The sequence below is a fragment of the Poecilia mexicana genome, unplaced genomic scaffold (assembly GCF_051168715.1).
Source record: "Poecilia mexicana isolate PSO_F unplaced genomic scaffold, ASM5116871v1 scaffold_12, whole genome shotgun sequence".
Lineage (NCBI taxonomy): Eukaryota > Metazoa > Chordata > Actinopteri > Cyprinodontiformes > Poeciliidae > Poecilia > Poecilia mexicana.
In genome coordinates this window covers 1,429,061-1,672,261 of record NW_028263381.1, presented here as the reverse complement: position 1 = coordinate 1,672,261, position 243,201 = coordinate 1,429,061, and the positions used below count along the sequence as shown (strand labels likewise).

Sequence of the window (243,201 nt, the reverse complement as noted above, 5' to 3'; positions counted from 1 at the left end):
GGTATATCCTTGCTTCAGTCCAACTGATCTCAACTGATGCCTGATGAACAGGCATTTGCAGAATTATAATCATTTGAATCAGGAGTATTGAAGCAGGGAAACATCTAAAACATTCAGGACAGTGTGTTTGAGGACAGGGATTGGGAGAAACAAGGTATTAACCGCTTTCTCTGGATAACTTGACTGCATACCGAGGAGGCATTCAGCAATCTGATTCAGGTGTGTTGGACCAGGGACACATCTAAACATTGCAGTAAACCAGACCTCGAGGACTGGAAGTGAAGATCCCTGAGCTGTCCAACCAAGCTTCCAGAACTTCAGAACTTGTGAGACACCAGACACCATTCTGTCCATCCATCCATTGCCTATACCCCGTTATTTGTACAGGGTTGCAGGGTTAGATCCCTGTATCCAGTGGTGGGTTACACTCTGGACAGGTCATCAGTCCACCACAGACACACAGGATAAACAATCATGCACCCACACATATACATGTTTGTGTCTCTATTGTTGTGGGGACTTTCCATTGACTTCCATTCATTTCTACAGCCTAACCCTAACCAAAACTCAATTCACTCCTAAACCTAAAACCTAAATGAAAAACGTAGTTTTTCCTTGTCGGTGCATTACAGCCTCTCTTCCTTCAGACTGGCCCAGGACAGCTACTATCTAGTAGCTTCTCAACATCAGTGTGTGAGTGTGTGTGTGAATGAGGGGATGACTGACTGTTGGGTGAAGGGCTTTGGGTCCTCTGGACTTTATGAAGTGCTGTACAAGTACAATCCATTTACCACATTTACCACATTCTACAGCTCTAGAATGGCCTGATTCTAGAGCTGTAGAATCAGGCCATTACTGAATGTGGTATGCAAAAAGCAACACGTCACAACTCCATCTAAAAAAAGTATCTATGATTGAAAATCCTTCAGTTTGACTGTAATGGAAAATGTAATTTCTTGCTAAAGTCTTGACTGTGAAACTTCAGTTTCTAAACTTTGTAAACTTTTGATTATGTTACGTCTTCACCTTATTATGCTGCTGACCTTTGTGTGGGTCAGGTCTATCTGCATACCACTCTGGAGGTCATCTGTCAGTGCTGGTGTAAAAGTCAGTTCTCACAGCAGTCTATTGAGAAGCTGGTTCTCACAGACTTTCATGTAAATATCTTTGGACTTCTTTTGTCCTTGTGTATAAAATGCAATGTACCGACTGGGTCAGAGTTCTCTAATGCAGTCTTTTCCCTCATCTTGTACAATATCCATTAATTCAGCCTGACTGAGTGCTTTCACCTTAACAGTGCTTCGATAACTTCATCTTTCCACCACAGTTGCTGGAGTAAATCAATTTTGCAATGTGGTAAATTAAAATTCCTCCACAACACACCTGATGGCAGCTGCTGCTGCCAACAGCAGAACGAGCAGGTATTGGTTAGAGTGAATACTATTTGACCCAGAGCCAGGTTGGTGTGACAGACTGGTCTTGTTAAGGAAGATAAGATCCTTCAAGGTTTGCTGCAAACCGCTGCAGAGCTTCTATTTTTCGTATTTCGTATTTAATTGAATGCGCTAAGTTACAATAAAATTACAATAATAACAATGAAATAAAATGCTATCAGTCTGTTGTTGAGAGCATCTTCTCTTCGTTGTCATCCGTTGGGGCAGCGGCATCAGAACCAGAGAACTAAAAAGGCTCAACAGCCTGGTAAATCAGGCTGGTTCTGTTGTGGTTCTGTTCTGGTTCTGATCTGGTTTAATTCATATTAATTTCAATTATTATGAGCTACATTTCATTTCCCTTTGGGATCAATAAAATATAAACTGAACTAAAATGATGGCAGTTGAATTTGAATTTCTCTCTCTTAATGAATGAAATCATCATTATTTGTATTTCTTCTGGTTATCTTTGTCAAATATTAAAATGTCTTTGATTATCTAAAATATTTAAGTGTAACTGTAACAGCTGCTTTGTCTTCCTTTCATGGCTGGTGTAACCTCCTGAGTGGGTCAGAGCATTTGTTGCCAGGGGAGAGAAACTTGGTTATTTCTTTATTTTTTTGTTTTTGGCAGCTCTATTCCAACAGTATTTAATTAGAACATTACTACTGACCTCTGTTCTGGGTCCAATTAATCATTTTTGGAAACATTTTTTGACTCTTCTGTGATAAACTAAGTGTCTTTTTTGAAATCATTTAGAGTCTCTCTGGCCGGTTTGTGTAAATCCCTGACAGTCACAAAAACGAATTCTGCAAGGGAACAAATACTTTTCACATATATGAATATTTCATTTTCAGTATGTTATATTCAGAGACATTCAGCCGATTTGGTACATTGCAGTTTGGATACATCATGGAAACTAATGAAGCAAAAATGAACCTGATTCTTTCATTTACAGCAGAACATGTTGTGAACTCAGGGTTGTGATGAGGAAACTAGTTTCACCTTTTTCTTCACATCTGACAGCAACCAGCCTGGTGAATTATAGATCACAAATCAGAATCCCTGAGTTTTAGTACCTTGGGGGAACAAACCAGAGAAACAAAGATGTGAGAGGATGACATCATTTATTCAACCTCCTTCATCTGTTTTTGCTGTCTGCCTGCGGAAAAGGGAACAAAGATCTTTAGCAGTGTGCCGACTTCATCCTCAGAAGGAGTTTGGCACATTGACACCCTTCACCCATTCTCTTTTATTCTTTTATATGAGAAGGAGTGTTGAAGAGTTGTGTAGTAGTGAGATAAAAGCTCACAGTCTCTCTGGGACTTTAAGCAGTGTTTCTGGAGTATTTAAAGAACACACTGATCAATACAACAGGAGGGCGAGCTCTGAATGCCCTTTACTGAATGTCAGGGTCACAGCAGCTGTTTAATGAACAAAAGAACTGATAAACTGCCCACTTTAATTTAACTTTAGTTAACCTTGCTTTTTTTCAGCTGCAGAAACTTTAAGGCCTAGTGAATCATCCTGCATTTATGAAAATAATTTGAAAAAGTAGGTCAGACGTTCAATAATTTAAAATATTGAGTTATTTTCAAAAGTTCCTTTTGAAAATAACATCTAACCAGGTTTTAAACATACTTTATGTAAAGCTCACATTTCTGTTTTTAAAAATAGTTTTTATTTCATGGGTCTGATATAATATTCTAATTTCAAATGTCATGTTTTTATTAGCTATTAGTGACAAATACATTTTTTTATCACAATTATGTTTTCAATAATCTAAATAATTGAATGGATCTGTATTTTAAATTTCTCTAACATACAGACCCATTCAATAAAAACATGCAGTCCAGACTACAATTAATTTATGTTCCAAATATTTCTAGTCAAAACCAGCACTAAACAAATAGGTCTTAATATAAAAGAACTCAGTGTTTCAGCAGCTTTTCAGTTTTCCACCCCTTTGCCATGCCCATCCTCTGGTTCTGCTCTTCTCTCTCAGTGTGACTAAAGATAAATGCCTAGATGAGTTTCTCTAGACTGTGCTGAGACATTAGTCCTTTAATCCTGGAGATGTTCTTCAGGTTATAGAAGGCTGACTTTGTAACTGTCTGTATGTGACTCTGAAGGTTCAGGTCAGAGTCCATCACTAACTGAATAAAGTTTTGACACCTCTGCACATTGATTTGTCCCAAATATCCGCTCAGTGTTTGAATGGATTTACATTCACCTGATGATATTGTAAAATAGAATTGTGCATCATCTGCATAGTTATGGACCGTAGTTTGTTGTTTTCTGTTCTCAGCTCTCTGCTGTTTACATTGTTAACACATGACTATGTATTCAGATATAAGGAAATCTCATCGTTAAGTTTGCAGATGACATCACAGTGATGGTGTTGATTAGCAGAAACAATTAATCATCGCACAGGAAAGAAATTGATCACCTTTAGGTTGGTACAGACAACAATCTGGTGCTAAACAGCCAAGACAAAACAAATGATCACTGGTCTGCTGAAGACACAGCGTAAGCATGCTTCTCTCAGCACTGGCAGCTAGTCACTAGAAAAAGTAATACTTTGCTCTGAATATCTTATAAGAAATCATTTAGCTGTTTGAATTAAACTCTGAATGTTTAAATGTGCAGACTTTATGCACACTATCAAATCAAATGTACTTCTGTCTGTTCTATGCATACTAAGTTGTGTAGATAATGCAAATATTTCAGTAGTTAGCATTTAAGCCAGACAGACTCATAAATAATACATACCTTTAATAAAAACAATAACTATAAGTAATGCATGACAGTGTTCACTGTTACATTTTAAATAAAGGACTCAATAGAATTTATTTTTCCCTTTGGAGACTGAAATGAGCCCCGTGCTTTTCACTCAGTTCAGTTTTATATAGTTGAAACCAGAAGTTTACACTGAATACAAAGACATGCAGCTTTTTATCTTTATCTAAAGTTAATTCAGAACAACTTTCTCTTGTCTTTGGTCAGTTAGAATTAAAAAGATTAAAAAGTTATTTCTACTTGTTAAATGCCACAAAGATGAGAGAAAAATTGATAACACTTTATGTGACAGGGTGTGGATAAGACAGTCATAAACATGACAACACACCTGTCATGAACATGTATGAGTCTTTATGAATGTCTATGACTGTTGACATTAAGTGTCATTCTGTAAATAATGACACATTTAATGCAAAGTTGCATTAAAAGTCCATTAGAAGTGCCAACTTTGTATTATTTTGTAAATAACATTTTTCATTGTTTGAAACCAGTCTGGTTTCAAATTGATGCAATTTGAATGAATAAAAACTGAACTGAAGTAAAATGAAGGCTGTTCATTCAGAGAAACATGAAAACCATTTGGGCCCTCGTTGATCTCCATGCAGGCCCAGCTGGAGGAAAAGGTTTGAGGAAAGTCCACACCTTCCCATGCCATCATGTGCTCCTAGCCTTTAATCAGAGAAATGCTGTTGCCTCTCCATTTGCACACTGCAGCAACCTATCTTATTTTAGGAGCAGCTAGTGTAAGAAAGAAGTTGTAGTTCTTCCTCTTGATTTACCATGACAAAAAGACAGAGATAAGATTTTTTTCCCAACAGCATTTAAAGTCCCTGAGAACACCACTGCTGTTGGGTTGCCAGGACAGGAAATTTAACACGGCACACAACCGGCAGTTAGACTGGAACATCGCAGAAACCCTGAACTGCACAGGGATTTGCTGAGCGTGTGCATGGGTGAGTCACACTGCATAAATTAGCATGAGTTTACTTTATAATAAGAATAAACAGAGAGGAAAGCAGGGCAAGTTTGACTGGTGCAGCTTTAGGATTCATTTCAGAGGATGAGAACATGACTTAAGGAAGACTTTCCTCCTTTCTGTCTCTGCTTGTAGCTGAGAAGGAAAATGGGAAGCAGAACAACAACGCTGCAGCTCCTGGATCATCTTAGACAGTCGTCTGCTCACACATCCTGAATCCAAAGGTTCTACCAACAGCTGTCTTTCATGAAAACACTCTGTCAATATATTTTGTAGAATTGTTGTCATCTGTTTTGTGGGAAGACGACAAATGACTTTTGAAACAACATGTGGCTGAACATGTAAGGTCAAACTGGTATAATAGAACAGCAGGGAATGATGGCGATAAAAACGTTAACTGAAAAACTGACATCATACAGTAATGTAGGAAGAGTTATCTCTTTTACTTCTAGAGTTTTAAAAATCACGAAGGTGATCTGGTGTTTATTTGGCTCTAAAATCACTTTGTGATAACTAGACAAGTATAAAAACACACAAAAGATTCCATGTTGTCTTTAGTGTTTAAAAAAAAGATCTCAAAAAGACAAACATTGTTTAATAAACCTTTCACTGGACCTCATGGCTGATTACTAGTTTCAGGACTTTCACTCACTAATCTGTTGCGTCCACACCAACCATCTTTTCAGTGTTTTCTTGTTGAGTGAAAGCTCGTTATTCTGTTGATTTAGTTTACATATGAAATGATTTAAACTCCCTGTGCAAAAATCTTTCATGATAAGACTGAAGTCTCAGGTTAGAGCTCTTGCAATGCTTTCTGTCTTCTGCCAAAAACATGTGTAAATGATCTGCGTAGCAAAGCTTTTCATCCATCACCCTCTGCCTATGACAGGGTGAGGCTGGAGGAGCCTTCAGGATGAAATCTATTGACTAAAACCCAAGTAATCCACATATACAAGGACATCACAGCAAATTAGATCACAACTCCAGTTAAAACTAATTTTTTTGTGAAAGTAGTTTATTTGGATTCTTTTCTTCACAGATAAAATCACACTTAAGCTCATGTACAGTAATATAGCATCTATGACAAACATACAAAAATCACAGCAAGAGAAAATCCAATGAAGAACTAAAATACGTCTCAGATCAGACACCTAGAAAATAAAACCTCTGAATATTGTACAGATTTCATAAACATATCTTACAATGACATTCATTTGCTTATTCTCTCTGCAGCCATATTTTTCTTCCTTTAGAAATAGATTCCACTTGTTAAGCTATCGACACATCCTCTATCGTGTTCAGCTCTCTTATAAATCAGTATTACTTTAAACCTCTCTAAAAGGGTTTTCTTCACCATTAACATAGGATGTGTTTGATCCAGTGTGTTAGCTTGCAGATATTTAGAAAATGAAATGCATTAGCATATTTTTAACGACAGTGTTTAGTGGAGCAATGAAGTTTCATTATTAATTTCTCTTAAGTCTAAAATCTAAGTCTAAAAACCAACAAGTTCAGTTGGTCTAGTAGGATTATTTAACAGCTGTGTTCAATTCAAGACAATGGCACTTCTGAATGAATGAATGAGCACAGTAGTTCATATGTGGTATCCTTAGCCGGTATCTATCTATCTATCTATCTATCTATCTATCTATCTATCTATCTATCTATCTATCTATCTATCTATCTATCTATCTATCTATCTATCTATCTATCTATCTATCTATCTATATATATATATATATATATATATATATATATATATATATATATATATATATATATATAGATAGATAGATAGATATATCTATCTATCTATCTATAGACAACATGGAATCTATATATATATATATATATATATATATATATATATATATATATATATATATATATATATATACATATATATATATATATATATATATATGTATATATATATATATATATATATATATATATATATATATATATATATATATATATATATATATATATATATATATATATATATATATACATATATATATATATGTATATATATATATATATATATATATATATATATATATATATAGATAGATATATCTATCTATCTATCTATAGACAACATGGAATCTATATATATATATATATATATATATATATATATATATATATATATATATATATATATATATAGATAGATAGATAGATAGATAGATAGATAGATAGATAGATAGATAGATAGATAGATAGATAGATAGATAGATAGATAGATAGATAGATAGATAGATAGATAGATAGATAGATATGCTCATTCCTTTGAGCCATTCAGTGGTGGATTAGTGTATCATGCTTATCTTGCTGCATAACCCAAGAACACTTCAGCTCAAAAATTGACAATCTGTAGATATTATGGTTGATCACAGTGAATATATTAAAAATGGAGGGGGACAGGAAGTAGAACTATGTATACACATAGGGCCAGGGTAGCTTTTAAAGGCAACTATCATTTGAAGATTGCTGTGTGTCTTTACTCAAAGCTTTTTAGACTAATTGTAAAATTAGTTTGATGATCTTAGCCTGTGTTGGACTGGTGACCTGTCCACAATGTAACCTGTGTTACACAGATGTGAACTGCTTCTGAAGACAGGTACCAGCCCCCTGAAGACCATGCCTTTTGTTGCAGGTGCAATGAAAGATGCAGAAACAGAAGAAATATTTAAAGGGGAAAATATCTCGTTTTCCCAGTACAAACAGAGAGAGAGAGAGAGAGAGAGAGAGAGAGAGAGAGAGGGAGAGAGAGAGATGAAACGGTTTGACTTATCTGGTTGTTTCACCTGCCTTGACTTTCTCATCAAGGCTACCGTCATTGAATTTTAATGTTGTTTTACAAATGTACATATTTCTGTTCTTCAAACTGACCAGAGGCTAAAATTCAGAGGTAGCAAAATGTGTGGGAGATATCCATGAGCCCTCAGTTCACCACTCATAGACATAGTTTGTATTGAATGGCTCAGAAATTTACAATAAGCCCTAAGCTGGTACATGTCTAGCACTTTGAAGTACCATTATGTGTTTTCCTACCAAAATGGGAAATTCACAGATAAGGAAGGTGCTTAAACCTCAGCATTGTAGCTAACTTAACATTTAAAACAACCCTACAAGGTTTAATGTCATGGAGACAAAGTAGGACTAAAGAGTGTCAGTAACAGCCATATGTACCATCATAAGTCATATGTATCATCACAGACATGTTCTATTCAAAATTCAGCCACTTGAATGACTCAAGTATCAAACTGGTCCAAGCAGCTCATACAGAACTCAGTAGATGATCACTAACAGCACTAACAGTTATAGTACAGTGATGGTGACTAGAGCTCTACCACTGCATCCAAATAAATACTAGTGAGTTTAAATGTTTCAAAGTTCGTATGAGGCTTGCCATTATTATAAAGATTTATTGTACAAATTGTTCCAGTTCAGACAAGTTGTACAATAAATCTTTAACATTGTACCTGGAGAAATCAGGCAGAAACAGACGAGCCTTATTACAACTGTTCACTTTACCTTTAAAAACAAAGCTACTTCACACCAGTGGGAGGTCAACGTCATCTGCTAATGTTAGAGTAAAATTATTAATACATCCAATCACCTATGCTATATTACAAACATCACTTAGATTTACCCATATCACATTTCTCTAGAGTAATGTAGGCTACAAAACTTGATAACCTTAATTATGCAAATTCAACAGAAGGGATAATGTCACCTTCCTGAAATAATGACCTACATCTTTTGTTTTTTTCCAAAAGTGATTTTTTTTTTTTGTCTAAATCATCTTTTGTCCAAAAGAAGACATTTTAGGAAAGTGACTATATGATAGTCTGGCATTATTGAGAACATTTCATGTATCCAAAAGGGACCAGATGACCCATCATGGTTGGTGCTGCAACGTCTTAATGAGGGATTAAACAAATTTATGGCACTTCATATTTGTACCTGTATGGTATTCTTTCCCCCTTTTCCCCTATGGTGGTGTAGATAATGATAAACAACTCACCTGTTCTGTATAATTGTAACATGCATTGAACCGACGTAATAAAGTAGCGAGTTTGATCAGTAACATAATTTAATATTTTCTGCAGAGAAATACTGTAACCAATTTCTAGCTGCTTTTTCCTTTTAGCATTTTTTCTGAAAAAGCTTGCTTAGCATTCCTTTCCACATATAAAAAAAAACATTTGCCAGTACAACAACGCAAACGTACACAGAGAAATTCTACTCTCATCTCTCCCTGCTTCTCTCTGCCCTCTTCCTGTCAGATAACTTTCAAAAACAGGCCACAAAAAAAGATATTTTAAAGAATGAACGATGATAAACAAAACCTCAGCACTTACAAACATGTTCAACTGTTACTCACGTGGACAAACTTGTTGGTACCCCTCTGTTAATGAACGACTGGTACCAGCCATTTGAAACGGACCAGTTCAGAATAGTGCAGTATTTTGTTGTTAGCCATTCTTAGGTGTTTCTAGCTGTGTTTGGGTCGTTGTCCTGTTAGAAGGCCAATGACCTGCAATTGAGATCAAGTTTTCTGATAAGGTTGTCGATTTTTGTCCAAAATGCCTTGATAGTCTCGAGATCTCATCGTACCCTGAACCCACTGATAGATGTAGCAAAGCTGCCCCTGATCAGAACTGAGCCTCCTCCATGTTTCACAGTATGTTTTTTTTTTATGAATCAGTTTTGGTCTCTGAATGCAGAGCTTGGTAAAAACCTCCAGAATTGTCTTGTTTGTCCAAAGGACATTTTCCCAGAAGCTTTGTGGCTTATCAATATGCAATGTAACGAATTCCAGTCTCGCTTTTGGGTAATTTGCTTTTAACAGTGACATCTCCCATGAAGTCCACTTTGGCTCAGACAAGATGTTTTATTCAATCCATCACAGAAGGACCTTGACCATAGAGTCTACCTTTAATTTCCTTGGAGGTTGTTCTGGGCTCTTTGGTTTCTATTTGTATTCTCCTGCTCTTAAACTGTCAACAATTACCCTCAGTCACAGGAGCATCAAGCTGCTTAGAGATGCTCTTGAAGATTTTACCTTTAACATGTTTTCTTTCTGATCTCCTGGGACAAATCTCTCCTTTGCTTCCTGTGGTTCATTGTGATTTCATTCGTTTATTTTCAAAATGATTCTGTTGAATCACAATTCAGAAGCAAACCTTGATCTGATTTTTGTTAGTTCATTTTCAGTACATTTTTATTCATCATTACTTTTGTCAGTTTCAGGTTATTTCAGTGGTGTTTGTGGGGTACCAACAATTTTGTTCATGTGTGCAAACAGTAAAATGTGTTTTTCACCAAAAAAACCCCCCAAAAAAAACGTGTTAACATGCTGTGACAACAACACGGTGTTGGCATCCTGCAGTGTGTAGGGGCTCAGACGTTACAATGTCTGGTATGAGGTTGATCTGTCACAATGGTTGTAACTGGAAAACTGAACCTTTCCAGGAGCGTTGCATGGTTTACACCAGAACAGTTCAGGTCCTTTAGCTTCCTCAGTTTTGGCGTTCTGGACTTCCAAGTTACATCCAGAGTCTTCAAACGTTTTAGATGATGATCAGTCACAACAAGAACAATATGCCGTCAAACATTAGCTTTTCAGCCAGGTCCAAGTGAGGTCAGTGTTGGACTGACTCAAAGTTGATCTTTATCAGTTACACACAACTGACGCGCTTAGGATCTTGTCAAAGAATTCTTCAGTCCGCATTATTACAAGTTAGCCGGTAATGTTTTGGATAGCAAAGCTGAGCTGATCTCAGGTCTGGGTGAGGGGACACACACCGATCCCATCCTGTTGAGCGAAGTGGCCTTTGTTATGCCCTCGCTGCCCACTGTAGACAAAGGGAAGCTCTCATAGCTCTCGCCTGCCCGGGTGCCACACTGGCAGCGCTGCAGCGTCGTCCTCAGCTCCCGCTGGAAGTTGCTGTTGAGGAAGCCGTACACCACGGGGTTGATGCACGTGGAGGCCATGGCTGTAAGGTGGCAAGCGGAGAAGACAGCGTCATGCTGACATTTTGGCAGGGCCTGGTGATGCCAGTCAAACAGAGTGTTGAAGACATTCAGAGGGAGCCAGCAGAGAGCAAATGCGATGACGATGGCTAGCAGCATGACATTGATCCTCTGGGCTCCCCGGGTCCTCCTGCTGCGCTCCAGCATGTCCCTGCACAATACAGAATGTACCCATTACCACACTGTTCACTGCTGAGGCTTCACCTCAGGCACGATTACGCAACAATACGAGACATACATAGTGTCGACTGAGAACAAAAACGTGATGTCAAAGCAGTGGTTTGAAAGACACCTGTGGTGAGAAGACTTTTGAAGTGCATGAGGGAGAGTGTAGCTGTGTGACCTGCGGCGTCTCAGGCGGATGAAGATCCTCAGGTAGCAGAGCAGCACCAAAAAGAGAGGCAGGCAGTACTGGAAGATCAGCAACGAGGTTGTGTAGGCAAGGCGATGTTTGTCTGACGGCCACAACTCCATGCAGATCAAATGGTCCCTTAGACATGTTAGGAAAAAAATTTAAAATTATATTTCAAAATATAAACATTAAGAAAAGGTGTTTTTGTGGCAAGGTTAAAAGGTTAGTCCAGATTTAGTACTGAAGTGAAGTTATCAGAAACCCTTGGAGTGGTGCAGGCTAACATGATTACGCTGCATATTCATGGTTCAGAATTTTCAGATTCACCTAATCATACACATATCAAATATTTTATATATTCACCTGTTAAAAAAGTTTTTTAATACAGCATATTTAAAATATTTGAAAGAAAATGCATCTTGGGACCTGGGCGTGATGCTACTGGACACACTACTGACTGCTGTTTGAATAACAACCAATCCAGACGCATCATTCATTTTCCTTGGCACTCATTGGCTGGAACCCAAAGAGCAGCAATAAGAAAGATGCTGGATGTTAGCATCTGCTGTAGTGATCAGATGGTTTCCACTGTGCATGTTGTATATGCTATATTTTCAAAATGTTAAAATAGCACACAGCAGAAATATCTCCTTAGATCATCTTAAAGGGACAGTTTCATGTTAAATCTACTCTTTTGAGCTTTACATCATGTTATGTTATGTATATCATGTTATGATATTATTCCCTAATCAAAACATAGCTGGAGTGTTGCTTTTACTCCTCATGCATGTTTAAAAAATCCTTGAATTTTCATGGCAACCATTCAGCTGTGGAGAACACCAGGGTGGAGCTAGTCCCGCATTTGAGGTGCAGCTCCACCTTGGAGCTACAGTTTCCAAGTTTCTGCTTCCTCACGGAGCAGACCTCCCTCATGACTAAACCCACTCAGCTCCTTCAGACTAGCCAACAGCAATTAGCAAACACCTGGTGAAACTGCACATCTGATGAGCTCATCATTGGAGCTATTTCTCAGAGCAAATCTGGTAAAAACGTTGTTGAAGGGTTAACGGAGGAGCCACGTTGTGATGACTTCCTGAAGTTGGAGTTTAAAAAGAGCAGGAATATTTAAAGAGACAGAGGCCCAATTTCAAGATGTCAAATTATGAAGTCAGTTTTCTTTTAAAATTAACTTCAATGTTGCATATTTGATACATGCAGCATTTTTACAACAACTGAACTTAACATAGTTACTTGATTGTGCTATAAAATGCCACTAAGATAATAAATAACACTGTCTCTGCAAGATTGTTGGAAGGGTAGAATTGGGTCTAAAATCAGAATAAAAATCTTGCTGTGTGAGCCATGTGTAAGCAGCACAGCTTTACCCTTATTTATTCAACCAGCCAGCATGGCTCTGTGTTCATTCTCAACACAACTCACTAACCACAGAAGAAAAATGATCCTGAAAGTTTCCTTAAAGCCTGGGTTCGTTTGAATTGCTATTTCCTGGTCTGATTAAGTTGGGTTTCTGACTGCCACTGCTATAATTATTACTTCATGCTCATTCTTCACTCCCCATGGTAATTCTCACTGGTTGTGTGTGCCAGGAGGTATCCTCAAATTCTGAAACGTGTTCTTAGTTTGCATCAGGGGCATGAGCAAACATCATTTCATGGGGAATGCATCACCGGTGTTGCACTGCACAGTCTAATGAGCATAAAATTGGCCTCACCAGGCTCTTTTTCCTTCCACCTCAATTCCAGTTTGTTCACGTTATGCCAGGTAATGATCCATGCCCCAGGAAAACTGCTGAAGACAGGATGATGCTCCAGCCCTGTGCTTACCTAAATCCATTTAGCATCAACATCAGGTCTTGCCTTGCAAAAATATTCAGATATTTGTATTTTTATATTTGTGTATGTAATTATTTTAATTGCATGTGGCCGACAATAGAACATAATTTTGAAATGGAAAAAAAATGTTAAATGTTTTTTTCAAACTTATTGAGAAATAAAAAAATGGGCGTGACAATCTGTGTTTAACCCAGATTCTGAGTCAAACTGGGATGAAGGAATCAGTTAGACTCTTAAAAGTGTCTTGGGACTCAAGACTTAAACACATTTAGTCAAAGCAAAAATAAAACTGTTTTCTTTTAAGCTCACTCTACCTGCTTTTCACCTGCACAAGTTGGCCAAAATGACCACATGTCCTGTTTGTGTCCTTCTCCATGTAAAATGAAGCAGCTCTTTTTAAAGCCTCACTGCTGTGTGTTGAACATTTGTGTCAATTCTATTCATGCACATTTATCTAATCTCACATTAAGATCCGTCTGTGGCAAAACCTTTAGCCTCACCTGAAGGGATTGGAGGGCAGGCTGATGTTCTGGAAGGGGTCATTAGTGAGAATGTTGAAGGACAGAAAGGGCAGCGAGATGAAGCAGCCGACCAGCCACGTGAGCCCCACTGCAAGGTAGGAGTGTCCGGCCGCGGGGGTCCAGCCGGTGGGGTGGAGGATCAGCTGGTGGCGCTCCAGAGCAATGAGCACGAGGGAGAAGATGGACACGGTCACAGACATGCACTGGACAAAGGGTGTCACCTGGACAAGGTCAGAACAAACACGTGTCTAGTTAAGGCATTCAGTGGTAATCATTCAGTTCTAAAACAAAATCTTAATATAGATGGAATATTTACTTTGTGTTGAATCTATATTTAGCGAACTGTGTTACTCTGTGTTTGCATCATCTGTTTTGAAGAGGAAGCCAATTGGTGGGAAAGCTGTGATTTTTGATGGGGGAACCAGACGTGGCAGTTTGACATAGTGGGGATTTTCTCTACTAGGCACCGTTTGTCCATCCACTGAGTTATGTGGATGAATAAAAAAGCAAATGGTGATGGGAGGTTCTGCAATGGCTGAAATGATAGCTCCAACTTCACAGTCTCTGTAAAGCACTAGCTAGCAGATAATACAACTATAGACAAACACATGGATGGTTTCTCTAGATCTTGCTGAGACATTCGCCCTCATGGGATATGCTCCTTCTTCTATACAACTACACACCACTTTGTGTTGGTCTATAACATCAAGTCTTAACAGAACGTACTGAAATTTGTTGTTCTGATGTGACAAAATGTGAAAAAGGTCAAAGGTTATGAAAACTTTTGGAAGGCAGCGCTGCATCCATCTTGCCATCAGGTGTGACCCGCTAACCTTACACAGGGCCTCCCCCAGCACCCAGTGGTCCATCAGCGTGTAGATGACAGTGACCGGCAGACACACCACGCACATCAGGATGTCCGAGCACGACAGGTTGGCGATCAGAATGTTGGTGACGTTGCGCAACTCCTGTTGCCGGGTGATGATAAATACAAGGCCTGCGTTGCCCAGCAACCCGATTGCAATGACTGCACTGTATGCAACAATCAGGAACGTAGCGCCGCCTACTGAGGGCGGGCACTGGGAGGCGTCTAACCAATCAGTGGCCTCCAAGAAGGTTGTGTCGTTAGACATGGCAGGTGGATGGAAGACGGGGAGGGAAGCGGATGGGATGGTTTGGTGGGTTCAACTCAGAGGCCTGAGGCTGCAGCTGAACTCCTACAGGTGATCAGAACGGAGATGACAGGAGGAGAAGGAGAGGAGAGAAGGAGGAAACAGAGAGGAAGCACAGGTCATGAGCAGGATTCAGGAACATCTGATGGAGCTTCAGAAGCATGTCCGACACAAGTGGAAATTCAAATGTAGAAGTTGCCCTGTTGTTTCCTCTCTGTTAGCATCCCGGTGGATTGGCTCTGCATCAGCAGCTTCCTGCAACAAAACAGAAAAACAATGCAGAGTAACGAGGACGGCTCACCAGGTGGGAGAAGGTGAAGAAGATCAGTGGAGATGAGGGACTGAATATTTTAGCTCATGCTGTTCTTCTTCTCTTTTCCCTGTTTTAGTTCACTCTCAGCAGAGCCGCTCTGCAGCCCCCACAGACACTCATTAATATACAGCATTGTTGGTTTAATGGCACATTATTCAGCCCGGATCACCAGGGATACTCTGTTTGTAGATGAAGCAAGAAAGACTTGAGCTGAGTGTGCGTCTGCTAAACCAGCACTGCCTGTCGCTTTGACAGGAAATCTAAAATGAGACCTGGGAGTCCGCTTACTTCAGAACTGCAGAAGATTCAGGCAGTCTGCTGCCCAGACAGCGACATTCAAACCAAATGGAAAAAAAAAAAAACACCAAAGAGACGACAAGAAAGACCAAAGATGAATGGACAGGAAGAAGGTCTCCAAAGAGCAAATGTCACGGAAGAAAATCATTACAAAGGTCTGTCAAATAAAACCTCTATTCAGCTGCTGGGGAGAACTGATGAGAAAATGACTAATTTTCAGCTTTATTCTGACATCCTTGTCCTTCACTCCTCCCTTTGGTCACTGCTGTAATTATCTTGACCATTTCTGCTTGTGTCTTGTCAGCCTGGGTCTGTCTGAACTGTATCGTGGTCTCTTTTCTTTAAGCCCCAGAAATCTGGCATTTTAGCTGCATGGTGTTTGTGGGCTTTGGTTCGTTTTTGATCAGCAAAGAGTGTTTGACTGTCAGCAAAAGTATTTCAAGAACTTTTGAGGCAACGATTTCCAACCGTAATCCCAAATCAGCTCCTGCAGCAACGTGCAGGGACACATCTGAGGCAGACAGAGGACAAGTGGCTGCCAAGAATATAGACATGAAAGAAAAGCGCCCAAAGGCACAGAAAATAGAAATATTCATGCTAACATCTGTGAGAAGAGGTTCACAGAAATGCTTTCAATCTAAAGCCGATTTCAGTTACATGGGTTGCTGAAAACCTGATCAGAAGAGACGAGTTGGAGACGATCCTGTGGTTGTTTTCCTGATAGCAGAGCAAACCCTTCAATCCAGGAACACATTTCCATGTAGAGGGAATTTCATTTGATTCCATAGGGAACAAACACATCTATCTGTGATCAATTTATATGTATCAAAAGTCAGAGGTACATTTACTCTTTCTGGTCTTATTGTGTGCATAACAATGCATGTTATTGTTTATGTTTGTAATGTTTTTCCTGCATCTCTGGCTACATATAAGGAGCTTGATGCTCCAACGCCTGAATAAACTACAGACGTCTCCTCTGATTGGCTGATAGATGATGAGGCTAAATTATGAATACAACTCATGTAACTGTTTACATCTGTCACTGACATGACTTTTAATGACGTATAGCATGAACAAGCTTAAACATGTGATTTTAATTTCATTTCTTAATTAATGGTAACACTTTAATTGCAATATTCTGTTTTGGCAACATTAGCAAAATACAAACGAAGATCTCTGCACATTTCTAAAGGAAACACAGATTGTGCATTCACACCTGTCAGTTCCTGGGTTCTGTGCTGGATTCTCCCCTCATGCACCTCACCTCATGGCCTGCCTGTGTTATTAGTGTGTAACTTCATGAAGATCTTTGTCTGGGTCCTTTCATTTCTCAAATCCTGACAGAAGAACCTGGCTACCCTCTGGACCCGGCAGGGCTTCATGCTCTGGGGAGACTAAAAAGACAGCCAGGATGCATCTGAACTTCAGGCTGGTCTTACCCTCTATGGAGGAGAGTCAGTGCTGAGGAAATACTGATGAACTCTCTCAGTGAGTTTAAACCTTTACTTTGATTTGATGATGCTGTGTGAAGAGGCTGAGTGGAATCAGCAGGCGACAAGCCGCCTGAACCTCAACCTGGTTGACCAAACTTGTGAAGCTACTGGTGTATTTCAGTGTGCTGTTGTGGTGCAGAGTTAAAAAGTAAATTTGTAACTCAGTACATGTGTCTGTGTTAAAAAAAAAAAAGAAACATTTTAAGTCAATTCAGTACTGCTTTTCTATATCAGATCGGGACGACCGATACTAAATCTGAAATATCGGTATCGGAAGTGAAAAAGTGTATCATGCATTCATAATTGATTACTCATCATTTTTGCTCTTAGCTAGAAAGAAACCTGTTCCTTCATAAAAAATTTCCAATTTCCTGGAGCCATGGGAAATATCATTGATATACCATTTCCCATGGTTTATCAATACCAATAAAATGTTATTGAATATCTTTCTTAGTATCAGTTTCAAGTTTGACATTTTAGTATTGTGACAACCCTGTAAAGGTTGATATATATTTGACACCTGAAACATTATTCTATGAGGAGAGAGCCAAATGTCCAAAACAGCACAGCATGAAGACTAATCAAGTCAGAGAGAAAACGACAGTTACTACAGCTCAGATTGGTTCTACAAGCTTTTGAATGATGTGGTTCACCTAATTACTTCCTGTCACAAGAACTTGTTTCCCCAGTGCTGTACATATGCATGAATGCAATCAGTTGATTGTCACCATTGCTGCTGCCATCCTCCGTGTGTGCAGAGCTCCGTCTGTTGCTGCATTTTCGATCTTTTCTGTCATTCGCTGTGGCCCCCGAGGGACGGAGCTGCCAAAGAATGAGACACACTCACAGGTGTTGCTGCTCCTCCGCTTTGACTCACTCGCTTCCACCCACCCGAGATAACATTCATCAGAAATCCTGCTATCTGCCGTGCTGTTGTTCCTGCACACAGCATGTACACACAATCCTGTTTACTTGAGCATGTTCAGTCACCTGGAGGATCTGAACTGTGCAGACCTGATGGGACTGATCTGAAATTAGGCGTACAGACATGTGACATTGAATCTGAGTGGTGATTATGGTTGGAGCTTTTTATAAAAATAGATTTTAAACGTGCTCCTTTAGGCATGTGTCTCGCTACTGAGTGTCAGTTATTGCTAGGTGCACAGAATCTGAATGTGTTGGTGTCGTACCATGCACAGCAAACCCAGCATGCCCATATTATCACTCAGGTTTGATTTCAACACGTTTAAAGTGTCTGCATGGGTCCAAACCAGAGAGAGAGTTTAAATCTTTTTGGAGAATTGGTACATTGACTCTGTCAAGTACTAAATCTGTCTGGAGTTAATCACTTAACACTTAATAACACTAAGTGTTAAAGTGTTAAATATGAACTCTGTTGATCATGTCACTCATTTCCATTGCAGTTTTACAAAATACATCTATTTTATACGGCTGACAAACCACCTCATCCCAGTGAAAAACTTTTTAAAACTGTCTTTAACGAAATTTATTTTCATAATTTCAGTTTGCGGAACACTGTGTGGTTTATGGAAACACAGCTACTGATGCCCATAAGAACCCTGAGGTTCTTTTTCATAAGGAACTGAAGCGCAGATTGTGGCAAATACTCTAGATTGCAAAAATCCAAAATGTTCTTTTCAAAGTCAATGACAGAAAACTCTGAGCTTCAGGGTTAACTCAAATGGCTGTGAGCTTCAGGTTTTCATCCAGTTACTAAACCACACACCTGTGATACTGGATATTCAACCAATCCACTGCATTTACACAGTGCTCTGTGTAAACGCAGTGGATTGCATTTACACAGAGCAAATGCTCTGTGTAAATTGAGCACAGAGCATATGCCACTGTATTGAGTGGCATAATACAGATGCCACTCAATACAGATTGAGTGGCATCTGTATTATTTTTATGAACATGTTCCACAACCAGGAGAACTGCATTCTTCCACTTTGCAACTGTGACAGGACAGGATTATGCGCCACCAAATGAAAGCCACAAGAGCGCTTCGGATGGGATATCCCACTTGGATCATACCTAGAAAACACATGGATGAGCAGCACAACACAGAGCAGGACTGTGTGCTGTGATTCATGCATCTCAGTGTAGTTTCCTGTAAACAGAGCAGAGTTAGAGTGGAGTCAAAGAGCTGCATGGCTCTCTGGAGGTGACAAGCTGTGAAATTCATTGTGCTCACTCCTGAACGCGCTGCACCGATGAATAATACGTGCAGAAATAAGTTCGGCCTACAAATATTTACTGTGACTGTTTGCATATGGACACAATGACAAACTCCATGCAGCAGAAACGTCTCAGCTGTGGCTGTGGTGAATCACAGCGGCCTTCACAGGACAGCAGATGTTTCTAACAGCAGGTAGGAGTTCTGTCAGCTTCTCTAGAAACAGGAATCAAAGTTATAATGAATCAAATTCTTCTGTTCATCTTCATAAAGGTGAATGTTAGCATCATATAAGACACATTAAGTCAGGAGTGTACAAAGTCTGTCCTCAAAGGTCAGCATGCTGCATGTTCTCCTTCTCTCTGACTCAAAACACCTGGATCAAATAATGACTCAGTAGTAGACCTCTGCAGAACACTATCTGTGTTTTCATTGACTAAATCAGTGTTTCTCAACCCTGGTCCTCACCACCCCCCTGCTCTGCATGTTTTAGATGTGCCTCTATTTCAGAACAGCTGATTCAAATGATTGCATGACCATCAAGTACTGCAGAAGTCTGTTAATCACCAGAGATACAATTCAGGTGAGTGGAAGGGAAATACCTAAAACATGCAGGACAGGGGGGCGGTGAGGACCAGGGTTGAGAAACACTGTACTATATGATGGCACAATTTGACATTTCAAAAATAAATTTGCTAAATGGAAATTAGACCATTTTGAAAAATTCTTGAATTCAATAAAACGTTTTGGTGTTAGGATGAGGTAAAACTGCAATGGAAACAGTTTTTTCACATCACATGATCAACAACCAGATGCAAACCATGAAGAAGAAGATGACAGGAAGTAGTTTGAGGATCATGGAGCGATCTTAATGACTTATCATGTTAAACTTATTCATGTGTCATTTTAATTTCATTTTTTTCATTTAAATGAAATACCGCAATTGCAAAATTATGTTGTTGTTTTTTTCCATGAGCAGAATATTGACTGAATATTGAGTAATTGACATGCTGAGGTGGCATCAGGAACAGAACTAAAACCTGCAGGATGCGGACATTAAGGACCAACTGTGGACACTGCTGCTTTAGGCAAACTGAGCCTTTATTCATTTTCATAATTCCTGGACTAACTTCAACCACATTGACAAGACACTGTTCCTACAATTTCCTATCATCTATCCTTCCATTTTCAATAGCTCCTTAATCTTTGCGGAGTGGCAGTAGAGTCGTTTCACATCGTGGACTGACGCCAGTTCGTCACACAGCAACAGAGAAACACACAGCCAGGCATTCATACACTCATACCTAAGAGCAATTTAGAAAACCTAATTATGTATTGAGTGCATGTTTTTGGACTTTGTGAGTGACCAGTGACAACCCAGTTATGTACGGGTAGAACATGCAGTAAGGCCAGAGCCGTGATTTAAACCTTTAAGGCTCAACTGCACCGCGATGCATATCACTGATTAGTATGAATAAGAATGGAATAATAGACACTCTGTATCAGTGAGACCGTGATGTGGAAACAATCACCTCATCTTGAATGTGCATAAAACTAATTAGACGATTGATCCTCTGCATAAAGCAGGCAGCACTGTGAGGTTCATCTTATATGATTTATCCAGAACATTTAGCACTATTTAACACAAATTAAATTAGCAAGGGGGCAAACACTTTTTCACACCCCTCTGTATGCTGAGCAGAAAAACTGAGGACATTTACAGTATATTCCATAACATGAGCCTTTTTACCACTGTCTTATATTGTTGGAGAACTTGTTGATTTCCCTCTAAATGGTGCCACAGGTTTTGAGAGAGCTAAGGATTTGGGCAGCAACCATGAACAACTTGGAGACACCGCCCTGCCTGTGCCAAACAGCTTAAGCACCACTGAGGCTCCTCTCTGCTCAGTGAAGACTGTTAAATCACCAATATGTCTTGATTCTTCAGACTTCCATCATCCAGTCAAACAAACACACACCAACTGGAGTCAATAGCGGGATAAACTGTTTGGCATCGACACACGCTCTACTCTTCAAATGTGGGACCATTTAAAGAGAAATAAATCAGCTCTCCAGCAAAATAACAATTACTGCCACAAAGCTTTATCAAAGTAGAGAAAGATAAATGCAAATGTTCTTACTTGATCAACTCTCTTATTTCCTTTCTCATCACTGAAACAGAAAAAAACAAACAAACTGGATATAGCCATCGTTCTGTAACCTTTTCTTTCCTTTCCCATATCAAGCCAGTAGCTGAACTGTTTAGCTATCGGTATCTTTGCCTCAATAACTTTAAACTTCATAGAAATATGAAAAGCAGATAAGAATTGGAGAAAATAGCAAAGTGTCACTCAGGATGAAAGATCCCTGTCCATCAGGTGAGCAGAATGTGAAAGTCAAAGCAAATGACAGAGACCTGAGGAAAGACCTGAGGGACGCAGCGTCCTGGACGGCATGTCATCCTTTCAGTTTACAGATCCTTTGTAATCACTCTGACCATGATACTGATAATGTAGCTTTGCAGATTAGAAGAAAATAAGGACCTCTAAAGATACCAGATCCTTAAATAAAAAATGAATTATGCAATAAAAATGTGACATTAAAAATTTTATTTTACAAGAAACATGAATGTTTCTCTGACATGCAGGTGGACAGAGGTGCCTGCTGCTCTGAAACGTTGCCTGACCCTGCAGACAGTGAACTTTGGTATTTAGGTTTTTCCTATTAGTCGTGACTTTAAATGACCTCACGAAGCTGCTGCTGCAGCTCTGTTCCTGTTTCGGCAGTAATCTGTCAGAACAAGTGTGTTCAGGAAAAACATAAGAACATTTGCAGTGAAAAAGAATTCATCTCCCTTGAACTTGTTTCCATTGTGTTGTGTACCAACTTTAAAAGAAATGTTCTTCTAAAAATAGCTTTGCAGCAGCAGCTTTTACTATGATATGCATAATTTGACTTTGAAGTGACGCTACTTTGACCTAATTACAATATTTTCCAGCGACTCAAATTCACTGAATGAACATCCAGCACCAGAGACAGAGTTCATGCTGAAATGAGCCTTCTTTGTTTGGAACAAGCTTTATTTTGCTACCTGCTCGGCCACCCTGGGTTCACAATTCAAGATATCCATATTGTCATAGAAAGTAATTTGCTTCTACATATAAATTGATGACTAAGTTTTGGATTCAAATGTTTCACATTATGAGAAAAATTAGATTTGGAAAGGTCTTTCTTCAGCATTAATGGTTAATTAATAACCTATTTGTATGAATTTTATTTTTATCTTCAACATACCAGAATTTGCAAATTATTTTAATCTGATTCAATCTGATTACAGGTTTCACATCTAATCAGATTGTCTTATCCAGGGTTTATTATCTCCTTCATGTTTCTCTGTGTTCTGCTCAGATTGTTTCATGTTTCCACGTCTCTCTGCTTCACCTGCCAGTTACTATCTCTACTCTGCAGCTTCATTCTATCCTGATTCTCTTCTGCTGCAGTCATGCAGGCGACACAAAAAACCTGCAAAGAAAGGAGCTCTGGTCAAATAATACTGCAGCTGAACATTTTGGCCTACATGCAAAACACTTTGTGGCCTGATCTTTAAAAGGTTTGCATCTATTTAAACAGGTCCAAACCAGGCACAACTAGTATTTTTGTGCTTTCCGATCATCACAAATCACAAATATACTGGATGGAGACATGCAGATGTAAAGACTTACAACCCACAATGTGATTTTTCAGACCTGAATCAGATTCAGACTAACTGGAGGTTTGAATCAGATTCAGGTCTGAAAAATCAAATATACTTTTTTTATTTGCTGTTTTTGCATTTGAAAGACAGGTGCAAACTGGCATGGAAAAATGTATGAGTGGAACAGATGAATGCAACTGGCCTGTGGACATTCCTTATGACATTAAGCTAAAAACAAAAACACCTCGACTAATTTAAAAATTGTGCCATGTTATAAAACTGAACATCATAGAAACCAGAGACCAGAAAACTGACACAGAGCAAAGAGACAAAATCTGTCCCAGCATTCCTCATGTGGGATTTTTTTTCTCCCAATTCCTATTGATCCTAGTTATCAAATGGTATAGATTGCCCAATTATTTCAATTTAGTTTGAAAAATTTCTATCTAACAAAACCCAGCAGATGGTATTGAGTCACTGACTTGCAGCATTCACTCTTCTTTTTTTTTTAGATTTTATTGGCTCTAGTTGTCTTTACTTGATAGAGGCAAGAAGGAAAGTGGGTTGTGGGAAGACATGGCACAGGTCATCAGGCCGAGACTCGAACCTATGACAGCGAGGACTGAGGCCGCCGTATGGGTCCCACTTTACCCCCTGCACCACCACAGCCTCCACAGTGTTCACTCATCCTGGACAGACACACAGTGACAATAATTTCCATTCGACTACAGCAATATCTCATACCGAGCATGCATGTAACTCTCTTTTAACAGGAAGAAACCTCCAGCAGAACCAAAACCAGAACCAGAACCAGGCTCAGTACAAGCGGCCATCTGCTAAGACTAACTGGAGGTTTGAGAAGACAGAACAGAATGAACAAGAAGAAACTGATGAACTGATGTAGGATTATTTTGATGGTCTTGAAAGTAAAAAGTTCACAGTAGGAGAAGCAGAACAACTAGGTGATGGCAGCATTATGTCAGCCGACGCCCTCTTCCAGGAAGGAATAACAACCAATCAGGTTCCAGACCAGGTGTAGCTTCTATGGAGAGAAGTCATCCAGTAGCACATGCAAAATCCTCACTTAAACAGAGTGGTTTGCACCACTTTTCCACATGTAATAAATTGCAGGTGGAATTTTTGTGGATCATTGACAACATGCAATTAAAAAAAACAGATTTATGTTTTGCTTGAGCAATTTAGCGCTTTTTATTTGGAACCTTTGGATCAGACCCTAGAACAGAACATCCTAAACAGAACAGCTGCTAAAGACGACAAAACACCTGGAAACTGGGACAGAGTTTACCTTCCAACATGGCAACAACCATGGAATGGTTTAATTCCAATACTCATAATATAATCCATCCATCCATTTTCTTTACATGCTTGTCCCTCAGTGGAGTCAGGAGGGTTGCTAGTGCCTATCTCCAGCTAATGTTCTGGGTGAGAGGCGGGGTCACCCTGGACAGGTCACCAGTCTGTCGCAGGGCAACACAGAGACACAACCATGCACACACTCACACCTAGGGACAATTTGGAGAGGCCAATTAACCTGACATGTTTTTGGACTGTGGGAGGAAACTGGAGTACCTGGAGAAAACCCATGTATGCACAGGGAGAACATGCAAACTCCATGCAGAAAGACCGGGGCTGGGAATTGAACCCAGAACCTTCTTGCTGCAAGACAACAACTCTACCAACTGCACCACTGTGCAGCCCTCATAATATAATGGACTAGTCTAATCCAAAATCCCCAAATAAGGAAATATTCTGGTGTTTTTACCTTAGTCATTTGAAAATCACTTAAACATTAAAGGAGCCAATCACAGGCCTAGTTCTAATTAAATATCATCAAGCCAAACATGTGGCTTGATGCTTTTTTTCACAGAAATTTATTGATGGTGTTTAGAAACTGTTCCAATTGTGGTGCTAAAATATGGAACATTATAACTTGGATCTGACTTGCCTCATGAGGAGTTGACTAATGCAACCAGAAAGGATGAAAAATGTCCGAACAGCCAACGCTGACATGCAGTAATTTATTCTGATGTTTGAAAAGAATTACCATCTTCTTTTTCATTAGAATTGTTCCATTGTTTAAATCTGAAATGACGTATGAGTAGCTGATCGGCTGCCAGTTTGATGGTATTTGGCTTTTACAGCCTCAGCTCAGCTTGTTTCTTGTCCATTGAAGAAAAGTGGTCGATTTATTTCCAATTGGTCTTGGCAGAGTCCGCTTACGTCCTTCAACATGACAGACTGAGCTGATTGAGGAAGTCAACTGGCTTCTTTAAACAACTATCCTTCACTATCTGAACAATAAAGATTGTTTCTACCACTTTGAAAACAGGATAATCAGAAGATTCGGCTTTAGACATCTGTGCCAGTTATTACTTTGCTCTCTGATGAGACCACAAGAAGCATTTATAGCCAAAAAGCCCAAGAATGCCTTTTTTTTTTTTTGTAGTGCAAGACTACAGAGATATAAATAACTCCAGCTGTGTGAGTGTGGAACTGGGACAGCCTGATAGTGGAGCTTTTAATCTGTTTTGGATTAAACCGCATCGTGGTTCACTTGATGCTGAAACGGAGCGTTCTGTGGGTGTGTTCTGGTGACCGCCATCGCTTTAACGTCATGTCGTCGCTTCCTCATGCCGTCGGCCAAGAGGCTGCAGCTCCTCGCCATGATGGAAACACAGACGATCAGAGTGGCTGAAGAATCCTGAAGGTTTTGTGTGTGTTGGGAACCGAAGCGTCCGCCTGAACCTGAGGGAGACGTGGTTCACATGGTGGGTGGGGGGAGGGAGTCCAAAAGATCCAATGAGCGGACAAATTCAAGGACAAGAAGTAATAAATACGAGCAGAAGCTCAGTTTCCACGCTCGTCATATCAACACAGATGGCATATTTGCACTTTTTCGCTCACTGAATGTGACTGTCACTGTCCATCACTTTGGACAGGCTGTTGTTTATCGCAGATGCAGCGTGGTTACAGATCTGCAGCATTTCATCCATTATTGACCAGATTTTCACACAAAATTTGCCCCATTTCAACATAAATTAAAAATAGTGCCGACTTTTAAATAGTGCTGATTAAATGTGGATGTGTAAATGTTTGAAGAAGGCTGCCCTGAAGGATCTGGTGAAAGCAGTCAGCATGCAATGCAAAAATCAAACACTAATGACCTCAGGGGGTTTCAGACCCACACGACAGAAACAAGACTGAGAAATCAAACAGCCACTCATCAGAAAGATCTTCCTACTTAGTTATCTGCCCTCCTGTGGCGTCGTGTCGGAGCCTTGAGCCAGCAGTCTGATCCACTTTCTAAATGAATCGGTGAGCTGAGGCAAACAGGAAATACTTTTTTTGGTGGTTCCCAAAAGTTTTGCAATCCTGTCAGCTATCTCTCCATCTATTCACTTCTTTTCTGTCAATGTCTGAATGTCTGACATGTGTAGTGGTCATTCTACACATGAAATATGATTGTCAGGGTTCCTGTTTTACAACAAAATTGATAAAGTCCACACTTGTACACACAGCTGAGAGACCAACAAGATCACCTTTTCAATGTAAAGCATGCAGCTCTATGGAAGAGGCAGACAGGCCTGCAACACAGCTACTGTATGTAACAATGTTTAATTCTTGGGTTTAACATGCAGTATTATCACAGAACTGGAAACGATCTTTGCCAAGGGTTCTGACAACCATCTGAACGCTCCGTCTGGATCCTCCTAAAGAGTTCTGCAACAAAAATGAATCTGACCACCATCTACATTTGCATTGAATGGTGCACCAATTTGGAGTAAAATTGACAATGCTCCGAAGGCGGCTATCAGGTCAGTAAGCTAACCCAGAGTTCTTGCCTCTAGATTTGTGAGAATCGTACAACAGGTGAAGCTACAGTAAGAGGATCAATCCAAGAAAAACGCTGAACACAAGAGGGAGGAAAACTCTGGATCTGATTTTCTTGTCAATAACCTTGATTTTGTCCAATCTGACTCTGATCAAGACCTTGGTAGGGATAAATAGTTTTATCACCAGCTACAGCAGAGTTAGTCCATGTATGAATGAATAAATGGAGAATTCTAACTATGTATGAACTAAACCAGAAATTAAATCAAATCAAATCAATTAAATAAGATCAAACTTTAGAAAGTCCTACAAACCCAGGTCACTGATCACTGAAGGTCGCAAATGAATAATTGTGATCTTTTTGTTTTTTTTCCTGTTTTTATTTCCTGCTGGTTGCCATAACAGCAAGACAAATGAGAATCAATGTCCTGGTAACACAGAGGGACAGCAGGATGATTAATGCTGTTCCCATCTAATACGACACCGAGTTCCACCATGTCACCAGCTCACACAGGCCCTCAAGGTGACATTACGGCCTCGCTTGTCACAAAAACAGTTTTGCACTCGAGGCACAAACCCTTAGATATGTTTTTACAGATTCAACAGAACAGAAGATGGGAGGAGCTGTGAGGGGCTCCAACCAGAGGACTGACTGCCACATCATGTCCTCTGCTCTATGAGCCTAACAACAACTCCATCACACACAGTTCAAAGGATTAATAATATAAGTTAATAGACATAGTCTTGTATCAATAAACTGTTACACCCCTATTCAATACCTATAAGGCTGAGGAAGGGTGAGGCGAGGCCACTGGTGGATTTAAAAGTAAATAAAATCATTTTAAAACTGACCCTAAAATGTTCATACAGCCAGTGAGATGAAATGAGGAAAATGATGTGAAACAGCAGAGCTTAGTGAAATCTGAAGACATAAAGAACAAATAGACCTGCTGTTTGTTCCTTTCCACTTTCTCTCAGCTGTGCAGCACCAGTGTGTGACAGACTGAATTGTGATTCAACCAGCATTTAGTCCCAGACTTCCTGTGTTTTAGTGGAGCCACGGTGTCTGGAAGTGACTGGCAGGTGGAATGAAAAATCCTCTGCATCATTCTTCATGCTCTCAGAGACACAGGTGTGTCTGACTGAAAGCAGCTCAGACCTGAGCAGCAGTCAGTAACTTTTGTAAAATAAAATAAAAAAAAATCCATATTTGCTAATACTGTCGGCATGTTGTGACAGGATGGCATGAGAGAGATCATCTGTGAAAAATAGATCCAGCTTCTGCACTTCCTCCAAAAGCAACTGCTGTCTGAAGAAATTCAATGCTGCCGTTCAAAAACAATCAATCAGAGGCAGCAGGAGGGGTCAATCAACCTCAGGTAGGCGCTGCTCAATGTGCTAAAGGCAGATAAGTAATTAGAGCTTACTGTTAGGAAAACTGCTATCATCTGTGGCCATGCTAACTAGCATGCTCTGATGGGGTGAACCAGCTGCAGCGCAGCAGAGAGCAGGGGGGTGGCATGTGAGCAGCATGTACATGAGAGTGATTGACAGCGATAAGGCCCTCCTCTCAGCTCTGATTTATTGTTTCTGTGTGTACTTCTGCAGTTAGTACCAAGAATACTGAGAGAAGGCAGAGCAACTACATTTTTCACAGATTATGTGTCTTATACTGTGACAACATAGAGATAATTTTAAGAAAATATGTAGAAAAAACAACAACCTTGTTTTTAATAACAGTTACATCTTGCGACAGCGTGAGGCAACAGTGCAGATTTTAACTACATTACAGGTGAGAGTTGCCGCAAATAAAACAGGAATATGATCAGAAAATGTTGCATCGCAAACCTTTGAAATCAAACATCATGTGTGTGTTTGCTTTCTTGTGTGGGATCAGACACAAGATTAGAAGGTCTACAAGGTTTAAAAAGTATTTTGCTATTGGCTGATTAGGACGACACACATGAACATTAAAACTCAGACAACACGGCCATAACCAGGCCACAGAGCCAGAGAAGTGACTTCAAAAGGCTCAATGTCTGGACCAGAACACACAACACAGAGTGAGAGCAACAGCCCAAACACTACGGCCATCTTCACAGAACAACCAGTATGGAGAAACAAAACACACATGGATGTATAAAATGAAGTATAAGATATTTAAATGGCATGACTTTAATGAGCTGCAGCTGGTGGAGCAGCACCTGCCATAGAGAGACAGACAACCTGGACCCAAACCGGCACAAGCCCAGTGGATTGAACTAGACCACGGTCTCTAATAGTCTTGCTGTTCTGAAGAACCCAAATGATCCTGCTGAACTGGCAACAGTTGTTTTCATCAAGTCAGCACCGTTATCCTATTCTGTTCTATTCAAAATATTTGGATTATATGAGATACAACATTTAATTTCCCTTTTTTGGATAAAACAAGTATTTTTGAATTGAGTTAAGCAGTAAGAGAGGTGAAAGGGTCAACACCAAGGCCCTCCATGCTGGACGCCACATCTCCAGACAGACAGAATCCTGCTGGACTCCATGCATGCAGACTCAAACGGAAGCAAACAAAAGGCCGCCTTGCAAAAATCTCACCAAGCGAAGGCGACTTCTGGTCTTCTGCTCCATAGTCAGATGAAACAGAAATAAGCTCGTTTAGTGGGATAACCTTCATTTGGAATAAAGGTATTCAACCACAGGCAAGCATGGTGGAGGAAATATACTGCTCAAAAAAATAAAGCGAACATTTCACTTTAATTTTGTGTGTGGCTCCAAATCCAGGCCTCCATTGGTTAATAAATTTGATTTCCATTGATGATTTTTGTGTGATTTTGTTGTCAAGCACGTTCAACTTTGTACAGAACAAAGTATTCAATGAGAATATTTCATTCATTCAGATCTAGGATGTATTATTTGAGTGTTCCCTTTATTTTTTTGAGTAGTGTACAATGTTACATTGAGTGTTTCAGCATGATTGACCCACAATAGGCTATAGCCAATGAAATAAATAGCTGACAAATATAATAACAAGGCATGGAGCTCATCAGGTCAAAGATACAAGGTGAAGCGGTACTAGGAAGGTATAACTAGTAGAGAGGCTAGAGAATACAGACACTTTTCTGATAAAAATCTCCATATTTACATGTGTAATGTTTACAGTAGAGTGATCTGGGTAATAATCCCAGAGGGGCTCAGTGGAACGGCAAGGCTAACACTGTGACACTGCATTTATTTACGCCGTCCTGCCTGGTCTCAGACTGGCTCCGTCGTAACACTTTGAGCTCCACTGTTTCACTCGCAGGCTCTCTGCCTTACCTAATGGAGTGGAAATGAGCTGATGAGTAACTAGAACAATCCTCCCACACCCCGCTGATCATCAGAGAGAGGCATGAGGAGCCCTTCACCAGCTTCACTGACAGCCACCGGCTCTGTCAGAGATCGGGGGGTGAAACACGGCCAGAACCCAACGGTTCTCTAATTCATGAGATCGCAGCGTGCAACTGAGACACTGTGAGTTAAGTTTTGCATATTGCATGTGTCCTCTGGTATTTTGATGATTTATCTGTGGTGATGAGCTCTAAGTGTTTCAGGTTGGAAGCCACCTCTCCCCCCTCTTATATGTTTATCTGAGTCAGATTCTGAATCAGACTCTCAGCTGGTTTCTGGCTGCGATGCTCCTCATGACCTACAGTCTGAAGAAACATGTTGGTGAAAACAAAACAAAGCTCTGAACCTCAATCTGCTAATGGAGTATATAGTTTTTTGTTTTTGAGAAATAATTAATAAATTATGTGTTTTATGTTTTATATAGACATAATTATTGAAGTTAAAGTGTAGATATAATAATATGTAACAGATAAGGGTAATAATAGTTCATTTTGTTTAATTTTATCTTATTAGATTTTGCTTGTCTAATTCTGTTAGTTTAATTTGTTTTTGTAGTGTGCTTGCTATTTTCTATTAGTTATTATTAGTTAAATATTGTTTAGTTTCATTAGTTACAGTTGTAGTTTTAATTTTTCCATACTTGTGTGCAGAATTAAAAAAAGTCAAAGTATTGTACTGTGATTGTATGCATGAATTGGTAATGAATACTCAACAGAAGATATCATTTTCAAATAAATGCATTAAATTATTTTTGAACAACCTTCAAAATCCTTCTTTTGCATTCAATGAAACCAAAAGAATGCAAACACAGAACTGAAAGACCAAATTGAACTGGAGAGCAAGAAATGACTAGAAACAAGAAATAAACATAATAAACTAGAATCACTTAGAAAGGACCAAACTAAAGTAAAACAAAAACATGACTGATCTAAAAAAGGAGGAGAGGAAGCAGGAAACAGAAATAAACAAAACCTAGTACCCAACCAAACAATCCGGGATCCTAACAGTTAGTTAGTTTTCCTCCATCAATTACTATTTTTACTTATTTCAGTTAACAAAAATGTTTTTTCAGTTTCAGTTTTTGTTATATTATTAGTTTTAGTTAATTGTAATAACCTGGTAGCAGAGCACAGGAGTTAAAAGCTTGTTTTGAACATTGACATGTGACCCAGCGTCTTACATAAAACACCAACCCACCGAGCAGAGAGCCGCCGTTATCTGGCAGACTGGATCTGTCTGCTGAGAGCGTGCAGCTCCGCTCAGGCATGGTGGAAATGTTACAGGTAAACATTCACAGCTCTGGTTTGCTATATAAATATCATACAGACGTCATAAAAGATTCTTTATACGACAGAATGACTGAAGAGAAGATATGTTTTCTTTCCTGTTGACTTTATTAACATAATTTTTATAGCTGACTAATTCATGCGTAAAATATTCAGATCCCTGATATACCCCCAACACAAAGCCCAGACCATATTTTACATATTTCCCCAAGGCTTCATAAATATATATCTGTCCACAATGGCTGAGCTGACACAGCTGGCTATTCTGGGATACTGACAATCTGCATTGAGGGAGAAAAACAATGTGAAAAGACATGCAGTCTTCAGGTTATTTCTTGCATCAGACATTATATTATCGCATTTTAATTTTAATGGGTCACCATATGAAAAAGACCTCAGGCCAGTCATATCAAAGGATTTACTTTAGCACTGATCACTGTCTGTAAGAATGTTGCTTCTAAAGTCTCCTCAGGTTCTCCTTTCCTCTGTAACAATAATAAGGTTAAAGGTGTCGAGGTGCTTCTGTGGAGAAGCTTCATGCCATCCAGTAACGTCACTCAAACCACCAACTTGTTGTCAGTTTAACGGATTGAGAAAATCCACCAAACCGAAAGGTGGAATTCACAATCCAAACAGATGTGCATCCAATTAACAACAGTTTTAGCAGTAAGCTGCTTAACTCAGAAACAAAACTCTGCTGTGAAACGACATAAGCATATTGGCACAATTATTATCAGTCTTTCTAAAAACAAAACTATGGGATGTACAGACCCAGATCCAATGGAGACCACAACTGTCTGTCAACAGCTGAAATCCAGGAATATTTAAGACCTTCCCTAAAAACACTTATGACTGCATATTTTCACAGCAAATATACCTTAACATGGAATAATGTGTACAGTGGAGCTTTGGCAGCTCCACTTAAATTAACTGAGCTTATAAAAGTTAAACGTTGTGACAAAAAGGGACAGAAGTACGACAGATATTACGTACGACCTCAATCTTTAGTCACAAATATCTGAATCAATAATCTCCATAAACATCTGAGTAGTTTTCTTACAGACATGACTTTTCAATGCCAGATGTTATCCTAGCTTTAATATTGTAAATGTATTCCTTCAATCATGGAGTATTGTGATGTTTTTTTCTTGCAAATTTTTGACTTTTCAACAATTCAAGCTTTTCCTTGTAAATATGTGAAACAACTGAGATTTTTAGTGAAAATGTACTTCTCTGTAGCTAATTTTTCTTTTACCTTCAACAGTCCAAATACTGACATATTGTCCTTTCACACTACTTTGTTAGTCTGTTATATAAAATCCTAAAGAAATACGTTAAAGTTTGTGGTTTAGACAGTTCAAAATGTCAAACAGTTAAGGGGTGCAATGTGCTGTAAAGTGACAGAGTATGTAGAAATAGAAATATTGTGTATCGATCACACCAACCTTCACATGGTCAGACAGTTCATCTGTCTGGCTTCTGGACCTGTCACTCCTCAGGGTTAAGGAGGGAGACATCATACTCCTCTAAAGGTTATCTAATGAAAAGAGCTGTCATGATGACAAAGAAAAGCTATAACAAAATAAATACCCTGAGTTGTATCAATTTTCTCTCTGGAGTTCGGTTCAATCGATATTTGATCCCTGAGGCTTTATGGACCAAGCAATCTGTCTAAAAATAACAGGGACTCAGTCAGATGTATGAGGCACCATATTGATCCCAGCCCACTGACAGCTGTTGTGCAATAATCGGTCTGGTTTGGCTGTGAATGTCTATAGGTATTTGCTTTGGCAATTATAATAATAATAATTAAAAAAAAAAAAAAAACTAGGAACGTAGACCAAAATGACCAAGACGGGGAACCACCTGATCATCAGGAAAATAACAGAGTTCAGCATGAGTTATTGTTCATTAATGTCTCCCTGATAAGGTTTAGGTTTGAAAATAACAATAGATGAAGACATAGTCCAGAACAGGAGCCTGTGGTCTGTTTGTACACAAGCAGTTTGGAGGATTAAATATCCTGTAGATCACAACAAAACAGTGAAATGGACCATTGAAAAATACTAAAATTTTAGAAAACTTTCCCTGATTTTAATCTTAAGACTAAAATTTATCTCTCTCCGGACACAAACCTCTACTTGAGTTAACCCCGAGAATCAGGGAAATTCTGATAAAAGAGTCCGAGCTGAACCCGGAATCTTCTTCTCAGATCCAGGGCTGAACTGCAGTCCTGGAAGCAACAGCAGCTGTTCAGTTAGCAGTAGGTATGGGCTGGCATGAAATTATGACGGTACAATAACTTCTGGAAAAAATATCATGGTTTTGTGGTATTACAGTATAATGATAGCAGCTCTAAAATGTGTTATTTTACATTTTCAAAAGCATTCTTTGATGTGCATGCAGAGAGGATTTGCTTGTTAAATGTTTGCTGAATTCTGGGCTGACCTTCGCCCTCCGACATGGCCTGTTGCTCCCAGAGTTCTAGCAGAATAATCAGGACAGACGTGTGAATTTAACTAAATTTCCAGTGAAGATACAGTCAGGTGGGGGTTTCAGGAGATCACACCATGTCTTCTCCTAACAACTACACCATGGTCCCAGACTAGTCTGATTCCCATGAGATCACAGAGTTTTCTTTCTGAAGCTCCTCTTCTTCCTGCTGCTGAAACCAAAGTGGGTCAATGCAGTGCATTGTGGTATACATAGTTCTTCCACCAGCCTCCTGTAGTTTAGTCCATCTTTAGGTTTAGGCACAACATAGCCATAATCAGTTGCCATAGGCCTTCAAGACCACAATTAGCCAGGCTGCAGTCATGTCCTTCATGACTGCAACCTGAAGGACAATACCTTTACATGAGAGGTATTGATTCCTCTCATGTAAAGGAATACATCACCATCACATAAATGTAGACAGGAAGACGTACCTGAAAAACTAAATTCAAAGCCTACAGTGCATGGCAGTGCTTCAGGCCTCTGGTGTACCTTGCCTCAATTTGACAAGCATTGAATTTGTTCCTGCATGGCTTGTTTACCAGTTTGAATGAAAGACATGAAAAAGACATGCCATTAGTTTGCCTGATGATTGCAAAATGCAGTCATTAGTCTGTCTCAGCAGGAGACAAAAACAAAACGTTCCCAAACAAATAAAAGTGGTGGAAACTGATTAATAAAGATATTGACAGCTACAGACACAATATCACCAAATGTTCCAGAAGCTCCTTCAAAGAAAAACTAACATTGAGGAGAACTTGTTTAGAGAGAAAATATACTTAAATTTTAGGTATCTCAAACATATGAGTTGAGTTAGACATGGAAAGAGAAACGTATTGATGGTGTAGGCTACTATGTAAAACATTAAAGGGGCAGTATCAAGTAAAACTGACGTTTTTTTAGTTCTACATAATGTTATAATGTCCTTCATGCCTCAGTGTAAATCTTTATCTATATGGGTGCATAATTACTGTGGAGGTGGTTCCGTGGCGTAGGGGAGACGGCCTCACCAGCCTCTGCATCCATCAACATGAGGTGCCTCTTTGGTTTTTCATAGAGACTACAGTCCTCAGTGCAGTTGTTCAATTCCCAGCCACACGCTACTTGCACTCTGTCTTTCCTCTCTCTCTGCCTTACTTCCTGTCTGTTTACTGTTGAATAAAGGCCACTAGTGTCATTAAACCTTTTTTTAAAGAACTGTTTTAGATACAACAGCACTGTCTCAGTGTGTCAAGTGACTCATTTGGTAATTTTCATCAGTGAGGTAAAAAGGTTATAATGCACAAATGCAACACTTCGTAGTTAGTCAGTTTCAGGAGGATTTGTAAGGACTCTGCCTCTATGTGAAACATTTACCATGAGGGTGAAGCTTGGCTGCATTCCTCAAACCCAAACTAGATTGGTTTGCCCCTAATAGATGTTTGCAGACTTGTTTGCCGTAATAGGCTATCATGCTTTCATTATCTGAAACCAGTTGTGTGTATGGCAGCATCTTATCAAAATCATTCAGTGCACTGATGATGGGCTGCACTTTGTAGATAGGATCCTCTGTCGCGTTTAAGTTATTCACCGGATAAATTGAAGCCATTACCTCCCTGAAGTGGCTTCTTCTCAAGATGGCTTCATTATAGACATCAGGATCATATGACCAATACTTGTGTCTCTGTAGCAAGTATTGGTCATATGATCAAAGACCCAGAGCCAGAGATGAGCAGAATACATCAACACAAACAATTCAACAGGGTCAGGTTTATCTTCTTTCATCAGTCTGCTGCTGTCAGGTCATAGGTCACAAATTCTGATCCACTGGATGTGGCTGCTGGTCGCTGTGATGTTTTAAGAACTCTGTCTCTATTTTGAAGGGGGGGGGGCGTGTGTTTTTTATTGTATCAGTTTCATTTTCATTTGCGCATTTTATTTTACTGCACTGTGGAGTATTAGTATCTATGTTTTTTTATGACATTTGGGGTTCCACTTTCCTCAGGGCTTTTACTTTTTTGCCAGGATGCAGTACTCTCTATCTGGGCAGTCGCCATCACCGTCACTTTCAGTTGCATCTTTTTCAAATGTTGGAATGACTGTGACGCATCACATCATTCTGGGGTTCTTTCAGGTCTAAAAGATCTAAATCATGCAATAGTTTTAAGCTTTGCAGACAAAAAACACAAGATGAAAACAATAAATAGCCAAACCTTTGATACCTAGCATAGCGCTGTGTTATGCTAGCGGCAATAAGTGTTGCAACATTTACTTGTATGACAGTCAAAAGACGCATGCAAGTATAAAATTCTGATTATATATTAGAATAAAGAATGAAGACTATAGAAAGAAATGCACATTGAAAAAAAAGGCACTGTACAGAGAAGATTGAAGAGCCAATGTAGCAGCTAATTCAGTTTACATTAATATTGAGTATACATGTTTTGTTTACCATTTACGCTTGATGTAATATTGGAGTACAGTAAATTCTGTCAAAAGAAAATGTGTCATTGCATCTACTGCATGTCACTTACAGAGTAGTCTCCTTTTCATTTGCCAGCCAGTCAATCAGATCAGTAGCTTTGGAATGATTGGGTAGTTTTGACAGTAATATTGTGTCATGTAGCGTGAGAAGAACTTCCAGTTATCAAACTCCTCTCCTATGAAACCAGATCCCAGTTTTTGTCCATAGGCCAGACTCCCTGACTACTTTTAAGAAACGTTTGTAGCTTTGATTATCTTGAGCTGCCAATGTAGGATTCAACTACTATTTATGCTACAGTGTTTATTTTCCATAACAAATATGGCCAAAAATAATCTGTGTGCCTAAAAGGAGATGGGGCAGTGGAAATGTGGTACATGACCCCAAGCATCACTCATTCCCGAAGCTTTTGAAGACTGATGTGTTATGATCCACAGATGATTGTGTTTTGGTTCTCACTGGTTGGCATTTAGGTCACTGTAGTGTAATTTGTGCTTCCATTTGTTTCTAATGTGTCTGTTATTTGAACTGTTCTGTTACTAGTTAATGTGGTTTGCAAATTAAAAACAAAAAGAACATTTATTAAAGTGCTTTGGAGATACCCAGAACCTGTGACATGACTGTTATTGTTCAGTGGTTTTAGTCATTAAATTAACTTTTGCTTCCCTAATTTGCATTTAAGGTGATTTTTATTTTCGAGTCTGTCATGGTTTGTTGTTAGAAACACTATTAGGCACAAGATAGCAATTATCTAAAAGGTTTCCAGTTGCTCTAATGCCTTTGTTATTTAGTGATGGTTTTTAGTGGTTTCACTGCTTAACGCTCCTCTAATTTCTGCTTGGCACAGGTCTTCATTTCAACTTTTGCTGTAGTTAATAAACACATACATTGTTACAAACACACAGCATGAATACCACACATTTACACTTCAATCTCACAGCATTGACTCAGTAAGGACATTAATGTCATGGTAAAGTCTGCAGTTTGCCTTACAACAGTGGCTAGCTGTACTTTTCAATTAATTTGGGTAATTATTATCTGAACACTTAGGGCAGAGGTGGAAAAAGTTCCAAAATAATGTATTCAAGTAAAAGTAAAGTTACCAGTGTAAAATGTTACTCTAAAGAAAAAGATATCCCTTTAAATGTTTACCTTAAATAAAAGTTACTTTACTTTTTTAAGTGCAGAAAAAAGTTCTGCTGATGGATTTCACAAAGAAAATGAGAACATAATTGGTCTCAAACAGTTTTTTTTTTGTTTGTTGGTTTTTTTTTTGTTAAAGGAGTCCAAAGCTCCTTAGAATGCTTGTAAACAGAATAATGGATTAGCCATGTTGTGATGACCTTCTGAAGGCTTCTTAAAGGGACAGAGGCCCAATTTCAAGGCACCAAATTGGGAAGTACATTTTTTGAAGTTATGTTTGATATTTACAGCAGTTTTATAGCACAAGCAAGCAACAGCAGTATGTGCCTGGAAAAATATTTAAAAAAACCATTTAAGATGAAAGTTTAAGTATTTTTGTTAATAATTGTTAATAACTCTTGTGTTTATTCAATGTGTGAAAGGACAGCCAGGCATTCATAACATGAAAAATAATGAGAGCTGTTTGGCTGTTATATTCTGCCCTGACTTGTTAACTTTGATCAAAATTGTCAAACCCTTTGACCAACCTTTTGATGTACAATTTTAAACATAAAATGTTCATGAAATAGCTTGCAAGTACAAAAAAAAAAGAAATAATAAAATAAAGGAACCTGATCAAAAGTGCAGAGCTGCATTTCTGTTGAATTTCTTGTAAGATAACACCTGTTCATTTCTCAAGCCAAGACACTCACACATCTGCAAACAACACCCCGTCCTGCACACACACACATACTCACACACCACCTCATGGGGATTTGCTTTGCGTCTCCCTCAGGCAGTTATATCTACTCAATGTGACCATGTAAACACACTTTGGCCCTTGGGAAGACATGTGTAAGACTAGTACACACACACACACGCACACGCACACACACACACACACACACACACACACACACACACACACGCATGCACACAAAATCACTGACAAAAGCTTCCTGCTAAACTTGCATTTTTATTAACAGCTCAAGAATTAATACCCTTTTTCTGGCAACCTGAAAACATTCAAGTTTTTAATCAACTTGAATGTTGAAAATAACCATCCTATAGGGTGAGATGCTATGGATTTTATAATATGGTTAAGCCACCCTGGATGAATACAGAGACAGAGTTAAACCATACATATTTTACCCCACATTTCTTCCTGAAGATGCAGTGGTCAGGTTCTGTTTTTAAGTCAAAGATAAAGGCATTTGCATGACAAGATTCATAATAAATGGACTGAAATTATATAGCGAGTTTTTAGTCATACTGACCACTCAAAGCAGTTTTACTCTAGAGCTGTATTTACCAAGCCAAACTCAAACTGCCACAGTAATACAGTTTCTGACATGATGTCATTGTTGATGGTGGACCCACTATCAACACTGAAACAAAAAACTTCATCATCACCCTGATTTTTTTTAACAAAAAAAAAAAAGAATTAATCACAGGAACACAGGGACCCAGAGCAGAAAAAAACAGGACTCCAGGGTAAAAGAACAAAAGTCAATCAATGGGAAAGTAACAGAGAAAAAAACAGAAGGAACCAGCAAGGAGTGACCGAGAATATTTATACTGGGGAGGCTGATTACTGAACAGGGAACAGATGGCTGATTAGAAACAGGTTGCAGGTGTGAGGGAAGAGAGCAGAAGGCTGAGGAGACAGCCTCTGCTGTCTCCTCCTGAAAGAGAGAGAGAGAGAGAGAGAGAGAGAGACAGAGAGACTTGTGGAAGGAAACCCAAAATTATTTGAGCCAACTCAGTTAGCTTAAAGAACAATTCTACCAAAAACTAAGGAATTGCAGGGAACGCATCTTAATTTGATTAATGATTTTTAAATCTCTAAGAAAATTATCTCACATTATGCAGGTATTTATAAATAGGAATAATTGTAGAAACCTTAATGTACCTAAAACAAGAAAAGTTGCATAAATACATAAACATGGTGCCACAGAAAATCAAAGCAGTGCCTGGTTTTTTTCCTGCGTTCTCATCATGAACTGAGGTTGCAGTTTATCTCACTATAAATGACTCAACTGTTGTCATTCCTGAATTACTGTTTAAATGTGTATATTAAAGATATAAAAATACTCACAGAAAAACATATAAATGTTTAAATTAATTTTCCATTTCTAAATAAAACCCAACAAATAAGGGGGCACACCGAGTGTCACAGAGCCCTTCCTGAAAACTGTGATCAAAATCAGACGAAATGAAATGAGCATTATTGGAAAAGAACCGCCATCCACATGCTGGCAGTCAAAAAACAGCCGATGGTTTCAGCCGTGTCTGTTTTCTTACATCTGATCTTCTCACTCAAGCTCGGACAATGAGCATAAGCCGAAGTGATAAAGTCGTGTTCTGAGTAATTTTTTTATTTTTTTTCTGGGTGAAAACAGCCACCAACACAAAACAGAGCAGGGAGAATGACAAAATTCTCTTTAGAATATTTGGCATAGCAAGTATTTGTGGAAAAAGCTGAATTCATCCACAGCAGTTGATATCCGTTGATTGTTAAGTATGATCCAGGTTTCACCAAACTGTTTACCTCATCATTTTACCACCATGTACAGTGAACATTACAGCACCATAGAGCTGCTGCAGTAGCTGATGTTCATGTGTTATGGGAGTGTGATTCCATCAGCACATTTGCATCTCAAAGTAACACACACTGAATCATCTGATATGGTTTTACTGTACGCTCTGACTTCCAGCTCCAGTTGCCTCACAGGGACAGCAGATCCTCTCATCTCACCTCAAATTTGTTCATCCAATTCAAACATTTACAAATGGGACAAACAGAGCGCTCAGAGCGCTCATCTTCTCAGGATTTTTCTTTGCAGTGTGATACATAATATTAGTGCACATAAAACAGGACCTAACGAGTCCTTAGTGATCATGCACAATATAATCCTTAAAATTCAAACTGGCTGTTTCTTTTTTTATCGTCAGAAGCAACAGGTTTTGAGCTCAATCTGTTGATTGACTGTCTGCAGGAAACCCTCCGAAAGTTGAGCTGTTTGGTCCAGCAGAGATGTGGAGCTTACATTCTGCCTCCTGCATCGAGCCACAGCGAAGAATCCACTCACCATCAATTAAACACCAATTAGCCTGTAAAAGCTGCTCCTGTTTCAACTTTGCCTTCATTTGAATTTTCTGCTTATTGGCGATCAGAAGTTTCCCCCCAGGCTGGCAGCGAGCGGCTGTGTCGGTCAGTGATGGAGAGTCTGGCGGCCGGAGCGCGCGCGAACAGCCGGGAGAGTCCACAGTCTGCGTCTCACTCCACGGACACAACGAGACAAGACAAACAGGACGGCGGGCGGAGGACAACATGGACAGGTGGACTCACCGGGTCGAGTCGTCAGGTCGGGACTGGGTCTGCTCACCGTCTCCAAGAGAGCAAATAGAAACTGCGCACGCACGTGCAGGGTAGCTGCCGCACGCGCAGCCGCCGTGGAGCCAGTGCCGGGGCTCCGCGCCTTTTACAAGGGAGGGAGGTAAGCTGTGGGTGAGGCTGTGGAGTTCTGTCAGGTTCGGTCCTCTGAGAGCGGGTCTGAATTTACTGGGTCAGGTTCGGACAGACAGTGAGGTAATAACAGTCAATCCAACCTCCCCTGCCAGCATGCCTAGGTGGGCCCCATGTGGGGGAAAGGAGGGCTGATATATGGGTCCCATATGGGTTTGTCCGCGGGTTCCACGATGGCCCCACATGGGTTTGCCCATGTAGGGCCACAGCATGGGCACTAAATGGACAAACCCATGTGGGCCACCACCATATAGGGCCCAAGTAGGACCCATGTGGGCTGTGACCCTACATGGGCAAACCCATGTGGGGCCATTGTGGAACCCGCGGACAAACCCATATGGGACCCATATGGCATGCCCTCCTTTTCCCCACATGGGGCCCACCTAGGCATGCTGGCAGGGTCCAAATAAATCCCACACAGGTGCAGTTTAAAAAGTGGAACTTATTACAGTTCTACATTTTACTCATTGTATTTGTTCTTTTTAACTACGGCCAACGATATCACAGGAAACGGGAATATTTCACTTTCAGAATCTGAGAACGTTCGGCACAGAATGTGATGCTATAAAATGATTGTGAAGACTGCTGACAAGACCATTGCAGATCAGATGGTCAATCCTCAAGAAGCTGGCCGTTCACAGAACTGCTGCATCCGAGCATGCTATTGGGAAGTTGAGTGGAAGAAAAAAGTTTTAAAAAAATACACAAGAAACAGGAAGAGCTTTGAAAGGATTGAGAAGCAAAGCCCACTGAATAGCTTGAGGGAGATTCGCAAAGCATAAACTGCAGATGGAGTCAGAGCGCCAAGAGCCTCAACACACAGACGTCTCCAGGACACGGACTGCAGCTCCTGAGTTCAGCCAATCCTGAATCAGTGTTAGGAGCATTTTAGCTGTCCTAAAGAGAAAAGGGGCTGAGGGAGAGTTTAAAGAGTGGCAAACATGATGTTTGAGGTCCAGCATGATGCTTCAATTTGTTTTTAGTTTACATGGAGCAATCCTATTACAAGAGCTGAATAACCTCTATTGCAGAGGAGACTTCAAAGTCCAGCAGACCCCTGAGGCTTCAGGAGTCACAGAAGATCAGATCAGCAGGACTTTGACTTCTTGAACCAGAGGGTAATTATGACCCTTATTAGACCTGCAGTGATGAGGAGGTCAGAGATATATGAATAAACTGCTGCATCACAGATCCCAAAGTGTTAGTGTTCTGAGCAAGCGTGTTTGTGAGGCTTTGCCCGTTTTGGACGTGTATTTCTGTGCTTATATTTTCTTTTTGAGTTGTGCAGCCAGGTTCGGCTTTGCCTTCTTTAAATATAGCAGCCATGTTCGGTTTGCAGTTCCACCTGTGGTTCTACAGCAGTAACAGCTAGCACTTGTTGGGATCTGGGTTTCACCATTCTCCTCAGTTCCCCCAGTTCTCCATCAAACGGCGTCAGGGAGCACAGCTTTCTGGGTAGGCTCCAGCAAACATGCAAATCATCTAACCTCATCAGGTCAAGAGGAGTCTGCTTCCAGTCTGTCAGCGCCTGAGTGCTAACCTACAGCAGTAACTTATCTTGCTCTGTGCTCCTTCTTCAAGGTTACTCCCAGTAGTGTACACATAGTACTGTGTACACTAATACTGTATTGGGTTAAGAAAAGACCGGCCAACATCTCTGCAGACCCCTCACATCCTGGACACAATCGGTGTCAGGTCAATGAATCAGAGCTTTCTTTGCTAAAATCAGCCACCATAGAGACATTTGGTTTTGGTTTTGATGAACACTTTGCAGCCAGAGTTGTCAGCTACTCTGCTTTCAAACAAGATCATTTACAGTAACACAATATCCATTTTTTTTGTTTAAGGAAAAATGGCTTCATATACACCTACAGATACATAATGCTTATTTCATCCCTTATTTTCTTTCCTCTACAGTTTGTATATTGCTCAAACCTCCAGGGGCAGCGGCCACAGACACGTCTTCTGGATGGGCTGTACTGAAATAAAGTTGGTTGTGCTTTGGTACAATAACGATAAAAGCATTCTGATTCTGATTATATTTAATGTCTGTACACTGCGAGCAAATAAAACAGGTTAAATTCCTGGTTTGTGCACACAGTCTTTTCCAAGAAAGTTGATTCTGATTCTGAACCTGAACTAAATGTCCTTGTGTGAAGCTTCCAAAATGAGATTGCTTATCTTTGCTTTGTGTAAAGCAGCCTAAGCAGATGAAAAATTTTTCAGGATGTAGAGACATGAAGACACAATAGTGACTGCGCTACGCTGGTGAACAACTCAGAGTAATTTACTGTGATGATGAATTTGAAAATCTTCGTGGCACAGCGAGGAGAGGTTAAAGCAAGCAATGAAGCACAGACGACGGAGTGCGCCGAGTTATAGAACAGAAGATTGCACACTGTGTTCTCCTCAGGTTTTGTCCTGCACCATAATGAAATATCTGACTCTCAGAAGTCAAATATCAATAGGTGTGTGAGCTCGGGGCAAAAAATATGGCAGATGAGAGAAACAGATCAGTCTGTGAGCAGTAATTGCTTTTACACCGGTTGTAAGGCAAGTTTATTATTACACAGCACATAAAAGCTAACTCTACGATGGTGTATCAGGGCCATTCTGGACAGAAACAAAAGAGTGCATTTCCACCAAAATCTCAGAAAATATCTTAAACAATTGAAAATTTGCTAGAAAAAACTGAAATTCTTAGCTTAATCTCAGAAATTTTCTAGAATTTTTTTTCTAGAAAATTTGAGATTAATCTAGACTGTAAATCTGAATCCCTTCTCTTCATATTTAGCAGAGTCACATCATAAACAGCATAGATGCTGGTGGTAAGACACTGGTACCACCATGGAACATGACAATGTTGCACAATCTGCACTTCAGTTCAAGTGTCTGACTCTACGCTTATATGAAAAGTGTGTTAAGAAACACTGACCGGTATACCGAGATAAGGAACTGTGATGGCAGCTTTAGACAATATGGCTCTTTCATTATCTGCAAATTGAGTCAGTCTGCAGAGAAAGGGTTGATTGTTCTGGTTGGAGACGCTCCTGGTAGTTACCTCGACTGCTCCACTACTTGTAGCCACTCCATAACCCCTCTTTAAAAAACAAATAGCTGAGCTGTTGAAGTTGGACATCTGAAGACAGACTTATGTTTGTAGATGTTTTGTCACAGTCTTTCTTTTGTCCTGAAATATATTTCCAAATGTGGTTTTTTTTTAGGTCTCCACTAGTTTTATTCAAATCTTAATTGAACAAAGACTTTGGTTGTCTTAGTTGGCTTATTTGATGTGGGGTCCATTCAACCAACTTTTTAAAAAACACTGTGTGCATCTTTATGTGGACTTTCTTTACTTATGAATTATTTAACAATATTTGGGTGTTTGGGTTTTTTGGCTATTGGTTTTATTGTTTCCTGCCTGGTGGGTGGTGGGTTGGTCCTGTCCTGGTGTTGAGTCAGGGGTCTAATATGCACACACAACCACACACACACACACACACACACACACACACACACACACACACACACACACACACACATACATACATACACACACACACACATACATACACACACATACAGGTGATTAAAGTATTTCCAGATATACTCTTTGTTACACTATGGTTATGTCTACATATATCTCATATTAACTTGTGCCGTGTGTGATGTTGTAGTTGTTGTTATATATTTATGTAGTTCGTTGCTTTGGTTTCTCATTTTTTCCCTCGTTCTGTAGATGTAGAAACAGACTTCTCCACATTCTAAAACAGATTACCACATTTACATTTTTAAAGGAACAATAAAATCCTCGTTTCTATGTTTTATCGTGGAAAATTTTGCAGAGAGAGCCTGTTGTTATGAAAGAATTAAACGTACACGTCTGGTCTCAGGCCTAAATCAATATTCTGTGGTGGTTCGATGTGAGAGGTGCACCGACCGCCAATCTGTCTGCCTCCTGACTGAGGATCTGAACAAATCTTCTGAAAAAGAATCGAGTAGTGACTGCTGCTGGGGCAGACGCCTGAGTATTATCCTTCCTTTTTTCCTTGTTCCATCTTTCTCTTCTTGTCCATTTCAGAATCAAAGTCTAAAAATAATATAATTGACACTGGTAATTTGCTGTCCACTCAGGGTTGCTCTCACTATATATATCTGTTGAACTCTGGCATCTAAAACAGTTAAGTGTGATATAAAGGTTTTAGTATGTTGTACAAGCACAGTGTGACATGATTAAGTCCCATATAAATTTTAAAACTGCCAAATGTGTACTGAGTCTAAGTCATATTTGACTAAAAGCAGAATGATGACTTTACAGGGGAAACATGTTCATCAAAGGGTTTCCCTCAGAGTGTCATAAGCCTGGCGGGCCTCCAGGCTTTACTTGTGTCTCCACCAGGCTAAGCATCATTTGTTTATTTATTAAGGTTTTTTCTCTACACCTTTGTACATTGTAAATGTAAACAGTGTTAAAGAGTCTCTGGTGAAATGTTTGGAAGCCTGATGGTAACATAGCTTGGTCAGTATGTGTTCACATTGGGAGGTGTCTATGTTTTTCTATTGACCATCTTTACTGCAAAAAAATGTATATTTATTTATGTTTGCCTTTTTTAAAGACTTTAAAGTTGATGTTTAGGTATTGTTAATAGTGTCGTTCAATAGCTCATATTTACCTCGTCATATTCTCAAAATTCCTGACAACTTTATTTCAGTATCAGATGTAATCCACGGTGATGTATTCATATTTAAACTGTCCCTTTGTGCATTGTAAATGAATATGAGTGCAGTTTATCTTCACAGAGGAATATCAGAGCATTTCTCATGAGGATTGCTCTTTGAAAGTAAAGTGACACTGACTGATGGTAACAGCAGTCTGCATGGAGGGGCCTGTCATTACTGCTGAGCAGCAGCTCTTATTCCAGGTGGATTATACATGATTTAACTATGCACCAATTACCTGATCTTTTAGTGTTGTGCAACAACAGGGTAATCGTTTGGCTATGAACAACTATAAATAATTGCTTCAGGAAATTATTAACAAAACTAGTAATTTACATCAAAATTACCAAGCTGGGCTGCCACATGATTATCAGGAAAATTATAGCAAAATTGTTCAGACTCAGTTATTGTTCTATAACCACCTGCCTGGGAAGGCTTTGGTATTAAAATAATAAATGAAGGCAGAAGTCCAGCACTGGTGTTTTTCAAACAGTAAGACTTGGCAGGTCTCAATATACAAGAGTTAACAAACAAACTGAGCCTTTAGGGGCAGTATCATGTACTTTATGGGCACATAGTGATATTTTATAGCACATTCAAGTAATTATGTTACATTGGTTGTTAAAAATGATGCTGTATGCAGTGGATAAAATAATTTTACATGAAATTAAATTTTTGCCAGGTGTTTGTAGCAATCAAAGTAACTCATTCTGGAAAAAAGTAATGAACACGCTCACTGATTTTTATTTAATACTTTGTACAAAAGCCTTTGCTGTTAATGGTTAATATTTTTGGTTTGTTACTCTCTAATGCATGAGTTACTTTAGGTTTTTACCAACACCCTGTGAAATTTATGTTAATAGCTCCTTTTTCCGAACACATCACAGATTGTGTTAGAAAAATCTGTGACATCAATACTTAATGTTCTTGCTGTATGTTTTGAAAACTGCAAAATAAATCTACCTACAGGTATAAATAAAGAAATCCGTGCTAATCTTCAGACCTCTTTGGTGAGACTTACCTGCTGCAGGTGAGGCATCCAGTCTTCATATCCTCTTAACACCAAAAACAAAATGTCAACAATCCATCCTAAATTGTTTGAAGTTAATTTTGTTTGATATTCCTGGAGACATGATCATCTGTTAGGCAACAACAGAGCCAGAAATAAGTCCTGCTTCTCAACAGCAGCACTGAACAGTCTATGCATCAGAATATCATTTGCATGATTACAGGCATTAATATTATTCACATAATTACAACAGGATTACACGCACATTGCATTCTAATAAGGCTCCTAAACTCTGAGTAACATGCACTGTCTCACATTTTCCACTTACTCAGACGGACAGAAATTGAAAGCCAAATATTAATCTGAGCTACTTTGCCAGCATATTTTATGGAAAGTGTCCTGGTAGCCCTGTGACTGTCCTATGTTTTATTAAAAAGATAATAAAAAGGAGAAAAAATACTTTTTTTTTCTTTCGTGCAACATATGAAATATCAGAATTCTCTTGGTGGAAATATCTTCCAGAGCTGCAGCAGAGGTTGATAACATCTGTCACCTCAGAACAGCCGTCAGAGTCCCGTCTGTCTGCTGCTCAGCTCCGTTATTAAAGAATTATCTGCTACTTTTCTGTTCCGATCGCTATAATATATTATTGAATTAATTAATTTAGGATTCACAATCAGAATTAAATTTAATGTATGAGATTAAAAAAAGAAAAAAAATAGTTTAAATAACACCAACAAATCAAACCTCTTCACTTATTAACAACACAAATTAGACACCAAGAATGAAGCGCTTTAGACATATTTAGCTGCTCTGGATCAGATTATTAATGTCATGTAAATGATGTGGAACTGGCACAGCTACAGCAGCAACAGAGGGAACACAGTTTGATTGCAAGCTAAAGAAAAAAACAAAAACCCGCTAAGTGACCCGACTCTTTAGCCAAGAGGCCGATGATGTTATATTCTCTGGAATATAACATCATCAGGTACGACTGCTTCAGTTTGTGATTTTTAAAAAGACACATTTTATGCCCAGGTTTTATTTATGGTGGGTTTTCTAGTTTGTTGGTCACAATGACTTGAATCCTGTCATGTCTGTCTGAATTCTCTAGCTTCCCCTCACATCAACAGCTTGACAGTTAAAAACTAAGAGATCCAACAGCCGTCACCATCTTCCCTGTTCCTGCCAGTTCCCATGATGCTCCTGTGCTCTGGCCCTCCTGCCTCTGCTGGCTGCTCTCTCCTGTGCTGCCTCCTGCTCCGGCTCACTCACTGTGAGATCATTTGTCATCCATGTCTTCCCTTCCACTGTGCTTGTGTTTTCATGTCACATGTGCAAAATGGTTTATATAGCATTATTTTAGTGGATATAAACAATTTTTTTTAAGTTGTTTTTTTCATAAAGAAACTGGCTGTTTGTAACTTTCCTCAGTCACATGAAGGCGGATCTCTGATCTCTCTTTGAGATGTTCTGGAAACCACAGAACATTTTGGGGTTTTTTGCTCATTTTCCTCTGAATATCCCATATTTCACTTTGTTAATGTTTCTCTCTCATGTGTATTTTTCCTCTGTTCCTAAAACTTGATTGCTCTTTCTCGTAAGTATATTTTCTGAAACGCTTCATTTGCTCACTGGCAATCTGGGTCACCCGTGTATTCAGCCGTCTCCTCACTGAGCTCCAGGCCTTTTGAATCGTTTCCTTCTGGCTGTCGCTGACGTCCTCTGGGTGTTTCTTCAGCTAAGTATGTTGGCTGTAAACTTCTCGCATCTCCTTGAAGGTGAAATCTTCAGAGCCCTGTTGTTCAGATATTCAAGTGTCTGTTTTGGGCTTCAGTAGAGTGGAGATCTGTAGAAAGCTTTCGACATATTCAGTTTCCATTTCTAAACAAATGAGTAGTCAAAAAATGAATAGAAACACCATTTCATGTAGCCCACATTATTTGCCACAAGCCAGTAGATAGATGCATTTATATATTGTACAAATGGCACCACAAGTTTCCCTGGAGACGGCTGTGTTGACAGGGCAGATACACCCCGAGCCCTGAAGAGCATCACTGCATGGGCCAAGGCCGTTACAGGGTTGAGTAACTCCGGCGATGGACTTGAGAAGCTGAACTTTGCTGGCCGTCAGTAACTACAGCCTGCTGCTGATGTTGAAGATCTGAACTACAGAGCTCACCGGGTAGAATCCAGAATGTGAATCTCAAAAGACAAATGGTGTTGTAGCAGCCTTACATCTTGGTATCACATTTTCATAAGCACACTCATAGAGTCAATGTAGAGGTCAGTGTACATGCTCCAGCACAGGGAGCTGTTAAATCCAGCAGATCTGGTCCTGGTGCTAAAACATACTGAGTTTACATTTGCATGACATCCTACTGCGACCGGCGCCAATTATCCTGTAACTCAACCTGCTGTGGAGAATCACCTCCATCTGCTCAATGGCCTGACATGATGAGAAGGCATAAATCAGTTTAAAAGCAAAATCATTTGCTCCGTGTCTCACATGATGGTGAAATAGGAACCAAGCAGGAAGGTGAAAATAAACATTTTAAAAATTTCTTAAGAAAATCTAAAGGTCCAGTAAGGAATTAAAACTAATGCAAGAAGAGGAACACAAGTAAGCAAAGAATTATTATTATTATTATTATTTCCATAATGGTGGATCACAAACAACTGTAAGGTACATGCTGATGTCTACGGTACATCAGTATGTAGCAGCATTAACTCATGTCCATAAAATTCTTTTATTATTTTTTGAACCGTGAAGATAAATAAATAATTCTTTCCTTACTGTATAAATATCCTGTTTATTTCCTTCAGTTCCTAATATTCCTTTCAGACTCCATTCCTGGTTTTCTTCTCTCCTTTTCAGACACATATAATTCAGTTCATCTATGTTCTATATTTTCTTTCCCGCCACATCGTTCCCATTTATCATCGTTTTTCCGCCCAATGAAACAATATGATAATTAAATACATATGACCTACCCTCAGTATCACCGTTATTATTATTTCTTCCTCTCTGTTTGTCTCACTAACATTTTTAATTAATCCTAACTTTTATCATTTAGACTAATGTCTGCCTTTCTCATCTTCATTCCACCTTTTTTGCCAATTAAAATGCTCAGACATCAATTAGTTTACAAAAATTCAAACTCTAAAGAGAACCCAGACCAAACACAGACTGAGAACACGAAACCAAAGTCCTGCAGAACATGACGGCTCAGTTGTTTGTAGTGTAAGAGAAGGAGAACGCCACGGGGGCATTTAAGCAAACAGCATCCAACCAGCAACAATCCCAGTCATGGCTAGAGAGTTTTAGCACACACACTATAAAATTACTCAAGAAAAGCCAAAGATGGGAAAGGTGCCAAAAGGCATTCTGAGGAGACAAATAGTCCTGGAGGCTTTGAAGGAAGGAAGAAAATGAGGAGACAGAGAAGATGAAAGAGGAGACAAAGCAGAAGACGAAAGAGAAAGTGTCCAGGGGAGAGCTACCAAAAGGCAGTTATTGTGAAAACAGGGATTTAAAGGGAACAAGGGTTCAGAAGGTGGAGAAAGATGCTATCTGATGGCAACTTTGCAGTCTTTGATTTTCTTTGCCACCTGTTAGCAGGTAAAAAGTTAAATCACAAAATGTTCTGATTTTATCCAGAAGTATTTTTGTAAAAACTAATTTCGTTTTCAAAAATCAATGTGATATTTTTTTTCATATCTTATATCACAGCCAGAAACATATTTTTTAAACAATAAAAAATTTCTAAATATTAGAAAGAAAATGCAGCTGAAAAAATATCCTCTTCCTTCTACTTCCTGTCTTCTTCTTCATTGTTTTTGCCAGCAGTAACATCCAGCTCTTGATCATGTGACTCATGATGGGAAAAAAATGTTTTCTATTGCAGTTTTGCTAAATAATTCTATTTCTATACGGTCAGGAAAAAAAAAACCTCCAATGGAATAAAGGTGAGCGTTTCCATTCAGTGAATTTATGTTTGTAATTTTAATTTGTGCAGTTTTATGGTTAATGGAAACACGGCCACTGACATTTCTTTCCTACTTTTCCAAAAATACATTTGCCTGCCACACAAGCGGAACAACCACTGACAATAGCAGAGAGCAGGAGGTAAAATCTTTATTGTTTCCTTTTTTTCTCCTCTCCCAGTGTTACTTTCACACACCTGCACATTGTGTGACAGCCACCTGCAGCTCGGCGCACACTGAGACCAACACAAAGTCATCAGCAGCACAGAAAATACCGCGACCAATCAGCAGCAGCCTTCTGGCATTCCACTGAAGAGCCTTTAGTACTTTACGCTGTCATGCATAGCTTGGCATGGCGGGTCTCCCTCACTGATCACTGACTCACAGCCACCATCACCTCGCCCGCACTCACAATAGCAAGGTGTTGCTCTTTCCCCAACAAAGCCTGGTGGCAAACTAAAATGCTGACATCAAAAAGACACATAATGGGACTTGGAAAGAGCCGTTTTTGTTCAAAATGCCACCTCATTTTAAAAGGTCTGTGTCTGATAATGTCGCAGCTGTCCCAGTTAAAAGCTTCCAATCCGAAAGGCAATTATGGAGCCGATAGGGGGGGTTGATGGCTGGGATAATTGCAGTGATTTAATTGTCTGTTGACCCAAACAGAACACTCAGTGAAATGCTGCACCTAACAGCAAGCTGTTTTATGATAATGTGGCACTAGATCATATTTCATAGTCTTGTTACAGATTGTTGAAGTGTTCATTGACTAGAAATGGAGGCCAAATAGCGGGAACAAATGATTTACTGTAAAATCACCAACTTAATCGCTACATTTTTTTAAACTCTAATAACCCCATAAAACTATTGCTGCTAATATCAGCTCAGATGCCCAGTAATACCATATTCACGCTAATGCAACGCCACGAACATGTGAACTGACCAAGAGTCACACTTCTGGATGCCAGAAGCTTGACACTGAAAGGGAAATTGACAACATTTAAATTTTATTTACAGACAGCTTCTCTTTAAATATGAAAACAAAATGCACAAGCAAAAGTTATGTATCCAACCCAGGAGCAGCAGAACTCTATCTGCTTTAACATGAACCATAAAATTGCATAAATTGAATTGACGAAAATTAATTTCCTTAATGGAAACATGGAATTTTGAAAAAACTCAGAGTTTTGTGCTAGGATGAGGTGTTTATTCAGTCATATCGAAGCACTTTTTCCACATCACGAGTCACATGATCAACAACTGCATGTTACTACTGGAGAAAATGACAAAGAAGACAATGGGAAGTAGTAGGAGGATGTAGGTTCGTTTGTTTGTTTGTGTGTGCAGCAGGCTCCACCAGAGCTCTCACATCACATAGTTCATAAAAAGTTGTGTGTAATTCCAACTTGATGAAGCTCTTCTATAAAATCACCACATATAATTTCACCAGGACACAGCATATGCAGCCGCTTGACACTCCAACACCTGAATAAGACGCTGACGTCTCCTCTGATTGGCTGATAGATGATGAGCACTAGGTAGCACCACAGCTGAATTATGAATATGTCTCATGCAACCGTTTATATGTTGCCATGATTTTTAATGACTTATCACATGAAAAACCTTATTCACATGTGATTTTAATTTAATTTCTCATTTTATTGAAACATCACAATTGTGAAATTGTTTTTTCCATATTAGCTGAATATGGACAAGTTAAAAGCTACTGTGAACTCCATCCCCTTGACTCCAACTTTTAAATTTCTTACATATTTCAAAATTAAAATCCAAATCATCTAACTTATTAGCAATCAGCTAAGTAATAGTGATGGTTACAACTGTGATTGACTTAAAGCTGAAATCTTTCAGAATTTTCAATGCTGTTATTTTCCATGACGAAATGAAAGCTCTCGAGGGTTCGCGCTTCTAGAAAGCACAATATACCCACCACCTTCCTCCACTAATGACATCCTCACTGTCCCTCACCACTGCAAGTGACTCGTCTACGACTTTAGTGGACGTACTTTGTTCTCCATAAATTGGTCATTTGCTGGACAAATTGCAGCTCTTTGTGTCCGTAAACACAGAGATTCAGAAAACAAGTAGAGTCTCAGGAAGCCAATTTAAGCCGGAGCTAGAGCAGACTGTACCAGGAGGCAGCAGAGTGCTGCTGTTCTCCCTCAGTTCAGTCATGCATTCAGCCCATAGCAGAGTTCTCGAAAACACATTTCAGAGATTGACGCAAGTTACAGAGTGGAAAACATGTCAACATTTTAGCACATCAGCATGTATGACATCAACTTTCTTCTGTCAAATTTAAAAGAGAACTTGTCGAACTGATGCAACATACTTCAGAAGCATACATTCTTCTCAAATAATTGTATCAGTAAAAACTTCAACCCAAACCTATATACATATATATATTTGTCATGCAATCAAGAAATGAGGAAGTGGTGCAGGGCGATGTGGATTCAGAACATTCCACTGTCCAGTGTGTCCAGACCAAGGCGATTAGAAACAAGTTTCTCCCAAAGTTTTCAAACCAATCAAACTTTTTCAACTTATACAATGAACGTATGTTTATATGAAGACTTTTTAACAGCCTCTAACATTTATTGTGTGGGCTGACAGAGGATTTATATTTGATTAACTGATAAATATACGGTTGCACAACATACAGGCATACACAACAGTATCCACCAGTGTTGGTTGTTTCCTAACATATCGGTATCAGTCATTAATGCTCTTCTGACTCTTCCTTCCTGGACGTGCTTGTTTGTTACATCCACATGTAAGTTCAGGAACCCCAACAGGAATCCACAGCATGAAGCTGCATCCAACTCTGCAGGCAGAAGCAGAAAGGAAACAATAACTGGGTGTGTGCCGTCTCCTGCATCATCCACAGGACTGAGCACGCTGGTTTGTGTAGAACAGAGGGGTGTGCACTGCATTCCAATTAATCAGCACACGGGGCTCTGAGTGGCAACACACACTTATTTTGAGCTTTTAACTTGCTGTTCATGTGCAACAGTATGCACATTACCCTCCAAATGTCACAGTCGCATAGGAATGTTTTGGACAACAGGGAACTCTATTGTGACGTTTTCTTTTTAATAACAACACTAGAAATGAGGAAGTAGGGCAGAAATATGAGATAAATGATTTTGGAGCCATTTTTATTGATTGATATTTAACTTTTAGCATCGGCTTTAAGTAGTAGTGCATTTGGAGATCTAAGAAACTGATGTTACGGTGGAATAACTGTTTGAAATATTCTGTACCTGTAGGATAAGAAGATAAAAGCGTTGTTTCAGCGGTACTGATTAGATTGCCGCACCATTTCTGATGACTCTTCTGTCTGCTTTTGAAGTTTTTGATAATGGGACCTTTTTAATTGGTTTCTGTATCACCAACTGAAGCAAATAATGAATGTTGTGGATTCTGTTCCAGCTGCATAATCATTTCTCTGAGACACAATGGAATAATTTAAGATGCTTTTCTCCTCCTGTCGCCTGTCTCCACTGATAAGACATCCAAAGATCAGCTTTTCACATTGGAATCACTGGGATGAGAAAATTTGCAAGGGTGGTTTTTGATGTCTATTATTTATCTCCTTTCTGCTGGTTGTCAGCTGCGTGCTATACAATGGATTTTTATGTGAGTTTCTGTTACACAAAATAAATCAAGATGAAGCACTGAATGAAAACTCTTTTAAAGGAGCTTTAGGGTGTATTCACACCAACCATGTTTGGTTCATTTTAATCAAACTGTAGTTTGTTTCCATAGAAAGTCTGGTGCATTTTGCAGGTGTGAATACACAATCAAACTCTGAGGAGGACCAATAAACGAACTCAGTCCCATCTACAGACCTAGGTTTTAGTTCAGTTGAAGTGAACTCTGGCGCAGTTCAAATGCATGAGTGAACGGCAATTTAAAACATTATATATTTTAACCATTCGCCTGGCAGCTGGGGGGGCATGATAGAAGAATGTGGCATTGAAAATTGAGGCAATTTTCAATGGCACATTCATTGTGAGGTTTGAACTCTTGCATTTGAGGTTTAGCAGCTCAACACCTGGATGGTTAGGCAGACCGTCACCAGAATGAGACTCTGTTTGATGGCGGAGGAGAGATGAGGGGTTCATGCGTGACTGCTAAATGCAATCAATGTGTTCACATTGAGAGAGGTATGAGGCAGAGCATGTTGTGTGGGGGTGTCACTTCATCACTTACCTTCTTCAGCTCAGCTGGTTCACTTTTTGCATTATCCATTTTGAACAAATATAAATCCTTTATTTTCATTCTTCTTTGTCACACCTTCTAGATATGATCTAAGACTTCAAGTTGTACTGATGGATGGAAAAAGAGACAGTGAGGGTAAGGCTTATCCAGCTGTGACAAACAGACTCCTCTGGTTCAGCAACTGTGCTTCTATTATTCCCTTCACATGGCTTTGTTTAACAGAAGAGTTGAGCAGGTGAATTTAACAGACAATGTGAGATGCTCTGTCTCCGGCATTGAACCCACACCCCCCTCTTCCTCTCACCTTCCCTTCGCCTATTCTGCAAAGAAACCCAGTTAAAAAGTTGAGCTGCAGTCTCATTAACTGCTGAGATGAGGCTGTCCCAATCATCACACATCAAAGTTGGAACCTGTCAGGGGTGGGATGGTGGAGAACTGCTGCCATGGAGACCAAGTGCAGTTGCAGCCCAACCTGGTTTTTAAGAGAGAGCTTGTTTTGTGTGTGTGCTGTGAGGAACCTGTGTGTGCTCTTTCAAGCTCTCAGGTTCGTTTTTCATCTTCCTGCCTGTTATGTAATGCTCCAGTGTCTGCTTCTAAATGTTGGCATCACTTGTTTCTCTAAGAAGAAGCTGAAATGCTAAACAGCAGCTAGATGGAAAAGGAAAGAGACACGGTGATGTCAGAAATTCACCTCCGCTCTTGTAACACAAACATCAAAATGTTCCTGTATTTAAATGGAACGTGATAGATCAGATCAGAATAAAGGGTGCGTAAATGTGAACTGCATGTTTTACAAATTAAAATCTGAAAAGTGTGGTGAGCATTTGTGTGCAGCATCTGAGTTGATATACTTTGTTGAACCACCTTTTGCTGTGGCTACAGCTGCAGGTTTAAATGGAACTCTGCTAGGCTAGATGAGAAGGGTTTTTTTTGTTTGTTTGCTTGTTTTTATACATCTCAAATTTAGTCAGATTAGATGGAGAGCATAGGTGAACTTATTATATACAGTGGGGAAAATAAGTATTTAGTCAGTCACCAATTGTGCAAGTTCTCCCACTTAAAAAGATGAGAGAGGCCTGTAATTGACATCATAGGTAGACCTCAACTATGAGAGACAAAATGTGAAAAAAAATTTGAGAAAATCATTTTGTCTGACTTTTAAAGAATTTATTTGCAAATAATGGTGGAAAATAAGTATTTGGTCACCTACAAACAAGCAAGATTTCTGGCTGTCACAGACCTGTAACTTCTTTTTTAAGAGGCTCCTCTTTCCCCCACTCATTACCTGTATTAATGGCACCTGTTTGAAGTCGTTAACAGTATAAAAAACACCTGTCCACAACCTCAAACAGTCACACTCCAAACTCCACTATGGTGAAGACGAAAGAGCTGTCGGAGGACACCAGAAACCGAATTGTAGACCTGCACCAGGCTGGGAAGACTGAATCTGCAATAGGCAAGCAGCTTGGTGTGAAGAAATCTACTGTGGGAGCAATAATCAGAAAATGGAAGACCTACAAGACCACTACTAATCTCCCTCGATCTGGGGCTCCACGCAAGATCTCAGCCCGTGGGGTCAAAATGATCACAAGAACGGTGAGAAAAAATCCCAGAACCACAAGGGGGGATCTAGTGAATGACCTGCAGAAAGCTGGGACCAATGTTACAAAGGCTACCATCAGCAACACACTACGACGCCAGGGACTCAGATCTTGCAGTGCCAGACGTTCCCCTGCTTAAGCCAGTCCATATCCAGGCACGTCTGAAGTTTGTTAGAGAGCATTTGGATGTTCCAGAAGAGTATTGGGAGAATGTCATATGGTCAGATGAAACCAAAGTAGAACTATTTGGTAAAAACACAACTCGTCGTGTTTGGAGGAAAGTGAATGCGGAGTTGCATCCAAAGAACACCATACCAACTGTGAAGCATGGGGGCTGTTTCTCTGCAAACGGACCAGGACGACTGGTCCGTGTACATGAAAGAATGAATGGGGCCATGTATCGTGAGATTTTGGGTGAAAACCTCTTTCCATCAGCAAGGGCAATGAAGATGAAACGTGGCTGGGTCTTTCAGCATGACAATGATCCCAAGCACACTGCCAGGGCAACAAAGGAGTGGCTTCGTAAGAAACATTTCAAAGTCCTGGAGTGGCCTAGCCAGTCTCCCGATCTCAACCCCATCGAAAACCTTTGGAGGGAGTTGAAAGTCCGTGTTGCCCGCCGACAGCCCCAAAACATCACTGCTCTAGAGGAGATCTGCATGGAGGAATGGGCCAACATACCAGCAACAGTGTGTGCCAACCTTGTGAAGACTTACAGAAAACGTTTGACCTCTGTCATTGCCAACAAAGGATATACAACAAAGTATTGAGATGAACTTTTGTTATTGACCAAATACTTATTTTCCCCACTGTATGTGGAATTTGACTGTCCCATTCTGATATATGAGCATGCTTGCTCATGTAGCAAATCATACATTTGATTTAAAGTTGGTTTCTAACTGAAGGTTTGTTCTTGATTTGGCCTGTAGTTCCATCCACCTGGCTCCTCACTCCATGCTGGATTCTTCCATTGCTCCATGGTTCCTGGTTCCCTGGACATTTCTAGGATCCCTCATTATTTGTAAATTCTTACCTTTATTGTTTAATAAAACCTCAACCACCCCTGAAACGGTGCAGCTAGAAAGGCAGGAGGCGTCTAGCTACCGGGAAACACACCAGTGGTGTTCCATCCATCCATCCATTCATTTTCTTAAACCTTGTCCCTAGTGGAGTCAGGAGGGGTGCTGGTGCCTATTTCCAGCTTACATTTCCGGCGAGAGGTGGGGTCACCCTGAAAGGTCGCCAGTCTGTCTCAGCACCAGTGGTGTTGGTTTTTTAGAATAAAGTAAATTTTAGCATTTTATGACATTTAAATTAATTTCAAACTCTGATTATGGTTAGAACAAGTGTCCAAATATAGGCTATATGCATGTACGTGTCAAAAGCCTTACTTCATTTAATATAAATTATTTTTTAAAAATGTAATTCTGAAGGTGCAGGCCTGCTATAATGCGCACAGATAAAAGCTACTTTAGCCAAACTAATTTTGCTGGTTTGGCAGTAAGTACTGCAGTAAATATCTGATATATATCTTATCACAGAGGTCAGCAGAGTACTTAAAAACTGTAATCGAATAATAGTTGTAATATTCTTAAGCTGTTTATAAGTTAGGAAGGAGGCTGGGGCTGGTTTTGTGCTGTTTTAGCAACTTAATAGCAACTGTCTGTCAAGAAGGCTATAAGGTTCAAAGTTCATGGATGTGTGATGTCACTTGAGAAGTAAATATTCAGGACATTTAAATGTGGAGTTTAGATATCTGTCCCTTCATAGTGCAAAAATGTCTGCAGAGATCTGAAGTAATCAACATGTCATCTATCAAAACCATGTGAATACAAAACAAAAGATTACTGACAACAAACAAAACATAGGCATCCTAAAAATAATAAACATTTAAGCAAGAAAACAGGGAAAAAACTCCAACCATAGAAACTGATATTTACAATACACAATACAATATAATGCAGTTTTACTTATAAAGCACTTTAAAACAACACTGTTGGCCAGCACAACATCAAAGGTTCTGTTATTAGCTTTTTCCATGACAACCAAAAAGATTGTACAGCAGCACCAGTTCATATGACATCAGAAATGCCATTATTTGTCTTTTTGACTCATCCAATGATGTGCCTCCAATTTCCCTGACAATGGTGACGTTGAGTATGATGACAATTACATGAAGACATTTTGGTATCAACATGTCTGAGACAGAATTGTTTAAACTAATTTATCGAGTTATGATGGGTCTATGCTGTTTCACAGATCAACAGCCTATGTGCCTGATGTCCTGCACACTGTTTCAATTTTGGAAGTCAAATTTTAACTTACATCTCCAGGCATGAAGTCACAGTCAGACAGCTCTTTGTTCATGTCCAGGACATCGTCCCCTGTGGTCACAGGAAATACGACTTCAGGTGGTTCCTCAAGTGATGCAGCACATTTACAAAAAGCTAACCAATGAAAATCAGACATTGTTTTTGAATTGTAATTCAACAGAATCATTAAAAAAAACTAACAAATGAAACAAACCTGGGCAAAAATGATGGTACCTCTACAAAAGATTGGGAATAATTTGGCCGTAGGGACATGTTATCAATGTCACTACGTTCCTTCACAGTGAAGTGCCACAGTGCAACACTATACTGCGTCCCCTGACACCCTGCATGATGAGAAAGGTTCCACATAATTCCCAGAGCTCAGTGAGTCACCAGGTCCTGCTGGGCGGCCGCGTCATCTGAGTGCAGCTTTCACTCATTTAGACGTCTCTCCTCCACTCACCTCGCTCCTGCTAATTTATGAGCAGTGATCTGCACTTATAGACGACACCTCTGACATATTCGCCTGCTGCCATCTGTTTCCGCCCCCCGCTGTGTGCACCAGCGTTCCTCAGCAGCCTGTTGGCAACGTGTTGCTGTTTTAATCTGTTCCTGCCTCCAAGCGTTTATGACCAGCATGTCGCCTGCCTCCTTCATCTCTGTCCCTCTGACTTGCTGATTATTCGACCCCGTGCTGCAGGTGAAGTGACACACAGACTGCTGCTCTGCAGCTCGGTTGGAACATCAGCCTCTCTGTGCACCTGCCCCCACGGCTCTACACTGCTTTGACCTTCAAGACGGTTCTGATCCAACGCCTCACCGGCTGGTTCTTTGTGTCAGCTGTGTCCACCCGCAGGCATGAAAACTCACACTCCATTAAAGACGAGAGGACAGACGGCAGTGCGGGTCCACTTGGGCCTGGCTACAACAAAGTCCCAATCTTTACCGAGTGTGCAGCATTAGCTGCTAATGTTTTAGCTTTCTCTTTGTTACTGTTTGACATTTAGCGGCACCCTGCTGATGTGTGAGCTGTTTGCAGGCACAAGCCACATGAGGGGAGTAAAATATTCAGCAGGAGTCTTTTAGCTGCAGCTTCCTGCTGGGAAGTTTGTGAAAGATCAACAACAGCTCTGTCACTTGCACTCGGGGTCGCGCTGGGATGGGCTCTAGATCTGTAACTGGTTTTAATTCAGGGTCTTGCTGCATATTTTTCTGATTATTTTCTGTTTTTCTCAAGTGAAACATCTAATAAAGCTCTCACATTCTGAGTGGATTTGCATCTCTGTGTTTCTTCAGTTTCTTTCTCTTTCTCCTCCAGCTGACACCAGCCTCTAGATAGGGGTCATTAGTTTTCCCTTTCTGTACAAAAATGCTATGGTTTTTTTTATTGGTCTGACATATTTTAATCTGAAATGTTGTGTTTTCATCTTCTGTATGCGGATGGAATTAGTAAAAATAAAGACTTAACAGTGTCACTCTGTGTAATTACTACGTGACTACGTGTTACAGTCGAGGGGTTCCTAAACTTTTCCAGGTCATGACCTCAAAAACGGCATCAGCTTCTGATCTGTGCTCTCCTTTGCAAACCCACAAACAATACAGACAAATATTTAAAGAAACATTGACATTCAGAATTTTTTTCTTTCACTGTATTATTGTTATGTTTGTTTAGCACAAATGTTACCGTATACCTTCTGATTTTAGCAGTTTTTAGGGTTTGTCCAGCTGAGTCCTCCACAGAACGGATACTGGAGGATCTTTCTGTCTTTTTCTTGACAGAGACTTTAGCATTTCACACTAGCTATGCTAGCTTGAAGAGCAAAGCAGCTTAATGCTGTGTTCAGACTAAATGCATTTCATACATCAAAAAAACATCAGATGGTTCAAGTTGGACATGTCAAACGCTTGACCTCTTGCTCCAGACACGCATCAGGAGAAGTCGATGTTTTATATTGCTGGCCTCTTTGTGCAGAGGTGGATAAAATTGAGAGTGGCTTAGCTTTATTTAGTTAGACGTGCGTTGGGAAGAGCCTCTTGTCTTTTTTTCCTTCCCCGGTTACTTTGAGCAATGATGGATGAAATATTGAGAGAGCGTCTTGGCTGTATTTGCTGAAAGCAACAGAATCTTGTTGTGTTTGAATTCGGTTGAAATGTGTTGAACACTCAAAATGGTCGAAAGGCTTCAGGCATGCAGTGCTAGACCTTGTGTGTAAATCAGACGCCCCATTCGGTCTGAACGCAGCGTAATACATTTTATTGGCAGCCAATCAGAAGGTTGAGCAATGCAAATAATATTTCAATAAGTTATTCTAAGTTATGCTTCACATTAATGACAGTTTAAATACTATTATAAAACTATAGAACTGAAATGTTATCATATAAAAAGTGGCTAAATATGGCTAAATTTATTTTTTTATTATTATTTTTGCATTTTCTTTTTTATTTGTTTAGTGTGTAGTATGTCTCACTAAAATGAAAGGACTTTAAAATAACATTTTTGATGTACTTGTGTTCTGTAGCTCTTGTCTTTTATGAATTACATTTGACTTATGACATCTGTTACTAGCTCAACAGCAGCATCTGCCAAGGTCTTTGTTAACATGTTCCTCTGTGATAGATGTGTGCATCTTGGTCTGATAGCCACTCAAGGGTCACTGTCAGGGCCATTAGGCAGCACTCATCCTTGCTGTAATATTTTCTGACAGTCCTTCATCTCCCAGTGGCTGAGATATGAACCAAGTTTACTTGAGCTGTGGATTTTGATATTGGATTCTTTGAGCTCATTGTTGTTCCCTTGGTTTCCCCTCCACATGTAGACACGATGAAGCTGCTCTGTTTTTTGTTTTGCTGCCTGCAGCCATCAGCAGGGACAGCACTGAACTGACACCAAATTCCTCTAACAGCATCTCTAACAATATTCTGTGATCATGCAATGAGCCGCTGGAAATGAAAAGCTCTCCGAAACGCCATCGTCTCTGGTGAGCTACGGTTCCCATAGCAACCAAAAGGACAGAGATTCTCAATTACCCAAGTCCCCCAAACCTCCAAAATGAGTGCTCCAGGTCTGACTGTTTGTGTCCTTCCCCAGCATTGTGTACTCTGTCAAAGCATGTTCTGTGTAATAATCTAATTGTTTTATTTACCTTACATTCATCTTCTTCTTTATCTTGAAAAAAGTCTCATCATCCTCATGTACGTTGATTCCTGAACAGCTCAGAAGATGAGGACTTGTCAGAAGACCGACGTGTCAGGATGAGGAGGAGATAAGACGACAGCTGACTTTATAGAGATATTCAAAGACAGTCAGCTGTCATAAATTATCACTCCTAAGATTTACTGCAGCTTAGGGCTGCACCCTGAACAGAGCCATTGTTTTTCATTGGGTGACAAAAAAAGTTGCAACGTGAAAAGGACTCAACACAAATACAAGGTTAAAATTAACCTAAACAGGACAAATCATAAAGATTCTCAGGAAAACAATCCAGACCAAAGTCAGTATAGAGCTACATTTCTAGCACACCCAAACTGAGGTCTAATACAACTACAGCAGGCAAAACTGCAACAAACCTGGAGAAGTTTTCTCAGATAAGAAGTGGTTTTTTTAAAGAACTTGAGTCCAGCTAGTTGTGCTCCTGTACTCTGTGTCAGAGGGTCTGCTGTTCTGCTGATTACTCCTGTTTTTGAACAAAACAACTTCCTCCTTAATTGTTTTCAGTCAGTTTTTCCATCTCACCCCTTGACTCCTTAAAACCTATTAATTAAAGCTACAGTCACTGTTTTACTGACAGTGCTGCATTTGACGGAGAAACGGTGGCATTGTCTGATACTGCTACCAGGATTACTGTGTGCTATTTGGTGATCAAATCTAAGCATGTAAAGGATCGCATGTGATCACATGTGGGGAACCTCAGGGTCCTGTTCTTGGTTCACTCTATTTTTTTTAACCATTAGTTGAAATTATGGAGCACATTTTACAACATATGATGGCACAACTTTATATTTGTGCCATCATTGGCCGTTGTTCTCTAGAATTACTTCAGACATTTATAAGCAGCTCCAAAACCAGGTTGGCTGTAATCACAGACCCACAACACTAATAAAAAAACTCCACTGAAATGCAGATATCACTAAAAGGAACAATGTAGTGAGTATCACATTTTGAGACTTCAAGCACATTCTGTTGATATAGATTTTGGTGTCCAGGCATAATTGGCTACATTGATGTCAGTCATATTCAACTATCTGCCACTAAATAAAGTAATACAATTTTTTAGGCCAAAAAAATAAACTGGAAGTGTCCCCTGATCACACACAGTAAAACGTGTTTCTCTCACTATTCTGGCACTTCAAATAATTTTGGTAATCCTAACTGACAAAACAGACAAAGGTTAAGTCTGATTTAAAGTCACACTGTCATTTTTCACATAGTATGCAAATACCTGATTTCAAATGATTATGCACAGTAGAACTTAGTTCTTTACAATCTTGGAGTTAGCTTAATTATAATCCATTATTCAGCAAACATAGTTTACTCCAAAGTCTGTGGAACCCAAAAAGTAGAAGTGAACAAAAAGTTTTTTTTTTATTCTTTAAAAAAAAACAGACAAAAAGAAAAGGAAGAAACAATTTGTCTTGACCAAATAGATCAAGCGACAAGAATTCAAAAATTGACAGTGACAAGGGAAATTTATATAAAAAGGCTGAAACATCATCCAGACGCTTGTGGTGACTCTGGAGCTGAGCCCTGCTCATGAGTGCAGATGTTTGGCTGTGAGAGCTGCTCCTCTCAGCAGCGTGGCTGCAGCTGGCCGAGCCCCAAAGACGACAAATGGACGGCAGCCCACATCCTCCAGGTTCACCAGGCACTTTATGAGATGATTAAACTGACACTCTCTGCTTCCCTTTCAGGAGCCAGTGTAATTAAATTGATATCAACAACACCCAGCGGCAAAGAGCTACGACTGCTGCAGCATCTGTAGTTTCAGACACACTAACACCTGAGACTGAGAGCTGGACAAACCTCCACAGACGCCTCTGTTAAGCCAGTCCTTCTGGAATGCTGGAGGAACTTAACTCTGAGTGACAGGAAGTACCAAATACAGATGAACATCATACAAGCTTTTAGTGTAAAACTAATCCTCTCCTCCACTTCAGCACCATGTTGGTCTATCAGCTAACCTCATTCAGCCCCCAAATATTAAAGTTTATTCTTGTAATGTGACAAAATGTGGAAAAGTTCAATTGGTGTTTATAGTTTTCAACACATCATGAATTTCAGAAATGAGCTGGAATGGAACAATTTAAAGACAGACAAAAAGACTAAAACGACATATTGTAATTGTAAATATGTAATTGTGACCATATTGTTTTCCAGTGTTATTCTTAGGGAAGTCGTTGTAAAGCTCTACATAGGTTACACTCACAAATACCAGCTAAAGCTTTAATGTGTCATGCAGACGTCTAGGTCCAGCCACGGAGCCCACTCTGGTTTTGGGTGTTTTTGGTGCCTGGCTCCCCCTCAGTGTCTCTTTAACCAATGTTGACTTCTAAATCTGCTGCAGCCTGTTTCCTACCACCTAATGAGCTGTGCAGATGTCTCTGCGTCTTATAATGCTCCTCTTTGGTCTCCGTCTTTTTCTGCAGAGCTCTCCTTTGAGGTGGCAAGTATTCAGACACTTCCAGTTAACTTTGAGTCAACCCTGTGCGCAGAGAGGGAGTGCGCCAGCTGAGTTATTGTAGCTCCACTTTTCCAAAGATAAATCACGTCATGTTTCACAGAGCATCATGAAATGTCTGTGAGGAACATCGGGAGGTTCACAGACATTTCAGAGCTCCAGGGTCACGTAAAGCCAGAAGCAATCAAAAGCTTAGGTTTGAATTTCTCAACAATTTGTCTGACAATGTCCAGGTTAGATTTTAGGTGCCTGAAAACATGTTTAATGCTTCACTTGATTCTGTTTCTGTTCTTTTCCACCATTCTGCACTGACTTTAGATTATGTGTGGCACTGAGTTCATGTCTTCGTGGTTCATATGGTTGTACGTGACGGTCAGCCTGAGGATTCCTGGACCCTCTGCTGCTCTATCCTTCAGATTTCTTTGATCATGCTCTCATGACTGAGCAGTTTGTGGTGGGCTTTTTTTCTCTCTGCGTGTTGTGTTTTATTTATAGTAAGGAAAATAAGTATTGATAGAAAACTGCCTTATCTTCTACTAAGAAAAAGAAATCCGTACCCCTCCATGCATAGGGGGCGCTGTTGCGCAGGATAGTGAATTTGAGTTTTTAACTCAAACCATAGACCCTCCCCTAAAACCCTGGGGAGATTCTCCATCACTTTTACTCTGGCCACGCCCACTTCCTCCTAACTATATATTTTTGGCTATGACACAATAAAGACAAAACCCAATTTTGATTACATCTCACCTATGGACTAAACAATATAGAAAAAAAGGAAATTAAAAAAAAAAACTGTTCAAGCAACAAAACAGTAACTCTTTTGGTGATCACAACCTTTCATGATTGCAGAACAAACACTCAGATTGTAACAGAGGATGACATGTTGCCCCTTTTATGCAGTTTTAGTTTTAGTGAAGGTCAGAAAGTTTATATCTGGATAACCACTTGACAGATTTACACCAAACTTGGCACAGATGTTTAAGACCACACCCTGAGTCCATATCCTGAATATGATTATGAGGTGGACATGGCTTATATGCTGCCTCATATCTCAGTGAACTCAAACGTTAATATAGCAGCTACACCAGCTGCTGACCAGATCACAACCTGGTGAGCAATGCGGATCAAAATGGAATTGGCAGTGCTCGTGTTGCAAATAAGACATCAGATCTTAACAGTTAACAGGATGACTCACCAGTGGGCATAAAATATAATACAATAGTCAATTCAGATGTGACAACAGACACAGAGTGCTGCCATGGTGAGCAGAAGCACTGAAAACCGAATAATCCATGATGATTACAAACATTTTCTATAATAAAAACATTTATTTCAGATTTGAAGCACTGAGTTAAATTCAAAAGTTATTTAAAGTTTGGATGAGAAACTGTCCAAACTTTCCACTGGCATATGAGTAAAGGCAAAACGTTTTGGTAGACAGCGCTATCTGCTGGTAGGCTGAAGAACAACACAAACACACCGAAAGTGAAATCCTCAGTGATTTGATTAAAATGACATGCTCAGTTCATTTGACCAGTCCAAAAAATATTACCAGCAAGAACAATATATATAATAATATATAATCCATTTATAATCCATAAAGATTACGGATCTTAAAAATTATGTTCTATTATGTTCCATTGCAGTTCTGTATGACCAACATGCGATTCTTCAGGGTGTTTACTTGAACCATGGTCATACCAACAGCTGCCCTGTGAAAAACTGCGGACTTGAGTCTTCCTCTGCTTCAACTCGATATTTAGAAGGACATTTTACTCCTACTTTCACAGCTGATCCTGGGTCAGAGTATCAGACAGAAGCAGGAAAATGTAGACTATAACTTTAGTTCAGGTTAAACTTTTTGTAGTTTTAATGAGAACTTAGTTGATTCAGAACTTTAGTGTCCAACAGTCACTGGTTTCATTCAGAACCAATGAAATCCAGAGGAAAATGCATCAGTAGCTAGTTTGTTCACATGACAAGTCATTAAAAAACAAGCTGATCCTCTACTTCCTGTTTTCTTCTTTGTGGTTTTCACCAGTAGTAACATCCAGTTGTTTTGACTTGTGATGCGAAAAAAAAAAGTTTCCAATGCAGTTTTGCAAAATAAACCAATTTATTCTAGCGCCAAAACTTTTGGTGCAAAATTGCCATGTTATAATTCAGAAGTTTTATTTTCAAAATGTCAAATTGCGCAATTGTATGGTAAATGGAAACGCAACTATTGTCTTCAATCTGATTTAAAAATAAAAATCTGAGCAGAGCTCATCCTGAAGCAGACAAACTCATCTTTGGACACACACATACACACACAAATAACAAATATGAGTTCAGCACTTTATTGACTGAACAATAGGAGTGGTACAAATGTAACATCATACAGTACAGTCAATGTAAACTGAAGCTGAAGGTCCCAAAACAAATCTGAGCTGTTTGGAAATGTAACGTGTGAAGCCAAAATTGAGGTTAAAAGGTAGATCAAGTGCAAAAAAAGACAAAATAAACATCAGACCAGGAAATACACCAAGCCCAAACAACAAAAAGACAGCGTCTTCAAGCACAGTGAAAACTTAAAACACTCTGAGTTTTCTTGGTCTGGAGATAACATGAATATTTCAAAGAGAAGCCAAATTGGTACTGTAAATACATTTACTAAAAGACTTGGTTTTAAGTTAGTGGGAGAGGTTATGGGGCACCAGTTTGTAGTGGGCACCACAGGAGGGGCAGCGCTGGGGCTCACCCTCATGGAGCCAGAACCAGACGATGGAGGTGTTGTCTTCCTCACCTGCACAGAGAAAATAAAAACATGAGCCAGAAGTCTGGAAGCTGAGGCTGCTGAACAGCTGAACTGTGTTTTTATAGAGCTGGCTTCATACTAGAAATGTATTTAATAATTCTGTCATTGTGACTTACAGATGCAGCCCACAACCCTCTTGTTAGTGATGGAGGGAACCAGGTGGGGGTCGTTCTTGGAGCCAGCGTAGCTCTTAGGCTTCATCATGTTGAAAGGATCCTGCAAGGAAAAGAGGAAGAAGATGATGATGATGATGATGATGATGATGATGGTGGTGGTGGTGGTGGTAGGTCTAATGGTCCTGCCATCCAGGAGCTTGGTCTCAGCTGGGATCAGGGTTCTGTGTTGGCTGATTCTGAAACAGCCTCTGACAACAAACATATCAACAAACAGAGGTTTCCTTAGTAATGGATGATCTAATTAAGATGAGAGCAAGTAGTGCTGTGGAAACAATGCACTGAGAAATAAGCTGACAGCTGGAATCTGAGGCTAGATAATAAATGAATAATAAATTACAACAGAGAGCTGATCCATGTCACTAGATATGGAACTCTGATCCAGAATCGCTCAGCATTCTGGGGGATGTAGGCAGAGGAAAGACTTTAGCTGCTCAACCTCTCTTGGTGAGTGGCATCAGCTAACTCACTCTTTGGTTACCTAGCAACAACCTGTTGCACAACCTGCACAGCAGCAGTTTCAGGTTTCATCAACGAGCCTCATGACTGTTGAAACATAAAGAACAGAGGAGTGGAAAGAAAACTGTGGATAAAACAGGAAGTGACGTCACTAGCTTGGCTGTGTTTCAGGTATTTAAAACAAAAAAACAATCAATAATTATCGGTATTGACCGATACGAAATCCTTATATCGTGATAAATTTTCCACCATATTGCTCAGCACGACAGGAATCTGGAAATTTTCAGCTTGAACAGCCCTGAGCGTTGGCAGCTGGTCAGTGCCACACCAACGGTCCACCGGGTCAGGCTGGACGCAGCTCTGTGCTGAACGGAGAAAAGTTTGAACACAAGAACCAAACATAAAAAGGTAAGACACTGCGTTACAGCTGCTGTTCTCTCAGTCCTGGTGTGATACTGGCTATGATCCGAGCATATAGTTAATAATCACTCAGACAGGAAAACCAGGCTAAAAATATTTCATTGTTCTTCACGAAAATCCGAGATCAGACATCGGCCACAACAATCTAATTACAGAAACTCCAGAAAACAAACAAACAAACAAAAAAAACCTTCAGTCAGGTACGGTGGTGGAGATTTGGGCTTCTTGTGAGGCCCAGAGACCATTACAATAAATAACTCAACTGTTTGGGGTCATGAACCTTGAACAATGGCAATCATGCTATGATGGTTATAAACTTGGTAGGTCAGGATTTGAAATGCAACACAAGCATGTTGATGTAAAACAAGATGATCAACAACAGCCAGCGACATCACTGCAGTGTCAAAACAAGGACGTCTGAAGATTCACTGTTGTGTTCCTGAAATGAGTTTAACACATTTTAACGTGCCTATTAGCATGTTTTTATAGAGACAACTGAAATCAGACATTTAAGATACCTTTCAGTTTATTTAAAAAAAATAAAATCTACGATTATAAACTCAACTTTTAATCAACTTTGATTAACTGCCACTTCCTGGCAATGCTAACCCAGGAAGTGATCTCACTTAGGATCAAAATAAAACTTGAGCTGTTTTAATTATCACTTCAATTTTTTAGAGGTACTGTTTAAAAGCCCATCTAGGGACAAGTGCTGCGAATTAGCTGTTGCTATTACACCATGACGCAAACATGGGACTGCTCTCTGTTCAGATTGTCTATGTCGATGTGTGTCTTATCAAATAAACTTAATAATAATCTTCACAACTAATGAATGATCAATTTAAGAGGCTTTTTCTTTAGTACAAAACCTGAAAAATAAGGAGGTGGGATATACATCTATCCCTTAAAAGGAAAGTCTTCTTCTAAGCTAGCGGTTCTCAACGTGGGCGGTACCGCCCCCCAGGGGGCGTTCAGAGTACAGCAGGGGGCGCTGGTGGACATTTTTACAAAAGGGGGGCACTGGGATGCCTTTGGGGGGCGTTTGTCGAAGGTAAACTTTACACCTTATATGCACAACAATGCCAGTTTAGACTTTGAGCAACTTGGTAAAACTGCATTGTGTAACATTAAACCATGCTTGGCTGCAACAATATACATGGCAGCTCTTCTTCTATTCAGTGTTTGTAGTTTCTGTTAGCTTCTTGGCGCAACTCTGTTCTTCTGCTACTGGTAGCTAAAATTACGATACCCTGACTGTGTATCCCTCTGAAAAATGAACCCATTTAAATAAAGAAATAAAGAAATCCCTCCATGGTGACACCACGATAGTGAGCGTTCATTTTATAGCGATAACATCGGAGCTGTAAGTGGTCCGGTATGAAAAGGGGGTGATAGAACAACACAGCACTTTTAAATTTCAATAATCAGACTGCAGAAATTATTTCCGTTGTTTTAAAAGGTTTATGTCAGTCTGCATTTTACCCATAGACACGTTTCCCGACCGCCCTGCACCATAGGGGGTTAAAAAAAAAAACGACGCGCACATTGCACAAAACTCTGAAACAGGAGAAGCGGGACATAAAACGGAGCGACGAGCTAGATGTGAATTATGGCATAAAAACAGAGAATCCGACGCTGAACAGTGAAAAATCAACACATGATGTGAAACATGACGATGTTTCACAGGAGGCGCAGGAGGTGATGAGTGAAGATGGTGAGCGTCAATAAATGATAAAATAAATGTAGCAACAGGAAAGAAACTAAAGTGGACATAGCAATAAACCAAGAGAGGACAATACTAATCAAAGGAAACTAAATGGAAATGAATGAAGAACAAAATGCAAGAATAAACTAAGAAACTAAAGTAAATACAGAGGAATAAACTGGTATGGAAGACCTTTAGAGCAATAATTAATACAGAGACTGTATGGCAAGAATAAACAGACACTATTTCCAGATAAAAGGTAAAATAATATTGTTGAAATGTCATGGGTTTGTTAAGACCATATCTAATATTGAGAATAAATATATCTTACAGACCATAACAGTAAAAAACTTATCACTTATGTATGTTTTTAATTAGATTTGATATATTTATTTCTTCAATATTATTTTTCATGTCAGTGTTAATGTCATGAGGCTGACGACTCCATGACACTTTCAGTTTGACTCATTAGGATTTGATTAAGAACCAGATTTGTTTTTTGTAATTTCTGTCCAGTAAAACTATTAATCTATAAATCAATAGACAGGTCTATATAAAGATATAATCCATGTTTCTGTCTCATATTTGTGTGGCATTAAAAGGATCTGGAACTTTTGTTTTTCCACTGTCAGCTCTGGTTTACACAATAAATGCCATGTGGGTGAAGTTTTATAGATGATACTCTGATGTCCCATTCTCTTGAAGGCAGCACAGAGCTGCACCACCAGAAACTGACAAACACTGAAGAGAAGAAGAGCTATGATGAATGTAGTTACAGTTCTATCCATGTTTTAATGTTGCAGAGCTCAGTCGTTTTGCAAACAGATCAAAGTTTAAACTGGCATGTTGAACATCTTTTATCTGATCATTTTGTGGAATATTTAACAAATAGAAAATTGCAAAGAACAAGAATATTTTTTCCATTGATTGGCTGCTGTTAGGCCTACCGATTTTAACTTGAATGTTCATTACATTTTTCATAGACGCCTGTGAAAATAATTTATATTCCCATGAGATTTTTTGTTCTCTGGGAAATTATTTTTGATGATAAATATAGAAACAAGCATAAAAATCAAAACATCTACAATAGTGATAGTAATATTAATGATAAAATAATGGTCAGTGCAAAGTAGCCTACAAATTCTTTGATGGGGGCGGTGAGGGACCTGGATAAAGGCTAGGGGGGCGCTGGCCCAAAAAAGGTTGAGAAACACTGTTCTAAGCACTTATTTCACAGAATACAGTTTCATCTAAGTGTAAAGCATAACTACATGATGTAGTGTGATGTTACCTTTCCCTCCTTCATGGCCTTCATGATGACCTTCTCCAGCCCAGTGGCCTGCTCCTCATCAGTGGGAATGCCTGGGAGCACCAACATGACAGAGGAAACTCAGGATGTACCATAGAACCGCTCACTCGTAATTTCACAGAACTATGAATAAATTACAAGAAACTATGAGTCAAATCCAAACTATTATGTTTATAACAGCGATAAAAACGCCCACGATAAGACCCGAACAATCACTTTCCTGAGAGATGGGATTGGGTCATGAAGGTAGCAGCTCTGAATAGAAACGAATGTAAAGCAGATGACTAACCGACCCTCAGTTATCTAAACCCAATCTGACCTCTTTGCCGTCACTGTTAGGCTAGTGCTAAGCAGCAGGTTAGCCCCTAGCTTCGTTTAAGAACATCTGGATATTCAAAAGCAGCTGAACGCCGACAAGCAGAAAATGAACTTATTACAACCTAAGAGATTTACCGGATGTTTACGACAAGAACCGAACGTTTCCTGGCAGAACTTGGAAGAGAAAGCGTTCCGCGGTCAGACGGACTAGCCTAGCTAACACTTCAGTCTGTTATCTGGATGGTTGTGTGTCCGTGTCGGCCTCACCTCCAGCCGCCATGCTGCGGCTCAGAGCCGGAGCCCGGACAGCCTGGCAGGTTGTCACGGCTCTCAGTCCGGAGCGGAGCAGTAACCTTGCAGCCATTTCTCCTTCAATGTACGGTTGTCAGCCAGTAAAGACTGATGGACTTCTCCTTCTTTTGTGTTTTATTGGCGGATGGCAACCAGCTTAAGGTGCATTTACCGCTACCTACCGGACTGGAGTGTAGTCATCAATGATATTCAGAGGGAGTTTAATAATACACATACGGTGTGTATGAGTGCGCAAATTTACACACACTGATAAACACATATATGTACATGAATGCACATGCATACACACATACATATACACTTTTAAATACGATTAAATAACCATGTGATTAATGGACTTCTTCCTCCGAACAAGCTTTCCTTCTAATTTAGTTACATTCGCGCCCCCTGTCGGTCTGGTCCATCAAAGTACTTGCAGGGCTCTTCAAAACCTCACTCTCCACCTTCTATATTCTGTTTTCATTTTGTGTTATGTAAAAAAAGTTTAATTTTTAATAATGATTTTCTCATTATTCACTTCTGTTCTTTAAATTTCCCATAGACTCTGTTCTTTTCCCTTTGCTTTTCCCCTCATTCTCTCGTTTACGTCGCCTATTTAACTTCATCAAAACATAATACACACTTTCTTTGTCTCCTCACCTATCACAATTATTATAATAAATAAATTATATTATACTATAAAGATTCACTTAAGTATGTATAACCTACTCAGTCTGTCATCATTAGATTTTCCCTTCCGTTTCTTTCTCTGTAGTTCTTTGTTAGATTTTCTTTTACAACCTTCCTTTCTCATCTTCATTCCATCTTTTTTGCATTTCTATTTCTTTTCCTTTAATTATTGATTTACCCTCTGGAATCTACACTATTTTCTTCCCCAAATCTCTTTCAACAAGTTTTTTTTTATGCTTCATTTTGAATAATCCAACAAAACTGAGTATCTATTCTGCCCCTGAATAAATTGTATTTCTTTAAGATCTTCTGTTATTCCCTGTAGCTTGCAAGTTTTCTATGGCTGCCTTGGAATTTGTGCACCGTTTCACCTACATCTACTGTAACTTACTCCACCCAGTGAAGGCTAATGATTATCTCTATTGTAAATACAGGAAATTGATTATTCTTTCAGCATACATAATTCAAAACCTGGAATAAATTATAGAATTTGAATTTCTACATACATCAGTATACTTTTTAAGATGATTATACAGGCTACCTTAAACATGTTCAAAACTCCTCCATAGCAGTGGAATTAAAACTGTTCTGCAAAAAACAGGTTACTGCCAGAAACTGACATCTGGTTCTCTTGCCATCTCTCTTTGTCAAGAGAGCTTAGTGAGATGAAAGCTGCACTGAGAGAAGCTTGTGGAAAACCAGGACATCTCACATATTGAAGCCAAATCCAAAACTCAACTGCTCCCTCTTGTGGACAAATATGTTAGTTGATAATACGACTTTGAATCCATTTTATTATAATAGTTTGACAGTAAAATCTGATTGTAGAATGTTTGAGGAATTTTCTAATATGCACATTTTTACTCCTGGCTTCACAGTGCAGCTACCAATTCTTCCTGTCATGTTTTTGCATGTGTACCATTAACTGTAACATATTTATCAGATAAAACATGTAATAAATAGTGCCAAAGAGACATGCATGAGTAGGAGTTCTTAATGTTTATTGGTTGAATAACAGCAGTAAAGTGGACCCACTATGACAGCGTACAGTACATAAACCAGAGTAAACTGCCTGAGTCTTCCAAACACATTGTGGAAATGTAACATGTAAAGCAAAGACTGATGAGGTCAGCAGGTAGATCAAGTAGAACAACAGAACAAGATGAGTGAACCAGGAAGTACGCCAAGCTGGAAACATCCTGCAGGGCGTGGATAATCTCACTCTTCTTGTACTGAAGGAGGAATGAATATTGCGACAAAAAAAAGCTATAAAAGGTACAGATGAGTGCTAAAGGCGTAAACACACACATCTGTACAGGTTACAGGGCTGAAGGCTAGTGGGGCAGCTCATGAGGCACCAGTTTGTAGTGGGCACCACAGGAGGGGCAGCGCTGGGACTCGCCCTCATGAAGCCAGAACCAGACGATGGAGGTGTTGTCTTCCTCACCTGCACAGAGGATGAAGGCAAACATCGTTACGAGCGTATGTGCAATCGCTCCCCAAAGCGAACTGCTACAGGAGGACTTACAGATGCAGCCCACAACCCTCTTGTTAGTGATGGAGGGAACCAGGTGGGGGTCGTTCTTGGAGCCAGCGTAGCTCTTAGGCTTCATCATGTTGTAAGGATCCTGTAAAGAGAAGAGGAAGATGCTGATTATGTGAAAATGTAAAATAACTTGTTTTTGTTCATGTTTTATCAATCTAAACCCCTTCTGCAGAGTCATTCAGCTGACTCTACACAAGAAGAACCCCACAGAATATTTTTTAAATTTGTCGGGTTTTTTATGTCGCGTTTCTGCACTGCTGATTGTAACACTCACTGTTCCCTCCTTCATGGCCTTCATGATGGCCTTCTCCATTCCTGTGGCCTGCTCCTCATCAGTGGGAATGCCTGGTGGAGCAGCAAATTATTCACTCATGTAGCTCAGGTAGAATTCATTTTTAGTGACATACAGTGATGGTGACAACATTAATGAGATCATTCAACAGTTTTTTTTTTTACCTCAGTTGTTCTGTAAATGTATTGCTACACTTTAATTACTATGATTCAAGTAAAATCAGGAATTCTGCCCTAAAGTCAGATCTTAAAAGTAACAAATTCTGTTTCTTTATTCCACCTAAATAACATTTATTTAAGCAGATAAAAAAATAAAAAAAAACACTGAGATCAAAACCTCTTTCAGAAGAGTGACCTGGGCAAGAAAGGCAGCAGCACACGTCACCATAGATAAAACAACAGAAGTAACAAAAGCAGACATTAGAAATATATAAACGCCAACAGTTAGACAATGAAGGGCAGTAATAATTTAAGATTTAAAACAACTGATACTGTTGACAGTGTATCTATTGTCAGTTTGGTAAAACTTTGCAAAATGCATTCAGTGAAACGAGTTCTGACAATTTTAGTCCACAATATATCACTAAAACCTCACCATTATCTGTTCTCTCAAATTACAACAATATTTTCTGGAAATATAGTTGGAACATGTTGAGCACCAGTCAGCTATTTGCTCTGTATTCAATGTGACGTCTCTCATGAAACCAATATACTATTTAAAAACCTATTTCATTATTTTCAAAACTAGCCGAAATAAACACAAGTTCCTACTTGTTCTGATAATTAAACGGCGTGGCTTTATAAAACGAGAAGCTAATTAGATGAAACGGTATTAACAGAAATGAACAATTTCCCTATGAAGCCCGGGGTCTATGAAGTTACAAACAGAAAGCGGTCCGCCGCCATGAATTTAATTTGTTCTAACAATGGCTAATCTCTCATTTCGGCGCCTTTTCTGGGTGTTCCTGTCTACCAAAGTCCCGTCCTCACCTCCAGCAGCTATGCAGCGCCTCAGAGCCGGAGCCCGGGCAACCCGGCAGCTCGTTGTGGCTCTGAACGCGGTGCGGAGAAGTAACCTTGACGCCATGTTTTCCTGTTGAGGGATGGTATTCTTCGTCGTTTTGTTTGGGTGGGCTAAACGACTCAAAAGCGTACTGCTGCCACCTTCTGTTTGTTTTTATACCAATCGGTCTGTGTGAGCTAAGAGTGATTTTCAAGAGGAGGTCGCAGCCCCCTTAGCGGCCACCACAATGTGTCTTCACATTGTTGAAGATGAGAGAAGAAAAATGCAAAAATAAATACTTAGTTTTTTCTTTAGAAATAATTTAATTATGTTTTTATCATAAAACCTACTCTGTTTTTTAATCATTATTATAAGATATAATAATTTATTGAAATGTTATTTGCCACACTCATCTGTCTGATTGGCTGCTAGTCAAATAGCATAGCTAGCAAGTGCGAAACAGACACGTTTCTGATAAGAAAAAGACAGAAGAAACTGTCCAGCAGTGAAGAGAAGTGTGAAAAAAAAATCTAAAAGTTGATGTTTGTTTACATATTTTGTAGCATCATCTGTGTTTTTACAAAGGGGGTCCAAGGACAAAAACAAATGCTGTTTTGGGGGGGTGGCACAAAAAAGCTTAGGAACTCCTGGGCTAAGATATATATAAGAACAATTTAAAGGAGTAATGTCTCCTTTAAACTGTTATGCAGTTTCTGCCAGTAGACATGTTGAAGTGTGTCTACATCAGAGTCATGGAGGACAACTTCTATCATTTTCTGCGGTCTTAGAGAATGCAGCAGTGGATAAAAGTACAACTGTTTCTCAAATTCTTGAAATGGGAAAGGAGTAGTTGTTTTCCAGAAGGGAACTCCACTGAAGCCAATGCCCCTACAAGCACTGCACTCCCAAGACACTAACACCAAATGTCTTTATTGTCAAATCAGTCTGACATAAAAGAAACCCCAACACAACCACTGATGTTCAACATGTACTAGGATTATATGGAATGAGAAACTGGGTTAATGAAAAAGCTAAATTATTTATTTAACTAATTTTTTATTTATTTCACTCATTTTCTTCATTTATTGATTTATTTTACTGATTTTTTTTTATTTATTTCACCCATTTATTTATTTATTTAATTTTGGCTGAAATGGCTCTCCATAGAAAAAGGTGTGATTACAATATTCAAAATATGCAAAACTCACTCAAAGAATGAATATACTTGATTATTATATTTTATTTATCCACACTTTTCATTTTAAAGAGGTAGGATATTCAGTTGATGGAAGTGAGCTTGTTGTTTCGTCTTGTATGTAAATTGTTCCAATGCTAAGCTAAGCATAACTCCTAAGCTTCCACTTCAGTCCCGTAACTCAAATAATGTTAACAGATATTCAACATTAACACAACCCGCTATGGTTTTTGGTTTGTAAACATTTCGGTAGCAGTTTTGGACGCATAGCACCAGATACTATCTATCCGTGCTACGGTAGGAAAATCTGACGAGGTAGCACTGATAGAACACCGGTTATCTTCGTGCTGAGTAATGTAGTAGTTGCTGTTGATCAGTTTCATTCAACTGGACATGAGGTCAACTGATTCATTTCTTGCGTTATTCCAGGCATTGTTTGGGTTTTGGAAATATAATTATATTCCACCCTTCATATGAGCTGGGTAACGGCTGTTGGGATTCTATATTAACCACTAAAAACATGGACCATGGTTTCCTATTATTTTCCTCAAAATCTCTGACTGCAGCGTGTTTGCTATGATAACACTGGCAATATTGTCAGAGTTCAGTTCCTGCAGATAAGGGGCGTGTACTTGTAGACAAATTGCAACCGGTTATAAATATGGCGTTTGATTCTGATTGGTCAGAATCAAATGCCCTGGAATGATTGCTCTATGAAGGCATGGGGTCAGGAGTTAGCTACAGGGCGTCAAGAATGTCAAAGCATTTGGGTCATTTTGTTCCCTAGACAAAAACACAATATCCAAAACATGGAGTACAGTTATGGAGGCAGCTAAAAGCTAGCACGCAGTGCTAACTGAAGCAGAAGGCTCAGTGCTACTATCAAACCAATGGCCAGGGATGTTAACACACAAAATTCATGTATAAAATAAGCTTGGCTATCATTTTAGTATTGTTAGATTATTGTCAGGGGAAGCCACAGAACAGAGAGGAAGACCAGGGCAACGACCAGGTGAGTCCAAACAATCTCTTTAATGGTCAGGAACCAAACAGTGTGCAAGAGTACAAAAGCAGAGCCAGCTCAGGGAAACGCAACAGAGAATCTGACCCAGCAAAGGAGAGGCACAGGTGAACTTAAATAGATAAAGGGAAGTAATCAAGAAACAGAAAACAGCTGGCCCAATAAGGGGTAATAGAGAACACAAAGATGAAGGACATTAACCAACATGACCAGCGACAAAACTAGCATCATGCCACTTATTGCTTTGCTCTGTCCCTCATTTCCTCTGACAAAAAGAGCTGACCTTCAATCAGACGAAGTCTTTCAGAAAATCACTCTTGATACTGGCGAAGGTTTGCTGAAACAGTCCTGATTTGGGGACATTCCCCCCAAAAAATTCAGTTTAACCAGACACTTCGAAGAGGTTCTGATGCTGGGGCGATATAACATATCGTGTGCATTAACACACGCTAGTACCAAACATTTTGACTTGTCTACTTGCGATTTCAGCATAGCTGAACTTGGAGTTCAAAACTGATGCGTGGGGAAAAAAAGTGGATTTTGAATTGACAGAATTGAGGGTTTTCTCAACTGCAGGTTAATATTGTAACCAATGCAGGTTCTGATGAATTGACTAAATTGCCTCAAAACAACAAGCAACTCAGATCCCTATAACTGCCTCGGAGCAAAGCCAAAAAATAAATGTCATCTGTGAGCTACAACTAGATGACCAACAAGATGGACGCCTCACCTGCATCATACAGATAGATAATACAGGTAGATCCGCTTTGAGCTGTCATCTACACCTGCTGCACCGAAGACATGGAGCCGACATAATTCCACTTTCCTTCACCCGGTACCAAGGAATAATCCAGTTCATTTTGATAGCAAATTTTTATTTAGTTCTGATCTTAGAATTTTGACTAAAATGTCATTAAGTTTTAGTCATAATTTAGTCATCATAGTTGTGATGACTTTCTCTTTTTCATGCATACATTTTTCCACATATTTTGATTGACTGCAGTGTGTGAGTGTGGTGCTGGTTCAAGGCCCAACAATACCTTCTCTGGTTTACTTAGTTGAACACAAAAATTCCTTGAACTTATAGCCAGTAATGATGCAGTCAGACCTTTTTTTATCAATGCCTTTTTTATCAATGCCAACAGAGATCTTCTGGGTAGCAGACAATCTTTATGGATTTTTTTCTATTTCACTTTCATAATAATTGTCTATTAGAATGCTTGTTTTTCTGTTTTCCTTTTGAATAGTCAGCTCTCCATCTATTATTTCCATTATAAGAAGAAAGTTCTCATCTTCCATGGTGGTAAGTGGTCATCCATTTAGCCATAGCTCCAATAATTAACAAACTTGGGACACATGAGAACCTGGTAAAACCTTCAGTAATTTAATTTAAAGCGTTTTGCTTTCTACATCGTTTTTGACTGCACACATCTCCCGTTGTTTGTCGCATTTGAGCTATGTCAAACACCGCTGATTTTAGCCTGTAACAATAACTTAACAGAAAAGTGGTGGTATATTTTAGCACAGTAAAGAACATAATATTAGCTAATATGTTTGCCCTAAAATTCTTAGTTTTTCATGGGGTTCTGGGCAACTTGTCTGCAGATGTCATTTCAGATTAGTTGTATTTTTACCCAACATTTTTGTTCCGCAACCAAGAGTGTTGGTCACATTTGATTTGAACAAGAACTTTAACAAGAAACAGGCATTTTCCTTTAAGGGAACATTGCAGAGTGAGACTGAAGATTGGTAACATTTTATTCATTTATTTTCCAAGCGGGTGGTAAACAAAGACATGAAAAAGTTAATAATCCATTTTCATATAATGACTGCCACTGTTTAGTCATTAAGGAGCTCCACATAGTTTGCAGGGAACAGGCCGTAGTTCCCATCAGGTCCAAAGCCTCTCCACCAGCCTTCATCCAGCATCTCTATCTCTGTTATGATGTCATCTGGGTCAAAGGTGATCTCAGTGTCATCAGCTGTGGATGACAGGCAATCCAGGTAAGAAGGAAAAAATGGAAAGTCCAGATGCTGTTATCTTTCATTCTTTAACTTTTTTAACTTGCATGCTTTTGTGACGGATCTGTCAGATAACATTTAAGCAATAATAATACACACAGATGAAAAAAGGAGTTTACATACACTACTTTAAAAGGACATCTCAGTTTGAGTTCACATGGAGTCACCAACTCAGTGCCAGAATAATGAGGGTTTTTTTGTTTACATTCTTCAATGTCTGTAAGGTTCACATCAACTGAGTACTGCCTTTAAACTGTCAGATGGGAGGAAGGAGTAGAACCAAAGTGCAGACAGCAGAACGGGACGTCATACAAGACACAATTTAATGAATGGAGTCCAAAACATTTACAAAAGCTGGAAACCAAAACATGAAACGAGGGGCAACATGGAATAACAGAGCAAGGAGCAAACAGTGAGGGAGTTTAAACTGTAAACTGTAAAGAGACTCTGCAGCAGCGTCACAGTCGTCTGTATCAGTACAGCTCCAACATGAAGACAAGCATGATGTGTTTCCTTACCAGCCTGGTAGTCATACAAAGCCCTGGCCTTGTACCGCTGCTGTTCTCCATCACCTGGATTATTATAGTCCTGAGACTAAAATTCAAAAACATCAACAACATTTCATTATATTTAAAGGCTCCATACACAGATAAATCTATGCAAATGATATGGAAACCATGACAATAAGCTGAAAGCACATAAACCCCATTACTGTCATCCAGATGGGTCACAAACACTCATGGGTGTCCAGGTACCATCCTCTGACACACAGAGCAGACTCACCTCTGTCTGATCCTGGTAAATATTCTCATACAGATTGTCAGCAGTGCCAACTGGATCTGGACTCTGGTACAGATCCTGCTGAACTGGACTTTCAGCTGTGGGAGAATGACAGGAATGAATAAACATGGCAACAGATGAATCACAAGGAAAACGTTTTCCAGATCCAGAGAAGAGTTCTCTGTCTGGTCGTACCGTCGCCTCAGAAAGGTTGTTAGAAGTCTGCTTTAGGTAGAACCTGGAGAACCAAAATGCTTCTGTTCTCATTGGTTTGGAGTCATGCTTTAAGCTGCCATGCAAAATAATTTTTATCATTTTTTTAACAACCACAAATGACACTGTATGTCTTGGGAGAAACTGATGTTTGCTTATGAATGAAATATTTAATTTGGAACTCTGATAATTATAAATATGTCAATAACATGGTGTGAATCTGTATCTGTATCTTTGAAAAACAAACTTCCACATTTTTTCTACGTGACAGGCTAAACCTAAATATCAAATATCGCTGTTTAACTTTTAACGGTGATGCTGCAGTAAACTCATGAGTAAACATCAATTGTCCATAGCAATTACTTTAACCAGTTGGCTTCTTCAGTGTAGAGATTTAAAATGTTGGTTTCTTTTCCATGAGATGCCATAAAAACTTATCTTTTTTCATTCTTTAGCAGACTAACTGGGTTTAGAGTTTCCTGGCACTGGAAATTTACAATTTCTGGCTAATAGAGTTGGAATAAAAGCATGTAAATGTTTGGATTTTCTAAAATGAAGCCTGAATGGTGAATGGAGTGAACTGATATTGTGGTTTTCCTGACATGCTCACCAATCACAAATACACAAACATGTTTATTTACTTACCAATAAGGCAGCTTATTGATAAGTAAATCCTTATTTTATTGTCATTGTTCAAGAAAGAAAGCACAACAAAATTAAAATTTTAAACGTGTGACAACAGGAAGCTGGAATTAAACCTACAACCATCCAGGTCAAGACGACTGACTGGCTGACTGACTGACCTCCTACTGAGTGTTAGCAGTGTTGAGCTTTATAGCTCATGTTTAACAGAACTTGAAAGGAAAACACAAATGATGCATTTTGGGGTGTAAAAGGTCAACATGATGTTTGGTGATGTTACAGCCATCATACCTGCAGTCATTTCATCTGCATCATCATCAAACTCATCTGACCACTCTGCCTCCTCAGTGGAACCGTCCTCTGTAATCAGACAGGAGAAAAACAGAAACATTCAACTCAACACAGTACAGCCTCGGTTCGCTAACGGTGGCGCAGCTACCATAAGTAGCTGGGATGATTTAGTGGAAGCCATCTTAAAGGAAACGTAGGTCTAAAAATACTTGCAAAAATAAAACGACCAGATTAACTGTGATGTAGAGATAATCAGCAGCGACAGCCAAAAAGACAAATTATCCAAACACAAACTATTCAAAAAGAAAAGTTCAGTGCAGAAAACTGCTGCAATATTTCTGGCAGCAATTTGCTGACATCTGATCCAGGCTAATCATACCTGAATGGAAATGATCATGATTAAATTACTGACACTTGCATATATAGAGCTCAACAGGAAGTGTGTCTGACCTGCAGGCTGCTCATGTGAAGTCACCGTCTCTTGGAGGGTGGGCAAGAAAGCTGCAGCAGGAAATGAAGGCAGTTCAGGTGTGGCTGAGGAGAAGGGGTTGGTCACTGGGTAGTGGACGTCCGGCGGAGGACTCTGAGGCTTCACTGCTTCTTCAGGCTCAAACAATTTCTGAGACAAAAATTTACTTTGGAGCTTCCCTGAAGGCAAAAACAGGAACATCAACCATCAATTCTGCTGCAGGTGGCTTAGTGTCAGCAGAGGTACTGTAGAAACTAGTTACTTTTAGGAGTGTTTTTACTACACTGTTTTTTCTACTTTTATTTGAGTAATTTCATTATGAAGTCGCTCTTAATTCAGTAAAATCTTTGGATTCTTTACCCACTGAATGAAGAACAAACATGTTTTAATCAAAAATTCACCAGACACAAACACAGACCTGCAGTTTTTGTTTAAGTTTCAATTGAAAGAAATTGATTTGGAACATTATTCTTTTGCTTGATTTTGTTGTTGTTGTTTTTTTTTTTTGTTATATGAATTGTCATTTTGGTCCTTAAAATATCACAATTTCTTTATATTTGGTCCATCTGATGATGTAACTTTTAAATATTAAATGGTTGATAACTTTATCAATTACTCTGGAATTGAAAATACTTTTTACCAGATACTTTTTTACTCTTCCTTGAGTCATTTCTTGGACGGCTACTTTTTACTTTTATTTGAGTAAAAATATGTTGAAGTAGTGCTACTCTTACTTGAGTACAATGTGTGGGTGCTCTGCCCCCTCTGAGTGTCAGTTTGTTGTGTTTCTGACCTGGTCTGGATGTAACAGGAGACGGTGTGTCGGCCTCAAAACTCTGCTCCCTCTGCTTGAAGATGTCTCTGGGATTGAACGCTCTCTGAGAAATCAGAGACTTTGCCTCCTGTGAATGAAAGAAAAGACACATGACCTGTTAGAGTCTGAAAATCTAAAGGAGAGATCATCTGCTATGGTACATTTAGATGTAAAGAGAAACAGCCAATCAAAAAGCTTTTGGTCTAATGCCTGAAAAAAAGTGCAGGATAATAAAATGATTTTCGAGTCTGATACTTAAACCACAATTTTTACCTCCGATTTCAGAATGTTCTGAACTTGTCACTGTGGTGTAGTTTTCTAATCCTGCTGGATAAAGTGGTATTTTGAATTGTTAAAGGGGCAGTACTATGTATTTTTCCTGCACATGTTGCCATTTTATGTAACTATGTTACAATCTGTTTTTATAAAAATGTTGTACATATCAAATATGACATAAAGGACATTTTGCTTCCTGATTTAATGACTTGAAATTGGGCTTCTGCCTCTTTAAAAACTCCTGCTCCTTCTGAAACTCTGCCTTCAGGAAGTAATCACAACATGGCTCCTCTATTAAAGATTGTATACTGAGCTTAATATGTGCACAGTTTGCTAACTACTGGTGGCTAGTCTGAAGGAGCTCAGTGAGGGAGGGCTGCTCTGTGAGGCAGAAGCTTAGAAACTGAATCCCTGAGGAGGAGCTTCGCCTTGAGGGCGAGGCGAGGTGCAAGCAGTGTAATGTTCTGTGTGTTTATTTTTGACATTTTCTGTGTTTAGTCCTGTTTCCCTGTGAGTTTCTGTCCTGTCCTCCCCGTTGATTGATCCCAGCTGTGTCTCGTTCCTGTGATTACCCTCCCAGTGTATTTAGTCTCACCTGTTGTCTGTGTTCCTTGTCAGGTCCTTGTCTAAGTTTGTGTAACGTACGTCCACGTCGTCTTTGTTAGTCTGCCCGCACAGTTGTACTGTGAAGTCCTGTGCTGGCATTAGCTCATCGTGTCAGTCTTTGTTGTCAGTGCTACCGGCATCTAGCTGTGTGCTTGCCTCTCGCCGTGCTGCCTGTCCTGGACTGTTTATCGAGCATATTCATCATTAAACTCATCTTACTCATCACCTTACCTGGGTCTCGGCGTCTCTCCTCACCACCTACCACACCATTTTATGACAAGCAGGTGTTTTGCACAGCTGAATGGTTGCCATGGAGATTAAACATGCACCGAACTATCAAGGTAACACACCAGGTATGTTTTTGATTAGGGAATAACTTTATAACATGATGTGGAGGTCAGAAAGTTTGATTTTACATAATACTGCCTGTAGACATTTGGAAAAACAGTAGAATCCAACTTGGACACAAACAGTTACTAAATTACCTAAAATATTTACTCATCTGCCTTCACACACATGTGAAGACACACTCTTGATCCACAGGGTTTAATGTGATACTATGTTGCATAGCATCCACATGGTTTTATGGGAGCTCTTGACCATTCTTCCAGAAGTGCATATGTGAGGTCAGACATTGATGTTAGACGGGAAGGCCTAACCTCAATGTTAGCTGCAGTATTAACAGTTACTATCATTGGAACTGTAGAGCTAAGCCCAACTCCTGAAAGACAACTTCACCACACAGTGCAGTCTGGTAAGTACGGTTTAGATGGCAACTGCCAAACCCAGACAGTCGCATAATTCATTACTACAGAGTACATGTCTCAACTGCTCTAGTGTCCAGTGAGCCTGATGGGATATTTAGTAGTGAGGAAATTCCAAGACTTATTCCACACATTTGAGAAGCAGTCTGCATGACTGCTACCTGCTGGATTCTGTACGCCTCTGTTCATGGAAAGGATCTGAATAACTGGATTGAGTGGTTAGTGAATACAAGTGTTTTTAATGAGCTACAGCCAGTCAGTCATACTTACATTAGCTTTCTGCACAGATGCTGCAGCATTGATTCCTGTTACCTTCTTCGAATTTTCCTGCTCATTCTACAACATGGACAAGAAAATTAAATCCATTATCTGCAGAAGAACATAAGAATTGAAAAAAATTTAAACATCATATGTAAAATATCTTGGAACTCACTCTGAACCAAGAACTCTAACAACAGGAAACCATTGACTGGGGGAAGACTAATGAGGAAGAGATAATCCACACACAGTGGAAGTGTAAGACAACCATTACTTACTGTACTTGTCTTGTTTTCACATCCTCAGTTTTCACTTTGATACTTTTTGCCTTTCTAAACGTTTATAAATCACTTTTATAAAGCCTGTTGCTGTTGTATCAACCGTCCAGACCACCCAGGCCTTCTGGTTCAAGTCTACTTTCCATCCCCAGAGAAGTCAAATGGTAGCAAAGCTGAGATGTAGAGTGTAGATGGGATGTTTTGGTGTCCAGTACGTGCCTCAGATGTGCTGGATGAGCAGATACCTGAACAGCTGATAAATGGTATTTACCATAGGTGCTTTCCCAGTCAGGCAGCCTGGATCACCTCAACTATCCTGGTTGTTGTTTCTGTTACTTTTCAATGAATAATTTACACTCAAATGTGTCTCCCCTGACATCCAACAGTTCATTTTACTTATTATTTGCTTGATTTCTTTCAGCACATGTGCAGAATTTAGGACAAGGACAAGGGCAGATGGAAAGCCCCCAGAGAGAACCAACCTGGAATAGTCCTTGAAGACCTTCAGTCACATCTCTAATGTTTTCACTCACCACTCGCTGTTGCTCCCTTTCTCGTTCCTCTTCATCTCTTCTTTTCTGAAGGCTCCTGTCATGTAAAAAACATACAAACATTCCCACTGAGTCTTTAGCTGCTTGGTTTGCATGTTACTGTGCAGTTCTAACTCACCTCTCTAGTTCAATCTGATGAGCTCTGTCCTTCGTTCTTCTCTCCCTCTCTTTTGCCTGTTTCTCATCCAACTCCCTCCTTTCCCTCTCCGCATTCTGCCTCTCCTGCTCTGCTCTCTTTCTCTCCTCCTTTCGACGTAGCTCCTCATCCCGCTGAGAAAAGACATTTGTCACATTTGCAGATGCAGATGTGACAAATCTGCATCTGGTTGTGTATGAAGGAACAAACCTGAGCCTGGTCCCAGAAGTTATCCTTGTTGGTTTGCTGGATCTCTTCTGCAGCATTGATTTTTCTGTACACAGAACCCTGTAATATAAGCACATTAGAAACTGGTGAACATGTTGTGACAATTTCTACATTTCCTGGAAAAACGTACTCATCACAAAGATTAGTACACAAAAACAAATGCAAAAGCAATGTAGGTGTTGTGGTCAGTTTTACACAGTGTCAAAAGTTTGGGCAAATAAATACCATATATATATGATATTGACAAATACTACCATAACAGCAGTTTTATTATTGGGTATTGCAACAGTGTCTTCATGGGTCTGACAAACAAATCAATCCTCCAGTTGCAGCTGATCCAGAACGCTGCTGCTAGAGTTCTGACTAAAACCAGGGAGACAGAGAACATCACCAGTTCTACATCACCCAGTTACAGTCCTTTGACTGAGAGAATAGACTTTAAAATACTGTTAGTTTATAAATCACTGACCGGTTTAGCACCGCAATACATTAAAGATCTGCTGTTGTCTTATCAATCTTCCAGATCTCTCAGATTCTGGTTCTGGTTTTACTCAGTATCCAGAACCAGAACCAAACATGGAGAAGTAGCATTCAGCTTCTATGCATCACACATCTGGAACAAACTTCCAGAAAACTGGAAAACAGCTGAAACACTGAGTTCCTTTAAATTTAGACTAAAAACCAACCTGTTCAGAGTTGCTTTATAACCATAATAAATGAAACATTGACCAATGTTTTGATGCATAGTGATGATGTTGATGTTGCACAGATCAAAATGTAATGTTTGTCACTGGTTTCTCAACTGATGACTGAATGTTTTAATGACTTTTTATTTTGTGTTTTTATGATGTGAAGCACTTTGAACTGCCTCGTTGGTGAAATGTGCAATACATGATTTATTGATTGATTGATTGATTGATTGATTGATTGATTGATTGATTGATTGATTGATTGATTGATTGATTGATTGGCTCAAATTGTCATATTAGTTCATTCCTAATAATTACTCTGATGTGGAAAATGTACCTGCAACAAAACCTGGTGTTGTGTCCAGGGTGAACCAAGCCTCTTGCCCAGTGATGGCTACAGACTGGCCCCATTGTGTCCTTCTGGCTGCCTAGTCATTTCCACCAACGCCCCAGTGTAAAAGTTCATTGCTAGTTAGCGTTCCTCACTAAAACCCCTGTATTAAATTGATTACTAGTGTCTACATTAATGTTAATACCAAGCCGGTATGAGTATTGGATTGATACTAACACAGTAAGACTGCTGTTTTAGTTTAAGGTTCTGTTTTGAAACTTCGGCTTATTTTTGTATAATAGTTTTTTTTTTAACGTTACCTTAAAAAGAGATTTTGTTCTAATTTTCTCTCAAATTATAATTTTTTGCACTTTATCTATGAAAAAAATACACAAACACTTGTTCAATTTTCATATTAATATGTTATTAAAGTATTTTGTTGACATAAACTTTGACTAATTTATCTCCCTGGTTTTAATAAAAATAATTCAAATGAAAAAACACAAAAGACCAAAAGGTCAGACATTTGATAATATATCAAAATAAAATAACAGAAAGTGTCATTATCAGTTTATTGGCATGATTGTAGTTACTTGATATCAGATCTTCATCAAAATATGCAGTACTATACCTCTATTACCAACCATTCAGTTTAAGGTAACAGCTTAACTCACCAGTCGCTGTTGCTCCCCATCTCTATTCTCTTCTTCTCTTCTTTTCTGAAGGCTCCTGTCATGTAAAAAACATACAAACATTCCCACTGAGTCTTTAGCTGCTTGGTTTGCATGTTACTGTGCAGTTCTAACTCACCTCTCTAGTTCAATCTGATGAGCTCTGTCCTTCGTTCTTCTCTCCCTCTCTTTTGCCTGTTTCTCATCCAACTCCCTCATTTCCCTCTTCGCATTCTGCCTCTCCTGCTCCGCTCTCTTTCTCTCCTCCTTTCGACGTAGCTCCTCATCCCGCTGAGAAAAGACAGACATTTGTCACATTTGCAGATGCAGATGCTTGTGTTTGTAAGGCTGCTGGTTGTGTATGAAGGAACAAACCTGAGCCTGGTCCCAGAAGTTATCCTTGTTGGTTTGCTGGATTTCCTCCACAGCATTGACTTTTCTGTACACAGAACCCTGGTATACAAGCAAAGGAGAAATTGGTTGAACATGTGAAAATTTCTATATTGACCGGCAAAAAATGCTGAGCACAAAGATTAATACTCAAAAAGAATAGTCAAAACAAAGGGTAGAGGTGGAGTCATCACACGTGAACCAACAGTCAGTCTCTCCAGGATGTTGCAATGTTTTTTTGTAATTGTTGCAGCCTATAGTTACTGATTTTGCTCCACATTTTTTGTAAAGTTGCAGTCAAAGTTGCAAATTGCAAAAAACAAAAAAAGTTGAAGTTGAAGTTGCAGCACATAACCTTTCTAAAACTGAAAGGTTATGATTTAGTTAGACTGTTTAAAATGCAAATTATATTTCCAAGTACTATCTTGAAATATCATCCTTAATACAAATCAAATCATGTCCTGAGGAATTCTCAATTTCAAAAGAATTCCACATTGGTCATTCAATTTAACATGAACTGTACATACTGTATCCGAACACTTCAAAATCTCTTTTTCAAAGAAAAAGAAAAACAGGTCTGAGAATCATCCGATCTATGGATGAGTACATTTTTTGTGTAATTTCCTTTACTTAGCCATTTATTCTTTCTGTAAAGGGTTATTCTATATTAAGTTGATTTAGTTAGACTGTCTATAACTGGCTTTGTGGTATTTGGTTGCATCAAATCGAAATGTTTCAACTAAGCCTAAGCCTTCCAGTAGAACTCTTTCTGGACTCATGGGACGATGGTGGTGACAGTGGAAGGGGTTCATTCTGCAGTTGGCAGGTTGCTCGTTCAATTCCGGCTCTTGTGTCTTGTTGTGTCCGCCTTGCCTGCTGGTGCAGAGCAGCCAGACTGCCTAAGGACTGCTGTGGCCACGCCCATCAGCATGTGAAAGTGTGCATGGATGAATGTAGTGTGAAGTGCTTTGGAGTCCTCTGATCTTGATAAAATGATATTAAGTACATGTGTTAAGATTTCATCATGTCTGTGATAAAGTCTGAACAGCAGCTGTGAAATTGCTGACAAAGACAGAACCTATGAGGGTCTGATGACAAAAGAAACTTTAAGACGGTATGTCTGAGAGTTTTGTGTCTCCTCACCACTGGTCCTCTTGGTGCATCGATGTAATTTTGCTGTTTGTGAAAGTTATAATTGGCTCCGGAGGCTTTTGCAACTTTAGTCAAAATGGTCTCTGGCTCCACGTCCTCCTCTGTGCGAGCGTTTATGGTAACGTGAGCTCCCTAAGATCAGTCACATCAAGACGTTAGAGGGAAGGAGACAGGACGTTTAACTGCTTTCAAACCATCCAATCACAACATAGCAGAATCACACCTACCTTCAAAAAATTTGCTATGGCGCTGAGATGGTTGGCACACATTCCTTTACGAGAGTCCTTCACCCCTTCACCAGTCTACATACACGAACATTCATAATCTACATGTGTTTTTTTTCATCAGGTTTTGCATTATTATTGACAGAAAATGAAAATCTGTGTCATTTTTTTTGTGAATTAACTGGAAAGCCAGCCTGTCTTGGAGAGGTTAGACAGTGCTGTGAAGTGTTTGCTCTACAAGCTTTTTCAACTTTAGCTTTTTTGCCACACTTTGATGTTTTGACACATGAAACAAAGTTTTATCTAAGACAACATAAGATAAGCAACAAATGGAGTTTTCAAATTGTGACTTGGTTAAGTATCCGATCCAAACAACCTGACCCAAAGTTAAGAAGAAGATCCTCCTGTTAAGGAAGATGACTTAGTGGTTTCTGTGCAGGAGGAAGCTGAAGAAAGAGGTCAGTGTTTGAGCAGCCGTGTTACAGATGCTGTTATGAAAAAATCATATACAGTTCATGTATGTCACTGCTAAATATTTAAATAAAAGTTTAAAAATCTTTCTGTGTAAATATCTCATGCTTGGACTCCTGGCTGCAGCTCATAGAAAAGTGGTGTGTATATGTGCAATTATTTTTTTTCTTTTTAAAATTAGGTGTGCGCAAAAGTTAGGAAATTACAGTAGTAATGATTTTAATAACTTTCTTCTCCTGTTGTAGTATGGGAATCTGTGTGTGTGTGTGTGTGTGTGTGTGTGTGTGTGTGTGTGTGTGTGTGTGTGTGTGTGTGTGTGCGTGTGTGTGTGTGCGTGTGTGTGTGTGTGTGTGCGTGCGTGTGTGTGTGTGTGTGTGTGTGTGTGTGTGTGTGTGTGTGTGTGTGTGTGTGTGTGTGTGTGTGTTTGTGACTCACCCAGTTTATAAGGACATATTTAGGCAGGCCAGAGTTAGGATCTGGGACTCGACAGAAGGCATACATGACCTTCCCACTGTTCAGCTCCTCCACCAACTCCTCCAACCCTCCACCTGAACACACACCAGAACAGGAGTCTGTTATTTAACATGACCTTATGTTTCTCTAATATGGTGGGTCCCAACACTGGACCAAGCAGAACTACTATCCCGATGGTTTAGATGCTTTCCTGCTCCAGCAGACCTGATATAAAGCATAAGACATTTAAATTACAGATGTAAGGTGTACATCAGTAATCAAACACCTAAGTCCCTGAGCACCAGGGCTGAGAACCACCGCTCTAATGCAACATTAGATTTCTGATGCATTTATAAGATAGCCTTTTGGACGTCATCGTTCACAACTTATCCTTCTATTTGCTGATTGGCTCAGTCATAAATCAACCGGAGACAATCCGAGTAATGGGGAGAAAATCCAGACTCCACTGGAAGGGAGAACTTTTTGAGTGGAATTGCTCAGGAAAGCAAATAGACAGACTCTTTCAAATGTAAGATCAGTCCAAACAAATAATCAAACATCAATAGATGTAGTTAAAAAAGACTTGGACAAGAATGACTCATTTCAGTCTGAGACCATGGATCCCAACCAGATTAAGAGGAATGCTCCATTCTATTTACTATAAACCCAACTTGAGTATCTTGGTGTTTTGTTCAGGAGTGATGGGAGCCTGCAGCGGACAATGGATAAAGGAACTTGGGTTTTGTCTGTAGCAATGTGGGCACTGCTCTGATCTCTTTTTGTAAAGAAAGAGCTCAACCAAAAAGTGAAGCTGAAGTGTGCTCAGTGGGATTGTGTTGTCTGGGTTGCCTTGTTGGATCTCAGCAATCTAAACAGGCAGGTTTATGAGAAGTGGCAATGTGCTGAAGACAGAAATTAAAAAAATGCTGGTGAGTGAAGCAGAAGGAAACTAAGGACTGATATATAAATAAATTGATTGTAAAATTCTAACATTCCAGTTAGAAGAAAAATAAAAACTCATCCAATGTGATTTTTTTTGGATTATTTCTGGATTCTGTCCCTCACAGTTGAGGCGTAGCAACAATAGTTTACAGATCTATCCAGTCTCTGAAAGTGTGTAAGCTCATTGGTCCAGCAGAATCAAATACTTGTTTATCCTATTGTACATCACAGTGATGTAGATCCATAGATCATCATGAGCTCTCACCTCCTGTCTCTGCCAGTCGAAGGTCGTTACTGTTGCCTTCATAGGTAAACAGAGCCCTGAAAGCACAACATTAATAAATAAGAACTGCAGAAAACAAGAAGGTCTTGTTGCTTTCGCTTTCGACAGAACCAGCTTACCAGTCCGTGTCTGATTTGGCATCCACCACCTTCTTATAGGCAGCCATCAGAGCTGAACCGTTCTTGCTCAGGTTGACTGCCATTGTAGTCCAGGTTTCCAGAGTCCACACAGGTTGCCAGGGAATCTGATGCTGTCAGAAGACAGAGCAAAGCAGAATGAAAACCTCCACACTTTGAGGAAAGAAACTGACTTTTGTGATCCTTCAGAAAGATTCTCATCTACAGTGATGTGTCCGACCAGTCAGGTTGGTGGATTTAAACCTGAAGAGTTGCATTCTTACACAAGTTCCTCCCCTCTGACTTCCACACCTCCTCTCATCAGAGAAACACAGCTCATTTACTCTGACCATTAGAACACATTTTGCTTACACTGAGTCAGCGTTGTTACACTGCAGATATAATGTATCCTGAAAACAGAGTTGGCCTGGCAGCCTCGGTGGAAGTGTCATCATGTGATTTGAGGGAAAGCAAAAAGGGTGTGACTGATTTCTATTGTGTGCCATTCTTTGTGCATATAAGGAACACAAGTCCCAAAAACAAGTTTGGACAGAGCTGGCATAAGAGTGACACAACAATGAGTGAGAATAAATGATACTGTGGATGGATGGTCTTAACCTGGGCTGAAAATCAAGTAGATTATAAAAATACAAGAACACCCGACTCATCGTTATGATTTAAGAAAAAGTAACATAATTTCATCACAGTCAGTTTGCTGATGTGCAGACTTTCAAATGTTCCTACATTCCATACACAAACATCCAGACTGGATCATTTAGCAATGTGTGAACTGTTCCCACAAAATCGCAAGCTTGTAGTTGTTCAAAATGTACTGGGATGCTGTACTGGGTTTGGTCCATTCTTGACTGGAAGCAAAGGACCAAATCCAAAAGACAATTGTGCACCACCTCTGCTCCAAACTTTACACTTTGAACAAAACACTCATTCAAATTCTCCTGGGAAATTCCAAATCCAGATTCATTCAAGAGATCTTCAGACAGAGAACCCTGATTTATCACTGTTCTCTAGAGCGGTAGAGATGTGTTCTCTACTACTCTGAGTCTTGTAGTGACAAATGTTTTTAGCGCTGAATTGCATTTGTTGAAGATAAGACTTGAATTCAGTTGCTAGGATATAGTAATCCATTCCAAGAAGCTCTCTGTTTGCCGTTCTTTAGCTAATCAGAAGCTGTCTCAGCATCCATTGACTCTTACCCACCACTTCATTGGTGTGTAGATGCCATTGTCAATCACATCCGCTTCATTATGATATTGATCAGTTCAATACAGAATATTTAGCAGTGAAAAAATTCCATGACTGGATTTATTGCACAGATAGCACTGTGTCATGGTACCACACTGAAAGGCACAGAGATCCTGAAAGTGACTCATTACATGTAGAGGCAGTCTGATGGAGTTTACACCTCTGGCCATGGAAGGGACCAGAACACCTGAATTCAATGTATGAACCAGTACCTTTGACAGTTTGTAAAAAAATAAATAAAATAAGTACATATTTACAAAATGGGTTGTTCACAAGTACACAATTTAAAGGTTAAGCTCAATTAGCAAGACTGGATACAAGTCTTAAGACGTATGGAAGAGGTTTCCGCATCTGACAGATCGGTACCAGTAACACTGCATTCTTTTCACTCGTTTTCTTTTCACTTCCTGGTGTGTTTATTTATCAAATCAGTGGAAAAACACAGAAGCTTCCTTTGTCCGCCCAGCAGGGGGAGCTGCAGCGCAGATGGAAGCTCCAACAGCAGCTGAAGCAACTTTCCTCCGTTTCCACATTTCCAATTTCTGACATTATTTCCTTCCCACGGCTTGGGACAGTCGGACATTATAGACTAGAACAAATTGTAATATACTTTGGAATTGATTATTTGTTGACAAGTTTCTCCATCCAAATTGTTAAAAGGACAAAGTGATAAAATGAATATGCTCTGTTGATCAGAGGGTTGATCATTTTGGAAGTTATTCCAGTTTTTCAGAATAACTTCTGAGAAAGAGGAGGTGTCTGATGTTTTTATGGTTTAAAGCACTTTGAACTGCCTTGTTGCTGCTGTAAAAATAAACTTCACCTGACTTGAGACTCAAGCGAAGCAGCCATCGAGCTTCAGTCCAGGTTTTCTACCATCTCTGTATCATTTCCAGAATGTCTGCTTTCCCTCAGGATGCTTCCGGTTCAATGGCTGCAGAATGTTGCTGCTCCTGCTCTGCTGATCTTTGACTCAAAGTCAGGTTACAATACAGACGGGTGTAGCTGTACCTGAGGCTGTAGTAAAACTGATTCTTCATTAAAATCATGCAGCTGTTTATTAACTACATTTTACTGAAGGTGTGCAGGCTATGAGGGAATGCCCACCTGTTAATGAGTCATCAATACACTGTTGAAATATCTGAAACACTTCTTATTACTTCTGTTATCTCTCACGTATGTAATTACCACTGTACTGGCATTGTGCAGTATATTATATTACATATGATCACCTTCCTAAAATAATGGCCTTTTTTACACAAAAAGTTATTTCTTTTTTTTTTGGGGGGGGGGGTATGACATAAACCCAACAGGGTTTATGTCATACATAAACCCTGTTGGAGGCTGGAAAACTCTTCATTTTTCAGCAAGACAGCAACTCCAAAAACAAACAGCCAGAGTTACAATAAAATGGATTACATCTGCTGTTGTTACAACTGGATTAGTCAAAGTCCAGATCGAGAGTCTGTAGGAGTTGTGAGGCAGCCAGCCTTGAACCTGTGGATCTTGTCAGGGCAGAGAAGCAAAAGCTTCAGTTCATTTTAATGTCCCATACAGACACCCGGAGGTGAGTGTCCCTCCGTAGAGGACCCTGTCCTGTCCCTCCGTAGAGGAGTCTGTCCCTCCTCTCCTGTTCTTGCCTGGGGCAGACCGCTGACTCCCCGCTGGGTGGTGCCAGCAGAGTCGGGTCTCCGACCTGAATAGCAGGAAGTGTCTCTCAGCTGGAGACATGCACTCCGCTCTGTTGCTCCTTCTAACTTTCTTCTCCTATCGGAGCGGAGGAGACCGGCTCTTCCATGGAAGCCTGCTGGACCAGGACCTGGTCCTGGACCTGGACATGGACCTGTTGGCGGTGCTTCGCCGGGTGGACCCCCGCTTTTTGTCCGTCACTATCGACGCCAGTCTGGCATCAGAGGAGAGGTTCATGCTGCTGTTGAGGTGAGGGTTAGCGCTCCAAACAGGCAGGCAGCCGCTCACACTTTCAGTCCGCACAACTCTGCGTCAGATTCACCTGAAAGCTGCTAAAGTCAAGGATTGTTCGCTAATCTTCGCCGCTGCGCGCAGTCTGGTTTAAAAGAGGACGATGAGCGCAGCAGCAGCAGAGACACACCGCCTCTTATCCGGTTAAAGTTCCTGATGTTAGAGACAGACTCTGCAAATCATTACGTCCATGTGAGCTGAAAAGGAAGCTGCTCCAGATTCTGACTCCGAAGTTCAAGTTAAAGCCAGAATAAGAATGGTTCTGATTGTTCTGTGAGGTTCTGATTGTTCTGAGGTTCTGTTTGTTCTGTGAGGTTCTGATTGTTCTGTGAGGTTCTGATTGTTCTGTGAGGTTCTGATTGTTCTGTGAGGTTCTGTTTGTTCTGAGGTTCTGTTTGTTCTGAGGTTCTGTTTGTTCTGTGAGGTTCTGATTGTTCTGTGAGGTTCTGATTGTTCTGTGAGGTTCTGATTGTTCTGTGAGGTTCTGTTTGTTCTGAGGTTCTGATCGTTCTGAGGTTCTGTTTGTTCTGAGGTTCTGTTTGTTCTGTGAGGTGCTGATTGTTCTGTGAGGTTCTGATTGTTCTGAGGTTCTGTTTGTTCTGTGAGGTTCTGATTGTTCTGTGGTTCTGTTTGTTCTGTGAGGTTCTGTTTGTTCTGTGAGGTTCTGTTTGTTCTGAGGTTCTGTTTGTTCTGTGAGGTTCTGTTTGTTCTGAGGTTCTGTTTGTTCTGAGGTTCTGTTTGTTCTGTGAGGTTCTGATTGTTCTGAGGTTCTGATTGTTCTGAGGTTCTGTTTGTTCTGTGAGGTTCTGATTGTTCTGTGAGGTTCTGTTTGTTCTGTGAGGTTCTGTTTGTTCTGAGGTTCTGATCGTTCTGAGGTTCTGTTTGTTCTGTGAGGTTCTGTTTGTTCTGTGAGGTTCTGTTTGTTCTGTGAGGTTCTGTTTGTTCTGAGGTTCTGATCGTTCTGAGGTTCTGATCGTTCTGAGGTTCTGTTTGTTCTGTGAGGTTCTGTTTGTTCTGAGGTTCTGTTTGTTCTGTGAGGTTCTGTTTGTTCTGAGGTTCTGTTTGTTCTGTGAGGTTCTGTTTGTTCTGTGAGGTTCTGATTGTTCTGTGAGGTTCTGTTTGTTCTGTGAGGTTCTGTTTGTTCTGAGGTTCTGTTTGTTCTGTGAGGTTCTGATTGTTCTGAGGTTCTGATTGTTCTGAGGTTCTGTTTGTTCTGTGAGGTTCTGATTGTTCTGTGAGGTTCTGTTTGTTCTGTGAGGTTCTGTTTGTTCTGTGAGGTGCTGATTGTTCTGTGAGGTTCTGTTTGTTCTGTGAGGTTCTGTTTGTTCTGAGGTTCTGATCGTTCTGAGGTTCTGATCGTTCTGAGGTTCTGTTTGTTCTGTGAGGTTCTGTTTGTTCTGAGGTTCTGTTTGTTCTGTGAGGTTCTGTTTGTTCTGAGGTTCTGATCGTTCTGAGGTTCTGTTTGTTCTGTGAGGTTCTAATTCTGACTCAAAATGACCCTCTGAACTGACCGCTTTCATTTCACCTTTGAACTGAAAGCCCACCCTCACTCACTCCGGCAGCTGTTATACAGATCATTCCCCCCCCCCAGCTGTTCATTTAAGACCTTATTAATTTATTCTTCCTTTATTGTTAGAAATGATTTAGTTTTGTTTTATTAGTGTAATTTAGAGTTTGAGCCCTTGTGTGTTTCTGTTGTGAAGCAAATATGTGGCGGTTCATCGTCAGTGGCACCCGGGGGCCATATAAGGTTTGTGGGATAAGAGTGTGTTTAAATGAAAATTCTGTCCTAAAGAATTTTATCTCATCCTCTGCTGTGAAGTGACGTAATGATAATGCATTTTAAAACTGCACCAATTTCAGCAGTTTTAGTGCTACTCTCTACTGTAAAGCTGCACCATGAAATGTTTCACAACATTTTCTTTCAGATAAAGAAAAGATCAATTTACTTACTAATAAAGTAAATGGAGTAGAAAACTAAATTACAGCGAAATACTGGCAGATGCCAGTATATTACTGTATATTTAGTTTAACTATATTTATTTTAACAGTAAACTACTTTTAAAATTACAGAGTTCAATATGTACATTTAAAGTAAATTACTGGCAGCTAAATTAACCAACATCTGTATTTACTTTAGCAGTAATCTACTGTCACATTAGATTACGGTGCAGATATTGTAAATTTACAGTAAAATTCTGGTTTCTGTACCTACCAGTATTTTACTGTAAATTTACAGGATTATTTCTTATAGCTCATTTCACAGCTCAGGAAAAGGTTTTAAGTTAAAAAAAACAGCTTGAGTTGCCATGGCAACAGTGTCCGTGTGGCGTAAATCACACAAAGTGAGAGAAAAGAAGAATACAGGTGGTAAGAAATTGTTCTGTTTTTTGACGTTATTTTACTTTTGCTCTGGCGAACCAAGCTGCTGTCATTTGTTAACTTTTTTGTTTGTTTGTTTAATAAGGGAATAGTATTAACATGATGTAAAGCTAGAAAAAAAGAATGATTTTGCATAATAATGCCCCTTAACTCAGTAATGAACAAATAAATTAACGGAATAGGAATATGCCAAAACCTAGAGAACATAAATTAAACAACCAGAACATAATTGATAAAATACAAATAAAAAGCCTTGAATCGTGTCCTAAACTATTATTTTAAATATAGTAAAGTGAAATAAAATATATAACTGCTTCATCCCAGCTGCTTTGTAACACTTCCCAGACTGATAAAGTTATCAGTTCATTCATAACATCAGTTGCCTTCTCTGCCAACTGCTTGGAAATCATAAAACATTGTTTTTCTGGATTATTTTTTATTATACTGCTAGTACCTGATGCAACTTTGAGGCATCAGGTACACCTCAAAGTTGAGGCGTACCTGATGCCTCAACTTCAGGTTGAGGCATCAACCTGAATGTCTGTTCTTTGGACATCTGTTCCAAAGAACAGATGTCTCTGTTCTTTGGAAGAGGGGAAAAAAGAAAAATCAGTGGTGTGTCAAATACTTATTTTCCCCTCTGTATGTCAGCGTGTGCTCCTCAGAACCTCCATGAGACACATTCAGAAAGTAGCAGAGTAGTGACAGAGTGTCTGCCTCTAATCTGATGATAAAAATGATGGTGATGATGATTATGATGATGATGATGATGATGATCATGATGGCGGTGTTCGGGTGTTTGAGCTGAGTTCTGTCCACCATGTTTCCTCTGCAGGTCTCAGAGGATCCGGACTCTGGCCACGGCTCTGAGTCCAGCCTTTCTGAGGTTCGGGGGAACCAAGCAGGATTTCATGGTGTTCAGTCCTCAGAGGAGCCAGCAGCTGGATCCAGGTCTCTTCATCTTCTTCTTCTTCTACTCCTTCTTCTTCTTCTGAGAAGCAACATATCGTAAAGGGACAGTCTTATGTGAAATCAACTTTGTTGAGATTAACATCATGTTATAATGTTATTCCCTCCTCAACAACATACCTGGAGTATTGCCTTGATTCTTTCTTGCATGTTGAGAAACCCTTCAGTCTCCATGGCAACCATTCAGTTGTGCAAAACGCCGACCTAGCACCTCAGAGAAGCAGCTTCTCCTCTGAGCTGTAGTTTCCAAGCTTCCACCTCACAGAGCAGCCCTCCGCCATTCAGCTCCTTCAGACTAGTCAGCAGCAATTAGCAAACACCTGGTGGAACTGTGGATTCCACCAGGTGGAACTCATTATAGCAGCTACTTCTCACTGCAACACTGGTAAAAACATTGTGAAAGGGTTAATAGAGGAGCCATATTGTAATGACTTCCTGGAGGTGGAGTTTCAGAAAGAGCAGGAGTTTTTAAAGAGACAGAGGCTCAATTTCAACGCAATAAATCAGAAAGTAAAATTTCTTTTCAACCATATTTGATATAAAACAGCATTATTATATCAATGGATTTTGCTATTAAATGGGATTATGTGCCTTGAAAATGAAAAATACCGCCCCTTTAATTGTAACAATATATAATTTTGATAATATCAATACCAAGCCAGTATCATTTTCAGATTGATAATGACTTCTCTTGTCAGATAGATGACAGTTTTCCTCCTGAAATGTTATTTCTAAATAAGTATTGGTACTATTGTTGGCGATACTGGCACTTTATTTACTTGGTATCATGTTGATACCATGCAGTATCACACTCCTCCAGCTTACAGGACTGCAGCGTATTTGCAGAAATAAACAACACAACACATTCTCACTGTGTTGAAATAAATGCCATGTTCAGCAGTTTGTGTTCTGATGGCTTCCTTTAGTCATGAGAACTCGTCCTCTGACCAGCGGCTCTCGCCCCCTCAGATGAGCCCTGCAGCAGTGTCCGACTGCCCTGGTGGCTGGAGCAGAGACTGAAGCAAGACTGGGCCCAGCAGCAGCTTGTCCTCTCCAAGGAGGAGCAGCAGAATCAGTACAACCCGGTCCACTTCACAGGTAGGTTCTGGATGTCCGGCCGGCTGTCTTCTGAAGCTGCGGGTGTCTCCTGATGGCTGTCTGTCTCTGTCAGAGCTCACCGTGGACCTGCTGCACTCCTTCAGCAGCTGCTGCAGCCTGGATCTCATCTTCGGCCTGAACGCGCTGCTCCGGACAGCAGACAACAGCTGGAACAGCAGCAACGCCCGCTCTCTGCTCCGCTACTGCGACTCCAAACAGTACGAGATGTCCTGGGAGCTGGGAAACGGTTAGCATCTGCTCTCACAGTTATAACTCAGACACCAGCCTCAGTGAGGGAGCAGGGTGGGCTTCAGGCAGTGTCATGAACTGCTCAGCTAACTAAGCCTAACTCACAAAGGAAAGAGACATTGACAGATTCAAACACTGTGGTGACATCCATGTAGCCTTAACCTGCTTCACTGTGATGAAACTCAGTCAGTAATTAATTAACGTCTCCATCTGTAGTGTGTTAAGAACCAGGAAGTTATTATTTTGTCTTCACTCTGCTGAGGAGGCTGAGGAAGGAACAGGAGGGCGTCTTCATCAGGAAACGTATCCTGTCCAGAATATGGCGCCTTGCAGAAACATCCATCCCTGAAACTCCCTCACATTTTGTAATCTTACAATCACAAAATGTAAAAGAAATTTATCAGGATTTTATGCAATAGCCCAGCACAAAGTACTACATGCAAGCTTCTTTTCTGTTTAAAAATTGTTTTAAAATAAAAATCTGAAAAGTGTAATCTGCAATTGTATTTAACTCCCTTTAATCTGATACCCATAAATAAAATCCAGCTGCCTTCAGCAGTCCTCAGTTCAGGGATCTGACACCCGCAGCTCTTTGAATCTAACACAAAACCCTGAGAGCTTTTTTTACGTTTCCACAAATTTTAAAGGAGCAGTATAAAATCCACTTTTTTGAACTTTATATTATCATCATGAACATACCTGGCGTGTTACCTTGATTCTTTCATACATGTTTGAGGAATCCTTTAGTCTCCCATGGCTATAATTTGGTTTACAGAAATGTCTGCTCTCACTGAGCACCGACTTTTCCATTCAGCTCCATCCTGACACTGCAGACCCCAACTGAGCTTCCACCCCACAGAGCAGCCCCTCCCCCATGCCTCTCTCACTGAGCTTCTTCAGACTAGCCAGCAGCAATTAGCAAAAACTGCACATCTACTTCTCAGTACTCACTGAAAAAAAGGTTTTTGTTGATGTGACAACACACAACTACACACACCATGTGGATGGAAATCAGCTGGGAGTCGAGTTCATCCATCTCAAAAAGATGATGTCAGAGTTCAAACTTTGGACAGAGTCAGAGTTTAAACTTTATGTTTTTCTCTGGTCTGAACAGCAAAGAAAAACTTGAGTTTGGGATGAAAGTGGAAATTTGTGGTTGTAATGTTGCTGCTATCAGTTCATCTCTAAGACAGTGAGAAATGTCTGCAGCTCCAAGTTTCAAGTTCCTTTAGAAAGTCTGTTTGTAACAGAAACAGAAAGTTGGATGGACTTCTGAAGATTGTTCTTTTGTTGTAGAGAGGATCTGAGTCTGTGTGGTTTTATCATGATCCAAATTCAGCAATGAACGTTGAGCTTTATGGGAATCAGGAAACCTTTTAAGCCAATTATCAGATGAGCTTCTTCTTTCTCTCTTCCCTTTTTACAGCTTATTGCAGCAAACCTGGAGTAATACTGAAACTCTGTGGTTTCTTTCGTGACGTCTGAGTTTCACTTCCGTGTCTCCATGTGGTGAGAGTCTCATACTGACGGTGTTCTGTGTGTCTGCAGAGCCAAACAGCTTTGAGAAGAAGGCTGGGATCCGTGTGGATGGAAATCAGCTGGGAGTCGATTTCACCCGTCTCAGAAAGATGATGTCAGAGTTCAAACTCTACCGGGACGCTGGGCTGTTCGGACCCGATGTGGGCCAGCCGCGGGACCGCAGGGCGGATCTGCTGGAGAGGTCTGCACCTGATGTGGATTTGCATCACAAATGGAACTATACAAATGGTTTTGTTTTCTTCATGAAAATTGATAGTTTTTATGAATAATAAGGAGAGCATCTGAAAAACACATGGACGTCTCGTTTGCTAATAGAGCAAAATAGAAAAAAACTTTTATTGAACCTCAGAGGGGAAATTCAGATGTAACAACAGGATGAAGATATGCAAGTTCACACAAAAAAGTTTCAAATAAGTGTTTAAAGATATACATATATAAAAAACAAGATGAACAATAACAGCAATAATAATGTACTGCACAAGATTCTAACATAAAAATACTGTGCAGTTATTAGAACAGAAATTTTGTACTCGCAATCCAAGAGATGTGCATCTGAGTAGGATGACTTTTTAAAAAGTACATAATGTGTGAACATGAAAAAACACAGAAAAACTGAAGTGCAATAACAGCAGAAATTATGTTAAAAATTAGCAAAACTGCAAATGGTTGAGCAAATGCCAGCAGGGATGTAAACAGTGACTGAGTTTGCAGGAAGCAGTGATGGTTGTAGAGTCTAACCTGCTGACTGCTTCATTACTGGACTGAAGAAGACGTCAGTGGATCCTCACTCTGCTTTAGTTTAACTTTATAAATTCACTAACTGTTTCCTCCCCGTGTTTCTGCCGCAGCTTCCTGCATAGTGGAGCCAAGGCCATCAACGCCTGTACCTGGCACCAGTGAGTTGACAGTCGCCACGCCCACCACATTCCTCAGCAGCACCAAAACATCAGCTGCAGCATCGCTGCAGAAGCTCTGTCCAAACGGATCTGTAGTCACATGAGGGTTTTTGGACAGTCAGTGCTGCTGGAACTGCTGCAGCTGCTGATAGATTCTGGTTCCTCTGTGGTTTCACACCCTGAGCTCAGCCAATCATTGATTAGATATGAAATCATCCCTGAAGCGATGGCTGCGGTCACATGATGGTTCCATCACACTGTCCTCTCCTCTGTCTCCTAGTTACTATGTGAACGGCAGAGACACTTCACTACAGGATTTTCTAGACCCTGAAGTTCTGGACACCCTGGCTTTGAAAACCAATGAAGTTCTGGAGGTAACGGCGTCAGACTGCAGCAGCTGGTTGGCTGAGGGTTTGATCACAGAGATGTTTCATTGTTTGTTCCTTGTGTGGCTCAGAGAGTACAGCAGGAGTCTCCGGGGAAACCAGTGTGGCTTGGAGAGACGAGTTCGGCCTACGGAGGTGGCGCGCGGGGACTGTCGGACACCTTCGTCTCTGGATTCATGTGAGTCCAGGTCTATTTAGGAAAACTTCACATTTAACTAGAATAAAGTCTGATTCATTCAGTGATCACTGCTGCTGAGAGAAGATCATGTTGAGGATCAGCTGAAGCTGTACGATGTGTTCACCTTTGAAACGTTCACCTTTGACCTCTGGAGTTTCTCACAAAGCAGATCAGGCTGAATTGTGTTAAATGAACATGATCCTCACAGTGCTGCTGCTTTGACCAGATGACAGTGGGTTTGTTGATGACATCATCAACTTCATGTTTATTACATCACATTACCGCTTACCATCACTCAGTTAATTAGAATATTGAAAAGTTCATTTCGCTCAGTAGTTCAATAAGTGAAACATATTTTATAGATTAATTCCACGTAGATGGATGTTTTCAAGCCTTTATTTCTGTTAATTCTGATAATATTCTGTTAATGAAAATATGACATTTGAAATCATTACATCAGACCAATATTTTTTTTTTCTTTACACAGAAAGTGTATTTAATTCCTGGTTCTACCTGGTTGTTAGTCTTAAAAGTTACTTTTAATCTGACAAACAGGACTAATCGGAACAAGATTCTGAGTTTCTGAATATATCTTTACTGATGATGGTTGTAATGTTCAACAGGTGTGACGATGTTCACAAGTCATTACTGAAAGGTCTGCACAGTTCATCAGCAGGTGTATGATGTTATGGTTTTATGGTGCAATGGATTTTGGATCCAAAAGGGGAAGAAGAGCAGCTGACTGTTCACTTCATTCTCATAAAATGATAACGTAACAAATCAGTTCTGAAGTTTATCCAAAACCCAGAAACCTTTTATTATTAATAAACTTCATATTTTACTACTGAAAGCCTTTGACTAAAGCTAAAACAACCTGACAAATGTGAACAAAATCATTCAAGAAACAAAGAAGGAGAAAAAGACGACTGAAAATAAAACGTTAATTGCAAGAATGTTAGCTCGGTAGCAGCTCATGCTAACATGAGGGCATGTGCTAAGCTCACTTTTAGAGCTGAATATTTTCAGTTGTGGAAAACAAACAGACTTGTGGTGTGTGCAGGTGGCTGGATAAATTGGGTCTAGGAGCCAGGTTGGGCCTGGATGTGGTGATGAGGCAGGTACTGGTCGGCGCCGGGAGCTACCACATGATCGATGACGACCTGGACCCCCTCCCGGTAAGACGGCTCTGGACTTCCCAAAACACTTTCAGTCGTTTCAATCCACTGGGTCTCTTTACAAGGTGACTCAGAGAGTTGATGCAAAAATAATAAAGACGTTAGTGAAGTTGCTGATAAAGCATCCATGGAATGATAGGTATGAAAAATGCTGATGTCCGGGGAAACTCCAGGATCATTCTGTCGCTGATCAGGTCTTGTCCGGATGAAGCCATGCTGCCAGACTCCGTGCTCAGCCGGGAATCTGATCTGGGATCCTGCTGACTGTCGGAGTAACTTTGGGGATTTTCATTTAATATGGAAACGATCCTGTTGTAAATAATAAGTTACAGATGTGGGTCAATGGACCCACAATGGCGTCTATCGCTTTCATTACTAATGTCATGCTTTTTTATGAATAAAATGAAAAGTAAAATTGTTTTTGCATTTATTAATAGATAAGGATGTTGTAACACTGCATTAGAACCTTCTCCACTGCTGTTAGCCATTGTTTAGTGTTGAGAACGAGAGTCTCAATCGATGAATCATAATTTGTATTGACACACGGAGCATAAAATCAGCCAAGAAAAGCATTCAGACTTTACTTATTTTATTAACTTTCAGCGCTGAAAGGAGACGCTTTACCATTACATCCGAGAAGAGTTTCTAAAAAAGTCTGTGCAGCGTCTGAGGAGAAAGAGGAGGGTAGCTGATTATATGGACTGAAGACACTCCCTGAAATCACACCATGTCTCTGTGGCCTGATGAGTTTCTGTTTTCTCGTGAGAAATATGCTTTAGTGTCTAACAGAATCAAAAATGTAACTCTTTACTATGGGCCCTTTGTCTAACAGCGTGTGACTCTTTCTCGGCCTTGGTAAAGCTTCTCAACACATAATAGTAATCATAATGATTTAACTAATTTACTAATCTCAACACCCCCTGTTGGGCTCTAAAAGAGCCCAAAAAGGAGAAAACAAACCCTAGAGTAGACACTGTCCCTTCCGGAAAACATCCCCCGAGGCTTTTACAGATCTTGACATACATTTGATCATTTCAGTCATTGATGTTGTCTTTCATTCCTGTCATTTCATCTCATTTCATTTCATTTCAATTTTGGGGGTAAAAACGGACAGGGCACCCCTATGCCTCTTAGGCGGTGGATCGAAACCACAATGTCCCTCTTACAGTCTAATAAAGAACATGTAAAGAAATAAAATTGTTAAAGGATGTTAGAGTTAAAATTAGGAAAGGAGATTCAACCGTCCATGGCATGACTTTTTTTTTTGTTTTTAGTGGAATAAAATATTTTCCTGCAGACTTGTGAGAGCTTCATCATCTGTAATTACACATCAATCATAAAGTTGAACGATTACACTTTCTGGAACCAAATATTATTACCTTTATGTTGCTTGTTATTTATTATTTCTTTTTGTTACCTCAGGTCAACGTCATGCCATAGAAGGGTAATGAACTATTAAACAACAAAGTCTGAAATTTTTTTTTTTTTTTTAAAGAATAAATGTTAAATTTTATGAAAATATAAAATGGGTGAAGTGTTAGGAGGATCTAATTGTCATCTTTAAAGTAAAAAAGTATTAAAATTATATTCACTAAGTTGTTAGAGTTAACCAAAATGTAAATTGAATAGAATGTTAGGATGATATTTCAAACTTAATAAAGTGCAAAAATGAATAAAGTGTTAGGTTAATATTTAAAATGAATAGAATGTAAAATGAATAAAAGGTAGATATTACTTAAAACTTAAAAAGTAAAATTAGAAATGTTAAGCTACTATCCTTTAAAGTCAATGAAGCAATAATGAGTAATGAGTAAAACAATGTGTTAGTTTTTATAAACCCAACTTATTGAAATTTCTATGTAATAATTAAAAGTTAATGAACTACAGAAAGGATGCAATGTTAAATGAAATGGTAAGAAAAGCTTAGAAGTCTGAGTATTGAAAGGCACAGAACAATGAACACATTCATAAAACAGCAAACCAATGCAATAAATCAGTTTCAAGGGCAGCACAGTCAAAATATACTGATATGAATTAACTGTGATGAGGAAACAAGTAAAAATGCTCTCTAAGTAAAATACAATAATAGTAATAGAATCTAATCATGTCAGTCTCTCTATAGCGAGACCTGTCTACGTCAAATCAGTTTCTGCGTGTGTCCAGATGTAGAGCCGGCGCAGCTCGATAGGAAACCCCGACAGTGCCCAGGAGGCTTCAGTGTGGCGTTTCAGCTTTAACTCGGTCCACCAATCGTGGAAGGCGCCCACAGTCTCACATCCCGGCACACCCAGAAAGGATTGGACTTCATTCTGCAACAGAAAAAACACAACAAAAGGCAAAATCAATGGATTATATAAAGAACATTAAAGTGAAGGAAAAAATGTTGTTTTGTCACTAGATACTAGTACTGCCCTTATACTATAGAAAGCTGGAGGTCAACGTTCGTCTTTCGGTTCTGGGAAACCATCTGATAGGCAGGTGGGGTTCTATTGGTACCGCTGCCCTTCTCTGTGTTGGAAGTGATGCACTGAACAGCCGAGGACCTCAGGCAGGGAACAGCAGCATCCACAGGTGATGAGGAGAGCAAGGAAGGTTCTTTAAGATTGGCCATCATCTAATTAGTAAATATAATGTTCTTTTTTTTTTTTTTCTAAAGGCTTCTCCTTGAAGCTGAAGATCAAGATTTTTTTTTTTTATACTAAGCCAATAGAGCATCAATATATCAGTAACATTTATTATTTCAGTTCTCCTCTTACTAATAGCAAAAGAAATGTTTAAATTAAGTAGCACATTTCAACCTTCAAAAATAACTTTGCTTGTTTTAAGTGTTGGTATATTCATAGGATCAGACAAAATCAGAAACCAAACAAAAAATCATGTAAAAGATCAGATTATTAAATAAATGTGCAAAACTGCCCACAGTCATGTTTTATCAAATATCATTTGAAATGTATATAAGATTTATCCCTAATAGAAACTTTACCAGAAATCTTAAACCATATATAAATCTTTTGCTTTTGTTCTTTTAATGAGATTCAATCAAATAGCCCTCATTTAACAAGAAGTAACCCGCTACACTAAAGGCTTGTAAAATATCATCAATAGTGTGAAAAGTTAATGATCCGTGTTAAATTAAGATCCCTTGTAATACATTGCATTCATGTAATAAAAGACAACCTTATTTTGTCTCAGACCAAAAACTGTAAATTATGATTATTAGAAATGTTTAGGCATTGGATCAACAATTACACATAGCCTATTTTTTTTACTAGAATAAAGTTAACCCTGTCACTCCATGTTTACTGACTTATTTTATTCTCATCATGATTTTAAATCCCATAAGTTCAACAATTTTAACCTTTGAACAATTTGTTCTCTTGAAACCCTTCTATAAAATATTTGTTTAACTGAATTACACTCCTTTGTAGCGTTGATCATATTTATCAATGTTTTTGGCAGTTTTGGGGAGAAGTTTGATACAACTAGATTTATTAAATTGTATAATGTTCAGGTTAGACCTTTCTGCATGACTTGGTTGAACAAATGATTTTGAATAGCAAGAGAGAAGCAGCAATCAAACAATTTAAACTCTATTTTGTAGAAATCTGTTTGACACATGATATCATTGTTAATTTTACTGTCTTCAATTCAGAATGTTCAGTATTACTTTATAAACTCATTTCATTAATTAAAACATTTGTGAATTTTGATTTAACCTCTTTTATATTTTGCTGAAGCCCAAAACTGAAAAATTTCTCAATAGATTAGATTAACTCAGAATTTGCTTGAACAGAGTAATTCCATGCATCTCCCCCTGTTTCTGTATCAGACACTGTTTAGTGTTTCGGTACAGAAACTCTTAAGAAAGTCACGCAAATCATTTAGCCCAAATTTGCTTTCATTGCTAACTGTAACAGTTGGATGTAATTTAACCAGGGTGTTTACACCTCAGTGAAAGAATTTAACAGTTGATCGAAAGAATGTGCAGTAAACCCATAATTTGGTTGAGTAATTTTCCAAAGAGTAGATTTTCCTAAGATTTGAAATGGATTCCAAACAAATTTAAATCATAACTTGAAATAATAGTCCTTATATTTGTAGCCACTGTAATTTGAACCAACTAGAACTTAGACCATCCTCTTTAGTATTTGAAGTGTGGTCGGATGTGCTTTTGTAAATCAGGAAATTAACAATTTTACCGACTTTTATCCTGTTTCAATCATTGTCCTGCTGGAGGAGAGAAACATATTAGCCAGATGTTGGACAATCAGAGTTATAATCATTCAGGCAAACAATATTTCTGTAAACTGCAGAGAGTTCTAACACCCTGCTGCACCGTTAAACTTATCCTGGGGGTCAAATAGCAGAGGTCAGAGTGCAAAGGCAGTAGATAATGAATTTGCTGTAAAGAAACTAAAGGTGAGAAAAAGTGGCATCACATAATTCAAAAATTCTAGAAAAACTATTAAGAGCTACAAAGTTTTGTTGGCAGCCATTTTGTCTCCAACCTGTAGACTGAGGGAAATCCCAGGACCAACCATGGCAACAGACAGGACCGCCTCTGAGTCTCAGTCCGACTTTACATGTGATGTTCCATTTGCCCCATCAGAATCTGTCCAGGGCAGCATTCAGTCCCGCTGTGCAGAAAAATCTGGACAAAGTATGTGGCCCCCCTTGTGTGGGAGAGGGAGAGATACAGCAGATGAATCATTGTTTTCAAACCTCCGTCTCACGTCGGGCAGAAGCTGTTGGTCTTTTCTGCCATAGGAGACCCTCAGAAATGACGCCTGGGTCTCGTCCTTTAGCCAGGTGTTTCCTCAGAGATCACAGTCAGACATCCAATGCGAGATCCTGCAAGCTGCACTCCGCCTTCAGGTGACAACAGGAAAAATCAATCCAGCCTCACTGACCTCTGTAGAAGGTGTAAGAATCGTCCAGCAGGTCTTTGCTCTCAGACAGCAGTCCAGCAGAAGATGGCACAATTCATGTGTAGAAAGTGCAAATGTCCAAGTCAGCGTGGCTAAGAACAGCGGAGGCCCCTACAAAAACCCGGCCCCTACGGTCCGTCAGACCACAGGAAGCAGAACTGCTAGAGTAAAACACAAAGTAAATTAAGAAAATAAAAGTGTATGCCACCTTTTGCTCACATAATTATAAATTAAATGTCTTTTCTTTAGCTTGTGACGTAGATGAAGAGTTGGCTCTTTATTTTGTTTCCTTTTTTTTTGTTTCAGCCAGGCTCAGGGTCACTGGAGCAGCTCAGATAAGGGCCACTGCCTCAGTCTCTGAGCTCCAGAGAGAAATAGAAATAGAAATGTGTTAAGATGATTCAGAATTAACCGATTATGGAATCAACTCCTCTCAAAAATTTAGACTAAAAAATTATTAAAAATTTAAACAAAATTTAGTATTTCAGCTACATACACTTTTCAGAAATTGGTTATTGAAATGCATATGTAAAATAATTAATTCAATAGTGTCCAATTTTACACAAAAGCATCTTTGTGATAATGCCACGCTTTAAGACAACCAGTAAAATCTCCTTAATAATTTTAGGTCAAAAAGAAAACTGTAATCAAATCTATATGAAAGTGTTACCATTATCCTGATATTTTTCAAAACAGCTGAGTGTTGTATTTATGTATAGTTTTCTCTTTAGAATTTAAAAAGTTGTTCACATTTTATCTGAATTTTTCCCCGTGTCCCCTCAGGGGCTCCGTAGAATTTTTATAGTACTTTTAACCAAAGTTTTCTTACTGACAACAATTACATCCAACTGTAACTTTATAAAATTAAAATTAGAGGTGATGCAGGAAATTCATGAATATTTAAATAAACATGGCATAGATACTGATTGAAGCTATTCAATTTTAAATTACCGATTTCAATTTAGTAAGAGCTTCTATATAACTCTGTATTTCAGTCATGCAGGAAGGCACTGTAAGAGCTCATTAAATAATGTCAAATGAATAAATTCATAATTAACCATATCTTTAAATCGATTAGGAATTAGAGTCTATTTCTTCTCTGCCCCCTGTTGATATAATTTAAAAATTTGAAAGCAATTTTGCATGTTGCTATTCTCCAAAACTAAAATATTCCAGGGTGTCACAAGTTTTCCAAATCTTCTGTCTAAAATTCTAAATGTTCTAAATGTAAAGATTTATCAGAAATGTTTTATGTTTATAATTTATCATTTCCCCCTTTTGTTTTCTTATGTAAATAGAAAACAAACAAAATATTGTTCAGAGACTCTCTTTTTTTTTTACATATGTCTAAAATGTCCAACTGAAACTGTACTGCAAAGGCCAAAAGTTTCATTATTTTAACGAGTTCAGATCAGAAGTTGGATTGCTTTCCTAAAAAGCAGTGTCAACGTTTATTTTGGATTGACAAAAGAAAAATTGATCAATTTAGGCAGAGGAGCAAAAAATGTAGATAAAGATTGTGCAGTACTCTAAGATGTCTTTGCGTTTCAAATCAAATGTTTTGTTGGACTTGAATTTATGTATCAATTCAATTAAAATTTAAGGCACACAAATGTTGTGAGCCATTTGTTGTCCAATCAGTTTGTTTTTACATAATCAATTATTATCATATCCACTTTAAAAGTTTCATGTCCAATTTGTGCCTTTCTACCAAGACACGCATGTGTTTCGAAATCAAGAGTTAGTTCTGTTAGTAAATTAGTTGGTTAGTTGTTAGAAAAAATAAAAAGAATAATATTAATAAAAATGAAAAGAAAAGAAAAAAAAGTCAAACTAAATGAAGCAGTCTTGTAATAAATGCTATCTGGTTTTAAATCTAAGCTGAAATGTGATTACTCCTTTTCCAACATTCTCATTTTGAAGTAAGGTAACCGAATTATCTGGATTTAGAATCATAAATTGTCTTTGAGACAAGAATATTTTGTAATGAACCTTAATTGAATCTGGAGCTGTTTCTTAATCACCTTTTAAATCAAACACATACTCATATTTATTTACCAATTCTGTTCCCTCTTTAGACATTTTAAGGTGACCAAGTTTCAAATAAAAAGAAATCCTGTTTTTGATAAGATAATGAGAGAGACAAATTTTGATTAGTCCATGATAAAGTTCAACTCTGCTATAAACCTCATTTTTAAAGTTTCATTAAGTTCAAATTTTAACCCATCAACAGCTAAGCAAAAATTTCTAGAATTTCAACACATTAGATGTCACTTTATTTTGTTTACAATTTTACCTGTTATGTAATTTCGTTCATCTTTCATACAGTTCATTTTACCACATGTGAATTTAGTGAATTGTGCAGGATTAGTTTAGTTTCAATAAGTTTTCCCTTAGTGTCATTCATTGCTTCCAGCCAGTATTTCCCCAAAGGCTGTTTAACAGGTCGCCTCCTTTCTGCACCAGGTATTCTAGTCCCCCTTTTTTTTTTAGTTTTTCTCTTTCTCCCTTATTTTCATATTCGTCATGCTTTGACAAATAGGTTATTAATGCTTCTATTTGCTCACCGAGCGCAATCCATGGCCCGATGCCCCACTTTGGATCATATTTTTCCTTTTCAAGTTCACCCTCCATCTGTTTAGGCTAAAATTTAGGCTCAAATATCACCTCTTCTCTCTTTTCTCCTTTTTTCTTTTTTTTTTTTTTTTAGCAGTTTTGCTCGCACGGCGGCGAGGAAATCAAACACAGCAGACAAAGTCAAAAACCTCCCACAGATTATAATTTCCCAATCTTGACCATGGTTTTAAAACACATTACAATAAACATAAAATAGTACATTTAAACACATAACGTCTGCTCAGCGGCAGAAGCTTACACACACAGCTGACAGACACACACACAGCTTTCAGATACACAGAAATGGATCCACGCTTTACAGCTCCTATAATGTCCTCTTTTATCACTTATTTCACTTATTACACTACAGAGGATCAGATCGCGATCAACCTTTATCTTATTCTCTTATCTTTTGTCCTATGGTGGACCCCTCTCAACACTTTTGTGTTTCTTGAGCAAGTCACAGATTGGCTAACGCGTTCTTTTTAGGGGGCAGAACTCCCCAAGGATAAAACCGACAAAACCTCGCCTTTACCTTCCCCGCGTCCGGGAAAAGCCGGGGACAGCGACCTCCCTCTGCAGTGCCAATCGACCTTTACACCTAATTCTTCACACCTAAAAACTACTGTTTCTTCACACCTAAAAACTACTGTTTCTTCACACCTAAAAACTACTGTTTCTTCACACCTAAAAACTACTGTTTCTTCACACCTAAAAACTACTGTTTCTTCACACCTAAAAACTACTGTTTCTTCACACCTAAAAACTACTGTTTCTTTACACCTAAAAACTACTGTTTCTTCACTTATTCCTATGAACAGTTAAACATGTAGACAGGCCAGTGAAACACAATTTGAACAGAAATGTAAAAGGAATATGAAATTTAGACAAACCTGGGAAAAGCAGTACAGACAACGGCTGATAACTGAAATTTATACAGACCTGAGAAACAGTACAGTGGTGTATATTCAGGAACAAGTGTCCTTACCTTTTATTTGGGCCCTACACCAGAGTACTGTTTCGGAAAGTCTGCGCCTGAACGGCCAGTCCAATCTCTGCTCATGTGTCAACACAAAACCATCCTCTGCTACCAACTGTTGAGAACGAGAGTCTCAATCGATGAATCATAATTTGTATTGACACACGGAGCATAAAATCAGCCAAGAAAAGCATTCAGACTTTACTTATTTTATTAACTTTCAGCGCTGAAAGGAGACACTTTACCATTACATCCGAGAAGAGTTTCTAAAAAAGTCTGTGCAGCGTCTGAGGAGAAAGAGGAGGGTAGCTGATTATATGGACTGAAGACACTCCCTGAAATCACACCATGTCTCTGTGGCCTGATAAGTTTCTGTTTTCTCGTGAGAAATATGCTTTAGTGTCTAACAGAATCAAAAATGTAACTCTTTACTATGGGCCCTTTGTCTAACAGCGTGTGACTCTTTCTCGGCCTTGGTAAAGCATCTCAACACATAATAGTAATCATAATGATTTAACTAATTTACTAATCTCAACACGTCTATCGCTTTCATTACTAATGTCATGCTTTTTTATGAATAAAATGAAAAGTAAAATTGTTTTTGCATTTATTAATAGATAAGGATGTTGTAACACTGCATTAGAACCTTCTCCACTGCTGTTAGCCATTGTTTAGCTAACTGTGTTAGCATTGTGCTTTGAAATGAGCTGAGGAAAAACGCAGCACACTTTCTTGGGAAGCTACATTTTCAAATGACTCTCATAAGGTTCTAATTGTAACTGTGTAAGAAGAACCAAGCAAAGTTTATTTCATGAAGTGACTTTCTTACTTGAAAATAAGTTTTTCTTAATAAAATTGGAACACAGGGCTGGGAGAGGAGGGAATGGCTAAATAATGAAAGAATATCATAGCTTCTATCTGTCATTAAATGGTGGACTGATGGTGTTACTTTCGTCCCCAGTGTCCTCTAATACAAAAAACACCTTCTGCCACCATAGTTGCTAGGCAATAGCATATACACAAAAGTAAGGGCAGGAATAAATCTGAAGACTTGACTGTCTAATTTCATCGTCACTTTCTTCTGGTCTTCATGCTGGACCAAGGATCAATCTTTGCTGAGTTTAGATCCACTCTGCATAGAGGAGTTTTAACCGGTTTTAAAAGACACAAATAAAGGAACCCAGAGTGTTTGAAAGTCAGTTTAACATCATAACAAACTGGAACCTTTATTTTGGTTTGATTTTATTCGCTCATACTTTTCTCTCTCTACTCAGTCATCTGATTTGATTTTCTGGCATCTTTTTGAATCACCCACCTCTGTCTGAATTGTTGACTCTTCTTCCAGGATTACTGGCTGTCGCTCCTCTATAAGAGACTCGTCGGACCGGAGGTGTTGAAGCTTCAGCTCGTTTCTGATTCCGGCAGAAGTAAAAGAGTGAGGCTGTATCTGCACTGCGCCAACAGGAAGAGGTACTCACAGAAACAAGACAAACATGTTCAGGAAGCACGGAGAAACAAACTGATCAAGAGGTCGAGACAAAGGAAATGTTTGCTGCCTGTTTAAAGTTTAAGGTGGTTCAAAGAGGTGAAGCTGGTGTAAAGATCTAGTGACAGCCCAAGGTGAGATGCTGTGTTTTGTTTTGTTTTGTGTGCAGTTACCCTGGCGGAGCCGTGGTGCTGATATGGATGAACCTGAGCAGGAAGCCAGTGAGGATCTCACTTCCTACCGGCGTCTCCAGCAGCACAGTGGACGCTTTTGTTCTCCAGTCCAACCAGCCGGGGGAGGAAGGACTGCAGTCCAGGTGTCTCTCTCCTCTCAATACAGCCTTTTTTCCCCCTAACTGAGAGCCACAGAGTCACGCGGAAGATTTAATTTATTTTTGTCTGGTGCTTCCTGTCATGTGAATTGTTGACAGTGGTTTAAGTCAGAACACTTTCCCAGAGGAAAGAGAAAAGTTTGTGGACAGTGATGGAGCAGATGCTTGTGGCAGTGGCTGTTTTGAGACTTTAAGTTATTTGTTTGTAATGTTTCTGTGCTAAATGGTTAGAGAAAGTCCAAGGTTTTTATTTGCAAAATAGGAGAAATTAGATGAAAATTTGCCCATTTACATTCTTGATCCTTCTTTAATTCAATAAAAAAAATACCTCATTTCTAGTTCTTCTAATAGTGGTAGATGGTGATGGTGTGGGCAGAAGGGTACACCAGTAGCAGTCTGTGTTGCAACAAATCTGAACTAACCTCTGACTGAATCAAATTAAATTACATTTATTTATACAGCACCTTTACAAACAACTGCCACTGACCAAAGTGTGCACGCAAAAATAACAAATAACAATAATTCCAACATTAAGGAAAATACAAACACAGCATAAGAGAGAAACAGAAACATAAAAAGGGCAAAACATGAATCTCTCACTCTGTATTAAAAGTCAGTGAGTACAGATGTGCTGAAGTGACTCAATAACACCTGGAGTTGAGTCAAGTGGCAGCAGAAGGGAATGAAGACTGTTGCTGGGTCTGCTAACCCTCCTCCTCTGCTTTTGTCGCTCTTTTTCACACCTTTGCCTGGCTGTGGCTGTCGAACAGAGAGACGTTAGAGTTCAGTATGTGATTAGCAACCGCTGCTAACATGGAGAGACTGATTTCAGCTCATATCAGTCTGCTGATTAGAATAAACTCTTTCACCACTTCACCTGTCCTGATGATCTGAACGAACTGACACGAAGCCGAAATAACAGAAATAAGAACTATACACCAGAAGAAGATGAGGTATTTTTCAACACCCACCTCTCGCTCCACCCTGCTTCCAGGGCAGAGTCTGTGTGGAAACAGCTGGGTGGATGTGAATCCCACAGCGTGTGTCCACTGATACATGTAAAAGCAATGGGAACAGAAGGAGGGGCTGGAGGGAGTGTAGAACATAACCACTGACCCTGGTGCATTCAGAGTTCTTCTTTTCTCCGGGTTCCTGACATTACAGTGACATTGTGGACCACTGTGTGCTTTTGTAAGGGTCATTAATTCTTCAGACCACTGCTTGCTGGACGCTTTGGTTCAGTCAGGTCAACATCAGAAGTTACAAAGGACACAAACACACCAGACTGATGCAGCTGGACCTTTGCTTTCAGCCACTTTGCTGATGTCAGCAAAACTAAGGCTTTTGTGTTTGACTTACAGCGCCATCTAATGATGGACTGTAGCAATCATGTAGCAATAAGGTATGAGCAGGAGTAGGGTGACATCTAGTGGTGAAAGGGACAAACTGACCAGATGAACTTTGAGGGTTCTAGAGGAAGTTACTGATGCACCGACCTTATTATGAGCAGAACTTCAGTAAACGTGACAGTCTGGCTCTTTGTGGACTGTTGGAGATCTGCTTGATTCTCATTGCCCTCACCTGCATTGTCCTGACTGTGTGTGTTCTGTTTTCCCTGCAGGTCTGTTCAGCTGAATGGAGAGCTGCTGAAGATGGTGGATGATAAAACTCTCCCTGAGCTCAACGGCACTCAGCTTCCTCCTGCTGAACACCTGAAGCTTCTGCCGTACTCCCTGGGGTTCTTCGTCATGATGGATGCACAGGCACCAGCCTGCAGCTGAGCCCAGTACTGAGCATGGTACTGAGCCTGGTACAGCGCCTGGTTCCGAGTCTGGTTGTGAGCCTGGTACTGAGCCTGACTAACTGCTGCTGGCTAGTCTGAAGGAGCTGAGTGAAGTTACTGAACATTCTGGGACTGGATATGATCTTCTGCTGTGAAGTTTTACTCACACAAGGCGCTGCTGCAGTTTCATGCTCTGAGAACACACACTGTTTGTAATCAAGTTCTCCTGCTGGGTAAAACTTTTATGTGATAATGTCTACATGTTTATCCTGATAGATCTCAGGTTAACTCACAACTGCACTACTTTTCAAGATAACATATTGAAAATCAGTTACTGGAATAAGGGAGTCTTTTAAAGACGGTTAATAATTTTATAACATTTACAGCTGAGGCTTGTTTGACTTTATTTCATCTTGAATAAAGAACATTCAGGTTACATTTCTTGGCCTGTATTTGACAAAGATGCTGCAGCTAGAAGTGTACCTCATATTTTAGTATCAATCCAATGACAAGTAAATACAGGGTCAGTGTCATGATACCAATACTGGATACTGATACTTTGAGTTTGAGTGATAGAGCTAAGCCCCTCCTCCTGGCTCTGATTGGTTGTTTTTGAACGGGAGCTTTGGGTTTCTTCAGACAGCAGTAGCAGCTCAGGGAGGAAGTGGAAGAGAGGGATCTTTTCACAGATTATCTGTCTCATATTGTACTGTCACAACATGGTGACAGCTTTAACATATATGTAAAAATCATATTCTTTAAAGGTTACATATTGTAGCTTTACCAAACTTAGAATATTAATAAATAGCTGTCTCTGCATTCCATAAGTACGTCTTGAAAATAAATGATGTAATCAGTTAGTATACTGATAAAAAAAAATCTGCTTTAATTTTATTGATAGAATAATATTTAAGCACACAACTTTTATCTTAAAAGTTTTATTTATGTGGCCCTCTTGGGAGTAGAGGGCCACATAAATACTTAGATGCCCTGCGGCAGACTGGCGACCTGTCCAAGGTGAACCCCGCCTCTTGCCCGAAACATTTGCTGGAGATAGGCACCAGCAGCCCTCCTGACCCCACTAAGGGACAAGGGTGTATAGAAAATGGATGGATGGAAAAATACTTAGAAGAGGCCGGATTTGGCCCGCTGTGCTCCACTGTCACTTCAGATTTCTGTTGTTTTCTTGTAGTTTGGTCGGTGTCCACACGGGGGTGGGCTTGCTCCACTCTGCTTTTCTGTACTCATAAAACACATGTGAAACAGCAGACACCAGATCAGCAGTACTTCACTGAAGGTTTCACAGTCACTGATGCTGAACTGTGGCTTCAGTACTTTTAATATTTGTTTGCATGTTACATTAGACTGCAGCAGAGCAGAGGAAAAAAACAGCAAAAAAAAACAACTGATGTTTCAAAGCTTTATGAGGAAATACATCAGATTTCCAGGAAGCACACTTCAGTCCAACTGAATGTTTTGATAGTTTTAGGCACTGCTCCTCCTTCAGCAGTCAGTCTGCTGATTAGATGGACAGAGGGAAGCTGTGGAATGCTTATCAGCTTCAGCTTCTCTAATGATCAGGCTGTGACAGCATAAATAGATGGTCAGTTTGTATACAGTATATCCATAATGTTGATAAGTCGACATTATAAACTTTAGTTTCAGATTCCCTCTTGAAATGTTATTTTATTTTTGTGCTGTAGTTCCTAAATTGTAATTTGAAAAAAGATTTAGCTTTGGTTTTGTTTCACATTATAATCCTTTGCACTTAGTTTATTTATAAATCAGTGCACACAGGACAAGGTATTGGTTCTGTTTATCATATAAATGTGCTATCAAAGCATTTTGTTGACACCTAAACATTTTTATCTAAATACTGTTGTTGGTTTTGACAAAATATTTTAAAGGAAAAACAACAAAAACACCTAAAGGTCCAAAGTCTGATAATATATCATATTTAAATAATAAGTATCGGTATAAGTATTGACGATACTTACTGGCTCTGTATTTACTTGGTATCAGATTGATACCAAAATATGCAGAATTCCACACCCCAAGTGACCCGGGACAAAAATATGCATCAAAGATTTCTGGGAGGCAATTAATTAACATACATCAAATGTTGATGTTAGCACATCAAAACATTGTTCTTAAATTCCATCCATCCATCCATCCATCCATCCATCCATCCATTTTCTTACACCCTTATCCCTTAGTGGGGCCAGGAGGGTTACTGGTGCCTATCTCCAGCTAACATTCCGGGTGAGAGGCGGGGTCACCCTGGACAGATTGCCAATCTGTCGCAGGTTCCTAAATTCATCTTTCATAATAAAATTTTTAAGATAAAAGTAGACCAATCAAGTTCTTTTCAGGAAATATTTTTGAGAATACATTTAATTTAAACTATAAATTGTATTAAATATATGCATTTCTGAAGCTTTAATTTGTAAGTCCCACTTTTTGAAATGATACAATCATCCCAATAAATTAGAATATAATTTAAAAGATTATTTAATTCAGTAATTCACTTAAAAATGGAAACTTAATGTGTAAATGACTCACTACATACAGAGTGGTTTATTTTAGACCAAACCCTCCACAAAGACATAAAACCACTAAAGGCAATTGCTTAAGAAACTGGTTGTTCACACTCACAGAGTGCTTTGTCCAATCATGTTAACGGAAAGTTTAGTGAAAAGAAAAAGTGTAGAAAAAAGTGCACAAGCAGCAGAGTTTACCAATTCCTTGTTATCAGCTTTTTGAACTGAATCAGTGACATAAATGAACTTTTGTATGATATATTGAACTGAGAGGAATATGTACGTGACATGTTATTGGAACTAAGCGAGGTACATTGAGCTAAAGAGCAGCGTGTCTGGGCCCAGGCAGCTGCATGGAGTGGCCTCAGCGACTACAGTATGAAGGCGGCGCCTAAATTTCACATTAATACTACACTACCCACAGATCCCCGCGTCGAGCCATGTTATAGGAAATCCGCTTGCGGCGGATTATTGTAATCCGACAGAGGGTCTGGACGACACATCGGATCACGATTAAAAAAAAAAAAAAAAACCAAAGCGCAGCGGCCTGTAACAGATGCAGCTGGTCCGAGAATAAAAGGATAAAGTCGGGTTATGATCTGAGGCGCGGCGCCGTGTTGCTGGAGCCAGAGATCGGTGCTGCCCCCCCCGGGCCGCTTCATCCGACACACACACGGTGACAGCGGCTCGGCTTTTCTGCACCGCAGAGCTCGGGAAGGGCTACAGTTAGCTGGACAGAGCCATTATCTCCGTCAGCGCCTTCCTCTTATCCGCGTCGGGGTTGAGTCCTGCTCGGCCTGGAAGCTGACTGCGGCTGTCCTCTCTGCCGCTCTGAGACGCCCCGCTGCTAGCGCGGCTAGCCCAGCCTAGCTAGCCTGCTAGCTGGAGAGGAATCTGTCAAGTTTGGTTCGGATTCAGCTCCGTGTCCGCCCGCGGCCAGCAGGCAGCGAGGATGTCGACCAAAGACCAAAACAAACTCTCTACCGTTGAACGGCCCATCAAAGGTAGGCGACTTTTCTTCCTGTAAACTTCTCTCCGGGTGCAGGAAGTGAGCGGGGCGGTGGGGGGTACAGGGGATGGCTAACAGGAGAGCCGGAGGTAGCAGCCGCTCAGCAGCTCACCTGCTCGGCGATCCCCCGCTGGTCACCGCCACCTGCTACCTGACGGCAGCGGCAGATGTGTGACCTGACGCGGGCAGCTCTTCTCAGAGACACATCCCCCGTTTCCGGGTGAACGTTTTGGTAAAGGGGGTGGGGGTCTTCATTTGGACGGACACCATCCAGGGTAGTTTTCTTGCTGGGACGGTTATCGGTGCAGATGTCCCTCAGTTAGCTCCGTTCTACACGTTTGCTTTGAAATGCTTCATTGAAAAGTATCGAGCAGGTCCAGAGGGGGCGTCTCTTTATGTTTCTAGGGGAAGACTGTAAAGAGATGCCATGAGGGGAACTGCTGCTGCATGAGGAAGTCGGGTCTAGCAGTGAAGTGAGGGGTGTGCAGCCAGACAGTGGTGAGGTGTGCGGTCTGAGTCCGGCTGGGGTTAGAAATGGGCCAGAAGAGATTCTCACAGTTTGACCTTAAGTTGGTCAGTAGTTTCACAACAACCTAATACCGAAATGTAAATGAATGAATGCATTTTATTTAATTTTACTTAACCTTCATTTAACCAGGTGAGTTATTAAGAACAGATGATTTACAATAATGAAAATTCTATTACAGTTATGATATTCATACTGTTTCAACGTCTTATAAAGAAACACCAACTAAATTTAGTATTACTTTTCCAGTAAACATGCTCATAATGCAGACGTGAATTACTTGAGAGAGCCTGGGAGTTTAACCGGCTGATACCAGCAGGTTTAATAACTGGTTATCTGCTCTGGTAGAACCTACAGACAGAGCTTCTACCCTGTAGTTGCATGTATAATTTGTATAATTTCCCTGCCGTAATTACCTTTTTTGCAACTGGCAATTTCTTCCCAATAACTCAAATTTGCTTTTCTAAGAAAGGCTGAAACGATTCATTGGAATAATCGATTATTGAAATAATGGTCAACTAATTTAGTAATAAGGTCATCGTTAACTGGAGTGTAAAGACAAAAAAAAAGCCATTTGCTGAAAGAACACACTCAGAGGTAGCCTAGTAAAAACCAGCCCCTAGTTCTCCATTTTGCTTCGTCCAGAGGGTAAGGGCTCAGTGTGCCTCACGCGGGACGGACTGGCTCAAACGCCAGGTTGACATTCTCCATGTTTGCAGATGAAGATGAGATCTGCCGAAATCAAGACAGGGTCTAAATGTGAGAGAGACAATCAGAGCAGGGCTGGATGTGGAGGAGTTGCAGTTTCTGTGGTCCAGAGCAACAGGAAGTGAAAGAGACCCGTCAGTCCACCCAGGTCGTCAACCTGCCGGTGGGTCAGGTTCAGAGGCAGTAGGTCAGTCGGCCATGTCTGATGGACTCAGGACGGGTTAGACAGGCTTATGGAGGCAAAGCTGCATGAAGAACATCAGTCCATTAATGCTGGAACCTGTAAGCTGCAGGTCGACTCGACCCGACCCGTTCTGATTGGCTTCTCACTTTTAGCTCCGTCTCCTCTCACGTCTACTTTCATCTCTTCATTTGATTATTTTCTGGACTTCATGAGCCGCTGGTTGTTGTCCTTCACCTTTTCCCATCACAGCAGCTGTTTAATTGTTGCGCTCCACATAATTAGTCTCTTCTGGTTCCCAGAGCGCAGCATCGCCCGGCGAAATGAGGCAGAGAGACGCAACGACTGAGCACGAGAGAGGCAATTTAAAATGCATTTAGTGCTGCAGTGAAAAAGACTCGCAGATATCCATCTGCCCGAGTTGGCGTGTCTGTCTTTGACTCCAGTATGCCGCGTCAAACTGATTAGATGAAGGCTTAGATTGTCGGTTTAACACAAGAAAAGGAGAAAAATAAGGCTTCATAATATGTCACGAATATCTGGTCATCGCAATATCAGTTCGAGTCAATATTTATATTTCATAGAACTGTTTGGAGTGTAGTAATTGTTTGACTAATGTATTCCAGCTGTTATGATAGTTGGACAGTGGATTGTCACTCTGGACACAGATGCTGCTCAAAATGCTGAAGGTCACAGAGGAACGGAAACACAGATGAGAAAGATAGGAAAGAAGAAAATACGCTGCTATATTTACCAGCTTTATCACCATCGCAAGATTTTCTAATCTCTTGGGAGGGAAAAAACACATTTTGCCTTGTAGACAGATTCATGTTCTATTTGGCTTCAGAGGCTACAAAGAAGTAGCACATAGTTGTGAAGTAGAGAATAAGTTCCTTTAGCAGTTTGCCTCAAGTTGACAGCGCAGCCATGTTCACCGCCGATCCCTCCAGGATGTTGTGATGATCTTTGTGATTGTTGCAGACTAAAATTACTGATTTTTGCAGCACATTTTTTTGAAACGTTGAAGTCAAAGTAGCAATTTATTTAAGCTTTATTTTTGCTATAACCCGGTCTTACTAAAAAGTTGAAATCACTGCATATGACGTTCCCAAAAAGAGACAGGATTTTTACATGGTTAGTGTTTAAAAGTGCAAATAACGTTTTCAGACAAATCAAATGCTGTCCTGAGGAGAGGTCAAAGTGCAAAAGAATAATTCCATATTGTCTCATTCAGGCTAACATGAACTGTAGACACAGTAGAAGCAAATCCTTCAGAACATCTCAGCAAAAAAAAAGTCTGATGTTAACATTTAGAATCACTCATGTTGTCAGGTTTGGCTTTCAAGATACTGTGGGAAACAGGAAGTTGAATTAGAAGGGGGGAAATGGGATTGGTCAAGATTCAGCTGAATTGCAGTGACTGGTCAGAAAAGAAGGAAATACAGAACACATTAAGGTGATTGGTCAGATTTACAGAAAAATTACAGTGACTGAGTGTGTGCAATGTTGAGTTTCAATCTCAATATTGTAGCTTCCTGGAGGAAGTGAGTAATATGAATAATAATAATAGTATTAATAATATGCTCTTGTCAGATGAGACCACAATTGAACCTTAAAGCTCACAAGCTAATGCTGACTAGCTGCTGGTTTGGTTAGCTTCCCTCTGGGTCGGTTTTAAGACAAACTCAACGACCTGAAAGTGTGTGTTGAGCATAATGTTGTCAAATACTTCAGACAAATAAAAACAACTAGAACTGTCTATTTTAATAGTTTTTTAATATGCGTTAATACTTGTAGTGGACGACTGCAGAAGCTAGCACACTTGATCGTGGTAACCTCTGCTCCCGAGCGTGCAGCCAATCGAGCCAAGGAAAGGGAATGACTTCCTGGAGGAAACAGAGGGGCGGGGCAGGGAACTCCTCAAATGATTCTACTTTGACTACAAATGCCAGTGGTTTCACACTTCTCAGCAAATGGTGATGTGAAGTTGTTTGCAGCCTTACCAAAACAATAAAACAAAAAGTGTCTTACTTTAAGATGATTCAGCAACTTGGTCGCTTAAGAGATGAAAGTGACTCAGTCTGTATTGATTTTTATGCACTTTTTTTTGTTATTGAATAATTCTGTCACAATAAGAAATTAATCAATTAATCACATGATAAATTTAAATAATCTCAGTAGTTTCATTCTGATAATAAATATTTCTCGAAGGTCAGTTTTGTTTACTGAGACATCATAATCCAGTTTATTTATGGATTTGGTTGCATGTTTTTTTTCCTTAATAGTTTGTGTCATGTTTTATTTTGGACATATAAAATATCTTCCAGTTCCAGTGTTCCAGCTTATTGGACGTTGAGAGGGCCAACTTGCATTATTATGACATTTTCCATATATTACTTATTAGTTAATTCTTTTAAAATGATCTGAAAACAAAATATTATGGTTTATCGCAATCATTTGTGTGACAATTTATCGTCCAGTAAAATGTCATATTGTGACATGTCATTGAAATATTGATTATTCTTAGCAAACCTAAAATTGAAGTGTTTGTTAGAACAGCCTAGTCAAAGCCCAAAGTTGAGAAATTGTGGCAAGGCTTTTTGAAAATCCTGTATCCTGTTTAGGCTTGGGAAATTATTGTATAGTTTGCTGCTATTGCGCTTACATTTTTTAATATAACATTAGATCGTTACAATAAGCTTTAACTGATTCTTGTTTTTTTTGTTTGTTTGTTTTTTTTTTCTTAAAAATAAATTATAAATGACAAAAAATATTTTCTCTCATTTGGCTTTTATTTCAGGCCCTGACGTTACCAGAACATAGTCATATGATTAGCAGAATAAAAACTCAACCACAAAAAACGGCTCTTAAAAATACAAAAAAAAAAGCATTTTAATGATAAAGTAGCTCAGTTATCAGGATCTGATGTCGCCGTCTCAGTTCATGTTGATTTTTTTTTAATATACTCAGTTGTTAGCACAATTGTTTCAAAGTCTTGCTACAGATGATAATTTGAAGCTGATATATTTAAAGATTATTTCTATTTTGAGTAAATCATACACCAAAGTATACCTTCACAAGATGCTCAACATTCCTCATTTAATCTTTCCATTTTTCATGCTGGTGTTCTCATAAAATTGCCACTTTATTCTGGTAATATCCTGTCATAAACATCACTTGAATAAATAAATGGTAGTTGTAAACAAGATGGCCGCCCTGTGTGTGCTGACGTCACTCTGAACTATGGAAATCTACAGAATGCATTGGAGAGAAAAAAAAATCCAGATTTTCCAAAAATTAAGCCTTCAAAAACCAATAATTGGATTACGGTAATTGATAAAATGCATTTATAGCCCACCCCTAGTTGGATGGTAGAAGACGGCGATATGAATAAAAAATGATACTTTGTGGTGATGGTGTTAATTATAAAAGTGATAACAGGAATTATTACTGTTTTTTTAAGTAACTTTATGGTTATGACTGCATGGCACATCATTCACATCTCCACGGGTCTAATTAAATCCTGCTGTTGAAAAACATTGAGTTTGTAAAGTACTTCTTTAGGACAACTTGATACACCTTTATTGAACAAACGGTGGATAGAAATAGTAAAAATAATCATCCAGATCAGACAGACAGTCTGAAGGGATTTTAAACATCATTAATTGGAATTTATCATAACAATAAATCAAAATCTTAGCGTGATTATTAATTCATTAATCATATTCATGATAAACGTTAAATGCCCACCTCTTAGAGGGTGTGAAAAGTTTTTCTGGAGGCACTCTGCTAACTCACGGCAAGGCGGAGCAGTCTGTGGTTATATCGCCATGGAAACGGCTACTGCAGGCACGCCGATGCATCACTGCTGGCTTCTTTTAGCTTCCAGCTTACTTACTGATGGTAATCCAATCAGTCCTGCCTTTTGCCTCGCCCGCCACGTGTAATGATTGTGTCTGCATCCATGATTGATGAGGCCCGCCCAGTGAGGAGCAGGGGGCGTGTCCTCTGTGACGCTCCATTCAGGGATCAGGGCTCAGCTGGCGCCTAGCAACAACAGGTTGGGGTAAGTGTCATGTTTTCCCTCATTTCCACCCGTTCCTGTCCACACAGCAGGGAAGTCATGCTGCTTCTTGCTTTCTCTGCCACTTCAGAGAATGTTGCAACATGTCAGTCGGCGGTCTGCCCTGTATTCTCCTGGAGCGCTGCAGCAGCAGTTCAGCTCTGAAGGCCCAGGTGTTTCTCACACTATGGGCATCAACGTTTTTATCCAGGAGCCGGACTGATGGGAGCTCAGGCTCCCTGGATCACTTCACCAGTAATGATCGCTTGTTTGGCTCTGGAGAGACAAAAACTCTGAGATTAAAAAAAAAAAAAAAAAATCTTATTACCAGAGTGTCCTGGGCTTTGCAGATACAAACAAGGCAATTCCAATTTTCCTACTTTAAAATAAGTAGCTTGAAACACTGTTAATACCTTCGATAAGAGTTGTCAAAAATCATTTCTGTTTTACTTTCATTTAATTTGAAAGATTTAAGGATGTCTAATTTTAAACCGAAATGATGCTGAATTGAGCCTGCGCTCGCTTTTAAATATTTATAACGTGAAATGATTTGACCTGGACTGCAAGGTGGTGCAGTAGGCAGCACTGGTGCCTTGCAACGAGAAGGTCCTGGGTTTGATTCCCAGCCCAGATTTGTTCTGGTTTATGTCACAAATCACATCAGTTATGGGTCATATTCCCTCAAGATCAAACTAATGATGTTTAAATCTTTCAAAGGATTATTTCTGTGTACTGTGCACTATTCCTGTTCACAGGAATAGTCAAAGTGTACTGTTTGGAGTCGTGTGGTAAATGTTTAAAATTCCTCAGGAAGAAAAGAACAAGCCTAAACCTGAGCTGTCCTCCATGCTGAGCAAAACAGTCACATTTTGACAGTGACACAAATGTTTAAGGTTTTAATATGCTGCCCATTTCCATGTTGTCGTCAAGAACAATAGAAAAGCCAGAGCCTTTAATTGAGCTGACAGTCAGTGTGAGGTTTGTCTTTTAAACACCCAGAACCGTTAAATTACATAAGCATGCCACAAAAATGAGCAACGAGGGCGGCAACTACGATTGTTTTAGTAATCATTTATTCTATCAATTATTTTTACGATTAATCGGAAAAACCTTATGGCACGTTATGCAGATTTTTCATTTAACTTCTTAAGCCTATTTTATATAATATAAATACAATGGTACAAATAAACAGTTCCTTTTTAAATAAGAAAAGTAACATTTTATTGCCTAATATACAGTAAGAGCTTTCTTTTAGTGAATGCTTGATCACAAAGGATGCATCTGCAGATAAAAAAAATCCTTCCAACATCCATATGTGAAAAGTTCAGACCTTATCAATACAATGGATGGCTCATCTGGAGATTAATTTCTTGGATTAACAAATTAATAACTGGAAAGTAAAAGGTGCTAAATATGTTCTACTGTCAGTACAGTTTAGACTTACTGATCTGACTGTGGCGCTCTTCCAGTAATTTGCATGTTTGAGTTTGTATGTGCCAGTTAATGATCAACCAGTTACTAAATTTGTCAACAATTATTTGGTTTATCACGATTGATCAGATTAATCGTTTCAGCTCTAACATACTCAAAAGTAAATGTGAAACTGAAATGCCTCGGAGCAATGCTAGCATTAGCCGTTAGCTTGTGTTTACCAATCAGGAGCATCCTTCATTTTCCATGCTGTTGATTGGCTGTACCCCCAAGAGCATTTGATAGGAAAACCGTCATATTTTACAGTCGTCTATTGATGCATGTTAAGGTAAATTTGGTGTTGAATTGTTAAAATAAGCTGTTCTTAGGATTTTTAAAGGGGATATCAAGTTTCCACTATTCAGATAGCATCAGAGTCTATGACTGCTGCACACAGACACAAATACTCTACAAATTTTGCTTATAATCAAATGTGCCTCTCAAGTAGCCACTTGGATAAAGTAGTGCTACTGTATAACAAGGCGGTGTGCAATAGTTTGGTATTTTTGAAATGTATTGAGCTGCCTTTAGGCAATCGTGGAAAAGCGCAGTTCAAAAAGTAAAATGATGTCAGACATGATCACTTCCTTTACTGATATCACCCTAAATCCCAATCTTTATCAGAGTTTTGGTTCCCAGACAGGCCCCTCTCACAGTGTGGAGCAGGCTCTGCTCCCATGTTACCTCCGCCCTGCAGTTCACTTCTCAGAGTCCTGCTGCTTATATGTTGTTGGACTTCCTGCAGCCTCCCTTGCCGCAGCAGAAGCTAACATGTTGAAGTTCCTGATGGTCCAGATAAGTTCTATCAGCTGCTGCAGTTTCCTGCCTGTGAGGCCATTTTGATGCAGATGCTTCACACTGTCTACAGGTTTCCACCAGAACACGACACGGCTCTCTTTACAGCAGTCAGTCTTCATTATACTCTGACAATGTGAACCCACACCACAAAACTGAAACCACACAATTTACAATTTACAAAACACATCAGTGTGTGTCTGCACTGACTGTGGGTGTTACTGGCTCTAAGACGAGCCTGTAGGGTTTAGAGTCCGTCGCTGAGAGCAGAACTACCAACAGACGGAGACTTCAGCCGTCCAGGCAGTGCAGTTAAAGCATAACCAACTTTCTGAATAAAGAGCACTGAGCCAATCACAGCGGGGGTCTGCTGCAGTTCATGGACAGGTGGTCAGTAGAAGTGTAAGGCTGCATTCAGATGATCACTGAAGCAGCAGCCATACTGTCAGCTAATTTGTGCATGAGCAAAGAGAAATATATCCAAGGAGTTTTTTTTTTCTTTTTGTATGTCATTGTAATCGTAAAAATAGTAAATGATTTAAAGAGAATAACATGAAGTAAAAGTAAAAACATCTTAACTGCATTTTGCAAGATTTCTTTTGAAAACAAAAAATCAAGTATGTGCCCCTGCACCATAATAAAGCATGAAGAGTAATAAATTTGTGCTTTCCATGAACTTAGTCATGTACAGTCCATGAACGCTTTGAGTTAATGGACTGTACGTGTCATAGAAGATGTAATTATTCTAAAAATTACACCAGGAAGCGGTCTGTAGCACAGGGCATTCTGGGTAAATGCAACCAAAACAAACGTGTAAAATCTTCATGCCGTTTCTTTCTGTGGTTCTTGGTGCAGCGCCACCACAGGCGGGGAGGGGGTTTCACATTTTCTGCTGAAAATTTAACAAATGTTGCAACTTTGGTCCCCAATGGAACTGAGACTACTGGACTATTAGGTCTAAAGACTTAGTTCATAAAAGCGGTCGACAGTGGAGTTTACTACTAAAAGTGAGCTGGGTTTGTACGGTGGCCATTGAGGACCCAGCTGAACAAAAAGCAATCAAAAAAAAGACTAAAAGCTGAGCAGTGTTTTACTGAAGCTGTTGACACACAGTGTGATGAAGTCTTCCTCTGTCCCTCCAGCCGTTGATTATTTGACTACCACTTCCTCCTGCGGTCGATGAAGCCTTTTTCTCTCGCTTGTGGTTTTTATTTTCCTCTACAGACTCGAGGCTGGCTTCACAGGTTGCTCTGTTCAGGCTGCCTCTACACATCGTCACTGGACTGCTTTCTGCCTTGCTGGTGATGAACCAGTTCAGGAGCCAGCGGCATGATTGGCTGGATGTGTGCGACCTGGTTTGCTTTCATTAAACTAGACCACAGAGCCAGCTGTGTGTTTGTTTGTGTGTGTGTGTGTGTGTGTGTGTGCGCGCGCGCGCATTTGTTTGTAATTACCATGGATGATTTTCCTGACATATACTGCGTTGTGGGGACCAATTGCTCCTTGTGGGGACCTGAGCCTGGTCCCCACAAGGGGAAACCCTGTTTTTGGGTCAGGGGTCAGAGTTAGGGCTAAGGTATGAATTGAGTTTTGGTTAGGGTTAGGGTTATGTATGTGATGGGTGGGGTTAGGAAAAGGGTAAAGGTAAGGTTTAGGCTGTAGAAATGAATGGAAGTCAATGGAAAGTCCCCACAAAGATAGCCACGCAAACGTGTGTGTGTGTGTGTGTGTGTGTGTGTGTGGGGGGGTGTGTGTGTGTGTGTGGTGGGGAGTGTCAGCAGTCTAGGTCCTCTGTGTAAGCTGTATTTACCATCATGTTCTACTTAGAAAAAGCAGAAATCTCCTGACAGGGAGATGTTCACCTTTTGAGCAGCTCAGTTCCTTTCCATCAATAAACACATGGTTCACTGAGTTCATGTGCTTTATTCAAAGCTTTATCATATTCTGTCAACAATATGAACATGAGAAATAAACAATGAGATAACCGTGGCTTTTTAAATTGAAGATTAGAAATGAGGGCGAGCTTGAGTGTTTTATCCTTCATTGTTGTTTTAACCTGAATGCAATCTTTCCATTTTTAAAACAAATTAACTGACAGAAAACTAGACAGTGACTCAGATCAGAAAACCATTCAACTCATATTTTAAATGCAAACTGCTACTTTAAAAATTGGCCAAACATCTTATGTTATATCCAGGTAATGGAACACGATGATGATTGAGTTCATGAAATGAGATTTCAGAGAGACTGAGTCAACTAAAAATCGACATTTTTTCCTCAAATATAGTAAAAGTTCAAGGAATCTCAAACTTTTTATAAACTGTGTGGAATATTCCAGTCCAGAGTTCTACTCGTTTTCACGCTGTTTTTATGGAGGCAAATTGGATGTATTTCCTATTGCTTTTCAGGTTCAGGTCTTTTGAACCACTTGTGTTCATACTAAGTTGAGGTTCCTTTGATGAAAACTTTTAAATAGCTGTTTAGTTTCGCACTGACAGGAAGCTAAGCCTTTCAAGTCCAAATGCGTCGGCTTTTTGAATTTTTTCGGCATTTTGAATTTTTTTCTAGCTTTTTGTGTATTTGTTGACAATGGCACAGGTGCACCAATCCGATAATATCAGAATCAGTACCAGTACTGAGGAAAAAACTTCTACATTGGATATCAATGACAATGTGTCCGATCCATTGGGATAGATCTATTAAGTCTAATTCTATGCTTTGTGCTCTGAGCAATATGTTTTATTATTTTACATTATATTTAGAATTCCTAACTGCACTTCCTGAACTATTTGAACAAAGGTTTGTTGCAGTTTATTTTTACATGTTTGACAAAGGTAGTTAGCCTATTGTTGGTTTTACGGCATTCTCCTGATTGCTCTGACAGAACAGGTTGGAGTTGTTGTTTTTAAATGTTTGACCAACTTGTGAAACTATTGGTGTATTTAAGTGTGCTCTACTGGTGCAGTGTTGTCAAATAAATTTGTAACATTTCTTTATTTTGACTAAACAAACATTTTAAGTCGATTCAATATCGGACTGTAATGGATCAGTATTGGCTGATACTAAACCTCAGATATTTGTATCGGTATCGGAAGTGAAAAAAGTAGTGATCTGATATTATCCTTTAACAGAAAAAAACATTGTGCATTGCTACACATGTAACTAAGCATGGTTATGGAAAAACCAAACTGGCAAAATAAAAAAATATTCAATGTTTGTGAAAACTTCTGAGCTGTCAAACTGTCATGTTGGATAACGTACTCTTATGCTACAAATAGGGAAGCACCGATAAAGAAATTTGGGCCATTTTTGATATCCAATAATATTGATATTATGATTAACTTACAAATATTATATATATATATATATATATATATATATATATATATATATATATATATATATATATCACTACTGCTTTGACACCTTTGGGGGGAAAAACCCCAATCAGAAACAAAACGGTATATTATTATATTAATTGCTCATATCAGCCCAGTTTTATTTATCAGACTGATACGGATATGTTGAAAATTGACTAATATCAGCCGATACCGATGTTGTGGCATCCCTAGCTACAGATTTATTTACAGGTTTATTACAGAGTATTGACATTTGCATATTTTTACACCATACTTTACACATAAGAGGTTTTATAGCTGCAATAAAGATACAAATTTGATCACATACCAATTTTATTACCAATACCTTACAGTACTTTGCAGTTGAAACTGTGAAAATTTACTGTAGGGCAACACTGAAGTAACTTACCTTCAACTTCCTACTGCTGCTCTCAAAGTCCTGTTCATCAGAACTGTCATGCACCCTTTACAGTTCATATGATGAGCTCAGCAGGCTACAGTTCTACCAGATGTTTTCCAGTTGCTGCTGCTGCTAGTCTGAAGGAATTATGCAAAATTTGTATTTCAATTAGTCCAATAGTGTCCTTTCTGGTTTTGATTCTTTGACTTGACCAATCAAAACACTCCAAACAGTGTTTGGAGCATCAGCTGCCAGCTAGTCAGTGTCTATCTCTTCATTGGGGGTGGAAAAAAGCTCACAACTTGCAGAGCAAGAAACAGAATGAAATGAGAAGTATTTACACACATGCTCGTACATGGCAGTCACTGAGGTGGAAAAGAATTCAGTGTGTAAGAACAAGAAAGCTGCTTGGGCTGTTCTTGAAAGGCATCATTGTGGCGTCAATGTTTTTTTTTGTTTGTTTGTTTGTTTTTTAAGGCACACACGTCAAACTGAAGGCCCACAGGCCAAATCCGGCCTGCCTGTCAAATTTGTTTTATGTGTATAGTGCCAAATTAAATCAGTGTGGAAAGATAGTTAAATTTGAGAAGGACTCGTGGAATGCAGGAATTGTAATTAATCAATATTTGAAGAGTTTGTTGTTGGGTAGTTTTATTAATACATTCTGCCACAATGAGCCCTCTGACATTTCTCATCTTGACATGGCCCAAAGTGAGTTTGCTGCCGCTGTTATTGGACTCAACCTGCTGAGTCCAACATCACAGAACTGTGCTGAATGTCTAACCTGGTCTGAACTCTGACCTTTAGATAGGTGTTGTAAATTAGCCCTTTACAACAACACCACCACAGTACAGTGAATCAGATTATTTGGTAAAGGTGGAAATTCTTCTTCCAGTGTTACTGTGATGTTTATGTAATGAGAACTAAGCACTATAATAAACTTCACCATGGAGATGGGGACATCCTCCTCCGAATAAAGTTATTGACCAAACATGCATTGGCACTTAACAGTTGTAAACTACATTAAACTAATTTTGTATCAAAATCTTTGCAAACTACATTTTCATAGTTACATTTTTGCAAACATTGAACTAAAATTTGTACTGTTTTAACCAAAGCTAAGTCACATAGTCCATATCTGTATCTCAGGTTTATCAGCATATTTATCAGGCATCTCATTTGAATGCATTATATTTATTTAACATACTATTTAAAGTATGCATACTTTAAATAGCAAATAGCTTACTTACTATGCTTTGTACTGCGACCTCTGTGTACCACTCCAACCCGGTAACTGCAGGACATTTTAATGAGTGGTCAGTGAAAGATGATGATCGCAGTATTCTTTTCAGTTTTACTCTTCAGAATTGTTGAGATGACAGATATCCCGTTAAATCAAGTATCAGGAATATCTTGAATAAAGCAACAACAGCTACTGAGCTGTTGTTGCTGCTGCGCTGTCCCACCCTCAGCCAGCTACACACAGCCAGTTCTTACGATTTTCACAAACTGCTTGAGGCAGTGCAGATTATTGTGTTCACCTGCCAAATCTGTACAGGGAACACACAGCTCTGCAGAGTGGAGGAGGGGTAGTGGTATGGGCTGCTGCCATTAACACTGCATTAGTTGAAGTTCAGTTCCCACTCACTGAAGTTTGACGAACTCCTCAAATTCACTGTGAGCTGAAGGAGCTGATGTTCTCAAAACAACATTGGTTAGTTGGTTACTAAGATGAGGTGTGGTATGTTTACAGTCAGGGTTCCAATAAACGGTGTTCTCTACAGGGACTGTACCAATAAAAGGCTGCTACAGCAGAAATAAAAAGATCTCTTGGCTTTGCCGCTGCCTCCTCCATGTGATCCGTCAGATTTCTCTGTGAAACTGGTATTTTCCAGGAATCGAGCTGCTTGGTATTTCCTCTGGGGGCTGGGCTGTGCCGTGCCGCACCGCGTCGCACTGCCAGAGTGTCTGGTCAAGCCTCAGCACGCCGTCGTAGCTCATTGACTTGATTACAGCCCGATGAAAAAGTCTGAACACCAAGCTGACTTCCAACACACTGACAAACTACAGCAGCAGCCACTTTATGGTCTGCACAGAACATTCCTGGTTCACACTTAAACATTGCTGAACTTTGTTCTACCTGAAACGGAGAGAAGACACTCTGAAATGATGTAATCAGAATGAAATGATCAGACTGAGTGGATGCTCATGGGAAATAAGGTGGTGACTGAAGGGTGGGTGTTGGGAGGTGGAGTAGGAGAGAAATGTGCCTTTGGAACAGAATTGGGTAGAAGCAACAATTAATGACGAACCGGTTAGGTGACATCATTCTAGTTCACGCTGTAAGATTTTTGTCCCAGTTTTCTCCTTCCGATCATCTTGAGAGAGATTCCTGCCATGTGTGGTGTGTTAGTGTTCTGGTCCGCTCGGAAAGACGTTGTCATGTGTGGGAACTCTCGGGTTTGGAAAATCGGCCAGCAGTTTCGAAATCTTGTCGTGTGAACAAGGCATTAGCTTTCTGTCTGACGCTGGAGCAGCGCTGAGTGATGTGACTTGAAATGATCACAGTAACTGTTCTACACAGCGGTTAAAAAAAAAAACACACTCAGGATGAAAGGAAAGCAACTCTACAGCCGTCCTCCTTCTCTGATCTAACAGTGCAGCTTCAGTACAAAAGTTAAGGTACAGAAGGTTTGAAATAACTGTTGCTTTGTGTTTGGGGTAAAATTCAAATGCTGATGATAATCCCAACGAGTTCAAAGTGGACTAGGGGAGACCAGGAATGATTGTAACACTTGTTCCTTTGGTATATTAACTCCTTGATGTTTGGAGACAGAGTTCTCAAAATGTTCTTCAATATACCCGTGTGTGTTTACTACAAACGGCTCTGGTTGTTAACGCTGGAAGAATATCAGGAACTTGGTGAGTTACACAGATGTCCTTTGTTACATCTTACCTCACCACTTTGGTAGTTTGTAACAATAAGACCAAAATAAGCAACTATAAAGGCAACTGGTTGCGCCGTCTCTCAACCTCATCAGCTCAGTGCTGCATATAAAATGGTTCCACAGCCTGCCACAGAAAGCAATTAATGTCATGATAATTTAAAATGAGTTCAATCATTTCTATTCTAATATTTTTTGAAGGCCAATTTTGTTCAGAGCCGTGATGATAATCCATTTTATTTATTGTTTTTGGTTGTTTTGCATATTTAAAATGTCTTCTAGTTCCAGTGTTGTTCTGTACAAAATGATGCTCCATTAGTCTTTGAAAGGGCAAACCTATGTTATTATGCTGTTATCAATATATTGCTTAAAAAATGGACACAAAAAATATTAATTTCTGGGACAATTCTTCATCCAGCAACATTTTTTACCTAGCAGGCCTGACCGTTTTCTTGTGAGCGGTCTACTGTGAGACGCCGAGCGCGTGGTGGTAAAAATGGACTCGGACGTGTCTAGTGGACGAGTCTGTGCCATCTTCCAAGCAGTAAAGTACACCAGAGTTCATGTGGTCTGAAGAGATGTCTTCAGGAGTTTTCATTATTGGTAGATGAGGGAAGCTAAGCCCCGATGGGGAAATGATGCGCCATAGTGCGATGAAGCCATTTCCCCCGTTCTGCACGGAGCTTGAGCGAGAACGGATTTCTACTGCGAGGATCTGAAGTTGTGGCAGCTGCCGTTCTGAAAGCGTCTTCGTGGCATTCAGGTACTTTGTCTCTGTGTCCTTGTGGAGGATACTTCCTGCTGCAGCTCCGTTTTCAAAGCCTTTCTAAAGAGCTGCATCCTCCAGCAGAAGCCACTCATTCAGAGGACAGAGCTGCCTTGGCAGCAGGCGTTTCACAGAACAATTCCATCCAAATAACTTCTTGAATGAAGCAAAATTTATAAAGAGACATTTGTCATCAACATGTGGTAAGGGTTGAGATATTTTATTAAAATCCACTCAGAAAGAGGGTGTGTTTTTCTGCCTCACCTTGGGTTCTCAGTTTGGGTAAGAGCTCTTCCTGCCTCTGTAAGGTAAAACATCCGAGCAGGAACGGCTCCATCGCTCATGTCCTGTCCTCACAGTGAACCCTGGGTTTATCAGTGTGTTTGTGTCGTTGACGTCAGAGCCTCACCCCCCTGCCTTTCTCCCCCACCATGTTTTCAGCGGTGCCATATCCTCCCGGTATACGCCTGTCGGTCAAAGACCTGTATGCAGATGGGAAGCCCAGCCTGGAGCTGCTGAAGGCCCATCTGGTGAAGGAGGGCCGGCTGGAGGAGGAGGCGGCCCTGCGGATCATCAACGAGGGAGCCAGCATCCTGCGCAAGGAGAAATGCATGCTGGAAGTGGAGGCGCCCATCACAGGTACACCAGCCTACATTCTAATGTATCTATGAACGCCCTGAAAACTAGATCCGTTAGTGGTGAACAAATCTGTTTTGGGTAAATCCAGCTGAAATAGCAGCAGCTGTAGAGTCTGTGATGTTTTACTGTCCCCAACAGTTGGGTTCCTCATGAAAGCAGGGAGAAAAGAACCATCTCTTTATAGTTTCTATGGTCACACAGAAGTTTATATTTCTATTCATATTAGGACTTTGTATTATCTTCCATTCATTTTAGTAACTGCATTAATGCCTAACCCAGACATTTTCCCTAAGCATAAACTTTTCTAATTTATTCAAAACCCTTATCTTAACTAAAACCTAATTAACATAAGTTGATCAAGGTTTCATTTGCTTCTAATCAAAGCAACACTAAACAGCTGGATTTTATCCTTGATTTAAAGGGACTCAGTGTTTTATCTGTTATGCAGTTTTCTGGACGGGTCCTGCTGAAGCAGACAGACAGATAAGGGCCAGGTTGGTTCAGATAGGGCTCTTCCCCTTTTTAATAAATGAAGTGATAATTTAAATAGTGATCACACCAGCTCACCTCCTGGCTCCTTGCAGTTGGAACCATCTGGAGCCCAGTCACTGCTCCACAATGGGACCAAACTACATCCCAGATGGTTACTGCCGCTTTCTGCAGTAAGCATGTTCCCTGAAGTCTTCCACCGTCTTTGCAAATAATGCAAACATGTTAAACTTGATCTCAGTATAATAACCAAACATCTATCTGTCTGGAGTTAGTTGTTAAAACAAGGATCCAACCAGTTTTTCTTTTTCATGGAAATAATAAAAGCCTTCCATGTAACTCTACACCTTCCCTTCAGCCTGTAGACACTGATCTCTGATATGCAAATGATCCCACCTTGCCCAGCTGCAGCTTCCAGTCTGTTCACACTCTGGACACACTCCACTTTTTTCTGTCACACACACACCAACATAGATCTGTCTGAAACCTTTGCAATCTATTTTTGACTTTAACAAAATAGGAACTATTCCAAATAAATGCTTTCTCTCCCATTTTCCATTTGACAGCAGAATACGGAAGCATAGAAATAGTCCTCCTAGATTCCACAGGTTTTCAGTTGAGACCCGATGCAGAGTTTTCTAAATGTTTGGAGAAGCTGAACCCAGCTGTGTGTGTGTGTGTGTGTGTGTGTGTGCGTGTGTGTGTGTGTGCGTGTGTGTGTGTGTGTGTCCAGTGTGTGGGGACGTCCACGGCCAGTTCTTTGACCTGATGAAGCTTTTCGAGGTGGGCGGCTCACCCAGCAACACCCGCTATCTGTTCCTTGGAGACTACGTGGACCGAGGCTACTTCAGTATCGAGGTAGGACTGCACAGGGCTCCACTTCCTGCCTCCTGCTGGAGGTACATGGGGAAACTAGTTGGTGTAAAATTATAGATCTTAAAGGGAATCAATCTGGATTGGCTCATCTGTGCTTTTCAGAAAGTATAGATTGGAAATCATCCACAGATGTCAGCTTTCTCTTGCTCATTTAATCCATCTTATTTAAAGGGGCAGTATGATGTCTGATCCAGGTACATAGTGTCAGTTTATAGCACAATCAAGTAACTATGTTACCTTAAGTTGTTATAAAAATGCTGTATGCATTAAATATGATTTAAAAGAAATTTGACAATATTCAACACCTTAAGATTGGGTCTCTGTCTCTTTAAAAACTCCTGTTATTTCTGACACTCCGCCTTCAGGAAGTCATCACAACATGGCTCCTCTGTTATTGTTTTTTACTGCGTTTCACTGAGAAGTAGCTCTATAATGAGCCCAGCAGATGCTCAGTCCCATCAGGTGTTTGCTAATTGCTTCTGGCTAGTCTGAAGGAGCTGAATGGTAGAGTGGTGGGGCAGGGCTGCTCTGTGAGGCGGAGTCTAGGAAGCCTGGAACTTGCATCTCTTAGGAGGAGCTTCATCCTCATAGGCAATACTAGGTCCACACAGGCATTGTGTACAGCTGAATGGTTGCCATGGAGATTAAAGGATTTCTCAAACATGCATGAAAGAATCAAAGCAACACTCCAGGTCTGCTTTTGATGAGAGAATGACATCATAACATGATGCAGATCTAAAAAAATATAAATTTTACATAACACTGCCCCTTTAACCTTCTTCTAGTCATTTAACAGTGGAGTTTTGTCCATTTCAGTAAACAAAGGCACAGACACGAAGAACTGTTCCATAATTAGAGGCGTTGCACGAGGATGTAACAAGTGAACCTTCACAGCTGTAAATAGTGTAGGAAATGAAAGACTCTTTGTTGGTCTTCTCACACCCCTGACTGCCAGACTCGGCGCCCCACCCATACGAACACTCTTGGCCTGCCAACGCCTCCCTCTCTGACTGTCTGAGGGTTCTGGGCTGAGGAGTGGACTGTGTGTTTTCTGGCTGGCAGCCTTTCTACAGCTGACTTCCAGGAGCCCAGAGCTCATTAAACATCCGCTGCTTCTCTGGGCTCCTTTAATGGAGACGCCGTTGGTCTTCAGACTGACTCGTCATCCAGATCACTCGGTCAGCTTGACCACTGCACTATCATCTGCCTATAAAAATACACATAGTCTTAAAACTTTGGAATTTTTGGTTTGACAGATTTAAAATATTCTTTGAAAAAACCCTGATGAGTTCCTCAGATTGCATGAATTAAATCACTAACAAAGGTAATCATCAACTCCTCCTTCAAACGGTCTTCCTGCTATAGCTAGCTACAGCAGGAAGCTAATTATAGCTACATATGGTTTTTCTCCTGTGTCTGAGCCAAATGAGTGATTGTTCATCAGTATTTTTTCCTCCCCTTCATGTGTCACACATGAAGGCTACATTCACACATCAGGTGAACACGACCCAAATCCAAGCAATCCAGTTCCCATTTATTTTCACTCCCCCAAAAAATCTACTCTTTTGGATACGGATCCGATTGTTTTCAAAGTGTTTGGCGTCTGAACCATATTGTCGCATTTTATCTGACTTCTGTCACTGTCGTGAGACATGCATCACAAATCTGCACCAGAAGAAGCCAGATGTGGTAAATCCAGACCTGAACGATGTTGATCTCCAGTTGCTCCCGTGGGAGTTTTCTACAGAGCCTGGCTGCTGATCAATGATCACATCAGCTGAATCCCTGCACCGGTTAATGATTCTGTCCCTCCTGATCCGGTGTTATCCTGGAAACGGTTACAGATGCTTATTAGTGCTGCAGGCCGGCCCGGTCCAGCCCGGTCCCGTCTTCCTGTGCAGTTTGCTGAACTCTGGTTAAACTACAGATCAGATCAGCTTTGCTCTGGTCTGACTGGTACTTTGAAATACTCCTTCAGTTTTCTTCTACCAGGTTAGAGCTACAGTAGTACAGTAATGGCTTCCATTCTTCCAACTGAGAGAGAATTACATCCCACTATCTTCTTTATTATGGAGATTCAAGAGGGTATATAAAATATAAATATACAGAAGATTATTTGGATTATTGGGAGAAGAAAAAATTCTGACTTTAATTTTTCCTTTGGGGTCAAGAAAGTGTTTTTGAATTGAATTTCCGAATTCTGACTTTTGATCTCAGAGGATAAGTCAGAATTGCTTTTTCTGTACGAACTACACAAAATTAATAACATATGAAATAGTTATTTAAATAAATATTCAAATGTAAAAATACCTCAATTTATTAAAAATAGATTTAATTATTTGTGCCTCAAATGTATTGATTTCATTTTAAAAACTAGGTCTAATTATTTCACTCTTTAATAAACCATTTCAGTTTGCTGCATTGAAGCTCGTCATGAATTGATTTAACTGTCAACTCGGTGGGCTCTTCTGATTGGTTGCAAGACTTCCTGCACGAGATCCTTCTAGCCAACAGCATCGCCATCCATGACCACTTCCTGAAGATACTTGCATGAAATTAGTTTGATTTCCATTGGAGATTAAGCATTTCTGAGCTTCTGATCCATTTGCTTCCTTAGGTTTTTTTCTGGATCCTTGTCATTTGGTCTGTTTCTAGTGAGGAGGAGTCCCATGTAGGTCTGATTTCACGGTTTATTGATTACTGAGGTGATTACATGGAGGTGAATGATCAGATGGATCTTAACCGTGGAAACGTCTCTTCCGCTCTGCTGTATTTTTTATATTTTTGTAAGACTCATCAGAAAAGGGAAGTTGTCAGAAATCTCCCACTGGAGCTGCTGGGAACAAAGTGATCCAGGGAGAGTGGCTGCTGAAGCAGAAAGTCAGCAACTTGTTGTCTTGTTGGACCAACCGTCTCTTCCCATGTATGTGTCTGCAGTGTGTGCTGTACCTGTGGGCTTTGAAGATCAACTACCCCGACACGCTGTTCCTCCTCAGAGGGAACCATGAGTGCCGACATCTCACAGAGTACTTCACCTTCAAGCAGGAGTGTAAGTCAGCTTCCGCAGTGAACGACTGGACTCTCAGAGCGGTAGCGCCGTGTGCTCAGAGTGTGTGTCTGTGTGTCCTCCAGGTAAGATAAAGTACTCTGAGCAGGTTTATGATGCCTGCATGGAGGCGTTCGACTGCCTGCCTCTGGCCGCCCTCCTCAACCAGCAGTTCCTCTGCGTGCATGGAGGCCTGAGCCCTGAAATCACCTGCCTGGACGACATACGAAAGGTGAGAAAAACCTTAACATAATGCAAAAATATAAAACAAACAGGCTTTGGTTGTTAACAGTCATGATTTCAAGTCTTGTTGAATGCACATCTGATGTTTTCTGTATGACTTCTAATAACCTGAGGAGTGTTTGGTAGTTCAGACCTGACCTACTCTGGGTAGGTCAGTGGGGACTGAAGGTGCACCAATGAATCGGCCCCAATTTCATTAATTTTGGGAGATTGGTGATCGGCCAATGCATGTGAAGCTGATCTTATCTTCCTCTGCAAAGGTCTAAAATCATCCTCTGTCTGCTGTGAGGTCTGACTGACAGACTGGCCCATCAGGTCATGTTTGCACTTTTGCAATAGCCACCCCACTGCTGCCAACTCAGCGATTTTCTTTCTATATGTAGTGACATTTCTGAAAAAAAAAAAATAGTGTCGGCCAATATTGAAATGGTCAGGTCAGGTTTTTTTAAAGATCAGCCAGAAAACTGCAGTCAGCATCTAGTCGGACCTGTGGTGACTTGAAGATGCAAAGTTGATCTCATCAACTTTACATCAGCATAGGTGTGGAACAAGAAGCTGTAATGCCCTATAAACTTGGCTGTGAGTTGTATGTCAAAACCGAGTAAAAGGAGTTGAGCCTGAGAATGGAGCCTTGAGGAACTCCATGTGCTCAGAGTATGATGGACCAAATCGAACGAATTAGGACTGTGGTCAATGTGGGGCAGTTCCAGAAAATTTTTCCTGATTTTCCAGTGAGATCCACTATTTGTTGACCAAACATTTTGAGCAGTGATAAGAGGAAGAGTGGCCATTAATTCCTCTTTAACGTTGATCCGGTCACAGGGAAGACAGGTTTTTTTTGTTTTTGTTGCTATTGCGGCTAAAGTTTGCTTTGCAAGATGCTACTTTCCAAACAGCTAACATTGAGTCATGCTAGTGCAATTATGAACACGACGCACTAATACGTCTCATGTTTGTTTCAAGCAGTGACTTTTTCTGTCACCCAATCAACGGACTGAGTTGTGTGACTTCAGTAGCTCCACCCTGACCAGACAGTTGTACAACTGAAGGGGGAAACATAGCTAATTCAGTTCCACAGTGGCTGAAGGATGACCAGATCAATGTTTTGGGTTAGCCAGCAACTAGAAACTCAAAAGTGTTTTGAGTTAGTGAGGCGGCCTACAAACCTGACTGAGCTTCAGCGGTTCTGTCAGGAGGAAGGGACCAGAGCTCCTGAAGACAAATACAAGAATCCTGAAGAAGGAAACTAAAATCATCAGTGTTGTTGTCTAATAAATGTTTGTGTGCAGCTGGACCGCTTCAAGGAACCCCCTGCATTCGGGCCCATGTGTGACCTGCTGTGGTCGGACCCGGGGGAGGACTACGGCTCAGAAAAGACCCAGGAACACTTCTCCCACAACAGCGTACGAGGCTGCTCTTATTTCTACAGGTACGGCCCTCTGGCAGCCTCACACGCTGTTAATCTGGCCTGATTAAAGTGCTCCCAAACAACGGCTTATCTCCAGATAAGTGACGGCTGGTTAAATCCTCTGTCACACAAATATTGGAAACAAATATTAGCATTCTCCTCTCTGTCTTAATATTTGTATGGAATCAGCCATGTTGACACCAAACATGGGTCATAAAGGAAACGGAGCCGCTTCTGCTTCTGCTTTCTATTGGCTCAGAGGCAGAGCACACACAGGATGGGGGGAGGAGGGGTCTGGCTTCAAACTGGAGTCACTTTCAGGATGATAGAAAATAAACCACATGAGCACTAGATGATTATTTCCAATTCACTTCAGACCACTGATCTGATCTGTTTTTTGTTTTTATGGTTACAAGCATCAGTAAGACAGTTCAGCAGTCGCTTCAGGAAGTTAGAAGGTTGCATTTGCAACTATAAATGCAAATTCTCTCATCAACAATTTTGTGCCGAGTTGCAATTTTCAAATGCAATTTTTTTGTGAATCTAACCAATCACCTCAAAGTTTTCTGTATGTGCCTTTCTGACCAATCACTGAACCTCGACTGAATTTTGACCAATCTCCTTCGTCCCCTTCTAATTGAACTTCCTGTTTCGTGTCTTGAAAGCCGAACCTGTGAGATGAGTGACGGTACAGGTTAACATTTGCCTTTTTTGTAAAAACCAGTCTCGATGTTTGGTAGGATTTACTTCTACTGTGTCTACAGTTTATGTCAACCTGAGTGACCAATATGGAATTCCTCTTTTGCACTTTGACCTCTCCTCAGGACAGGATTTAGGTACCTGCAAATGTTATTTGTAATTGTGTTCAAATCCTGTCTTTTGGGAACGTTTTGTGCACCAATTTCTACTTTTTAGTAAGACCAGGTTATGGCAGAAATAAAGCTTTCACAGAATTTGCAACTTTGACCTCAACATTTTGAAAACGGTGCAGCAAAATCAGAAATTTTATGCCACATCTATCACAAAAAAAAGTCTGCTCTAATGTTGCAAATGACAAGTGGATTTGCATTAATAGTTGTGAGCTCCACATTGCAGCTTCCTGCAGGGACTTCTAACTGCATGCAGCAGTGTGCTGTGTGTCCTCAGAGGCCTGCAGTGGTAGAAGTGGGTTAGAAGCCCCCACCCATGGCCCCCCTAAAGCCTCGACCTTATTAAATCCCTAATTTTAGTACTGCTACCGTCTCTGGTAATCATCTAGTTAAAGCAGCCATCTTTACTGTCATGGCAACCGAGTTGGAGCGGAGGCGAGGCAGCAGTAACTCTGTGTTGTTTGTGCAGTTACCCGGCGGTCTGCGACTTCCTGATGAACAACAACCTGCTGTCTGTCATACGGGCTCATGAAGCTCAGGATGCAGGGTGAGTCTGGTAACCTATGGAGTGGGTCCATATTCTGACTGCTTGTGTTCATCCTGAAATGTCCTGTCCTGATGTCCTGGGGACGTCCCCTCCTGTCTCTGTCCTGCAGGTATCGAATGTACAGGAAAAGTCAGACAACAGGCTTCCCGTCTTTAATTACAATTTTCTCCGCTCCCAACTACCTAGATGTGTACAATAATAAAGGTAGGAGAAGTGCACACTGGAAACCATGGATACGGGCTGGAGACCTTGGGTCCCTCGCAACAGAACATGGAGATGTTGACGTGTTTGTGTTTTGTCCTCAGCTGCGGTGCTGAAATATGAGAACAATGTGATGAACATCCGGCAGTTTAACTGCTCCCCCCACCCCTACTGGCTGCCCAACTTCATGGACGTCTTCACCTGGTCCCTGCCCTTTGTTGGGGAGAAAGGTCAGCCTGCCGACCTCTGCCACACACACACACACACACACACACACACACACACACACACACACACACACAAACGGCTTGAGACCAAACCTGTTAGAAAGGTACACACAACCAGAACTGACCCCAATATGCTTCTGAGCAGCTGTTGAAGGAAGCTGGGAACTGGTTAAGAGGGAACTGGTTAATCTACCCAGCTGTTAACCAAAAGAAAAAAGAGAAAATTCCCTTTTTTATTTTATTTTTTTTAATCCTATCCGTAAACTCTTAAAGGAGTAGTGTTATGTAAAATCGACCTTTTGGAGCTCTACATCATGCTATCTCTAGAGTGTTACCTTCATTCGTTCGTTCATGTTTGAGAAATTATTTAATCAAGTACTTCGTTACTGTACTTGAGTACAATTTTCGTGTATCTGTACTTTACTTAAGTAGATTTAATAATGGATAATTTCTACTTTTACTCCACTACATTTTACAGTAAGTATCTGTACTTTTTACTTCACTACATTTCTACAAAACTGTCGCGTTACTCGTTACATCCAAGTCGCGTTGCGCTTTTTGTCCGTTAAAATGTGAAGTTCAGGGACTTAATGTGTCTGTTGTCACCCATCGCCTCCCCCTTTATTCGCTCCAGACATGCGCAGTGGTTTCCTCTGAGCGGGAGAAGATGTCTGTCTGATCGTCAGTAATATAATAGCGCTGCATAAATCATAAGATATGGCGACATGTAAAATCAGCAGCGCTTTTAGCGTCACTTGGAAGGAAAGCTTAAAGAAAGGTAAGATCTGTGGACGTGATGCTAGCAAAGCTAGCTGTACTGAGACACATGTTGCATCTGCGATGAAAAAAAGTTGTCACTCATGCGCTGAATTATTATGTGGAGGTGTTGACTGAGGTGTCGCATTTATGGGACAACGCTGTGACCAAAGTGCAATATAGTGATATGACATTCAGGAACGATCCGATTTTTCTGGATGGATCTTTACTGATTAAATTTATTTCAGCTCTATTTCAGTTTTATGGGAATGTGGATTTTCAGATCAATTTATGAAGCAATTTTGATAGGTAAAACTTAATTTTTTTTGTGTTATGTAGTGTGGGGTGCTGGTCTCGACTTGGTCTTGGGTAGGTGGTCTTGACTACAACTCTGCTACGTGGCTCATCGGTTGCATCCCCTCCCCCACCCACCTTCTTTCCATCCCCTTTCTGTTGGATTTCTTTCAAAATAAAAGCCACTAGTGGCAAAAAAAGTGAAGTTCATGCTATGTTAGGACAGCAGACAAGATGTTTCCATCCCTGAAATTATGATGCATAGAATCACATATCTAAATCTAAACTATGTTACAGAGAGTAAACATAATAAAAACATGCTTTATCTGTGGCATTGTTCATTAAAATGGCACATTTCTAATGTATTAAAATTAAATACGATCAGTTCACTTAATGATATTGTATTAGGGATTAGGTAATGCATTCAGCAAGTACTTTTACTTTTAATACTTAAGTATTTTTAAAAGCCAGTACTTTTTTACTTTTACTTAAGTAAAATGTTAATGTGGTAGTTTTACTTTTACTTCAGTACATTTTTTGAGTATTTTCTCCACCACTGCCTAAAAGTACCAGGATCTCCAGCCACTTTATTCTTCAGGCGTCTGCTTCATTGATCACATTTCCAGCCTGTGCTGTTGTAGTTTTAACCACACGCTGCCACCTGCTGGTGTGTTTTCACAGTGACGGAGATGCTGGTGAACGTGCTGAACATCTGCTCCGACGACGAGCTGATGTCTGAAGGGGACGACACGTGTGAGGGTAGGAGTTCTTCCTCAGCTTCTGCTGCAGCCCACATCTTAAGATGGAGAGGTGACATCTGACAGGAAGTGTCGTAGTGTCCAGCTGTCGCTAACAGAAGCTAGCGCTGAACCTGCAGCTCACTGACTGAGAGCTGAGAAGATCTGGGTCTGTCACACACTGGTGCAAACACACCCCCGTGTGTTAGTGTACATGAAGGGACATGTCGGCCTGCGTGAGTGTGTGTAAGACCTGGCATGCTGCCATGCTGACACACAGCAGGCGTTTAACACTGAATTTGATTAATCAAATATAGCGAGGCCAGATGAGGAAGTGAAACCCTGGAGGAAGTGGAGCTGTTCAACTTCTTCTCTTCCAGCTGCAGAACAAGTCAGGCTGCTGCTGCCAGGCTGCGCTCACACTGCCTCCACGCTCTTAGAAGTTTATGAATAATTAGTAACAAAACGGATGATGTAGTAAAATGACCAGCATGGTGAGAAGCTGACAAATCACAATACTGACGAGGATGTAATTAAGGCCATCCAACATGTTGGTGCTGTGTGTGAAGTTGGAAAGACTCTGAACAGCGGGATTTCTTAATCTCGCTTCGCTCCAGCGGAGGAATTCCCAGAAGCCTCAGTGGTAGAAATTTTTCGTGATGATTTAGTTCAAAGTAAAGCTGGACGAGATATCGAGGAACGAAAGTGTTCCTCGGTCGCTAGGGAAACGGCTTCAGCAGGACTTTGGTTGATGTGACTGGCCCCGCCCACTTTGTACTTTGTATTCTGCTCAATGAAGAAAGGCCTTTCAGGTCACCAGGTCTCCATGACAACCATGAGATGCAACTGCGTGCTTCAGTGAAGTGAGACTGAGATCAGCTTTTCCACTGTTAAATGAAGCGGTAGCTGGACACCAGGGCTCTAAAGAGACTGACCTCTGACCTCTCACTCAGCTTCACAACGTGTGAACAGCAAGGCAGCCTTTTATTATCATACTTGTGTTTAAAGGTTTCAGTGGAATATTATTTAACTGCAGTAAAATTATTTAGTTTCACTTTACCTGATTTTCTGTTGATGGTCATAAATGTTCACACATGTTAATGGAAATGTAAATGTAAATGTTCATAAATGTTAGCGGGATAATTAGGATTTTATCAATAATTTGCTAATTATTTAGTTTTGTGGCCAGAGAATGTAGGTGTGTGTGAGAACTCATCCTTTTTCTCTCCCCATGTTCAGGTGGAGCCCCTGCTGCCAGGAAGGAGGTGATCAGGAACAAGATCCGCGCCATTGGAAAGATGGCGCGTGTCTTCTCTGTGCTCAGGTGGGCCCCCAGTCTTTCATGGGCCCCCAGTCTTCCTTCGGCCCCCAGTCTTCCATGGGCCCCTTGTCGTGCTGGAAGGAGATCAAAGTGATGCTGTCGGCATCTTTCATGTCCAGCGGAGGATGTTTGGATAGAGCCGTCTCTCTCTGCTCCACTTTCCTGCAGAGATAATGACTTTGTCTGTTTCAACACGTCCTCCTTTAACTCTGAGGAAGTGTGTCACTGCTTCCATGACCCAATTCAGCCTTAAAAATGAATGAACACATGAATAAGTCACAGCAGCGCAGATCATCCATGAAAGGAGTTTTACAAACGATGCCTGAGTTAAATGTTCATCCTGCCGGTCAGCAGCTGACCTCAGGCAAGAGAGTCCTGCAGGCTTTTTGTCCTTTGTGACTTACCATTGCTGACATGCTTGGATTGTGTTCTAAACTCTTCATGTTCCCATGAGGACCAGGCTTGTTTCCTGGAATCCTCCAGTGATGTGAGCAGCTCAGAGATGGATCTGAATGGATGTGAAGGGGAGCAGATTGCACTGTTGCCCTCTACTGCCCCTTGGTGGCTGTAGGCCTTACTGACCCTGTCCAGGTGGTACTGTATTTTATTTCAGAGCATGAGAGTAAAGGGGCTGAATGGAAGAGTCAGCTATGGGTTTATTTCTTTTGGGCCCTTGATAAAAAAGAAAACTCAAAAGTACATTTTTCAAGTCTCCACACTAATTCTTGGTTCTCTTCAAGTCTGGACTTTGACTAGATCATCCTAACTCATAAACACACATGGTAGTTCAGGCTGTGTTGAAGATTATTGTGGAGAATCTCCATTAGCACCTTGCTAATGAATACTTTAGCAAGGCACTGTAGTCTCCCCTTCAGAACCAGGTCATCTGGGGTCATCCGGGGGTCATCTGGGGTCATTTGGGTGGGTCTGAATCAGACCCAGTTGTCAGTCAGTCAGTTGTGTGTTTCTGTTCCAGAGAGGAGAATGAGAGCGTGCTGCAGCTGAAGGGACTGACTCCCACCGGGACACTGCCGCTGGGCGTTCTGTCTGGAGGCCGGCGCACTCTGCAGAGCGGTGAGTCTCCCAGCACACACACACACACACACACACACACACACACACACACACACACACACACACACACACACACACACACACACCATCATGAGAGTTAGCTATCACTAACTGCCCCTGTGCCTGTACTCACACCCTGAGACTAACTCGAGCCCCCAGACCCCCCAGACCCCCCACCCTCCCCATCTACACACAGATTATAGACATGGGGAGGGGGAGGAGGTCTGTCCTGCCTAAAGTCCATCATGCCGTCCTGAAGAGACAGACATCTGATCTAAAGCTGCAGCTTCTGATTATTCTAGTAATGGTTTGATTATTCTGACGATTAATGAGTTAAGATGATTAATCAATCGGAGAACAAACGGTGGAAACAAATGATTTTCACTTCATCATTTCAGCCTTTTTCTGTAGAATGTTGGAAATGCATTAAAAGATACAAATAAACAAATATTTTAGTTCATTATTAAATGAGAAAATCAACATTTTCTTGCCTAAACTGCATAAAGAAAAAAACTTTAGTGAATCATTTGTAGCAAAGCTAAAACGTCAGCATGTGGAAAGTTCAGGGCTTTCTGCTGGACTGAACATCAAATTCAACAATAATTATAATATATAAAAAATACAGTGCAGGATTGATGCAGTGTAGGTTATTATATTAAATTATAACTGGACAGCAGAAGGTGCAGTTTAAACCAAGTGAAGCTAAAACTTCCACTATTTACAAAGTTTTTATTATTATTATTATTATTATAAATGCAAAGTGTTTCTAGTTTTTGTACAGATTTTGCTAAGTTACTGCAAAATGTCATTTGCAGTATTCTGCAGTTAGTAATGAATCAGTTGATGATCATTTCAATAGTTGATCAAACTGATTGTTTTAGCTGCAGTGTTGAGCACTGAGTGCTAATAGATGCTAATAGAATGGTTCTGCTCCGTTTCCATGGAGCCGTGCTGAGGATGGGGGCGGGGCTTTGTGTGATGTTCAGCTCCATGTTAACAGGACTGATGGATTGCATTGATAAAGTGTCTGACTGAATGCATTGATAACGTTCCCACTCTCTCTCTGTTGTTTTGGGCATGGCACTTCTACTCACGCTTACACAGCCACCGTAGAGGCAGAGGAGGCACGAGGTATGCTACCCTTTCTGTCCGTCCGTCCATCTGTCTGTGTCCAACACTGTCTCTGTCTCTGTGGAACTCTGCCTGTGCTTCTGGAAGCTTCTCTGTCCGGACAGGAAACCTTAGAGCAGCAGCTGACCTGGAGGGCAGAAACAGGTTCCACGTAGAACCGAGTCCAGAACCTCCACAAAGAGCAGAAGTAGATCTAGTTCAGAACCTGAACTCCTCTGAGCCGGACCGGACCATCCAGAGATGAACTCTGAGCCTTCATCTGTTTATCTGACTAAACCGACTCCAGAACCTTTTTTGCAAGGAAGTTTGCCTGGACTTTAACTGGGCCGTTCAGGTTCATTGTCCTGTTGACCCAAATGCAGGCCCATCCCACCTGGGCAGCCTCCTGCTGTCACTGGGGATGTTCATCATAACACTTATCATTTATCATGGTACATATATTATAAGATTTTGATTTACTCCCCAAACTGTCCATATTATTAGAATTGTTGGTTTTGCTATTTTCACCATTGAAAGTAACAATAAATTAGAAAATATGTCACAGTGGAGCTCCAGTGTGCAGCCTGGTGGCACAAGTGAACTTGTTGTTTGTGTTTGTGGAGCTTTGCAGTCACAGCTTAACGTGACATTTATCATTATCACAGTAGAACCAGATATTGATAAATCGGAGCTGATATTCCACAGAAGCAGGACCTGGTTGACTCCTTCACTGCTGCTCCACCTCCTTTGCTTTTGCCACTCCTCTTTACGTCTCTGTGTGGTCAGAGAGACGTAAAGATACATCCTGCATCATGTTCCCTGGAACGCCATAATTAATGTGAACTCTGCCTGCGTCCTCGTTTTGGACCTGAAGTTCATCCGGTTGTTTCCTGCTGCCGTTGAGACGGACGCAGCAGCAGATTGACCGTCTCTCTCTGCATCCATGAAGCCTCATTTTCAGACTTCATGTGTTACTGAGCTTTTGAGATGGTAATCAGCTGTAGCGATTGTTGTAGAAACAATCGCTTGTTGCCATGGTTACACATCCCTACTGTCCAAAAGTGAGAGCAAAAATCCATCCATCCAGCCGCTCAGTGTCTGTAACCAGAGGGTTGGATTGTCAGAGCCACCGCAGCAGAGCTGCTCCAACCTGCTGCCATGTCAATGATCACAATGATCAATGGGCTCAGAGAACAGAGCTGATGTTTCTCTGATGGAAGAGGACAGTGAAGCTTCCAGATGCTGCAGCAGGTTCTGACAGCACAGAGAAGCTGAATGTAAAGTTCCTGTTTAATGAAACTGACTCTCGTTTCCTCCATGCTGTCTTTGTCTGCTCATGAAGTAAGTTTGTCTTTTGGTCACTTTGTTCATGTTGATGGGCAGCAGATGTCTGAATAATGTCTGCTTCTGGAGCAGCAGTATTATGGGATGGCTGTTGCTGCAGCGCTAATAAGTGGAGAAACAAAATCTCAAAAGTCTTTAACATTTTCTTTAGCATTTTTTTTTCCAAAACATTAATTTTTACGTGTTATGCTGATAAAGTTCAGCTTAGTGATTAATCACAGATAGAAACCGCCGTCTGGAGCTGACCTTTGACCTGTCAGCTCAGACCTTCCTAACATGGCTACTGCTGATCCAGTACAAGTCTCAGACTGGTTCTGACTCTGCTGCCGGTACTGTATCTGGTTCTGGTTCTGGTTCTGGTAGTGCCTCTCTAACGGACTGCTCCCTCCCTGCAGCCATCCAAGGCTTCAACCCTCAGCATAAGATCCAGAGCTTTGAGGAGGCTCGGGGTCTGGACCTGATCAACGAGCGGATGCCCCCCCGCCGCGACAGCAAGCAGAACGAGGGCCCCCCCTCCTTCAACAACCTGCCGGCCGGCACCGGGCCCCCCGACAAGAACGGCACCAACGCTCAGGCCTAGCTCCCCCCAGCCTCTCTTCCTCTCCTCGTTTGTCCCTCCCTGCTTCCTGTCCCTTGGCCTCCGACCTGCTGGGGGGAGGGGAGGGCGAGGCGGTCCGGTCCGAGTGCTTATTTATTTTCTCATAGAGTAAATATCATAGTATGAGACTGAACCGAGGAAATCTCAAAGCGACCAGGACTGGATGCTTGCTGGTACTCCACACCACACCTCCGTGCCAGCCGTCTTTCTTTCTGTTTTTTGTTTTGTGTTTTTTTTTTACCATTGGGGGAGGGGGAGGGGGGTGCTGCTCATTCAAATGCTGTGTTTGTCCTCACACACACACACACACACACACACACACATCCATCGTTTTCTTATGCCAACAATAGTGTGACTGAGCTCTGCGGAGCAAGTATTGACATTTATACTGTATATGGATATTTTAACTGTTCCTGCTTTTCAATGTGACGGTTTTTCTTTTCGGTTTCTTTTGTACAGCACAGAGATGTGGGAGCTAAAGGGTCATTCCGCTACGTTCTGACTCAGAAAGACCTGCTGGGGTCTGCAGGAAATCTAGCAGTGAGATCTGATTACTAAAACTGATCATTGGAAATAAATTGTTTTTATTTGCGTAAAAAGAAAATGGTGAAATCATGATGAAATGAATAAATCATGACTTTATCTGGAAGTTGTGACGACATGGGGTCTTCCTGCAGTCCATTCCACCTTCCATCTCATTTCTGATTTCAAAATAAAGGTGGAACTTTTTAAGGGTGTTGATGGAATTTGAGGTTTAATAGGAGAGAATTATTCTAAAGAAGAACTTTGATTTGAAAAACATGGGAACATTTTAAAAGTGTAATTTACAGCTATTAAATATTCAAGTGGGTTTACAATCTTGTTACAGCCAAACATTTCTTGAAATTGATATTACACAGTAAAAATGTCAAGGAAAGGCCTTTAAATTCAGTAAATTCCTAAAAATCTTATTTTAGGAAGCTGTATATTCAATCAGATAGTAAAAGGTTTTATTAATCTCTGAGGCTGAATAATCTAATAGTAAACGGAGAAAAACAACTTAAATCCTAACATGAGGAGTTCAGGGTTTTCTGTTAAATGTTATTAGCTCTTATGTGGCTGAAAACCAAAGTTTTAAACCAAACCGATCTGAAAACGATGATCTGGTCCCAGTTGGTGTGAAGCGTAGCTGGACAGGCTCTGGTGGGATTCTGGAGGGAGGGGCTGGGGGGTCTGAGCCACGCCTCACCTCTCTGAGCGTCTCAGATAGTTTTTTTCTTTACAGATAAATTTAACTTTTTTTTTTTTCATGTACTGCAAGGCCTCTCATTTATGTAGACGTTTCACTCCATTCAATAAAAAAAAACTGAAAAAATCCATCGTGTGTGTGTGTGTGTGAATCCTCTGCTTCTACCTGCCGACCCTCATGTCTCCTAGCAACACGGAGCCTCCGCATCGCAGCTCGGAGAAGGTCACCATGGTGAAACCTTGAACAGTGTGGGGGCGTTTCAATGCTCCGCAGCCTGATCACCGTCTGGAAACCGTGGTAACCACACACACACTGGGAACATCAGATCTGTGTGTGTGCGTTTGTGCAGGGATCAGAAAGCACATTCAGAGCGGTTACTACAGGATAGAACCTAACAGGTTCTAAACTACATGTGTCAAACTTGAGGCCCGCGGGCCAGATGTGGGTCGCCATAACTACGTATGTGGCCATCTGGGCTCTAGATGGACTTAAACCTTCAAGTTAACCTATGCTCTTAAATATAATTTCATCAGTCAAATCAAAGCAGTTTTTATCTGTGAACAGTCCAACTTATATCAATGTCAAAAATGTTCAATATTTAATTTCAAGGACTCATGGAATGCAGAGACAGCTGATTATTTATATTTTAACAGTTTGATTTCTTGTTTTATCAATACATTCGGCCACAACCAGCACCCTGAGGACATTTCTGATTGGCATCTGTTTTCTAGACCATCTGAAAAACCAATTATAATAGGATGGAACGTTGAGGCAGCAAAGGGATATGAATCCAAAGACGACATTAGTGTGTCATGCAATCATAGTTTTTTTTTTTCTTTTAAGTTTGGATAACTGTGACTTATAACTAATGGAAATCCAGACTTCATTATATCAGAAATTACAACATTGCATAAAGATCTTTAAAACACAAATGTTATGTTGTGGTCTATGCAGTCAGGTAAGGCTTGACAGTTTTCCCACAGCTGTCAGTGTTCTGAGAACATTCTGCACTGTAATAAAATGATGTCCAAATTAAATATGCTCTGTAGAAATATATACAGAAAATGCTGAAGCTTTGAACATAACCATCTGACGTCTGTAATAGGACTATGTGAACTGATCTGAGTTCAGCTAATGACCCGGACACAGAGAATGAAAGAAAGGACACTAAAAACGAGTTTTCAGTTCAACAGATTTATTCAAGTCATATGACACAAACTGAGCACAGTGTCCTTTACTGGTACCAGTGACACCCTAATGAGCAAAAACCACCCCTTTAATGTGATTAATACTAACATCAGTGCTCATTAAAAAAGGACTATAGTCTCCAACAAAATGGTTCACAGAAAAAACACAATCTATAAATAAAGCTGCCTGAAATAAATAAATTCACAATTGGCTACTGAACAAGGTGAAGTCTCCTTCAGTCGGCCGTCATTCAAGTGATAGAGCAGGAAGCTGTCAGAGTTGGATCAGGAAGAGACTGGACTGGTACCATGAAGCTGCTTCCAGTTTCATGCGAGTTCAAACAGGCAGGATGGCTTCTTTAAATCTTAGATTGCCCTCTTTTGGATTACCTGTGAACTACAATGTGGCAGAGAAAGTCTTACTATTACAACTAAACTGCAAGTAGATTTCCACCCATTCCCTATTCCCTCTCAAACTGTGAACGAGTTCAGTTCTTTCGTTCAGTTCTAACCTTAGCTTGGATGAAGACAGACACTGTCCTGGTGAGCTAATGTGAGTGTTGGCTAAAAAAATTTAAAAAGAAAGCATTTAGGAAAGGTTACTGAAGGATAACTGAGCATTGTCTGTGACTTGAGAGATTCCTTGTCTGTGAAACTTTTCTTTTACTATCTATATTCACTTTAGGGCAACAAAAGAACCTTCTTTTATTGTTTCTCAAACATTTTATTTTTTTACTTTCAGGGACATTTGCTCAAGGTTGCAGCCAACGTTCTAACAACCCTTCCTGAAAATGACAATGTTAAAGGCCATTGTTTTTATTCAGAGAAAAAAAATCTTCCTTTTCTAAAGTTGAGTTCTTAATGGTTTAAGCTTTGGACAACAAGTTAGCTTGTTTTAATGTCCCACATTGGGACGTTGTTTGGGATTAAGCTGTTTACAGAATATTGTCTTTAGTTTTAGGGTCATGCATTTAACACTGCTACCACCACTACTAACAATAATACAGTTAAGGTCAAATTAAAGCATACCTACACTAATTGAAGTATCAGTCAGAATGGCCCACTGATGCTCTGGATGTTACTAAAGGAAACACTTCGTATCCTAATAGAAACACAGTAAATGGTCCAATCGATTTGGCCATTTCTAACTGTATGATAAAACTCCAAAAGGTTTTCCTTGTATCTATGTGCATCAGGTTTCATCTGAATATTATTGGCTTCAATTCAGAAGCTGAGTTAAAGAAAGAAGTAGGGCTGGGTGAGGTTCTCACATGCCAACAGGAAGCAGCTGGCTCAGTGAACCGAGAGAATCTCAACATCTATAAGTTAAAGAAGCTCACTAACAAAAACTAAACTTTTGGATCTTAGGATTTTTAGTAATTCAACAGAAGCTCATTATTAGTAAGTTTTCTTTACAAGTAAATGCATTAACATATTTCTTTTGCTTCCCCCCCTGTTTCTTAAAGTGTGACGATCAGAAAGAGCTAACACCTCAAAATATATGGTACTGAAAGCGATTAGAATATTGTGATAATATTTCAATATCAATAAATAGATGGAGTGGTTCCTGTGTAAAAGAATCTGACATTTGTAGGATTTTCCTGTAAAGTCATGATTTGTGGTTCTGATTTATAAATCCATCACACTGTCCCATATCTATGGTGTATGAAGACGTACAGCTTGGACAACAGTCACCTCTCCACATCTAGTACAGTTCAACTGGCTTGCTACATTTTTGAACAATATTTCATGACATTAGAGTCACAGTTCTGAGACACCATTCATGTATTGTACAGAAGTTAAATAAGTTTATACTCAATACAGCTTATCCATATAATAATTTGACTTGATCTCATGTTACATCATGCACACACTCAGTTTGTACTGAAGTCTCAGTTTGCTGGATCTTCAAAGTAGCTCCAATAGGAAGGCAGGTTAAGCAACTTTCTGATCAGTTCAGCTCATAATTATTGTGGTGTTACTGACTATAGAACATTACACTTCATCCTACGATGGTCAGATACTCATTAAGTACGGAAAAAATAATGCATTTGACAATTTATACAATGCGGTCCTTAAGCAGTAACATTCTTCAACCTAACACACACTCTATACAAAACAGTGGCAACACATTTCCTTTATACACAAGAAAGGACTTGTTGTTCATTTGTTCACGTTTTGACCCATGAAAGACTGAACTTTAGATATGCCAACATACACGGCAAAATAAGAAAGTGATGTCATCTTCAGGAAGACATTAAGCTGCCTCTCCAGGCATAAAAACCCCCGATACTCTTAAAGTACCACTTTAGAAATAACTGACACAAAAAGAACTATGGGGAAGGAAAGTAAGTGTAACACACAACAATAGGTCTTGGATGGACATAAAGGAGGTTTAACAGACTGAGGGACTCCTGTAGGAAGCAGCTACTGGTCAGCAGTCGGCCTCTTTTCAACCCACAGATTAGCAGCAGCTTCACAGTACCAGGAAACCTGAGTTCCTCCTACAGATAACAGCTGATCTCTCTTCAAGATGGTGACCTCTGGAAGTGTAACTCTGTGAGACTAAATGTCACATTAACAATGGTGATGATGATGATGATGATGATGATGATGATGGTGAAGGATATATGATAGGAATGGTTTGCAAGCAGTGGGGGTTATAAGTGCAGTACTGGTAACATGTCAGAGCATCGCTTAAGTTTAGATCTGAGCACAACTGGTCGTCATCAGACATTCTGATCCAGTCTTCCAGGGATGGGGGCTGTTAGTGGGGCAGGGGTCTGCTGATCTGCTGATTGGATAGCTGACGTTATGGCCTGTTCTTTGGCTCCTCCTCCTTGCAGAGGAGAGGCTTCATCAAGTATTGGTTGGGAATTAGGTCACTTCCTGTTAGAAAAGCGAGGCTTTTTTCTTCAGTTCGTTTCGTCTCCATAACGACAGGCGGTCAAACTCGCCGATGGGCATCCCGAACACCTCCTGGAACTCCTCCTGGGAGAGATGCCTCTGTCAGGACAGGAAGGACCCAGAGTTGGTTAAAGTGCCTTCAGCTAGCGGACGAGCAGGACGAGCTTTAATCCACATCCAAACCTTTACCCCTGGAGGCCAAGACTGGTCAGTTTAAATTACTATGGGGTCACTAAATTCATTCATTTAAAAAAGCAAAAATTAATTTGTTTTATCTGTGCAACAATAAACAACATATGTTATGAAATCTGTATATAATTAAAGATTCACAACTTTAAACGAACTCCAGACTGTTGCCTTAAATCTGGAAACTGACAGTTTCCAAATGATCTGGTTCATCAATTGTTTTCTATTTTGTTGGCAAATTTTATTTGTATTTTTTACCATTCTTGAGTTGTGGTCAGGGGCCAAACAAAATCATCTCATGAGCCACAGATGGCCCTGGAGTCACACTTTGAACACCCCTGACAGAGTGTTTGATTCATTTTATTTTGTTCTCACAAGCTAAGCTGCCCCCAGCGGGCGGATGCTCACCTCCAGCCGGGTCCGGTCCACTCCAGGGGGCAGCTTACAGCGCCCTCTGTGGGTTACAATCAGGGCTTCATATGGATAAATCTGAACAGAGAGCAGAACATTCAGCCGGTCATTTGCTTTCCTTTAGTAGAGTCAAAATGGAAGCATAGCATGGCTGAAGCTAAACCTCAGTGTGTTTTAATGGGATGTATTCTGTATCAGAGGAGACACATGGTTGAATCCACTTCAGGAGAGGAGTGGCATTAAAGCTGCAGGATGTAACTTTTATAAAAAATTTAAAAAATCAGTTTTTCACATATTTGTGAAAACTGTCACCACAGTAACAGTGACAACATGAGACCATCAAGTTGTGAACAAAAACTCCTCCACCACCTCCTCCCTAATCGACTACTACTGTCTGAAGAAACGCACCACTCCATCAGAAACAACCAATCATAGGCAGGAGGAGGGCCTTAGTGCTGTCAATCGTGCTCATATACTTGCTGCTCAAATACTTGCTGCTCAATTTGCTAATGGTGGAGAGACATCTCACCATTACAGGAAATTTATCCACTATCATCTTGCAGAGAGCAGGGGGGAGGTTCTGAGCAGAGAGTAAATGAGGGTGATTGACGGCGCTTAGACCCTCCTCCTGGCTCTGATAGGTCGTGTCTGACCGAGTGGTGAATTTCTGCAGATGGCATAAGGAGTACAGGAAGGAGGTGGAGGAGTTGGATCTTTTTCATAGATTATGTTTCATATTGTGTTGAGAAGACATGGTGGCAGTTTTAACAAATATGTAAAGAAAATATATTGTTTATAAAAGTTGTTTGAAGGTTGTTTGCATATGGAGGAAGGGGGTCTGCTCAAAGGAGACTGAACTGTTACCATCCTCACTATGAAACATGATAGAGGCAGCATCATGCTGTGGGGATGCTTTTATTCAGTAGAAACAGGGAAGCTGGTCAGAGCTGATGGACAGATGGATGGACATACAGAAGAGCTCCTAATGCAGAAGGTACTCACATGATATTCTTATTCTAGGACGAGCTAGTCAAAGTCCACATCTAGATCCAGCCTGCAGTCTGCGCTGTGGCAGGACTGGACCATTAATATTCACAGTCACTCTCCAAATCTCAGTGGAATAAGTCATGTTTGCAACCTGACAACATTTTTAAACCTTTTTGTGCTGTACTGTGTGTGTGTGTGTGGGGGGGGGGGTGTGTGTGTGTGCATGTAGGTGTGTGCGTGCGTGTATGTATAAGTATTAGTTACTATTTATAAGTTCTACATTTCCATCAGTAGGCGAAGGAAAATTAGGGAAATGTAGTTCCCTTCACTTTTTAATTGTTTCCCTTTAAACACGTTAAAAGTTTCTTTTTAATTTGTTTCCAAAGAAATTAACTCAAAGCATTGACATGCATAAGAAATATGTTTTGTACTTTTTGTTTCTTAGAAGGCAGTGAAATCATATCCATCTTCTCAGTTATTGAATCTCATTCCACCAATCACCCAACAAGGTACAAATTTGGTTCCTGTTTCTCCTGATTGCTGGTAAAGTGACTTTACATTTTAAAATGTAAAAGCCTTAATAACTGGACCTGGCTCTGAGATCAGTGTTCATGAACACAGACCCAGAGGCTGGTCTGGATTTAACCCTTTCAGCAGGTCTCACCTTCTGCTCCAGGATGCTCGGCAGGGAATTCCCTCTATCCATGCGATCTCTCCGGCTCTCTCCATTCTACACACACACACACACACACACACACACACACACACACACACACACACACACACACACACACACACACACACACACACACACACGCACACACACACACATTTCAGACACACCCTGTCCAATAGCTGCTAAAATATGAACTACACAAAGAGTATGTCAGAGGAAGCTGAGCAGAGTCACACTGTTAGAGTCCTGTTAGGTCCTGAAGCAGCTAAAGCTGAAGGTTAGCTGTAGTTTCTTGAGTTCCTCTTCAGACTGCATGTTTCACCTCACAGAAACATCAAGTTTAATGTTCCAGAAACTAGATGTTTCATATCATAATTTAAATGGAAAAGATCGATTGCTTGTGTTGCTACACAAAAATAAGCTAAGTAGGGCTGCAACTAACAATTATTTTAATAATCCATTGCTTTATCAATTATTCTGTTGATTAATTGATATTGATGTGACACTCAATTAATCTGAGAAAAAATTGTCAAATTCTGTAGATTTTTTCATTTACTCACTTAATAAGCATATTTTATGCAATATTAAAAATAAATTTAAAGATGCAAATAATTCACTTCATTTTAAAAAACATTTTATTGTATAAAATGCAGTAACAGAATTCCTTTAGCATCACTTGATCATTTGTAGCAAACGATGCATCTGCAGCTAAAGGCCTTTCTACTGGACACAGTGTAGGGCTGGTCTGGTGATTATGTCTCTGATTAATTAATTATTAATTGGATAGTAAAATGTGGTTGATAGGAGATTGTTTTTTCCTACAGAATTTGAACCAGGTGAAACGAAAACTGACACTTGAGGAGTTCTGGATAGAACATATTTACAGAAAAATAAGTTTTTGTAAAATGTATGTATTTTTGTACAGTTTTGATTTAATTGCTGTTCTGAATGTGTTGTTTCAGGAAATGGCCATTTTTAGAGCCAGTTAATGATTAATCAAGTAGTTGATGGTTATTTCAAAAATCAATAATCATGATTAATCCGATTAATCCAATTAATTGTTTCAGCCCTAAAGTTAGGTTTGCTTTACTGCCTAAAATAAAAACATGTCTTAGCTAGATGTTTCTCTTGAACATGAGACAGAAACACAGAAAGCTGTGAAAGAACTGAAAACATAGACATAACACAGTAAATAAATGATGACTCAGTTAGAAAAAGAAATAGTGAATGAAAAGTTAAACTGAAGCAATAAATAAATGTACCTTTATACACCAAATAAATGAACATCTTAAGAGTAAAGAGTTGATTCTTTAGGCTTATGTATTCTCTCATACTCCATCCATTAAAAGCTGGCCAAATGGGGTTCAGACTGGTTTAGAAGTGGTTCAGAAACATGGTGTGAAAAGATTGGTGCAGCGGGTCAGCAGCAGGGTGTTGACATGGCCATGCACATAAGCACACACATGAACACACACTTACCTGAGCAGCTGCAGGACACCAGGACAGAAGGAGAAAGGACACAGAGAGGTTGAGAACAGGAAGTCATCATCACAGAGATTCATCGGGACTAGAGGTATTCCTGAAACTTCCCTTCTAAATAAAGTTCCTTGCAAAAGTATTCACACCTCAGTATATTGTCCATATATAGTATGGATATGTTACAACCACTAATAATCTAATATGAGCCAGCATAGAGCTGGGAAGTAGAAGGAATCTGTGCATAGTTTACAAACCTTATTAAAGTTTGTGGTTCAAAGGTTAGCTACTACTTTTGCTGCTATAATAACACCAACAGGAGAACACGTATAAAGTGGCTATATATACTTTTGATTAAGTAGCTACATAATTTTAACCCAATTAATTGTAATTTTCCTATTTACATGCATAAGTCCAGAGCCGGAACCTTTGTATTTGCCTCTGGTATGTTTAAATCTGCTGCAGAAGCAACATCCACAAACAGCAGCAATGGACAACATAGAGGTTTCTCTATGTTGCCTGAGGGTCCATTTCTGCATCAAAATGATCTGACTGGACTGCTGTTGTGTTCAGGTTGTTCTAAAACGCTCCCACCTGGCCGTCCTTTATCTCCATCTGTAGAAAACTCTGCCGACTGCATCTAAGGACAGCAGAACAGGAAGCATTCAGGATACCAGGAGCAAATATAGAGGCTGATGTCTGACGCTGCTGGCCTGAAAGCCAGCAGTAACACTCACTCTGGTCAGGGCGGAGCGGGATGGAGACTTTGATGCACTGGCTGACACACCTGATGAGGAGAGGGAAACAGAGTGGGGTCTGACCGGTTCTTCAGCTGGAGCGGAGACGTGTGAGACAACCGATGGACTCACTGCTGTGCATGTGTGTTCTGTCTGGCAGAGACTGTGTCTTCCTCCTGATGTGAATGCTTTTCTCCTTCTCCTCCTTCAGGATCAAACGGCCCAGGTTGGACTTGATCTGCAGACAGAACACAGCCGGTGGTGGAGGATAAGCAGAACACTTCCAGCACTGCTCACAAGTTTACATACATGCAGCCTTTGAGCTGCTATTTTCCAGGGTTATTATTCAGCAGCCTGGATTCAACATTTTTCAACATTTCTTAAGACAGCAGTTTGAGGCACAAGCTGGAGGTTATTGGGATTTTCACTCATCCAAGTGAAAATTATACATACAGGCTGAAACATGCAATTGCAATAATGTCTCTTTTTTTCCCTTCAGTTCATCAAACTGTTCCCAGAATCCTTTGAGAGAATCTTGGCCACTAAAAGAAAACTTATGGTCAGAGTCAGAAACACTTGATCATTGAATAATATAATATTAAATTGAAATTAAATAAATCTTCCTTCAGCTACACTCCTAACAATATATGCCTGTAATAAGCTAGCTAGGATGAAAAACGGTTTTCTTCCAAACATTAGAACTGGTTGTGCAGCTAAAGCTGCCATTGACTGTTTCTGATTTCCACAAAAAGCCAGAATGGTCTTTTGTGGAAAGTTGTTCTTCATCATTTTGTAAAAGCTTTTCACACCTATTCAGGTTATATTTGATATTAAATATTATTATATCTGATACTAAGATCGGTTTGATGACTCAAAAGAATTTAAGCATGGCAAGAAAGTCAGTCAATACTTTTTTATGTTTCTATATCTTTCACAGTAAAAGTTCCATATTTTCTACCTAAATGCTGTTTTTAAAAGTTAGCGTTTGCTCTACATTGATTCTCCACTTGTAAAAAAACAAAACACAAATAAAAGAATCAGGTCTAATGAATCAACTTAAAGTGTAAACAGTCAGGATGGGTCCAGACCTTCTCCAGCTCCTGCTCCTGCTGTTCCTGCTCTTCTTCTGTCACGACTTCAAACTCATCTTCTTCCTGAAGTTTCTTCTTCCTCCACTCAATCTCTGTGAAGGTCATCATTGTTAAAGATGCTCACCATGAGTGGTCACTATAGGAATGATAAGTGTGTATTTTGTGTGTGTGTGCCTGTGTGTGTGTGTGTATGCGTGCGTGCGTGCGTGCGTGTGTGTGTGTGTGTGTGTGTGTGTGTGTGTGTGTGTGTGTGTGTGTGTGTGTGTGTGTGTGTGTGTGTGTGTGTGTGTGTTACCCATAGCAGCCAGTGAAGGTGGGCAGGGCCAGTACTCTGTCTCAATCTTGGAGGGCTGGTTGGGGTCTGGAGGCTGGGCGGCGGGGAACTTGGCAGACTGAATGACCCCACTGCCCTCTGACGGTTTGTTAAGGTCTGCGGGGCGAACAGCATCTGAGTGACAACAGCAGCAACAACAACAACAGCTTCATAGAAAAAAGACAGAAAAAAAGACAGAGAGAAACAAGAGCTCACCATGTTTGTAGATCGGAGGCTTCCTGTAGATGTTGGAGCCATTATCTGGAAGTTCAAGAGAAGAAGAACAGCTTCTGTTATCAGATTTATCAGATTTACAGTCTGTGGCAGCAGGAGTGTTTGATCAACACCACACACGTCAGTAAGAACTGCTAAACAAATATTAAATTGTTAAAACAACAACATATATTTCATTTATTGAGCTCTACCTAGAAAAAAAAGTCATCATTGAATGTACTGATACTGTCTTTAGTGTTAAGCTGCAGCTGGGTTTACTTTAGAGTTGTGATGGGAAGTTGCTGCAACGCCCCATGGGGGATGACAGAGGAACTGCATGAAAGATTAAAATTTCCAAGATCAAAGAAGACAACATGTCCTTCTAGTATGTATTTGCTGCTTTTATAGTTTTATAGCTCATGTTAGCATTTTAATGAGTATTGAGGGTTTTATACACATTCATCCCTTTCTACCATTGCATGACATTGGACCTGATTCAACACGACTCATCTTGACGGCTCACTGGGTTGCTGGGCCCAACAATTTAAAGTAATACCAGTTATGTCAGGTTGTCTTTCATTTAGTGTGGGGGCTAATATATCTTTAACCAAAGACAGCACTGCAGATGTTCTCTGGATGGAGTCAGTGAGGAATCCAGAAAATAGCCACATTTATTATGTCTGTGCGAGTGTATTTGTGTGTATGTGTGTGTGCGCGCACTAGTTACCTGGTCGATGGAAATGCTGCAGGCTGGTGCTTATCTTGCGACCTGCCTGCAGTTGCAGCGTGGATCCTCCAGGGGAGCCACTGTCGCTCTCTGCTCTGCGACCTTTCACCTGAACAGGAAGCAGCAATCAGATTAAACAGATGAAGCTCTCTCCACAGTTGCAGGAAACAATATCCATGGACAGGCTGGGATGGCTACAGTACAATACTACAGATGTATTCTGGGTAATTCAAAACATTTCTAACAGACAAAAAGTGTCCAACACTTTGACACAAAACTCAGACCTGTTTACACTGGTTTATGGTGTTGGAAGAAAAAACATTAAAAAAAATAAATTCTTTTTTTAATTCAGACACAAATTATTTGTGTCGTGGGAAATCTCAATAGAATGATGCTCAGCTCCAAAATAAAAGTGCTGTTATATATTGCAGTAACAGTTACTATGGACTGAGGAGTTCTATTTCCCGTTTGCTTCAGTTCCCGGCCCTCCAGGCAAACTGCAAATCAGTGTCACATTTCTTTATGAGCAACACAAAGCAGCAATTGATGGTGAAGAATCTGATGAAAAAAATCTGAATGAGTGAAACGACCAAACAGCTGAGGGCAAGACCTTCAAGTGAGGCGTGGGACATATCAGAAGGGTCTCCAGAGGGTCATCTACTGTGTGAGAAACATCACAAAATGACCAAAACAGATTTTTACCAAAATACTCATTTACATGCAGTAAGACTGAGTACAGCAACAAGAACCAACAGGAGTTGCAGAGGCACAGAAACAAGACAACTAAGAAGAAATCTGTCAAAACTCAGTTTCTACAAATAGTAAAAATATCAGTTTACTAGAAAATAATAAGATATTTATAAAGCAGTTCCCAGACCACCCCCAAAAAAACATGTTCACATAGTAACCTACTTAGCTGATAAGGCTAAAATGAAGCCAAATATTTATGTGTTTGGAGGTTTCTTGGAGGCAAACAGGAAAAAGTAAAGTCCTGAAGGATGCCACATGCTGACTGTGCAGTACTACAAGCTAATGCTACAGCAACTTATAAAGGTCAATAAAGCTGCATCTGCAACAGTGAAGCACTTAGCCTCCCAGATGACATAAGCTAAAGCTAACACTACTGTTATCTGTTTAGCTTCACGGACACGGAGAGCTATTATGGTAATCTGACAGTCGGTTTGTGCTCCCATGTCAGGATGTGCTTCTTACTTGCAAAGTTCTGAACCACACAGTGCTCCGATCTACTGTGGTACCAACTACTGAAGGAAAATAATTGAGCCAACAGCTCTAACAGATCCTTAACACTGAAGCAACAAAAGAAACCAGTAACCCCCCTCCGCTACCCCAAAAAACAGAAACATGAAACATTTCCCGTGGTATCAAAAAGTAACAGTTTTTCTCTTTGAAATTCTATGAAAGGTTTGTCTTTGAATAAAACCAGGAGGCTGGCATCAGGTATGGCTGAGAGAACATTTGAGACACCTTCCAGCAAGAAAATATTCCTGGAGTGGATCAGAAATGCTAAGACAGCGTCTATAGCAACATAAACAAACTATTAAAGCAGAGGAGAAGCAGAAATCATTACTGAAGTATAATCTGCTGCACAGGATGTACCACTGGCAACTGGCTGACATTAAACTTATGGGTATAGAATACCCAAACAGTTCCAATCAAACAAACAGCCAGCACACTGTGCAGAAACTTGAATATCTCTGTGTGGATATAATTATAAATATTTTATGTATATATGTGCAGTATGGTGCCATAGTTGTCTTGCAACAAAACAGTCCTGGACTTGAATCAACGTTGGGGCCTTGCTGTATGTTCTCATGGACACATTCATTTTTTTCTAGGAATTCCAGGTTTTTCCTTACAGTTCAAAAACATGAACTACAGTAAATGATCACTGGGACAATGCATGCATGGCTTTCTGTCTGGAGTTGAACTGTCCAAGGTGTATCCTGCCTCTCACCCATTGACTTCTCAAGGCAGAAAACAGTGATGACAGTGGGAACAAAAAAGTTACAATTCACGACTTAATCTGAAGCAAACACATCAGAGGAAGACATAAACTGTAGCATCTATACAGCTTGTAGCAGATCCTACCTCAGGAGACCTGGAGGGAGACATGGCAGGAGGGGACATAGAGCGCTGCAAAGACAAAAAGATTACCACTTAATGGTTAAGTACTCTGGTACTAATTCTCTAAACCTGTAGAAACATTACAGGTGTAGAGCAGTCTAAGTGTACTTATGCATGCAAGGTAAGCAGGTCTCCCATTACTGCTACCCATGTAATGGTGTGTGTGTGTGTGTGTGTGTACCTCTCTGCGTGGCGGGTCAAGTGGTGAGAAGCTCAGGTGGGGCTGATAGGTCATCAAGTCGGGCCTTTCCACCTGCAGGATGGCTTTATCTCTGGGCAGTGCTGCAAGGTCTTTGTAGCCAACCATCTGGTCATTCAGACGAGCCTAAGCACACACACACACACACACACACACACACACACACACACACACACACACACACACACACACACACACACACACACACACACACACACACACACACACACACACGCACACACACATAGAGTATTTCACTGCTAGTAAGAGGAATGTGTTGCAGACAGAAGATAGAGGAATTTCAGCAACAACAGCAATTTGTATGCAAGTGGCTTTGAAGAACACGAAGTCTGCAGCATACAGTCTCTGAGATAGACTCAGGTAGTCTATGAAGCATTTATTATCATGAAACCCAGAACTAAACCTGACGTTGCATCACTCAGATCCTGCACACAAAGAAAACCTGACAGAGATGTCTATTTTTCCAAATGAAAGAAGGAACATGTCTATGTTGTATTTACCATAATGCCAGTGGCAGGAGACCCCGGAGCGCTCGGGCCCCTAGATGATGGAAGGTTAACAGGAGTTACACGCCCCTCCACCTGCAAGAACAGTCAGAAACATTCAGATGTTTCAGCTGGTTCCAAACTCACAAGTCCCAAACATTTTTTTCCCTTTTAACTGTTACTGATGATACAGGAAAATGAATTACCTTTTGCATGGCTGTAGAGAGACTGCCCTTCTGCTCAGTTTAAACCAGCTGGGGGAGGATAGGAGGACAGACAGTGAGTCAGTGACATCTTCCCTTCCCAACATGTCACCAGAGCCTGGCATTTTAGCATGAATGAGTTCTGGACTGACTCATTTAGATCCTGATTCTGAGTGAGAAGCATATTACGACATTTTCTTCCCACAGCTGAACATCATGAAGGGTGAGATTTTAAAAAGCTCTCTGTTATTATCCAACAGCAAAACAGCCTGGCTTTTAACCAGAAACAGGAAGCAACATAGAGACACAGTTACTTAAAAACATTCGTGCTAGAAGAATGTAAGACACCATGTGTTCATGAAAAAGACTGATTGAAAGGTTGGCTGACTAGTTGTAGCAGAGAATATCCATGTTTGATTCCTTCCCTTATAATTTGTCAGGGGGAAAGAGAAAAATGGTGGCATAAACCAGACAATTTTCTTATGTTTAAGCTTTTTCCATGGAAAAGCTTTTTCCATGGAAAAAGCTTAAACATAAAGTTTAACAGCATTTTTATTATTATTTTATATGTTGAGAACTGTAAAAAAAAAAATCTGGCAAAGGCAAGTTTAGTGACTGATCAGTTTTTGATCAAATCAACCAGTTAATATTTTGTTCTCAACAATGGCAGCAGATGTCATTTTGTTATTTACACTTTGTTATTCTGTACTTCGGCAGCTTGGCTCATTTTGTACATGCTGTGGAGAATTAGCCATTCTCCATGCTGAGTTCTTGATGTGTGAAGTTAAATTAGAGTCAGTGAGTTGAATTCATGAATTCCATTTATTAATACCAAAATACAGATGGTCCATTTCACATGCTACCTTTAAGAGCTAGCAAGACAAAAATGGCACCCAAGAACAGTTGGTGATCTGCTTTGTTAGCCTCTGTCTAAGCTACGCCCCGAAGAGGGCGTTACCTAGTGAGTCATCCCTTACCCCTAGCTCTCATTTGCATTTCCTAACATGTAATTTCCTTTATGTTTAGCTTAGCAACTAGCTAACAGATAGAAGAAAAACACAGAATTATTTATTCTCAATAATGATCGGATCAATAATTCATAAATCATTTTCTAGAATCTTTTTACATGAATCATAAGTTTATTTCACAGTGGGGGAGTCGGCATTTGATTCCAGGTTCTTCCTGCCACATGTTGATGTGCCACTGGGTAAGACACATGATGTTGGCAAAACCTAATAGGATTAAATATGACGTGTGTGTGTTTAGTTTCTTATAAGCAAAACACTGAAGTGATGCTCTGATTGTTAAAAAGGATTTAAAATTTCAACAATATTTCCTATAATCTTGTCACAAACACATCCATAAGTCATTGCTAAATGCCTTGCTAAGCAGCATTAGTGGATGCTGTGCTCCATCTGAGCTGTGTTACAGAACCAGCACTCCAGTTTCAAACCTTCATTCTCACATGGACAGTTTGTCCCTGAGGTGAACGAGGACACAACGGGGCAAGGAGGCTGAGACGCCATTGAGTCAGTTTCAGGGCTGGCTGTTATCCGAGCCTCCTCTAGGGACAGCTCAGGGTGGATGAGTGGGGGGGGAGGCGCTGCGTTCACAGTAACTACACCTTATATCTTAAGAACATGAGGGCCTGTCTGCTAATGCTTCGCCGAGGGGTTAAAGCGTCCAGACTTCCTGTGAAGCAGCTTTTTTCATTTGCCTCCCTCCTCCCCTCCTGTTTATCAGCTCCTCCAGCCGGGCCAACGCCCAGGCGCTCCTCAACTGTTACTGCTGTGGTTACACTCCTCCCTCCAGAGGGACGACGGAACACAGCCAGCAGCATCCAGCAGCTCATGTCTGCAACCTAAAGCTGCTGAGGTATCAGCCAGAGAGGAGCTCCCTGCTGGCCTCACCTGACCCCAACCTGAGCAGACCGGGAAGAATCGTTCACCAGACACTGTCTGTCAAAATACCACAACACTTCACGATGAACAAGCACCTCCATAAACAAACATTATACCAGGAGAAGAAGAGCTGGAGGAGGAAGAAAAAAAACAAAAGGTGTGTTTGATGCTAAGGAGGTTATTTGACTATTGGAGTAGGAATCCATCTCAAACTGTTGGATTAAAGCTAAACTCTCAATGTTAGCTCAGGTTAGCATAAAAATGAAAATTAGCTTGTGTGCAGGGCTGGAATGATGAATACATTTTTGAAATAATCATTAATTAATTTAGTAATCAATTAATCGTTAACTGGTGGATGCAAACTCAAAACACTCATTTGTTAAAAAAATGACATCAGAGCAGTAATTAAGCCAAAACTGTACTAAAAACATCTACATTTTGCAACTGAGCTAAAAAATAAAAATAAAAAAAATGTCTTTGTGTAAATGTCTTCTGAACTCATTAATTCGGAGCTTTAGCTTCACCTGGTTCAAATTCTGAAGAAAAAAAAAACACCTTTTCCTGTCCAGTTATTAATCAGTTAATCCAAAAAAAATAAATAAATAAAAATCACCAGATCAGCCCCACAGTTTCACATGGTGATGTTTTAGCTGCAGATGCATCCTTTGCTACAATGATAAGGTGTTCACTAAAGGAATGCTGTTAATTAATTTTAAGCAATAAAATGTTGATTTTGTTGTTTAAAACAGGAATTTGTTTATTTGCATATTTTAATGTATTTCTATTATATACAAAAGGGATAAGTTGTTGAATAAAAAATCTGTGGTATATGCCATTTTTTAGTCCAAAAAATCCATTCATTGTCACAACAATTGATAGAATAATCGATTATTATATTAATTGTAGGTTGCAGGCAGCCCTAACTGTGTGTCAGAACATCACATCTGTAAGCATCAGTAACACACACATCCCAGCAGCTGTGTTTTGCAAATTTAAGTTTCTATGGATAACTTTTTGTTTATGTCATTTCTTTGTTGTCACTATTTAATCCATGTGGTGAATTGTTTCCATAGCACTTTTTCTGTATCTTTTTGGTCATTTAAATTTTTTTTAATAATTTTTTTTTATCAGTGTATGTGACTGCACTTGTAGTAGCACTGGTGCTTTGCAGAAAGAAGGTTCTGGGTTCGAATCCCAGCCTGGGGTCTTTCAGCATGGAGTTCACATGTTCTCCCTGTGCATGTGTGGGTTCTTCCTGGGTACTCTGGTTTCCTCCCACAGGAAACAGTCAAAAACATCCATGTATTACTTAGAATCTTTAAACTTCCCTTAAGTGTGAGGTGAAGAGTTGCATTGCCCTGTGATGGACTGGCACCTGTCCAGGGTGAACCACACCCTTTGCTCCATGACTGCTGGACAGACCCATCAGTTTTTGCTTGTTGCCGTTTTTATTTTTTAGTTCTTTAGTCTATGTGTTGTCACTTCCTGTGTACCGTCATTACGCCTCCTTGTGTTTGGTGGCTCAGTTCTGTGCAGGCTTCTCGCTCTTTGGGCCTCTTTAAACATTGCAAAGCAGAAGATTTTAGTTTAAATAATCTATAATCAATAGGAATATTGATTCCCTGTTGTTTCCCCTTTGTATATTAAGGTTTAAAACAACCAAAAGTGAAGCAACAAAGATATGTTTGGGTCATTAAATCCACACTAACCTGTAGCTGGTAACTGTAAAGTGGGTAAAACTACTGAGTAATAATGTGTGTGTGTGCCTGACAGTGATCTAAGCAGCTGCAGTCTGAGTGTCTGTACGGCTGATAGTCTTATCACTGAGAGCTTTTAGCTGCCAGAAAGCCAGTGATGGAGCTCGGCTCAGGGTGTGTGTGCTCCATAATGGGACACACACTTACAAGAGACCGGCTGAATGTACAAAGTCAGGCAGGAAGGATGTTTCCCACATTACTGGGTCCATTCAACAACTATAGTCCATCTATGAATACTGACCAAGCTTAGTGAAATCCTCTAATCCACCAAAAACAGTCGCTTCATCTGTACATGTTTCATTTGTTTTCACAACATAAAAAACTGAGACCAATTTATGTTGTTACTTTTAATTTGATTAAAACAAGATTGTCTGTTTCAACTCTGCACTAAAAGATGTCTGGGACAGAATTTTTTTCTCTATGGTTCAAATCTTTCGATTCTGCTTCACGGATATCAGCAGTCACCATGTTTAAACACATTTTTTAGATAATGTGTTCATCTAAAAACAATCTAGATTGTGCTTATATTTTAGAAGCAAATGAAATTTGAGACAATTAAATGCATGTGATCTATCTTTGATACATGAAAAATGAAATGAATTAGATGTGTTTTCAAGAACTCTTGGTATCTTGTGAAAAAGATTTGCAGCTTTTATGTTTCATTTCACTCAACTTTCAGTTCTTTTGACCTTAGTTTTCAAAGTTTTGAGTGAAAACTAATCAAGGTTAAAATTTTATAGTTATAAACAATTTCTTTATTTTGTTCCTTTAGCTCTCCTGAACTTTTAACATTTAATTAATAAATATTAAAAAACAGATTTATATGGAAATGGGATCGCTAACCATTTCTTTGAATCCGTAATCTATCATTCCTCACCCTGACATCTGAATTCAGCATGAATGAGTTACACAAACCTCCCAGTTTAACCCATCAGGAAGGATCCCGTTCCCCGCTGCTGCAGCCTGAGGTCTGCGGGTTTGGTGATGGCAGCAGCAGGGTGAACATCTTCTGGAGATGTTCGAACCAGACAAAAGCCCATGTGAAGGCCTTCCCCTCACAATTAGATGCGATGTACTGCTAAAGTGACGTTTCAACACATCCAATTCATTTTGTTCGGTCCACCTGATCCCCGAGCAGAACCCCCGCCACGAGGCCCGGAACCTTCACCTGCACGCGCAAACAAGCCCCATTTGGTTTGTTTTCCGGCGATAAACGACGGTGAATAAGAGGCGCGCGGAGGATGCTGCGGGTTATGTGCGGGATGCGGGGATGCGGGTGACGAGAGAGGAGGAAGGACTGATGAAAGAACAGACGGAGAAGACGGTCCTACCTGGAAACAGCGGCCCGAAGCTCAGAGTGAAAACATCCAGCAGAGAAGCCGAGCCGCTCGGAGCGATGCAGGAGGAGGGAGAAGAGGAGAGGAGGAGGAGGAGGAAGAGAGGAGGCTGTTTTCCTGTTGCTCTGTCGTGGGCCGGTCCACTATGTGCTGAAGGGGGGAAGAGAACAGGCAGCAATGTCCCCCAGTGGGCACGCGCTCCGTCCTCCTGCAGCTCGAGCACGGTCACCAGTCACAACTCAGGCATGTTTACGTCACCAGGCTGCTGTCCCTGCGCGGGATGTCCTGAGATGGGACGAGCCCATCATACAGCAGTGAGGCGACAAACAGTGGGACTCTATGGAAAGCCACTTTTGCTTTAAATCTGGCTACAAAGGTCACATAAAAAACTCGTGACACCATTCCATGACGCCTGATACAGCGTTCAACGACCAGAATAAATGCCAAAATGTTCACTATTCAGAAGATAGTGTCAAACGGCGTTTTGAAGGGATTTTACAGCGTGACTTTTATCTAGACATTTAATAAAAGTGACACTTTTGACTTTCTATAGTACCTAGCTTGAAGGTTTCCTTTATTAGGAGATATGGCTCTCTGCCCAGGATGGCATAGCTTCAGGGGAGTGATGGGATGGTTAATTCCTGAACATTTGCTGAATTGGCAAGAATTATACAAACCGCTACTTCTATCAAGTCAAAGTTAGGTTTTACCAAGCCCCGCCCAGAAACGCCCCTCGACAGTCCCACGTGGCTGCATGTCTCACAAACAAAGCCTTGCAGGGCTTAGTTTCTATGGCGTCTTTCGTTTCAACTGACTCTCTACAAAGTATTTCTGAGTCGATTAGTGTAGCCTTTCTGCCGGATTTTCAAAAAATATCAGCCATGACAATGGACAGGGGAACCAACAAGTTCATATCATCTTTTTTGGACGACATAAAGATGTTTGAGCCACGGGATGCCTCCAACATTGTGCGCGTCGCAGCTAAATGCTACCGATCAATGAGGAAAACAGCAGATCCTCACACCTCAGCATAAATATAGCTGTGGACAAGATCACTGATGCCTATTGTTCTTGCAAGGCTGGGTAAGTCGGGCATTCATGGTTTTGATGGTTACTTTTGAAATAAGTGATTTCTGTTGTTGGCAAATGTTTGAGTGTGCTTAGGCCTGTTACTCGGTGCTAGCGTGGCTAACACGATTACAGTTTCGTAAAAAGCCTCTTCAGGTCAAATAAAATCCTTAATGCATGTCAGATACGGTACACATTGCATATTGATCTGTTCAGCTAACGTAAGACTGTGTAACAGACAGGCTTCAAGGTGTAGAAGTTGTATCGGTACTGCCATTATGCTGTACTTAGCTAAAAGGTTTTCATAATGAATGTGTTTATTATTGACTTTCCTTCAGACTTGGGGGTCATTGTTCACACATTATAGTCCTCCTTAATACCTTACAATATTTCAAGCTTCATAATTCAAAAGGGATCGGGAGGTGCTGGTGCCACAAGACCGGGCGAGAGGCGGGTCACCCTGGACAGGTCGCCAGTCTGTCGCAGGGCCACTCAAAATATCCCCATTCACTAAACACATAGAAAGCAAAGTAATAATACTTACACCAGCACACACTCCTTTATTTTTATTGATCTTACGACGGTTGAGCTGCAAATGCGGTCGTGCACAAGTTTTGAGCCAAGCTAGGCATTCCGTATCAGATTTGGGAAATCTGTGAATTTTATCTCCACAAATATGATCAGGATACCTGACATCGCCTGTACAGATACCCCACTGACAGTGGAGAACCATTCTTATTTGAGTTCTGTCGCAAAACCTTTGATTGTGTAGATTGTGGTCTGCTAGTCCACAATCTACATTAGCATTGTGTATACTACTTTAGCTTTTGTTTGTGAGACGGTCAAGCACGTGGTAGCTGCGCAGTGACGTCAAATGGGCATTAGCCAATGAAACTCGGACCCTGTGGTAAGGTCCATTGGACCCAGATGCATCAAGTTGATGTAGAAGTATTTAAGAAAAAAAATAGAGAGTGAGAATAAGTTGTTGGGGAGCTTGATTACTAAACAAGGAGCGGATGGCTCAACAAGAAACAAGTGGCAATTTAATTCCCATTCGGAATAAATAAAGTATTTTTGAATTGAATTTGAGGTGTGAAGGTAGTGCATTAGGCTTGTTGAGGAGAGAGAGAGAGAAAAAATGGCATAGGGGGCGAGGGAGAGAGCCAGTAAACGCAAGAGAAGAAGAAGGCCTGGGACGTCACGAAGTGTCATAGTTTAACACGAAGACTTAGAACGTTCAGATGACTCACTCTGTGGCCGAAAAGGCTCAAGTGAACAATGTTACATGTCTCACTCCAGTAACTGAATTTTTAAATAGACTTTTAACAGGACTACTTGTAGCAGCTTGATGAAGACTGTTATAACACCAAAATATTACGCTGTCCTAATTTGAAGACTGTGTTTTACAACTCCGGTTTTAGCCCGACACATAGTGATACATCTAGCCATATAGACTATCTTTGTTTGGAATAAGATGGCGTCGCATGAGGGACTAGCAGCTCTGGTAGGACTTTAATCAGAAACTGTTGTGTTTTCATGTACTGTGTGTGGTGTGTCTGTCTGTGAGCTGGTCCTGGTTAGAGGACACGGAGTCCCTGTGTGGAAAAAAACACAGTAGGGTGCGAGTTTAAGCGAAGAACCGCGAGAATTCACGAAAACACGTGTTGAGACTGACAAGCAGAAAAATAGTGGTCTGTGAGGAACTGCATGTCCAGATTCAGAGGACGTTTCCCCTGAAGCTGGGAGCTTCCTGATCACAGGTCCAACGTTTCAGTGTTCTGGTCTTCATAATGGCTTCATAATGGTTCTCTGATGGTTTTTACACTGGTTTCATGGTGGTGTTTTAGGTAAAATTGGGAGGGAGCCCACTACTTCAGATGAGCAGCAGTCCCACCCATGGCTCCCACCAGTGATCCCCTCATCTTCTCTGGAAAAATATTTTTCCAGCTGTCCCAAGCAGCCCAAAGGGGGAATACTCAGATACACTTGTAATCTCACCATTACAAGTTGCATTCCCATCTCTGTTTTTGTTTTTATTTCTTCTTTGATTTACTTTTATTGGAGTCTTGCAGTGAAATTTCGCTCAATATGTATATGCAGTTGAATGACAACAAAGCCCCATGTTCTATACATTCCACCGCATATGCTGTCAGACTGCTGGCAGTGTTAGACAAGCTCTGCACTGGTGGCAACACGATTCATTTAAAGTTCTTGATAGTCCAGGAAACACACACACACAGAATCACAACTACTGAAACACACACTCTGATTCCACTCTGGCTGCTGCATCCATCTAAACAGGAGTGTGTGTGTGTGTGTGTGTTTGTTTCCAGGGGGTGGAGGGAGCTTCGGCGGCTGCACACGCTCTGTCTCTGCCGGCGGAAGCTTACGGAAATGACGTGAGTGTCTTCTGTCAGATCCAGATCTGGATGTGTGGGTGAAACACTGATCCACCTTTCTGCTCTTTCAGCCCCGGCTTGAAGTCATGTGGGCGATGAAGGCCTACAACCACGCAGAGGTCTACTTCAATGTAACGATCCCACTGCCCCGCTAAGAACCGATCACACCACGGCGTTCCCTTCCAGATTCCAACATTTTCTCCTTCTCTTTCAGCTCATCTCATCCGTCGATCCCAAGTTCCTGAAGCTGACAAAGGTGGACGACCAGATCTACTCGAGTTTCAGAGAAACCTTCAAAGACCTGGATGTGAAGCGGCTGAAAGAGGAGGACCTGAAGTCAGACAAAGCCAAGCAGGTCAGTTTGGTTCTGCTGCAGCGGAATGTTCCAGAGGATTCCTGGTTTCTCAGTCCGTTTCTCAGTCATATCGAAGACATTCTATAAAAAAAACAAAACATGAGACTTCAGGGATCATAACGTCTGCAGTGAAACAAGAAATATTAATCTAAAGTGAATAATAACTTGATGAGATTTGCATGATTGATTTTTCTTGTTGATCCAACTGATGAATATGAACGTCATCCCACTGCTGCTGCACGCCCAGACCTGGCGCCCCTTCTGCAACCAGTTTGAGGGAATCGTGGAGGACTTCAACTACGGCACCCTGCTGCGTCTGGACTGTGAGAAGGACTACAGCGAGGACAACACCATATTTGGTGAGTTGGAGTGTCTCAGTGGACCAAAGGCGTCTCTCAGGGCAGAAAGTGAATATCGTGTTTTTGGTGATTTCAGCCACCAGAGTCCAGTTCTTTGCTGTGGAGATCGCCCGAAACAGAGAAGGCCACAACAACACAGTGTTCACATCCAAACGGGCAAAAAGCTAACCTCCAGTTCAACCAGCAAACACCAGTACGGACCCGTCTCACCCCGCTCACCCTCATCAGATGAACTGCAGGCACTGAGAAGACATTGCATGTTGTCAGTTTGCTCAACGCTGTTCACCATCAAGCTTTTTTATATTTCCTCTTAAGATTTATCCAGCGCTCGCTTCAGATAGAATTGTGTGTAAAAATATAACGTTGGTGGTAATTGGAATAAATAAGCAGTTTACCGCAGTGTGTCCGGTCTGTTGTTTGTAGCTCCAGAAGGAAAGACGGAAGAAATCAGAGGAATGAACTGACTAATGTGCTGAGGAAAAGATTTCACGTTAGCTGATTGTGCTAATGGTTAGTGTCTGGCAGGAGATTCTGCAGCATCCGCTGTACAACCAAATAGTGACCTCCCATTGGCCATCAGATTGCTCAACACCAATAATCCCCCACTAAGACCATTTCAAAATGCTATGTTTTATATATATGTATTTATTTTATTCATCTTTTGTCTTACCTGCACCAGTTTTTATATATATATATATATATATATATATATATATATGCCCACTTATAGATTTTTCAGTATTTTTTCTGTATACTCTGGTACCCAAGCATTTTGTTGCCAAATTCACTGTTGTCTTTGTGCAATGACAAAGTAATTAAGTCTAAAAACACAATTTTACCAATAATTTTTGTGCAGTTTCTAATTTTCTTATTCACTTGAAATAAGATAAAACAAAATTTTAAGAAACATATAGAAAATTGTTTCAAGTAAATTGCTTATCATTGATGAAAAAGTGATAGTTCCACATAAGTAGAACTAGTAATTTTTTAAAAAACAAACTGACCTTTTTATCTCCAAAATAACTAACACATGATCATTTAATCATTTTTACATTTGTTTCAACATTATTTTAATTTGTAAATTGGCCGGGTTGAAATGGGAGAAATTGCAGACGGAGTGCTGATGAGAATCAGATGGAATTGTAGGAAGGTCCTGGCTGATTAGACACTTAGCTCAAGTCTTTTTACACTGAATATGATCAGGTAACTAAATTTGATCAGTTGCTCCAGCTGATATCCAGCTAGCTAGTTATTTTTTTTGTTAAACAACCAAACCTTTGTTAAACCTGGTGGTGTTTTTCAAAGTGGGGGCTGTGGTTCCTTGGGGGTCCTCAGAATGTTGGAGAAGATAAAAAAAAATTCAAGTATAAAAATGTACTTTTTTTCATTTTATATATTTTTTGTTTTAATCATAAGATGTATTCTGTTTTTCAATCATAATCAGCTGCCAGTCAAATAGCATAGCTTGCAAATTTCTGACAAGAAAAAGACAGAAGGAATCGACTGCTGAGCATAACCCTACGCACTCCTAGGAAACTGAAATTGGAAAGCAAAAGGCAGCATCTATGTCAAAAGAATGAGACTGAATCAATATCAATTTTGTAGCATTGTGGGTTCTTGCAAAGTGAATCCCTAACAGGAGCTAAAGGTGTTGGCAGGGTTTCCCCCAGTGTATTATAAGCCTGGCGGGCCACCAGGCTTTACTTGTGCCCCAACCAGGCTAAACATTGCTTATTAAAGTTTTTTTTTTTTTAATGTTTGCATTTTTAAATGCAAACACCAACTTTGTAGTTGGTGTTCAGGTGTTAATCTTCTAATCTTTCAATAACACATGATTTTCAAGTGATATTTTCTTATTTCCTGTCAAATTAAAAAAAAAATTTAACTCAAAAACATGACGGGCCGCTGGTTGAACGACTGCCCTACCCTACCACCCAACCACCGGGCTTAGCAAGTTTTCTGGGGGAAACCTTGATATTGGGGAAAGAAAAACGGACCTCTGAGCCAGCTGAGGATCAGCATGAAGATCCAGAGGAACAAACCCACATTCAGCAGTGTTGTAAAAATCAATGAGGTTTATTTGCAGTCACAATGCTTACACTATATGTAGCAGACATCCAAACAACTCAAACAGCTATTCACTCTATGGACCCAACACATTCAAATCAGGGACACAAACCAAACTTAGGAACATCCGTGAGTGCTGACATGGTTAGAGATGAGCTAGTTGTCACAAACAGTTAGCAGCAACATCGTACAGAGTAACACACGTTGCTAAGAGACGCCTTTACACTGTCCCGACTTCTACTGAGGTTCTTCAGGCTGAGCTGGTCTCCATGTCTCCACGCTGGCTTCCCCTTCTGATCATTCAGTCTCACACACACACACACACACACACACACACACACACACACACACACACACACACACACACACACACACACACACACACACCTTGGCCATTTGAGCTCTACCGCAAGTTCACCAAGTGACAACACACACACCAGGCAACAGAGAGCCACTCCACTCCACACACACACACACACATACACACACCAAAAGGACTTCACTGCAGGACCCAAACGGGGGTCCGAGGAATCCAGAGTGTAAACAAAATGGTGGATACTGCACCGAGCCTGCCAGAGGGGGAAACGGAGCTGCGACCATGTTGCTTACACGTCATCAAGCAGCAGGCGTGTGTGTGACGCCTGCAGGACCGTCAGGCTTTAAAGGAAAAATCTGCTGGGGGGGATTTGTTTTTCTGTTTGGGTTTTCTTTCTGATCAGCTGCCACATTCAGACTCCCGACTCTACGGCGTTCAGGCAGGACAGCAGAAACACTGCAGAGCAACTTAGTGCTGGTTGGTGGTAGAAGACTGAGGGAAGAAAGAAACACTGAGCAGATGTTTCACTGCAGCTGGAAAGCAAAGCAGCAGTGAGGAATGACGCACAGATGTTTCTTTAACTCCTTCAGAAAAAAAACTCCATAATGTTTAAAACTACAGCAGAGGAAGAGTCCGCCTCTAATCTTATGCGTGTTAATGCTCACTCTGCATTCTTTAGGTTTTATTGATTGTTTTTGTTTTATATTACAGATAACTTCCATATTTGGTCTCTGTTACAGGAATACCTCTTAAAGACTGCTTTTCTTCTTATGATCAAAATGGATGAAAAGCTAGCATGACTGAAACCCTTGGAGAAAACAGAAGAGTCCGGGTGGGATCACATCAGAACCACTTAACGTTTGATTTACTCTCACTGATGAAGCGATTTGGTGAAACCCAGCCAGAACACTGGCTGCGTATTAATATTCGTTTGTGGGGAAAGCCAGAAGTTAGTTAGTGTCACGTTCCAAAACTAAGAAGAACCGAGGAGCAGCAAACCCACGTGGGAGATTTCTCTGCTTCCTCCTGCTGGCTAACGTTTAGGAGCCATGTTGAAAGATTGGACTGAATAAAAACAGCAGAATGTTCCTTTAAGAGCTGCCTCCCTGCTGCTGCACAACTATTTACATCACTTCAAGCAGAGACTGAGAAAAATGTACAGCATGGTGCTCTGACTCCCTTTCTGTTAGTGTGTGTACCTCTGCCCCCCCTCACCCCCCACGCAGACGGACAGTTTGCACTAACTCACTACACTGTAAAAAGCTCAATCACACGTGGGTTCAATCCTCAACTCATCATCTGGTTTAAATTCGATCATTATAAACATTGTTCAAAATGTTACGAAAAAAAATTTACACTTTGTTTGTTTTGTTTTTTTTCTGTGTGTTTTCTATACAAGGCAGGCAGAAGCGGGTTACTACGGTTACCGGTGTTCGTCCTCTGCGGTCCCGTTTCCTCCGTTTCTCAGCCACAGCACTCTTGCCTTCCTCTGTCAGTGATTTAGAGTGCCAAGACGTGCCAAGACATGCAACCCCCCCACCCCCCACTACCAGACCCCACCCCTCCCTCCCCCCTCCGCCAGGTGAGTCAGACCAACACGGACTGGCTTTAAAATAGATCTGTATATATTTATATATGCTTATATCAAAAAGAAGGCGGGAAAGTTTAGCCAATGTGGTGTTGGGATGAGCAGATGTTCCCTTAGGCAGCCCGGCCCAGGGAGGAAGCTGGGGGGAGTGGGGGGGAGGAGGATGCAGGGTGGGGGGCAGGGGGGGCGCCCGCTCTGCGGCTGGGTGAGGCTCTGCTGTGTGGAATGTCAGCTCATCATGTCGTTGCTGTTGACGCCGTACGTCGAGTTCTTCATGCTATCGTTGACTTCCCTCCTGAACACGGACAGGTTCTGTGTGAACCTGCATGGACACACACACACGCACACACACACACACACACACGACTTTAAACTTCAACCATCACAGATCAAAGATTCAGATGGTTTTACAAGAGTTCGACTTTAAAAACAGATTCTGCAAAAGGAGAGCAGAGGGCCAGGTGGATGGGCATAAATAAAGTCTCACTACACTGGAAGGTTCTATTAGTACCAGAACATACTGGCCCACTTAAAGGGACGGTGCTGTGTGTTTTTCCAGTCACATAGTGCCATATTATAGCAGTCAAGTAATTATATTAACTTCATTCAGTTGTAATGACAATACTTTACATATCAAAGATGACTAAAATGAAATTTTACTTTGATATTTACAGTCTTGAAATTGGGCCTCTGTCTCTTTAAAAACTGCTCTTTCTGAAACGCCGCCTTCAGAAAGTCATCACAACATGGCTACTCTATTAACCCTTTCACAACGTTTTTATCAGCATTGCACTAAGAAGTAGCTCCTATAATGAGCTCAGCAGATCCACAGTTTCACCAGGTGTTGCTAATTACTGCTGGCTAGTCTGAAGGAGTTGAATGGGAGAGGAAAGTCGATTTTAAGCAATACTGCTTCAAATCGACTCTGAGTACTCTGCTCCAGTTAGCCAACATGGACATTAACAGGGTCACTTCTCACCTGCAGTTATTGTGGGATTTGTAGTTTAACCAGCACAGACTGCTTGAAGGGACCCCGGCCCTCAGGAAGACAGACAGCCTGAAACCCAACCCACCTGTCTCGATTCTTTGTTAGAAGGTTTCGCTCTATTCCCTCCATCAAGTTCTCAAAGCATAAGTGCATGGCCTGCTGCTTCTCAGGAGGCTGGCTGCTGACGATGCTGTTCCTCAGGTCAGCGAAATACTGCAGGACACACAAACACACACATCCATTGAAACACACTTCAAAGACAGCAGCAGGTGAGAGCAGAGGGAGGAGCTCACCTTCTCATTGAGCAGGATGAGGCCCAGCAGGGGCCGGGACATGGACCACTGATTCCTGCAGTCCTCGAAGATGATGATGTTCAACACAGTGGACAGCATCTGCAGGACGACACAGAGACGGTCAGTCTGAGCGGACACAGCGCGCCACCACGGGAAGCTGCGAGTTGATTGGTCTGACCTGCTGGATCATCTCCGGGTGCTGCTGCATAATGTGCAGGAAGCGGTCGTCTGTTGCCATGGGAGCAGGCCTCTTTTTGGTGGAGCGTGACAGCTGCTTGAACAGGTAGGTGACTATGTGGTCCAAACTGGAGCAGCAGCCGGTGCACACCATCGTATCTGAGAACACACACACACACAGAAAGAGAGAGACAGGTGAAAACCCAGATCGGCCCGTCGTCCCGGTTAGACCGGACCGCCACCGGGACTCACCCAGCGCCGTGAGGCCTTCTGATATCGACGACAGGATGTACATGACGACGTGCGGCTCTAAACTGGCGATGAAGTTCATGTGGTCCTGAGTCAGAACCTCCAGCAGGGAGTAGAAGGACTGGCTGAGCTTCGGGTAATCCTGCAGAGACAGACAACACACACACACTTACTGATTTCACTGCTGGACACTGGTCAGGAAATCTACATCCACCTGCTGGTTTCCGCTACATGTCTCAGTCCTTCTAAACTATCAAATATTAACATCCAATAACTTTCATCAGAACATCTGCAGGTAAACCTAAGACTTTTTAAGACCTCAGAAAACAAAGATGTAACCAGGCGACTCAAATTTTGGCTTCACCAAAAATCCCACCAGAAAACATGTGAGATTCAACAGTCATGCCACTGCAAAGTTTAAGAGCTGTTATTAATGTATTTAAGGCCAGCTTACAAAAAAAAGAGAAAATGATTTAAGACTTTTTAAGGCTGTGTGGACTCACCTGTCCCAATAGCACATTTTACTGGACAATAAAATGTCATATTAATTACCGTGATAAACAATAATATTATTGTTTTGAGACCATTTTTAAGAAATTTATTGAAAATGGTGTGATAATGCAAGTTTGCCCTCTCAAACTCCAATAAACTGTAATTTTTAACATTAGAACTGGAACATATTTTAAATATACAAAATAAAACCATAAATAAAATGCCCCTTCAAAAAATATGAATCATCAGAAAAGAAATGATCAAACTAATTTTAATTTATCATGCAATTAATTATTAGCTTATTGCAATATATTTATGGGCAGGCATTAAATATAGAATCTGAATCTGAGAAATATGAAACCAGATGGAGGAAAAGAAGTAAATAATGGAGGGTAAGATACAAGGGAGGAAAGAAGGAAGGACAAATAGAAGTATTAAGTATGGAAGGGATGAGGAAGATGAGTAGCCAGGGTACAAGTATTTAAGGAAGGAAATGAAGAAGGAAGAAAGTGCACAAGGATGGAAGGACAGAAGAAAGAAGTCACAAAGGAAAAACAGAAAGAAAAGAGAAAAAAAAAAGCACCGGGAAGAAGATGAGGATGAACATGAGGGACTCAGACACACATAGCAGAAAATCCTGAAACCAGATTCCAGACTGATTAGGAAGCAAGCATCAACAGAGAGCATCCCATAAAAACAAAGAAGTGGCTTCACGTTGAGGCCATTAGAGACATCCTGTCTAACTGCAGGAAAAAACTCAACATACTAGTAAGTCACTGTGAGGGATGGAGAGCAGTAGTTTGATGAAGGTTTGCAAGGCATTGTCCAGAGCGTCGTCGCCATAGAGACGGAAGACCCCGAAGTTGACGTAGTTTCCGCTGAGCACGGCCTTGAGCATGGCGAAGCACACGCTGACACCCTTCAGCTTGACGCCGTACACCTGGTCCTTAGGAACCTCGCCCAGAGTCAGAATCCGGTTCCCTGGGGGACAAACAGGCTACTGTTAGCTACCATTAGCTACTGTTAGCTTCCATCACACTTCAGGCTGCATTCCAGTCCAAATACCATATGTGGTGATCATCTTGCTGGTTTCTCTGAACAGCAGGATCCCATTTGGTGACGATACGTCAAACTGAAGCCGCTGCGATCTGCAGAGAAAACAAACTGTCTGACATCACACACAGCAGGAAGTAGAGACGGACGCAGCAGAGACCCTCACAGATCAATTCAATTGAGATTCTTTGGGTCACAATTTGATTCCTTATTGATATAAATATGTCAATATTTAAATCATTTATTACTAAATATTAAATTTAGTAATAGGTAGCACACAAATAATTAATTAAGGAACCCAATAATATTTATAGGTTTAAATTATAATTTTTTTTTTCCTGCCAATATGAACTGCCATGGTGGCATATGTTACTTTTAACAGTGTAAACATGAACAATTTGGAACCTGTAAAATATTTTAAAGTAAAACAAACACAATAATCTTGTGCTCAGTATGGAGTATAAAAGTTTGAAAATCACAGTACCATGTTAAAAGTTAATAAAACTGTGAATAAAATGAATTCAGCATATTTCTAATCTTCTATGTTTCATGGAGACATTGTCAGGATGGCTGTTTATGTGTTCATCCATCCAGATGATCACATCATTCTTTGTTTTTCTTATTAGTCAGCTGATATTGCAGCTCCACCTGCTGGATGGCAATAGAAACTACATCTACCACCTGTTGGAGTGGAGTTCAGGTGGTTCAGTCACAGGACGGTTTGTGAGTCTGTCAACTGTGGCAAATAAAATTCATTATTAGTCTTTGTTTAGAATTTCTGCAAAGAGCTTTTCCCTTGCATGTCTTAGTGTGGAGCAATAGTTTAAAAGTCTCTTTGTATATTTCATAATAAATGTGAAATATTTATTTTAAAAAAACTGTAACGTAAACACTTCTTTCGCATCACATAAGTCACATGATCATCAGTCTGATTTCACACCAGGTGGAAACCACAGACAGCGACAGGAAGTGGTAGCAGAATGATAAGTTACTTATTACATGAACAAACTTATTCACATGTGATTTGAATCCCGTTTCTTATGTAATGGAAACATCGCTATTGCAAAATTTTTTTTTTTTTTTTTTGACATTAGTAGAATATTGACTACGTTTTGCGCACGTTTGTAATGGAAATGGTGCTACTGACGCCAGTTTAGAACTGGAACCAGTCTGGTGGAACCAATGGGTTCATGACAGTAACTCCAGAGTCTTAGTCTACTCAGCATGACAGGAAGTGTGTACCTGTTGTGAACTAGCTCTGCCATTAGCTTGAGGACAGGAGTGGTGCAGGCCGGGTCGTGGTACCACAGCTCAATGGCCCGCTGCAGGATGGGCATGTACGTTGGGTATCTGCAGAGCTGGTTAAGGACACTTCAGCTAGGTCAGTTACAGCAAGAAGAGAGACAGCAGCTGGATAAAGGGATGGAGGGATGGAAGGAGGAAGGATACATCCAGTCGAACAGCATCATGAAACTTGTCTTGGCGTTGAAGGCAAACGCGATGCCTCGGAGGTCTCGCACCAAACCCACCAAAGTCCTCTAGAAGAGACGGACAGGGAACCGTTAGTGTGCTGGGGCAGAACCAGAACAACCAGAGGAAGTGTGTGTGTTCACCTCACCTTGGCTTCCTGCTCGTTGAATGTGTTCGTACTCAGCATCTGAGCCACAGCCTCAAACGCAGCGGTCAGAGGTAACATGAACTGTTCAAACTGGTCCTCGTCCTCACCTGCACATACACACGCACGCACGCACGCACGCACGCACACACACACACACACACACACACACACACACACACACACACACACACACCCCACCATTAAACTCCCACCGGCAGAGACAAGCCAACAGGCTAAAGGTTGACTGTGTGTGTTTGCGTTTACCCAGATCGACCATGAGCAGGCGACCCAGGGCCGTGTAGAAGGTGGTCCGACAGCGCATGTCGCTCAGGTTGGACTGGTTGTTCACGCCCAGGAAGGAGAAATGCTCACTCTGTTGCAGCACAAATATCGACACACACCCCTTGTTAGTGTGTGTGACTGTGATGGTTGGCTATTCCACTCTGGAAGTGTGATCTGGACCCGGTCCAGGGAAATACTCACGGTGTGGTTGTTCAGCATGAACTGGACAGCGCTGAGCTTCACCAGCTTCCTCACGCTGCTGTATGTGCACAAACAGGAAGTCAAGGAGAAACTCACATCCTGGTGGGATCCTGACCAGCAGCAGGAAGCTCTTCTCCTTTTAAACAGCACATATGAAGACCAGGACGACTAACTGAGGCTCGTCATGCTTTGATGTAAACTACTAAAATGAAAGTGAGTGTCTCTCTGTGAACAGATATAAACAAGCTGACGAGGTTAGACAGAAACCTGGTCAACCAACATTAGCAGCTCTGAAGGTTGAACAGATTTCTGCAGCAGCGATGTGGTATATGAAGGTTAACTCTGAAGAGAACAGCATTCAGCCTGAACTGGATCTCCTAATTCTGTCCTTCTGTTATCCTGGAAGTCCAATATATCTGCCAGTTATTCCCAGGTCAGGATTCTGAAAGACCTGACACCCGGACAGAAGTCAGAGACACACACTTCCACACACTCAGTAAGGATATCCTAAGGAGAGGTCGTTCAGCAGCTGGAGTGTTTTGGACGTGATTGGCTCACACTGGCCCCAGTACTTCAAGTTTGTAATGCTGGAAGAAAAGAATCAGACAGTCAAATGAACCAGTCAAAACAGTCGGGACACAAAGTGGTGTAAGGAAAACACTCCTCAGACTGAGGCCTCTTACATTTTCCCTATAAAGACGCTGAGGACCATCGTCTCATCGTTCAGCCCCAGAACTTCTGATAATCGTCGATAAAGCTGGAAAACAAACATGTTTCAATGACATACATCAGGTTTCACCTCCTACAGGTGCTGGATGTCTGATGACCACACGATTCTCTCCCGAGGCAACATACAAAGAAATCATCGTCCTTATTTTAACACAAACTTCTTAGGAGCCACTGTGGAACATCCAAAGAGCCGCTGGTTGCACACCCCTGACCTCTGACCCCTGACCTACAGTCATCTTCAGCGTGTCTTTAGTCTTTGTTTACAGCTTTATGGAATGCAATACCTGCAAAATGTGGCTGAATACTCCTAAATGTACAATCATTTTTAAGAAGAACAGTTGTCATTTAGATTGTATAAAAAAGTTGACAAATTAATCAAAAACAAAAACTCACAAACTCACAAATCTGTCTATTGCTGTAAAAGTCTGCATTCCCACTGAAACTTATCCACCTAAATGCATGTTTTTATGTTTTTATGCAATCAGAAAATGAAAAAACTGAAGGCTGTCCACCACAGGGACGTCCCAGTGTGATCTGAAGTATCAGATTCGGCTCCTCAGCCATTGTTCAATGACAGCTACTGGAGATCCTCATACTTGTTCTACCATCTGTGCCCAGGTTTTACCAATCAGCTGAGTTTTGTTTTTTTGCAAATCTGTAGTATAAGCCCTATAGATTATTTTCTAGTTGTAAATAATAAAAGTCAGAGAGACCCTGTGCTGGGAATACCCATCTGTCAGTCATGTGACCTGCTCCTCCTGCAGTGTGCAGCTGAAATACTAGTTATTACATTTTATGATGTTCAAAGCTGAGTTTCTGAGGTGGGACAACCTTTTCAGAAGGTTTTGTTGGATAAAGAGCCAAACTAAAGCCTAACCAAGATGTGCAGGACAGAGCTGGAGACCTCTGGCTCTGCTTTGGGATTTAAAGGGGCAGTATGATGTGTTTTCAGGCTACAGACCCTTTTTGTAGCACAACCAAGTAACTACGTCGCCTTTAGTTGTTATCAAAATGCTATTTATCAAATATGACTTAAAAGAAATTCTACTTTGTAATTTAAGACTTTGAAATTTGGCCTCTGTCTCTTTAAAAACTCCTGCTCATTCTGAAACTCGTGTTGTGAAGTGGAAGTCATCACAACATGGCTCCTCTATTAACCTTTTATCAACCATTTTACCAGTGTTGCTCCTATAATGAGCTCAGCAGATGGGCAGGTTCACCAGGTCTTTGCTAATTGCTACTGGCTAGTCTGAAGGAGTTGAGTTGGGGAGTCGAAGCTCTGAAGCTTGGAAACTGCAGCTCTGAAGGGGAGGCGGAGCTAGATTCCCCAGGCGTTTTGCACAGCTGAATGGTTGCCATAGAGATTAAAGGATTTTTCAAACATGCATGAAAGAATCAAGGCAACACTCCAGGTATGATTTTGATGAAGGAATAACATCATAACATGATGTAAAGCTCAAAAACATCCATTTTACATAACACTGCCCCTTTAATTCTTTTTCTCAGAAAACCTTTCCTGGTTGCAGCCTAGCAGATCTCTGGCCACAGATGGACAGCTTACTCATGATTTCTTTACAGACACAACTGCTACAAAAACACCACCAACACCACAGTTTCTACTTTCCACCACTTATCTGAGAAGTTCACAATTTGCAGTTTGTGCCTTAAAGAGGGAGAACAAATGTCAGTCTGCATCACGACAGCGCAGGCTTCCTGTGATCCAGCCCGCTCCACAGCCGTGGGCAGTGCCTCACCTTTGAGGATTTCTGCACCTGGTCGCCGATGTAGATCTTTCGGAACTGTTCGAAGAAGCTGAGCATGGCCAGCTCTAGCCTCTCGTTGCCTGCCTGAGCCAGCCGGGAGTCCGTCAGGTTCATCAGCTGCAGAACCCTGACATGCAAACCAAACCTAGTCAGAAACTACAGCATGTTGAAAGCAGAAAGACTGGAACCAAACCGCAGTCAAGTTAGGCCAGTTGTCTGTTTAAATTATTCTTAATTCAACAGAGACGCTTCCTACCGGCAGACCAACTCTCCATCCATGGCATCCTGCTCATCCGTACTGGCAAATGACACCCGTCCACCGATCACGGCACCGATTATATAGACCAACCATGTCAACCGACCTGCAGACAGAAGACAAAAGCTGAGACTCTTTTCGTTGACTTTTTGCGGCTGGGTTTGAACGCGTTTGGCTGGCCGTACCCTCCTGTACGGTGACGTCTGCAGCGCTGGAGTTGGTGGACTGCAGCAGCTCCTGGTAGGTCTGAGCCGCCTGGTCAAACAGCTGCACCAGCAGAGCACACGTCTTCTCGTATTCACACCGGCCGATGGTGGACAGCTGGTCCAACTGCTGCTGCACCAGCCCGGCGTCATCCAGAGGGTCCTCTAAGCCGTCTCTGTGGAGAGAACAAGACGACTGGATGTAGCTGGGACAGAATGCATGTAGCTACAGCAGGAAGTTCATGGTCAGGAGTACAGCTCCCCCATAACCATAAGGGTTGGAAGGAGAAACCCAGACAACTCTGGTTTTCCCCTTCCATAAAACGAGTCTATTCTGACCTAACAGCCTAAAGGCCTCTCTCTCAGCGCCATCTGGTGCTGCCTGCAGAAATGCAGAGTCACAAACACAAGTGAATAGATACGCCATTACAGTCAGACTGGTGTGTTCAGGAAAAAAATGTGTTTTAAAAGCCACAGTGTTAGAGCAGCGCCCCGTACACAGTTGCTACAGCTCTCAGTACAGCACTCTCTACTCCCGTCTCTCTGCCTGTTCCTGTCAGATTACTGTCAAATAATCAACCCCTGCTACTGAAAATAAAAAAAAAACATAAATAAAAAACACTGCGGTGGACATTTGGATAAAAAACCAAATTAGTACGTAGCCTATTTACTCTAAGAGGAAAATATTCTTCCACCAAAGCACCAGATTATAGTTAACTCTTTCAAATTCCATTTGGAAATAACTTCTTTTAAACCTTCCAGATTATGAAAACCTGGAAAACGGATGCTTGGTTTGAGACGGTAAAACATATTTTGGAAATATGCATTTTTACATTTCAAGATTACAAAGTTAATCATAGTGATTAATCACGATTAATCACAATGCTAATTGTGATTAATCTCATTTAATTTTTTTAATCAATCAAATAAACGACAGTTAGCCTGGCTGGGTTTAAGCTGTCAACTGGACTTCCTGTGTAACAGTCGATTAATTTCAAGCTCATTCCATCTGATCATGTTTCTTGTTATCATGAAACCTAGCAACATTCATGTGTTGTCTATAGGGGAAGATATCTGAGAAATGCCCATCGTTAAACGCTGCAGGAGGATGAAACCAGAAACGTTGGGTAGACTCATGACAACCACTGAGCAGAGTGTGATCTGCGGTCCTGACAGCCTCAGCAGAACCTACCTGAGGATGACGTGGACCGACTCTAGCCGCGACGTGATGTAGGCCTTGGTCACCTCTGGGGTGTAGGTTTCCAGCAGGTGGGGCTCGGTGGCTTTGACGTAGGGGACAGACGCTGCCAGGCGTTGCCACAAACTCAGCAGGTAGTGGACACTGTTGGGGGCAAACTCCCAGTGCTGCAACCCCACAGAACCCCCAGACTAGCTGTTAGAACCCACAACTTCCTGCTATTTTAAACTGCTTGGAGTGGAAGCTGACAGCCTCACCTGCAGGCTGGTGACGGTGAAGTTGGCAATGAGACGGATCACCTCTGGGTAGTTCTCCACTTTGACCAGTTCCCCCAGCTGGTAGTTACTCTTCAGCCTCGCCAGCAGGCGGCAGAACTCGTGGTAGTTGTTGGGATCCGGCAGACACTGTTGCACAAAAGAAATGCATCACAAAGCAGCACCTGACCGGACAAACAGGGGAACGTCCGGGTCAGGTGACTTCCTTACCTGCGGGTTCGCCAATATCCTCTTCACGCCGTCCACCAGATGGGAGAGGAACTTTGCTCGCTCTGCGTTGTTGAAGAGAGACCGCCTGACAGAGGCGATCTGAACTAAACAGGACAGCACCTGCACAGGAACACAACTGGCTCAGAATCCAACAGAAACCTTACTGCTCCACCTCCAGCCCAGCCACACCAGCTCACACTTACCAGCGGGGACAGGGATGGAGGGAGGGAATGATATAAATTGAAAAACAGCTGCAGGGTGGAGGAATCGAGAAACGCTGCAGGAGAGATCAAACACAAAGTTAATAAAGAACATCCAGGTCTGAACTCTGGTGACTATTAAATAATAAAGCATTTGACTGTTTGAAAATTTTCATTTGCAATCTGGAAACTAAATATAATTTCTTTCCTCAATCCAATTATGTACTACTTTGAAGCTGAGAGTGTCAAAAAATGAAGAAAGGTTATTTATTAATCTTGGATTCAAAGTACTGGAACGTGAACTATTTATGATCCATTTATTAAAGCTTCAATTAATTTGAAAAGAAATGCATTATTGGAGCTTTAACTTGGAGATGCCCCTTTTAGGGCTTTCTTCTGAACAACCCTGTGCTCAACACTAAGTTACCTGATCTCCATGATGTTGGAATCTGTACAGTGCAAAGGTCATCTGATGACTCGTCTGTGGAAGTTCCTATAAAGTCAAAGTTGAGGCAATTGTAGCTGAGCTTGAGGAGCTGCATCAGCAGGCCGTGCTGCGACTCATCGTTCAGGTTCAGGTTCTTCCCTGAAGCCTGGAAATGAGACGACAGAAACGCCACCATCACTTCCTGCCTGTGCTGGCTCAGAAGGTTCAAAATCACAGTCAACTTTATTCACCATGTTTCTGCACACAAACAATGAATTTCACTATGGTTTCATTTTGCTCTCAATGAAAACATTTTAAATGTAAATACCTAAAGAGCGGAAGTAAAAAAGATATATTCTGCTATGTATTTTTCATTTTACAGCACAATCACGTAACTATGTTACCTACAGTTATTATTTATCTGTAAATCAAACATGACTTAAAAGAAATTTAACTTTGCAACTCAACACCATGAAATTGGGCCACTGTCTCTTTAAGAAGCTCCTGCTCTTTCTGACAACACTGCCTTCATCACATCATCACAGCAATGTTTCTCCATTATGCCGTTTACAACCATTCTTAGGAGAGTTGCACTGAGAAGTAGTTTGTGTGATGAGCTCAGCAGAAGAGCAGTTCCACCAGGTGTTTGCTAATTGCTCCTGGCTAGTCTGAAGGATCTGTGTGGGGAGGTGTGTGTTTAGGGACCCAGAATGGTTGCCATGGGAGATTAAAGGATTTCTCAAACATGCATGAAAGAATCAAAGCCACATTCCACGTATGTTTTTGATTAGAAAACAACATTATAACACGATGCAAGGCTCAAAAAGATCGATTTCACTTAATACTGCCCGTCTTTTAACCATATAGAAAATTAATCTCACATACGGTGGTTTAAGTACAAGTTTGACGCAGTTTGTCCACAGCAACAAAATGGAAGGAGGAAGAGACTAAAGACATGGCTGCAGAGCAAAGATGAGGACAGGAGAAGAAGTGAAAATGGTGAAAATGCCCCTGAGCTGGGGACTAACATCTAAGTCCAGGAGGAGGCGCTGTGGATCTGTACAGTGTAATGAAATTGGTGCAATTATTTTGGAAAGATAACAGGAAGAGAAAACAGCAGAACCAGCTAAATAAACTAAGGATTGTTCTTTCACCTATTAAAACCTAACAACATGCAGTCTGTACAAGCTCTTAGAGATGGTAGTTTCTGACTAGAAGATCAGATTTTGACGTTTTTCCCCCAATCAACTTCCCAGTGCATCTTTGTGTAAAATAAAAAAAAATTGAGAGAGTTGGACTCGTTCTCTTCTGTACTGACCTGTTTGAGGAGGTTGCAGGAAAGTGTGAAGATGTCGAAAAGCGAGGAGTCTCTGAACGATGACGCGATCTTCCTATGTTTGGTCAACGGATGCGTGGTGTCGGCCTGAGGGAGACAGAAACATGAGGGGCGGCTCGGCTTCCTGATGCTGAGGAACAGCAGGGAGGTGACATCATGTTAATGACATCATGAAAATGATATCATGTTAATGCCAATGGTTTGTTTGCTTTCTGTTTTTTATGACTGTATTTTTGTGTTTAATGATGTAAAGCACTTGCTGCTGAAATATACTGTACCAATAAACCAATAAGCTTGATTGGTGATTGATTTAAGACTCAATTTATACCATAATCAGAGAGTCCAGACAAGAGGCAAAACAACTTTTTAAGTGTAGATCTTAAATAAGGATCTGCTGCCACTGATCAGTTTACATCTCAACAGGCTCATCCAGTCACACCAACACACTGCTTCAATCTGAGCAGCTTGAGTTTTGTTCTTAAGAATCGAAGCAAACATTTGCTTTTCTATGTCACCACCTGGCAGGCAGCACAAATGAAAATCTTTACATTTTCTGTCTTTAACACAGTTGGGAATAGCTTTAGCACTAGAGCTTGTCACATGATGAGCCCTCCAATCCAGACTGGAACGCTCTGAAACTGTTAGCGGCTCAGATTCCTCTTCCTTCCACCGTTCCAGTTACATATCTACACCTCACACTGAAGCACTCACAGGAAAACTTACCTGATTTATCTCGTTCGTCAGCTGGGACAAGATGGTGACACCTATGATGCAATGCTCCACGCTGTCCTGGAAACACACAGTTCCAACGTTTGGTTCAACAAACTTTGGTTTTCAGGTTCAACAGCTTTTATGACCATTTTCAGTTGTTCTTCAGCCTCACATTCCATCTCCAGGTATGAATACAGTAGTTCATTACGAATGAACAGGCTAGATTTAAAGCTCAAGCTTTAAATACTTTCCCCCCTACATACACACACACACACACACACACACACACACACACACATTTGTCTGGCTATCTTTGTGGGGACTTTCCATTGACTTCCATTCAATTCTACAGCCTAAACCTTACCTTTACCCTTTTCCTAACCCTAACCATCACATACCTAACCCTAGCCCTAACCCAAACTCAATTCATACCTTAGCCCTAAATCTGACCCCTGGCCCAAAAACAGGGTTTCCCCTTGTGGGGACCAGGCTCCGGTCCACAGGAGGAGCAATTGGTCCCCACAACGAAGTATATGTCAGGAAAATCGTCCCCACAAGGTATTACAAACAAACGCGCACGCACGCACGCACGCACGCACTCACACACACACACACACACACACACACACACACACACACACACACACACACACACACACACCAAAAACATATAAACTTTCAGACTAATTAGAGGCTACAGAGATGGATGTATATTAAGGAAATGAGTAAGGGAAGCTTGTTGCTCCAACACCTGAATAAGATGCAGACATCTCCACTGATTGGCTGACAGACGATGAGCGCTAGCACCATGGCTGAATTATGAATACTATGCATCTCATAACTGTTTACATCTGTTGCTACTATGGTTTTTAATGACTCGTCATGTGAACAAGCTTATTCATGCATGATTTTAATTTCATTTCTTACTTAATGGAAACACAGCAATTGCAAAATTGTGCTTTCTTGACATTAGCAGAATACTGAAAGATTTGCACACATTTGTAAAAGAAGAGACACAAATAGAGAGAAAACAGAGATAAGGAGAGAGATGTACACAGATATTACAGAAGCACAGAAACACCATCATTTCCTAGACTTTTCCAGCCCACACAGGAACTCAAAACTTCTGTAAACCACATTCTTTGAACTCAGAACTCTGATAAAAAACCATTTCACATGACTTGAGATTCTCACCTGCAGGAATCGCGTAACATCAGCGATGACGTTTCTAAAGACGTAGTCGTCTTTCTGACAGTCGAACCAGCCCAGTTTGGTGATCCGGGCATACAGCTGGATCAGAGCCTGGGTCACAAATGCTGCTAACTTTGGCCGTGTTGCCAGGTAATTCAACACATAGTTCCCTGTGTGTTACATAAAACAACGTCCCACTTAAAAGTCCTGTGAAGACTGCTTTGATATGTCAAGAGTACTAAGGAGTGTTTTATTTCATGTTGGAAAAAAGAGATGGCTGCCAGAGAAACAAATATACTTACGAATGTCGATGCGTTGCTCAAGGGGTAAGGGGTTACTGGTCCGAGACACCAGTTTAGATAAACAAGTGGCGGCGAGCAGCTGAGAATAAGAAGACTGGGAAGAGAGCAGAGATATAAATGTTAGCCAGCTTGTAGGTTAAATTAAAAACACGAAAATAAATGTCGTATTATTTTCGTTATTGATGTAATGTAAAAAAAAAAAAAAATATGTGGACAGAAAAGAAAGATGCATGAACTAGGACCCCCTCCCTTGGCTGCCACCCTACTGTGGCGGAGGGGTTTGAGTGTCGCAAAGACCCAGGAGCTATCCTGTCCTGGGCTTCAGGCCACCAGTAGGGTCACCCAAGGCAGACAGATCCTAGGTGAAGACCTAGGGAAAGTGCTGCCCAAAGACCACTTGTGATGAGTAAAATCAACAAAAACAATGTTCCCTGGGGTCACTGGGGCCCCACTCTGGAGCCAGGCCTAGAGGTGGGGCATGTTGGTAAGCGCCTGTTCGGGCACACCCCGAAGAATTGACATGGGTCCCCCTTCCCATGGGCTCACCACCTGTGTGAGGGTTGGGGCTCTTGGGACACGGACTATCACATGGCTCTGAAACCAGTATCCTTGAGGGGCTGGACACTCTTTCACTCTTGAGTTCTCCTGGTGAGAGACGTTCAGCAGGAGGGGGTCTGCTCGGTGCCTCTACTTGTTACCCCATCTTGGTGCCTGCATGTTATGGCTCACTGGATAGCTTCCTTCTGCCTACGAGTGGGAGGACAAGGTCTGACTGTTGTTCATACTTAGGCGCTTAGATTACCCACCCCTGGACCTGCTGGTGGACAATGGAGGTAAAGGATGCCATCAGACTGAAGGAGTCCTACTGGACCTCTTTGGCCTCTGGGCCCCAAAAGAAGCTGAGGGGTTCCAGCAGTCCAAGCAGCATGCAGCTCAGGTAACATGGAGTTATTGGCTAAAGGACGTATTAGACCTACAAGCATCAGTTCATACCTGCTGATGTACAGAACTACCTATTAGTGTTGTAAGTTTGCACTAGTCAATTAGTTTTTCCCTTGTGAACAGGCCAACAAAACTGGCTCCAGCCCAGGGGCCCAGGTCCTTGTAATTCTGGCTTCGTAATTGACATGATCAGGGCTGTACCGCCGCCTGCTGACCACACTCACTGTATCTCATTATTTTTCCACTTAAAGACATAAAAAGCCTTTAGAGTATTGTCTTTGATAAATCATTGTTTAATCAGAGAAACAATGATTAGTGGTGAATGAAGTGAGTCCCCCTGCAGACACTTACACTGCCTCTCTCCAGCAGCAGCTGACATTTACTGAGACAGTCGGGGCTGTTGGTGAATTCCACCAGAGCTTTCTCTGCCTGGTGTCGCACGGCGGTGTCGGTGGTCTCATACAGCTGCTTACACAGGATCTCCAGCTGGGCAAGGCCCTGCACAAACACAAAACACAGTAATCACAAACAGATCCCACAGTTAACTTTCAAGCAAGTCAACATTCCCTTTTTCACTGAAGACAGCTTAAGTGTGGGACCGTTTGGTCTCCGGTTGTAGCTGACAGATGAAAACATGGACGTCTCTTTTCCACCTGTTGTGAGGAAGAGACGGCCTCCTGTACATTAATGATATCAGATTCCTGTAAAGTGCTGAGTCATGCCTGGCGACACAGAGATGCCAGTCACTGATAAATTCAAAATGGTGGAGCAGTCAGGTTATACAGCAACAGCAGCAGCAGCAGAGAAGCTGCTACTGGCTACAGCAGTACTGCGGTGCAGCAGGCCTCGGTCAGCAGGTGTACGCAGGAATTGCATCATGCACACTCACTCTGCAGTCCTCAGATAAGAGCTGCGCACAGAACCCTGACTGCACACGTGCCATCTGGTGAACGAGATGAGCACCAACAAACTTAATTACTGCCGATAAACCTCCCCATAAATGACTATTAAGAGTGCAGCAGTGGTTGGCTGGCTATGAGTGACAGAACAAGATGTACAGTTCAGCCTGAGCCTTTGATAAAGTTTGACCTGCAGATTCATCCCCAGAACTAGGAGGAAAACCTCCAACATAATCATGGTCTAAGAAACTAAAGAGTTTATCAGTAGAAGTGTTTTTTTTTTTTGTTTTTTTTTTCAAAAAATATTTAGCCATTAAGGTTGAATTCAGCTCCTCACAGGTCTGCCTGCAAAATCAATCCTCCAGCTGCAGCTGATCCAGAACGCTGCTGCTGGAGTTCTGACCAAAACCAGGAAGATGGAGAACATCATCAGTTCTACAGTCCTTTACTGAGGGAATAGACTCTAAAATACTGTTGTTAAAACATCCAGAAAAGTGCAAGATAAACCAAGAGCCTTTAAATCAAGACGAATTTCCATTTGTCTAGCGCTGCCTGTGATGAGGCCTAAATTTGTCACGATTACAAATTTTGCTGGACGATAATTTATCCAGAAGTTATCGCGACAATAATTTTCAAGTAATATAATAATCATTGCATAATAATGCAAGAACACATTCTCAGAACTTGAGAGTGAAGTGAGACTGATCTGAGCACATACATCTTTGTGAGAAAAGAATGAGTGCCATTTACATTTACATCTCACAGAAGTTAGCTCAGCATGTGATCTAACACGCACCTGGCTCTTCTTAGACTGGGCCTGTAGCTTGATGATGTTTAGGTAAATGAGCCACACCACCAGCAAATCAAAATACTACATCAAGCTGTAGACACTACTAAAGCAAAATGTAACTTACTTTAAGACCCACTGGCCATTGTGATCTAACTGGAAGGCAAAATTTTTATATTTATTTAAATTATACTTTTTTTGTTTGCCTTTTTACAGAGACGTTTAAGAGTTGGCAAGAATGCCTTCCAATAACACACATTTCCATATTTTCAAATTTACTGTCAACTTATAACAATTTTTTAACACAAAAACAACGGGCCGCTGATGGACGGCCTTACCAGCAGGCTTAGCTAGTTTTCTGGGGGAAACCCTGTCAAATTGAGTATCTTTATTGGTATTGGTACTATTGATACTTTGGTATTGTAACAACCCTAATACGGATAGTTGAACATATTTATAAAGACAATTAGATCAATTTTTATCCTTAGGCAAAAGAAAAACTCAGGGTTTCTCCAAGAAAACTTGCCAAGTCCAGTGGTTGGGCGCTTGGGCAGTCATTCATCCAGCGGTCCGTCGTGTTTTTGAGGTAAAAAATGTTTAAATGACAGGAAACTGGAAAATATCACTTGATAATTATATGTTATTGGAAGATTAATACCTAAACTCCAACTATAAAGTCTTAAAAATGCAAACATTTGAAAAAAAAATTAATAAATAAATAAGCAATGCTTAGCCTGGTGGGGATGGAGGGGGGCAAGTAAAGCCTGGTGGCCCTCCAGGCTTAAAATATACTGGGGAAAACCAGCTTCTGGATGGGTGGAAATCAGAAACCTGGTGGATATCTGAACCAAAACACAAGGTCACAGCTGTCCTAATGAAAAATCTGTGATTTGAGGATTTCTTTCCTTCTTTTGAAACACATTGGTATGCTCTGTAGCAGCTTTGAATGTGGTAGCAGAAGAATGGAGCCGCTCTGAGGAACACACTGAGCCCCGCAGCTGTTGCTTCCATCCAGCTCATATTTGGACATTGTTCATGTCCTGATGTACTCCTCCCAAGTCAGCATGAGCCAGCCAACAGATGGAGCTGGCTCTCCAGATCTAAATCCAACCATTTAGGTTCTCATTTAACTTGCTTTAGGCTTACAACAGACATGTTTTAAACTATGAGTGAATTTCTCATGCAGCCGATTAGGAACTGATTCCATGTTGTTATCAACCATTTCTCTGGGACTGATGTTTTGATGTAGCTGTGTTGAGGTGAACTAAAAGTAACAATATTTTACATGGTGCAGAGAATTATACAAATTTTACACATCTTCAGCTTATCTAGAGACTAGATAACTGAGAAATCAGAACAGTCATAAATTTAAACAATTCAATGAAGCATCAACATTTTTAATTATCCACCAGCAAAACCCTTAGGCCTAACAAATTGAAGCAGTCAGTTTTAGAAGGTGTCTAGCAACTAGGGCTGTAACAATTCCTCGAATTAGTTGAGTACCTCGATTATTAAAATTCCTTGAGGCAAATGATCTGCCTCTGAGCTTCATTAAGTTATGTTCTATTATTTAGCGCACTGTGTTCCAGCTGGGTGATTATTTGCGTTGCGCAGAGCTCTCACTTCTGCCTACGAGTTGTTGACAAAAGCTACATGTAAACGGCATAACGTCCAATTTTCATTGTTTTCGGGGGACCAATAAGCATCCTTAAAATGACTGACGCGATGCATGGAGTACGGCAGCCTCTCTCTTCCCAGAGCTGCTGCCTGGTTCAGAACGAACAGTGGGCAAAAGTGTGGAAGATGTATTTATACAGGTGAGTGGATAGACTGAACACAGCAGGCTGCTGTGCTGTACTTGATGCTTAAGGTAAGGGTAGCTTTACGGACAAAATAAAAAATAAATTTAACACCATCCCGGTCCCAACCAATGGGTGGCGGAGCACACAGTGGCGGTAGATAGGTGGTATGCGTTTCTGTGTATGAAGGAGCCAAATCCAGTCGTTCATATGGGCAAAAAAGCTATAAATTCAAAGTGAGAGCTCACCTATTAAATTGACAGAAGATGAATACTGTAATGTAGACATTTTTTTATAAATGTCTTAGTAAGGCTGGCTCTTTATTATTAAATAGAATATAATTTCAGACTTTTGTATAATTTTTGTCCAGGTTAACTTAAAAAGTGAGCTATTATTGTGACAGGTTAATTTTCTACGCAACGGAAAAGTAACTGTAGGGATGATCAAATATGAAAAATTGGACTGATGTTAATATTGCATTATTATGCCATTCTCAATATATTACTTGAAAATGGTCTCAAAACAACAATATCATTGTTGATCACAATAATGATCACAATAATTACTGGGACAATTTATCATCAAGGAAAATTAGTTTTAACAGACCAAGTTGAAATGCATCATTCCTTAATAACATGTTTTTTCTGTCCCATGACTGATGAGTCATCTATGCAGCTGTACACTCTGATTAGTCCCAACAGAAACAGCACACTGCTTTACTAGAGACCTAATTGATACTTAAGTCAAGCTTCAGCCTTGCTTGTTGGTGGAAAAGAATATTAGGAAATATTTCCCATAAAAGGAAGACAATTGGGTTTACCAACCAAGTGCAAGTAACTACCGCAGCAGCCCTCTCCTGTCTGCCGTTAGCTGGCCAGTAAAGAAACATTTAGCTGGATCCTTCAGAAAGGCCAGATTTGTTAGATTAACTGGTTTCCAGCTTGTCTGATTTAATGGACTTCCAACTTTGTATTCGAGGGTCTAAAACAATAAGAAGCAGGTTTATGGCTTTTTCAATAATAAAGCATGTTTCATATGTTTTAGATAAAAATAGTGAAGTTAAATGGAGCGGTTTATACTTCAAATTAACATTTTTTCAACCGAACAAGAGCTGTAGATCAGTGTATCTTGTATTAAAATAGCATGTTTTCCATGTCAAACCTGCTTGAATGCAAACCAATTAGAATATGGCTAGAATACAGTTTTCCCCAAGTCAGGTTTTTCCTTTAACAGCTAAGTTTTAATCTAGCCTAATTGTGCTAAAGTCCTTACTGTGATTTCATAGCATAAGCAATTGCAGCCCAGAGCTGAACCGTTGGCTGAAAACAATTTTTGAACGTTTCATATTTCACTGTTGATTCTGATCATTTCAACTAGAGCAGTAGTTCCTGAGAGCAAGCCTGCCTCCGTTTCCCCCCAGCTGAGAACACCACTTAAACTTAAACTGCTAATAAAAACTGAGGTCCTACCTTGTTAAGCTTGCTAAGCTTATTATTTTCATAATAAGCTGATATTTTAGGGTAGTACCAGCTGGTCAGATCTGTTGGAGAGATTTCTTTGAAAAGAATGTACATAATAAAGCAAACTAACTCAAATGCATCTACATACTGAAAGAAAAACACATCATAACCACATTTTTGTGTTTCTACAAACACAAAAAAGTTGTAAACTCATAAACGTGTGAGCAGCATTAAACAATTTCATCCAACTTTCACCAATAGAAATATTTCAGATTTTCAACTGAAATGGAAATGTCAAATTTCAAGATATCTTCACTGCTGCTTCCAGTGTTTCTTTCTGGTGTGTCAATAAAGTTTTTAGCAGCTTATTTTAAGCTGTAGATCCTGCAGATGACAGTAAGCCATCTACAGGACAGTAAATACCTGACTGATATTTACTGTTTCACCCTTCACTGACCCCATTACCAACTATTAGAGCAGATTGTTTTGGAGAATAACAGCATTACCATTATTACACTAATAATAATAGATATCCTAGATAACAATCAGTGCAACAGGGTTTTCACTTAATGAACACAACTAGGGCTGTTGTAAACGAATATTTTAGTAATCGAGTAATTGGATAAAAAAAAAATTATAAAATGAAATATTGGTAAATCTGGCATAATACTGGTGTTACTATCAGATATCAGTATTAGTCCAATTTTTCATATTTGAGCATCCCTAACAGTTGCTTTATTGTAGTTTAGAAAACTAACCTGTAACAATAATAGCTCACTTTCTAAGTTAACCAGAAGAAAAGTTATAGAAAAATCTGAAATTATATTGAATGTAATAATAACAAAGAGGCAGGCTCACAAATATGCTTATAAAAAATGTCTACAATCCAGCTTTTAGTTTATGTATTCATCTTCAGTGAGTTTAATAGATTAATTAAACTCACCTTGCCACCTAACCTGTCACGCTTTGGGTTTGAAAATACGGGAAATGCCGCCTGGAGTGGGAGGAGAGGGCGAATGAACGAACATGGGGTGGAGGGGAGGAAATAGACCAGCGGACTGACGAACCGTTAGACCGGGGGACGAACACGGGGGGAAGCAATACGGGATATTTACGACACCTTCACTGGTCACACTCAGAAACTCATCTACCAGCCATCTACGATGCGCTCCGCCACCCGTTTCTTCAGACCGGAATATGAAATTTATTGTGCGGTTCGTCGGTAAAGCTACATTTACACGGTAAGCATCAGCTACTCAGCCGCCCGCCCTGTTCAGGCTATCAGCTCACCTCAGCGCTCTTCCCGCCGTTCGCTTTCAACCAGCAGCCCCGGAGGAGAAATGCTGCCGTACTCCAGGCATTCCCCCAGTCATTTTAAGGATGCTTATTGGTTCCCCAAAAACGATAAAAAGTCGGGCATTATCATCAATCTATAAAATCCCCACGGGCCAATCTTGAAGATTGGACTTTATGCCGCTGAGACTTAGCTTTTGTCAACAACTCAGAGGCGGAAGTGAGAGCTCCGCGCAACGCAAATGAAGTCCCGGCCGGAACACGGTGCGCTAACTAATAAAACATAAATTAACGAAGCTTCGAGGCAGGTAAATTTTCCTCGAGGAATTTTAGTAATCGAGGTACTCGAATCATTCGAGGAATCGTTTCAGCCCTACTGTGCACTGTATTAATGTTCAGTCTTTTTTTAGCTGCATGTGCATCCTTTGTTGCAAATGATGAAGTGTAAACTAAAGGAATGCTGTTGTTGCATTTAAGCCAATATAACATGATTGTTTTCTTATCAAAAAGTAAGAAAGTTGGATCTCTTAATGCATTATTAATCTGCAGAAAGTGCCTATTTTCTTATCCGATTAATCTTCAGATTAACTGATAGAATAATCAATTACTAAAATAGTCGTTACTAGCAGCCATGCTATAATAATAGCCTAATGACATTTTTGCAGCTTCTTGAATCTGGTGAGGATTGTGTCTCCTTGCTTCACATCGTTTTCAATACTTTCAAATTAAAGTTTTGTTTCCGTCCTTAGCAGCTTCTGAGACACGACCTAACCCTAAAGATTCTAATGAAATTCTGTCTTTTGATTCCTCACCCATTACTTGCTGCTTGGCAACGTGAATTGGGTCTAAACTCAATAATACCAGGTTTCATCAAAAGCTGAAGAACATCATATTTTTCAGATAACTCATTAATTTCATAGCAACCCTTCATAACCTTCTCTCACTTTCTTGCCCTACTTTAGAGGCAAAAGTTTTTCTATTGAGGCTCAAATGCCACTGAATGTAAAAGAAGTGCAACACAGAGCTCAGTGCAGGGTTGATCAGTGTGGTAATGACACAGTGCAGATTCAGACAACCTACTGATGCACCTACACATGAAGTTATGCAGCAGGGCACAGCAGGGCAGGTAGGTGCTACTACATGGAGGTACCTGCTGTGATTTCACAGCACAAGCAGTATTCAGTATTTACTCAGGTTTTGTACCCGAGTGAAGTTGCACACCTTCTTTAAGTCAAAATAAATTTCTGCCACATGTTTGTGCAACTAAGAATTTAATTTGTGTTGTTACCAAACAAACATGGCAGCAAACAGCTGTGCTACAGAAATATTAGCTGCACAAACTTATCATAATTAATTCATATCAGTTACATTTGGTTTTGTTAAAGAGTGTGTGTATATATGGGGTGTAAACGTTATTAAACTCTTAAAAATTAGAGGGGAAAATTGTTGGTGTGCCTATTCCTTCAAATACATTGATTATAAAAAAGTTATAATGCAATTTATACTTCATAAAAATTTGAAAATAACTTTTCACCATTCTGAAATTTACATAAGTACAACAAGCTTGTTAATTGGCCTCCTGTCTGGTTTTTGCAACTGTCATTATTTCCAAACAGGCAAATTTGTAATCAAATATAAACAATAGTAGCTTTCTTTTTGCTGGTTGGAGGGGAGTGTGTAGCAGCAGTGGGGGTCAGTCTGATGCTAAAAACCTTGCAAACAGTTTGTTGGAAAATTAAAGTCAGTTTGAGACTGGGACATTTTAAAACTCCCTTAAAGCTCATAATTTGTCCACTGAGGGTCCTTCTTCAGTTGTTCAGTCATGTAGGTTCATTGATAAATTCAATATTATGTTTTTAATTTTTGTTGTAAAATACACTATTTTACACAGAAGATCAAACATCAAATGACCAAAAATTATAAATTGTCATAAAATCAAACATTAATTATCTGCGTGGTGTTTTATGCCACTTTTGAGCAAAAAGTAGTGTTTATACACAGAATTCCTGCTTCGTCATTTAGGACAGTTTATATCACAGCTTATTTAGGTTGATGTGTGCTGCAGATTCCTGCATCCCATAAACATACAGGGTGAAGCTTGCTGGGATGCAGCGACACTCAGTATCCATGATGCAGCTCGCCTCCCGTGGGAGTTCACTCACACATTCAAATAAAACGTGAAGCATTGCTGTGTGTATTTTTTTGTATTTAATGTCCAGTAGGTTATCCACAACACTTTCACACTAAGCGGAAACATCACGCTGCTCTGAAAATCCCACACACAATGTTAAATCTTTCTCATGACAGTCAGTCAGCGAATCGGAAAGTTGAGCGCTGCCCCGTCTGAGATTCCCTACACATGTGTCCGGACCTGAACACGAAGCAACAGACCGGGCTACACATCACAACACCGCACCGCTAAGCTCCCTCCGGTAACAGCACACAGGGGAAAACCTTCCCGGTGCCTTGACAACAACTTCCCCCTTCCTTCATTCCGTGAATATGAAGTAATTTTCACTGACAGACACTTCAACACACTCGGTTATGTTTTCAAAGAGCTCGGGCGGGAGAAGTTGACGTCTGGCTGCAGCTAGTGTTAGCTTAGCATGCATCAGCGTCCGGATAGCTAACAACAGAGACGAAAATAACGTTTTATCCCAACGGCAGAGTGTAAGGTGTCACACCGGTCCGCTGCTCCTGACAGGAAAAATGCTTCTAATGTGGATCATATTGGCGCCAACTCACACTTAACCCCTGCATGTTAGCCTGAAAGCTAGTGGTATACAGTCAGCCATTTGTGTTTTACTGTTTATTTCCCCAAAACACGCAAGTAATGCACGCTATCATGCCGCTGGTGGTAAACCACCAGCTAAAACAGACACTGGGAACCCCACAGACTGGAACTGCACGCCACCACAGTGTCTGTTCTCGTTCCGTCCAGCAGCTAACACAAGCTAACGCAATGACAGCAGGCCACGAGTCAACACAGGCTGCCTCATCCTTTCTTTTACTGCCCACAGTCCCGCGTTCCGACGCCCACCGCATTCCCTGGCGCTGCACACCGGCTCCGTACCTGCACCACCGCATCTGGATCAAGGTTCAACCTCATCTTCCCGCTCTAGAACAAACTGTCGGTAACAAAAACATGAAACCTCTACTTACCTGCACATGATCCGCCATTTTTCTCCATTTCATGCACCTCTCACTCCTCCGCTTATGGGTATGTAAGGAGACAACAGCGCCCCTGCTGGTGGCGGCTCGAAATTCAGTTGTTCGCATCACAAAGTAGGCTCAATGAAACAGCCATAATGTAATGAAGTTGAAGAAATCTCAGTAACAAGAAAACCCACCAATATGTTACGAAACCAACACAACATAACAATAAAGCAGTATATCTTGTCAAATATGACCAATATAAGACTAACTTAATACAGCTATAACAAAGACTACAACACAACAATACCAACAAATAAAACATTAACAATCTAACTCAATTAAGTCAGCAGAGCTTTAAATTTGAAATTGATTTACTCAACCATGCTCCACAATACAAATAATTATTTTTTTTATTGTTTAAGTTAGTTAAAGGTTTTATGTTTTGTAGTCTACCTTTGCCTACCTCGTTCTGTCCATGGCAAATCTCCTTTGTGACAGCAACATTCTGCATGTCCTCCTTTACATTAATAAAACTTTTCTGTAGACTCCATGTTTTACTCCTCTCTGTAGCTCCACTAACAGTTTCCTGTCCTTTCCCCACCTAAAAATCTCTGCACATGTTCTCTCCAAACTGCTCAACTTGAGTTGTACCTCTGATAAACTGCTTTCTAAGCCTTTTCATTTTGTTCATTCCAATTCAATTTACATTTGACTTATTTTTCTTTCACCCTGGTACCTTTCTCTATTCGCTTCTCTCTTCCTTCAGTCTTTTTAATGTCTTTTGTGCTCTGTCTTTTGTGATGTAGACCACAGGTTCCTGTTTCCTTGTCATTTACACATCATTGGCCTTGCTTCCACAGACTTTCATTCCTCCTCTCTCCAGAACATGCAGTGCCTCTTAAAAGTACTCACCCCTTTGGTTGTTTCATCCTTTTTATTGCTCTTATAAATCAGTCATGATTAACAATTTTTTTTATTTACAAAAAATCCATTTGACGTCAAAGTAAAATCTGATTTCTACAAAATAATGGCAAATAAAAATATGTAACATAGAAAAAGTAACTGCATAAATATTCATCCCTGTCCAGACAAATTCTATTTTGGGTTGAGGTCTGGGCTTTGACTGGGCCACTCCTGTCAAAGCCCAATAGAATATACACCATCTGTCTCTGTAGCTTCAGCTTGGATGCTTCAAGTCATTGTCTTGCTGGAAACAAAAATAATTCTCTGAAGTTGTCATTCTCCTGCAGATGGAATTCAACTTTCTTCTTCTTTTTTTTTTTTTTTTTAATTTCAGCAATAAGAGAGTTAAAAGTGCTTTGCACATAATTGGTTACTGTTTACATGGTAACAATCAATAATGAAACAAATAAATATATTTTGTCAAATGTATTCATCAAACTCACCAAGAGTAACCATAATCAAATTTACATCAAATACGTTGATAAAGGTTTGCAGTTTTCCTGAGGTTTGTTCCAGATTTGTGGTGCATAGAAGCTGAATGCTGCTTCTCCATGTTTGGTTCTGATTCTGGAGACCAGAACCACTTCTTTTTTTTTGTTTACAGATTATGTGTCTCATATTATATACTGTAACAACATGGTGACAGTTGTAACAAATATGCAAAAGAAAGAAAAAACATTTTTTATTACATACTTGGTTTTGGTCTTTTGTTGCCATCTTATTTTTTTCTTGGTTTGTGTTGCCGTGATACAGTAAGTTTGTGCCTTTCCTTGTTCTTCAAAACTGAGCAACAAATGATCAGCAAAGAAATCGGGGCCTCCGTTGTGATTGCAGAAGTTTTCACTACATATTGCTTAGTGCTGGTGTTGAAGAGGGGACAGCTCTGCTCAGTGCTAGCCTGTATTGTTAAAGTGCAGTCGGTTCCCATTACTTCTTTTCCATCCTGTTAAATGTCTCAACAGACCTAAAGAATGTGATTTACTTTTCAGCCTTGCCCCAAGACAGTTGCACAGGGTGGACTGTTCGTCATGGTGCCAGGTTATCTGTCAGTCCCTTGAGTCTCTCATACTTCACCCAAAGATGAACAGTCCTCTCGGGGTCAGGTAGTTGAGTGAGATTTGTATTGACACACACCTTTCATAGCCCACCTGGAGACACCCCTCCTGTTTCAGCATATGTCACGACACGCTCTGAGCATATAGATAAAAATTCATGGAGTTAGCACCACATCTTTCTGCAGACAGCCTTCTCCATGGACTACAACTTTGCAATTTCCTTCCAGGTGTCTAGCTAGTTTTTATCCCGCAGAGATATGGATGGACTGTAGCAGACAGCAGCAAAATGTTCCTCTCTGATGAATCCTCCCAGTTGTTTTGGGCAACAGAAAAGCAGACAAAAACGAACACTTCTCAAGCTTCTCTTAATTCTTCCCAAGAAGAAAGCGTGAGATGAAAGGATCCTCCAGTAACTTCTTCTAGCAGTCCAGGAACAATCTGGACTGGACAATTTGGTCATGCCCCGTATAAGGAAAAAGTAAATCAAGAATGTTTGAAACTAGTGAAAATAACAAGTCCTTTCATAATTCTAATATATTTGCTAATAAAGGTGTTGAAACACAAAAACTGGTTTAAATGTCTTCAGTATGACATAAGCGCATCAAAGAAAGAAGAAGCAGTGCTGCAATTAAAAACAAAAAAAATCCACTATGCACACTTTTAAATATACATCTTAAATTTTGGTTATTGCATGCTAAAATACATCTTAATTCCTGTAAACTATGAACACTGAAAAGCTTTTGTTGTAAATCAAATCAAAATGTAAATCAAAAATGCCTCCAGCAAGATGATCTTGGATGTACTGGGCAGCAGTTTAGTGTAGCTCCTGTTTTAGCCACTTGGGGGCAGCAAAGAGTAGCCTCTCAGAGAGGCACTGTCGACGCCTCTTCTTTTCCAATTAAAATAACCAGAAGAGACAAGATAAGTCCGACCTAATCAGTAAATATCAAACTGGATGAATATTACTCAGAAACAAACAAAGTGGTTTCCTCTCGTTTGTTAAGCCATCCTGTAATTTCTCTGATAGTCCTCTTTCTGTTCTGATTTAATCTGCAAAGATTAAATCATGGAATCATGAACTGTGGCTTTAGATGAATTCAGGTGCTGAGAATTGTTTATCAACATGTTTGAAATAAACATTTTCTTTTAGAGTAAAAGAAAAAAGTGGAATCAACTTTCCTTCTGATTTATTGACTATGGTGATGTATTATGAATGTATAATGTGTATCATGGTGCTGTGAAGTTTATTACAAATGATGGAGCAGTAGTTCATCACTATCTCTTGTATGCTAAAGTAAAATGGCCATCTCTGCATGTGCATGTTCTACATCGAAATCATAAGGGGTGATTTCGATGTAGAAATCAAAATCACCCATCGATTTCAATGTGCTGTGGTTCAAACTGAAAAGGCTTAATGATGTTACTCTTTGCTGTTTTGGCTAGACAGAGCTTCCGGTCTGAAGATTTTTTAAAAGTGAGTGCTCCTCGCATCAGAATAGAAAGGGGGAAGAAAGGTTTTAGATGAAAGTATACCTCATTATCAAAATGGTGGCTGGGCAAAAGGCCAGGATCCAGTAGAGAACAATGATGCAGGTGAGCACATATTAGGATAATTAACATGATGATGGACAGTAACAGAGGAAGGAGGAGATACACAGGTGAAGGGCTGAAATAATAATAATGATGCATAGAATATATATCTATATATATATGTTGTTGTTGTTTAGGCAGTTCAATTCCTTTTCTTCAGGAACTAGAAAAAGAAAAAAAGCAATTCTCCATGGTGTCTGTGCCTTTCCTAATGCTAGCTGCCCTGTTCTCATGGTAGAATCCTTCTAAGGTCACATCGCTCCACTTTAACAGTAGATCCCTCATGTGTAGCACAAACAACTTTTTCACAGAGAAGCTTCGGCTGATCCCACATCAGTCAGACCGTCTGGCTCTGCTCTTCCAGCTGACTAGCCGCCTTCCTGCTGTGTCGGGTTGCTCCGATCTCTTTAACATTTCATCATCACAAAAAGGTTCTTCACTGCTCTCCGTTGTTGTTTGAGGTAAAGCTGCATCTAAATCTGCTCTTTGATGTTCGTCTCACTGTGCCTCACTACTCTGTTTTAGCATAAAGATTCTCAACACTCACACACGCACATGCACACACAACTCTGGGCAAACTTTAATTAACCTGAAAATCAACCACAAGCAGAAAGTATTTTCTTTCTGCAGTTCAAAGCAGAACAGGCTGCAGGGGGCATTGTTGCCTCAGACATTAGTGTTTTCAACCATGCAAACACACACACACACACACACACACGGTTTCCAGCATGTGTGCAGGTTAGTGTCCACTCACCTGCTGGGTAATTCATTAAAGAACAGAGGCTCTCAGTAGGACGGCAGAAGCAAAGAGCAGGACGTTCTGACATGACAGAAGTCTGCAGATGAAAGCCTGTGGTTTTCTTCACCTGAAAAACATGCTTGCACACCGTTTGTTGGAATCATGGACACATGTGATCAGCAAGAGAAAATGTCAGGACATGGGTTGTTTTGGGATTTTTTATTTGTTGATTCTCGTCTCTATCTGGTTCCTTAGTCTCTTTATTTGACTAGACCAGCCTTGTTTCCGCTTTACTTTAGTTCAGTCCTTTCTTAGTTAACCTAGTTTGTGTTATGTGTAGATTCTAATCAGCCATCTGTTCAGTAACCAAGTTCCCCAGTACAGTCATGGCCAAAGGTTTTGAGAATGACAAATATATTTTCACTTGATCTGCTGCCCTCTGGTTTTCATGTGTGCATGTCAGATGTTTTCATCACATACAGAAATACAACTGCAATCATATTATGAGTAACAAAATCTTTTATTGACAGAATGAGTTAATGCAGCAAGTCAATATTTGCAGTGTTGACCCCTCTTCTTCAGGACCTCTGCAATTCTCCCTGGCATGCTCTCAATCAACTTCTGGACCAAATCCTGACTGATAGTCCATTCTTGCAGAATCAATGCTTGCATTTTGTCATAATTCCTAGGTTTTTGTTTGTCCACCCGTCTCTTGATGATTGACCACAAGTTTTCAATGGGATTAAGATCTGGGGAGTTTCCAGGCCATGGACCCAAAATCTCTCTGTTTTGTTCCCTGAGCCAGTTACTTATCACCTTTGCTTTATGGCAAGGTGCTCCATCATGCTGGAAAAGGCATTGTTCATCACCAAACTGCTCTCGGACGGTTGGGAGAAGTTGCTCTCAGAGGACATTCTGGTACCATTCTTTATTCATGGCTGTGGTTTTAGGCCAGACTGAGAGAGAGCCGACTCCCTTGGCTGAGAAGCAACCCCACACATGAATGGTTTCAGGATGCTTTACAGTTGGCATGAGACAAGACTGGTGGTAGCGCTCACCTCGTCTTCTCCGAAGAAGCTGTTTTCCAGATGTCCCAAACAATCGGAAAGGGGATTCATCAGAGAAAATGACTTTACCCCAGTCCTCAGCAGTCTACTCCCTGTACCTTTTGCAGAATATCAGTCTGTCCCTGATGTTTTTCCTGGAGAGAAGTGGCTTCTTTGCTGCCCTCCTTGAGACCAGGCCTTGCTCCAAGAGTCTCCGCCTCACAGTGCATCCAGATGCACTCACACCTGCCTGCTGCCATTCCTGAGCAAACTCTGCACTGCTGGTAGCCCGATCCCGCAGCTGAAACACTTTTAAGACGGTCCTGGCGCTTGCTGGTCTTTCTTGGCGCCCTGGAGCCTTTTTGGCAACAATGGAACCTCTCTCCTTGAAGTTCTTGATGAAGTGATAGATTGTTGACTGAGGTGAATCTTTCTAGCTGCTCTTCCCTGTTAGGCCATTTTTGTACAGTGCAATGATGACTGCACGTGTTTCTTTAGAGATAACCATGGTTCACAGAAGGGAAACAATGATGCCAAGCACCAGCCTCTTTTAAAGTGTCCAGTGGTGTCATTCTTACTTAATCATGACAGATTGATCTCCAGCCCTGTTCTCATCAACACCCACACCTGTGTTAATGGAGCAATCACTGAAACGATGTTAGCTGGTCTTTTAAGGCAGGGCTGCAATGAAGTTGAAATGTGTTTTGGGGGATAAAGTTCATTTTCTAGGCAAATATTGACTTTGCAATTAATTGCTGTTAAGCTGATCACTCTTTATAACATTCTGGAGTATATGCAAATTGCCATTATAAAAACTGAAGCAGTAGACTTTGTAGATATTAACATTTGAATCATTCTCAAAACTTTTGGCCATGACTGTAGACACACAAACTGTTCTCAGGCACTGCACACTGAGGAAGTGATTCATTTGATTCAGGTGTGGTTGATCACAGCTAACAGTTACTGGTGACCAATCCTCGAAGGCTGGAGTTACAGGCTCTAGACCGATAATTAAGTATTTTAATACATTTCTTTGACAGGTACTTATTCATAAAACTAGGATCGCCAAATAAATGTTTTAGTTCTGGTTTTGTACCCTACATGCTGACAGAAAAGAGCCTGTCATCTTCCCAGAGAAGAAGAAGAAAAAAATGCTCCCTCAAAATGAAACCATGTAGAATCACCTCTGAGTTTAAACCTCTGAGTTTCCCAATAGCAACTCCTGACAACTGAGGTATGCACTGTCTGAGCTCCACCTTTCTGGTGACAGAAAACCACCCACCAGAAGCCTGCCTGTGTCTGTCAGTATGCCTGTTGCACAGCTGTTAGGCATGACAGAGGTGCAACAGCAGATCAGAAGAGGATCAGCTCCTGGATTCAGGCTGCAGCTCCTGAACATCCTCTTCTGTTTGCTCCTTCACATAATCTGTGGATAAACTAATCAGAACCTTCAGCTGTTTAGATTTCAGTGTCTCATTGCTTAACGTTTATGTGCGTGTGTGTGTGTGTGTGGGTGTGTGTGTGTGTCAGATCTCTGATGGGCCAGCTATTGTTACAGTGCAGAAGTAATAGGCTTCTTGAGTGCATAAGAGCAAAGATGATGTGCATGACTGAGAAATGTTGAACAATTATAATTTTACTCTTTTTCTTATTTTTCATGCAACAGTGTAATTAAATCAACTGAAACTAAAATCCTCAGTGACAGACCAAACTGTAGGAGCTGCTACTTGTAGAAGATAAAATCTAGATTTGATCATCTTTGGTGCTCAGTTATTTTTGAAAATAAATATTTTCTATAGAGAAACATAAACCTTGTGTTCACTATGTTTTGCTAATAATGTTTTTTTATTCACTTAATATGTCTTCTCTTTTGCTTTTATTACTAACTTAAATATTTCAAATCATCAAACAATTGTAGCAAAACAAAGATTACATGAGTTAGTAAAATACGTTTTTAAAAGATTTTATTTATAAAGTAAAAGCTCTCCAAACCAAACTGGCCCCATATGAACAAAGTCATTGCCTCCTTGCTAAATCAAATTATGCACAGATTTTGGTTCGGCTTAAGTCTGATTACAACAAAAGAGTTATCTCTTAAACAGAACCAGTCTGGCAACATGAAATAGACTGGAAGACCTCACAAACCAACACGTTTTGATCAAAAGCAAATAAACAACAGATGAGACACCAAGTCAACGAGTCATTATCTATCAGTCTGGAAAAGTCATTTTAAAGTCTTTGGATGTTCAGAGAGCCACAGAGAGAAACATCCACATCAACAATGGGGAACCTTTCTGAGGAGCCAGACAAACATGATTACTCCAAAAGCCAAAAGACGACTCATCCAGGACGTCACTTAAGACCAGAACAACATCTAAAGCTCTGCCGCCGTGGCTAAGGTCAAAGTTCAAGGTTCAACAACAAGAGACTCGCTCTGACTGTTCCAAGGCCAAAACCACAGCTGACCAAAAAGAACACAAAGACCTGTCTCACATTTTACAATGTCTTGATAACTTTGGGGAAAATATTCTGTAGATTGATTTAGAAAACACACAATAATGATAGAGAGAGCTACAAAAAATGTTTGACGTTGGTTAAGCTACTTATTATAGTCTAAATAGAGGAGAAGATGGGAAAGAAAGTCAGGTCCAGATGTTCATTAGACTGTAACAAACACATTGCACTGCACAATGAGCACACAGTTCCACCCTGCTCTGCTCCCATCAGTCACACATCCCAGATTAGCCTGGTAAAAACCAGCCTGTAGTTCTACACTTTGCTTCATCCAGAGAGTCTGGGCTCTAGTTGCTGAGGACTGATTGCTTCCTGAAGGCGTGGGCATCTGGCTAATCCCACATGACAAAATCTGAAAATGGGAGAAGTTACACTGCTTGCTCTAATGATAGTCTAAAAACAAAAACAGTTTACTGCTTAATTAAAACAATTTGTTTTGTATTCCCTGTGCTTAAAAGCAAGGCAAATATTTTCTGTCTTTGACAGTTTTCCTTTTTTTTTTGTCAATGTGATGGAATAATCTGGCAACCATCCATCATTTGATAGATTATACACACCTGACCACTTGGGAGCAGATGTGTGGACAGTTTCAACTTTATTCACAGAGAAAATCGCAGAGATCACTTTATCAACAAATAGAACAGAACAATAAAACAATTTCCATCACAGTATCATCTCTGATCTGGACACTATCTGAGAGCTGACGGCAGCATGTTGAAGAGCTACGGACCAGAGACTTTGGAGCGGATCTAGAACAGCTGAACCACGGCTATGAAGAGTCTTGCCAACATCTGATCATTTCAACTGGTGAAATATTATCTTTCAAAACGTCATCACTGCAGAGAAAAGTTAAATATATTCAGTTTGATGATGACACAATGTGCATTTTCTCTTCCACTTGTTGAATATTGATTAAGCAGAATAAAAATGAAATGCAATTAGATATCATGAGCACCATCTAAAAATTTGATGGGAAAAAATAAACTGACAGAATCTTTTTTTGACACAGTTTATTAAAGGGACGGACAACAGAAAACTCTACAGCGACCTCCAATCCAAACTGGAATTTATTTTGATTATTTGTTTTGTTGTTTTTTGGGGGGATCAGAAAATAACTCATTGGTGTTTTATCTCTACCATATTGTATCAAATCAGAGTACTTCACTCTGGTATTGGGCCTGGAGCATCACTAATTTATATGCAAGTCTGGACAATCCCAATTAACATAGGACATTCAGCTGGCCCCTCCTCCCCTCTAGAAACCGGTTTGAGCTCATCCTGGGATTAAACAGCTACCAGATGCAAATGCAGGTGAAAGAAGCCATGCCTTTTGTTATTTCCTCCTTTGAGAGATCACCTTCCGTCTTATTGGTGTTACTGGTGAGGGGTAGTTCTCCCAAAACCTCTTAAAGTGGCTGACCACAATCTCTTTCATGAACATCTGCTGTTTGTCCTTCCAAAGATACAGAGCATGAAACACACATAAACATACACTGACATTTAACTATACAGTTTTGGGCCACATGGAGGCTTGTAACATGTTCTGGAGACAAATTAAGTTTCATAAGCATGATTCCTATTGATCTTGGTTAATTCAAAGAAATCACATCGTCTAAACTGTTTCTGTCAGCCCACAGGAAAGGATTTTGTAGAGTTTGAACATGACTGTACTGTAAAAATATTCATGTGTGAGAATGATTTGAATAAAGACCATATGTGGACATTCAGGACACGCTTCATATATCTAATATCTACACAGTTCACACCGTACTTCAACATTTATATTTGTTATTACTGCCAATTTGAAAACTTATAATAATCCCCAAGTACTTTAAGTGCAGCCATGTCATGTCACAGAACCATCAAGATGAGTTGGTGAATGTAGCATGAAATAATCCACAGAAAGCAGAAAAAAGCTTTGACAAACTTAAAAATCTTTAAATGTACATACAGTCCCCTGTTACTGTTATGCATTTATTGTAATAATGTACTTCAGTGATGGCACTGAGGGCCAAATGAGCAATATTGTGGCCCTCAAAGGGCCAGTTGTAACTGTATGACAGGTTATATGTTACTAAATGCAATGTCATATAAAGTGAATGTAACTAACACATGAACACGATATATTTCTGTATTTAATTATTTCTGTAATTACTAAATTTAAATGTTACATAATTTTGAGTAGCTTAGCCGGAGTTGAGATAAATGAGTCGTCCTTTTCATCCTCAGCTCCAATCCAATCAAGTTAGAATCATTACTTGTTGATTCAAATGCTTGTACTTTTATCCGTTTGGTATTTGTAAAAACTGTTTTAGATTATAATGTTTTTGTGGGTACCAAACACGTTCAGGTTGAAATCAGAGAACTTACAATAATGAAAGTAAAACATTGCATCTAATTCCTCTTTAAACCTCTCATGGCCACATTTGACCTGTGGGCCTTCAGTTTAACACTTGTGATGTAGATAAGGCACCCAGTCGTTTGCTTAATGCAGATGGTGAGTACCACCATTTAAAAACAAATGCAACCATTCACTCTTTTGTTCTTTCGAATGTCCTGGATTCTGAGAGGACTGCATATAAGCTGGGCTCCTTGCAGAAAGAGACATTCTTCTTCAGAAGGACAGAACAGACCTCACATTTTCTACTGTTTTTACTTGAGATTTTTGAGGATCTGTTGGAATTGATGAGCACAGCCACATTTGTGAGGACAAAACTCAAACTCAGATTTCTTTCAACTGTTTTTTGTTGTTATTTTGTCTCTTCTGTTGATCACTTTGCAACATTTTGGACACAAAAACCAGCTTGTAGATTTTTCTGCTCTTTGTTTTGAGCTCATAACAACAGGTAAGTTTCACACTTTACCAAATTCATCACTTGTATTTAGTATGTAAAGCAAAAATACCAAGATTTGTATCTTTTCATTTACCCATGTTAATAAGCTTTTGTTGCCTTTTGTACAGTCATTTTCAATCAAGCTAAGGTTTTAAGACACTGTACCATGTCTAATATATATTTTAATTTTCACAGAAATAATGAATCCCAAAGGAGTTTGTCCTGAAGAGGAAGCCTTGCACTTCATTGCTTCTGAGAAGGACAAAGACATATTTCAGAAGAAATTCATCAGTGAAGACAAAGGTATGCTTTTGTTTGAGAATATAGTGTTTTCTGTTTAATACTCTGAAGCAGGTTCTACTTTTAAAGAACCTTATCTGGGTTAGTGTGATGTACGACACTGAGCTGCATATTGCTGCAGTCTGTGTTTATTATCTATATTAGAGATGTGCCGATCAGGTTTTTTCCTGCTGATTCCGATCACCCAGGAGAGCCGATCACCGATACTGATCACATAATTATTATTTTTTTAATCATAAGCACTACTGGTTACATTATGTGGAAAAAGGAACCATGAATTCACCTTAATTTAGATATAAAACTTGTTTTTAATAACTTTTTCCAAGAAAAAAAACAGGCATTGTACAAGTTGTACTGCTATCGGTAATACCATCTTTAACAGACTGAAACCATATGAAGGCTGTGAAGAGGCTAAATAATGCAAAAAGTCCAAATAAAACCTCTCAACATTGCCAAAACATTCAAGTATAAAACTTAACATTCAAAGGCAAAAACAGGATCCATTACAATAAACAATCCTGAGTTACTGAATGAAAACTTCCTGTTAGCATGGCGGCTAGCTGATTACTGCTTGCTCTGATTGGCTGTTTCTGACTGAGCGGAGTAATTATGCAGAACAGGGAGGAGATCGATTCTTTTTTCAGAGATCATCTGTCTCATGTTAGGTCAGTGAAAGTTTTAGTATGTATGTAATTTTTTTTTTAAGTTAGATGCTGCAGCTTTAAGCAGAGGTTCGGTGTGAGAGTCACTACCAGGTGGAGCAGAAGCGAAGCTCCGTCTGTGAAATATTACTACCTGTAGCGTAGCAGCGGTTCAACAGGAGAGCAGAACCAGCGTCTTACATCGCAGCTCGAAGACTTAAATAACTTTTCCCGTTATTTGTTTAGCTTTCTGACCGTCATGCTAATCCGGGTGAGTGTTTGTAGCTGTGCGCTGCTTTACCTACTGTCTGATCACTTCATATGTCTTTTTTTACTGCAGTGAGCCTCGATATAGTCAAACTCCATCAAGTATGGCTTTGTTTTTATGCCATATTAGATTCGTCGTGTTGATGCGTTTTGACCTGCTTCACCCCACGAGTTTAAATTTTCCGCCGCAACACGCAAACTTCCCCATTCACTCAGTGCGTTATAGTTCCACATCGCTTAGGATTTGTTGCTGCGCGTTTGCGCAGAGTGAAGGAAAGACGAGACCAGCTGCACAGGCAGGTTGGAAATGAGATGCAGGTTTGTGTGATCGGTGGCCGATCGATCGGCACAACTCTAATCTATATAACTATTATATGCTCTTAAGGTTCAGCCGATTTGAAGTCGCAGTTCAACATTTGGGACTGTAAATGCGAAGCTCAATGAAATCCTGATCGTGTTTTTCAGGTTATGGAGTTATTGCCACCAAAAACATTGAGCCAGGAGAATTCCTGCTGGAGTATGTTGGAAGACATATCACTGGGTCTGAGGGAGAGGACCTGTACAAAGAGTACTCTGCTGAAGATGCAGCATTTTTGTATTTCTACAACTTCCAAGAACAAAACTTCTGGTAAATACAATTGCATGAACGTCCAAACTTTGAATCTAAGCCCAGAAATAAGTATAATTTATCTCTTTTTTTCCAGCATTGATGGCAGTAAAGAAACAAGACTTGGAAGATTCATCAATGATGACCACATCAAGCCAAACAGCAAAATTAAAATTGTAAGTAACACAGTCGGAAGTCACTCTGTGTTAATTTAGTAACTGTTTCATTTAACAAACAAATTGACTGAAATAATTTGTGTCTGTACCTATGTGACCAACAGGTATTGGATGAACAACAAAAACCACATCTGTGTGTATTTGCAATCACAGAAATTCTTGCAGGAGAAGAAATCGTCTACGACTATGAAACCCCCAACTGTCAATGGCGACAGGTATTGACAGTATATAATACATATATATTTTATTCAAAGCATGCTTTATCAAATGTCATGCATCTCAGGTATTACCTCTTCATCTCTCATTTTTACTATATTGTTAATGAGCTTTAAGTGGCATAAATGTTTGTAAACATGTTTAAACTCAAAATGTAACAACACTGTCAAAGGTAAAAACAAACCAAATTCTGCATAATAATGTAATGCTGTAATTGTCCTTTTTTTTAGAAGACAACTTCCTTCTCTTCTAATGAACACATGGAAAAGAAGGTAAAGATTTGTGGAAGTTTTTTCTTCATCTTTATATAACATTTTCCTATTATATTTCCCCTGTAGCAGAAAGATAATACATAAGATAATTGGTACTCTATTGTCTCATTGTTTGTTTTGCTTAATTTTGAAGGAATCCCGATGGAAGAGCTCACTAGAAAACCTCAAGTCTGAGTCTGGCGTGATGGAAATTGATGGCCTTGTAATCAATCCAAACATAAAGATTGCAAGTGGATGCAATGGACCAGAAGTCTTTCCAGGATTCTTCTGCAATGGCCCTGTGGCAGTCAAGCGATTTCCTAAGCATATCAACAAAAGCCAATTGAAAATAGCTAACTTTCTGTGTTCAGACAGATTAAAAACCAAACATCTGTTGCAGCCCCTTACTGTGATTGAAGACACTTACTTGGCCTATTTAGTCCTTCCTCTTTGTGAATATAATCTCAAAGACCTGATCGAAAATAAGGATTTTCCTGAGAGACAAAACCTGACTGAGCAGTGGAGACTGGGAATCTGTGAGGAGTTACTGCTGGGACTTCAGGAACTGCACTCACATGGAATGTTGCACGGAGATCTGAGGCCTGAAAACATCCTGTTTGGTAAAGGAAACTTAATGGGCAAACTGTACCAGTCATTTTATTCACAAATGTTGATCATTAAAATGCTAATTTTGATTAAATTATGTTTTGATATTTGTATAATTAAAGATATTTTATTTGTCTACAGATATCAACAATAAAATGTGTATTGGAGACTTTGGAGCAAGCAGAAATCTGGATCCTGCAGACACTGCATCATTTTCACTAACAGGTGGAACTTTGTCCTGGGCCAGTTATGAGGATGTTGGAGTTATAAAAAGCAAATACAAGAAGGAGTCAGATATCCAGGTGTGTTGAACTTAAAATGCTCATTTAATTGTATACTAGACACTAGGATTGTTTGTTGAGCTATGATTTTGTTCAATCATTAGCAAGTGTTTGGATTAGAATAATAATAACATTCATTATTATTATTCACTTTGCATAGTTTGACCTTGAGGACATGGTTTTAATGTAATCTGTTACATTTTAGGTAGCGGGATGCTTGATGCATTACATCCTGACAGATGGACAACATCCCTTTCAAACTACAACCCCATACTTCAGTGATCCCATCGGGCTGACTCTTAACATCAGAATGGCCAACTTCACTCTTCAGTGTGAGGAAAGATGGAGTGGGCTAAAAGACATCATTACCCGGATGCTGAGCAGATCACTTGAAGAACGTCCCACCATTGAAGAATCTCTTAAGGCTGTAATGTGTAAGTAGCATTGGTTTAAATATAATTTATAACTTTATGGGCTGGGAAACATCTTAAATTAAACATGAAAACTGATGAACCCTATTTTGTCTTATTTACAGGTTTGCCACATCAGTCTGATTATACTGGAACCACAAACAACACTGGGCTTGATAATCAAAAAGAAGTAAGTCATTGTTTTCCAGTAGTGTAGGGCAATATAAGTTTACTTTACTGTAAGACACTTAACATCTTTCACTGAAGAAATTTTATCTGACTTTTAAATCCATATTTAATACTTACTTTTATTGTCATTTATATTCATTAATTCGCTGCTTTTTGTTATTATTACAGGATGGAACCCATACAACAAATTACGGGCCTGAAACTTTAGCTGAGACGGACATTGCAGAGAGTACTGACAACGATCTATTTGACATTTCTGACTGTAACCCATTGCTTTCAACTTCTGTGATGGAAGAGGAAGAGGAATTTTCTGAGTTTGAAATGGTAATAAAGGATTTAATGATATAAGCAGCGGTGAAGAAAATCATAACTATGTATAAAGAAGTGGTGCGAGTATGATATTCTCTTCTTTGCAAAGTAATTAATAAGCTATCTTTTTTTCAGACCGTCGAGGAAGAGGGTTCCCGTTCTCTGGTAATGTCAGATGAAAAAGTAGATGACAACTCACAATCAAAGGAAGAAGAAACTACAGAACGTGAAGTAATCCTCAGAAAAACACCTTCTAAAACTCAACAGAAGTCACATGGCAGTAACTCTCAACAACATAACGTCACAGTAAAAACATCTTCAAACACTTCACACCATCGTGTCTATGACAAGAAAAATTATTGTTTTTACTGTGGAAAGCCTTACGCAAAAATCACAAGACATCTGAAGCAGAAGCATTCAGACCAACCCGATGTGGCCAGGGCACTTGCATATAGGAAAGGATCAAAAATGCACTCCTTGCTTTTGACCAAAGTAGCAAACATGGGAAACTATCAACACAACTGTTCTGTCCTGTCCTCTGGGGAAGGACAAATCATCCCAAAAAGGCAAGCAACATGTGAGGTAGCTGCAACGAACTACCTACCTTGCAAGTTTTGCTTTGCTATGTATGTGAAGACAGATCTCTGGAGACACCTCAAGCGTTGCAAACTCCGAGGGACAGAAGCTAGCATCGTGACAAGAAGAGTTCAGACAAGTTCTTCCATGATGTTACCCATGAATACTGTGATTTCCACTGGACTTAAAACGGTTCTCCAGGAAATGACGTATGACAATATCACGCTGTTAGTAAAGGCCGACTCCCTCATTATTTCTCTGGGTCAGAGAATGTTCCTCAAAAATGGAGAAGTTGGACGCCATCGAGCAGACATCAGAAATAAGATGAGGGAACTTGCCAGGCTTGTTCTTGTTGCAAGAGACATTGACAAGGACGTTGTCTTTTTGAAGGACTTGATCTGCCCAAGAAAATTCAACACTGTCCTTGAGGCTGTAAAACAGATGACTGGGTTTAATGAATTATCGAACAGATTCGCAGTGCCCTCAACAGCACTAAAACTGCGCCATTCTCTTGTGAAAGTGTCGTACATTTTGCAAGGAGAGGCGCTGCGTGTACAGGATGATGATTTAAAATCAAAAGCAGAGCAATTTGTCAAGTTAATAGAACTGGATTGGTCAACACATGTGTCATCCAATGCCCTGAAAACGCTTTACCAGAAGAAATGGAATCTGCCGCAAATACTGCCTTTGTCAGAAGACATCAAAAAGCTCCAGGACCATCTGAAAAGCCTTGAGGTAGTCTGCAAAAAAAATCTCATTGATCAACCAACAGCAAAATCATGGAGTGAACTCGCTCAAGTCACTCTGACACAGCTAATACTGTTCAATCGCCGTCGTGAAGGAGAAGTTTCAAGAATGGAACTCAACACATATTTACAAAGGAACCAACACGACATGCATGATGAAGTTTTGGAGAGCCTTTCAAAGTTTGAAAAAAAACTTTGTGAGAATCTCGCCAGAGTAGAGGTACGGGGGAAAAGAGGCCGCAAAGTGCCTGTTCTGTTCACAACAAATATAAAACAGTCTGTGGAACTTCTGATTAAAACTAGAGAAGAGGTTGGCATTTCCCCCACCAATCCCTACATTTTTGCTCGTCCATTTTATGGCTCCCAAGGGAACTTTCGTGGATGTGACAGCTTAAAACGGTTTGCTGAAAGCTGCGGAGCTAAACAACCACAGAATCTCACATCAACCAAACTACGAAAGCATATTGCCACAGTTTCACAGCTCCTAAACCTGCAAACTCACGAACTAGACCAGCTGGCAACTTTCATGGGACATGATATTGAGGTCCACAGGGAATTTTACAGACTGCCTGAAGAAACACTCCAAGTGGCAAAAGTCAGTAGACTTCTTTTTGCTCTGCAAGGTGGAATGAGTAAATTCAAAGGGAAATCTCTTGAAGACATCACACCAAACATCAACTGTAAGTGAAAGATTTCAAAATGTATTTTCTTTTTATGAAATGAAGCAAATTTTATATTTTTTATTTTGTTAAAAAAATAGATGTGCTTAAGTATTTACTGTAAACATTTTGCTGCAGCTGAGGAGAAGTCTAGTGACTCAGATTCAGATGTTCAGTCTGAAGGGACTCCCATCAAAAAGAGTCAAAAAGGTAACATTTTCCTCTGTTTACTACTGTAACGGAAAAGAAAAAAAATCTATCCACTTAATGAAGTATTTTTTAAATGATCATGCCACTTCAATCTGATGTAAACATTTAATTGCTAACTATGTTTTTCAGAGACTTCAAAGGGTAAAAACCGTGAAGAAAGCACTGCATCATGCACGTCAACTGGGGGCATTAAAATATCGCCAAAGTCGCCAAGTAAAATAGGTATGTTGTTCAATTCACTCCATGGGATACTGTTTGCAGTATTAAAAATAGTAAAGAAGCTGATCCTCAACCAGATCACTCCGGCCCCAGGTCGGGTGCCTCCCTTCCCATTACCTCTGAATCCCAACACCAGAGTGCTAATCCTAAATCAACTGCCTACAGTCTTTGACTGTTTGCAAAATATCTCTGCAGATGGAGAAATCACATACAATGTGCAAGATTTCTCTTTTATTTACAGGAATTATAGTATGCATATAATGGAACAAAGTCTCTCCCTCTCCCAAATGGGGGATTGGTTTACGACCTATTGATAAAATCTCAAATAGTTTTGATGGAAAATTCCACACAGCATCACATGGGAGTCACATTCTGCTGACTTTCTAACATCAAAGAGATTGGGCTGACCCCTTGTGGACCAGGAAACAATGGGTACCTGCAGCATTACCATTTGACTGTGGGGTGTGAAACCAGGAAAACCTGCGTGAAGCCAGCAACATTCCCTTTTACTCCAGTGTTTATATGAAAACTCTTGACTTTTATTTACCAGAGTTGGTGTTAAGCGATTTTTATTAATCAATTTATTAATTTTCCTCCTTCTTTTACATACAGGGAAATCCAGAAGACCTTGGTCAGACACTGAAAGAAAAGTCATCCACCAGCATTTCAAGGACTTCTTGAAGAAACTGAAGATCCCTGGCAAAGTGGACTGTCAAAAATGCTTAAATAATAATCAGATCCTAAAGGATAATGAAAGAGACTGGAAAGCAATAAAATATTTTATGTACAACAAAATTGCAGCTATAAAGAAGAGCTAATAACAGTAAGGTCAGGAATGATTGGGAGCTAAATTCTGGTACTTCACATGATGGACTATCAATGTGAACCACCTGGATACTGGGAGCTCACATTATGGTAGTCCATGTAAATGGATCATCAGCATTTTGAATTTAAAATGTGAGTGGTGGAGGCAGAAGACTGATCATCATGAGCCTGGTTCTGATAGAGGCTTTTTCCTGTTAAAAATGAGTTTTTCCTTGTTGTGCCCTGAGAGAACATTTGTTGGGACTTGGCTAAACTGAATTGAATTGTTGTAGTTAAGTTAATTCCTTCTCTGCCAGGTCCTAATTATTATTATTATTATTATTATTATTATTATTATTTGCTTATTTTTTTCTGTTCTTTTATTATTATTGTTTTTTCTAATCAGTTTAAAAGTTCTATTACTGAAGGTGCAAAGACTGTACTACTGCACAGGTTATGAGAATCTTCATTTGACAATCTGTCTTGATAGTTTATTATGTGAAAAGCCATTTGTGCAGTAAAAGCATGCGAGTAACTCCCAGCTTATGATTACGTGATTGCATGTAGTTCAAAGTATTTCAATAAAATTTGACTTAAAATACAAACCCATCTGCATTTGGGCACTTCTTTCTTGAGATTTACTGATTGCAAAAGCTGGATAAATGTAAAATCAAAAAAACCAAAAGCATACGGGGTTAATTGTAGTATTATTCTTTTTTCATTCAGCAATTTTGAACTGTGCATATCATTTTGTGCTACTTATGTCATACAACAGCCATCCTTGTCATTCCATATAAACCAAGTGTGGTCCTTTTCAACAAATCAGCAAAAGATGTATTCAGATAAATATAGATTAACTCTTGTGTCTAGAAATGGGGTCCAACCGACCCAACACATGTACAACTTGTATCATTTGCCATAGTCCTCTGTTTGCCTCAGTCCTTGCACACACAAGGGTTAAGACAACAAGTATGTAAAATATACTACGCATGTTTAAAATGTAGACATCTGTTGATATGCGTCTCTCACAGGTAGTGTTGTAGCACTCGAGACCACTTTTTGATGGTCTCGGTCTAGTCTCGGACTCGACCTCCTTTGGTCTCCGTCTTGTCTCGGGCGCTGAGAACTCGTGAATTTATTACAAGACCGGTCAAGACCACAACTGTGGAAAAATCACTAGATTGAGAAATATACCGATTAAAATCCAAGCAATAACGTGACGTAATAATTACGTGTTTCTGTTTCCACTGTCCACTGTTTCACTCATATGCGGGACTTCAAACCCTGCACAGTGGTTTTCTCTGAGTGGCAGATGTCTGTCTAATCGTTAGTAATAGATTCCTGCTACATAAATAATCAGAAATTCGATGGCGACGACATGTTTAGCAGCGGTTCGCTTTGACAAACGGTGGACTACTTCTAAATTTTATCATCACTTAGAAAAGAAAGGTAGACATCACGTCTGTGGACGTGATGTTAGTGAAGCTAGCTGTGCACGAACAAATTGTATGAAAAAAGCTGTCACTCACTGCGCTGAATGCGGAGGTGTTGACTGATGTGTCACATGTATGGGACAATGCTGTGACCAAAGTCTGACATTCACTAACGATCCGATTCTTCCGAATGGCTCTTTACTAAGAACGATAGGACTGGAGCCTCACTGAGAGCCGTTCTTTGTTCTTGTAATGCTCTGCGTACACTGCAGTAGGTATTATTATTTTATTTAATTATACTGATATTTATTTAGCTAGTGAGTAAGTAAAACACAAGAACGGAAGAGCACGCAGTGCATGCTCATTGCTCTTTGATTGTTTTGGTCACCTGTCTTGGTGGCAGATATTACAGCACTGTGCTGCCTGGCTTCATGTAGCGGGACAGAAAGTGAGAACAGTCATGGTGCTCACCTTGTACTTAGTTACTTCTTGCTTTTTGCTCCTTGGTCAGAGTTCATAGTTGAGTGTTGTTTACCGTTAGGACATTACCTTAATTACTATGTTTAATGGCACAGACAGAGGTGGTTTCTGACATGGGCAGAATGGGCAACTGTCTAGGATGTTATCTTGTTAGGGATGGCACAAGACCTCCATGGATTGTGGCACAGACATGGAAGGAAAGAAGAATTAAGAGTTTGAATTGATGATGATATTGGTTAAATTTATTTAAGCTCTAAGCATTTAATGTCTAGGTGTTTTTATGGGAATATGAATCTTTCAGATCAATTTAAGAAGCAACTTTGATCATATTTCACATTTTATCATGTCATGTAGCACGGGGTGCTGATCTTGGTCTTGACTTGGTCTCAATTTCCCTCGGTCTTGGTCTCAGACCCTAAAAGTCTTGATGCACTCCAGTCTTGGTCTTGACTTGGTCTCGGATAATATATTCTCATCTGTAGTAATACTCAGGAGTTAGAGGCTTCGCGGACCCATTAGACAGAGAGCTGGGAAGCACATCTCCCTCCTCTCAGAATGGGAAGCAGAGAGAGAGAGAAGAGGGGACGGGGGTGTTGCGCAACAACAGTGGTCTTGACTATAACTCTAGCTTGCAGGTCTGTAACTTTTTTAAAAGATGTACGAATCTTGTACTTCTTCACAACTGAGTAAAACACTAATGAGGTCTTTAGCAGAACTCCCTGAAAACTCTGGATCACTGCAGTTAGGAAGTGATTTATAGGTATTTGATCACTCGCACCAGGAATGGACATCTACGACTCAACTCGCAGCACTCTGACCTCGAGAGGCCTATTTGAGGAGTATGATGGATTCATGGATGCTAATGATGATGACAAACACTACTTTGTGGAGCCTGTGTCATCAATGTAAATACACCCACTTTACTTTTACATATATTTATGTTAGTATGTAAAAGCCTCATTCAGGCACATGTGTGTTTAACATGTAGCATGTGTTATGATCCATGTTTCTGTGTGCCGGCCCTCCAAAACCTCCAGCCGGCCTTCCTGCCGGCAGTGTTGTGGTACTCGAAGTTGGTCTTGGTCTCGAGACTGGTCTTAAGACCATTTTTTGATGGTCTCGGTCTCGTCTCGGACTCGACCGCATTTGGTCTCGGTCTTGTCTCGGGCTCTGAGGACTTGGCATTTTATTTCAAGACTAGTCGAGACCGCAACTGTGAAAATACCACTAAACGTACAGCATACTGTCCACTTTATTTGTTAACATCTTTGTTTTCAGTGGATGCAAAACGCACCGATTAAAATCCAAGCAACTACGTGTTTCCCCCCCCTCCTGCTCCCCTCCCCACCTTTCACTCGCACGCGGCGCTCCAGGACATGCGCAGTGGTTTTCTCTCAGCGGCTGAAAATGTTTGTCTAATCATCAGTAATATAATAGTGCTGCATAAATAGTAAGAAATCCGATGGCCACAGCGAACTCAACATCGCTTCGCTTTCACAGACGGTGGGGACAACGTCTAACTTTTTTCGTCACTTAGAAAAGTAGCTCAAAGAAGGTAAGCTCCGTTAACGTGATGTTAGCAAAGCTAGCTGTACAGAGACACATAAGCTGAATTATTGTGCGGAGGTGTAGACTGACTTGTCGCATATATGGGACAACGCTATGTCCAAAAGTCTGCAATATAGTGAGGTGACATTCAGAAACAGTCGATTCTTCTCCACGGCTCTTTACTTATTAGATAGGACTGGAGTGTCACTCACTGATAGCCGTTCTATCAGATTACTATACGCTGTCAGAATAGCATACATGCAGTGAGTACCATGCCTGCGCATGCGCATTAAGAAGTCCGACCGTCAGAGGAGTTGTCAGTTCACCATACGCAGCAAGTTATGACGAAAATAAGTCATTAAATTGTTTTCAATGATAACTATATAGATATACATGTGTTGTCGTGGTTTCAAAGTGTATTTAAAGCAGGTCTGGCTGCTGCTGGAGTCAGCTACAACACACGCCCATGTAAAACTCACTTAACCGTTAAGTCAGGATGCCATACAACTGTTAATAACAAAGTGTATGATGATCTACGTCATGATTCTATGTTGCTGATTAAATGAAATCTTATGGTAATGAGATATTGCCGGTGTTCTATCAGATAGCCATACGCTGTCAGAATAGCATACGTACATGTAGTGAGTACCATGCCAGCGCATGCGCATTAAGAAGTCTGACCGTCAGTGGAGTTGTCAGTATACGCAACAAGTTATGACGAAAATAAGTCATTAAATTGTTTATAATATGACATAATATGATAACTAGATAGATATACATGCGTTGTCATGGCTTCAAAGTGTGTTTAAAGCAGGTCTGGTTGCAGCTGGATGCCATACAACTGTTAATAACAAAGTGTATGATGATCTACGTCATGATTCTATGTTGCTGATTAAATGAAATCTTATGGTAATGAGATATTGCCGGTGTTCTATCAGATAGCCATACGCTGTCAGAATAGCATATGTACATGTAGTGAGTACCATGCCAGCGCATGCGCATTAAGAAGTCTGACCGTCAGTGGAGTTGTCAGTATACGCAACAAGTTATGACGTCATTAAATTGTTTATAATATGACATAATATGATAACTAGATAGATATACATGCGTTGTCATGGTTTCAAAGTGTGTTTAAAGCAGGTCTGGTTGCAGCTGGATGCCATACAACTGTTAATAACTGTTAATAATGATCTACGTCACAATTCTATGTTGCTGATTAAATAAAATCATATGGTAATGACAGCGTATGCATGTCTGAGCTAAGCGTACGACTATCTGACAACGTATGCTGATCTGACAGAACACCGTGAGTTCATGCTAAGCGTATGACGATCTGACCTGACAGAACACCCATTCTTAGTTCTTGTAATGCTCTGTGTACCATCATCATTTTATTTAATTATGTATGTTGATATTTAAATTAACAAATAACTAGAACACAAGAACAAAAGAGCACGCAGAGCATGCACATTGCTCTTTGATTGTTTTTGTTCAAAGTGGCAGCTGTAATGTCTGCCATGGTGTCAGACTACCTGGCTTCATGTACTGGGAGAGAGTGAAAACAGTCACAAAGTCACGATGAGCGCCTTCTGCTTGGTTACTTCTTGCTTGTTACTCCTTGGTCAGTGTTCATAGTTGAGCGTTATTTACCGTCAGGGCATTGCCTCAATTGCTATGTTTAATGGTGCAACAGTGGTGGTTTCTTATATGAGCAATAGGGGCAAATGCCCAGGGCGTTATGTTTTTAGGGATGGCACGAGACCATCACACATTTTAGCGCAGAAATGGAATATTTAATATTGGTAAAATGTATTAAGTATTTAATATCTAGGTGTTTTTATGGGAATATGGATCTTTCAGATTATTTTGAGAAGCAATTTCAATCATATTTTACATTTTATTGTGTCATGTAGCACGGGCCGCTGGTCTTGGTCTTGACTTGGTCTCTGACCCCAAAAGTCTTGGTCTTGTCTTGGTCTCGGGTTAGGTGGTCTTGAACGCAACACTGCCTGCCGGCCCTCCAAAGCCTCCTCGTCTGTGCTTCCTGCACCGGCAGAGACCGCCAGATCCGCCTGCAGGACTTCACTTCCTGCACTGACGTCGCCACCCACCGCGGCTCCAGCTCCGCCTCCGACGTCGCCGCCCTCTGGACCTCCCACGGGAGCTCCACCTCCTGTGCCGTGGTGGCCCCCGGACTGTTTTCCGTGTCTGAGTTCCTGTTTTGGATTTAGTTTTGATTTCTGGACTCTAGCCCTCCTGCCGTCGCCCTTCCGCCCACCCTGTTGGGTCGTTTTGTTTTTGGTTATGGACTTTTCTGCTGGGCGTCTGGTAGCCGCCTTTGAGGGGGTCGGGGGTACTGTCATGAGCCATGTTTCTGTGTGTTTATTTTTGGAGTTTTTTTGTGTTCAGTCCCTTCCTGTGAGTCTCTGTCTCTGCTCTTCCCCGTTGATTGTTCCCAGGTGTTTCTCGTTCCCTTGATTACCCCTGTGTGTATTTAAGTCCACCTGTTGTCTTTGTCTCTTGTCGGGTCCTTGTCTTAGTTTGTCTGTGTCTAACGTTGTCGCACGTACGTCTCAGCTCTCAAGTGGAATTGTAATTCTGGTTAGCTTCGCTCTCTTGTCAGTCCTTGTTGTTAGTGCGACCGGTATTTAGCTGGGTGCTAACTTCTCCGCCGTGCCGCCTGTTTTTGGACTGTTGAACATCTTCATCATTAAACGCTTCATCATCATTATCTGGGTCTATGCATCACTCCTCACCATCACCTACCACCACTTCATGACAAAAGGAAGACGAGCAGAGTTACAAAGTGATGATTTTCAAGACGAAATTGGGTGAGTAATACTTTTAAATAAGTCTTTTTTTTCTTTATAAAACGAAAAACAAAACAAAAGAATAAAAGTTGTATTTTTGTTTTATTTGTTTTTTCTCTCTTGTGTTTTGGGGGTTAGGGGTAATGATTAAATGATTAAAATATAATATCTAATGACATTACATTTTAATCATGTATTTGTGAACATGACCTCTATTCCACAAATTCAGTGATGATATTTGTTCTTCTTACTATGTGTGTATGTGAGTGAGTGTTGGTCATAAGTTGCTGTGCGTGCGTGCGTGCGTGTGTGTGCGTGTGCACATATTGATTAGAGCATCCAGAATAACCTTCTGTTTGACTTCAGTTTATGGAAGCTTTCACAAAAACAGACAGATGAGCTTAATTCCAGCTCTGCTGATGGTTGTTAAAGTCACAAGAACAGAGCAAATTTAGCAACGTGTTAGTTGTACTTAATTCTAGCTCAGCATGCAAAACACTCTAGAACCTATGAGCATGCATGTGAAGGAGTCACCCAGAGGAGATGCTCTGTGGACTCCAAGCAGCACAGCTAATAGAAACAATGTGAACCTCCTGAGGTCCTGATGATGTGTTTTCCCCCCTGTGGGGAACTGTGATATGTGCTGAATACTCCGCTGACTTCTTCCACCACATGCCTGCACTCAGTAGAGATGCATGTGAAGGCAACAACAATTCTGAAATCATTCATTATAATGTCACCTTCAGCAAAAAACAAAGAAAACCAGCTAAAGAGGAGACAAAAGGGCCTGTTACGCAGAGGCTCAGCGTATAGAATGAAGCATGACAATAAGAATGCAGTTAAGGTGGATTTATTCAGAAACTGCAGGTCACATTTGCACCAAAATCATTTTACAGAGAGCCAAAGAAACTGGCTTTTATACCATGAGCAATTTCACCATCCATACCAAAGAAATGGATAGTCAAAGATAAAAAGAAGTAAACATTATTTACACAAGTAATAAATGGTACCAATAAATATATACATGCATGCAAATCATTGTAACTAAACTAATCTAAGGTAATTGTAACTTAATATAACTCCTCAGAGCATTACCCCTCCTAACTGACATGCTGCAGGAGCTTTTCAGCAGCACCTGGAGGTGCCCTGTGCTGCTCCATGCTGTCGTGGAGACTCCAGGATTGGTGAGCACTCAAACAATTGTTGAACTCAAATTAAACCAACAGAAGTTCTCAAAACAACCTGCCATTCTCCCTATACAGGAAGAAAAGCCCGTCCCCCCGGCCTGAAAGAATGTTCAACTAAATGTCACAATGAAGCTGAAATAAAGAAATGAAACAGAAAACATTTGGTCTGCAAATAAATAAAACATAATATCAACATCACATATAAGACATTCTGCACATGTTCAGCTGTAAAAAAAAGGCTGTATTTCCTGGTTTGCATGTGCTGAACCACATGGGACTGCGCTGGATATTAGACATGCATTCTGTGATTGGTTGTTTGTAGAGGTAATAAAGTGGAATGTCTCTGTCATATCTATTTATTAATTCCAAAAATGTACTATTTTGCCATTTTCTCTGTGAACATCCTCAGGAGCAAAAGTCTGAAATTGGATGAGTTTTTCTCTTCCTGTGATGTCTTTAGTTTCTTTTTTTCTAACTCAACATTTCAGGATAGAGGACGCTGTTTGATGCTGTGCCTGGAGGAACAGCGCAGTGTTCCTCTCGCAGTCAGTTATTTTTGATAGTGAGCTGTGTAAATAGAACTGATTTGATTCAACAATCCAAAACATGTTCCTGCTCCGACCCTGGAGGACATCACCCTGGAGGGTTCATGAAGAAGCAATCTCAGTGCAGCCATGAGAGTACTGTGACTTTAATTCAATTTGAATCAGTAAAAAGTTCAGAACTTCCTGGAACAAGGCAGCTTTGGCATGAGGCCAATAATGCTTTTCAGGTCTCTTAGTAGCAGCCAATAGGATCCCTTCATACCACTGGGCATCCATAAGCAGCTACTCTGTGGCTTTTTCAGAGTCGTTGTTTTAGGGTTTAAAGCAAAAGAAGACTAAGCACCGCACCTGAAGCAGGAAGAAAGGAAAATTGTAAAACTCACCTCATGACCAAAGCATATCAAATCTTTGACAGTGTATTAGACCCCACAGAGAAAAAAGACTCAAATTTTTAGATAAATTTCGGATTTTTATTTTTTAGAAAAGCTTGGAAATTTCTGAGTTTCAAAAGTAAAAAAAAATCTTTAAAATTTCTGAGATTCACAAAATTTCTGAGTTTTTTTAAGGACATTTTTTACTCAGGTTTTACATAGGCTCTAATATGCTGTTGTACAAATCGAATATGATTGGCAAGGTATATGAAGAATATGTTTACCTTCTAAAAGTTATAAGTTTTGTTAAAAAAAATGCTTGTGGACACATAGTGGATATAAAGTGCTTGCCCTTTCTTCATCTCCAGTTGGGTATATTTATACAGATATGCTGTCAGGATGCATCATTTATGACTATGCATACACATAAACCATCTAATTGTACAATTAAATTGTGCATTTAATTCTGAAACCTTTAAAGGCCATTTTTCTCACTCAAGTCTCAGTAGGAGCGTACCTGTTCCCCTCTCTCACCTGAACCAGGCAGCCACTGTTCTGGTCAGTAATCAAATTACTCTCTTTCTCTCCCTCTACTCTGGATTCTCCTGTACTGCCAGGAGAGAGAGTTTATTGTTTTTTTTTTTATTTAAAGAACTAACCTTCCGCCTCCCACTCTGCCTAAATTTGGGTTCAGCCACTGCAATATGACAATCATAGAGCAACTACTGGATTATTTAAACAACACGTCTATTTCTTTGTCAGAGTTGGAAGAACTTGTTTTTCTCCAACATGTTGCTCTCTGGAGAGGAGGAAGCAAATGGTGTTTTACACATTTCTATAAATGTTTATTATTGTCTCATCATCTGTGTGAACAGGTTCTCCCCTGAAGCTTTGTTGGCAGCTTGATGTTTGTGCTTCATGATCCGTGACAGTTTCCACGCACAAGTTTGATTTGTACTGACATGGTTGGTGCATCTTTGTTTACTGTGGGAAGGAGAAACAATGTCTGCCCTGCACTGGCTCTCCACTCAAACCAGACTGCTTCCCCCTGCCAAACTCATTTATGTCATTTTGTTAATAATAATAATAATAATAATAATGAAATTATCCATGTAGGAGAAGCTGCTGCCCCGGCGACCCGACCCCGGATAAGCGGAAGAAAATGGATGGATGGATGGATGGATGTAGGTTTTCCATGAGAGTCTGCAGTTTCATTTTTAGAATGAAATACCTCTCATTCTGTGGGTCTGATCTTTTTTATCATCACATTTTAACACGCTCCTTCACCCTTACGTTCCTTCCCTCGGGAGGGGGTGGGGGGGGGACGCTTTATGTTTTCGCATCCACCTGAATAATGTGTAGTTGTGCCACTGCCTATAACTGCCTAAAAGGAACATGTAGCTGATGATGCTGCAATAAGTGCAAAGCTTGTAGTTTTCTCTTCGTTGTCTCATTTTCTTAAAACCAATCAAAGTAACATCAAAGACTCAGAGTTTACAAGCAGAAAATGAGCTACGACATTTAGAGAGAAATGAACAGATGATATTCAAAGCAGAGACAAATATATTACACACACAGGAGACAGTTATAAGCTCCAAAAGTAAACATGAGCTGATGAATAAAAGAGGCAATATAAATGGATTGAATGACAGCATAAATATATGAAAAATATAAATTTAGTCTGCAATGTAGATTAGATACATAATCACATTTATTTTCTCGCTTATTGTTTGATCATTGTCTAATGAGGTCATCAGAGCGTCTGTATTGTAATAAATGTTGGAATAACTTCCTTTCCTTTTGATAGCAGTTTGCTTTTGTTTGTTCTTTCATTATCAGCATCTCAGAGGCAGAATGAAGACTCCTGTCCACTGTGTTCGCCTGCAGACATGTTTATTTTCAGAAAATGAGACTCCAGCAATTTACACTCTGAGGAAATAGAAACCAGTGGGAGCCGAGCACCGCTGTTATTCATTTCAAATATGCAGTCGCTCAGCAAGAGCGCTGAAGCACATGTTCACTGAAGCCTGCATCGGGTTATGGTTCTGTTTCAGATCACTGAGGCTCCTGAAGCCTGCTGCAGGGACAGCGCCTCCCAAAGCTGCTAAGAACCTTTTCACACTTTGCCACCACACCAAACTAAAATGTGTCATCTTTTGTTTATTGAAAGCAGGAGCAAGATGCAGTTATCTGTGGCTATGCTAACTAGCCTTAGCATTCTTGACAGGCTCTGTTGTGCTGAACCAGCTGTAGCTTAGCAGAAAGCTACGGGGAAGGGTGAACACAAGAGTAATTGACAGCGCTAAGACCCTCCTTCTGGCTCTGGTTGGTTGTTTCTGAATGAGTTGTGTATTTCTACAGTTTGTAATATATGCCATTTTTTTCACAGATTGTTCATGTGACAACATAATGATAATTTCTCATATCAACATTTCACCCTTTTGATTGTCAATAAACCTGATATGAGAAAGATGTTAGCCAGCCTTTTGTGTCACGCATGCACTAATAACGGCACAGTGTAATAAACATTTTTTCTATACAAGTTGCATGATGCAGTTATAAAATACGGCTAAAATAAACATATCAAAAGGCAAATACTGGAAACACCAAACAACCCAGAATTCTCATAAAAACTATCCGGTGTTTCCTAAGGTAGAAATGTCTTTTTATGCAGATAAAATGTTACATCTAATTGACTCAATATTCTGAACAGAGCATCTCATTTCGGGGAGGAATATCTGAACTGCTACATGACTGAAGTGTTAGGAGATAGTTGGGTGGAGTTGGGTATGTCTAACATTAAGGAATGAATCGTGGCCTAAGACTTACTTAAAGATAAAAGCTTGCCAAATGTAAAACATAACATGTTTTTGGAGTTCATTTGTTGTAAACTTCATATGGTAACAGAATGGTGACTCCCACAGAAAGGAGTATCCCCACTGAGAGTCAGTGCCAAATAATGATAAACCCAGCGTTTTGTGAAAAGACATGTCAGAGCTCTTCTACCTCCACATGCAGCAAGGTACATGCATGTTCTCCAACTCCCAAACCTCCAGGCTGCAATCAGAGAAACATTAGCGCAAACTGAACAGCACAGTCTGAGAGGAGGCTGAGTAATGAGGCAAACATACAACACAGCTTCTCCAGCCAAAGAAGTAAACTAAAACTATTAAGATAGTACAATGTGAAAGTATTTGCCCCCTTACAGATTTCTTTTGTTTTTGCCTAAATGTTTTAGATCAAAAAACAAATAGTTATATCAGATGAATATAGCCCAAATAAAATAGAAAAGTAGTTTTCATATGACAGTTTTGTTTAGTAATGAGCAAAAAGCTTTCCAAACCAACCCGGCACTATGTGAAAAAGTATTCAACCCCTCAGCCTGCTAACTGGCTATGACACTGTTGGCAGCAACAACTGCTAACAATGAGGCTTTTCCATCACAGTGCAGGATCGTTGCCCCATTCCTTTTAAGAGTTTCCAGTCAGCTAACACTGCAGGATTAGCTGACTGGAAGTGGCAACATTCTGTTTAAGGTCATGGCACAATACCTTAAGCTGATCTAATTCCAGACTTGGACTAAACCATTTCTAAATCTTAATCTTGTTGGGGTATTTTATTTTATCTTATTTTTTATTTTATCCATTCAGTGGTGGGTGTGCTGGTCCACTTTAGCTCAAACTGACAAACAGATTTTCCACACAGAGCCATTTTATAGTACAATTAAGTAACTATTACCTTGAGTTGTCGTAAAAATGCTCTATATATCAAATATGACTTAAAAGAAATTACTTCATAATTTAATGCCTTGAAATTGGGACTCTGTCTCTTTAAAAACTCCTGCTCTTTCTGAAACTCCTCCTTCAGGAAGTTGTCACAACAGGATTGATCTAATGCCCCGCAATGCATGGGGGCGGTCAAAGTGTATGTCACTTTGACTGGCGGAGGCTCTGCATTCAGGAAGGAGGCAAGGCAACAAAATGTAGTCGAGGTAGATTTATTTTGAGCTGCAGCTCACATTTACGCCAACACCAATTTTCCCAGTGAGACAAAGAAGCTGGCTTTTTATACTTTGGGCAAAATCACCACTTAAACCAAGTAAAGGGGTGGTCAAAAAAGAATAAACGAGAAACAAACACAAACACAAACCTAGCAAAACAATAAATGGTACCAACAAATATTTACATGCATGCAAATCATTACAACTAAACTAATCTAAGGTCAATCAAAGAATAAATTTAACTAAATATAATTCCTCAGAGTATTACCCCTCCTAATTGTAATGGTATGCTCCAGGAGCAGCTGTAAGAGCGGAAATACTATTTAAGGAGCTATTTTTGCAAAAGGATTTTGGGGCCTCTCTAGGTCAACCTGACCTGAATCCTTTCCTTCCATTTGCGTGCAAAGCGCAAATGGAACCAAAAAATGACTTGGAAAGGACGTCTGTTTGAAAAATATAAGAACAACAATTTGAGATAAATTGTCCTATTCAACAATTCTGAAATGGAGCAGATGTTGAGTTCATGAGGTCTGAAATATTTTAAAGGTCATCCAATACACACTTAGTATAAGGCACGCCAGAATCTTTACGTAAATCAAGGGTAGCAACGCCATTGGTTGAAACTTTCCAGCTCACATCAGTGAGGATGAGAATGTATAAAAAAGGTCGATCTTTAGAATACGGGGAGATTTTTTGTTGAGACTTGGGAAGATGTTTGAGTATTGAACTGATGAAACTGTAATGAGAAATCTGTGGTAGTGTAATAAATATCCGGCTCATCTATGGCCTAGCAGCAAGAACTACGTCTCTGTGCGTTATTTCTTTTACTTATATATTTAAGAGTTTAGCCACCCTTCAATTCTCTAATACAGCCCCTGGAGCTCCCCTTGTTACTCCACCCTGCTGACAAGACACCCTGAAAAGGTAAGTACTTTAACAATTAGCAAACTCAAATTAAACCAATAGAAATCAGAAACAAACTGACATTTTACCCACAATCTCCCTGTACAGAAAGGATGGCCAGTCCCTCTGCCTGAAAGAATGTTTAAATGTCAATGTAACTGAAATAAAGTACTGAAACAAAAAGCATTTGATCTGTAAATAAACTAAACAACATAATAGCAATAATCAATTAGGGATGGAAGCCCTGGTTTCCATCACAGTGTAACACTTTCTTTTAACAATAATAACAATAATAAAACGAGTTTTTCCAAAAGACTTTAATAACAGTAGTTGTGTCTTGTTAAACTTATCTGGTTCACAGTATGGCAGTGTGAAAATTGTGATAGCTCTACTCACTCTGATGGTTTAATGGTAAATTAAGGCAAATTGGACAATGGTTCTGAAGTTTCAGGCCAGTAATTTGTTGTATGGGTTCCATCCTGTAATAACAACAAAAAGTAGTGAATTAATGAATATATCAATGACAATAAAAGTAAGTATTTAATATGTATTAAAAAGTCAGATAAAATTTCTTCAGTGAAAGATGTTAAGTGTCTTACAGTAAAGTAAACTTATATTGCCCTACACTACTGGAAAACAATGACTTACTTCTTTTTGATTATCAAGCCCAGTGTTGTTTGTGGTTCCAGTATAATCAGACTGATGTGGCAAACCTGTAAATAAGACAAAATAGGGTTCATCAGTTTTCATGTTTAATTTAAGATGCTTTCCAGCCAGAGTACCCAGGTAAAACCCATGTATGCACAGGGAGAGCAGTCACCAGGCTGGGAATTGAACCCAAGACCTTCTTGCTGAAAGGCAACAGCTCTACCAACTGCACCACTGTGCAGCCCCTCTCCTCTATTTAGACTATAATAAGTAGCTTAACCAACGTCACACGTTTTTTTGTAGCTCTCTCTATCATTATTGTGTGTTTTCTAAATCAGTCTACAGAATATTTTCCCCAAAGTTATCAAGACATTGTAAAATGTGAGACAGGTCTTTGTGTTCTTTTTGGTCAGCTGTGGTTTTGGCCTTGAAACAGTCCAAAGCCAAAACCACAGCTGACTCAACACAAAGTGAGTCTCTTTGTGTTGAATCTTGAACTTTGACCTTAGCCACGGCGGCAGAGCTTTAGATGTTGTTCTGGTCTTAAGTGACGTCCTGGATGAGACGTCTTTTGGCTTTTGGAGTAGGAATGATGGAGGCTGGGGAGGCTAGATAGAGCACAGTTTGGGTGGAGCAGGAGATCATGGAGAGCTGGGAGGTGGAAAGATGCTGCAGCAAGCACAGAGGGCAGACATGATCTATGAACAAGTGCTTGTTCTTCCAGATGTTTGCCTTGCATTTCGCCTTCACATTCAGTTACCATCTGGTTCATCATCTGACACACCAGCCTCTGCATCGCTTTGATTACATGGTTCAATGTATTTCACCAAATGTGATTAAAAAATATCTCCCTTCTATCATCAGAGGATAAAAACAGCGAGATCTGTCTTGGACAAACAGAAAGAGTTTTCTGACATCAGACATTTTGGTGGTGTGTGAATGAAGTAACTGCTGCTCAGGGTGTGGTGGTGGGTGAGTCTTTTGTTTTTATACAACTGCATTTTATTAAATAAAGAATAAAAACATTAATTTTAATGAATTTTTGTATTTATGTCATTTTACAATCTCCTGAAGGGCAAAAGGCGTAGAACATAAAACCAGACATTAAGGAGATGGTATAATTAGTTTTTAATATGATCGTTGATTCAAAAGATATCAGTGTTTTATCTAAAATCATTGTGTTTATGAGCTGCATTCATAATCACCACAAAATGAGTGTAATGAGCCTGTCTGTCTTCTTATGAGAACATTTTAACTGTTTAGTGAAACAGCCTGACATGAGACAACAGCAGCGTTTTGTGAGTGAGGCCTCGAGTACTGAAAGGTGATGAGGATGGAAATGAACCTTGTTTCATCAGCAATCAGGAAAACTTGTGGAGCTGCAGCTGCTTCTTCATCCTGCAGGTGAACATTTGATGTTTGCCTTCATGAAATGATCATAAACTTCAGCTTCTCAGGCTGATTAATTAGCTTTGATTATATTCATCATGTGTAGTTTATACATAGAAACGCATCTTCATGCTTATGCATTTGGGAAGGTGATGAGTGACAGAGAGCCTTTACAATGCACTCTAGACATTTTGAAGACCTAGTTAGGACTTTTGTCTTAACTGACGCCCCAGTATTTTTCCAGGCACTAGTTAACGATGTCCTCAGGGACATTCTAAACAGATTTGTCTTTGCCTACTTAGATCAGTTTTTCCCAACCCTGGTCCTCAAGGCACACTGCCCTGCACGGTTTAGGCATTCCTCTGCTTCAGCACTCATGACTTCAGTTGATGGCTGACTAACAGGGTGTTACTGAATTGCAATCATCTGAGTGGGGTGTGTTGAAGCAGGGGAACATCTAAAACATGCAGGTCAGTGTGCCTTGAAGACCAGCGTTGGGAAAGACTGACCTAGATGACATCCTGATCTTCTCCAACTGTTTGAAGTAACACTGAGAACATGTCAGAAATGTCCTCCAACAACGACTCAAAACCCTTCTTATGTGAAGCCGGAATGAACATGAATTTTATTATTACCTTTCTGGACTTCATTTTGTTTTGACCGTGGGTCTCGGTTCAAATTATGTTTTTGCATTAAAAACTTCACAAGTTTGGAAGGACCTTCGTTAAGGTGTTGGTGCCAGATGTTAGAGCCATGAAGGACTGAATAGAGGAGGCTGGTGTAAAGACTGTTAATCCCACAATGCACTACATTGATTGACTTCCAGCTTCAACAGGAAGAAGAGTCCAGAAAGCAAACCTGTCATGAGGAACTTATAATAAAGGACTAAGACAACAATTGTTATCTTTCCGTGGCCCTTCTTTGGAAAGCACAAAGTGTGCAACCTGAAACCTTCCTTCACTGGCAGAGGAAGGTCACTCCTTGTCCAGGTGCGTCCAAAACACAGGTGACTGAATTTTATTGAATGGCCAGAAGAACGCTTGCAGAAGGAGGAACCAGGTAAGAAATAAGGACGCTACGACCATTTTTGTGACAGATTCCTGCTCATCTCACAGTCATGTCCACAGTGTGGTTTTGTGGACATGAATCTGTGCATAGTAATGGCCAGCAGGAGGCGATGTCCAAACCAGTAATGTATATTAATGAAAAATTCTCTAACCACTAAAATCTGATGCTACTCTGTTTTTGCTTATATTTTGAAGAAGGAAGTTGAACTGGTCTTCTTCAGAGGTTTTGTGTTTCTTTCAGTTCTTCTTGGTGCAGCGCCACCACAGGTGAGGGGGCGTAACAGGCCTTTCAATCAGTTTGGATCGTTTGACAGTGCAGTATGAAAGAGAACCTCACCAGCTGAAAATGTAGCAAATACGGCAATTTTGTGTGAAAACTCCATAAAAGAGGTGTGACTATTTTAATTTCAAGTAGGCTTCACTTTAATTCTATTCAAGAGAGAAAGAACAGGGAGGAAAAATTTGTGTTAGTAAAGGGATATTTGGAGGGTAATTTTATAATTTTATAAATGTATATGCCTCACCAGGATAAGTGGTTTAAATGTTATAAATATATTTGAATTGATTGCAGTGGAGGCACAGGGCATTCTAATATTCAGTACTCCTCAAATTCACACAGGTCGGGATTAAACAAAACTAAAAATATTATCAAAGAATCATTACTCCAAGATATTTGGAGAGAGCAAAACACAATAATAAAAAAGACTATGATTTTTTTCTTTCACCCACATTCATGTTACTCCAGATTAGATAATTTTTTTATGTTTCAGAAGGACTTCAATAGAGTGGCAAATTCCAAAATAGGAGAGATGGACTTATCAAATCACTCTACTAGTGATTGGAAAAACAGAAACTTTTTGGACATTAAATACAAGCTTTATTCACCTGTTCACAGAGCAAATATCTCTGAAGGGGGCGAAGGCAGTAAGAGTTCGCCTTGTGATTGTTGGATCTCCAATTTGATTCCCGGTCTGCCCGCCCTTTTTTTATGAATTTATGGTTTTTGTTCTGCTCTGGCTCCCTGTGGGGTTTTTTTGGTAAGTTTTTTCCTAAATACTCTCAACATGATCCATGCTCTCAGCTCCTGTCTGCATCTAGATCCATCCACAAACTCACTCCTCGTGACAAAAACTATTGGCTTACAAACTTAACATGCCAAAAATGTGAAAATACAATAAATCAAATAAAAGACCCTGAAAAAGGGTCTTTTAGGTTGAATTTCTATGCTTATTTTTAGAAGACCTATGCACACAACCAGAAGCAGGGGGGTAAATGTATTTTTTCTAAGTGCATTAAATTTACCAAAAGTGAGTGAAAATCAAAACTTCTGATGAATGGAAGGTTGGAGATTGATTGGAGTTTTTAGCAGAAAGATAATGGAGCAGAGTGGAAGAAGGTGCTGTTACCGTAGGAACAACTCTTTCATTGGCTCTCTGCTGTTGGGTCTTCATGATTTTTAATTCCTTTAATCTGAACAGACTCAACAAGAGACATTTCAGATTGAGTTTTGATCTTATAGGCATGTGTGTATTAAGGCTGTTTGTTTACACAGCTGTGTATATGTATGCAAATGTGAGTAAAGTCAGAGATTATTGTGAGAAAAAAAGGAGAAAGTGATCTGGAAAAAGTGTTACGGCAGGAATGAATCTGTTTATGTTTGCCAAGTTGAGAGCTGAAAGGACTCGTCTTATTTCCGTGGCTTCCCTTCAGCTGCCATCATTTGCCTCTGTGGGAGTTGCAGCCAAAGACAACATGAGGAGTTGCTGCAAAACTCCAACCTGTCCTACAGGTGAAACAGACAGCCAGTCTAAAGGAAAAGGCTTTCACTGTGACACATCTCCATGGGCCGCCCCTGCTGGCTGTTTCAGCCCCTTGTTAAAGTGGATTTCTTATCAAATTTGTTTTTCTCTAATATTCTGTCAGCAGTGCTTCCAGCATTTAGAAGCACTGCTGTCATACCTTTCATACTCTGAAAAGAGAAGAGACATTTTTTAAATTTGACAGAAGCTCTTTCTAAATGAGAATACCTCTGCCTCAGACAGAACTGGCTGGTGTCATAACGTACAACTAATAAGATCTCTTCATGCTCCAATTTGATTAATATTAGAATTCATAAAAGTCTTAAGATTTGACTTTCTACTGTGATTGGTAAATTTAGTTCATAGAGTTAAAATCTCGTTGACCTGATTTCATGGCTGGCTGTTATGTAGCAGGAGAACACAACACACACTATAATCTGCTCAGCCTTTGTTAGGATAGAAAACATTCAACTCAACGGGGGGGCACGGATAACTAGAGAGGGGATGAATACTTTTCTAAGTGCCAATTTAAGAGAGCAGGAATATGTGGAAGATCAGCTGTGACTCAGTGGTTCAGATAAATACAACCAGCTGGGTCAGACCGGACAGAACTTCAGCAGATAACTGGCCCACTTAACTGCCTCTATTCCCATACAGCGGCAGAGAGAAGACTCTTTCTGTTGTTCTGAACAGTGCCTAGACAATGTATGTTAATAATAAAGAGCATCAATTGAGGATCTATTCAGGACATCCACCATGTATGTCATACCATGCTATGTATCGCAGATCTATTTAATCTATTTATCTATTTAATGCAGGAAATAAATATGGAACCAAAGCACTATGTTTACTCTGCATAAAATGATGCCTTGATAATCTTATCAGCACAACCATCTTCTGTAAACCAGCAGAGTACAAAAATCTGATGAAACAAAAATCAAAAAGACTGTTGCAATAGTAACAATCTTTGTGTTACAGTAACAATCTTTTTGACGGATAATAATTTAGCTGTTTGTGAATGAACAGCAGGAATCAGCAGGACTGACGAAATGGCAAGAACAGACAAATTTAGCTCCAGGGTCATTAGATTGTGTCTGATGCTTTTCATCAAGAATTTATATCCACCATCCTCCCACCACCTTTGGCTCATGCACAGACACACACATGCATGCACACACCAAACTGGTATGATAGGAAGCACACAGTGTGTGTGAAACGGGGAGCAGCAGGTTGGTGTTGATTCAATAAGAAAGCTATTTTCTCCCCCTCTGCATCTGGGCTGGAAACAATCAGTCTTCAGGGTGATGTTCCTCTTCCACCTATTGATTTTATACGCACATGCGTGTGTGTTTCAGTGTGTGTGAACGCACCAAATAATCCTCATTCATCCTCTCGTTCCTTCTCGCTCTGGTCCAGCTGAGTTAACCTACCCAATTGCAAAGAGGGCAATCAATGAGTGTCCACACACACACACAAACACACACACATACTCGGATCAGTGAGTTTAGCTATGCATTGGTTCGGCAGACTCAACGATGGCCACAGTTTGTGTTTACACTGCCACTGCCTGTTGGCGCTCAAAGATTTATGACTGACTCTCTTGAGACCTTTCCCAGCTTCCTGCTGTTCAGAGACGGCTGCAGGTTGGAGATTCTACTGGACTTGTTTCCCCTACAAGGCAGCACCAGCTGCGTTTCCTTTAGCAATGTGCAAAAAAACTTTGTCAATATTCCACTAGTGTAAAAAAATTTTTTTTTTTGCAAATGCGGTGTTTCCATTTAAGGAGAACCAGAATTAAAACCACACGTGAATAAGTTTGTTCATGTGATAAGTCATTAAAAAACATGAGGCCATGATTCTCCAACTACTTCCTGTCATTTTCTTCTTCATGGTTTGCACCAGTGGCAACATCCACTAGTTAATCATGTGACTTGTGTGATGAAAAAAAATGTTTCCGTTGCAGTTTTGCAAAATAAACAAATTTCAATATGATTAAAAACCTCCTCACCTTAGCACCCAAACTTTTCAATCAAAAATGTAGGAAATGTATTTTTGAAATGGTCAATGTGTCATGATTTGTTGTTGTTGAAAAGGAGTAGAGTGACTCAGATTTACGGTGAGGATGAAAACACTTCTTTAAACTCTCAACTGTGATCATGATCAGACACAGTCATGAACTAGTAGCATAGGAAAAAAAATCAATGTTTCCAGGAGAGCCTCACAGACAGACAGTAAGTGGCAAGGGACCAGCAACCACAGAGGACAAGACGAAAGACGTGGACATAATCAGGGAACAAGACACAGTGAGTGCAATCAAAGGTAAGGCACTGTATATGGAAAAACAGAATACTAGAGGACTGAAAGTAACACACAGTCTATACAAAATTCTTAATTCCCACACAATGGAAACCCAGCTAGTGAGAAGTCACAGGATTTCAACCAAAGCTAAATGATAGAGCAGTTCTAGCTCTACCATTTGCCCTTTATGATTTGTAAGTGATATGCTTCACATAATCTGCTCAGTTTTCAGTAACATGAACCACAACATGTAAAATGGTCCTCTGACAGCAACGGCCAGGAATCTAATGTGAGCAGTGACTTCATGAAGAATGGAGTCTGTGAGTGTCTCTGATCAAAGTGTCATGGTTTTTGGTGTTGTATGAGCTGCAATGAAGTTCACATATTCGTCTGCTTCTTTCGCAGCATGTGTACTGTCACTTATTGGAGATGGAATCTGGTGAAAAGACATTCAGTCAGCAGGGATGTTGACTTCCTTTCTGAATGACTTTAAGGTGAAGGTGTAGGGCTGAAGCCTCAAACCCCATCTTTCAATCCCAGCTGTTGGTTTTGACCGGGGACGGCTCCATATGATTTCTAGTGCTTTGTGTGAAGGGATGTCCAAATATTGTATGTACAGGTGAAAATGTTCACAGAGCCAAAGAATAGCAAGTGCTTTATTTTCAGTCCTATTGACGTCGCTGACAGATTCCAATAACTATCAATGATTATAAGAAGCTTATAATAAAAAATAATAAAATAGGAATTAAATTAAAAGGAATTAAAAGGGAATTTCAACAAATGCTAGGAAAATGAGTATCAACCTCCCCTCTAAAATGT

The 243,201-nt window shown here is 40.3% G+C and overlaps 10 protein-coding genes across 11 annotated transcripts; 4 read left to right on the top strand and 6 right to left on the bottom strand.

Moving 5' to 3' along the window:
* Window positions 1–10,834: 10,834 nt before the first annotated feature.
* Window positions 10,835–16,107, bottom strand: npy8ar (neuropeptide Y receptor Y8a). Its single transcript, XM_014994966.2, has 4 exons — window positions 14,819–16,107; window positions 13,965–14,206; window positions 11,552–11,749; window positions 10,835–11,410 (listed from the first exon to the last, which is right to left on the bottom strand). The coding sequence occupies exons 1-4, from the start codon at window positions 15,116–15,118 to the stop codon at window positions 10,960–10,962; spliced, it is 1,191 nt and encodes a 396-aa protein (XP_014850452.1). The 5' UTR covers window positions 15,119–16,107; the 3' UTR covers window positions 10,835–10,959.
* A 51,036-nt stretch (window positions 16,108–67,143) lies between these two features.
* LOC106922504 (cytochrome c oxidase subunit 5B, mitochondrial-like) lies at window positions 67,144–72,446 on the bottom strand. Its single transcript, XM_014994975.2, has 4 exons — window positions 72,269–72,446; window positions 71,666–71,736; window positions 67,734–67,833; window positions 67,144–67,605 (listed from the first exon to the last, which is right to left on the bottom strand). Exons 1-4 carry the CDS (start codon window positions 72,363–72,365, stop codon window positions 67,493–67,495), a joined length of 381 nt encoding a protein of 126 aa, XP_014850461.2. The 5' UTR covers window positions 72,366–72,446; the 3' UTR covers window positions 67,144–67,492.
* A 1,516-nt stretch (window positions 72,447–73,962) lies between these two features.
* On the bottom strand, window positions 73,963–75,961 carry LOC106922503 (cytochrome c oxidase subunit 5B, mitochondrial-like). The gene is made up of 4 exons (XM_014994974.2): window positions 75,810–75,961; window positions 74,803–74,873; window positions 74,511–74,610; window positions 73,963–74,429 (listed from the first exon to the last, which is right to left on the bottom strand). The coding sequence occupies exons 1-4, from the start codon at window positions 75,904–75,906 to the stop codon at window positions 74,317–74,319; spliced, it is 381 nt and encodes a 126-aa protein (XP_014850460.1). The 5' UTR covers window positions 75,907–75,961; the 3' UTR covers window positions 73,963–74,316.
* Window positions 75,962–79,782: 3,821 nt separating this feature from the next.
* Window positions 79,783–92,391, bottom strand: dbnla (drebrin-like a). Its single transcript, XM_088010722.1, has 19 exons — window positions 92,373–92,391; window positions 92,092–92,222; window positions 91,955–92,010; window positions 90,730–90,842; window positions 89,827–89,901; window positions 89,591–89,731; window positions 88,433–88,510; window positions 88,197–88,348; window positions 88,061–88,115; window positions 86,349–86,426; window positions 86,121–86,272; window positions 85,985–86,039; window positions 85,186–85,251; window positions 83,249–83,357; window positions 82,437–82,634; window positions 81,987–82,055; window positions 80,844–80,938; window positions 80,579–80,654; window positions 79,783–80,020 (listed from the first exon to the last, which is right to left on the bottom strand). The coding sequence occupies exons 2-19, from the start codon at window positions 92,172–92,174 to the stop codon at window positions 79,878–79,880; spliced, it is 1,794 nt and encodes a 597-aa protein (XP_087866848.1). The 5' UTR covers window positions 92,175–92,222; window positions 92,373–92,391; the 3' UTR covers window positions 79,783–79,877.
* A 2,625-nt stretch (window positions 92,392–95,016) lies between these two features.
* hpse (heparanase) lies at window positions 95,017–116,764 on the top strand. Its single transcript, XM_014968136.2, has 12 exons — window positions 95,017–95,289; window positions 98,549–98,664; window positions 99,652–99,780; window positions 99,854–100,027; window positions 101,578–101,749; window positions 102,417–102,464; window positions 102,745–102,838; window positions 102,922–103,028; window positions 104,089–104,203; window positions 114,072–114,196; window positions 114,382–114,528; window positions 116,165–116,764. Exons 1-12 carry the CDS (start codon window positions 95,081–95,083, stop codon window positions 116,322–116,324), a joined length of 1,596 nt encoding a protein of 531 aa, XP_014823622.2. The 5' UTR covers window positions 95,017–95,080; the 3' UTR covers window positions 116,325–116,764.
* A 2,491-nt stretch (window positions 116,765–119,255) lies between these two features.
* Window positions 119,256–152,223, top strand: ppp3ccb (protein phosphatase 3, catalytic subunit, gamma isozyme, b). Its single transcript, XM_014968124.2, has 14 exons — window positions 119,256–119,870; window positions 135,530–135,727; window positions 136,950–137,074; window positions 140,030–140,141; window positions 140,225–140,370; window positions 141,671–141,810; window positions 143,128–143,205; window positions 143,315–143,409; window positions 143,511–143,636; window positions 145,365–145,442; window positions 146,660–146,744; window positions 147,718–147,815; window positions 148,920–148,946; window positions 150,665–152,223. The coding sequence occupies exons 1-14, from the start codon at window positions 119,819–119,821 to the stop codon at window positions 150,847–150,849; spliced, it is 1,545 nt and encodes a 514-aa protein (XP_014823610.1). The 5' UTR covers window positions 119,256–119,818; the 3' UTR covers window positions 150,850–152,223.
* A 1,050-nt stretch (window positions 152,224–153,273) lies between these two features.
* Window positions 153,274–171,371, bottom strand: dmtn (dematin actin binding protein). Of its 2 annotated transcripts, XM_088010721.1 has the most exons (15): window positions 171,049–171,364; window positions 166,063–166,110; window positions 165,872–165,952; window positions 165,333–165,476; window positions 165,116–165,160; window positions 163,007–163,115; window positions 162,283–162,327; window positions 162,049–162,183; window positions 161,751–161,845; window positions 160,795–160,900; window positions 160,663–160,712; window positions 160,512–160,565; window positions 158,438–158,503; window positions 156,784–156,864; window positions 153,274–156,288 (listed from the first exon to the last, which is right to left on the bottom strand). In XM_088010721.1, exons 2-15 carry the CDS (start codon window positions 166,069–166,071, stop codon window positions 156,175–156,177), a joined length of 1,134 nt encoding a protein of 377 aa, XP_087866847.1. In that variant the 5' UTR covers window positions 166,072–166,110; window positions 171,049–171,364; the 3' UTR covers window positions 153,274–156,174. The 2 variants fall into 2 exon arrangements, with proteins under 2 accessions (XP_087866847.1, XP_087866846.1); XM_088010720.1 differs by lacking the exons at window positions 153,274–156,288; window positions 156,784–156,864 and having other exon boundaries at window positions 158,500–160,565; window positions 162,049–162,201; window positions 171,049–171,371.
* A 2,039-nt stretch (window positions 171,372–173,410) lies between these two features.
* Window positions 173,411–175,634, top strand: pbdc1 (polysaccharide biosynthesis domain containing 1). Its single transcript, XM_014968135.2, has 6 exons — window positions 173,411–173,626; window positions 174,456–174,521; window positions 174,593–174,652; window positions 174,736–174,876; window positions 175,124–175,235; window positions 175,312–175,634. The coding sequence occupies exons 1-6, from the start codon at window positions 173,597–173,599 to the stop codon at window positions 175,401–175,403; spliced, it is 501 nt and encodes a 166-aa protein (XP_014823621.2). The 5' UTR covers window positions 173,411–173,596; the 3' UTR covers window positions 175,404–175,634.
* Window positions 175,635–177,292: 1,658 nt separating this feature from the next.
* Window positions 177,293–203,795, bottom strand: xpo7 (exportin 7). The gene is made up of 28 exons (XM_014968134.2): window positions 203,703–203,795; window positions 194,654–194,800; window positions 193,361–193,454; window positions 193,062–193,228; window positions 191,880–191,945; window positions 191,139–191,243; window positions 189,821–189,986; window positions 189,397–189,470; window positions 189,194–189,313; window positions 188,966–189,112; window positions 188,703–188,875; window positions 187,493–187,686; window positions 187,308–187,413; window positions 187,043–187,178; window positions 185,243–185,316; window positions 185,066–185,146; window positions 184,560–184,623; window positions 184,341–184,449; window positions 184,077–184,183; window positions 183,908–183,996; window positions 183,701–183,808; window positions 182,471–182,553; window positions 182,172–182,386; window positions 180,917–181,055; window positions 180,666–180,823; window positions 180,488–180,586; window positions 180,280–180,407; window positions 177,293–179,528 (listed from the first exon to the last, which is right to left on the bottom strand). The coding sequence occupies exons 1-28, from the start codon at window positions 203,733–203,735 to the stop codon at window positions 179,435–179,437; spliced, it is 3,276 nt and encodes a 1,091-aa protein (XP_014823620.1). The 5' UTR covers window positions 203,736–203,795; the 3' UTR covers window positions 177,293–179,434.
* A 10,842-nt stretch (window positions 203,796–214,637) lies between these two features.
* LOC106903806 (uncharacterized) lies at window positions 214,638–219,837 on the top strand. The gene is made up of 12 exons (XM_088011339.1): window positions 214,638–214,740; window positions 216,111–216,273; window positions 216,350–216,428; window positions 216,533–216,643; window positions 216,875–216,916; window positions 217,050–217,515; window positions 217,643–217,803; window positions 217,988–218,216; window positions 218,318–218,382; window positions 218,550–218,705; window positions 218,826–219,698; window positions 219,787–219,837. The coding sequence occupies exons 1-12, from the start codon at window positions 214,638–214,640 to the stop codon at window positions 219,835–219,837; spliced, it is 2,499 nt and encodes an 832-aa protein (XP_087867465.1).
* The last annotated feature ends 23,364 nt before the right edge of the window (window positions 219,838–243,201 follow it).

Coding starts and splice junctions, on each gene's coding strand:
- npy8ar (XM_014994966.2), bottom strand. CDS start 15,118: ATGTCTAACGACACAACCTTCTTGGAGGCCACTGATTGGTTAGACGCC. Junction 11,750..13,964: donor CTGCCCTCCAATCCCTTCAG/GTGAGGCTAAAG, acceptor AACATGTCTAAG/GGACCATTTGATCTGCATGG. Junction 11,411..11,551: donor CAAAAGTCTTCTCACCACAG/GTGTCTTTCAAA, acceptor TGTATTGTGCAG/GGACATGCTGGAGCGCAGCA.
- LOC106922504 (XM_014994975.2), bottom strand. CDS start 72,365: ATGGCTGCAAGGTTACTGCTCCGCTCCGGACTGAGAGCCGTGACAACC. Junction 71,737..72,268: donor CCGCAGCATGGCGGCTGGAG/GTGAGGCCGACA, acceptor TGGTGCTCCCAG/GCATTCCCACTGATGAGGAG. Junction 67,606..67,733: donor GAGGGTTGTGGGCTGCATCT/GTAAGTCACAAT, acceptor TTCTCTGTGCAG/GTGAGGAAGACAACACCTCC.
- LOC106922503 (XM_014994974.2), bottom strand. CDS start 75,906: ATGGCGTCAAGGTTACTTCTCCGCACCGCGTTCAGAGCCACAACGAGC. Junction 74,874..75,809: donor GCGCTGCATAGCTGCTGGAG/GTGAGGACGGGA, acceptor CTGCTCCACCAG/GCATTCCCACTGATGAGGAG. Junction 74,430..74,510: donor GAGGGTTGTGGGCTGCATCT/GTAAGTCCTCCT, acceptor TCCTCTGTGCAG/GTGAGGAAGACAACACCTCC.
- dbnla (XM_088010722.1), bottom strand. CDS start 92,174: ATGGCAGTCAACCTGAGCAAGAACGGTTCAGCTCTGATGGCTGCCTAT. Junction 90,843..91,954: donor TCGACTGGCAGAGACAGGAG/GTGAGAGCTCAT, acceptor GTGTGTGTTCAG/GTGGAGGGTTGGAGGAGTTG. Junction 85,252..85,984: donor AAAGGGAGCAACAGCGAGTG/GTGAGTGAAAAC, acceptor TCCATGTTGTAG/AATGAGCAGGAAAATTCGAA.
- hpse (XM_014968136.2), top strand. CDS start 95,081: ATGCACTCCGCTCTGTTGCTCCTTCTAACTTTCTTCTCCTATCGGAGC. Junction 100,028..101,577: donor GTCCTGGGAGCTGGGAAACG/GTTAGCATCTGC, acceptor GTGTGTCTGCAG/AGCCAAACAGCTTTGAGAAG. Junction 104,204..114,071: donor ACGACCTGGACCCCCTCCCG/GTAAGACGGCTC, acceptor CTCTTCTTCCAG/GATTACTGGCTGTCGCTCCT.
- ppp3ccb (XM_014968124.2), top strand. CDS start 119,819: ATGTCGACCAAAGACCAAAACAAACTCTCTACCGTTGAACGGCCCATC. Junction 141,811..143,127: donor GGCTGCTCTTATTTCTACAG/GTACGGCCCTCT, acceptor TTGTTTGTGCAG/TTACCCGGCGGTCTGCGACT. Junction 146,745..147,717: donor CGTGTCTTCTCTGTGCTCAG/GTGGGCCCCCAG, acceptor TTTCTGTTCCAG/AGAGGAGAATGAGAGCGTGC.
- dmtn (XM_088010721.1), bottom strand. Junction 165,477..165,871: donor CTCCTGCCACTGGCATTATG/GTAAATACAACA, acceptor GTGTGTGCTTAG/GCTCGTCTGAATGACCAGAT. Junction 160,901..161,750: donor AGGAGCAGGAGCTGGAGAAG/GTCTGGACCCAT, acceptor TTCTGTCTGCAG/ATCAAGTCCAACCTGGGCCG.
- pbdc1 (XM_014968135.2), top strand. CDS start 173,597: ATGGCGTCGCATGAGGGACTAGCAGCTCTG. Junction 174,522..174,592: donor CGGAAGCTTACGGAAATGAC/GTGAGTGTCTTC, acceptor CTGCTCTTTCAG/CCCCGGCTTGAAGTCATGTG. Junction 174,877..175,123: donor AGTCAGACAAAGCCAAGCAG/GTCAGTTTGGTT, acceptor CTGCACGCCCAG/ACCTGGCGCCCCTTCTGCAA.
- xpo7 (XM_014968134.2), bottom strand. CDS start 203,735: ATGAAATGGAGAAAAATGGCGGATCATGTGCAG. Junction 191,244..191,879: donor TGACGAACGAGATAAATCAG/GTAAGTTTTCCT, acceptor TGTCTCCCTCAG/GCCGACACCACGCATCCGTT. Junction 182,554..183,700: donor GCAGAGCTAGTTCACAACAG/GTACACACTTCC, acceptor TTTTCTCTGCAG/ATCGCAGCGGCTTCAGTTTG.
- LOC106903806 (XM_088011339.1), top strand. CDS start 214,638: ATGAATCCCAAAGGAGTTTGTCCTGAAGAGGAAGCCTTGCACTTCATT. Junction 214,741..216,110: donor ATTCATCAGTGAAGACAAAG/GTATGCTTTTGT, acceptor CGTGTTTTTCAG/GTTATGGAGTTATTGCCACC. Junction 218,217..218,317: donor ATCTCTTAAGGCTGTAATGT/GTAAGTAGCATT, acceptor TCTTATTTACAG/GTTTGCCACATCAGTCTGAT.